At 39.9% G+C, this 265,740-nt stretch overlaps 4 protein-coding genes and 1 pseudogene across 6 annotated transcripts; all 5 read right to left on the bottom strand.

The window, feature by feature from the left end:
- Nucleotides 1-23,561: 23,561 nt before the first annotated feature.
- Nucleotides 23,562-109,991, bottom strand: F5 (coagulation factor V). Of its 2 annotated transcripts, XM_082833175.1 has the most exons (25): nt 109,680-109,987; nt 105,701-105,792; nt 97,315-97,437; nt 76,677-76,889; nt 75,050-75,193; nt 72,212-72,433; nt 70,527-70,692; nt 57,336-57,513; nt 55,657-55,756; nt 55,012-55,223; nt 53,498-53,648; nt 50,933-51,145; nt 46,999-49,723; nt 44,009-44,171; nt 43,027-43,263; nt 41,933-42,143; nt 38,836-39,015; nt 36,844-36,960; nt 35,886-35,957; nt 34,962-35,065; nt 34,197-34,352; nt 31,832-31,976; nt 29,342-29,493; nt 26,220-26,402; nt 23,562-24,505 (listed from the first exon to the last, which is right to left on the bottom strand). In XM_082833175.1, exons 1-25 carry the CDS (start codon nt 109,835-109,837, stop codon nt 24,362-24,364), a joined length of 6,561 nt encoding a protein of 2,186 aa, XP_082689301.1. In that variant the 5' UTR covers nt 109,838-109,987; the 3' UTR covers nt 23,562-24,361. The 2 variants fall into 2 exon arrangements, with proteins under 2 accessions (XP_082689301.1, XP_082689302.1); XM_082833176.1 differs by lacking the exons at nt 23,562-24,505; nt 26,220-26,402; nt 29,342-29,493; ... (3 more) ...; nt 35,886-35,957; nt 36,844-36,960 and having other exon boundaries at nt 38,883-39,015; nt 41,958-42,143; nt 109,680-109,991.
- A 3,699-nt stretch (nt 109,992-113,690) lies between these two features.
- On the bottom strand, nt 113,691-144,069 carry SELP (selectin P; the record flags this gene model as incomplete). The annotated part of the gene is given in 19 exon segments (XM_082858463.1): nt 113,691-113,945; nt 114,531-114,586; nt 115,853-115,883; nt 117,732-117,851; nt 118,706-118,891; nt 119,949-120,152; nt 121,458-121,643; nt 127,567-127,752; nt 131,047-131,232; nt 133,856-134,041; nt 135,553-135,580; nt 135,584-135,663; nt 135,666-135,737; nt 136,351-136,536; nt 137,055-137,240; nt 137,712-137,819; nt 141,032-141,418; nt 143,121-143,211; nt 144,040-144,069. Coding segments are annotated over 18 exon segments (2,508 nt in total). The 3' UTR covers nt 113,691-113,945; nt 114,531.
- A 36,327-nt stretch (nt 144,070-180,396) lies between these two features.
- Nucleotides 180,397-203,692, bottom strand: SELL (selectin L). Its single transcript, XM_082856224.1, has 9 exons — nt 203,668-203,692; nt 202,728-202,809; nt 201,104-201,490; nt 200,042-200,149; nt 193,542-193,727; nt 191,821-192,006; nt 189,778-189,906; nt 185,831-185,849; nt 180,397-181,393 (listed from the first exon to the last, which is right to left on the bottom strand). The coding sequence occupies exons 1-9, from the start codon at nt 203,668-203,670 to the stop codon at nt 181,375-181,377; spliced, it is 1,119 nt and encodes a 372-aa protein (XP_082712350.1). The 5' UTR covers nt 203,671-203,692; the 3' UTR covers nt 180,397-181,374.
- A 14,892-nt stretch (nt 203,693-218,584) lies between these two features.
- On the bottom strand, nt 218,585-226,499 carry SELE (selectin E; the record flags this gene model as incomplete). Its single annotated transcript, XM_082832595.1, has 12 exons — nt 226,407-226,499; nt 225,983-226,066; nt 225,021-225,407; nt 224,135-224,242; nt 223,298-223,483; nt 222,312-222,497; nt 222,014-222,202; nt 220,641-220,829; nt 220,253-220,429; nt 219,526-219,636; nt 218,748-218,769; nt 218,585-218,642 (listed from the first exon to the last, which is right to left on the bottom strand). Exons 2-12 carry the CDS (start codon nt 226,017-226,019, stop codon nt 218,585-218,587), a joined length of 1,650 nt encoding a protein of 549 aa, XP_082688721.1. The 5' UTR covers nt 226,020-226,066; nt 226,407-226,499.
- A 16,476-nt stretch (nt 226,500-242,975) lies between these two features.
- LOC309957595 (14-3-3 protein theta-like) lies at nt 242,976-243,697 on the bottom strand (annotated as a pseudogene). Its single transcript has one exon. The product of its transcript is annotated as a 14-3-3 protein theta-like (transcript).
- Between the last annotated feature and the right edge of the window lie 22,043 nt (nt 243,698-265,740).

Below are 265,740 nucleotides of genomic sequence, written 5' to 3'. Positions count from 1 at the left end.
GGGTGTTTCCCTTTTTTGACTATGTGAATAGTGCTGCTGTGAACATTTATGTGTAAGTATTTGAATGCCTGGTTTCAATTCTTTGGGGTAAATAGGAGTGGAATTGCCAGATCGCCTACTAATTCTATGTCCTGCTGCTTAAGGAATGGCCAAACTGTTTTCCACAGAACGTACACCATTTAACATTCCCACCAGCAATGTATGAGGATTCCAATTACCCCACATCTTTGGCAACACTTGGTTTCTTTTTTCCTTTTTTAAAATATCCATCCTAGGGATGTGAAATGGTGTCTCGAGGTTTTGATTTGCATTTCCCTAATGACTAATGATGTTGACCATCTTTTCATGTATTTGTTAGCCATTTGTATGTCTTCTTCAGAGAAATGTCAGCTCAAGTCTTTTGTCCACTTTATAATTGAATTGTTTATCTTTCTGTTGAGTTGTAAGAGTTCTTCATATATTCTGGAGAGTAGAGCTTTGTCAGGTATATGATATGCGAATCTTTTGCCCATTCTGTAAGGGTAAATAGAATATTGAGAGACGTTTTTCTCTATACACATGGTCTCCAACTTAATGGTTCGACTTAATGGTTTTTCGACTTTATGATGGCGTGAAAGCGATAAGCATTCAGTAGAAACTGTACTTGGAATTTTGAATTTTGAGCTTTTCTGGGGCTAGTGTGGTATGATTCTCTCTTGCCATGCTGGGCAGCTACTGAGGCCACAGTCCAAGTCAGCCAGGTGATCATGCGGTACCCAGACAACCATTATATTTTTCATTTTCAGTACAGCATTTAATAAATTATATGAGATAGTCAACACTTTTATTATAAAATAGGCCTTGTGTTAGATGATTTTGCCCAATTGTAAGCTACTGTAAGGTGTTCTAAACGTGTTTAAGGTTGGCTAGACTAAGTTATGATGTTTGGTAGGTGTATTAAATGCATTTTCGACTGAAGATATTTTCAACTTACAATGGGTTTATTGAGACATAGCCCCAGTGTAAGTCGAGGAAGATCTATATATGAAAGCATGAGCGAATGTGTGTTTTGCAAAAAGTAGAATTATATTATGTACCCTTTCGAATCTTGCTTTTTCTCAGTCAGGAATAATCCATGCAAAACATTCCATGTAATAAGGTTAAGCTCTAATTCTTTCTAAGGTTGCATTGTGTGGGTGTGCTAAAAGGGAAAACTATTCCCTTTTATGGCCACTCTGGTTTTAGTTTTTTGGTCACTGCCAACAATCCTGAAGTTAACATCCTCGTACAATATATGTCTACGTATTGTTTTCATTTTATGGGATTTATTCCAAGGAGTGGGATAACTGAGTCAGAGTTATATATTGTTTAATAGGAATTGTTCAGTCACTTTCCATAAAAGCTATAATAACTTACAGTTTTACTAGCCACATATGAGAGTATTCTTTCTGCACTGCATACTTGCCAACAACAGGTGTAATCAGTTTAAAATTTTTGCTCGTCTGATAGGTGAAAATCAGTGGTTCTCGACCTGTAATGATTTTGCCCCAGCCCGACCCCCAGGACACTTGGCAGAGTCTGGAGAGATTTTTGATTGTCATAACTGTCAGTCATAGTTGGGGAGTAGGTGCTACTAGCTTCTAGTGGGCAGAGCCAGGGATTCTGCTAAATATCCTAAAATACTCAAGGCAGCCTCCACAACAAGGAATTATCCAGCCTAGAATGCCAGTAGCGCCGAGGCTGAGAAACCCTGGTGTAAAGCGATACCTCATTTTGTCTTCAGTTTGAAAATCTTTATGGATGAATTTGAGTATCTTTCCATATGTTTGTCAGGTATTTGGATTTACTGTTCTGTAAATTACCTGTTCCTGTCCTTTGCTCATTTTTCTTTTGGTTGTTTATTCCTCTCATTAATTTATAAGAGCACTTTGTCTTATAAATGCTTTATTTATCCTCTTCATTGAAAATATTATTTTTCAAATATATTTTTTATTGACCTGACATAAAAGAAGGTCTGAACCAGTGGTCAGACATATTATGACCTTGGGTAGGAAAATAACATCATAAAAATGTCCCTTTCCCCTAAGTTAATTTATAACTTTAATGCAGTTCCAATTGGAATCCGGACAATATTCAGTTAAGAATCCAAGACCATTTTAAAGTTCAGGTAAAATGATAAATGTACAAGAAGAGCTAATAAAACTTTGCAAACAAAGACTAGTAAGGGGGTACTTGCCTAACCAGGTATCAGAACATACTTTAAAGGCTCTAGAAGCAAATCAATTTGGTAATATAATTGGAATAGAGAAATATATAAGTGAAACAGACTAGGAAATCCAGAAATAGAGCTCACTATATGTGAAAAGTTAATAACTGACAACTATTTTGTTCAATTAAATGAAAAAAGGGTAAATAATTTAATAAATGTTACTGGCCAAACTGTTGATCCATATGAAGGAAATTAAATTTGAGGCAACTTTATACCATATGTAAAAATAAATTCCAGATATAGAAATGATTTAAATTTAAGTAATAATAATAATCTTCCCCCCGAATCTACGAGACTACATGTATACTCTAGGAGACAATGAAACCCTTTAACTAAGACTATAAATGCACTAATATGAAATAAAATATAAAAAATATAAAGAGAATAATAAAATGATCATACTTACTAACTTGACCTTATTGAGGAGATTTCTGGACTGAAAACAGAAACCTTTTTGTCTTAATGTTTTGTTTTTCTGGCACAGTATCTGACTAGTTGAAGGAGCTTAATGAATCTTGGTGAATGAATGGCCCATCGTTGGTTCTAATCCCTTAGTGACCCATTTCAAAAACATCAAGGACAGCTTCCAAGCAAGCAGTGATCTACAAAGCATGAGTGAGTTAAACATTTAGAATCTGTGGTGTGGTAGCCCAGGCAGGAAAGGAGCATGGATTCATACCCATGGTATGGCATATAGCACCTTAGAGCAAAAACAAGAATTAAGATCAGTTTGCCTATTGCATTACTTTCCAGGGGAAGACTCCAAGTTACAGAGAAGTTAAGAGATGTGATGTGATGAAATTGGAAACATGCCTGTTGGCCCAGTTTGAACTTTGCTCTGCAATAGAAATAATGATGTAATTCAGAAAAACATAATTATAACAATAGACTGTTAATTTTGGAAATAATATCAAAGCTGAGGCCAAGAAATGTAAATCAGTCTACCAAGATCACCAAGAGAATTAGAGGCAAAGTCAAAACAGTCTTTGGTTGTGCAGACTAACAGTCCAATATTAATCCTTCATGCCATGCAGCCTTTTAGGTTCTCTTTTATTTAATATTTCTTTACTTTTCAATATAATGTACCACAAATCAGTTCTCCTTGAAAGCATTGAAATGCCTTTCAAATGTATTTACTCCAACTTACAGTCTTAATTCATTCTTGTAAGTATGATATGTACAAATAGACGTTTCCTCAGTTTATAGATGGGAACACTGAGGGACAAGGAATCTCAGTCCTTCCAAGTCACATTTATTCCCTCAACATGAGTTTATTAAGAGCCTGTTGTCCAAGCATTGTCCTTGGTGCCGTAGTAAACAATGAGAAGACAGTCTCAACCTTGAAGCGCTCATATGATGGATCAGCAGTGAATCAGTCATCCAAGTTCTACTCTAGGCTGTGACCCTGAATTGTCCCTAAGTCGATGACCTATGTCACAAACAGAAGCATGATGTGTTGTCCTGACAATAATCATAGACTGAATGACTGTGCTGTGCTATCCAGTAAAAGGCCAGCTCAGCTCACAAGTGACTCTCCTGCCTGTATGTAGTCATCAAAACATTGCCCTACAGCTCAGCCATGTCATGGAGCAGCCCATTCAGAGGCCTGCCTACTTATCAGCCTGCTCAGCCTGTGTGGGCCCGGAATTTGGTGCCCCACTAGCAAGGCCCTTAGGGAAAGTGCTTTGGGGTTTGCCCAGTATATATTTTGTGGAAACATGCCTCCCTCCTGCCTCTGCCTGTCTTCTGCCATCCTTGGCATCTAAACGGGAATGCCACCATCACTCCCTAATCTTAAAAAATTCCGTCCTGTGTGAAAAGTTAGTGTACCCTATGAGAACAAACCTATCGTTAACCATAACTCAGATATTATTAAACCACTACCTTTATCCTCTGACTTGCATTTATTTGATTGTAGTTTTCTTGCCTCTAGTCTCTTCCTAGCCCAGGCCAGTTTCCATACCACAGTCAGAATAATCTTCCTGGAATCAAATATTACCCTTGTCCTTAATTCTGATTGTTTAAGAATTTTGGGTGTTTACGCAATAAAGCCAAAACCTCTTATTTCTGACTTTTGCTAACCTCTCCAGTCTCATTCTTCACTACTGGCCTGTGCACTCCCTATGTTCAGCTACAAGTGGCTCACCAATTTCTCAAGATGGTGTTCAGATATCTTATCTCCTCTACTCCTACAACCCCAGTCCAAGCTATCACCATTTCTTCTCTGAGATACTACACTAGACTCCTAGCTTGTTTTTTTGACCCTAGTCTTCCCCGAGTTGTAGTCTGTCTGCACAGCAGCCAGAGTGATCTTCCTAAAGCCTAGATCAAATCATGCCATTTTTCTGCTCAAACCCCTCCAGTAGCTTCCCATTCCACTTGGAATTAAATCCTAAGTTTTTACCATGGCCTGTAAAGCCCTGCCTGATCTGCTGGCTCTACCTCAGTATATCTCTGTTCTCATCTCCTATGACTCTTCACCTTCCTGCTCTGGGCCAGCCACACTGGCTTCCTCATTGTTCCTTGTAGATACCAACCACACTCCCACCTCAGAACCCTTGCACTTGCTGTTCCCTCTGCCTGGAACAGCCTCTTCCTAGATACTTGCTTGATGTCCTCTCTCACTACTTTCAGCTTACTGCCTAATTATCACCTTATCCTACTTAAAATAGCACATATCCTCATCCGGGCACCACTCTGTCCCTCTACCCTGATTTATTCATCTTAGTACTCATCCCCACTTGCAATATGATGTAATTATTTGTTTGCTTGCATATTTCCTAGAGCACTAGAATGAGTGTTCCATAAAAGAAGTGACTTTGTTTTTCTTTGCTGCTCTAGAACAGTGCCTGGCAGCAATAGGATCTCAATAAATATTTGTTGAATGAATGAATGAGTGAATGAATGAATGAATAAAATGTCAGCTTCTCTCTGCACACTTCCCTAACACCTCCAAGTTACTGGTTTTATTCTCTGTTCCATTGGAGCTATGTATATACCTCTATTAGAGCTATCACATTTTTATTGTAATTTTTGCCTCTTATCCTTCACAAGTCTATAAATTCCTCAGAGACAGATGTCTTACTTATCTACATATACTTCATGGCATCCAGCACTAATTTGGTGAAAACATGTGGAATGAATGAAAGTGGGAGAAGCAGAATGATACAGCTACATTGGAGGTTCTAGAATTCAAATGTATGAGCTCTTTATTAATCCCATCTTCTGGAGGCTACACTGGGACTAAGGGCAGGCATTTGTTTGAATATAGATGTCCAAGGCAAAAATGTAAAAATATCTCCTTCCAGTCTACCATTATTTCCCAAATTTCTCTTTGTAAGGACTTCTGGTCTTCGTTGGGCCTCCAATAATGGCTTGGATGGTGATTACACCTAAAGCCTTAAAAAACAAGCTAATGTGTAGCAGTCCTGACATGAAGGTCATGTTACAAATACCAGTCACCTGTAGAATTTAATCAGAAAATAAAATTGATGGTCTTAGGAACGAGACTAATCTATCACCCACCTGACTGGCATGAGTCTATGGACCTCATACACACTCTAGGGGCCAATCTAAGGATAAAACTTACTGTAGTAGAAAACAGCATTGTTTAAGGAGTTGGAAACCCTAAGTTGTAGCTCAGGTTTTTCTACAAACAGGGTCCATGATTTTGGATAAGTGGCTGCACCCTTGCACCTCTAACAGAGGGATTGGGACTAGATGAGCTCCAAAACCTTTTCCAGCTGTAAAGGTCTATTGATTGATTCAGCCAGGAGGTTGTACCCAAGTGGCTGTACTTAGTGGAATAAACTGAGTCCGGGAAAAGAATGTATTATCTCTCAACACCAGTGACTTTGCATGGGGAGGTATAACGACAGAGCCTGACACCTGGCAGAGCCTGGAAACAGGCTTTAAATCCCATTTGCACTCCCGTTCCTACATAACTGCCTTCTTCAACCTTACAGCAGCTGGGCTTCTACCAAGACGGAAGAGGTGGAGATGAGGGGAAGGGTGGGATGCCCCTCTAGCAGGGTTTAAGCAATATGTGTAGCTGAGAAGGGCTTAATCAGGAGACTGCAAACCTATCAGCATTGTGGTGGTTGTCTTAGCTCTGCTCTTGGGTTTTTCCCTGAGAATTAGAATTAATGTGGCCCAGCGCTCAGTGTGCCCTTTGGAAATTCCCAGGGGGTTCCAGAGATTACCAGAGGCACACTGGCAGTGGACAGTCCCTTGTGAGGCGGCAGCCTGGAAGTCCAGTCTGTGACTCAGCCCAAGAGCCTCCTCATGTCAGACCACACAGAATAGATTTCACCTGAGGCCAGAGCTGCCTAGCCTATTTAGCCAAGCCGTGTGGTAAAATAATTTACTTTCTGATATACTTTATCTCTAAAGGAATGCATAGAACTTTTAAGAAAAATGTTATGTCCCGTTTTATAAAAACATGTAGACTCTTATGGCAGCCTCCAAAAAACAGCATTCACAATCACATGGGAATGAGCTGTAAGTTAGGAAATCCTGAATGAAGTGAAATAAGGGTGTGTTGATTTCTCTCATCTAATATTCATTTGTGGCAACATAATTGCCCAAGGAATAGGTGAAATGCTTTTTGAGATTCTTACGGCCACAGTCAGTCCATATCTTTTAAAATGTTTCTGGTGTGTCACTCTCCTCTCTGCCTCTCAACAATGTATAAACACATGCAAACACACAATCACACACTTACTTTCTCTCCTCTCACTTAGTTATATAGTCTCCATGTGGTTTGGTGAGGTATTTTTAAATACTCTCCAATGGCAAATTAAGGGCTCCAAGCATTTTATGTAAAGTCTACCCAGATAGAAGCGATTAGTAGGGAAATGCTCTTCCCAACTCTTAATCTGAATACTAGTTCAGGATCTCCTGTCCAGGTTCTCATAACCCCGAACTCCCATTAAGATGTTTACCTTTTATTTCTTCCCTATTCTGTGCTTGCTTTGGCAAAACATGTATTTCCTCCCTATTCCGAGGCTGAGAGTTCTTGGCTGGAATCCTTATTAACAGAAAGGACATTTTCATTTCTTGGTAAGGTAGCCAGGCATAGGGTGCCTAGCACTTAATATGTAATCAGTGAATTGACTGAGGACAGATTTGTTCCTGAGAGACTTCAATTTTCATTGAATGCAAGCTTTGATAGACAAAGGAGAAAGAAACATGATTAAAAGGTCATTTTCTCTGCAAAAAAAAAGGAAGAGAGAAAATGAAAAAAAGAAAGAAGAAAATAAAAACTAAAAAGCTACTAATGTTTACTGGGAGATCCTTCATAGTTCAAAGTCAGACAGAACAAAGGTCAGAGATAGAAAATAAAAGACTAGGCTAAGAATTTAAGAAATCAGCTGGAACCCTTGCACTCCAAGTATATATTCTAGGAAAAGCCTGCAATCGAATTTAACATCCCTCCACGTTCATACACATTTAGATTGTAAGAAACTGCAGAACATCATTAGAAAGGGTGTTTTTTAAAATGTGGCATTAGGTTTAAGTAGAACAGTACTTTAAAGGGGGCTAAACATAGGATGACAAGATGTGTCCTGGTAAAGCAGAGGGTAAAAATGATTATTTTGAAAGAAGTTCTCTTAGTATAAAAAAGGGAAAAATACTTACATCTTGTGAATATTGAAAAAGTAGAGTGATTAAAGTGTTAGGGAAACAGGGTTGTGTGTTAGAGGAGAATGGGGGAAGGTAGTTAAATATAAACCTGGGTTTATTTGCAAAGCTTTCATCTTGATAAATGGTACCTTCTTAAAGCAAATACCTCGTCCAGGGAGCTCATGACATTATTTATGTTTCAAAATCTAGGCTATAGTCCAAACGATTTCAAATTCTGGGAGAAACTGTTTGTTTAGAGTCCATTGTACTGAGTGTTAATATAACAACACACCATAAAATATTGTTAGCTTTTAAGAAGAGATCAATATGTAATTACTCAAACCAGGCCTTAATAACTGGAAATTTGTAAATAACTCTGTTAGTTCTTTAAATGATTAACAAATAAAGATTTGTTTAACTGAATTGAAAGACTCCCAAACATGTTATATTCATTTTCAGGAAAGGCGATTATTAGAAATGATTAATCTGTACTAAATAGACAAATTATGTCTATACTTATGTTTGAATGTTGATGGGTTTACCATAGGTATTCTTCTGTGAGCTAGGTTAAGGTGTTCTACTACCAAAATAGAATGGTGGTCTAGTCCAAAATTATAGGAAAAAATACGATTAATGGAAATAATTTTCTCAATTTACATTTTTCTCCCATTAATTTTTCTGAAATATTTGGCATCTACTATAATTTGCTTATAATAGAATCTGGTGCAAGAACATAACAACTTTGCAAACAATTTAGTTCAGTGTTTAATCTTGAGGTCATTGTCATTAAATTGCTATCAAAATCATGACTTAGGAAAAACAGTATTTATGATATAAGCTGTTGTCTGAAGGAAAACAATTTTCCTTGAGGAACTATAAAATCTACCAGACCAGGAGAGAGCAACGCAGTTGGATCACATAGTACTGGCCTCTGTAGACTTGCTTTCGCTGAAGTGTGCTTTGGTGGGAATCCTTCAGCCCCTCCTGAAGGATACACAGGAAACAATCTTATAAAATCTGCCCTTGTTAAAAACAAGAGTGCTCTGCACATTATATGGTGGCCTCTTTCTATGGATCTTAGGGCGAAATTTAATTTCAGTATCAAAAAAAAGTGCTCTTTGGGGCATTTTTCAGGGACACTGAATTGTACAGCTGATAAGGCTTTTCTTTTTACATTGGTATTTACAAACTTCCTGGTAAACCCAAGCCCCACCCATAGCAAGGGGAAGGGCTTTATGGTATGCATTTTTATACTTCCTGTTTATGGTCCTACCTCTGTTTTTGCTTTCTCTCTTACTTCTAACATATGTTATCTAGTAGTATTTTATGTTTTCTTTTAAGCGACCTTAAATCTTGTGGAAGAACAAGATGAGAGATACATAAATATATTCATTCATATATACATAAAATTATGCTGTGTTTAGTCATTTGAGTTTTTGTTTTTTGCTAAGAGCCTGGTGCTTTCCAATTATGTTGCCTCCTGAAGAAGTATGAGAATCTTTGATTTAGAATATTAGCTGATAGGAAGGCAGAGAAGATTCTTTATAATATCTGGAAGATATCAAACCACACTATCATCACCAGCTGATAAATTTTTAAAGACCTATTTGGTTCATTACAGAAAAGTACAGCCTTCACAATACATGCTACAATCTAGCAAACTGACTATTCTTCCTAGTTTAGCCTCCGGCACGATATATACAACTCCCTTTTTCAAGCCTTCTTCATTGGCAACCAATTCATTTTTTCTTGTAAATTTTTACTTACTTCTGTTTTAAATTATCTCAGTTTGTGGATAATTTACAGTAATTTCTGAATCCCATACTAAGCCTATGGACTCAGGATATAAACTGCTGTTAAGTAGTCTCTATCCCTGAGAAAAACATAATTAGGTCAGTTAAGTCCACTGACTAAAGTCAACGCAAGCTGTTCAATTCTTTGTTTAACCTGGATAATTAAGGCTTGACCTCCGTGTGAGGTCAGAACTCTGGCTAGGTACAGTCATTTCATCCGCCTGTGTCCTACTGCTTTTCCTATCTCTAGTCTATAAAACCATAAGAACTTGGAAGAATTAAGCATTCAGAATTTTCCATACAATAACTCTCTATTAGAAAAAAAAACCCCACACAATAAAAATGGTAGTATGGAACCTTCAGATATGTTTAAGTGTGTGTTAGGCCCACTGCCTTAGGGCACATGCCAATTACAGAACCAAAACCCACTGCCCCGGAACTTGCTCCTTCTTAGTCCATCCAGAGAAATAAATGGTGAAATGTTCATGGCTCTTCGGAGGATCCAAGCTATTTGGTGAATGCTTTTTCCCCGAGTTTGCCAACATGTCCTGAACTCAAAATAGAGGGATTATTCAAAGTTATTCTCAAAAGAGACATGCGGTTTGTAATTTCTTTTAACAATCTGAAAAAATCATGGAGAACTAATTCCATGTTTCCTATGACCCTTTCATAATTGTGATACACTCACAGCCCCTGTTTTCCAATTCTCAATTAGAATAATTAATAATGTTCAGGATATTATCTGTTGGTTTCCTCTTCTGAGTCATGATTCTACTGCAAGTCATGTAACTCCTTTCCATAGCAACTGTAACTAGTTGGAAAAGTATGCAGTCAAATTGCAAGCAGTATGTTTGCTTGCTATCTGTTAGGTCAGTGGAGGATGTACTACATAGCAAAGGTTTAATTTTACCTAAATGACTTTAAAGAGAAGAATAAAAATATGGAAATGCTTATGTCAAAATAAGAGGGGTTTTAATATTTCTACACAGCATCAGATATAACCCATGGGTCATAAACATTATAATTTCCATTGTATGGAAGAGAAACCAGACTGAAAGAGAGACTGGGCATCTGATCATCTGGTTTCTGGTTTCAGCTCTGACATGAACAAACCATAGCATCAGGCAGGTTGTTGAAACTTTGTGGCCTTATTTTATTTTTTTGGCTGCGCTGGGTCTTCATTGCTGCGTGCAGGCTCTCTCTAGTTGTGGCGAGCAGGGGCTACTCTTCATTGCAGTGCGCAGGCTTCCCATTGTGGTGGCTTCTCTTGTTGTGGAGCATGGGCTCTTGGGCACGCAGGCTTTAGTAGTTGTGGCGTATGGGTTCAGTAGTTGTGGTGCATGGGTTCAGCAGTTGTGGCTCGCAGGCTCTAGAGCACAGGCTCAGTAGTTGTGGTGCACGGACTTAGTTGCTCCACGGCATGTGGGGTCTTCCGGGATCAAGGCTTGAACCCGTGTCCCCTGCATTGGCAGGCGGATTCTTAACCACTGCACCACCAGGGAAGTCCCTAGTTTTTTCTTACATAGAATAATGAAGCTGGACCTCATGCTCCATTCTCATCTCTTCCCCTATCACTCCTATTATATTCTTGCCCTATTATACTTTGGTAGATTCTAGATTGGAAGAGATCCTGCCCATTTGTTCAGCAGAGGAACCCAGGACTAGCCACGTAATTTGTGGGGCCCATTGCAAAATGAAACTGTCAGACTCCTTGTTAAAAAATTATTAAGAAATTCACGAGGGTGACCACAGAGCATTAAACTAAGCACGGGGGCCCTCTGGGCATGGAGGCTCTTTGTAACTGAACAGATCACACACCCTTGAGGCTGATGCTGGAGAGACCAAAGGAATTTTTCCTTCCCATGTAGACACACTCTTTTGCTCTTAACAGAATGCAAATAAGAGAAATTTTGGTGGAACAGTGGCATGAATCATTAAAGGGAAGCAATAATGGGAATACAATATTAGAAAGCCAATGTTTTAGACTGACCGAAGTGGCGAGACAGGGGTCTCCAGACTTTCCTTCCTCCCACAGATTCACTGAATATACAGCTACACATGGGTCAGTTTCCTTTGAGAGAAATCTGGAAACAAATTGAGAGACTCCTACACATTGGGTGACTGAGAAAATGCCCACATCGTAACGGGTAGGAAGGGCTGAGAATACATATTCACCATAAACCCGACCCCCAGCAGAGTGCATTTCATTCAGGAGAGAACCCCAAAATTCTCAGCTTCTCCCTGTGAGTAAAGGTTTGGATCACACATCCAGTGCCCCAACTTTTACAACTGCCACCCGAGGAATGGGAATGCCCAAATCACCCAGCTGAGAGAGCCAGTGGAGTTTGGCATTCACAAGTCCCACCGGACCATAGCAAACAGAGAAGGAATGGTTAAAGGAGCGCATGAACACTCCCTGCAGTTATACCCCAGGGCTCAGTTCAAAGGGAGCAGTCAAAAACTCCCTTCTCCCAATTTCTGCTAGAAGGGATTTGACTGCATACTTTCCTAGCTGCTGCCTGAGGGTCTGGCTTCTAATCAGCCTGTGTCTGGATGCTGACTGGGATCCCAAGAGCCTAAAAGAGCTGGTGGGCACTTCCCCTACATTCTTCTTCCGGCTCACAGCAACAACAACAAAAACCAAGTTAACAGCTTCTCCCTTGAAATCTGTGCCCCAGCTTTTGAAACTGCCACCTAAGGAATGTGAGCTCAAATCACCTAGCTCTGATATCCAACAGAGCTTGGCAGTCAGAGTCCCACAGGACCATATTAAAATTAAAAAAGCAATTTTCTAACAGGCATGCAAGCACTTCTCATAGCTATTCCCTCCCATGGCTCAGCACAGAGAGAACAGCATTCATTTCCCGGTTTCTCCCTAGAATGGATTTGACTGTATACTTTCCCAGCTGCTGTTTGAGGTTCTGGCTTCTAATCAGCCTGCGTGTGGAAGCTGACTGGGATCCTCCCAGGAGCCTGAAAGAGTTGGTGGGCATGTCCCCTCCTGTATCCCCTAGCTTGCTACAGTGGTAAACCAAGTCTCCAACTTCTCCCTGGAAGAAACATACCCACCCATGTAGCACATCAGATATCACAGCTGCCACATGAGGGACTGGCTCGCAAATCACCTAGCTCTGGGTACTGATGAGGCTTGGCATTTACAAGTCCCCCAGGACCACAGAAAACAAAGAGGTGGCTCTGTATGGGTGCACAAGTCCTACCAGAGACTGTTGCTTCTGGCTCAGCAGAGTGAGTAGGCAAAAACAAACACCCATTTCCAAGTTTCTCCCTGATAGGTCTATACTGCATATCTAATGTCCTGACTTAGCTGCTGCTCGAAAGTCAAGCTTCCAATTAACCTTCATCAGAGAGCTGTTGGGGCAGGCAGTTAACAGTCCTCCGGGACCCTGAACAGCCGTGTGGGCATTTCCCATTGCCTTTGGGACAGTGGCAGGTCTTGGCACAACCTAATGTACTGGGAGCCACTAGAAGCAAAGAAGGTGGCTTGGGCAATCACAGAGGTTTGAGAGGCAACCAGGAGCTCAGGTGAGCTGACTGATGAGGTTCATCTCCTACACGAGGCAGTCTGTCAAGACTGGGAGAGGTGGCTGTTTTATCTAATGCACAGAAACAGATGTAGAGAGTCAAGAAGAAGGAAGGAACAAGAAGATATATTCCAAACAGAAGAACAAGGTAAATATCCAGAAACTGACCAGATGGCTTCACAGTTGAATTCTACCCAACACGTAAGGAAGAATTAATACCAATCCTTCTCAAACTCTTCCAAAAAAATTGAAGAAGTGAGAATATTCCTAAACTTATATTACAAGGCCAACATTATACTCATACCAAAGCCAGATAAGGACACAAAAGAAGATTACAGGCCAATATCCTTGATGAACATAGATACAAAAATGCTCATCAAAACTGTAGCAAACTGAATTCAACAGTACATCAAAAGGATCATACTCTGTGATCACATGGGATTTATTCCCGGTTCGACATATTCAAATCAAAATATGTGATATACCACATTAAAAAATTAATGATAAAAATCATATCATCTCAATACATGCGGAAACAGTATTTGACAAAATTCAACATCCTTTCATGATAAAAACTCTCAAGTTGGGTATAGCTGAAATGCACCTCAGCATAATACAGAGCATATCTGAGAAGCCCACAACTAATATCATACTCAATGGTGAAAAGCTGAAAACTTTTCCTTTAAGATCAGGAATAAGAAAAGGATGCCTACGTTCACCATTTCTATTCATCATATGGAAGTTATAGCGGGAGGAATTACACAAGAAAAAAATAAAAGATATCCTAATCTGAAAGGAACATGAAAAATTGTTATTTGCAGATGATATGATCTTATATGTAGAAAATCCTAAAGGCTCAACCAAAAAACCTTTGGAATTAGTAAATGAATTCAGTAAAATTGCAGGATACGAAATCATTATACAAAAACGAGTTGCATTTCTATACACTAACAATGAACTATTGAAAAGAGAAATTAAAACAATCCCATCTATAACAGAATCAAAAAGAATAAATAGTTAGGAATAAATTCTCTCAAATAAGTGAAAGATCTGTACACTGAAAAGTATACAACACTGAGAAAAGAAATCAAAACACAATTGAATGGAAAGATGTTTTCTATCATGGATTGCAAGAATGTATAATGTTAAAATGTCCATACTATCCAAAGCAGTCTACAGATTCAATACAATCCCTCTAAAAATTTCAATGGCTTTTTTTCACAGAAATAGAAAAAGCAATCCTAAAATTTCTATGGATCCACAAAAGACCCTGAATTGCTATAGCGATCTTAAACACAAAGAGTAAAGGTGGAGGCATCACACTTCCTGATTTCAACTATATTATAAAGCTATAGTAATCAAAGCATTATGGTATTGGCATAAAAACAGACACATGGACAAATGGAACAGAATCAAAGCCCAGAAATTAACCCATGAAGATATGATCAATTAATTTTTGACGGAGGTACCAAAAATACACAATGGGGAAAGGATAGTCTCTTCAACAAATTGTGTGAAAACTCAAAATCCACATGCAAAAGAATGAAATTGGACTTCTATCTTACACCATACACAAAAATCAACTTGAAATGTATTAAAGACTTGAATGCAAGATCTGAAATCATAAAACTTCTAAAATAAAATATATGGGATGGTTCCTTGACATTTTTCTTGGCAATGATTCTTTTGGATATGACACCCAAAGCACAGGCAACAAAAGCAAAAGTAAACAAATGGAACTTACCAAACTAAAAAGGTTCTATACAGCAAAGGAAACCATCAGCAAAGTGCAAAGGCACCCTATGAAATGGGAGAAAATATTTGCAAACTACATAATCAACAAGAGATTAATATCCTAAATATTTAAGGAACTCATATAACTCAAGAGCAAAAACACCAAATAACTCAATTTAAAAATGGGCAAAACCTGAAAAGACATTTTTCTAAAGATGACATACAGATGGTCAACAGGTATATGAAAAGATACTCAATGTCACTAATCACCATGGAAACGCAAATCAAAACTATAAAGAGATATCACCTAACCTGTTAGAATAACTATTATCAAAAAGCTAAGAAATAACAAGTGTTGGTGAGGATGTAGAGCAAGGGAACCCTTGTGCTCTGTTAGTGGGAATGTAAACTGGTACAGCCACTATGGGAAACAGTATGAAGATTCCTCAAAAAATTAGAAGTGAAACTACCATATGATCCAGCAATCCCACTTCTGAGTATATATCCAAAGGAAAGAAAACCACTAGCTTGAAGACATATCTGCACTCCCATGTTCCTTACAGCATTTTCACAAAAGCCAAGGTATAGAAACAACCTAAGTATTTGTAGATGGATGAATGGATAAAGAAAATGTCTGTATATAAAATGGAGGATTATTCAGCCATGAAAAAGAATAAAATCTTGTCATTTGTGACAACATGGATGAATCTGGAGGGTATCATAAGTGAAATAAGTTAGAGAAGGACAAGTACTGCATGGTATCGCTTATATGTGGAATCCTAAAAAATGTCAAACTTATAGAAACAAAGAGTAGAATGGTGGTTGCCAGGGGCTGGCTGGTAGGGGAAACAGGAAGAGGTTGGTAAAAGGGTACAAACTGACTGTTATAAGATGAATAAATTCTGAGAATCATCAGTATAGCATAGTGACTACAGTCAATGATATTATGTTGTATAATTGAGATTTGCTAATATTAGATCTTCAGCATTCTCATTTTTTGAAAAAGTAACTATGTAAGTTGATGGAGGTGTTAAATAACTTGATGGTGGGAATCCTGTTACAATGCACACATATATCAAACCAACACGTACACTTTAAATATATCTCTATTTTATTTTTCAATTATGCCTCAAAACTCAAACGTTTAAAACATAAAAAAAGAAAGCCAGTGTTTTGTGGATGTTTGAAACTCCTATATGTATTCAGAATGCTCAGCCCACCCATAGGTGCAGTAGGAACTCTGGTAGTTAGTATCTAAAGATGCTCCCAAAGATTTATCTCCCCTGGAACAACCTTTGTGTCATTGCATCCTACATTGCATCTAGACTGGCCTGTGACTTGTGTGAACCAATAGAATGCAGCAGAAGGGAGGCTCCAGTTCTGGGCCTAGCTTTAAAAGGACTGGCAGCTTCTGAGGTGGAGTCAGGATGGTGGTGTGGGAAGACGTGGAGTGAGCATCTCCCCGCAGTAGGGCACCTACTGGCCGCTGGTGGGGGACTGTGACACCCAAGGAGACGGGAGGAACCCCAGGATGAGCCAGTAGGACATATGGGGACTGAGAGGGGAGGAGAAGTGGAGGCCAGACAGCATTGGCACCCCTGAAGCCGGGGAGATCAGGAGAGGCAGGTGGGAGGGACTCTCCGGGAAGAGCGGGAGAGGAGTGGAGGGCAATCGCCTGGCCCACTCTGGCCGGGAGCCTGTTGAGCTCCCAGGCTGGTACCCCCCACTCCAAAGCCCCATTCAGGATGCGTGGGTCCTGGAGGCATAGGAGAGAGTCTGGGAGATCAGGAGACACAGGCAGGAGGGGCCCTCTGGGAGGAGCAGAAGAGGAGAGGAGGGCGATTGCCCTGGCCACTCGGCCATGGGGAGCCTGCTGAGCTCCCAGGCCAGTCCCCTGCCCTCTAAAGCCCCCTCCAGGCTGCATAGGTCCTTGGGAGCATACAGGGGAAGCTGGGGAGATCAGGAGAGGCGGAGGGAGGGGCTCTACCATACCGGAGGAGCAGGAGAGGAGAGGAGGGCGTTTGCCCTGCCCACTTGAGCCCAGGAGCCTGCTGGGCTCCCAGGTGAGGTCCCCTGCCCTCTGAGACCAGGGGTGGGGGGCACGCCTGGGCCCCTTCTGTTCTTTGAGCATAAGCCCCACCCCCCAAACCCCCAGGGTCTTTTCCAGCCCTGTGGGTCCTGAGCATTGGCCCTTCCCACCACCCAAACCTCGCCCTTACTTAGGCCCCGCCCTCCACAGCCAAGGCCTTCCGCCAACCCCCCTTTTTTTTTCCCTCCTCCTCTTTTTTACTATTGTGGTACTGTTGTACCTTGTGGTTGTTGATTCATCTATATTTTTATTTTTATATTCTTCCTAACATATCTGTTCGTTTCCTGGTCTAATTTTATTTTTTACTTTGTTATTGTTTTTGGGGTTTTTTTGCCACCCAAGGCGGGATCCTGGTTCACAAGCCTGGGGTTGGGCCGAAGCTTCTGCAGTGGGAGCTCCAAGTCCGAACCACTGGACTAACAGAGGTCCTCAGACCCCAGGGAATATTCATCGGAGTGAGGTTTCACGGAGTTCCTCATCTCAGCACCAAGACCCAGCTCTACCCAATAGCTTACAAACCCCAGAGTTGGAAACCTCAGGCCAAACAACCAGTAAGAAAGGAACATGGTCCCACTCATTAAAAAAAAAAAAAAAGTGAGATGGCCAAAATATATGTCACAGATGAAGGAGCAAGGTAAAAACCTACAAGACCAAATAAATGAGGAGGAAATAGGCAATCTACCTGAAAAAGAATTCAGATAAAGATGATCCAGAATCTCAGAAATAGAATGGAGGCACAGACTGATAAAATACAAGAAGTGTTTAACAAAGATCTAGAAGAACTAAAGAACAAACAAACAGAGGTGAACAACATAATAACTAAAATGAAAAATACACTACAAGGAATCAATAACAAAATAACTGAGGCAGAAGAATGAATAAGTGAGCTGAAAGACAAAATGGTGGAAATAACTGCCGAGGGGCAGAATAAAGAAAAAAGAACAAAAAGAATTGAAGACAATCTCAGAGACCTCTGGGACAACACTAAACGCACCAACATTTGAATTGTAGGGGTCCCAGAAGAAGAGAAAATGAAAGGGTCTGAGAAAATATTTGAAGAGATAATAGTTGAAAACTTCCCTAACATGGGAAAGGAAATAGTCACCCAAGTCCAGGAAGCACAGAGAGTCCCATACAGGATAAACCCTAGGAAAAAGACACCAAGACACATATTAATCAAACTAACAAAAAATTATTCAAAGAAAAAATATTAAAAGCAGCAAGGGAAAAACAAAAAATAACATACAAAGGAATCCCCACCAGGTTATCAGCTGATTTTTCAGTGGAAACTCTACAGGCCAGAAGAGAGTGGCAGGATATACTTAAGGTGATGAAAGAGAAAAACGTACAACCAAGATTACTTTACCCAGCAAGGATCTCATTCTGATTCCATGGAGAAGTCAAAAGCTTTTCAGACAAGCAAAAGCTAACAGAATTCAGCACCACCAAACCAGCTTTACAACAAATGCTAAAGAAACTTCTCTAAGCAGGAAACACAAGATAAGAAAAAGACCCACAAAAACAAACCCAAAACAATTAAGAAAATGGTAATAAGAACATATGTATCAGTAATAACCTTGAATGTAAATGGATTAAATGCCCCAACCAAAAGACAGACTGCCTGAATGGATACAAAAACAAGACCCATATATATGCTGTCTAAAAGAGACCCACTTCAGACCTAGGGACACATACAGACTGAAAATGAAGGGATGGAAAAAGATATTCCATGCAAATGGAAATCACAAGAAAGCTGGAGTACCAATACTCATATCAGATAAAATAGACTTTAGAATAAAGACTGTTATAAGAGATAAGGAGGGACACTACATAATGATCAAAGGATCAATCCAAGAAGAACTTATAACACTTATAAATGTTTATGCACCCAAAATAGGAGCACCTTAATACATAAGGCAAATGCTAACAACCATGAAAGAAGAAATTGACAGTAACACAATAAGAGTAGGGGAATTTAACACCCCACTTACACCAATGGACAGATCATCCAAACAGAATATAAATAAGGAAAAACAAGCTTTAAATGACACAATAGACCATATAGATCTAATTGATATTTATAGAACATTCCACCCAAAATTGGCAGAATACATTTTGTTCTCAAGTGCACATGGAACATTCTCCAGGATAGATCACATCTTGGGTCACAAATCAAGCCTCAGAAAATTTAAGAAAATTGAAATCGTATCAAGCATCTTTTCTGACCACAATGCTATGAGATTGGAAAGCAATTACAGGAAAAAAAACTGTAAAAAACACAAATACATGGAGGCTAAAGAGAGCTACTAAATAACCAAGAGACCACTGAAGAAATCAAAGAAGAAAAATACATAGAAACAAATGACAATGAAAACACGACAACCCAAAACCTATGGGACGCAGCAAAAGCAGTTCTAAGAGGGAAGTTTATAGCAATTCAAGCTCACCTTAAGAAACAAGAAATATATCAAACAATCTAATGCTACACTTAAAACAACTAGAGAGGGCTTCCCTGGTGGCACAGTGGCTGATGCAGGGGACACGGGTTCGTGCCCCGGTCCAGGAAGATCCCACAAGCCGCGGAGTGGCTGGGCCCGTGAGCCATGGCCGCTGAGCCTGCATGTCCAGTGCCTGTGCTCCACAATGGGAGAGGCCACAACAGTGAGAGGCCCGCATAACACACACACACACACACACACAAAACTAGAGAAAGAAGAACAAACAAAACCTAAAGTCAGTAGAAGGAAAGAAATCATAAAGATCAGAGCAGAAATAAATGAAATACAAATGAAGAAAACAATAGCAAAGATCAATAAAAGTAAAAGCTGGTTCTTTGGGAAAATAAACAAAATTGATAAACCCTTAGCCAGACTCATCAAGAAAAAAAGGGAAAGGACACAAATCAATAAGATTAGAAATGAAAACGAAGAAGTTACAGCAGACACTGCAGAAATACAAAGCATCCTAAGAGACTACTACAAGCAGCTCTATGCCAATAAAATGGACAACCACGAAGAAATGGACAAATTCTTGGAAAGGTACAATTTTCCAAGAGTGAACCAGGAAGAATTAGAAAATATAAAGAGACCTATCACAAGTAATGAAATTGAAACCATAATTAAAAGTCCAGGACCAGGACCGGATGGCTTCACAGGCAAATTCTATCAAACATCTAGAGAAGAGCTAACACCGATCCTTCTCAAACTCATCCAATAAATTGCAGGGGAAGAAACACTCCCAAATTCATTCTATGAAGCCACCATCACCCTGATACCAAAACCACAAAAGATATCACAGAAAAAGAAAATTATAGGTCAATATCACTGATGAACATAGATGCAAAAATCCTGAACTAAATACTAGCAAACAGAATCCAATCATACACCATGATGTATTTAATCATACATCATGGTGTATGATTAAAAGGATCATACACCATGATCAAGTGGGATTTATCCCAGGGATGCAAGCATTCTTCAATATACGCAAATCAATCAGTGTGATACACCACATTAACAAATTAAGGAATAAAAACCATATGATCATCTCAATAGATGCAGAAAAAGCTTCTGACAAAATTCAGCACCCATTTATGATAAAAAAAACTCTCCAGAAAATGGGCGTAGAGGGAACCTACCTCAACATAATAAAGGCCATATATGACAAACCCACAGCAAGCATCATACTCAATGGTGAAAAACTGAAAGCATTTCTGCTAAGATCAGGAACAAGACTCTCACCCTCTTATTCAACATAGTTTTGGAAGTCCTAGCCACAGCAATCCGAGAAGAAAAAGAAGTAAAAGGAATACAAATTGGAAAAGAAGTAAAACTGTCACTGTTTGCCAATGACATGTTACTATACATAGAAAATCCTAAAGATGCCACCAGAAAACTACTAGAACTAATCAGTGAATTTGGTAAGGTTGTAGGATACAAAATTAATGCACAGAAATCTCTTGCATTCCTATACACTAATGATGAAATTTCTGAAAGTGAAATTAAGGAAACACTTCCATTTACCATTGCAACAAAAAGAATAAAATACCTAGGAATAAACCTAAGGAGACAAAAACTTGTACTCAGAAAACCATAAACACTGATGAAAGAAATCAAAGATGACATAAACAATGGAGAAATATACCATGTTCTTGGTTGGGAAGAATCAATATTGTGAAAATGACTATACTACCCAAAGCAATCTACAGATTCAATGCAATCCCTTTCAAATTACCAATGGCATTCTTCACAGAATTAGAATTAGAAAAAAAAAATTACAAGTCATATGGAAACACAAAAGACCCCGAATAGCCAAAGCAATCTTGAGAAAGAAAAATGGAGTTGGAGGAATCAGACTCCCCAACCTCAAACTATACCACAAAGCTACAGTAATCAAGACAGTATGTTACTGGCACAAAAACAGAAATATAGATCAATGGTACAGGATAGAATGCCCAGAGATAAGCCCACGCACATATGGGCACCTAATTTACGACAAAGGAGGCAAGAACATACAATGGAGAAAAGACAGCCTCTTCAATAAGTGGTGCTGGGAAAACTGGACAGTTGCATGTAAAAGAATGAAATTAGAACACTACCTAACACCATACACAAAAATAAACTCCAAATGGATTAAAGACTTAAATGTAAGACCAGACATTATAAAGCTCTTAGAGGAAAACATAGGAAAAACACTCTTTGATGTAAACCACAGCAAGATCTTTTTTGACCCACCTCCTAGAGTAATGGAAACAAAAACTAAAATAAACAAATGGGACTTAAAAGCATTTTCACAGCAAAGGAAACCATAAACAAGACAACAAAAAGACAACTCTCAGAATGGGAGAAGATATTTGCAAATGAAACAATGGACAAAGTATTAACCTCCAAAATATACAAACAGCTCATGGAGCTCAATATCAAGAAAACAAACAATCCAGTTAAAAAATGGGCTGAAGACTTAGACATTTCACCGAGGATGATATACAGATGGCCAAGAGGGCACATGAAAAGATGCTCAACATTACTAATTATTAGAGAAATGCAAATCAAAACTGCAATGAGATATCACCTCACGCTGGTCAGAATGGCAATTATCAACAAATCTAGAAACAATAAATGCTGGAAAGGGTATGGTGAAAAGGGCACCCTCTTGCAGTGTTGATGGGAATGTAAATTGATACAACCTCTATGAAAAACGTATGGAGGTTCCTTAAAAAACTAAAAATAGAACTACCATATGACCTAGCAATCCCACTACTGGGCATATACCCTAAGAAAACCATAATTCAAAAAGAGATATGTACCCCAATGTTCACTGCAACACTGTACAATAGCCAGGACATGGAAACAACTTAAGTGTCCACTGACAGATGAATGGATAAAGAAGATGTGGCACATATATACAATGGCATATTACTCAGCCAGAAAAAGAAACGAAACTGAGTTATTTGTGGTGAGGTGGATGGACCTAGAGACTGTCATACAGAGTGAAATAAGTCAGAAAGAGAAAAATAAATACCTTATGCTAACACATATATATCTAATCTAAAAAATAAAATGGTACTGATGAACCTAGTTGCAGGGCAGGAATAAAAAGATAGACATAGAAAATGGACTTGAGGACGTGGGGTGGGAGGGTGAAGCTGAGGCGAAGTGAGAGTAGCATCGACATACACGCACTACTGAATGTAAAATAGTTGGCTGGTGGGAAGCAGCAGCATAGCACAGGGAGATCAGCTCAGTGCTTTGCAATGACCTAGAGGGATGGGATAGGGAGGGTGGGAGGGAGGCTCAAGAGGGAGGGGATATGGGGACATGTGCATGCATATGGCTGATTCACTTTGTTGTGCAACAGAAACTAACACAGTATTGTGAAGCAATTATACTCCAATAAAGATCTATTAAAAAAAAAAAAGGACTGGCAGCTTCTGCTTCCTACCTCTTGAACACACTTGCTTTTGGGAGCCTGTATCACCCTATAAGAAGTCTAGATCACTTGTTGGAGACACCAAGTGAACAGACCACGTGAAGAAGCCATGCAATGAGGAGAGAATATGAAACTACTTGGAGAGGGACAGAGGACCAGCTTTCCCAACAGTCAGTTGAGCCTCCTGATGACTCTGGCTACAGTCACTGTCTAACTGTAAACTCACTAGAGACCCCAAATGAAGCCACCAGTAAAACCACCCAGCTGTGCCCAGTCAACCTACAGAATCATGAGAAATAATAAATTGGTGGCTGTTTTAAGCACTAAGTTTTGGGGTGGTTTGTTCCACTAAAATAGATAGCGTCACCAGTGAGTCTCTCCCATGTGACTTAGAGGATACCAGAAGGCTTCTCAGTCTCACAATGTCTGTAAAATTATTAGATGCCAAGTTCCCAGGGAAGGGAGTGCTTGAAAGGGGAAGGGAGAGGTGGAGGCTGGGGCCATAAAGAGAAAGGCACTGAGAGAGAATTTCAACTGTTTGCCACTTTGGCCAGGGGCCAGTTCTAGCAAGAACAGCTGCATTTGGGCCAAGGGTTCCAACGCTCTTTATTATAGGTATTCACTTTCCTGTAGGTGAGCCTGTGTTTTGAAACAGTGTGCCATGTACTACCAGCTAGAATGAAGCCAAGGTTACGTGTTCAGCCATCCCATGGTTATTTTAGATCTGTCCTATTAATGATCCCTAACCCTGAACATCAATATATGCAATCAGTCCCAAGGGAGACCAGGCCAGATTCACAAGTGCAGCGGGACCACTGAAAACATGCTTACTTGTATCTTTACTCGTGGAGGGTCAGAAAAGTCATTATCATGTCAGTAAGATAGGGTATTTTAAGCACGTGTCGTTCCATATAGTAAGACTTTTTCTCTCCACTGTCAAGAAAAACAAACCATTGAGAAATACTGTTTGTTTCCTATACTCTTAAATCATAGTTTTTTTTAAAGAAAAATATAGGAATGAAAGTTATCTGGGCTTATAAATGCTTTAAAAGAGTAATATCTCTTTTATTAATGTGTATAGGGTTTGAGAACTATTATGAAGAATGTTAACTACATGAATATTACTTTATATAGCATTTTTAATCAGTGAAAGATAAGCCTTTTCTTGTTGGTTCTTGATATTTTCCCATCTATACTCAAATTAATGCAGAGATAATAGTCATCAGCTTACTTAGTGGTTATAAGAAGTTATAAAGGTTTCACATATAAAATTTTATTCTCTAATAGAAAAAAGAGAAATAGTGGAAAATTTTTAATATTTAAAATAGCTCTAAAATACATTGTCCACTCTAAATGGTTTGATATCTTTGAGTCCCTCCTATCTTTTGAATAATCAATTCTATTAAATATCACAGCCAAAGAGTTCCAGGCGAAGTGCAATGTTTTGATTCCATGTTTTAGGAATGATGCGTATAAACCTGGAAATGATTGGTGGGTTGAAAAAGTTCTTCGCGTGTCCTTTGATATTATTATTTCCTTCGAAAATCTGAAAGCAAAATATGAGAAAATCTTTAAGGATGGCATAATGGGTATAAAAATCTTATACCTGAAAGTAACATAATATTGTATACCAACTGTATTTCAATTTGAAAAACTTATAATTTTTTATCCTTTTAGTTCAAACTGTGGGCATTAATGAACACATACAACAGTATCACAAAGATGATCCTCAATCAATTATGAACTCACACTCCAGACATACCTCTTTAGTGATATCACCTCATCAGTGATCTGAGTTGGAACAGGGAAAAATAAAGAAATCTGATATGGTGCTGTGGGGCAGCCGCGAAAGCATATCTGCCTTTAGCCCCTTTGTAGCTATGTGACTTTGAGCAAATTACTTGTAGTCTCTGATTATCCATTTCCTTATTGGCAAAATGGGGATAATAAATTTTACCTCATAGAAGTTGTTGTAGAGTATGTAAACATATGACACGTCTTTATTAAGTGCCAGATAATGGGCACCAATAAATGGTTAGCTATTACTAACTTTTAAAATAAAATACATCATGTATTTTTATTTATCCTTTTTGTCATATGCCCTATATCATCAACTAAGCTGTGTTTTAGGTGTGTTTCTGTCATCCCCAGCAAGTTCCCCAAGATTTACACACATCAGAAGCTAAGTCACTATTTGTTTATAAAAATGATTTTTGCCCTACTATGAGGATATCTTGATACAGTGAGAAGTAAACCAAACCAAACCTAACAAATAAACAACCCAGGGGTTTAGAGAGAAAGAGATTCAAATCCATTAACTGAGATTAAGTGCTGAGCCCATGATGAGCATAAATGTCCATCCCCTTCTCCCGTGTTGCCCCTCCTACTGGTTTCAGCCCAATTCCCATTCCTGGAATATTAGGTTCCTCTCCTTAGCTTTGCCTCTGGTAGTATTTTAAAACCGTATAACTAGGAATTTAGGAGTATAATGGAATAGTTCATCTTGCAGGAAATTAGTCTCCTCATCCGGAAGGATAACAATTGTTTGAATAACAATACGACACTGAAAGGTATATGGCCGTGGGTATGTATGTGATCAGCCATGAATAACAAGTACATCCAAGCTAATGTTAATATGGTAGAAGGTTTTCTAGACCCCTGTTACAGACTGTATGTTTGTATCCTTCCAAAATTCATATGTTCAAACCCTAATCCTCAATGGGATGATACGAGGAGGTGGGTCCTTTGGGAGATGATTAGGGCTAGGTTGGGGGTAGGGCCCTCATGGCATCTCTGTGTGTGCACGCACCGAGGAAGGCCATATGAAAGCACAACCAGGAAGACTGCCCTCACTAAAAACCCAACCATGCTGGCACCCTGATCTAGGATTCTAGCCTCCAGAACTGTGAGAAATACGTGTTTTTTGTTTGTCACCCAGTCTATGGTAATTTGTTATACAGTCCAAGCAGGCTGAGACAACCCTTTCACCATCTTTCTCAATCAGAGCTAATTAAACTTCACACCGTCCACTGCTGTTTTGTCCTCATTCTTTTATAGGTGGCTCAGTCAAAGCAGAAAGATAGTGTGCATGGTCCCTGTCCCAAGACCAGCTACTTACAGAGCTAGGACTTAGAAGATTTAAAGAGTGATGCATGTCAGTGCGTGCTTATCAAATACAAAGAACTATTTGCAAATTTGAGGTTCTGTTCTCATCATAGCAGTTTTCAAATTGTTTTCTTTTTGCCAAGATACCCCTGTACCTTGTCCACCAACGAGGATTTCTCTCTGTAAGGTTTCCATTCAACTCCCTGGTCACTGTACTGGATGGTGTAGCTCTTCACATACATTTCAGAGGACAGAGACTTGCAACCCTGTGTTACAATCGCTGTTATCTTCTTGATTTTGAGCAGATCAATTTGTAACCACTGATTGTTGTTGTTTGCCTATGAAAATGATTAGAACAATGCATTTGACATTAAAACCTTTGCTTTTTTAGACCAAGATACTCAGAAATGCACTGAGCTGGAAAGATTTCTTTTCTGTCTCATCCCTGAGGATTCCCTTTCTCCTAGAATCCTTCCCTGTTCCTTCTTGTTTATTGTCAGCAGGTTTATAAACTTTTGGAATATTTCACGCATTGTACAACAGTTATGTGTTTACTTGTGTTCCTTACCCTTTGAGGGCAGGGACTTAGTTTTGTTTTCAGGTGTTCACCACGATGTATGGCACACAGATGGTGCTCAACAAATAAATACATTTTATTTGAGAAAAAGCATTAAATTGCTAAATTACCTGTAAATATTTTTCTCTTAAGCAAGTTTATTTAAATGCTATGGTGATATTACTGAAGAGTTATCTGAGAGAGAATTAGATAGTATCCTCTCCCAATTTAACTTATTTTAGAAAAGCCCCACTTTTCTTTCCATTGCTAATGTACAATAGGAGAAGTAGTCCAATTTCTTCTTTTCTGATATTTCAAATAAATGTAATATCTGAGAGACCTAATAAAGCTACACCCAGGGCTGGGTGTGGCATAGTAGTTGTCCTGTCTCTGGCCTAACAAAATGCCTAATTTGATGATAGACGCTTGCAGAAAGAGAATCAGAAAGACTAATTGAGTTTTAGAGTAATCTGAGATTAATTTTCATCTTTGGGAGGTTTATCATGCCCCATAGTCTCATTCAATCCTGTATGAAATAATGAATATTGATATATTTTCTCAACATCACTCATATGTGCATGTCTGTATGGGTATATGTGTATACACACATGTATGTATACGTGTAGTCACATATGTATGTATATGTGTAGTCACATATGTATATATGTGTAGTCACATATGTGTAGTCACATATGTGTGTATATGTGTAGTCACATGTTATTGTATTTTTTAAGCAAATTAATTGAATTAAAATGATTGTATTAGATAATTTTGGTTAATTTTGTAACACCCTCTAGTGACATCTGGTGGTGTCAATCAAGGTTGTACGAGTGATACAGAATGCAAATAGATAGCTAGGGGAGCTTTGTAAGTGTAAATTTTTTTTGGAGGCATCAAAGAGGCAGAGACACTTCAGTCTGCGTGCATACCTGCATATGTCTGGCTTAGATTTTCCACCTCTCTAAAGAAACCCCGTACATGACATTTCATACTATTGAAGGTTAAGTGAAACAAATAGTTTTGACCTAAAATTCCAGATTTAAAATGACAGCTTTAAAAATTAAAATTAGACTTTTATCTTTGCAGCCTTTACTATATCACAAAACTAAGAGCAAATTATATAGAGGGCAAAATTTTTTAAAAGGCTGTAAAATGGAGGGTGGGATGACAAGGTTACACCATGAACAGGTCTAAAGGGGCATCTGGGAAAGAATTGGTTGATACCCTCTCTCTAACTTTTTTTGGGGGGCCGTGCTGCATGGCTTGAAGATCTTAATTCCCCCATCAGGGATCAAACCCAGGCCACTGGCAGTGGAAGCAGAGTCCTAACCACTGGAATGCCAGGGAAGTCCCTTTATTTTAGTTATATTTATTTTATTTTATTTATATTATAGAAATTAAATCAATATAATGTTACACAACATTATTACTTTAACTTCTGTGGGTCTCAGTTCCCCCCTTTGCAAAATTGCAAAATGAGGTGCCTGGGTTGCTTCAAATGGTTCAAGGAGCATAGATCTGTCTATCCGGAGAGTGGGATTCCTGATTCTGCCACCAGGCTAAGCTAAAATTATTTAACCTCTTTTGCGTTTGGACTTAAAAGGAAAATATGGACCAGATGCTTTGTAAAACCCTTTGCCTTTCTAACATTCTGTGATTCTGTGATAATCCAGAAATGAGTCTCAAGGCACAGACATAGTTGCCCAAGACTCTCTGTATTGGGCCCAGATAGTCTCTTCTATTTGCTCCCCTTGTATCACACCATTCCCTCCTCCTTTATCTGGTGGCTTGATTTAAGATTAGGACATGGGATTCTATACAGAGTCCAGGGAATTGGAGTGTAGCTTCCTTAAGGGAGGGAGTTAGGAGGACAGAAAACAGGGAACCTGGATTAAGTTGATTGACTGGACTGTTCTGATTTCTGATGCCATTCAGATTTTTCAGGTCAGTCGAAGAATGAAATAAATATGAGTCAATTATTAATAGTTACCCTAGAACTAAAAGTTACCTTAATTACTCAATGGGCTAATATCAAGGGCAATATAACTCTCTGCGAGATGTTTACAAAACTTAGATCACATATTTATAAACCTGGTTTTGCAGCATCTTATCAGGCTGCCAATTATCAAAAGGAATGTTACAAAGTTCTGAGAAAATGAGAACAAAACAATTTAAATGACACTTCTAAGAAAATGAAAAATATTGCTAAATTCTGGAGAGAGCAAAAAGAAGACAAGATGTTGCAAATCTAAGTCATTTATCCCTAATGGAAGTTGTCTCGATCAGGAGTTGGCAAACTACAGCCCAAGGCCAAACCTGGCCTACTGCCTGCTTTTGTAAATAAGGTTTTATTGGAATACAGCCATGTTCATGCATTTACATATTGTTGACAGCTGCTTCCCTGCAACAGTGGCAGAGTTGAGTAGTTATGACAGAGAATGTATGTCTCACAAAGGCTAAAATATTGTCTGGCCCTTTGCAGAAAAATTTTGCCCACCCCTAGTCTAAATCAAGACCACAGAGATGATAACTTCTCTCGGAGGCAAAGTTCGAGCTAAAGCTATCAAGACAGCACACAGCCTAGTTCTCAGACCTAGGATCATAATCTGCAGAAGCAGGAGATGATACTCTGGCTTCCCAGGGCCCCCATGTTCCCTGTAGTGAGGGCCTATGCTTTCTTCTGAAAGGCTGAGAGAATTCCATTTGCAGGGGACATTTCACCTTGGCTTGCCAGGCATTCACACGGCCCTGGGCATTAAGACGGGCAAGGAAGGGTTCCCAGTAATCTCCCCACCAAGAGTTTTTAATTGAGGAAGCTGTGATTTGCTTGTTTTCTATCTTTCCACTTTCCATACCCAGCGGTGTGGAGCATCCTGTCAAGAAAAAAGTAACGTGATTAACTATATACCATGATATTCCTCGCATGGCATTTTGTACTTCAGAGGAGACAAGAAATAATATTACTGCTAAGTAATGACAAAAACAACCATCACAGCAATGAACATTTATTGTCCAAGTGCTAAACCCTGTTTTCAGGCTTCACACGTATTACTTAATGCTCTTAAATATCTCCATTTTACGAACGAGAAAACAAAAGCACAGGAAGAAAAAGTAACTTGACTAAAATAATACTGCTAGAAGAATCAGAAACTAGCTTTGAGCCCAGGCAGTCTGACATCAAATACCATGTTCTAAACATCTAAACTCATTTCCCTCCTTCAGTGAGTCATGGAAACTTTGCTCTTTGCTTTGAGGTAGACAATACTCCTAAAGTATCTATGTATATAAAAACATACTCTATTTCTTCTAACAAAAGCTACAAAGAAGAAGTTATAGGGGACCTTGGTAGTCACATTTAATATTTTATTTCCAACCCTTTGAGGGTGATTCATGTGATACACCCTTTAGAATTTTGCCAAGGCATGAATTTGAATGTCACAGGCAACAAAGCTGATCTGTGAGTGTAAGAAACATATCTAGTGAGTGAGCCCAGCTGACTGCCCATCATCATCATCTTTGTGACACTTTGTTCTTGCTAGCAAATCATGCAGACATTTTCTTAAAGTGATACCTTACTTTCTTCATGAAAAAAAGGCTTCAAAGAAGAAAGCTTACTGCTAATACTAATTATATAAACATCAAGAAAATGAAGAGATTTTAAAAAGTAATACTTCTTGTATAGAAAATAGAGGTTTTAAATAGACTAACATTGTTGAATGTCACATTTTAGGGTAGCCTGACTCTATGACCTGAACAAACTACCAGTTACATCGCATGCCATATGGAAAGAAAAACGATAATGACTTATAGAGCTGTTTTAGGTTTTCCTGCCTGATCAAAATTTGCAATTTTTTTCTGATGTGGACCATTTTTAAAGTCTTTACTGAATTTGTTACAATACTGCTTCTGTTTAATGTTTTGGTTCTTTGGCCATGAGGCATGTGGGATCTTAACTCCCCACCAGGGATCGAACATGCACCCCCTGCGTTGGAAGGCGAAGTCTTAACCACTGGACTGCCAGAGAAATCCCCCAAAGTTGCATTTTATGTGGAAGATGTTACATAGCATTGCTATCTGAACATTGGCAAAATGCCCATTTCCATGTCCCTCATGAATATCAAGAGTTTATTGTACTGTTATCTGCTTACAAGTTTCTTATCAGCTGATAAGAAACTTATTCCAAGGTTCAGCTTTCTCCACTGTAAGCCATGGTTTCTTCCTTCTACCCTGAGAGAAGGCACTGTAGCTCCCCAACAGATGTGCCACAGCAAGTTTTAGGTGTGTCTGTATGTGTGTGTGTGTATATATATATATATATACACACACACACATATACATATATATTGTATAAATATGTCTTTATTTTGCCTTCCTTGTTGAAGAATATCTTTGCTGGACAGGTGTGCCTGTATATTGATCTCCCTCCCCCCTCAGCCCTTGAGCAGCTAGGTGGTGCCTAGATCAGCCAAGCCCAGGGTGGATTGCTTCATCCTTTTACCCCAGACTGTGAGACAGGTATTATATTTTATATGTGCTTTGAAGTGAAAAAATTTGGAAAGCACCACTTTAAGAGTCAGAGAAGAAGAAGAGTTGATAAAACCCTTAAGCATCTTGTTATATAGAGTAGAATTTTATTATGGCCATTTATGATTATCTAGATTTATTTATACCACGGGTCACATTACATCCCCTGAAAAATAGAAGCTTACATAGAAAAGGCTTGGATACCTACATAGAGTGTGAAACAGACTACAGAGTCCGAGCAAGGTTTCAGGAAGTTGGGAGGCAGATGTATATTTCAAAAACATTCACTGAACACCTAATATATGCCAGTAATGTTGCTAGATACTTTTATTACATTAAAGTCTGAGTGACCTGGCTGGAAGACTTTGGAAGAGTCAGACCTAGTTTGACTCTCAGTTCTTATTGAAAATGGGCTGATGGAGGTCGTTCTTCGCTAGGGCCCTTCTTTCGAGGGTCAAGGCAGTGTCCATATGATCCAGGAGTTCTTCAGAGAGCCTGCCCCCCGGCTGGCAGAACCAGTCTCAGTCTAGATCACAATGAGAGTTTACCTGAGTGGAACCTCTGTTTCACAAAGGATTTTCTAGGAGCCTAAGTGAAGAGAACTAAAACTTCTACCCATTCTCCCATACCCCCCAAATCTTGATTTTCTGAGTGGCAGCTAGAAAACAATGCATCTGTGTTCCTTACCGTTAACCTCGCAACCTTGCAGCTCCAATCGAAGGGCAGGTTTGTTATAGGAGTTAGTTGGAGAGATTCTAATATATCTAGCCACAACCGGTGGGTCAAACTGATTCTCTTTTATTGTAGAGGCATCCGAATTGCCATTAAAATACTAGAGGAAGAGAGGAAAATTTAGTTATATAACAATTCTCTATAAGGTGATTTTATAATAAAATTTTCATCCAATTTAATATGGTAATATTAAGTTTTCATGTAGCCCGAATCAAATTAATTTGGTCTTAAAAGATACCTGGGAATACTTCCACTTCAGGAAGATGGTATAAGCACGACTGAAAACATAAAAAGACTCTGAAAGGTGGAGAAAAGGCAGACTGGCTAGGGTTCTCAGGACCCAAGGAACAACACAGTGGTGAGTCCCCTGGGTTTTCTTTTTACCGCATATACAGACTTATAAGTAAAGAAGCCAGGAACCAGGAAACACGAATAGGTGCAGACAAAAAAAAAAAAGCCAGCAAAAGCCTTCTTTCTCTAGCCTCAGGACCAGAAAAGAGCAGTCTAACAAGACAGAAAACTTTTAGATAACAATTATTCTACTTCAAGCCAAACATCATAGAATAGAAAACACTGTGGCCCCTTCCCTACCCACAGCAGCAAAGGCCAACTGGGGAGCCTAGACTTCCATGCTCATGAGACTGTAAGGAGGCACCCCAACACCCTGACTGGGGTTGTGTCAGAGAAAGCCAAATAGAGACCCAGGATCTTCATCTCTTCCAGCTTCTAATAAGGCTCCCACTCCTGCAGTGTCAGTGGATACCATCCCATCCCCCACCAGCAGCAAAGAGAAGGGGTCCCAGCTCAGGTGTCAACAGAGGAGGCCACGTAGGGAATGGACTTTGACCTCTACCTGGCTGTAAAGAGGCTGTGCCCCATCCCATTTCCCTGCCAGAACAGTGTCAGGAAGAGCCAACTAAAACAAAAGAGCGGATATCAGGAATATTGAAAACAGAAAAGCAATAGATAACAGCAGTGAAACAAAGGGCCAGTTATTCGAAAAGATCTTTAAAAACTGGCAAATCTCTAGCAAGACTGACAAAGCAAAAAGAGAAGAGATGCAAATTACCAATATCATAAATGAAATAGGCAATATCACTACAGACCCTGCAGACATCAAAAGGATAATAAGAGAATACTACAAAAAACTCTTACACATAAATTTAACAACTTAGAGGAAATGGACCAATTGACTGAAAAAACACAAACTATCCAAATTCACCCCATATGAAATAGGTAATTTGAAGAGCCTGTAACTATTAAAGAAATTGAATTTGTAATTTTTAAATTCCCAGAGAACAAATCTCCAGGTCCACCTGGTTTTGCTGGTGAATTATACCAAATGTTTAAAGAATTAACACCAATACTAGATTATCTCTTCCAGAAAACAGAATAGAAGAGCACACTACCTAATTTATTTTATGAAGCTAGTATTACTCTGATATTAAAACAAAAAGGACAGTATATAAACAAATAAAACTACACACAAATATCCCTCATGAACATAGATGCAAAAATCTTTAAACTATGGACTTTAACTGTAATTTGTGTACTGTCTCCAATACTGATTGGTAAGAACCATAGTTTAAGATTTTCATGATCTATTCTAAGGTATAGTGCAAATAATTTATTATTAGAAATAACTAAATGATAACATAGAAGATAGTAACATAGTAAATGATTTACAGAAAAAATGAAACTGATTCAAGGTTATCACTGTAATAATGGTGGACTGACTCCTTGCATTCAGATAGCTTTCTTTGAAGAGGGGGGTGAGGGAGAAGGGGAAGAATTAGGACTGGTATAATTGGGTCATTGGGAATAAACAGGCTGAGCCCCTGGACGATCCAACAGGGGAAAGTCACTCCTCAGGCATGGCAGCAAAAAAAAAATGTGAGAATCACACTGCCTCAGAGCACTACTGGTATTAACACTATTATTTCCTTCAGTTACACTGAAATAGAGAACAAAATAAATTGTAAGAGTTAGTAAAATCAGAACTCTTGGTGGGCCATTTTTAGCATGAGCTCTTTAAGGCACAAGACCAGATATTCTACTGTACTGCATATCACCTGCCAACCTGAGAAGTCTGGGTATTTAGTTTGATTATAAAGAGATTTTTTTTTCAAGTTTTATGAAGTTTTGGAATTTCAGAAGTCAAGCTTATCCCTTTAATTTGTAACACATATATACACGTCATTTTACCACTTTCCTCCATAAGACACTAAGAAAGCCGTTTGTATTTATAACACCCAGAAAGGTATTTTTAAAAAAGATATAGTAACCCTAGGCTCGGGAAGAAACAACAATGCACACAGACCATCACGTTCCTAGTGCTGTTTCCTTTGAAGATCCGCCAGTTTGTCCGGTCAGAGCTGTAAGCCACGAAGAACTCGGTGGTGTAGTAAGACTTCAGGTAGTGTTTGGCACCTTGGGTCTGGATCCCTGTGAACAGGACTTCCCTTTGCATGTCTACCTGCAATATAGAAAAGCCATTAAGCAGAAGCATCCTTGTCAACAAGTCACACACTGCCTTAATTCATTGTACAACTAACCTTCTTTAGAAAAAAAGAACCAACACCTAACAAACTAATAAAATGGCTAGGGGCAATCCGTATTTGAGCACAGGGTACCTGAACTTGAATCCAAACTCAACCACTCCCTAGTGTATGTGACATTGGGAAGTTAGTTAATCCCTCTGTGCGTTAGGTTTTTTTTTATCTGTAAAATGGGATATTACTAGAAATAACCTCATAGGGTTCATTTTGAGTATGTAAAGTACTTAGAATGGTGCCTAGCACCTAGTAATTGTCATTTCCCCTAACAACATTGCAAGAACAACAAGAAGAAATTATTAAATCACTGTCATTTTTATTATTACAGGGAATCCCCTGGCAGACCAGTGGTTAAGACACTGCACTTGCATTACCGAGGGCCTGGGTTCAATCCCTGGTCAGGGAACTAATACCCCACAATCCGTGTAGCGCTGCCAAAAAACAAAAACAAAAACAAAACCCCCACATTTTTACTATTAACAGTAGCAGTAAATATTACCAGGTTAATATATCAGGTTAATAAGATATACCTGGATCCAAGGTTTAGGGTTAAATTCTACTGCAAGTTTTTCTGCCATCCAAGCGTTATATGATCCACCATTGTTTAGTCTTGCTAATTTGGGTTCCCAATAACCTAAATCCAAAGGAAGAAAAAAATTTATTCTGAATTAAAAAAAAAAAAAAAATCTAGCAATTTCTCAAGTGAGTTTAGTCCCAGTGGAAAACCAGATTCCTCAAGGAACTTCTGTTGCAATTAGGAGACCAGGTCATTGACACGGGCCTCAGCTACTAAGTCAGTCCCTGATTATGAAATCTTGGTTTCGGGCCTGTGCTTGGACAGCTGTCAACTACCACCCACCCCCTTTACTGCATATAGGTCACATTTATTTTTTCTCAGTTATGTTGGTATGGTTTCTGCCTAGTGTGCCTGCCTAACAGAAAGACATGGGAGGAATTTATGGGAGCCTCATGATCCCTTACAATTGACCTTCTGATGCTGGGAAGAGTTTGAGGCAGAGAGAGGAAACTTAGGAGGAGTTCCTGACGCACAGTGGGTGAACAAAAAGTTTCTTGAACAGATGCATGGTTGATGCAGCAAAGGGCTCTATTAATGGGGATTGTAATACCTGGCCTATAAGACCCTGTGAATCTGGCTAGAATATTTCACGGGTTAGTTCCATTGACATCTTACATTCTACAAAACAGAGTAATGAGTAATTTCTGCTTAGAAGATACATATAACAAAGTAAAATTTCCACGGTTAGAGATTATACCTCTAGTGGGTCAGTAATTAGAGATTTTACTGCTGTTTTACTATGTTGTGGTAGAGAAAAGCCTAGAGAGGAGCAATGGCCCATGGATTCAATAGGCAGCGTTGTCATGTACAGTTTTGTGGGCCGTATACAGCACAATTGTAGGAGGTGCCTTTTACAGGCTATGATGCTACTACTTACCCCAAAACTCAGAAGCCTTGATCTGTGAATCAGCTATGAGACCGGTGCTTAGTCCCATTGGCATTTTACAGTCTACAAAAAAATAGAACAATGAATAATTTTTGCTTAGAGAGTATATATAATAAAGTAAAATCTCTATGGCTGTAGATTATACCTCTAGTGGGTCAGTAATTAGATGTTTTCACCTACCTGTGTGGCACTGACTTAAATATGTCTGACCATAAAATCGTAAACATACTAGCAAGAACTGGTCCTTTAATAGAAATTAAAATTAGTGATGCCCTAGTGGGAAACAACTTATCCTGAAATGCAAATACTTTTTAAATTGATTTCCATCTGTTTGTATCTTAAAATAAGCCATTTTACAATATTAAGTACTATCCCTCATAAGACTGTGTTCTCAAAAGTTGACCTGAAAGTTACAATGTTATTTATATACTGATCAAAGAAGGGAATACTAGCCACTGAACTATCTGGATGTTGACACAGTGCTTGGTACAACAGGTGCTTAATAAATGCTGGCTGGCTGGCTGGCTGGCTGGCTGGTTGGATGGACAGACGGATGGACAGATGGAAACTGTGTTTCTTGAATACTGAAATGCCAAGTTCAGTGACTATCTCGGTCACAGCTGAATTCCTGGTTTCTCTCCCCTCCTCTACTCTGGGAGTCTGGAGAATTTCTTACGTTCACTTCCCCATGGATCACAAATCATGAAGGAGGATGCTTTATATTAGTTCCTCAAATGAGAGGAATGCCTTTGGTTTGAACCATTTGGCTTAAAACTGATGTTTGCAGTATAGTCAGACTATAGGTCAGAATAAAAGAAATTACTGCTACAGATTATGCCTCTGTTATGTCAGAGTTCTCAGAGTTGAATATTTCCAATCTAAAAATTGGTAATATTCTAGGGACAGGCACTCTCCTGCTAAAAAAAATAATGTGGCTCTTGGATGATACCTCTGTCTATGATGAGAAATGGCGTTTGCATCCCTGCTCTCTGGTTTTCTCCAACTTCTGTGTCTAGGAGCCACCAGCCAGGTTTTGATGCCTTCATTTCAAGAGTTTTAAATGAACCTAAAATAGAGAGTAAAGGACAACATTGCATACACAAAGATTAGCAGGTTAACGTTGGTTGACCGCCACCAAAGAATCCTAAAATCCCTGAATTGCAAGTGGTTTAGAATATAACTTAAGAGTTACCCATTTCTCTTTAGGCAGGACTACAGGTGTAACAAAGAGATCAAAACAAAACAACAATGACATCACACACACAAACTTACTAAAAATAAATTGCCCTGGGACTTAAAAAAATCTCCAGCACCCCTTACTAGAAAGAAACTTTCATTTATCTAAATATAATGTTACAAGTTAACCCATATATAATACAGCTTATCAAAGCAACCTTGAATGATATGTCATTGGGCCTCAAAAATACTGTACATGTTTCCTTTCTCTCTCTTCATTTCTCTAGTTTTTCTTTTTTATCTGAGAAAATTAAAATAAAACATCCTTCCCCCATGTTTCAATTTTTCTATAAAATTTACATTTTAGAGAGAGATGTACAAAAATTGTTTCAGAAAATCACTGAAAGAGTGAGATTTCTGAAATCTCTGATTATCCATTCTGGTATTTAACATTACCTACCGCCAGTTAATACTTAAATTCTGCTGACTATAATATGTGACCATTTCCTAGATTGTGAGTAAAAAGTAATAGCTGATGGTCATCCTCCTCAAACACGCTAAAAAAAGACCTCCAGCCTTCTACTCTCTAATGCAGATATTAGGTATGAAGATTTAGGTGGGTCAGCGAACCCCAGCTTCTCACGTGCAGGCTCATGGAAAGGATGACTGATCTGGTAACACTTGGTGAAAAGTCAGGAGTGAGTTTGACCTAATCCTTTCTGCCCCTGATTTTAACAGAGTGGGTCTTTATAGCTTTGTTAATGAGAAACTGGCATGTTTCAAACAAACAAGGACCCTGTTTACCCCATCCTTAACTAAATCGGGCCCGTTTGGACTTGGGTGCCTACATCTGAGGCTGATTCACACAGCAACCTCCCCACCCAAAGTCCTGTCAAAGGACTGCCCTGACTAGCTTCTCAGATGGCATTTATGGAAGGTAGGCTGCTTGTTAAAAATGCAAAAAAAATGTTAAAAATCCTGGGCCCCTGCCCAAGTTCTATCAGATCAAAATCTCTGAGAGCAAAATCTCTCCTTAGCATCTGTGTTTTAACCAGCTTTGTAAATTTGTATTATGCCCACTGCAGTTTGAAGATCAATGGCATCTAGCACTTACACCTCCACTCACACACCTACGATACACACCCACAAACAACTCACTGGCACGTAAAAATCCGTTTTGATGATTGTAGTTTGTTAAACCTTATCATTATTTTGCATATGAAAAGCTTTAAATACTTTTGTTATTCTTAACTTTTATAATCATTTAAAAATATATTTTTCCCCTCATGAGTCAGTTTAAGATTCAGATTCCTAGAGTCACTTGCCCAAAGATATCAGGGTGATAGAGTGAGGAGTAGAATTCAAGAACCCCGAAATCCTGGTAAGTTTCTGATCTCCGCCCAACAGAAAGCTTTAGCTGCCTGAACCTCGTGGGATTCATTTTGTAATCTGCTTTAGACCCGGCCTGCGTGACACATCATGGCTTGGAAGAATCTGCAGTAGACAGAGCATCTCTGTAGAAGAATGCTGGGCTGCACATTTAGTCTGTGTGGTGCTACAAACAGTGCAGACATTTAGCTGGCTTTTCTGTATTCTACATGCAGGTTTAGAATATGGCTTTGCCCAGGATCCATGCCAGAGCCCGTGCTTTAACCCCTTTGGAAGGAGATGCACAAGGAGGGAATAAGGAAGAGTTACAGACGCTAAGATTGTCTGCTCTCGCCATTTGGTCACAGGGACCTCTTTTCATTGTCGAGATCTTTACCAGGCAGAAGAGGCCAGACCCCTAACTGGTGCTGTTGAGTGCCATTTTCCAGCAAGGTCTGGCCATGAAAGTGAACCACATGAATGTCCTGGGAGCCGCCTACGTTCAGCAGGTGCCACCTCACCCACTCTTGCTCATACATTCTCAGGCCAGGCAAGTTGTAGATCATCCCATTGATGGCTGAAAAGACAGAGAGTTGCAATCAGTCAAAAATCTGTGAACATCAGGAAAGAGGAAATATGAGGCCTTCCGCTCACCACCCATCTTCTTTATTACTCTGCATGCCCAATCCCACCCAGACATAGTAAGGGGCCCCCTATATGTCATAATATCAGTAAGAGGCTGAAACAGAGCCACCTTTTCCTTCTTACACCAGCCTACTGCAGAAGTGTGGGTGAGTACCCTTTCCAATCAGTTTATCACTCTTTTCCCCAGATTTACACTTTTCCTGTTCTGTGCTTTATCCATTTATTCTTTATATTTGTAGTATGAATTTTCCTAGGCTACGAAAAGGGTAAGGACTAATGTGGGCAGATAAGTGAACTCTAGTCATTAGAGGAAAGAGGGTAAGTGAGGGGATATGCAGTGTATCACTCTAAGGCCTCCTAAATTCAGAGATAGTTCCAGGCAAAATTAGGAAGTCGGTTTAAAAAAAAAAAAAAGTTTATTTATTTATTATTTTTGGCTGCGTTGGGTCTTCATTGTTGGGTCTTCGTTGCTGCACGCAGGCTTTCTCTAGTTGCGGCGAGCAGGGGCTACTCTTCGTTGTGGTGCGTGGGCTCCTCATTGCAGTGGCTTCTCTTGTTGCAGAGTTCGGGCTCTAGGCGCGCAAGCTTCAGTAGTTGTGGCAAGCAGGCTCAGTAGTTGTGGCGCATGGGCTTAGTCGCTCCGCAGCATGAGGAGTCTTCCCGGACCAGGGCTCAAATCCGTGTCCCCTGCATTGGCAGGCGGATTCTTAACCACTGCACCACGAGGGAAGCCCAGGAAGTTGGCCTTTATCTTTGTTATACCCACCAGCCTTAGTCATTCATGTTTCTTCTCTCGTTTGTCTGATTGCTCCTCCGCCCCCTTCCCAGCTTGGATGTCTAGGGTTCTCAGACTTTATCAACTCTCTCCTTACTGAAACATGTGTGTTTTAAGCATCTGATAAACTTGATCACCTTAACAAATGAATGCATACAAAATTTTAATGATAAAGCTTAATGCTACCACGAACTTAATTGGGACTGAAGTGAGGGAAGTTTTGGTGGTGGTGGCGGCTGTTGTTTATTCTGCTAAAGTTAAAGGGACTACTGTGGAATTTCAGGAACCAGGCAAGTGAATTTTTGGAGGGAGAAGAGTTGAGATCATTTTGGCTCTCTTAAAATTATATCAGATATGAAAGCACCTGTCTAGATACTCATAACACCAGCCTCACCTCCTCATCTTAGTTTCTATGTAAGAAATAGATCTCCTAGAAGTAAAAGATATCTCCAGTGGTTATTAGGTCAGCATTGCTAAACCATTACATCAGGATACAAAAGTGAAGACGCTCAGCAGAGTAGGCACTCAGTAAACATTAGATAAATTGAGCTGAGTGAATAAAGTTCATTTGTTTACTAATCCAACACATATTTACTCAGTGTATACTGCAGAGGCCAGGCATAGGTGGTCTGCTTATCAAATACCCTGATAAGTTCTACAGTGGAAGATTACCAAATTACAGAGATTTAGACGACAATACATTTAAAACTCAAACTATACTGGATGCATTTTACGCTTTCTTTGAAGAATCAGGAAGCAGGGCCTCGAGGGTACTCAGCAAGTAAACGGCATGGCTACGAAATGGGCCTGTCTGATTCTGCAGTCTGTACTTTCCACTAGGTTGAGAGATTTTCAGAGGATGTGCTTCTTACCCATGAGACCAAGCACCCTGGGCTGAAAGGCCTAGAGATTATAGGAGAAGAGAAAAGAAAGCTCTGCTTGGAGTCTGTGGGGCAGCTCTCAACTGACTCTATTCTAGACTGCTTAATAGAATTTCTTAACCTTGTGTGATAAGCAGAGTCCAGAGGGTGGGGTTTTGGAGCAGATTGTAAATCATATTTCCTCTACGCCAAAGTGTTTTTGCAGGTGAGATCAGATTGTATTCCACACTTACAGAAGTTTAATGAGGAAAATAAGCTAAAAAAGGGTAGCCTGAGTGTATAAATGGGGTGGGAGAGGGAGCATAGACCGACTTAGCCTTGATGACTGGCTGGGGAGAGGAGGTGGCAGTGAACTGGATATTGCTTATAATGTTTTTGTTTTGTTTTGTTTTTTATTCCTGAAGAGTCTTCTTTCCTATTACACTGAATGACTGACCCATCACCCAAAGCACAGGACCTTCCTGATCAGAAATCTCATAGAAATCACCTCCATTTATCAAACTCTGAAAACAGGGTCTTCATTTGTCTTCTGATCCCTAAGTCATTCTATCTGCTGTTCACCAAATCCTAAATTCTGCCTTTCTCTAAAACTAGTAGTTCGGTTGCCAATTTACAGACAAAGTTCCTGAATGGACTTCAGAGTAGATATGCTTTCCCCTCTCTTCCCACCCAAATGTTCTCTTGGCCCTCTTCTTCCATTAGCTGGCTACACAGTTTCCTATATCATTTTCTCCACATATGCTTTGGGTGCCACCTGGGAACTGCTGAGAGCTACAAATATTACAGTCATTCTTATTTTGAAAGTACGTGTGATCACTTCTACATAAATAATTGATCCTTTAGAGATCAAGAAACAGTTTTATTAACTGTTTAAACTGCAGAATGATGTTAATTCCTTTCCAATTTATGTTACCCACCGAAGCACACTGGCTTTTTTGTTGGTTTGCTTGGGTTGGTTTTGCAGCAGCCCTGTGAGCTATCTTTTAGATTTCAGATTTTGTATACTCTCTTTCACCTGCAGTGTCACCTGCCAGGTTACATCAGCCCTCGTAGACATTTAAGGACCTGGTGTCAATTAGAGCTCCTGGTTCCACAGAAGCATCTCATGTCTAATTTTGGGAAGACCTATGGGCAGGAATCACTATCACCCAGTGATTAGGTTCAGAGACTAGATCAAAGTCAGAGGAAAATACCATGAAACTCATGGGAGTTTTTTACTTCTGAGGATGTGCGGCTCCAAGACCTCGTGGGCTTCTTTTCATAGTACCAGCTCTTCTTTTCATCAAAGACCATAAAAAGTAGGACAAATTCTCTCATGTCCACAGGCATGTTGGTCTCCTTATGAAGCGTTCCTTTTCGGCAGATCAGAAGGGGTCCTATCAAGCCTGAATGGATATCTTTTTCCTGGAAGATAGTAAGAGCAAATTGCACGTATTATCTCTTTCTCAAGATTTTCTTTGTCCTTCTGACAATCACTGATCATATTGAAGAGGAGACCTTCTCAGAGGCTCTGAATTTGAAGATTATAAATGAATAGCTTAATAAGCCTGGATATTGATCATCTAATTCTGTGATACTCATAGTCACTTCCTCTGATTAATCCTTTGTTTCGACGTGGTAGTAATGATAATAATGATGATAATAATAGTGATACTATTATAAATACTATTTATTGAGCATCTACTATGTTAAATATTTTGCCTATAGTATCTTATGTAATTCTGACAACAATCCTATATGGTAAAAAATAAATTCATTTATTGAACAAATATTACCAAGTGCCTACTATATATGCTATATACTGTTATCTCATTTTTAACTTTGGAAACTGAGGCTGAGGGAGCTCAAGTAACTTTCCTAGGGCTACACAGTCAGTGACAGGATAGGAATTGAAATCTAAGTCTATGCTCTCTACCATGCTCGAAATGAGGGAGTCTTGATTTTGTAGTTCTTTTATTAAAAAAGAAAAAAAAAGGCAGAAGAAAGCTAATACTTGTTCAAGGAAATTGCAGATAAACATCTTCTTCTGTAAAGGTAGTCACTCTAACTAGGGCCAACCTTTTAAGTATTCCTCATTCCTTTCCACTGAACAAATGCTTCTCACCATCATCTGAAGATCGGCATGGATAGTCCCTGATTACGGTAGCTGTCGACTGTTGACCATGATCCTTACACATTCCTCATGGAAAGAGAGATATCTACTAAGAAATAATTGTGACACTTCCATTTGATGGACTCAGGTTATAAGTTTGGGGAAATGAGAAAAACTTTCGATGGCCATGCTTACCGGGTTCACTGCCGAGTAGTAGGCCCAAGCCCGACAGGCAGAGCCAGGATTTTCTGGCCCTGATCGCTCAGTGGCGTGCCATACATATGTATAAGTGCTGTTGGGCTGAACAGCATTGTCTTCATTAAACCATTCAGGAGAGTCATCTTCATAAGTCTTTCCCTCTGATGATTTTTCATAGAAAAGCCCATGGGCATGAAGAGAATATGGTCTGGATGCTAAGTTTTTAAAACGAACCTAAAAAAAAGAATGATTCACCAATGTATTTACGTTTAATAAAGCCCCCAAAATGTCAGCATTATGGGTCAAAGTGGATGGCTATTCAATTGAACCTAAGATATATTGAATGTTTAGAATCGCAAAGTAACTTTCGTATATTACTTCATCTAATTTTACAACCATCCTATGAGATAGGGCCTAAGCAGTTTACTCCAGAAACACCAAAACAGGTTTGTTTTTAGGCTCAAAGCAAAAGTATTGACATTATCTACAAAAGAAATGATAAAGATAGGTGCTACAGATTTGAAAATGAATGAGGCTTGGGTTTTACTCACAATAAGGTTTCAACCTACTGGCTAGAGAGATTGCACATGTGAATGCAAGTTAAAAATCTGGAGACAAAAGGTGCTGTAAACAAAGTATGAATGGGATTAGGTGGGAATGCCTGGGAGAAGCAATTCAGTTGAATGTTTAGGAGAGGTTGGGGGAATTAAAGAAAGTTTCTTAGGAGCAATGGAACTGGCCCATATAGAATGAACAGGAGCTTAGCAGAGGGAGAAATAAAATTATGAGATCTTTTTTTTTTTTCCTTGAAGAGTGGCAAGTTACTTGGTAAGCAGTCTTTGAAAAGAAATGTAGTTATTTGTTAATTTTGAAAAATAAATAAGTCACCATAGCTCTCTTGCCACTTTCATCTCTACAACCCTCTGGTGCTTGTGGAAATTCCTCTGATGATCTTAGCAATGCTCAAAAGATGACTTACTTGGATAACATCATCCACTTCAGCTCTAATGATAGGACCAAGTATGCCAAGATGCTCTTCATACTCTCCCCGAGGATCAAGCTTGTTAAAAGAGCTATCAAGGTACTTTCGAAAAACTACTTTCTTGTATATGGTGTCCTTGGAAACATCATCAATGTCTTCACTGAAATGATAATAATAGCATTTGCTTAAAAGAACAAGTTAAAGGCCATTCAGGAATTTAGGAAATTATCTCTGTTTCTGAATATAGTATATAGAGAAGATATTTGATAAATATTTGATGAACAAATGAATTAAAATATAAATAACTAAAACCACAAGCCAGTAAATATCCTTCAACTCCCAGCTCATATATCATTTCTTGGTATCTCCTCCTATGATCCTTTAGACTGGGTCAAATCTCTAGCATTCCTCACATTTCTATACTACTACTATAGTATATATAGTAAATCCCTGTAGTATTCTTATAATATTTCTATAGTATATGTAGTAAATTATATATCATTTATTCATGAGATTATCTATTGATATCTGACTCTACCACTAGGGTGAAAGCCCCAAGAGGTTAGGGATTGTGCCTCGTTTGCTTATAATTTTTATTTCTAGTGCCTAGCAAGTTATCTGGCACATAGTAAGCAGATATTTATTTAATGTATTAATGAATGACAAACATAATCATATATTAACATAGCAGATTTTAATATCAAAAGCAGACAAAGTCATGTGATGGGACAGTGCCAGGACAGGCAGATGTTAAGAGTCAGTTGATTGAGAGGGCCACCCCTGTAAAGGTCACTGGATGGGTGAGTGTTTTATACTCGGAAAGTAGCCACTCTTCCCACATTTGCTTTTGCTAAATCATAGTATTCCTCATGTAGTTCACCAGCTCAGTCTGGAGCTAGAGCACATCATATTTTCCTACTGACTCTTAAATTTCCCAGGAGTCTTGGAAAAAGGCCAAAAGCTCATCCCTCAGTCTCATAGTATTTGTTACATGACATGAGCCATCCACAGAGAATCCCATTCTGCCTTCCTTCTAGCCTTTCTACCGGATTAACCCCGTTCTTCCAGACTCTAAGCATAACATACAGTCTCACAGAACACGTGGGGAGGAGCAAAACAACGTTGCCATAAAAATGGGTTGCATATCTGGAATGGGACGTAGGATTTTGAAGGAACTAGTTCCATCCCTTTACACTCTGGAAAACCTTATTCCCTCAGTAACTTGCTTAGAAATCCCTAGATAAACTATTTATTCTCATATAGTAATGGGTGCTACATCTAAATAGGAAGTCAAGGGAGAAAGTCTCTTAAACTAACAGAATTCTAACATGGAAATGTCAGGCATCAGATTAATGAAATAATTTCTGTAAGTCACGCCATGCATTGTGTTTGCTTACTCTAGTTGCACTTGGGTTTTAACTTTAGTAGTGTAACAGTTAGCTTTTGTAAAAGCTGTGGGCTCTATTTGGACACTTTACACATGGTCCCCATGATATCCCTGAGGATCTGTAGTTGCTTCTTGTCCCCCTTTCTCTCCTTTCTCTATATTGTCACCCCAGAATATAGAACCCAGACCAATATGGCTTTCCACACTTGAGCAAAATTAAATTAAAAATTATCTTTTAAAAATGCATGTGGCTCCCTTAAAAACTCTCTGTTATAAGTCAGACCACTTACAAAACTGCATCAACTCCTTCAACTCTATGGTTGAAGAGTGGCTGGAACCCTAAAATGTTAGAGCTGCAGCAGATCTTGGGGGCCACTTGGTGTAACTCCTCCATTAAAAAGACTGCAAGTAACAAGGTTCGGGAAAGGAACTGACACATGCCAGTAAACTAGGAATGGCTTAAAGCTTTTGAAGGGTTTCTCATTGCTCTTTGAAAAACATCAAAATTCTTCCCAGGGCTCACAAAGCCTAGTGGCATCTGATCTCTGCAGAGCTAGCCAAACACTTTCCTAGCACCCACCCTCTTCTTGAGTTCCAGCTACACAGGTCTTCAGCTTCAGGGCTTCCTCCTTCCTCAGGGCCTTCATCATGCTGTTCTCTCTGTCTAGAATGCTCTGCCCTCTCTACCTCCTGTTCATCTTCAGATCTCAGCTCAAATGCTGCTTCTCCAGAGTCAGGCTCCCCAGTTCTCATATCTCCATATATCACCTTTCCTTATTGGTCTTTATCATGGTTAATTTTTACACTTATTTATGTGAGCACTTGGTTCATATCTTCCTGCCCAACTAGACATAAGTTCCATCAGGGCAGGAGTCCTGTGTTTATATTCTCTTTTATAGTCTCAGCACTTAGCACAATGCCTAGGAGAGAATAAGTACTCATTAAAGAGTTATTGACTGAGTGAGTCTATAAACCAAGTTAAAACAAAAGTTTAAATCAAGATAAATCATTATGTAATGAATGGCTCAGTTGAGGGTATAAACTTGCTTTTTGTTTCTAAGCTACTTTGTACCCTTGGCCTCTGCTACTGGAATCTTATGGAATTTGAATTAATCTTCACCAAGATGCTATATACTTTATATCGATCAGTAAACAATTTAAAATGTTTTGTTAAATAAGTAATTGTGAAAGGAGATTTCTACATCACAAATTTGGATTTGAAGCCAACTTCAGTGAAATCATATTGATTAGCCTACAGCTATGGATAGGTTGGGCTCTGCATTGGAGCAAGAAGGGGAGGTAGGAACATGTGTGATGAGAAAAGAAGAGAGAGGAGGGGGCTAATTTAACTACAAAATATCATAGACTTCTTAGAGTGATAGCTCTTATATTGTCCAGATGTCACCTAAAGTAGAGAAGCTAATCTTGGAATTGACAAAGGAAACAGTATAGGCCAAGTTGCAATAGGGAAACTAAATGATACTTAGTATAAGTTACACTTAGTATAATTTGCCCAGAATCATCTCCTTAGACTGCTGTAATTACTTTTTTTTAGCAGTAGTGGAAAAGTGAGAATATAAAAGGAGAGAACTGGCCAAACCTTTGTGCAAATTTTGAATAATCCCAGGATAGTTCTTCAGCAGCAATGTAATAATTTTTTCTGTTTCCATTGTTGCTGCGAAGGTACCATGCTGCAATGTTGTCAGGATTTCTGGAGGAGTTGATGTCTGTCCTGAGATCAGTTTGGTAAGGGTCATCATAGGTCACAAAATCAAATTCACCATAGTCTTCTTCACTGCTCTCTTCCTTCTGCCTTGGAATAATTTCAATGTAATCTCCATCATCTCTACTGAGACCTACTATGACCAGTGGATTAAATTCTCTTGGTATAAAAGTGTTATTTAGTGGAGAATGTGGTGGAGGAGATGGCATCTGACCAAGATCTGCATAAGGGAAAGTCTGACCAAGTTCTGGGAGAGGCAATGACTGAATAGATTCAGAAGTGTGGGATGTCTGATCGAGATCTAGAGGAGGTGATGTCTGCCTGAGATCAAGAGGAAGGGATGTCTGACTGATGTCTGGAGAGAGAGTTGCCTGGTTGAGGTCTGGGGAAAGTGGCATCTGACTGAGGTTTGGGGGAAGAGTCGTCTGGCCAAGATCTGGGGAAAGTGTTGTCTGGCCAAGGTCTGGAGAAAGGGTTGTCTGGCTGAGGTCTGGAGAGAGAGTCTCCTGGCCAAGGTCCTGGGAAAGGGCCATCGGGCTGAGGTCTGGAGAGAGAATCTCCTGGCTGAGGTCTGGGGAAAGCGTTGTCTGGCTGAGGTCTGGAGAGAGAGTCTCCTGGCCAAGGTCTGGGGAAAATGTTGTCTGGTTGAAGTCTGGAGAGAGCGTCTCCTGGCTAAGGTCTGGGGAAAGTGTTGTCTGGCTGAGGTCTGGAGAGAGAGTCTCCTGGCCAAGGTCTGGGGAAAGTGTTGTCTGGCTGAGGTCTGGAGAGAGAATCTCCTGGCTGAGGTCTGGGGAAAGTGTTGTCTGGCTGAGGTCTGGAGAGAAGGTCTGGCTGAGGTCTGGGGAAAGTGTTGTCTGGCTGAGGTCTGGAGAGAGAGTCTCCTGGCCAAGGTCTGGGGAAAATGTTGTCTGGCCGAGGTCTGGAGAGAGAGTCTCCTGGCTAAGATCTGGGGAAAATGTTGTCTGGCTGAGGTCTGGAGAGAGAGTCTCCTGTCCAGGGTCTGGAGAAGGGGTGGTCCGGCTGAGATCTGGATAGAGGGATGGCTGACTGAGGTCTAGAGAGGTAGTTGTCTGCCAGACTTCAAGTTCCAAGGAAGGGAACGTTTGACTAACATCAGTAGGGAAGGCCTTGTTTCTTAGGTCATAGTCGGGTATCTGGCTGGGCTCTGGAGGAGGAGATCTGTGACTGGGGACTGTAGTGGAGTACGTTGGATCAGAGTCTTGAATAGGGAATGTTTGATAGTGTTCCTCTGGGCTCACTGTCTGATAAAGATCTGGAGGGGAGCTTGTCTGACTGGTGTCATTTGGGGGGTTTTGATCACCATCAGGAAGTGAGGCCATGAGGCTAAGGTTCATAGAGGGGAGTGTCTGATTGAGGTCTGCGGGAAGAGATGTTTCATTGGATGGGTGGAGTAACAATGAATGATTATGTCTCCCATCTGAAAATGGGGTGTTGGCCTCTACTCTCAGAGGGTGAAAACTCCTTGGAGATAGAGGAACATGGTGTGCAGGCTTCTCTTCCTTTTTCTTTCTTCGTGTCCTAATTAAAAAAAGGCCTTTCTTCAATCTACTATTTCCTCCATCTCGTCTTCCTTGTAGAGGTTTATGTCTAGTTACAAAAAACGTTGGGTGGCCACTCTGCTTTCCATGCTTGTCTTTAAAAGGGATGTTTTCTCCCCAAGTCCTTGAGTCATTCTGGGGGCTGTTTGGCAGCTTATTAACAACCTTAACTTCATCAGCATCTTGGATTATGTCATAACTGCCTTTCTCAGAAACCAAACGCCATTCCCCATTCAGAATCTTAGATGGATCCTTTTGTTGTAAGAGTAACAGATCACTGGGAAGGTTCTCCCAGGGCCCTATTCTGGAAGAAGAAGAGTTGCCTTGGCTTAAATGTCTACCAGTTTTATGTGCTGGGAATTCCATCTGGGAGAACCTATGCTTTGCTCCTCGGCCTCTTCCTGCCTTGAATCTTTTATGTTTAGCATGTTCTTGATTTCTGAATTCTTCTGTACCAAATGGAAGCAGGCTTATCCCTGTGACATCTGAGTATAGAGGATCTTCTATAGAGTCTTCAGAATAAGGGCCGGAATGCTGTGCTGTGGGAGGGTTGAGAACTGAGTTCTTATCTAAGCTGGTGTGTCCTAGCGGTGGACCAGCTGTGGTGGCTTCTGGGTGAGGAAGAATTTTTAGAGGTTGTGCAAAGTTATTGGCAATAAGCCTGCTAATGTTACCTGGGGAAGAAGAATTTGAACCAACAGTTCTATTGGTACTTGGAGGAATGAATTCAGAGTTGTTCTCCAGAGCCAGGGCGGTAAGATTGAACTTATCTTCCTCCTGCTTTGATGATGAATTTCTGAATGACCTGATTCCTAATGATAAAGCCAGTGTGTTCTGGTAATCATAGTCAGCATCATTATTTTTATCTTTGATTTCTGAAGATTCACGCATTTTCCTTGTAGTTATGGATGTAGATCCTGAAGGTTCGTATATAATATCATATGAGTCATCATTATAATCCCGGATACACTTAACATCCCTGAATCTCAGCCACAGTTTTTTGCTTCTTGGATTGGAATTCATGGTAGTTAACATCCAAGTTCCTACAAAATAGAGACAGAGAGAACAGAGAGCTCTGAGTACAGAAAAAGGTATAAAAACCCTATGGTCCATTGTGGCAGATAATTTCCAGTGAACTTTCATCAGGGATACTGTGGTCTGTGGACCACAACTGATCTGTGAACTGTTGTTTACTGTTCCACAGTGACATAAGGAAAGAAATCAAGAGTAAAGTGTATAGGAAACCTTTTAACAGTTTGACATTTCTATGACATCCAATCATGTGATCAGCATACTTATCTCATTTAACAGAATATAGACCCAAAGTATTGGTCAGTGAAAATTAGGGAGAAAACAACTTTCAGCACAGATAGTTTGAGAGTCACTATTTTAGAATATATTTTTAAAGGGATGAATCAAGAATGAAATGGACTTTGAATATCATAAGCATCTTGTGAGTTGCATATTTTGTTAGAGAACTGGAGTTAGGGGGAAGATGATGATGTTTACCCCCACAAATAAGAGACATATAGATATTTCTAAGTAATAAATAATTCAGGTGGGCCTAGGGCAGTTTTGAGTTTCTTTGAAATGGTATGATTTGCTGGCACACTGAAGATTTCCTGGAAAGTCTTCAATAGTTACCACATGTTGATTGTCTACTGAGTCCTAGGCACTTGGCACATATAACAATTAATGGTCAAAGCAACTCTGTAAGGTATTATTATTCTGCTTTTCAGATGAATAAACTGAGGCTCAGTGAGGTGGAGTAATTTGTCCAAATTGCTACACAGATATCAAGTGGCAAAGCAGGATTTGAACCCAGGTCTGATGAATTCCAAAGCCCATGTGCTTTCCATGACACTGTTGTCCCTGAAGCCAGCCTCTAAGGCACTATATCAGATGGCCACTAACCCTAGGGTGGGATGGCTGTCTTATAAAGCTGAAAAAGGCATTTTGATAAAGGAAATGCTCTTTTCTGGCTGAATGCTCACGCTTTCTTCTCAAAGTCATGCCTTATCTTTTTACTATTGTGTCTTTACTTCTCACTTAGCCCAGAGAAGGATAAATGGAACGCACAGTAAAGGACTGGACCCATTTAAGTAATTAATTCCCCAAATAGAAATCATGAGTAGTCCTGAAAAGAAAGCCTGCAAGGGATCAGGGAGAGAAGCCCAGGAACCATGGTAGTCTGGAGAGCCGCAGCAGACCGGGTTGATCAGGGAGTCCCCTTTAAGTGTCCAAGCTCTTACCAACATTATCCATTGTGACGGTCACAGATTCCCCACGCATGGGGAAGAGGGTCAAGGTGTCCTCGTGTTTCTTTCCATAGATGAATGAGTGCCCAGTGAAGTGAATGGTCAAAATGTCATTCTGGGTTCCCATACTGCAGAAGTGCCACTGGACGGTGTCATCAAAGCAGAATCCTAGTGTGGGTATGCTCTCAGGCACATAGCCATTGATAGCTGAAAGAGTGAAATTTGTTGAAACATCCGGCCTATGCCCACAAAAGGGAATGTGTCTAACTGTACTTACGGTAAATATCCCAATGGTAATTTGGTTGCATCTAAGCAGTGATTATCTGAGATAAGCTTTACCAAATGTAACATGTAACTGGAAGATCAAACTCAGACTTTTCAAATGAGAGCTTATTCTCCTAAGTTAGCCAAGGGAGAAATGTCAGGATAAAGACAAAGCCTTTTCATTCACATTGATTTATTTATCCATTTGTTAAGTGTATATTAAATATTTTGTACTCTAGGTTCTGTTTATAAAGATATTCCGAAGGTAACTTAGAATTTTGTCTAGAGTAATTTTACCTGGAGAAAAAGCATAATATAAGAAATACAGATTCTTGACGCATTAGTTATTTTTTTTCTTTTTCTTTTTTTTTTTAACATCTTTATTGGAGTATAATTGCTTTACAATGGTGTGTTAGTTTCTGCTTTATAACAAAGTGAATCAGTTATACATATACATATGTTCCCACATCTCTTCCCTCTTACATCTCCCTCCCTCCCACCCTCCCTATCCCACCCCTCTAGGTGGTCACAAAGCACCGAGCTGATCTCCCTGTGCTATGCGGCTGCTTCCCACTAGCTATCTGTTTTACGTTTGGCAGTGTATATATGTCCATGCCACTCTCTCACTTTGTCCCAGCTTACCCTTCCCCCTCCTGTATCCTCGACACATTAGTTACTGAATGCAAAGTTCCTAAAAATGAAGCATATTTAGCACATTTTGCAATTTTAATTGCTCTGTCTTAGCATTTATATAATCTCTAGTTTGCACTCAACTATCAAGTTCAGACATTTTCATTCTCTTTCCAAGGGATACAGTTTTAGTCAGTATCATTGTCTACTTATATACTAAGCATGATAATAAAATCACAGATATGATTTCTATAAGGGCAGGGTCCATGTCTGCCTAGGTTACCACTATAGTCCTAATCTTAGTACAATGCCTAGAACTACTGAGAACTTAAATAGTTATCGAATAGCTGACATAATGTGTTTTTAGTTTGTACCTCATTCAGGAAGCTTTTCTAAATGGTCTATAGCTGCACTAATTTGGTAGCCACTAGCCACCAGTGACTATTGGGCACTCGAAATATGGGTAATCTGGATTGAGATGTGCTGTGAGTATAAAATACACACTGGATTTTAAAGATTTAGTAAGAAAGTAAATCTCATGAATTTTAATATTGATTATATGTTGAAATGATAATATGATATATTAAATTAAACATTATTAGATAAATTTTATATATTTCTCTCTAATTTTTAATATGCCTATTAGAAAATTTTAAATTATATTTGTGGCTCATATATAATTTCTAATGGACAGCACTAGTCTAGAACTATGACAGATTCATTGCCAAAATGAAATTAAGTACAGAAAGCTGAGGCTAACTCCCTGTTTCAAATTATTTTCCTGGCACCTACCAGTTCTGAGAATCCCCAATTGTTAGTTGTCTGAAGTTATATGAACAGACCATGGAGAAACCATCCTCGTACCTGTGGTTACTTATCAGAGAAAGTGATAATAGTGACTCTCAACTCTGAGGAAGGGGACGATGACCATTGTGGCGAAGTTTGCTTCCAGCTGGCTCAGTGAAATCTCTCCCAGACTTCCCATACCAGTGGCTTTGGGCACTGACTTTAAAACTGTAGCAAAAGCCTGAACCTTGGCTCAGGGAATTCTTTCTGTTCTGAACTTCTTACTGCATGCTTAAAACTTCTTTATGGATTGACTTTCCCAGACTCATGTCTCCCCATATGCATTTTGCCTTAGTTTGATTTGACAATCCACTTTTGGATTACTTACCCTGTTTCTGCCCTGGCAGAAATAAGAAATAGACAAGACAAAAAAGTAACTAAAGGAATAAGCGTTGTTACATTCATGCTAAAGAGGACTACTTAATATTTCTGCCCTGGCCATACAGAGTATTCACCTTGCACCCATTCTAAAATCCCCAGATACCTCTGACCAAGGCCTCTTCCCTCACCATCCATCCCTCACCCTGTTCTTACCTGCTCAGAGCAAGTGCACATGCACACGTGTGCGTGCATGCACACACACACACACACACACATTTGGAGCAAGAGACCAAGAACACTTCTAAGGATAACAAGCTTTTTACCTCATGCTGTAAAAAGATTTCTATAATATCACCCAGTAATTTCATCACCAAATCCCTATACTGGAAGTGAGGGTAAGGGGTGAGTGGATTCTAATCCATGTCTCTTCCTCTAGGAAAGTCACACTTCAACCACAGGAGTGAAAAACTGATGGACAAAAAGAGTGCTCCGACTTACTTCTCATGATGTTTGACTCATAAAACTTGGGGTCATCACGTTTCACCTTCTCAGGATTTTCACAGAACTTGTAGATGTTGTCCTCAATGTACCAGCTCTTGTTCTCATCAAACACAGCAAACACAGCCTGCTGCTCAATGTCTGCTGCCCTCTGGAGGGTAAAAGTGCTGTGTTCAGTGATTAACGTCCTAGCAGATTGATTAACTACAACCCTGAGTTCTCAGAAACCAAAGGGGTACAGGTCTTGGGTCCAGTGAAGCCATAAATTCAGACATCTGTGAGAGCCCATTGTGTACAAAGCCCTTGTTAGAGCCAAAGGTAGCATGTCAAGGCAAACAGAGCAGATCAGAAAATTCAGAGGCTAAAATATCCTAATAGAAAAATCCCATTTCAATGTAGCACCTGTAATTCTGTTTATCTCTATCACCTTTCAACTCGAATGATTGATTGGATGTGCTCCAAATAGTTGCAAAGGATAAAAAAGAAGGGTGCCGTAGGAAAGTTTTATATCTCTCCCTACCTGTTTCCTTTCCTAGCTCAATAAATTAGGGTCTTCCAAATGTCTCTTTCTGCTTTTTCTAGGCATATATTTATTTTATATGCCTTGGGATGAGACTTCTTTGATTATAGCTTAGCCTAATTGGGAATTTTAAGTTAATGATATGAGGCTTTTATTCTTCAATGATGATAAAGTCAGAAGATCCATATTTTTGTTCATATTTTTCTGTATAAATTGGTCTTGCTAGAGATAGACCATTGTCTGGGTTCAACTTCCTGAGAACCATTGTCTGCAAGCTATGTCTGCCTGTATCTCTCCTTTCTCTCCCTATTGCAGGTCTCTAAAAATAACAAGGACTGGTACAGAGCTTTACACTTTTACCAGATGGCACCTCATTGAGCTGTGAAACAACCCTATAAAATTTTTAGGAGGGGGTAATACCCCTTTTTTTTTTTTTTGCATATGTAATGTTTTATTTCTTGAGTACATAGAAGTCTGTTTTATTCTTTTCTGTAACTTTTTGAATATCTGAAATATTTAATAACAAGTAATGTTTCTATGAGCTTTAATTTTGATTTTTAAAATGATCCATACAAATTTAGAAAAAGTGGAAAACATAGTAAAGTACAGAGATAAATATGTAACTAATCAGTAACACTACCACTCATTAATTTTTTAAAAATGGGTAATACCCTTTTGATGAAAGGAAGAAATTAAGAGAAACTAAGTGACTTGCTCATCACATAGCACGGACAGATCTGGAATTTGAAACAAGCAAACAAAATACAGTATCACACTGTAGACTTGCCTTTTCCAGTGAAAGTCCATATGCAAATAGACAAGACAAAAAAGTAACTAAAGGAATAAGCGTTGTTACATTCACACTAAAGAGGACTACTTAATATTTTCTGGTTCTCTAGAAGCAAAAGCCCCATTATTTAACAAGGAGAACTAATCTGTTCCAGATAGAAGAAATTCCTGGAATTTCTGAAAGGTTACTTCAAGGACAAAATACCTGTATGCCTCGCTTATCCAAGGATCTGCTCTTACAAATTAAAAGTAGCCCTATCAGCCCAGAGGCAATGTCCCTTGTGATGTCCACATTACTATAGTATGGTCTTGTTAAGCACTGAGCATCATTTTCCTTGGGTTCATCAGACTCTAGGATGTTCCACTTATAAGTATAGGTTTCCCCTGGTTGAACTGCTTTGATCATGGTGTTACTGCCTGAAAGAAAATATAGTCAAAATTGTTTTCAATTTTCAAAATTATTTCATGGAAATAAATTAAATAAACAAATAAGTAAATAATAAATGAATGAATAATTTAAAATAATTGAGCTCTTGTTAGAATCAAAGTTGGAAAAGGAATATTATTTTTATATTAAGTTCCACTTGATAGAACTCTGGAGAGCATGTAGCTATTACATATTCGTCCACTAGAGGCCACTTATGGCACTAACAAAGGACACCATATTTTGTAATCATTAGGGTAAAAAAATCCCTGAAGTGAGCAGTGTTTGGTTGTGACTTTGAGGATACCCCTATACGTATACTACCTGACTGTATAAGTTATACTACTGGGCAAGGAGGACAGTAGAAAATTATGGCAACCTCTCAGTAGTCAATAGTTTCATTCAGTAGAAGTGAAAGGTTCAGACCTGAGGTGGAGGAAGAGTTGACTTCATCTTCATAAGGAGAGAAGGTCACACCATGAGGGTAAATGCTGTAGCTGCGGCTGGCCATATTTTTGAACGTGATCTACAAAATTAACTCAAATTCATTATTTCAGGATTTAAGGTCAATCATGAGAACAGAGGATGCTAGCTTTGCATATTTACTTGTGGGATAGTGTGTGTGTGTGTGTGTGTGTGTGTGTGTGCGTGCGTGTGCGCGTGTGTGTGCGTGTGTGTGTGTGTGTTTATGTCAATGCAAACTAATGCTGTTTATCTGAGTGGAAACCTCTCCCCATCACCTGACAGGCGCATCTGAGAGTTCCACTCACATAGAAAGGTAGAAAACGGAAAGAGAAGTCTAACCTTAGAAGTGACATTTTCCTCACAGTATATCACTCTCTCCAAGTTGGTCACCATCCCCTGTCCCCTCTCCTTTCTTGGACCACATCTGCCTTTGAATCTGCTCCTTCTCTTCTCTTAGACCATGATCACCTTCACCAGCCTGCCAGATCCCCCAGAACCCTGTCATCAAGTCATCTTCTTGATGGGGCACAGAAAATAGCGAGATCCTGAATTGCCAATGAGGCATATTTCCACTTTCTAAGAGTACCTAAAAGGGATCAGAAATGAGGGAAGGGAAAGAGAACAGAGAAAGGCTGCATTCTGCCCTTTTGTTATTTTTTAAATGAACAGAATTGGCCTTGTCTGTAGATATCCTCTTGGTTCATTCCCATGAAGAGGTGAAGGGAGGAGCTTTATGCACACAGGAGTCCTAGTTAGCCTGCTTAATCTTCGGAAGAGAATTTTATCTTCTACTTGCTTGCCAAAGCATCTGGATCATGCTTAATCTGCAGATGATCTGCATTCTAGAATCTTGCCAAAGATTGCAACTTTCAATTCTCTGCCGTCTAGTTCTTATCAGAAGATAAGTTGATGATGTGACACAGCGTTTAAGGAAAACTGTCTGAAGAACGCTCAGTGCTCTTGAAACATATCAAAATGTACCTTCATCAGAGACTAATCATCAGAGAACTACATACCTAGACCACATTGATGAATTGTTTTCATTCAGTTGGGTTATGTTCTCAGCTATAATGAGAAACATTATTTTAAAAAGCTTTGTAACTTTTAAATTTATAAATTTCTTTTATAAATTTATTGTACCAGTAGGAATTTATCAAGGATTCCATCTACTACATCACACAGCATCCTCTTTCTTAAGGATCCATGGGAGAAATTCCTCTTAAGTCTCAGTAGCAGGGGAAACTGCTTTTTTTTTTATGACTACTGTGACTCCTACCCTGACCTAGTTCCCTTTTTACTTTGGCTGCTAGAAAGCTTAGGACAAAATTTGTTGACAACATTACAGGAGCATATGCTATGTGTTTCATTATACTTATCTTATCCTTGGCTTTATTTTCTTTGTCCCCACATTATCCTTCACCGCAATTACATTGGCTCCTTGTTTTATTCCTTTATAATTTGATAAACTGTCTCAGATTGTTTGTTTTATGAGATAGGCTACAATAGGTGCAAATACTAAATAAAAATTAAAGCTGTATTTCAATTAAAAATTATACGGACACATTAAAAAAATAACCAGTACTTATAATCTTATTTTCACTATTTAATTTCTTCCATGGTTCTATATTTCTGTTACTTACTTTAAGTGTGTCTCTGACCTGGGCTCTGATAATAGGGCCCAAGATCCCATCTTGTTTGTTATCGGGATTCTCCAGGAGTTTGGTGAAGGATGCATCTTGGTACTGTTTGTAGACAGCCTTCTTATAATGTTTTCCAATTTGGTTTGAGAAATTATCCAAATGCAGAGATCTGTACTTTCTTAAAGTGAAATAAAATTTAAAAGATTAAATCATTTTCTCAAGTAGAGACCCCAGTATGATAGGGAAACCCTTATGCTTAGAAGTTCTGCTATTGAATTAGCTAAAATGCTAGTTTCCTTAAGGAAAACAAACAAACAAACCTTAATGTGGTTTGCAAAGTCCTGATACCTTCTCTCTAGTTGGAAAACTGGAAACCTCTGATCTGTCTCCTCCACCATTGATAAAGTCTTAATCATGGTTAGAACCAGCTACTTAGATCTTCCTGTCACTATGGTTTCTAGAGTGGACCTTCACTATCTCTGAAAGGTCTACCTGGATGAAAGGATGAGAAACACTATGAATTTTTCTTAAATATTTCTTATCACTTAACTTATGATATCTTTATTGGCTTTCCAGGTATTTCTCAGTCTGTAAAAGCACATTCCCACTCTAGGAAGCTTCTGCTGTCTTTATTAAACATAAGTTCTGTGCTGTTGGGCTATCTCTTCTACCATCCACCCAATCCTGGTGCCATCTGAAAACCAAATGCCTTCACCCATCTTCTGTAGCTACTGCAATAAATGATTTGGGGGAAGCAACATGAACCACTTTCCCCCTTGGTCCTTTTTATAGCCTTAGTTTGCAAAAGCAGAGTTCCATTTTATGCCTTTATTTTACACAATGAAAATCACTGACTACTGCTAGAAAGTTCTGGATTCTTATCCCAACCCCACTTCCCTAACCCTTCCTGCATTTTCTAAATATTCACTTGTATTAATTTCATGTGTATAATTCCAGAGCATCTTTATGCAAATATGACTTGCAAATATAAATATTCTTATCCTTTCACTCCTTTCACAAAAGGCAGCTATTTATGTATTCTATACTATACCTTGAAGGTTTTTTTGCATTTTTCCAGCTTTACTGAGGTATAATTGACAAATGTATGTATTTAAGGTGTACAACATAATAATTTATATATGAATATATGAGACTACCACAGTCAAGCTAATTACCACTTCCATCACCTCACCTAGTTACTAATTCTTTAAAATTTTGAGAACACTTAAGATATACTGTCTTAACAAATTTCAAGTGTACAATACAGTGTTATTAACTATAGTGTTACTAACTATAACAGGTCTCCAGAACTTATTTATTTTGAAACTGAATGTTTGTATACTTTGATCAACATCTCTGCATTCCCCTCACCTCCCAACCCCTGGCAACCACCATTATACTCTCTGCTTCTATGAGTTCGACTTTTTTAGATTCCACATATAAGTGAAATCATGCAATATTTGTAATTCTGTGTCTGGAATATTTCACTTAGCCTAATGTCCTGCAGGTTTATCCATGTTGTTACAAGTGGCAGGATTTCCTTCTTTTTTAAGGCTGAATGACATTCCATTGTATATATAAACCATATTTCTAAAAATTCATTTATCCATTGGTAGACACTCAGGTTGTTTCCATATGTAGGCTATCATGAATAACACTGCAATGAACACAGGAGTGCAAATATCTCTTTGATATACTGACTTCATTTCCTCTGGATATATACCCAGAAGTGGTAGTTCTATTTTTAATTTTTTGAGGAAGCTCCTTACTGTTTTCCATAAAGGCTGCACCAATTTACATTCTCACCAACAGTGTACAAGGATTCCATTTTCTCCACACCCTCATCAACAGTTGTTACCTCTTTTTCATCCTAGTCATCCTCATAGGTATGAGGTGATATCTCATCATGGATATGATTTGCATTTCCCTCATGATTAGTGATGTTGAACACCTTTTCATACGCCTATTGGCCATTTGTATGTTTTCTTTTTTTTTTTTTACCACAGTTGACAATATTTATTTTTTAATTTTTAAAATTTATTTATTTATTGGCTGTATTGGGTCTTCATTGCTGTGTGCGGGCTTTCCCTAGGTGTGGCAAGTGTGGGCTACTCTTTCGTTGTGGTGCACAGGCTTCTCATTTCAGTGGTTTCTCTTGTTGCAGAGCACAGGCTCTAGATGCGCAGGCTCAGTAGTTGTGGTGCACGGGCTCAGTTGCTCCGTGGCATGTGGGATCTTCCCAGACCAGGGATTGAACCCGTGTCTCCTACATTGGCAGGCAGATTCTTAACCACTGCACCACCAGGGAAGTCCCTGTACATTTTCTTTAGAAAGATGTCAGTTTAGATCCTTTGCCCATTTTTTTTAATCAGGCTATTTTTGTTTGTTTTGCCATTGAGTTACATGAGTTCCTTTTATATTTTGGATATTAACCTCTTATCAGATATACGGTTTGCAAATATTTTCTCCCATTCTGTAGGTTATATTTTTATTTTGTTAATTGTTTCTTTTGCTGTGCAGAAGTTTTTCAGCTTGATGTAGCCCCACTTGTTTATTTTTGCTTTTGTTACTTATGCTTTTGGTGTCATACCCAAAAAAATCATTGCCAAGACCAATGTCAAAGAGATTTTCTGTTATGTTTTCTTCTAGTGGTTTTATGGTTTCAGGTATTACATTTAAGTTTTTAATTTATTTTGAGTTAATTTTTGTCTATGCTGTAAGTTAAGGGTCTAATTTTATATTTTTGCATATGGATATCCAGTTTTTCCACCATCATTTACTGAAGAGACTGTCCTTTCCTCATTGTGTATTCTTAGTGCCTTTGTCAAAGATTAGTTGACCATATATGCATGGGTTTATTTCTGGGCCCTTACTTCTGTTTATTTGGTATATGTGTCTGTTTTTATTCCATTATTATACTGTTTGATTACTATAGCTTTGTAATATAGTTTGAAATCAGGAAGTTTGATGCCTCAAGCTTTGCTCTTCTTGCTCAAGATTGCTTTGGATATTTAAGGTCTTTTGTGGTTTCATCTGTTTTTTTTTCTATTTCTTTGAAAAATGTCATTGGAATTTAATAAGGGTTGCATTGAATCTGTAGATCACTTTGGGTAATGTGGGCATTTTAACAAAGTTAATTCTTCTAACCCATAAACACAGGACATCTTTGTATTTGATTGTATCTTCTTCAGTTTCTTTCATTGCTGTCTTATAGTTTTCAGTGTGTAGATCTTTCACCACCTTGGTTAAATTTCCTAAGTATTTTATTCTTTTAAAAAAATTCTATTGTAAATGGAAGTATTTTCTTAATTTCTGTTTGGATTGTTCATTGTTAGTGTATATAAATTCAACTGATTTTCATTATGTTCATTTTCTATCCTGCAACTACTGAATTTCTTTATTCTAATAGATTTTTGGTAGAGTCTCAAGTGTTTTTTTATATATAAAATCACATCATCTGCAAATAAAGACGATTTTACTTCTTCCTTTCTGATTAGGATGCCTATTTTTTTTCCTTGCCTGATTGCTTTGGCTAGAATTTCCAGTACTATGCTGAATAAAAGTGACAAGAATGGGCATCCTTGTCTTGTTCCTGATCTTAGAGGAAAAGCTCTCAGATTTTCACCACCGAGTATGATGTTAGCTTTGGGTTTGTCATATATGGCCTTTATTGTGTTGAAGCACATTCCTTCTATACCTAACTTGTTGAGAGTTTTTATAATGAAAAGATGTTGAATTTTGTTAATTGCCTTTTTTTTGCATCTATTGAGATAATGATATTTTTATTATTCATTTTTAATGTGGTACTTCTAATTTATTGATTTGCATATGTTGAACCATCCTTGAATCACAGGAATAAATCTCACTCGATCATCATTTATGATAATTTTAACGTGCTGTTGAATTCAGTTTACTAATATTTTGATAATGTTTTTGGCATCTATGTTCATTAGGGATATTGGCCTGTAATTTTTTTCTTGTATTGCTCTTATCCAGCTTTGGTATGAGAATAATGCTAGGCTTGTAAAATAAGTTTGGAAGTGCTCCCTACTCTTTAATATTTGGGAAGAGTTTGAGGATTAGTGTACAATATACCTGTGAAGCCATCTGGTCCTGGGCTTCTTTGTTTGGAGGTTTTGGATTACTGATTCAATCTTCTTACTTGTTATTCATCTGTTCAGATTTTCTATTTCTTTTTGATTCAGTCATGGTAGGATATATGTTTCTAGGACCTTTTTCCTTTCTTCTACTTATCCAATTTGTTGGCATATAATTGTTCATAGTAGTCTCTATGATCCTTTGCACTTCTGTGGTATAAGCTGTAATGTCTCCTCTTTTAGTTATAATCTTATTTATTTGAGTCATCTCTCTTCATTGCTTAGCTAAAGGTTTGTCAATTTTGTTTATCATTTCAAAAGAGTAACTCTTGGTTATGTTTATCTTTTCTGTTGTCTTTCTAGACACCATTTATTTTTTCACTAATTTTTATTTACTTCTTTTGGCTAACTTTGGGCTTAGTTTGCTAGTTACTTGAGGTATAAAGTTAAAATTCTTTCTTTCTCCCTTCCTTTCTTTCTTTCTCTCTTTCTCTCTTCCTTTCTTCTTTCTTTCCTTCCCCTTCCTTCCTTCCTCTCTTCCTTCATTCCTTCCTCCCTTCCTTCCTTCCTTTTCTTTCTTTCTTTCTTTCTTCCTTCCTTCTTTTCTTTCTTTCTTTCATTTGTTTCTTTCTTTTTCCTTTCTTTCCTTCTCTCTCCCTTCCTTCCTCCCTCCCTCTCTTTCTCTTTCTTTCTTTCTTTCTTCTTTCGTTCTTCTTTCTTCCTTCCTTCCTTCCTTCCTTCCTTTCTTTCTTTCTTTCTTTCTTTCTTTCTTTCTTTCTTTCTTTCTTTCTTTCTTTCTTTCTTTCTCCCTCCCTCTCCCACCCTCCCTCCCTCCCTTTCTCCTTCTTTCTTTCTTTCCTGTTTTTTTAAGTGTTTTTATTTTTCTCTTTTCAGATTATAAAATAAAATTTATTAATTATTGAATGTGAACTAAATACAAGGTGCTTTTTTAATATTTATTTCTTTGTTGAATTTTATTTATTTTTTATAGAGCAGGTTCTTATTATTTATCTATTTTATATGTATTAGCCTATATATGTAAATCCCAATCTCCCAATTAATCCCACCACCACCACCACCCGCCACTGCTTCCCTGCCGTGGTGTCCAAATGTTTGTTCTCTACACCTGTGTCTCTATTTCTGCCTTGCAAACTGGTTCATCTGTACCATTTTTCTAGATTGCACATATATGCGTTAATATACGATATTTGCTTTTCTCCTTCTGACTTACTTCACTCTGTATGACAGTCTCTAGGTCCATCCACGTCTCTACAAATGACCCAATTTCATTCCTTTTTATGGCTTGATTATACTCCATTGTATATATGTACCACATCTTCTTTATTCATTCATCTGTCAGTGGGTATTTAGGTTGCTTCCATGACCTTGCTATTGTAAATAGTGCTGCAATGAACATTGGGGTGCATGCGTCTGCTTGAATTATGGTTTTCTCTGGGTATATGCCCAGGAGAGGGATTGCTGGGTCTTATGGTAATTCTATTTTTAGTTTTTTAAGGAACCTCCATACTGTTCTCCATAGTGGCTGTATCAATTTACATTCCCACCAACAGTGCAAGAGGGCTCCCTTTTCTCCACACCCTCTCCAGCATTTGTTGTTTGTAGATTTTCTGATGATGCCCATTCTAACCGGTGTGAGGTGATAACTCGTGGTAGTTTTGATTTGCATTTCTCTAATAATTAGTGATGTTGAGCAGCTTATCATGTGCCTCTTGGCCATCTGTATGTCTTCCTTGGTGAAATGTCTATTTAGGTCTTTTACCCATTTTTGAATTGGGTTGTTTTTTTAATATTGAGCTACATGAGCTATTTATATATTTTGGAGATTAATCATTTGTCCGTTGATTCATTTGCAAATATTTTCTCCCATTCTGAGGGTTGTCTTTTCGTCTTGTTTGTAGTTTCCTTTGCTGTGCAAAAGATTTTAAGTTTCATTAGACCCCATTTGTTTATTTTTGTTTTTATTTCCATTACTCAAGGAGGTGGGTCAAAAAAGATCTTACTGTGATTTATGTCAAAGAGTGCTCTTCTTATGTTTTCTTCTAAGAGTTCTATAGTGTCCGGTCTTACATTTAGATCTCTAATCCATTTTGAGTGTATTTTTGTGTACAGTGTCAGGGAGTGTTCTAATTTCGTTCTTTTACATGAGCTGCGCATTTTTCCCAACACCACTTATTGAAGAGACTGTCTTTTCTCAATTCTATATCCTTGCCTCCTTTGTCATAGATTAGTTGACCAGAGGTGTGTGGGTTTATCTCCGGGCCTTCTATCCTGTTCCGTTGATCTATATTTCTGGTTTTGTGCCAGTACCATATTGTCTTGATTACTGTAGCTTTATAGTATAGTCTGAAGTCAGGGAGTGTGATTCATCCAGCTCTGTTTTTTCCCCTCAAGAGTGCTTTGGCTATTCGGGCTCTTTTGTGTCTCCATAAAAATTTTAAGATTTTTTGTTCTAGTTCTGTAAAAAGAAATGCCGTTGGTAATTTGATAGGGATTGCATTGAATCTGTAGATTGCTTTGGGTAGCATAGTCAGTTTTACAATACTGATTCTTCCAATCCATGAACGTGGTATATCTCTCCATCTGTTTGTGTTATCTTTGATTTCTTTCATCAGTGTTTTATAGTTTTCTGAGTATAGGTCTTTTACATCCTTAGGTAGGTATATGCCTAGGTATTTTATTCTTTTTGTTGCAATGGTGAATGGGATTATTTCCTCAATTTCTCTTTCTGATCTTTCATTGTTAGTGTATAGGAATGCAAGAGATTTCTGTGCATTTTTTTTTGTATCTTGCAACTTTACTAAATTCATTGATTAGCTCTAGTAGTTTTCTGGTGGCCTTTTTAGGATTATCTATGTATAGTATGATGTCATCTGCAAACAGTGACAGTTTTACATCTTCTTTTCCAATTTGTATTCCTTTGTTTCATTTTCTTCCTGATGGCCATGGCTAGGACTTCCAAAACTATGTTGAATAATAGTGGCGAGCGTGGACATCCTTGTCCTGTTCCTAATCTTAGAGGAAATGCTTTCAGTTTTTCACCATTGAGAATGAGATTTGCTGTGGGTTTGTCATATATGGCCTTTATTATGTTGAGGTAGGTTCCCTCTATGCCCACTTTCTGGAGAGTTTTTTTCATCAGTGGGTGTTGAATTTTGTCAAAAGCTTTTTCTGCCTCTATTGAGATTATCATATGGTTTTTATTCTTCAGTTTGTTAATATGTGTATCATATGGATTGATTTGCATATATTGAAGAACCTTGCATCCCTGGGATAAATCCCACTTGATCATTGTGTATGATCCTTTTAATGTGTTCTTGGATTCTGTTTGGTGGTATTTTGTTGAGGATTTCTGCATCTATGTTCTTCAGTGATATTGGTCTGTAATTTTCTTTTTTTGTAGAATCTTTGTCTGATTTTGGTATCAGGGTGATGGTGGCCTCACAGAATGAGTTTGGGAGTGTTCCTTCCTCTACCATGTTTTGGAAGAGTTTGAGAAGGATGGGTGTTAGCTCTTCTCTAAATGTTTCATAGGATTCACCTGTGAAGCCATCTGGATCTGGATGAAGAGTTTTAATCACAGTTTCAAGTTCATTATTTGTGATTGGTCTGTTCATATTTTCTATTTTTTCCTGGTTCAGTCTTGGAAGGTTATACTTTTCTAAGAATTTGTCCATTTCTTCCAGGTTGTCCATTTTATTGGTATAGAGCTGCTTGTAGTAGTCTCATATGATGGTTTCTATTTCTGTGTTGTCCTTTTAACTTCTTTTTTATTTCTAATTTTATTGATTTGAGTCCTCTCCCTCTTTTTCTTGATGCGTCTGACTTAACATTTATCAATTTTGTTTATCTTCACCAAGAACCAGCTTCTAGTTTTGTTGACCTTTGCTGTTGTTCTCTTTGTTTCTATTTCATTTATTTCTGCTCAGATATTTATGATTTCTTTCCTTCTACTAACTTCGGGTTTTGTTTGTCCTTCTTTCTCTAGTTCCTTTAGGTGTAAGGTTAGATTGTTTATTTGAGATTTTTCTTGTTTCTTGAGGTAGGCTTGTATAGCTATAAACTTCCCTCTTAGAACTGCTTTTGCTGCATCCCACAGGTTTTGGATCATCATGTTTTCATTGTCATTTGTCTCTAGGTATTTTTTGATTTCCTCTTTGATTTCTTCAGTGATCTCTTGGTTATTTAGTAACGTTTGTTTAGCCTCCATGTGTTTGTGTTTTTTATGTTTTTTTCCCTGGAATTTATTTCTAATCTCATAGCATTGTGGTCGGAAAAGATGCTTGATATGATTTCAGTTTTCTTAAATTTACCAAGGCTTGAATTGTGACCCAAGATGTGATCTATCCTAGGCAATGTTCCATGTGCACTTGAGAAGAAAGTGTAATCTGCTGTTTTCAGATAGAATGTCCTATAAATATTAATTAAATCTATCTGGTCTGTTGTGTCATTTAAAGGTCATGTTTCCTTATTAATTTTCTGTCTGGATGATCTCTCCATTGGTGTAATTGAGGTGTTAAAGTTCCCCAATATTATTGTGTTACTCTCAATTTCCTCTTTTATAGCTATTAGCATTTGCCTTATGTATTGAAGTACTCCTATGTTGGTTGCATATATATTTATAATTGTTATATCTTCTTCTTGGATTGATCCCATGATCATTATGTAGTATCCTTCCTTGTCTCTTGTAACATTCTTTATTTTAAAGTCTATTTTATCTGATGTGAGTATTGCTACTCCAGGTTTCTTTTGATCTCCATTTGCATGGAATATCTTTTTCCATCCCTTCATTTTCAGTCTGTATGTGTCCCTAGGTCTGAAGTGGGTCTCTTTTAGACAGCATATATATATATATATATATATATAGGTCTTGTGTTTGTATCCATTCAGTGAGCCTGTGTCTTTTGGTTATGGCATTTAATCCATTCACATTTAAGGTAATTATCGATATGTATGTTCCTATTACCATTTTCTTAATTGTTTTGGGTTTGTTTTTTTTTTTTTTTTTTTTTGTAGGTCTTTTTGTTTTCTTGTGTTTCCCACTTAGAGAAGTTCCTTTAGCATTGGTTGTAGAGCTGGTTTGGTGGTGCTGAATTTTCTTAGCTTCTGTTTGTCTGTAAAGTTTTGATTTCTCTGTCGAATCTGAACGAGATCTTTGCTGGGTAGAGTAATCTTGGTTGTAGGTTCTTTCCTTTCCTCACTTTAAATATATCATGCCACTCCCTTCTGGCTTGTAGAGTTTCTGCTGAGAAATCAGCTGTTAACCTTATGGGAGTTCCCTTGTATGTTATTTGTCATTTTTCCCTTGTTGCTTTCAATAATTTTTCTTTGTCTTTAATTTTTGTCAATTTGATTACTATGTGTCTCGGCTTGTTTCTCCTTGGGTTTATCCTGTATGGGACTCTCTGAGCTTCCTGGACTTGGGTGGCTATTTCCTTTCCCATGTTAGGGAAGTTTTTGACTATAATCTCTTCAAATATTTTCTCGGGTCCTTTCTCTCTCTCTTCTCCTTCGGGGACCCCTATAATGCGAATGTTGTTATGTTTAATGTTGACCCAGAGGTCTCTTAGGCTGTCTTCATTTCTTTTCATTCTTTTTTCTTTATTCTTTTCCACAGCAGTGAATTCCACCATTCTGTCTTCCAGGTCACTTATCCGTTCTTCTGCCTCAGTTATTCTACTAATGATTCCTTCTAGTGTATTTTTCATTTCAGTTATTGTATTGTTCATCTCTGTTTGTTTGTTCTTTAATTCTTCTAGGTGTATGTGCTTTAATTCTTCTAGGTCTTTGTTAAACATTTCTTGCATCTTCTCGATCTTTGCCTCCATTCTTTTTCTGAGGTACTGGATCATCTTCACTATCATTATTCTGAATTCTTTTTCTGGAAGGTTGCCTATCTCCATTTGGTTGTTTTTCTGGGGTTTTATCTTGTTCCTTCATCTGGTACGTAGTGCTCTGCCTTTTCATTTTGTCTATCTTTCTGTGAATGTGGTTTTTGTTCCACAGGCTGCAGGACTGTAGTTCTTGCTTCTGCTGTCTGCTCTCTGGTGCATGAGGCTCTCTTTCTTCTGTTTTAAATGTAGGCATTTATTACTATAGACTTCCCTCTTACAACTGCTTTTGCTATATTCTATAAATTTTAGTATGTTGTATTTCTGTTTTCATTTGTCTCAAGATATATTTTGATTTCCTATTTGATTTCTTCTTTGATTCATTGGTTGTTCAGGAGACTATTATTTAATCCACATATTTGTGAATTTTTCAGTTTTCTTCTGTTACTGATTTGTAGTTTCATACCATTATGGTGAGAAAAGATACTTGATATTATTTTAATATTCTGAAATTGTTAAAACTTGTTTTGTGGACTAATATGTTATAAAGAATCCTAGAGAATATTCCATGTGCACTTGAGAAGAATATGTATTCTGCTGTTGTTCAACGGAATGTTCTTTATTTGGATGTAATGTTCTTTATATGTCTGTTAGGTACACTTGTTCTACAGTGTTATTCAATTCCACTGCTTCCTTATTGATTTTATGTCTGGATCATTTATCCATTGATTAAAGTGTGGTATTAAAGTCCCCTACTATTATTGTATTGCTGTCTATTTTTCTCTGTAGTTCCGTTAATATTTGCTTCATATATTTAGGTTCTCTAAACTTGGCTGCATATATATTTATAATTTTATAGTATCTTGATTAATTGACCCCTCTATCATTATATAGTGACCTTGTCTTTTTTACCCCTTCACTTTTTTTTATAACTTTTTATTTTATGTTGGAGTATAGCTGATTAACAATATTGCGATAGCTTCAGGTGCACAGCAAATCGACTCAGCCATACATATACACGTATCCATTAATCTATAGGTGTCCTTAAAGCTAAAGTGATAAGTCTGCTATTGAAGCTCTCTATTGAATATTTTCAGTTCTGTTATTGTATTCTTCAGCTCTAGGATTTCTGTTTGGTTATTTTTTTATGGTTTCTCTTTCTTTATTAAATTTCTTATTTTGTTCATTTATTGTTTTCCTGATTTCATTTGATTACCTATCTGTGTTATCTTGTACCTCATTGAGCTTCTTTAAGATGATTATTTTTAATTCTTTGTCAGGCAATTTGTAGATCTCTATTTCTTTCACACTGGTTACTGGAGCTTTATTAGTTTCCTTTGGTGGTGTCATGTTGCCTGATTCTTTGTGATTTGTGTAGCTTTGTGTTGATGTTTGTGCATTTGAAGGAGCAAACACCCCCTTCCAATCTTTACAGACAGGTTTTGGCAGGTAAAAACCTCTTGTCAGGTCTGCAGGCTGATGGAATTGCCTCTGGGATCACAGTTGAGTGAGGTTGGAACCAGATCATGTGGTTGCTGCTGGGCCTGCAGCAGCATCTGTGGTTGGAAGGCCTTTTACCAGGGGCTCAGGTGGACATAGACCCTGTCTGGTCCCTGGGAAAATGGAACTGCCTTCAGGACCTTGGTCAGTAGAGCTGGCACTGGGATAACAGTCTACTTCAAGGTCCACAATTGGGTTTGCAAATGGTAGGCCTGTTATCAAGTGTGTAGATGGGAGTGGCTCCCATCTGGCCCTTTGGAGGGCTCCCAGTGTGTCACTTGGTGGGTCCCTGAGTTGGCAGAACTGCTCCTCAACTGCAGTTTTGAGGTATGGAACTAGGTAACAGGGCCATTTCAAGATCTGTAGTGGGACCAAGGTCTGCAGGCCAGCCACCAGGGGCATGAGTGGATGTGACCCCCAACAGGTTCCTGGGCAGGCAAGACTACTCCTGGATCATGGCTGGGAGAAGGATTGAATTAGTTACAGGGCTGCTTCAAGATCCACAGTCAAACTGAGGTCTGCAGGTCAGCCTCCAGGGTCATGGACAGGCGTGACTCCTCCTGGGTTCCTTATCAAATGGTGCTAGTGGCAGGACCAAGGTTAAGTGGGGCTGTAGCTGAGTCCATAAGGGGAGGAGGCTATTTCCAGGTTTGTAACTGAATTACAGTTAGTGAACCAACCATCTGAGCATGGACTTGCCTTCTCAAAACAGTCCTCCTTGGTCTTGACTTACACTGGGATTTTGCAAGTTCCTACTTTGATCCCAAAGCTCTCACAAAGGCACTTCTGTTTGTGGATGGCTGCCAAATTATCGTTGCTGTGGGGGAATACAAGTGGGGGAATCTGCTATTCTACCTTCTTGCTCCCTTGACTTTTTAATTTAAAAATATATCTTGGAGAACTTTTTATATTAGTAGTACAGAGAGAGTTTTTGCATCCTCTTTAAAACAGATGCATAGTATTCCATTGTATGGATGTACCATAACTTATTAATTTCCTATTGATGGACATTATGGGTTGTTTCCAATCTTTTGCTACAACAGTGCAGCAGTGAACTCCTGTACACATACCATTTCACCTGTAAGCAAGTATATCTATATAGTAAATTCCCAGAGTGAGATTGCTGGATCAGAAAATATATGCATTTATAATTTTAATACACATTGCCAAATTATCCTCTAGAATGGCTTTTCCAATTCGCTCTTCCACCAGCAATACATGATAGAGCTTGTTTCCCGCAGCCTTGCCAATACATTATGTCATCTAAACTTGTGAGTCTCATAGGTGAAAAATAGTATTTGAGAGAAGTTTAGTTTACATATTTCTCTTACTGTGAGTGAGCTTGAGTATTTTTCAAGTGTTTAAGAGCTATTTGAATTTCCAGTTTTCTTAATCCCACTCTCCCATTTCCTAATTTACAAAATAAATAAAAGCTGTTTCTAACTTGTGGCATTAAAGCAAAGTTCTTAGAAAGGTTTAACACAGTGCTTGGCAAAAGGAAGCATTCAAGAAGTGGTAGTTGCTATTATTATTGCCGTTGTTACTACTACTATTATTATTATTTTTCTGAGTTCTCTTGGTGAGTTTGGAGTAATCTCAGATTGTTTTGGAAAAGAAAACCTGAATGAGATCCAATACATGTATTACCATGAAAGCTGTCAACTCATGACCTTTCACCCCATGCATCTAGGACCCTAAGGAAAATGTCTGGAATCTGCTCGGTAGGAAGAACCCCCCAAACTCACTTGTCCATGTTTGCTGGTATTATAGGTGCATAGTCCCAAATGACTTCCTCTGCAGCAATGAAGTATTCCCATCTCTTAACGTGCCGCCTCTGGTCTCGAGTTAGTTTCTTAGGATTCCTGGTTTTCTTTGCACAGTTTTTAATGTCTATGTAAGCCTGCATCCCAGCTGAGTTAGGACATAAAGACAATGAAAGAATTTGAGAGAAGAAATTAAGGCTGATAAAATGTATATCTTTAAAATAAATTTGTGGAAGTTTTCAATAATAACAGTGAAAGTAACGCTCAGGCAACTTTTGAACATTTTGGTTTGAAGCTCTTTTAATACACTGCAGAAGGACCAAGAATAAAAAAGCAAGGGAAAGAGAGGATGAATTAGGGGAATAACTTGGAAAGCTATCCTTTGTTTCTTACCAGGGAGGAAAATTTCTTGAAATTTCCAGATCCTTAAAACCTTATGACTTAGGTCATGTCGATTTCCCATATTTCCTATAACCTCTTCCTTTTATTTGTAAAATGAAGATATTACTAGTATGTACTGTACGAAATTGTTCTTAAAAATTAAATAAGATAATACAGAAAGCACTTAACTTTAATAATGTTAGTTTTGCTGTGGTTTCATTAGTATTTGGGGCTCTATCTTCCAGGGATATTGTGACAATTTCATTACTTCAAATATAATTTTGACTGCTTAGTGTGAACAAAAAATGAAATGATCCCATAAAGTGTCTCTTTTTTATATTTCTTGCTTTTTTATTATTTATATTTATTTATTTTTGCGGTACACGGGCCTCTCACTGTTGTGGCCTCTCCTGTTGCGGAGCACAGGCTCTGGACACGTAGGCTCAGCGGCCATGGCTCACGGGCCCAGCTGCTCCGCGGCATGTGGGATCTTCCCAGACCGGGGCACGAACCTGTGTCCCCTGCAATGGCAGGCGGACTCTCAACCACTGGGCCACCAGGGAGGCCCTATTTCTTGCTTTTATACACATTATTTTGGTAACACAATGATTTCCTATAGTGATATTTACTTATATTTACAGGAACCCTCCTCCTAACTGTTTTAAAGCAACAATGTGTAATAGACCGTTAGTTATTTTGTTTACCTGATACTATATAACAACCTAGGCTGATTTTTCCCCCCACTAGAATTCACTGATGTTCTTTAAAGCTCACCCCTCAGCTGGTTAGATACTGTGTTTTTTCTATTCAACACACATCCACTGAGTTCCTCTTTGGGTCAGGCTCTGTGCTCATCTTGTTATGAAAGACAATTTTTTCATGTTAAAACTTTTACACTTTCTGTAACTTGGTGCTTCTATAAATTTACAGAAGTTTGACCAGTTCCAACACCTAGTTCTTTTCCTTTAGCTGCATATTAAATAGCCCAAGAAAAAATATCTCTATGTATGTTTTTGTTTCCTTCCTCCTTTCTCCTTTTAAGGAAGTAGAGACCTCTTCAGCTTTTGCATCACTTTAAAAAGTCTTTGTCAATTTCTCTACTTCCTCCATCCCCAACTAACGAGCTATAAGTCTAAGAGCAAAGTATCTATATTCTGTTCTCAAGGACTAAGGAATGTATGTTTGGAGTGTGGGTGGCTTGCAAGAGCAAAGGAAAATGAGGGATTTAGTGCCTAGGACGAAAGGATCCTACATTTGTAAGCAAGACTGTTGAAAGAATTTCTTGCCTTGAAAATGTTTCGGGATGAGCGAAGATATGATCCACTTTCCCTCTAGGCTCATGGTCATGTTTGCAGTTGTGGACGTAGCACTGACGAGAGTGATGGCTGAGATCTTATGACGGCTCTGCTCCAGGACATGGCCGTTGAAATGAATGGAGAACAGTTCTGGCCCAGAGCTCATTCCAATCAGATGCCAACTGATGTGGTCATGGGCACAAACTGTTATATCTGAGGGAGAGAGAGAGAGAGAGAGATGGGGGCCAAAACAGTCAGTCAGCAGTCTGTGATAACAAATTCACTCACCAGATACGTACTGGGCACCTGCTTTGCATCAGGCATTGTGCAAGGTTCTGGAGGTACAGACACTCCCATTTTCATTCCTGCCCTAGAAAAGCAGACATCCGAATGGTGGGCAAACAAGCAGTCACAACTCATTGCAATAAGTGGTATTATAGAGCCCAGAGAGGGGGGATATTAGTTTAGAAACACAGGGATTGCTAAGGCCAAGGAGAGAAGAAAGTAGGTGACCAACCATCCTGGTTTACTGAGGACTGAGGGGTTTCCCAGGAGGCAGGATTTTCAGTGTTAGAACTGAGAAAGTCCTGGGCAGGCCTGAGTAGTTGGTCACTCTAGTACCAATCTGGACTCAGCTGGAGGGAGTTGCCAGAGCCTCCAAAAGGGCTGAGTTTAAGGGCCTAAACCTCTAATCCTAAAAGGGCTTGATCCTAACAGGAAGAAGATGTGAAGATGCTTTAAGGATTTTATACTGTTTCTTTGCCCACTGGTTGATTTTTTTAATGACAAGGCAGTGAATTACTGTGTGGGTTATAGGATCTCCTTAAAATGCAGTGGACAAATCCTCAGTATACTGGGTCACTGGGAGCATTTCATGGATGGAGTAATGAGAACTGAGTACAAAAGCTGTCTGGCTCCTTCTTGCTCCCACAGTGACTCAGAAAATGCTGATTTGCTCTATGGGAGATTCCAACCTCTGGCTTCTATCCTTGGCTTGGGTTTTAAATTTCAGATCTATAATCACTCGATACTAGACCGTGGGGCCATGAATCAGTCCCTTACCCAAAGAGGGGCTAAGGGCTTGTCTTGTTCAGACCATTGTAACAAGACCAATTCCTAGTATCACAGGTGAGAACAAGAAGCTGGAAGGTAGGAGGCTTTGGTGGAAGAATGTCTGCCTCCAATCAATGCATATATTGGGTTGAGCATTTCATACATTTGTATTAGCGTTTATCATATTCAATTTATACTGCCCCATAAGGCAGTTTTACAAGCATTAACTTTTCTCTGTTTCTACTACCAGCTACTTTCGACCCCAGCTACTCTGTCTTTTTCAACTATAAATTCATAACTTCTATGCCCTGATAGAGTTATTAATTTTTATTTTTTCATATGGGTTATTTTGGCTTCTCCTTCTCTATATTTAGACGGATGATTTACTTTGCCAGGACACAGATACAATTTCTCTTTTGACCACTCCCCTCTAAGGCCCATAGTAGATAACATGCTATGTTATCTGTAAAAAACTTCTTAAACACCCTCTGCACCAGGATAGATGATTAACCCATTTTTTTACGAAAGCACGTTGAGACAACTAACTGCTAAAAGCCACACTAAGGTAGAGAAGTGAGCAAGGTGTGAACTCAGATGTGCTAACTCAGTTAACTAAGTTTTTAAACTCTGAATCAAAACCCAGGGTCACGCTTCCCTGGTGGCGCAGTGGTTGAGAGTCCGCCTGCCGATGCAGGGGACACGGGTTCGTGCCCCGGTCTGGGAAGATCCCACATGCCGCGGGAGCGGCTGGGCCCGTGAGCCATGGCCGCTGAGCCTGCGCATCCACAGCCTGTGCTCCGCAATGGGAGAGGCCACAACGGTGAGAGACCCGCGTAACGCAAAAAAAAAGAAAAAAAAACAAAACCCAGGGTCATCTTAGTATATTTGTAATGACCTGGGTGGGAAGATAGAATCAAATGAAATGGAATACAATTTAAAAGCAATGTCCAGACCTCAACTCTTGACAAGTTTTATTTTTAGTAAGAGAAGCCATTTGTGATTTTCAGATATAGAAAGCAGCCTCTGAGAAATTTAGTGTTTTGAAGCATAGTTTATTTAATAAAGTAATATTTTCATTTTTCCCATTTTTCCCCCACAGGATCTTTGGTTCTAGGTCATTTCTATCAGAGAGAAGTAGAAGTGGTTTAGGTGGGGATCAGTTTTTTTTTTTCTCTTAACAATTGTTATGATTTTGCTTTTTCACAAGAGTCTACATGTAAATGAAAAGAGAAAAACATCCCATATGCCACTGAATATTACTCATCCACCATCTTTTGAAATGCTAGTAGTATTTTTGTATGTTGGATATTTCTCCTAATCTCCTGTTCATCTTCACTGTAAGTGTCGTCATTGCATTCTTCCTGCTGACCCTTCCTGCTGAGGACTGGCCTTGAACTCTGTTTTGTAGGGCTTCATTTCTGGAAGAAAACATGGTCACCATGCAGCAGGGACCACACAACTCACTGAAGGAGACTAAGCTGATATCCTGGATGTCTTCCTGGAGATGTAGGCCAAGGTGAAACCTGCTCGGAGCACTACATGTAATAAGACTGCACACTCCTTCTCTTAGGTAGCTTCTAATTTGTCTGTTGTACTTGTTAGTTAAAAAAAGCAAAAAAAAAGGATTAAATCTTGAGAACCACTGAATTAGATTACATTACCTTTCAGATTAGGAGTTAAAAAATTGTGAGTATGGTCAACTACCCTAGTGCCTTTAGGAAAACAATGGGATCAGTGCTTCAACTATTTTTGGATAGTACACAGCCCATGTGTTACCTGGCATTGTCCCATTCACATAGCCATTGACTGTGTACATTAGGGATGATGTCTGGTTCCAGCTTTTACTTTCATCAAACACAGCAAACATCAGTACATGTTGCTTGTCAAACATCTTCTGTATCCCATCCTCAGTTAGGGTGCCTGTGAAAAAGACATACTTTTAATAGCATCCCAGATAGAAGGCTCTCATTAGCTATTCCTAGATAACAGAGTTTAAGATAAGCAGCCAATCATAATGATGTCAACTGTAAAGTGTTCTTATAAAAATAGCATCTATCAAGTAATAATGATTGAAGGCTTATTAAAATCCTGGTGCCACCTTGTTTCTTTCTGGCACCTGATAGCCTTGAGGAATGGGGCTTTAAAAGTAAATTTGATCTGGCACAGAGAGAAAACATTTGGTGACTGTCAAGGCTTTAGTAAAAGTATCCATTTCTTCCAGTGTCAGTAAGTCAATGCATAGACTTACCTGGTGGTGCAGTGATTAAGAATCCACCTGCTGATGCAGGGGACACGGGTTCGAGCCCTGGTCTGGGAAGATCCCACATGTCGTGGAGCAACTAAGCCCATGCACCACAACTACTGAGCCTGCACTCTAGAGCCTGCGCACCACAATGAAGGGTAGCCCCCACTCGCCGCCAACTAGAAAAAGTCTGTGCACAGCAACAAAGACCCAACACAGCCAAAAAGAAATAAAGAAATTTATATTAAAGAAAATAAGTTAATGCATAGGTACCGTAGCTCATTTGGTCAACGCATCACACTCCAAGTTTAATATAGCCATCTTGCTAGTACATGTAATGGGACGCTAGAGAATTGGTTGAGAGGGTCAAGATTAATCCACTCTCATGAATAAAAAATGCACCTGATAGTAAAATGAAAGAAGAGACTTTTATAAGTTTAAAATTTTTTCAGTGTCCTCACAGTATCTTCTATACCAGGCAATGAAAATATGTATTTGTATAGTGAATAAATGAATTAGGAATGTATGTAGGTATGGTATGCGTGTATGTACAGACAGATGGTGAATCCATCACATTATCTCCCACAGTGCAGTTTGTTGTGGTTGTTTGTTTTAATGAAAGATGGGATGAATTTGTTTGGGGTAAAATAAAAGTCCAAGCTTGCTCCTAAGAATCCCAGCCAATGAAATTTCTTATAAAGTCAGTTGAGTGTGTTTGAAACTTACCACTCAAAGTGTTCAGCTTGTTTACAAGCAAGGAACCTGGAGTTTTGTGTATTTAGAGACCAAATTACCAACCCAAACCTCAGATCTATTACTCAAAGTTCTTTCCAAGTACTCTCAGCAGAGTACGGACTGCTGTATACTTTCAAAAAGACTTGGCCTTGAGGTAAATGTTACGGATCATATGGGCATGGCAGCGGAACATACTCTCAGACAGAGATTTACTTGGGAGAGACTCCCAGGACCGAGATGAAGGAGGGGCTTAAGAAACAGAGGAAGATTGCAAATCCTCAAATATCCGTGTCAAATGATGATCTGATTTCTGCACCCTTCTCTGCTTGATTTACGAAAAGATACCAAGACACTCCCAAGCCTCATTCCATTATAGTATCTTTACCAATCCAACATCTTTGCTCTTTTGATTTTTTTTTTTTTTACCTTTCTTACAAATAAGCAGAGGTCCAATCAGTCCAGAGTTGAAGTCGTGTACCAGATTTTCATAGGAGTAATAGATATATGTGAGGCATGGAGGGTCATCGTGGGTGGGCCCACTGTCCTCACTGATATTCCACTCATAGGTATATTCTTGGCCCGGAGCTACAGAATCATCCATCCTCTCCACAGGGAATGTGTGGTCAGGGTAAGAAGCACCTGGAGACATAAAAGCTGTGAAAACATCTGGATAGTTTCTGAGAACAACTTTTTCATCACTCTCAAGTCTGGGGGAACATAAGTTCTCTATGAAGATATATATGCCTTTCTATAGAAAGCCTTCATTATTTGGAAAGATTCACATATATCCACTTCTATGTCTATGTAATTATAAAGGCTTTGATCCATGGTGATCTGAAGTGAACAAGAAATGTTACTAGTACATTATTTAAAGTTTAGCAAGTTAAGTTTCCAGAGTATCTAAATAATTATTATTTAAATATAATCAGATAAGTGAATCACCTTTGACCAGAAAATCATCTCAGAATATGAAGATGGGTTAAATCTTCTCTGTGATGTATGACAAGACATTTTTTTTAATTTTTAAATTTTTTATTGAAGTACAGTTGATTTACAGTGTTGTGTTAGTTTCTGATATACAGCAAAGTGATTCAATTATATAGCTATATCTGTATCTTCTTTTATATATTATTTTCCCTTATCATTTATTATAGGATATTGAATATAGTTCCCTGTGCTATACAGTAGGAGCTTATTGCTTATCTATTTTATATATAGCAGTTTGTATCTGCTAATCCCAAACACCTAATTTATCCCTCTTCTATCCCCTTTCCCCTTTGGTAACCATAAGTTTGCTTTCTATGTCTGTGAGTCAGTTTCTGTTTTGTAAATAAGTTCATTTGTATCATATTTCAAATTCCACATATAAGTGATATCATATGATATTTGTCTTTTTCTGTCTGACTTACTTCACTTAGTATGATCATCTCTAGGTCCATCCATGTTGCTGCAAATGGTATTATTTCATCCTTTTTGTGGCTGAGTAGTATTTCATTGTATATATATACCACATCTTCTTTATCCATTCATCTGTCAATGGACATTTAGGTTGCTTCCATGTCTTGGCTATTGTAAATAGTGCTGGTATGAACATTGGGGTGTGTGTATCTTTTCAGATTAGAATTTTGTCCAGATATATGCCCAGGAGTGGGATTGCTGGATCATATGGCAACTCTATTTTTGCCTCTCACTGCTGTGGCCTCTCCTGCTGTGGAGCACAGGCTCCGGACACGCAGGCTCAGCGGCCGTGGCTCACGGGCCCAGCCACTCTGCGGCATGTGGGATCCTCCCGGACCGGGGCACGAACCCGTGTCCCCTGCATCGGCAGGTGGACTCCCAACCACTGCACCACCAGGGAAGCCCTATTTTTAGTTTTTTGAGGAACCTCCATTCTGTTTCCATAGTGGCTGCACCAATTTATGTTCCCACCAACAGTGTAGGAGGGTTCCCTTTTCTCCACACCCTCTCCAGCATTTGTTATTTGTAGGCTTTTAAATGATGCCATTCTGACTGGTGTGAGGTGATATCTCATTGTAGTTTTGATTTGCATTTCTCTAATAATTAGCAATGTTGAGCATCTTTTCATGTGCCTATTGACCATCTTGTATGTCTTCTTTGGAATAGAAGTGTCTATTCAGGTCTTCTGTCCATTTTTTGATTGGGTTGTTTGGGTTTTTTTGTTCTTGTTGTTACCGTTATTGAGTTGTATGAGCTGTTTGCCCATTTTGGAGATTAAGTCCTTGTTGGCCACATAGTTTGCAAATATTTTCTCCCAGTCTGTAGGTAAGATATCTTATACTTAATCGCCTGTTAGCATGGGTTTAAGTGGTTATAAGAACACTCAGATCTGTTTATATATTGTTTTGCTCTGCATTTCATGTCTTCTTTCCAACTGATGCCACCCTTAGCCCTGTTTTATCAGTTTATCACATCTCCACCATCTGATTATCCCAACTCTTTCCCCAGAGTCTTAGAGTCTATCCTATATGCAGTCTAATTGTCCTTGTATAAAATATATCTACTGTCTAAAGTTTACATGCCTTACTTTGGTCCTTTGTGTACCCAAAGGCCCACTAGTAACACTTGCATGTGTATTCAACTTTCCCTATTGGTGGGAGACGGGGGAGGATATAGAAATGGTCTTCCTTATTGAAGAAAGGGAACTGTGATGCTGAAGAGTAAAAGCAGTGCAGAGGGTTGGGTGGGGCTTTCAACAACAAAGAGAAGATGTGGCGAGAGATGGAGCAAGTGAGGTCAGGAAGGGCAGAGTTAGTTGTCATAGATAGCAAGAGGGAAGGGCAGTTTCTTCTGAGGCATTCCTCATTTAATCAGGTGAAAGTTTCACATCACTCGCTGGTGCCAGAATTTCTCTTTAGGATACAGTTATCTTTGTTTAGTACAACAGTCAATAAATTTCTTGAGGTGGAAGGTAAGACCATCAGACTGTAGATGTGGGTAGAAAATAAGGATCAGAAAAAAGGGCTAAAATGTTTTACATAATGGAGTAAAGGGCCAGTGGAAACTACTCTTACTGAAGTGACTGTAGTTTTTGAAAACAAATGGTTAGTTTCTTTTCTTCCCTTCCCTCCTCCCTGTTCCTTTTCTTCTCCTCTTTATTCCTCCCCACTTCTTTCTCTCACTCCATCCCCCTTCCTTTCATCATCTTTATTAAGGTATAAATTACAAACAATACAATTCACCAATTTTAAGTACAATATTTGCTGAATTTTGACAAATAAGTACAGTTCTATAGCTACCATCACTATCGAGGTACAGAAGATTTCCATCACTCCAAAAAGTTTCCATGTGGCATTTGTAGCCATACCTTCCCCTATTCTCTGGACACATGCAACCGCTGATTTACTTTCTGTCACTATGCTTTACTTTCCTATATTGTCATATAAATGGAATGACACATCCATTGTGTTTGATTATAGTTAGTATGGTATACCTTCAATCCTTTTTTTTTTTTTTTTTTTTTGTGGTACGCGGGCCTCTCACTGTTGTGGCCTCTCCCATTGCAGAGCACAGGCCCCAGACGCGCAGGCTCAACGGCCATGGCTCACGGGCCCAGCCGCTCCGCAGCACATGGGATCTTCCTGGACTGGGGCACGAACCCGCGTCCCCTGCATTGGCAGGTGGACTCTCAACCACCACGCCACCAGTGAAGCCCCAATCCTTTACTTTTTATCTTTGTCTTTAAAGTGGATTTCTTGAGTTCACCTTAAAGTTGGGTGTTGCTTTTTATTCAATCTTAAAATCTCTTAGTTGTCGTGTTCTTCCCATTTGCTTTTAATATAATTATTAATATGGTTGGGTTTAAATCTACCATTCTGCTATTGTTTTCTATTTGTCCATCTGGCTTTTATCCATTATTTTCTTTTCTTTCCTACTTTCTTTTGGATTAATTGAGTATTTTTTATGTTTCCTTTCATCTCCACTATTGGTTTATTAGCTTTGCTTTGTTTTATTGGCGATGCCCTTCAGCTTACAAAATACAACTTTAATTTATCATAGTCTACCTTCAAATAATCTTATACCATTTTACTTATATTATAAGAAACTTGCAGTAGTATATTTCCATCTTCCCCCTCCCAGCCTTTGTGCTATGGTTGTCATCCATTTCACTTCTACATATATAATATACCCCATAATAAACTGTCATTATTTTTTGCTTTCCAGTTTAGATAATCAGCTATCTTTTTCAGAGATTAAAAATGAAGAAAAATTACTCCATACTTACCCATTTCTGGAATTTTTATCCCTTCTTGTGGCCCCAAATATCTCTCTGATATAATCTTTTTCTGCCTAAAGTACTTCTTTTAATATTTTTTTTTCCTGGTCTGCTAATGAGAAATTGTTCCTGCTTTGTATGTCTAAAACAGTCTTTATTTTGCCTTCATCTTAAAAGGATATTTTTCCTTGGTGTAGAATGTCAAGTGGACAGATTGTCCCCATCCCCCCACACCCAGTACTTTAAAGATGTCCCTAACTATCTTCTGGCTCTCATTGTTTCTAATGATATCTGCTATCATTCTATTTTTTTTCCTCTGTGACTTTATTTTAAAATTAATTAATTAATTAAATTTATTTTTTAGCTGCATTGGGTCTTCATTGCTGCACGTAGGCTTTCTCTAGCTGTGATGAGCAGGGGCTACTCTTCGTTGCAGTGCACGGGCTTCTCGTTGCAGTGGCGCCTCTTGTTGCGGAGCATGGGCTCCAGTAGTTGTGGCTCATGGGCTGTAGAGCGCAGGCTCAGTAGTTGTGGCACACGGGCTTAGCTGCTCCACGGCATGTGGGATCTTCCCGGACCAGGGCTCGAACCCATGTCCCCTGCATTGGCAGGCAGATTCTTAACAACTGAGCCACCAGGGAAGCCCCCTCTGTATGGCTTGTTTCCTCTGACTGTTTTTTAACATTTTCTCTTCATCACTGGTTTTCAGCAATTTGATTATGATGGGCCTTGGTGTGCTTTTATTCACATTTCTTCTTCTTGGTTTTGTCAAGCCTCCTAACTTTGTAGGTTTATAGTTTTCATCACAGTTTGAAAGTTTTCAGCCACTATTTCTTTGAATATTTTTTTCTGTCCCTTCCTTTTCTAGGATTCTAATTACAGTTTACCCTTGAACAACATGGTTTAAACTGTGCAGGTACACTTATACGTGTTTTTTTTTTCAACAAATACGTACTACACCATCCATGGTTGGTTGAATCTGCAGATGCAGAACCACAGATATAGAGGACAGACTAAAGTTACATATGGATTTTCGACTGTGTGGAGGGTTGGTGCCCCAATCCCCACATTGTTTAAGGGTTTACTGTACACATATGTCAGATCACTTGATATTGTCCCATAGTTCACTGAAGCTCTGTTCATTTTGTTCAGTCATTTTATTTGCATGTTTTATTTTGGATAGTTTCTATCATTATGTATTAATGTTCTCCAATATTTCTTCTCCAGTGTCTAATGTGCTGTTAATCTCATCCAGTGTACTTACCATTTCAGCTATTGTATTTATCTATAGAGGTTCCATTTATGTTTTTTTTTTTTTGTAACATTCCATCTCTCTCCTCATCATGCTCATACTCTTCTCTACCTTCTAGAACATATGGAGAATATGTATAAGGGCTATCTTAATGTCTTTGCTTGCTAGTACTATCATTTCTTTTTTTAAATTTAAATTTTATTTTAATGTAGTTGATTCACAATGTTGTGTTAGTTTCAGGTGTGCAGCAGAGTGATTCAGTTATACATATACATATATTCATTCTTTTTTAGATTCTTTTCTCATACAGGTTAGCCCAGAATATTGAGTAGAATTCCCTGTGCTATACAGTAGGTCCTTGTTGGTAATCTATCTTATATATAGTAGTGTGTGTATGTTCTTTTTCTGGATCTGTTTTTATTGATTGATTTTTTTCTTGATTACGGAAAATGATTCTCCTGATTTTTGAACACATTAATTTTTATTAACATTGTGAGTTTTACATGTTGGTTTTGGGATTTTGTTGCATTCTTGTAACAAGTATTGGATTTTATGCTGACACATAGTTCAGACACTTGGAATCAATTTTATACATTCAAGTCTTATTTTTAAAGCTTTGTCATCTCCTGAGTGGCCTATAGTCTAGACTAATTTTGTCCAACTTCTGTTCCTTCTGGTGATTCTACCCAGTACCCATTTATTAGGAGGTCTTTCCACTTTTGATGGTGGGAACATACACTATTCCTGACCCTGTGTGTGGTCTAGGGATTGTTCTGTCTGTTTCTTTTTGGTGGTATTTACCTTACCATTAATACTTTCCTCACATACATGTGCATATTAGTACTTAGTTGAAGACTTGACAGGACCTCTCACTGAATTCACAAGAGCTCTTTCTCTGTAGCTGTACCATTCTCTCTAGGACTCTGCCCTACAAATCACAGGTTCCAGATACTGTGGGCTACCCAGAATCTAAACTCCATTTCTTCAACTCAAAGAGACTGCTGGGCTCTGCTTGGGTTCACCCTCATTGTGCTGTGCCCTGGAAACTCTCTTCAGGCAGAGGGCTCACCTCATTTGTTGTTATTCCCTCATGGATCATTCTCTTGCATTGTCTATTGTTCAATGTCTGAAAACTGTTTCATGTTATTTTGTCTGCCTGTCTAATTGTTAAGCAAAAGGGTAAATATGGTCCCTCATGTCCAAAAGCCAGACTCTGAGATGCTGAATTTCTATAAGAAATAGTTTATGCTGTAGTAATGTCAGCTACCCTTGTCTAATTGCACATCATCAGGAAAATCTATTCCACTCAGAAACACTCATGTGAATTTGCATGGCATCAGCATACATTTGGGCTCTCCAGATGGGAGTGGGAAACGAGGAATATGCATCCATCAGCAATGGGGCATTTAGGCTGCAGCAACATGCATTGCTGTACCACATGAGGTTCTGAGTATGGAAGTCATAAGATAGAAGATTTGAATATGTACATCTAGATTCACTGACATGTTCTCCATAGGACACCATTCTGTGTATGGAAGAGAATACAACCAAACTTGAAGTAATATTGTAGTCATGATTTCATTTGCTTTAGAGATAGGAAACAAAGATGGACTTTAATACCCTCAGAAGCTGCCAATTTTTGTAGATGATTAAGCTTAGAGCATAGGGGAAAAAAAGACTAGTTATGGGTGGACCATAAAGTCTTTACTGAAGACAGGAGACTGAATCAGGTTACTATTAGGTCAACACAAATCCAACTGTGTCAACTCATTCCATCAAACTTTTGTCTCACCCACAGGATAAAGACTAAGTTTGTTAGTATGGCAGCTGAAGTTATTCATGAGTTTGCCCAATCTACCTATCCAGTATCATCTCCATTTGTATCTCTATGTCATGCATATTTTGTACTCCACAGCAATTTACTATGTCTAAAATATATTCCAAGTGTGCACTCTTCTCTGTATCTCTATAGGCATCACTCTAGGACAAGCCTAGACTCCAGAATTAGTCTGTTAACTGGTCACTGGGATTCTGGCATAAGAGGACCCTCATAATCTATTTCCCAGCCTGTAGACAGAATGATCCCTTAAAACCCCATATCTTACTTTGCCATTTTCCTGCTTAAAATCCTGACAATGGCCTCTTATTTCTCAAAATCCTTAACATTGACCACAGGTCCATTTATGATCTACCCCTACTTCTCTCTCCATTCTCAATGTGTGTGACTTTTCCCCTTGTTTACTATGTATCATTCACATTTGGGTCTCCTTTTAGTTTCCCAGAAATGCCAAGTTACATCCTAGCTCAGGGTCTGTGTAGATACTATCCCCTCTGCCTAGAGTGTTCTTCCTCCTTTTCTTTCTTTGGATAAATGTGTGCTCATCCTTCAGATGTCAGGTGTAAGCTTACTTCTTCCCTCATCTATGATTGTGCTGTTTTTTTTTTCTTTTACAGCACTCACCACAATTTATAATTAAGTATTGATATGTGTGAGATTATATGATTAATTTTATTTCTTCCTACTAGATAATAATTATTTGTACCATGCACATTTCTGTCACTAGAATATGAGTGACTCAAAGACAGGTGCTGGATTGTATTTGTCTTAGTATCTCTGGTGCCTTTCACAGTACCTAGCATGGAGAAGGTGCTCAATGAATGTTTATTGAACTCTTAAGATTTAAGGTCCTATGGTCTAGAAGCAAGGTCATAAAGTCTAAACTTATGTGTATGTTTGTTAGAATTGCATGGCATTAAAACATATTAAATGCCAACATTAACAATATGGAGATATTATATAAGAATCAGGTTGCAGGTTTCTCTTAAAGAATAACAACAACAACAAGTAAAAACCTGGAGATCTGGTGACACTGGATCAAATTCCTGCAGAGAATTTGGCTGGATCTGAGTTTTGGCTGCCCCCTTCAGATAGGACACTAACTATCTGATCACCAGTCCCTACTGGACTAAGTTTTTCATTGAATTGCCCTCCTGGCTTCTGTAGGCATCTAAGTTTGTGACCCTTGTGCTAGTGAAAAGCTTAACACGGGACTTTGTTGTATCTTTTTTTTCCCCGCAAAAGATATCCTTTTGACACTGATAACCAATATTTAATAGGCTGAACTTTCACTCCATTGATAAAAAGGATTTGAGTGTTAAAATTATCAGGAGCTGAGAAATGTTAAAAGCTGAAATAACTTCCTGTGAATAATAATATTATTCCAGTCTAAGTCAAAAAGAAAAAAGAGTTTATGAGGAAGAGTCTCTGCTAATAAACACAATGAATTATCACTGGAAAGTTGCAAAATAGCTTTGGTAGCAAAGCACAAACAGGACTGATAAGGAGATCTGCCCTCTCAGGTTAAACCTTGTCTGTTGACTGAAATTCTCATGGCAAGTTGTTGACTAAAGCTATGTTGAATCAAGCATGATGACCCTTATTCAATGCTTCATGCTTTGTGATCTCATGAAGTTAAAAAATGATGTTTCTGGACATAATACTTCCACTGTTCCAACTGTGATTCTACTATAGGAAATTCCTATAGTAGCAAGTGGCATTCATAAGCTCTCAAAAGGACAAAATGTGATATTCTTTGTAGGGTGAGAGAGAACTTTTGAAGTTCTTCCTCTTTCTCTGGATAAACATATCCTATAGGTCAGTTTACTCATTCCCTGATCTCTGATATATATCATATAATTTCACAAATATTTAATTAAAAATTGTGATGATACTATAATTAAAATATTTATGAAATTGTATGATTAATGATACTTTCTTCTGCTAGACTGTAGGAGAAAGTACATGAGTTTGCGGGCAAGAATTGAAATTTCTTGGTTGTACCACCTGCTAACTGTGTGAATTTAGGAAAATTTCTTAACTTCCCTTTCAGCCTCAATTTTCTCATTCATAACTTAAGATAATATAATCATTTTTAGCAACAATATTATCATTTTGATGGGTTCTGAGGACTGAAAAATATATGTAAAACGTCTGGCACCTAACCAATGCTATGGCAACCTGTGCTGATATACTTTAGTATTTTGGCTGTTTCCTTTCCAAGCCATTTTTATTTACTTACTTACTTATTTATTTATTTATTTTTATTTTATTTTATTTTTTTTGGTGGTACGCGGGCCTCTCACTGCCGTGGCCTCTCCCGTTGCGGAGCACAGGCTCCGCAGGCTCAGCGGCCATGGCTCACGGGCCCAGCCGCTCTGCAGCATGTGGGATCTTCCCGGACTGGGGCACGAACCCGTGTCCCCTGCATCGGCAGGCGGACTCTCAACCACTGCGCCACCAGGGAAGCCCCCCAAGCCATTTTTAAATTAACATAACTCTTTCATTTATGAAGAAATGAACTTCATACTTCTGATATGATTTATCTTGTGTTCTTAATTTCTCTTAATACACGTGAGAAAGACTGAATCTATTCTAAAGGGGGTAAGAACTGGTAGTAAGATCAGGTAACTGCTCACAATCACCGGGAAAATTAATACATTTCAGAGCAGGTGGAAAATAACACATGGTCTTTACTTTCCAATCTGGTCCTCAGTCCCTCAGTTTAGTTCAGTAATGATTGTCATCATCATCATCTATGTTCCAGACTCTGGGCTAGGTGCCACGGCACAAATGTAAGGAAGACAGCCTGAGACCCTGAGGGGCTCACAGCCCAGTTAATAGTAGATTACATGCTGGTGCACTGGTTGTCATGGATTTCACTTCTAGATTTCTTCTAGGGCCACTTCAATGGAGAAGCCATAATCAGAACACATTGTTCAACTGTAATGAGAGCAACCAATATAATTTTCTAAGAATCATGTAAGAGGCTCTAACACATGCTAGATATAGCAGTGTAACCAATTACCCAACTATATCAAATTTAATTTTAAATGGTGTTACATATCCAGGTTTATTTAAACATATAGTGGTTTTTAATATCTACCTCATTGACAAGAGTAAATTACTGAGAATTTCACATTCACATGTTAGTTAAACATAAGATAAAGAGACAGAAGAGGCAAGAAGAACTGCAATCCTGCAGCCTGTGGAATAAAAACCACATTCACAGAAAGACAGACAAGATGAAAAGGCAGAGGGCTATGTACCAGATGAAGGAACAAGACAAAACCCCAGAAAAACAACCAACTGAAGTGGAGATAGGCAACCTTCCAGAAAAAGAATTCAGAATAATGATAGTGAAGATGATCCAGGACCTTGGAAAAAGAATGGAGGCAAAGATCAAGAAGATGCAAGAAATGTTTAACAAATACCAAGAAGAATTAAAGAACAAACAAACAGAGATGAAAAATAAAATAATTGAAATGAAAACTACACTAGAAGGAATCAATAGCAGAATAACTGAGGCAGAAGAATGGATAAGTGACCTGGAAGACAGAATGGTGGGATTCACTGCTGTGGAACAGAATAAAGAAAAAAGAATGAAAAGAAATGAAGACAGCCTAAGAGACTTTTGGGACAACATTAAATGCAACAACATTCGCATTATAGGGGTCCCAGAAGGAGAAGAGAGAAAGGACGCGAGAAAATATTTGAAGAGATTATAGTCAAAAACTTCCCTAACATGGGAAAGGAAATAGCCACCCAAGTCCAGGAAGTGCAGAGAGTCCCATACAGGATAAACCCAAGGAGAAACACGCTGAGACACATAGTAATCAAATTGACAAAAATTAAAGACAAAAATTATTGAAAGCAGTGAGGGAAAAATGACATATAACACACAAGGGAACTCCCATAAGGTTAACAGCTGATTTCTCAGCAGAAACTCTACAAGCCAGAAGGGAGAGGCATGATATACTTAAAGTGATGAAAGGGAAGAACCTACAACCAAGATGACGCTACCCAGCAAAGATCTCATTCAGATTCAATGGAGAAATCAAAAGCTTTACAGACAAACAAAAGCTAAGAAAATTCAGCACCACCAAACCAGCTCTACAACCAATGCTAAAGGAACTTCTCTAAGTGGGAAACACAAGAGAAGAAAATAACCTACAACTACAAACCCAAAACAATTAAGAAAATGGTAATAGGAACATACATATTGATAATTACCTTAACATGAATGGATTAAACGGTCCAACCAAAAGACACAGGCTTGCTGAATGGATACAAAAACAATACTCATAAATATGCTGTCTGCAAGAGACCCACTTCAGTCCTAGGGACACATACAGACTGAAAGTGAAGGGATGGAAGAAGATATTCCATGCAAATGAAAATCAAAAGAAAGCTGTAGTAGCTATACTCATATCAGATAAAATAGACTTTAAAATAAAGAATGTAACAAGAAACAAGGAAGGACACTACACAATGATCAAGGGATCAAACCAAGAAGAAGATATAACAATTATAAGTATATATGCACCCAACATAGGAGCATCTCAGTATATAAGGCAAATGCTAACAGCTATAAAAGAGGAAATCAACAATAACACAATAATAGTTGGGGACTCTAACACCTCACTTCGACCAATGGACAGATCAACCAAAATGAAAATAAATATGGAAACAGAAGCTTTAAATGACACTATAGACCAGATAGATTTAATTGATATTTATAGGACATTCCATCCAAAAACAGCAGATTACACTTTCTTCTCAAGCGCGCGTGGAACATTCTCTAGGATAGATCACATCTTGGGTCACAAATCAAACCTCAGTAAATTTAAGAAAGTTGAAATCATATCAAGCATCTTTTCTGACCACAACGCTATGAGATTAGAAATGAATTACAGGGAAAAAAACAAAAAACGCAAACACATGGAGGCTAAACAATATGTTACTAAATAACCAAGAGATCACTGAAGAAATCAAAGAGGAAATCAAAAATTACCTAGAGACAAATGACAATGAAAACACAACGATCCAAAACCTATGGGATGCAGCAAAGCAGTTCTAAGAGGGAAGTTTATAGCTATACAAGCCTACTTCAAGAAACAAGAAAAATCTCAAATAAACAATCTAACCTTACACCTAAAGGAACTAGAGAAAGAAGAACAAACAAAACCCAAAGTTAGCAGAAGGAAAGAAATCATAAAGATCAGAGCAGAAATGAATGAAATAGAAACAAAGAAAACAATAGTAAAGATCAATAAAACTAAAAGCTGGTTCCTTGAGAAGATAAACAAAATTGATAAACCATCAGCCATACTCATCAAGAAAAAGAGGGAGAGAACTCAAATCAATAAAATTAGAAATGAAAAAGGAGAAGTTACAGCAGACACCGCAGAAATACAAGGCATCCTAAGAGACTACTATAAGCAGCTCTATGCCAATAAAATGGACAACCTGGAAGAAATGGACAAATTCTTAGAAAGGTATAACCTTCAAGGAACGAGGAAGAAATAGAAAATATGAACAGACCAATCACAAGTAATGAACTTGAAACTGTGATTAAAAATCTTCCAACAAACGAAAGTCCAGAACTGGATGGCTTCACAGGTGAATTCTATCAAACATCTATCAAACATCTAGAGAAGAGCTAACACCCATCCTTCTCAAAGTCTTCCAAAAAACTGCAGAGGAAGGAACAATCCCAAACTCATTCTATGAGGCCACCATCACCCTGATACCAAAACCAGACAAAGATTCTACAAAAAAAGAAAATTACAGACCAATATCACTGATGAATATAGATGCAAAAGTCCTCAACAAAATACTAGCAAACAGAATCCAACAACACATTAAAAGGATCATACACCATGGTCAAGTGGGATTTATCCCAGGGATGCAAGGATTCTTCAATATATGCAAATCAATCAATGAGATACACCATATTAACAAATTGAAGAAGAAAAATCATATGATCATCTCAATAGATGCAGAAAAGGATTTTGACAAAATTCAACACCCATTTATGATAAAAACTCTCTGGAAAGTGGGCATAGAGGGAACCTACCTCAACATAATAAAGGCCATATATGACAAACCCACAGCAAACATCATCCTCAATGGTGAAAAACTGAAAGCATTTACTCTAAGATCAAGAACAAGACCAGGATGTCCACTCTCACCACTATTATTCAACATAGTTTTGGAAGTCCTACCTATGGCAATCAGAGAAGAAAAAGAAATAAAAGGAATACAAATTGGAAGAGAAGAAGTAAAACTGTCACTGTTTGCAGATGACATGATACTATACATAGAGAATCCTAAAGATGCCACCAGAAAACTACTAGAGCTAATCAATGAATTTGGTAAAGTTGCAGGATACAAATTAATGCACAGAAATCTCTTGCATTCCTATACACTAATGATGAAAAATCTGAAAGAGAAATTAAGGATACACTCCCACTTACCATTGCAACAAAAAGAATAAAATACCTAGGAATATACCTACCTAGGGAGACAAAAGACCTGTATGCAGAAAACTATAAGATACTGATGAAAGAAATTAAAGATGATACCAACAGATGGAGAGATATACCATGTTCCTGGATTGGAAGAATCAATATTGTGAAAATGACTATACTACTCAAAGCAATCTACAGATTCAATGCAATCCCTATCAAATTACCAATGGCATTTTTTACAGAACTACAAAAAAAAAATCTTAAAATTTGTATGGAGACACAAAAGACCCCGAATAGCCAAAACAGTATTGAGGGAAAAAAATGTAGCTGGAGGAATCAGACTCCCTGACTTCAGACTGTACTACAAAGCTACAGTAATCAAGACAATATGGTACTGGCACTAAAACAGAGACATAGATCAATGGAACAAGATAGAAAGCCCAGAGATAAACCCACGCACCTATGGTCAACTAATGTGTGACAAAGGAGGCAAGGATATACAATGGAGAAAAGAGAGTCTCTTCAATAAGTGGTGCTGGGAAAACTGGACAGCTACATGTAAAAGAATGAAATTAGAACACTCCCTAACACCATATACAAAAATAAACTCAAAATGTATTAGAGATCTAAATGTAAGACCGGACACTCTAAAACTCTTAGAAGAAAACATAGGAAGAACACTCTTTGACATAAATCACAGCAAGATCTTTTTTGATCCACCTCCTAGAGTAATGGAAATAAAAATTAACAAATGGTACCTAATGAAACTTCAAAGTTTTTGCACACCAAAGTAAACCATAAACAAGACGAAAAGACAATCCTCAGAATGGGAGAAAATATTTGCAAATTAATCAACGGACAAAGGATTAATCTCCAAAATATATAAACAGCTCATGCAGCTCAATATTAAAAAAACAAACAACCCAATCCAAAACTGGGCAGAAGACCTAAATAGACATTTCTCCAAAGAAGACATACAGATGGCCAAGAGGCACATGAAAAGATGCTCAACATCCCTAATTATTAGAGAAATGCAAATCAAAACTACAATGAGTTATCACCTCACACCAGTTAGAATGGGCATCATCAGAAAATCTACAAACAACAAATGCTGGAGAAGGTGTGGAGAAAAGGGAACCTTCTTGCACTGTTGGTGGGAATGTAAATTGATACAGCCACTGTGGAGAACAGTATGGAGGTTCCTTAAAAAACTAAAAATAGAATTACCATATGATCCAGCAATCTCACTACAGGGCATATACCCAGAGAAAACCATAGTTCAAAAAGAGACATGTGGGACTTCCCTGGTGACGCAGTGGTTAAGAATCTGCCTGCCAATGCAGAGGACATGGGTTCGAGCCCTGGTCAGGGAAGATCCCACATGTCGTGGAGCAACTAAGCCCGTGTGCCACAACTACTGAGCCTGTGTGCCACAACTACTGAAGCCCGTGTGCCTAGATCCTGTGCTCCACAGCAAGAGAAGCCACTGCAATGAGAAGCCCGTGCACTGCAGTGAAGAGTAGCCCCCATTCACCACAACTAGAGAAAGCCTGTGCACAGCAACGAAGACCCAATGTACCCATAAATAAATAAATAAATTTACAGAATAAAGTTGAAAAAAAAGACACATGCACCCCAATGTTCATTGTAGCACTATTTACAATAGCCAGGTCATGGAAGCAACCTAAATGCCCATCAACAGACGAATGGATAAAGAAGATGTGGTACATATATATATAATGGAATATTAGCCATAAAAAGGAACGAAATTGGGTCATTTGTTGAGATGTGGATGGATCTAGAGACTGTCTTATAGAGTGAAGCAAGTCAGAAAGAGAAAAACAAATATCGTATATTAACGCATATATGTGGAACTTAGAAATATGGTACAGATGAACCGGTTTGCAGTGCAGAAATTGAGACACTGATGTAGAGAACAAACATATGAACACCGAGGGGGGAAAGTGGCATGGGGGTGGGGGTGGTGATGTGATGATTTGGGAGATTGGGATTGACATGTACACACTGACGTGTATAAATGGATGGCTACTAAGAACCTGCTGTATAAAAAAATACATAAAAGTCAAAAATTTTTAAATAGAGAATTATAAGTGAAATATATATAAAAAACACATAAGATAATTTTCAAATAATTGAATGAATGATTTTAATTGTTACTATACTACTAAAAGATTAATTGTGAACATATTGAAACAAATAAATTTGCACTGGAGTAATTATACTGAGTGAGGATTACTAATGAGACAGTTTGGGGAAAATTTTTCAATGCTTTAATTCTTTTCATTCCAAAGCATTTTCTTTTACCTTTCATCTACAATAAAACATGCATGTTGTATATTTGATTTTGCAACCTATATAACATGAGGTGTGAAATATAAATAGCTACTTAGAGGAAGCATTTATGAAATACATTTTTGGCAAATCTGATATTGACTTTGTAATCAAAACAAAAAGTTTAAAACTCTTAACCGAAAAGATGAGAAATAGACAGGAAAGACTATTATGCTAGAGCACAAAAAGTCCTTGTTTAGCTTCTCGCTAGAATAAATTCTTTATACAAGGGCAGCCTTTTATTTCATAGTTTTTCAATTCTGTTCATTTCCTGCTTAGTCCATAGTCAGCTCTGTGATTTGTTTACCCTTGTCATGATGAGCTAATTATTTGCCAAGAGGCTCTGAGTATTTTTTTTTCAAATGTAAAATGGTGCGTACAAGCTTTGGAAAAGGGAAGTTACATAAAGAGCCACTTTGGTCACCCATTAGGGTGCTTGTTCATGAAATCCTCCCTTGTTATTTATTTTCTTGGACAGCTCTTTTCCCCTCCATTTAATAAACTTAGTGAACAGTTCAGTGTGCATTTAAAGATTCAGAACATTCTTTATTCTTATAGCTTCTAGAACATCCTAGAAGCTATAATTTAGGCAGTGGGCAAATTAGAGTGCTGATGTTTTGTGAAGAGCCTGGTTTCATCGCACAGGGCGTGCAAGTCTCTTTCATAGGAGAGTTCATAGTTTTTAGATTTACAAGAATTATTATATTAGCCCTTACAATTTGTTTCAGGTATTTATCATATACTCAAAGAAGTATCTATATAAGCCCAAAATACCCAGATGCAAAGTGAAAAATGTAATTGACTACATGATGTCAAGCACTGGAATGTTTTGAAAAAATATTTTTTCATATAGAGAATTTGGCAACACTTAGATGCAAAGAGCTATCTCTGGTGGAAAAGTTATTTATTTACTTGCTTGTTTATTTATTTATTACTTGGAGAGTTGGCTTACCAGCAGACAGCTGGATATTATAGAACTAATTTCGTTGTATAGTACTCATAATGCAACTCACACATTTAAATTGTGAGAATATAAATCAAAGAATAATATTAAGATTCCCTCTGAAACAAACTTTTAAAGGTAATGGACCAAAACAGCTTCAGAAATCTTACTGGACAACAAAATTTGCTCAAAGGTGTAGCATTATAATCAAACAGTTCAGCATGTACTGGCTACAGAGTTTCTAAAATTTTAGCCTCAAATTGAAATTCTTTTAGTGATAAAAAGTTTTAAAATGATTAAGTACAGCTGCAGATATTTTATTTACTGGTTTAAAAACATATTCCTATTAAATACATTTCTAAAAGGAATGTTCTTGTAAGCATTTTTATGAATCACAGTTTGTCTATCCTGCCAAAAGGGTTACCCGTCATTGCCCTACGTAACGCTGTACACCTGGGGTTGGGGTGCAACTGGAAGTAATTTGGAAACACTATGCTACAACTTGGCATTTATGTCAGCTGCTTCCAGTTTATGGATGGAAGGCCATCATGAGACTTCCACACTAAATACAGTAACATCTTTCCTTGCCAGGACTCAGATTTCCAATTATCTCCTAACTAAGGCATAGCCAAGAATTAAAAAAGCAACAAGGTTCCTGGACAACCAAAATAAATATTACATAATCCATGAATGAAAGCTCAGGGTCTTTACCTATAGACAATACCAGAGACTCTTTACCTGTAGACAATACCAGAGACAGTAATGTAGTTTGTTTACTCTTAGACTGAACGCAGTTCTAACATTTGTGGATCTTTGTAAAATCTCAAAGTAGAGTGGAAGTAATGGTTTAGAAAGGGATTCGAATTTTCCTCCTTACTCTTCTGTTTTAAAAGAAGTCTGGGAAAGTATAACATTTAGAAAGATTTGCATCCAAAGTGATTAAAAGAAAGTATCTTACACTTAAAGAAGGAAACCTCAAACTATCTGGAAAACATTCTTATCCAAAACAACTCATTCATTATGTCCTCCTGGACAACTGAAGTTTTCTATGCAATTTTAGTTCATTTTGTCATCTAAATTCCATCGTGGAGTTTTATTTCATTTCAGTGGAAATAAAATGACGAGCACTATATAAAGCCAAGGTCTTCATTCAATCTAAGCTTCTGGAAACAAAATTTAATGCCTGCAATATAAACAGCCATGAAAGAACCACAGCAATAACACTCTCCTTATTGTGTGCAACTATGTGCCAAAAACCTTAACATATATTATGACTAACCCTTGCAATAACTTTAGATGGGAGGAATTGCTATCCCCATTTTATAGATATAAAACCGAGAGTTAGAGATAAAGGAAATTTTCTAGGTAAACTTAGGGTTCAAACCCAGGTCATTCTGGCTCTAAAGCCAGCATTCTTTCCATGGCTACCTTTTTCTTCTAGCTGATGACAGTAGGTCTCCAAATCTTTAGTGGGGCTCAAGGATTAATTCCCAGATAAGGAAGATTGCTGTCTAGGTTGGATCATTCACTGATTAGATCAAGCAGCCACACAGGCAAGAATTGAGTCTGCTCTCAAGACACTTATATTGTTTCAACCTCTCACCATTCATCTCTCAAATATCTACCTCTGAGATAAAGGAATCTGGCTTCTCTTGTAGCTGACTCAGCATGTAGTTAATTTATTTCCACTCCTGAAAAAATAGTTCAAACCATAGAAGGAAGCTATGGGTGAGGATGAGTGTCAGACATGAAGGAGGAGGAGATGTTTTATTCTCAGAGAGGGCATGATAAAATGAATAGAAGCCTTGTCTTATTTTTTATTTTTGTTTTTCACTGCAAAGGACACTTTTTGGCTGTTTACTAGATTCGCATCTCATTTCTAAGATAACATTTGACTTTCGCCATCAATCTGTGCTTACCTTTCTCAGACTCATGAAACCAGGGGCAATAACCAAGTGACGAATGGAAGTGGTGGGAGCATTTTAAACAATTGCTCATAAGTAATTCTGGCCATAGGGGAGTGTAGGGACAACTAAACAGTAAAGGAAGGGGGATAACTGTTGCAAGGTTCATTCCCTGTGCAAACAGCTTAGCTAGAATACAAAGTCCACAACGCTTACCTCCTCCCACACCTGAAAGAGAACCTGCATGGGACATTCTGAGGGTTCTCCCCTCGTGCATTGTGTTGCTGAATTCCTGATGCAGTAATCTGGAATCCTGATAAGTAGGTGATTCTTCACTATGTCACTATGCCATTGCATGCTACCTCACCCAGAGTCTTGCCAAAGTGCCTTTTTAAGATGCCTGAAATTACAGTTAATGCTTCATTGTTTTTCCTCAAGCCAAATATTGAGTGATAATACTAATAGTCCTGGGGAGGTTAGTTCATTGACTTATTATCAGTCATTTATATGTTGTCAGAATGAGTTTGATAACAATTTACATAGGAAACAATAAATATAAAAGTCACTTTCTAATCCCTATATTGTCAAATAAATATTAAATTATTTGAGCATATTTTAAAATTTTTAATTGAGATATAATTGACATATAACATTAGAATTTGAACACATTTTGATTGAAGAATTACCTTTACCATCATAGCTAATATTTATCAAGTGCTTATTATATGTCACGCATTGTTCTAATATTTCATGACAACAAACCTATATGAGGTAAGTGTAATTACTATCCCCATTTTATAGATGAGAAAGATGAGGCACAGAGAGGTTAAGTAACTTTTCAAAAGTCACACAGCTAATAAGTGTCTCAGCCAGGATTTGCACCAGGCATCTAGTTCCAGAACCTACATTGTAAACCACTCTCCTACCCAGTTCCTCTCTTCAAAGGTGTAATGGCTGGAACACATGGGAAAAAGAAGATTTGTGAATCATGAAGGGTTAAAATTTATTTTTATATGTTATTATACCAATATCTATTACAATATGGATAATTTTCTTATATCAGTTCCTAGCAGAACTCTGCTCTGCTTAATGTGGTCTGAACATCAACATAATGGAAATAATCAGAACAATATCAACATGGGTACTTACCATCCTGTGGCTTTTATCACCACCATCTTCATGATCTTCACCATCATTGTTATTATCATCATCATTATCATTATTTATTGAGGGCTTACCAGGTTCCAGGCACCATGTTTAGTTTGTTACCTTAAGTGATCTCATTTGATCCTCAAAGTAATCTTGTGAAGGGTTAAAATTATAATCGTTCTCATTTTATAGATGAGAAAACTGAGGCTCAGAGAGGCTAAGGTCATAGAACCAGAAATTGTAAAGCTGGAATTTGAATTTAAGTCTGCCTTCAAAGCTTATGTTCTTAAGTACTTCACTATGTCCAAAATTTTAATACTACTTCTACTACCACCGTCACCACCAAATATCACTTATTAAGTGCCATCTATGTGCCAGGCTAGTCCTATGTTGCTATTTCGAACTATGTCTCATGAGCCAAATCCAGTCAGCTGCCTGTTTTTGTAAATAAAGTTTTATTGGGACACAGCCATGTGCATCCATTTACATATTGTCTATGGCTGCTTTTGTACTAAAGAGTAGAGTTGAGTAGTTGCAACAGAGATTCCATAGCTCACAAAGCCCAAAATATTTACTGGCTCTTCACAGAAAAGTATGTAGACCCCTGCCTTAACCCCTCTTGCAATATATGTATTATTATTCTCATTTTGCAGAGGAACATATTGGAGTTCATAAAGATTAGGTAACTTGCCCATCCAACTATTAAAAAACAAGAACCTACCAAAAAACTGAGGTCCAGATGACCCCAGAACTTTTTCATTTTCCTCTCTGAAATCTGCGAAGGCAGCAACTTTTATAATTACCAGTTGTAGGAAAGGAGATTTCTCTAACTTGGTCAACAATATGGTCTAAAATGTTTGACACAGGTGGTAAAGAGTTGTAACTTTTCCCTTGTCAGAGGGATGTTAAATTCCTCTTACCTTCTGAGAATTTACTGTACTTAATTCCTTGAGGATGGATGCTTAAGGGCTTGTCTGCCTTATTTTTAAAGTGAACTTTCATGATGTCTCCAACTTCAGCATATAAAGTAGGCCCGAGAAGTCCTATGAAAACAAGGATTTAAAATATGTCTGTGTTCAGGATTACCAAGACAGAGCTGCTAAGCAAGAAAAACATGCAGAAAACCCCACGGGTGATTGCCGTCATTCCTCTCAGTCCTGAGGTTGACCTGTTTATCTTCAATCTAGAAGGCTTTGCCAGCTCATTAACTCTATATTACGTGCAGGCAGATAAGGATGGGAAGGCAGAAACACTTGGCTTGGGCCCAGAGCTAGTTAAGAGAGTAGAAGAAATAGTTCTGACCATGTCCACCCCATTCTGATCCACTGTCATTCCTCGGGAGACTACCATCTTGGGTCAAGAAAGATGTTCATTTTCATTTATACAGGGTAATGTAAGAAGGGTGACTGGCTACTTTAGATCTCTCTGAAGGGGAGACCTCAGAGACCTAAATGAAGTCAGGGAGCAGATCAGACTGTTCTCTGGTCCTGAGGCAAATTCAAAGTCCCTGAGGCAGGAGCTTGATGTATCCAAAGAACAGTCAGACAAATAGTGTGGCCAGAGTGAGAAAAGTTGGGGGTGGAGGGGGCAGATCACCCTCTATGGGCCACGGTAAGGACTCTGGATTTTCTTCTAAGTGAAATGGGAAATCACTGGAGCTTTGTGCAACAGAGAGACATGGTCTGATATGTTTTAAAAGTTCAATCTACTGGGCATATGCCCAGGGAAAAACATAATTCAAATAGACACATGCACCCCAATGTTCATTGCAGCACTATTTACAATAGCCACGACATGGAAACAACCTAAATGTCCATTGACAGATGAATGGATAAAGAAGATGTGGTACATATACACAATGGAATATTACTCAGCCCTAAAGAGGAACGAGATTGGGTCATTTGTAGAGACATGGATGGACCTAGAGACTGTCATACAGAGTAAGGCAGAAAGAGAAAAACAAATATCATATATTAATGCATATATGTGGAATCTAGAAAAACGGTACCGATGAACCAGTTGGCAGGGCAGAAATAGAGACACAGATGTAGAGAACAAACGTGTGGACACCAAGGGGGGAAAGCGGGTGTGTGTGTGTGTGTGTGTGTGTGTGTGTGTGTGTGTGTATGAATTGGGAGATTGACATATATACACTAATATGTATAAAATAGATAACTAATAAGAACCTGCTGTATAAATAAATAATTTTAAAAAGTTCATCCTAGCTGCTGTGTACAAAATATTCTGTGTAGTGACAAGAGTGGAAGCAGAACAGGTGGTGTAAACGAGAGACAACAGTGTATTGGGCCAGCAGGTGTAGCAATGAAGTGGGGAGAAGAGGTTGGATTCTGGACATTTCAACAGTAGAGCCAGCAAATTTGCTGAGGAGTTGGATGTGGCACTTGAGAGAGAGAAGTCAAGGATGACACCAAGGTTTTTGATCTGAGCAACTGGATAAATAATGTTATCAGTTACTTTGATGGGGACACAGCGGGTTGAGCAGGTTAGGGTGCAGAAATCAAGAGTGAGGTTTCACTTACTACATCCCAGGCACTGTGCTAGGCTCTGGGGCCACATGGGTAAATAAGGCACCGTCCCTGTCCTTAAGGAGATCACAAGCTCGTTTAGAGATAGACATTCGGTAGGAGCTACTGCTGAGATACGGGCCAAGTGCTACGGGAGCAGAGAGGATGAAGGACCAGTTCTGTCTGCAGAGTTAAGGGAAGAGTTGATATTTGAATGAGGTTTTTGAAGAATCATATATTAGAATTTCCCAAAGTGTAGTCCTCGGATGCTCTGCATCAGAATCAGTGAGGGTCTAACTAAAAGGCAGACTCCCAAGTAAATACTAGCTCAGCCTCAATGAACCTGAGTCTCTGGAGGTGGGGTTTGGGAACCTGCATTTTAGATTTGTACTCCTGAGTCATTCTGATGTCCTCCAAAGCTTGAGAACCTGTCACCAAAGGCTCTCTTCCAGGCAATTGACTGTTCTCACTTCCAAGCCATCCATAAGCTCTCATGGGGTTGGTTTCTGCCCATTAGGAATCACAGGAACAGGAAAGGGAAGTTACAGTAGTCATGGAGTTCAACTGGCATTTGTTTGCAGTGGCGATAATTATAACCGTCCCTCTTGATATATTTGAGCACTCTTAAGTCCTTACATTAAACCTCCCAATACATCTTTAAGGTAGATAGTAAGATCTTTATTTTATAGATGAGGAAACTGAGCCTCAGAGAATTTAAATATCTCGCCCAATATTATACAGCTAATTAGAGGCAGGGCCATGATTTAAACTTAAATCTGTGTGATTCTAGATACTGAGCTTTTCGCCACCTCTTGGTATTGCAGCCCCCCACCTTGTAGTTATTCATTCATTCAACAAATATTGAGTGCTCACATTATCCTAGGTGTTAGAATTGCAATGGTGAGTAAAAGAGATGTACCCCCTGCCTTCATAGAGCTTAGAAAATAGAAGGAAAGACAGATTTTAACAAATGATCACACAAATATTGAATTACAAACTGTGGTTCATATTATGAAAGAAAAGTACAGGATTCTCTTAAGAGCATTTGACAGAAGCATCTAGTCTAATCTTAGAAGCAGGGAGGTAATCAGGGTTGGGAAATGCTTCCCTGAGGAAGTGATGCATTAACTGAAGTCCAAAGGCAAAGAGGCAAAGGGATACACAAGGGCATTTCGGGAGTGGGTTTAGCATGTGCAAAGGCCCTGAGGTGCCAGAAAACTTGGCCTATTCAGAGAACTGACAGCCATGGGAAGGTAGAGCTTAGTAGGTAAGAGAGATAGGCAGAAAGTGAAGCCAAAGGCATGATCAGAGGTCCAGTCACATAGGGCCTTGTAGGCCTCTTAGACTTTTGCGTTTTAACCTAAGAGTATCTGGAAGCAGGGATGTGACATGAACCACATATTGGTTTTTAAACCTCTGGCTGCATTTGTGGAGTGTGATCCGGGGAGAAACCAGAGTGAATGTTGAGAGAATAGATGGAAGGCTCCAGGAGAGAGATGTTGGTGACTTGGCTTAGTTTAAGGTTAGGGCAATGGAGCTAATAAGGAGAGAACGTATTAGAGAGCTATGTAGGAAATCAAGTTGTCAGGACTTGATGGGTTGAACATGGAGTGGAGGATGAGGGAGATCAAGTTGGCATGGATGGCTGGTGAGGTTCTGACTTGGAGGGCTGGGTGGATGAGGGTGCCATTCTCTGAAACGGAGGATGTCGTGGGAGGGTTTTGTTTGGTGGGTGTGGTAGGCAGGATAATGGCCTCCCAGAGATGTCCCTGACTTAATCCCTGGGACCCATGGATATGCTACCTTATATGGCAAAATGGATTCTGTGGGTGTGATTAAGTTAAAGATGTTGAGATGGGGAGAGTTTCCTGGATTATCCAGGTGGACCCAATGTAATCATAAAAGCTCTCATAAAAGGGATGCAGGAGTATCTGAGTTAGCAATTGGAAGATGCTACCTGCTGGCTTTGAAGACGGAGGAAGGGGCCATGAGCCCATGAGTGCAGGTGGCTTCTAGTAACTGGAAAAGGCAAGGAAACGATTCTCCCCTAGAGCCTCTAGAAGGAATAGAGCTCTACGAACACCTGGATTTTAACCCAGTGAAACTCATTTTGGACTTCTGGCCTCAAGAGCGCTAAGATAATACATTTGTGTTGTTTTATGCCCCTAAGTTTGTGGTAACGTGTTACAGCAATAGAACACTAATTTCCTATTAGCATTGATAAAATGTGATCTCTGAGATAGAGGTCCTATCTTTCCCCAACTCCTATCTTTCCACCCACTTATTCCTTTCACTGAACTCCAGTCCTAGAGTTTATATTGACCTTGTGTCTGAAGCTTTTTTTGTGTGTTCTTATGTTAGTTCTGCACAGGACCATGGAGGCCACATAGTTTAATCCTCATTATAGAGATGGTTACAAAGCCTGGGAAGTGGGTGCGGAGAGTGACTGGGTGGCATTGCTGGGTGTAGGACTCAGTTCTCTGGACTCTTGAACCAAAGCTTTCTTTAACACCTTCTGCAGGGCGGGTCAGATCCCCCACTTTCCTGGAACAGTCCCAAAGTCCACACCATTTTTGACTCCTGGCCACATCTGACTCCACTGGCTGACCCCTCTCTTCTGGCTGCCACCCTCAGTCCTAGCTCCCAGCAGAAGTCCCCACTGGCTACTCCCACCGCCCAGAATGCCCCTGAGCCCAATCAGGTGCTGACTGCTGTCACGTTGTCCACTGCATTTTGTTGCCGTGGTTGCCTTGCTCGGTCGATTTGTTTGTTGGCATCACATGGCTGCAAATGCCAGATGCCCAGAATAAGTCTTCTAAGTGATTTCACCTCTTACTGCAATGAGTTCTTTGCAATATTTATTTAGCCTCCCTATCTGCTTCTTCAGAATTAAAGCAAAACAAAGGGATGTTCTTATAGATACAAACCAAATACCTTCATGCATGTAGGCAAACACATGGCTGAACGTTGTTTGAGCTGCTGTTTAGTTCCTCCATTAGCCAGATGGCCTAAGACCTTTTCCACCCTCTCCTCAGTGCCCAAAGCCAAATTGGGGGAAGGAGTAGCCTGTCTTGAGATCCCAGGAAGTTAGCACAGCATGTACCCAATTTCTTGCAGTTTTGGAGTTGGAAAGGACTACAGGAGGTCAGCTAATGCAATCCCCTGCTCTCAGGTGAATAATGTGTTGCAGAATACAGGGCAGCCCATTGTTGCTGTTAATATAAAACTCCTTAGGGGACAAACATTTCATAATCTTCCTGGAAAATACACAGAGACTCAAAACTAGCCATTTTAGAGCCCAAGACAGGATTTCTGAAAATGAGCCTGGCCCCTCCACCTGTCCACATGTCCACAAACCTCACTGGACAGGTGTCTCATCAGACCTCCAGTCCTGTAGCCTTAGCCCCACCTGTAATTACAATAACTTCTGGGCTCATGCTGCAGAAATGGGGCACAAGGCTAGAATCATACCCACCAGATGGGTGGAGCAGGAAATAAGCAAAAGGTACAAAGAACACAGAACTAGGCAATGGAATGGGGAAGGCCACATAGTCAGTGGCAGTGTTCACACCAGATCTTATTAAAAATCTGAGACTTTTCCTTTACATCAGGTTTGCCTCCTAGTATCAATTATTATAGGGTTACAGAGCTGAATAAGACACCACCCCTGTGCTCCAAGGTTCATAATTAAGCAACTTTGAGAGTTCAGGAAGAGGTTGCATGAAAATGAATGTTAAAATGCCTCAGAGTTCACATAAAACAAATATGTTATGAGATACACTGGGGTTGACAAAGGTAATATTTTAAGTGTACCAGGCTTAAACATAAATCAACTATCAAGGTCTACTTCTAACTTATGAGGTTGAATCAGGAAATCACTACAAAATTAATCAGCTCCAAGGATTTTGGTCACAGTCTTCTCCTCTTCAAAAATGAGCACAGGGAACTCTACCTAATAAACTGTGGTAACCTAAATGGGAGGGAATTCCAAAAGGGAGGGGCTATCTGTATGTGTATGGCTGATTCACTTAGTTGTGCAGTGGAGGCTAACACAACATTGTAAAGCAACCATACTCCAATAAAAATTAATTTTAAAAAATGATTGATGCCTCTGTATCACCTAAAACAGCAGTCCCCAACCATTTTGGCACCAGGGACCGGTTTTGTGGAAGACAGTTTTTCCACGGACCAGGGCAGGGGATGGTTTGGGGATGATTCAAGCGCATTACATTTATTGTGCACTTTATTTCTATTATTATTACACTGTAATATATACTGAAATAATTATACAACTCACCATAATGCAGAATCAGTGGGAGCCCTGCACTTGTTTTCCTGCAACTAGATGGTCCCATCTGGGGGTGTTGGGAGACAGTGACACCTGAAGTGTGCTGCTTATGTCCGGTCTACTTCGTAAGATGCAGCTTAATTGTACTTGCCACTCACTGATAGGGTTTTGATATGAGTCTGCAGGAAATTGATTTATTATGGTCTCTGGGCAGTCAGACCTCTCTGCTAATGATAATCTGTATTTGCAGCCACTCCCCAGCGCTAGCATCATCGCCTCAGCTCCACCTCAGATCATCAGGCATTAGATTCTCATAAGCAGCGTGCAACCTAGATCCCTCGCTGCACAGTTCACAGTAGGGTTCGCGCTCCTATGAGAATCTAATGATCTGACAGGAGGCGGAACTCAGGCGGTAATGTGAGCAATGGGGAGCGGCTGTAAATACAGATGAAACTTCTCTGGCTCCCTGCTCACCTCTTGCTGTGCGGCCCAGTTCCTAACAGGCCACAGACTGCTACCAGTCTGTGGCCTGGGGGTGGGGGACACCTGACCTAACAGGCAGTCTGCAGGCTGGCACTGGTCCTTCTATCCCTTACTGCACTCAGCACAATGGCTGACACAGCACATTCAAATTCAGTGAACTTGGCAAAAGTCACAAAAAGGAGAGCTCTGAATCTCTGCCCAATTCCTCTTTTCCCAGGCCTAATGAATATGTTTCCCAGCTCGTCTTCCCTTTACCCACTCACAACTTAATTTAACTAAATAGTTCTTAAATATCTACTGTACATACTAAGCTTGAAGCTGGATCTATAAAGATGAATAGACTACAGAGTCTGTAGAGGACAGGAGATCCTTTAATTTCCTGACCAAAATGACAAACTTAATTTTATTAGTAATCTTATTAATAAAAGCTTACTCACCTGGTCCCTTGCCAGGCTCCCCACCCAGCCCGCCATGAAGGTTAGTATCTCTTCCACCTCAGGCTGATCCAACCCAGCTCTGAATCACATCACTTCCTGTTTCTTCTGAGTCTGGCTCCATCAGTTATTCTCCCTCAGATGTTTTTATCCTCTCCTTTTCTATTGGATTCTTCCCTTGAGCACTTAGATATTTTAAGTCACTGTCCTTTTTTAAATAAAACTCTTAAAATGTCCTTAAACCCCTCATTACCTCCCAGAACTACCCTATTTCTCCTCCCATTTGGAGCCAAGTTTCAGGAAAGAGTTATCTATGTAAGTTCCTCCTACTTACATTTCCTCACCTTCCATTCACTTCCATTCCATCTCCGTTAGCAGGGGAAGTGGCACCAGGGAAACAAGGTAAAGAGAGAGTTTCAAGAAGGGGGAGCATTACATGTCCTAGTAATATCAAGTGGGAAAATAACTGGAAAGAAACCATTGGTCTGGCATCTAAGAGGTCATGGGGCCCCTTTTTGGAGAGTAATTTGATATGATAGAGAATGAAGTGTACCAATCACACAGGAAATTGGTAGTGAAGGAAAGGGGAGAAAAGGCAGAGTCAAGGGGAGACTTTTTTTTGAGACCGGATGTTAATTTGAACATAAGTTGTGTTCTGTTTTATTGTTGAGGATTTTTGATGGAAGGGAAGTCTCCATTTAAGGAAAGATTGAAGATAAAGGGAGATCTGAGGAGGAGGCAGAACAAGATGGAATGAATAAAAGAGATAGAAGGACGAGTCTGGGGAAGATGACAGGTCTTCACCTGGTTGGGGGGAAGGATGAGTGAATTACTGACTAGGGGACCTCACTGGAGGAAGTTCTCTCTTAACAGCCTTTATCAGTTCTGTGAACTATGTTACCATATTTACCATATTTACGATCCCAGAAACCCATTCAGCCTACTTTCCTTAATTAAAAAAGAGATGAGGAAAAAAAAGAGATTTTTTTCTCTAAAAATTATAGCTGTTATATACATCACACTAAATAAAACAGAAGAGATGGGAAAGATAGATGCAAAAGAATCAGCCATATACAGTTCCTTTAAATGAGTCTTGGGACCCAGCAAATCATCATTTGCTAAGGCTCATCTGTGCTCATTAAACTAGACCATAAGCTCCAGGAAGGCAGGAGATGTGTCTCTCTTGTCCAGCGTGGCATCCATAGTGCCTAGTTCAATTGAGCACCCACAGCAGGTGTTCAGTAATAGTTTGTTAGATGAGTGAATACAAATGCAAACACTTAGAAGTTTTGTTTAGTTTTTTTTTTAATCACAGTCGAAAACAGCTGGCTTCATGGGCATGAGACCCATGAAATTGCACAGGGCCCCATGCTCAGAGGGGCCCCTAGTTTGGCTTAATGCTTTGCTTTTCTCAATTCTCAATACTATGAATAAGAGCTCTACCAATTATCTAGCCAAAATAACAGAAACACACATTTCTATAAAATATCACTAAGTGAATATTTTAGATATATATGAATATCAAATTATCCATAGAGCTTTATCTTTAAAATTGAAAAATATATTTCAGGCTGACCTGAAGTTGTGGATCGTGGTTTTTCTTTCTGAAAATATGCTTCATACTCTCTGTAGACAGTTTTCTTAAAGGAGGTTGCAGAAGTATTCGAACTGGAAATAAAATAAATTTGCAAGGCTTACATGACATCTACTTCGCACATGACAACAAAAGATATCTCTCATGTCCTCAGACTTTTACTAGAAATAACAGTATTTTTAACTGCAGTTTAGAAGCCCAAGGTCTTATAAATATGAACAGTAAGCAAAGTTAATAAAATAATTATTGGTGTCTTCAAGAATATTCTGTTGTGATAACCGTTCTTTCACAAATTTAGTCTGCCCTAACCAATCCTGTTACTCAGAATCAATTTTCTAAAATAGAACCCAAGATGATAGTGTGAACCCAAACTTTAGGCTTAGATTTTAAATGATTAACGACATGACCAAATCCTTTATGAATAAATATGTGAGCTGTTTTTCAACTCATCAATCAAATACAGTCTTATGTGACTGGGGAACATTGTAAGGAACTATTGATTTGGTGGACTCTATTTCTCGCTGAGAAGTTGAAGATAGCTAATGGAGTCAAGACCCTGAGATTCATATAGGAAACAAACAAATGAAAAAACTAAGTCTCAGAAAGTTTAAGTAACTTGCCCAAGGAGAATCAGTTGATAATGGCAAAGCCAGGATTCAAAAACCATTGTACAGTCATCCCTTGGTATCTGTGGGAGGTTGGTTCAGGATGACCCTGGAGCCAAAATCTGTAGATGTTCAAGTCCCTTATATAAAACAGACTAGTACAGTTATCCCCCTGTATCTGTGGGTTCCATATCCACAGGTACCAAGGGATGACTGTTTTCATGGTTAAAAATTCAGAGAGAGGGCAGCAGGGAGAGTACTGGGATACTTTCCCATCCTTTTCTTCAGTGTCTCTAAAGATGGGCACATGATTCCTATCCTTGTCTTAAGCTCAAAGATGAAGGAAAGATAATTAGGGGAAATTTCTTACCAATGTCTAAACCAGTTGCCCATATTGGCTTTGTTATGCTTCCTAATCCAGAGAGTGGCCCCACTATAATTAGGGCGTAACAGAGAGGGATACTAATCACATTTGCCATGATGTCTATGTAGCACAGAAGCTAAGAGAACTGGTTGTAGATTCAGAGTGTCTGGGTTTGAATCCTGTGTCTACCCCTTGTTAACTATATACCTTGAAAAGTTCATTTAATCAATTTGTGCCTCTGTTTCTATCATTGTGAGCTGGGACTAATAGTAAAATCTCCCTCACAGAACTGTTACAAGCTTTAAATAAGTTAATACCTACAAAAGGTTTAGAGCTGGCACGTTGTAAATATTCAATGCGTGTTAGCTAGTAGTATTTTAAAAATATAATGAAAATTGGATTTGAGCTTTTAGGTTTTCCCGGAGAGCAGAAAAATCTGTAATTATAGTCATTCTCATAATTTTAAAATGTAAGATACAAGAACTGTGTTAATATTTGGAAACAGAATTAAAGGAGGCATGAGTAAGTATTTTTGGAATGGCTAGCTATTGAAGGTGGTGGGTTCTCAGTCACTGGAAGCATTCAAGTAGAAACTAGACAACTATTTGCTAGGGGTATTGGTGCTTTGGGTGTGGGGAAAAGTAAGAAGTTAAAACATGAAAGTTGAAAATGAATTAAACAACCTCATAGAGTTTTTAGAGCCCAAGACCCCTAGGATTCTGTATGTTAGTTTGTGTCCCTAATGTGAAGGTCCATTTTTATTTCTCTGTGGTGGTAATTTTGTGTGTTTAGTTTTATGTACAGTTGAAACGTAGCTCCTGTCCCTAACCTTAGATCTTTAAATACAGGAGTATAGGTGACAGTATAAAATCTTTACTAAGAAAAATTAGTCTTTTATGTGGAGTAATTTTAATAGAGGTGTGTTTCCTAATATGTTTCCCTGTGTATATTATGTGTGCATACTGAGGTATATTTATTTTAATTTGAACAATTGAATTGCTATTGGCAAATAATTTGTCTGAAAGTTAAAGATGACATGAATTCAAACAATATGCATGATGAATTTTCCATTTATGAGGACTATTTAAGGATGATTTATTCATAATAAAATCATATAAAGCTAGAACACGAGAAAAAATACATATGTATTTTTTTCAATATCTGTTACTATATACATGTGATTGAACATGTTTCCTTAGGGAAATTTTCAAAACCATTCACTTCAGCCCCAGAGCAAGAATGAAAGATATATTTCACCTCTAAAAGGCACTGTCCTGCCAATATTACATGAAATAAGGAAAGATCTTTACTTTGTGCTAAAATACACTTTAGCAAAGGATGGAGTTGTCTATGTTGATTTCTTTATAGTGAGTATCATTAGCTCTAGATGTAGGACAATTTAGAACAAGTTCTTAGTTTAAGCAGCCAGATACAAGGTTAGACTTTTCACATAAAAGTACTAGAAAGAAATGACATGATTTGAGGTTCAAAAATATGGACAGTTGGTCTGGATTATCACTGTATGGTTTTGACTCAGTACTTGATACCAGAGGAACAACTCTTCCCAGAATTCTGGAAACTCAGCCACAGAGAGGATAGGATGACAAATCATGGCTTCCTATGTGAATTCACCATATGAATCAGGGTTTTGCCCTATGTGAGTCTGCCTCCAAAATTCTGCTTGTTATTCTTGTTGTTAATTACAGAAGAAAGAACAAACTCCAAAGCATAAGCACAGTGTGACACAGGAAAGCCAGCAACCAAGTTAGTGTTCTACCCAAGAGCAGGACAATTAATGTTGGAAAGACTGCTACTTCCTTTGGGGTTTCAGTCAGCAGCAGTTCTCTAAGGGTGTGGGTGTGACCTAGATTATCACCTTGAAATACAATATTTTAAATGTATTTAAATGTACAATATTTAAATAAGAAGTCCCTCCTTTTTTGTACAAAAAAAAAAGAGGGACTTCTTATTATTACAAGACCAAGACGCAATGCCCTCCAAAATAACCCAATTACAAAGAAAAGGTTTTGAAAGGGTAACGTTATACACTAAAAGGCTTAAAACGTTACAATATCTTCTTGGCAGATTGCTTTGGTTTCGAAACTGTAAAAGAGGAACACATCGTTCACAATTGCTTAAACTGTGATGTTAAGTTACAAAAAAACTTAAGTCACACTAAGAGGTTTACCATTAAAAGAAATAAAAACATAACGAACTGGAAATATTGAGTAGAACCTATGATTTGTTTAATTTCTGTGAAGTCTTATTTTTAACCTTTCAGTTAGGAAAAATAGTTTGCAACTCAAATACAGTTTTATTATTTAACCCCCCTCTAAGTCACATATGCCTTTTAATAGTGACTCTATCAAAATAGCCAGAGTAGACCATATCCCAGGGAGTGATTAAGAATGAGAGAAAAATGAAGAGTCACACGAAGCAGAAAAAAGGTACAAGAACAACAATGTTGCATTTTTATGAACTGATGATGTTTTGAAAGTCATTTATAAGAAAACAACAAAATTAAAGCAGTTGTTATCGAATAACCTGCTTATAATAAAGTATACAGTGTACACCTTTAGTTTTAGAAGATGAAGGTATGTGGACATGGAATAAATAATATGTAGCTAGAAGTTTAATAAAATACTAGACTACTAAAAATCTGGAACAGGAGTGAAGAGGTAGGTACCTGGTGCTTTTGAATCAATCAATATATTAAATCAACTATCAGTCATACTAACAAAACTGTATTAACAGCAAACTTGAAACAGCATCTAGCCAAACACTATTTTCTATATCCTCAGAATGATAAACTTGTATTATTGGAGGCAAAATGAGCATCCACCAAGCTTATTTTATTCATTATGCTCTTCTATTAATTGTATTTACCTACCTGAAGTAAAAAAAAAAGCAATGCAATTGCAAAGGGAATGCTCTCTAAAAGAAATAGATTGTCCTCCCTGGAGAAGCCCACCGGTCGCCATGCCTGCCTTACCTAAGGTATGTGGACTCGGGGCGATAGTTCCAGCTGATGCTCTGAGCAGCCACGTAGAACTGCCTTAGCCGCGCTGCTTCAGCCCCTAGGCTCCCCCAGCCTGCCCAGCTGGAGCCCAGGACCACGAGGACCCAGAGGCAACGGCAAGCTGGGAACATGGTTCCTTTCCTGCCTCTGCCTCAGCCGATTGCGCCCGGCTTGGCCGGGCTTGGCCGCTGTCGGGACTGCAGTGAGCGCCGCGCGGCTGCGGGTGGCAGTGTCCTCCTCCTGTACACCTCCCCCAGGCGTCGCGGCAGCTGCAGCCCACGCTGTCCCCACCTCCTGGGGCCTTTCCAGGCTGGGGTTGACTAGGTCACTGCTCCAGATGACAGGAGGTATTAGGGAGAGCAACCAGGTTAATGACTGTTTTACTACCAGTGGAGAAAGGGCAGCAATCAGCGGCACTAGCAGGCAGGGCAGTGCTCAGGGATTCATGAGACGGGGCAACACTGTCCCCCCGCCCAGCTTCCATCTGCTGACCCCACGGCTCAGTAGCCCCTCATCAGACCCCGCCACCATAAACACTGCCTGGGGCAGAGTTCACACTTACCAGGCGCTCTGCAATTCCCAGGGCAGTGGGACCCAAATCCCTTCACCACACTGCTCTCCTTCTGATCTGAGGAAGAGGGCCCTATGCCCTGTTACTGGGCACAGAAATATTGTATTTTCAGGTGGTGAAGAAGCAAGGGGATGGTCACGTGAATGGGGCCTGCTGGCCTGGCCCACTTTACTGACTTCTACCCATGCACAGTTCTGTCTTTTAAAAAATATATATGTATATTGAAATATAGTTGATTCAATGTTGTGTTAGTTTCAGGTATACAGCAAAGTGATTCATATATGTGAATATATATATACATATATGAATATATATATACATATAATTTTTAGATTATTTTCCACTATAGGTTATTATAAAATATTGAGTAGAGTTCCCTGTGCTATACAGTAGGTCCTTGTTGTTTACCTATTTTATATATAGTAGTGTGTATATTTTAATCCCAAACTCCTAATTTATTGCTCCCCCCTTTCCCCTTTGGTAACCATAAGTTTGTTTTCTATGTCTGTGAGTCTATTTCTGTTTTGTAAGTAAGTTCCTTTGTATCATTTTTTTAGATTCCACATATAAGCGGTATATGATATTTGTCTTTCTCTGTTGCACAGTTCTGTCTTGATAAGGGCCCGTGGCCACCTAAGGCAGTGACAGAGGAGAGGGCTTAAAGAGCTTCACTGAGAGAATCAGACCAGATTTCAATCCCACTTACTAGCTGTGTTCTCTTGGATACGTTACACAACCTCTCTGGAGCTCAATTTTGACACCTGCAAAACAGGGATGATAATAATAGTTTTTTCCAATAGGGTGGTTGGGAGGATAAAAGAACACTGTGAAGTATATAATTCCTAGCAGTTGGAAAGCACACAGCATGTGTTGATTACCATGATTATATTTTTCCTGCCTCCAGGGCCCTTTATGTATCTCGGAGGATCTTGCTATTTCACGTGGCCTTAAGATATGATTTTGCTATTTATAGAGAATCTGAAAATTATCTTGTCTGAAGCATCATTATGACTTATCCCGGGTCCCCTGAATCTACATGCCTCCAAGCTTCTATGATTTGTCTCAACAGATTCAATAAATTGTAATGTAACACCTCACATGAGATCTCTATGATGTCTTCAGTCTCCTCAACATATGGTCTCTGTCTTTGCTTCTTGGCCGATATTATTTGATCAACTCAGACTGTCCACTCTCTAAAGTCCAATCAGAGATCTATCTCCTTGATTCTGGGCCAACTTGACTTTTCCATTTTATGAATTCCTGCCACACGCTTCAAATAACATACTGATGTTGACTACTCTCTATCACTTTGTATTGGTGTCTATTGTGTCCCCAACTAGATGATAAGCTATTCAAGAACAGGAACGGTGAATGCCTTATCCTTCTGTATCTATAATATCAGTGGTTCGCAAAGCTGATAAACCATCAGAATTCCCTGGGACGATTTTACAAAAGGCAGATTCTGACTCAGGAGACAGGGTGATAATCATCGTCCTATAACACGGAGCCTAGTGATTGGCATAAAGTAAGCAGTCAGAGATGCTATGTACAGTATAGGAGTGAAACTTTTTAAAAGCAATGTGTCCCTAAATCCCAAGGGTACTACCAAAATTCTTTTTTTTTAACATCTTTATTGGAGTATAATTGCTTTACAATGGTGTGTTAGTTTCTGCTTTACAACAAAATGAATCAGTTATATATATACATATGTTCCCATATCTCTTCCCTCTTGCATCTCCCTCCCTCCCACCCTCCCTATCCCACCCCTCCAGGCGGTCACAAAGCACGGAGCTGATCTCCCTCTGCTATGCGGCTGCTTGCCACTAGCTATCTACCGTACGTTTGGTAGTGTATATATGTCCATGCCACTCTCTCACTTTGTCACAGCTTACCCTTCCCCCTCCCCATATCCTCAAGTCCATTCTCTAGTAGGTCTGTGTCTTTATTCCTGTCTTACCCCTAGCTTCTTCATGACATTTTTTTTTCTTAAATTCCATATATATGTGTTAGCATACGGTATTTGTCTCTCTCTTTCTGACTTACTTCACTCTGTATGACAGACTCTAGGTCTATCCACCTCATTACAAATAGCTCAATTTCATTTCTTTTTATGGCTGAGTAATATTGTATATATGTGCCACATCTTCTTTATCCATTCATCCGATGATTTACACTTAGGTTGTTTCCATCTCCGGGCTATTGTAAATAGAGCTGCAATGAACATTTTGGTACATGACTCTTTTTGAATTATGGTTTTCTCAGGGTATATGCCCAGCAGTGGGATTGCTGGGTCATATGGTAGTTCTATTTGTAGTTTTTTAAGGAACCTCCATACTGTTCTCCATGGTGGCTGTATCAATTTACATTCCCACCAACAGTGCAAGAGGGATCCCTTTTCTCCACACCCTCTGCAGCGTTTATTGTTTCTAGATTTTTTGATGATGGCCATTCTGGCTGGTGTGAGATGATATCTCATTGTAGTTTTGATTTGCATTTCCCTGATGATTAATGATGTTGAGCATCCTTTCACGTGTTTGTTGGCAGTCTGTATGACTACCAAAATTCTTGCAAAATCTTGTAACCTTTAGTTAGACTTTCATCATTTTTATTTGCATTTTTATTTGCATTTTTATTTGCATGTTTACTTAGTCTGTGTGACATGTTCATTGCCTCACATTTCACAGAGAGGACAACTATATTGTTTGGCTCTATATTTTTTGTATCAGTTTCAGACAACTACTGTGTAACTTTCAATAACTTATTTATTAAGCATGTGAATTGAAGAACGTGTAAAACACACTCAGGTGATGAAGACATTTTTCTGCTTCTCTGATTTTCTTGTGTGTTTATGGTGGTGGTAAGATACATATTTGCTCACTGAAGGGTTGAGCTTGTAATTGGGACTACTGTGATTGTGCATTACATTCATGTATGAAAAGTGACGGACACAGATCTTATTCAACAAAATGTCAAATAATAGAACATGGCATTTGGGGGAATCCTTTTAATTAGACATTCGAGTATTGATCTTTGGGTCCTCTGGGGGAGAATGACCGGTGGAGGGAAGGTCTACAGTGACATGTACCTTCCTGTCTCGATCCTTAGTCTTCTGCAGCCTCTGGTGCCATCCAGAGGCTCCTCTTGAAGCCTCGCAGCAGAGGTCTAAAAGCCTTCACAAACAGCAAGCAGTGAAGACCCAGGAAATCCTACAGAAATTCCCTCAAGTCAGAGAGGCCTCCTGCCTTCCAGCAAAGTAGAGGATGATTTCCTCCAATCCAAAAATAAAGAGGCATTCTTATTTTTCTGCAGTCTGGTCTTCTGGTGAGTCAGATGCTCCAGGCTCTAGTTAATTAGTATCTCAAGAGACAGCGGGGGCAAAGCCCACAGATGACAGCAGAAACATTCAGTCCCAGCTTCTGAGGCTTGTGTTGCAGGAAGAGGAACTGGAGCAGGAAGGGGTGATGGGTGGAGAGTTGGGGCTTGTGATACAGTCCTTCTGCTCTGGTCCACAGCTAATCTAAAGGAAATTCCATGCCCTTTATTCACAAGTATTTACAGAAAACTGCGGCAACTAAGCTACAGTTATAGTCAAGTCTGTCGGGAAGGCTGATGTTCAAAACTAGGATCCTGTGGAGGTTGAGTGAGGTGACCAAGAGAAGGACGGGTCTCTGAAAATGAGACAAAAAATTAAAATAATTATATTTTCCCCAAAAAGATAAAAGAAAGCTCTCATCCTATGTACCCCCTAAGGCTTAGTATAATCTTTTTCTAGATTCCAGATATTCTGCCATCTAGGCTACTTCTCTTAGGAAACTCAATCATTCACTGAGCTTTTTGGGAGAGAGACGTTATCATATGACTTTTGTTTTCCTAGCAGGTCACCTAGGGAATTGGCTCCATAAAGTCTGTAACATTTTTTCTAGCACTCGTGACTTCTGGTGATCCAGCAAAGCTGCAGTATCAGTACCACCTAGCAGCCAGTAATTGAGTGTCATACATCCTGACATAGGTTCTGTCTCATTAGAGCATTTCTATCCTGGAGGAAATGGAAATCTTCTTATGATCTCACTTTCTATTGTCACTCTACTGCTATACCTGTCCCCTACCGCCAACACAATTTCCTGCATGGTTTGAACATTTAATACATGGTTAAAATGTGACTCATGATTATATAAAGAAAAGTCAAGCTTTATAGTCTTCCTTTTTCCCCTACTGTTCTATTTTCTTCAAAAATACTTTCGTAGATAACTTACCTTAAGGGCTTGGGTCAAATGCAGCATTTGTAAAAACTCCGTATGTTCCTAGGTGGCTAAAGAAGAGAAACACAAGGATGACCTGCCATATTATGCTCTGTCCTTGACCCCAGTCCTGCACATAGTTCCTGCAGAGACCGTGGATTACCATCCCACCCCTGGAATTCTCTGCTTTTAGTCAGAAAGAGGAATAAAACCAAAGAGATTTTCAAGATCCCACTTAACAGCTCTGGGTAATTTGCGTTGCACTTTATACCCATGTTATTGTTGATGCTTTGGGTACTGAATACTTGCTATGTCCCTGCTGCAGCTTCTTCTTGGTGAATTATAAAATTCCAGCCTTGATACTTGATCACGTGGCAATAGTTTTCAAAGAATGGTAGTACTGCTCCCTATAGGCATTTTTTGATTTTCCTAATGATCGAGACTTACTATTGACATTTAAGCAGGGACCATGGGTGCTGGATGTCCTAATATGCTTGGGGCGCAAAAGAATTCTCTTACACACTCCACATAACTTTAGAATAGCTACTCAACGTTCATGGAGGTGAAAAATCCCTGAGCCTGCAACTTAACTGCTTTACATATAAATATTAAATTTTTTGTGCATCTTTTAAAGTGTAATTGCCGTGTGAATTAAGGGAAGATAATAATAGATTTTCCAACTCTTTACCAGAGTTGTTCATCATTTAAAAAAATCAGGTTGGTGTTGGCAATGGTTCTGATATTGCTTGAATCACTAACAGAATATTCCTCTCAGTTGACCTTTATGCTGTTGCCGTCATAGTGATTCTATTTGAATGAAGGTACAAGCATCTGACGACCCCATAGCATCTGCTAGTGTAGTGCCTCAGCTCTAGCATTTTATTTCCAAGTCACTTTCCCTTGTATTGCTCCTTTATATTATCATTAGGGCACCTATTGATTTTTTAAAACATTATGTAGGGCTTCCCTGGTGGCGCAGTGGTTGAGAGTCCGCCTGCCGATGCAGGGGACGCGGGTTCGTGCCCCGGCCCGGGAAGATCCCACATGCCGCGGAGCGGCTGGGCCAGTGAGCCATGGCCGCTGAGCCTGCGTGTCCGGAGCCTGTGCTCCGCAACGGGAGAGGCCGCAACAGTGAGAGGCCCGCGTACCGTAAAAAAAAAAAACAAAAAACTTATGTATTGCTAGGACATACTATCTGTATATTTTCGGAACTAGTCAAGGGGACATTGCCAAAGATTTGTTTCAAAAAGGGGTCATCTGTATAATCATTCTGACATACTACAGTGAATTAAAAAGTCAAACTAGAAAAACTTAATCATAAAACATTTCCATCTTACCTTTGAGGGTTCAAGGGGCTTTTTCCTTCATCTGAAATAAGCAAGAAGACACAGAAGATTGGTTTCAGAGTAAAAAATGAGATGAGGGAGAAAGGTCATCAGTGATAGGGATTATTGGGGAGAGTCAGCAGACTGATTTCCAGATGGGCTCATTATAAGAGACGTGTAGGGAACATCCCCTCCCTAAGAGGTGGGACCTGTTTTAGGCTAAATTGAACGTTCAACGATATGCAACTCCAGAGTGCGCTCATCTTTCTCCTCTTCCCTTTCAGTAACAACCTCTCCTCCTACCTCTGGTCCCTTCCTTCATCTTCTTCGCTACTCTTGGTTGTTGTTGAGACCATTGGTTCTCGAAACTCATTTCTTTGGCACTGGAGGGCCTCTATCTTTGCATCCTTTGTCACACTCCCTCAGTCATTATTTGGGCAAGCTAAGCGAGTAAGAAAATCCAACCCAACATAACAGTGGATGTTTTTCTCCCTGGATCACATATGTGATTGGGGGCCTCCTGTCTTAATCCAAGCAATGGACTCTGATAGTGGAAACTTTAAACATGGCAGCAGGTCTGTCAATCATCCCATGGGTAGATATGAAAGGAAAAGCATCTCATGCCTAAATACATTTAGAAAATATTAAGTGACATGAAGATGAACAAGTATATTTATTACAGGGCCTGACTGAGCCTTCAGTGTAATAATGAAAGTGCACTTTGAATTTGCAGGGGAGGGACACAGTATGCAGCATTTTCCTAGTATTTGACCATAGAATCCTAGAAAGTTTAAAATCAAATTGGGACAGGTCAAGGGAAAATTCCTCATCTCCACAAATGAATTTATTTATTATAAAGATATTGGAGGATGGGTGGCTGCTGGTCCCTCTCCACGGTTCAGAGGGTTCCCTGGAAATGTCTCAAAACTAAAGAAAGAGCTTGGGGAAAATGCTGGAATAGGGTGATTCCTACATGGTAATGGAGATGAGGATTCAGGTCTTAGGCGCTCTCACCTCTGCCTTCCGGATTTGGTTAACCAAGCACAGATGTTGCATGGAGGGACTGGTTGTAGCTTTTTGGTCTTTAAGTAGTGTTATTGTTTGTCTATTGTCCTATTTACTCACTCACAGAAGAGTATATGAGGGAACATTAGAAAACCAGCCCAATGTGACGGTGGCTTTGTGAAGGGAGAGAGCATGAGAATAGGAAACCAGGGGTTCTTCCTCTGAGCAGTTAAAAATAGGTAGGGTGGGAGGGAGGGAGACACAAGAGGGAAGAGATATGGGGATATATGTATATGTATAACTGATTCACTTTATTATAAAGCAGAAACTAACACACCATTCTAAAGCAGTTATACTCCAGTAAAGATGTTAAAAAAAATAGGTGTGGAAATCTCAATTCCATGAGAATGCTGGCAGGTACTTTTAACATAGCCACTTTCTGTTCCTGGATTTGAGCATCCCTGACCCCTCTGATACCCCCACTTACTTTCCATGAGGAAAGATGAAGAGACCCATTAGCTTATTAGAAGAGGATTGGCTTATTATTGGCTTCTCTTGTTGCGGAGCACAGGCTCTAGGCATGCGGGCTTCAGTAGTTGTGGCATATGGGTTCAGTAGTGTGGCGTGCGGGCTCTAGAGCACATGCTCAGTAGTTGTGGTGCATGGGCTTAGTTGCTCCGCGCCATGGGGATCTTCCCGGACCAGTACTCGAACCTGTGTCCCCTGCACTGGCAGGCGGATTCTTAACCACTGTATCACCAGGGAAGCCCCTTGTTTTCTTTTAATGCAAATGTTTTCAGACATGAACTACTGAAGTTGTCGTTTCACTGCCCTGCCCCAAATCACATGAAAGAAGAAAATAAGGAGAATATTCTTTCCTATTTACCTTTTTGTCTGCAACGCTTTCTTAGCAGAGCCAGGAGTAGCCCACCCGTCACTAAACCTGTTGTAGAAGCCACTGCTCCACCAAAATAAGTCAAGGCTTCCTGGATAGTCAATGGCCCCGCTGCAAAATAAACACATGCACGCGTGCAAGACATAAGAAGGGTATCGTGCAGAAGACCATCATTCCCCCAGGAGGTCCCCAGGAACTCTAAGATGTGAGATCAAGTAAGTCATCAAAGGTCCTGGCAGTGCTAACAGCCCAGAACAAAACATCTGGAAGTCATAAACCACTGCAACAGAATGGGATGCACGCAGGGCCTGATTTTCTTCCTAATGCTTAAATATCAAACATAATTTCCAAAGGAGTCAGGGTAAGGACTCAATAAAAGGAATTAGATGATTAAATGGTAGACACAATAAATGGAAGTTTGGATAAACAAAGTAAACTTTGGGTAATTGTGGCGGGGGGGGGCAATTGAACATTTTTATGTGATGAAAAGTAGTTACAACAAGCTGCTAGAGAAAAGAAATGAAAAAAAGGGAGGGGGATGACATAAACCTTACAAACAGATGGAGCTTAATTAAGGAAGATATACTGTATTTTTGGAGGTATATGTTAAACAAAGATCTTCTGAGATAATAAATCAGGATTCTGCACTAAATAACCTTCAGTTTAAAACATCTTGAAACTTCAAGATGTACTACACACAGATTATAAAGAAATGAGAGCATTCATTTCACAAACTGGAGCTTTGAAAAAGGAGTGGTGACTGTTTACACAGAGTCACTGAATTTGATTCCCACTGCTCTGCACGAGGTACAGAGATGCTGTCTGATTCATTGTGAAACAATTATTAAATGCAGGGGGAAACCCAGTGATGGAAAGCAACCACTGCCAGATATACTCAGAGGAGAAACACTGATTTCATTATTTTCCATATCAAAGCGACTTCCTAACCCAGATGAGAAATAAACCTTGGCAGGCTGGCATGATAGCTGACCACTGGCCATTCTCTTGGCACACTGTTCTCGCTGAGCCGCTAAGTAAACGGCCCTCTGGGCAACGGAAGCTGCAGGTGGATCCATAGCTGAAATTTCCCCGAGGGTTGGAGCAGTTCATCACGATTGGCTCAGTCACGTGTAGCTTGGAGCATTTGACAGCTGCAGAAAAAAAGAAGGCAGGAAAAACAAACATATAGAATGAACATAAAAGAGATTATGGATTCATTTGAAACCTGGCTAGCATTGCCATTGGATGAGGTAGAATACAAAAGATCAGAAAGGAAATGAGCTACTTTTGACATTCCCACTAGCTCTTCCAGCATCACATGTACTAAGATAGCCACTCAAAGAATGATAACCAAAGAACTAGGATGGGCACATAGTGGCAATTCAATAAATACCTGCCAGTGGATTGGTCGATCTTACCTACCAAAATACTATTTATAAAATTTTGCTTCTCAAAAATACTGTTGTCCTAAATGTCATTATTACTACCATTGACAATAAGCTGGCATGTCAGCACATATTTCTTAAAATAACAAGTGTTAAGCATAGCTGGCCTCTGGACGATTGAAAGAGGTAGAGACTTCCATACTCGTTAAACTATTTGTCAGGGAATTTCAGGCTATTCTCCTAAATTTGTGGATAGAAAACTAAATATAACTCAAATTTAACTCAACTCAGGAAACTGAATTTAACTCAGGCCAATGTTATTGAGCAACAGTGACATTTGACATTTGCAAAGCACTGTGCTGTGCTTCCTAGGGAATACAGTGATGAAAGAGACACAGTGCTTCGTGCAGAGGGCGATAGGTCTTCAAGAGGTATCAGTCATGATTTATCTTTTTATTTAGCTTCCAATTATGAAAATATGGAATATTTACACTGCCACATCATTAACAGAATTGTAACTTATATTTCACAATTCAGATAGCTGGTCTCGTGTTCAGCGTGTGTATTGTTCTAACACATTTTGGACATTTACGTATGTTTCCTCCTTTAGGTCTTTGAGTACCAGGGCATTACCTCGTGACATAAGGAAGGGGAAAAGTTGGTATGCTTCTTGTACATTGCTTCTAATTGGGATTGGTGTGGATTTCATGGAGGAGCTGACACTTGACGGGGTCATTGGGGTTGGATGGGATTTCGACAGGCATGTACAGTGACTAGCTTGCTGGAAGATAGCATCAGAACTGCCTGTTCCTTTTCACATTACCTCTGCATGCTGGAGCTGCTGCTGTCCATTGTCCAGAAGGTCTGCATCGGAGAGCACTATCTCCCATGAGTGTGAATCCAGCTTTGCATCCAAAGTGGCAAGTGGTATTCAAACCAAAGGTTCCCAGACGATGCTGACAGGACATTGTTCCTTGCTTTGGAGTGACGAGGGATGGGCATTGCACCTCTACAGTAGGAGCTGATACTATGTTGTGAGAAAATGTTTCAATTTAGAGAGCTCCCAATTAGAAGGAGCACAACAGAGTTAAGACTGACATGGGGGGCTTCCCTGGTGGCGCAGTGGTTGAGAGTCCGCCTGCCGATGCAGGGGACACGGGTTCGTGCCCCGGTCCGGGAAGATCCCACATGCCGCGGAGCGGCTGGGCCCGTGAGCCATGGCCGCTGAGCCTGCGCGTCCGGAGCCTGTGCTCCGCAACGGGAGAGGCCACAACAGTGAGAGGCCTGCGCACCACAAAAAAAAAAAAAAAAAAAAAAAAGACTGACATGGAATAACTGCCTTCCACTCCTTTCATAATCAGGGAGGTTCTAGCAATAGCTCCTTAAGGAAGTTAAGGAAAACTATTAAAATCAGGTATGGAAAACCAGATGAGAAAAATGATCTAAAATTGTCCTTGGAGAGATGATTGTCCTGGCCAGAAGAAGAAATTGGAGGTTGGGGAGGGGGGCGTCAATGTTACTGATACTAAAAACAAAACAAAACAAAGCCAGAATAATTGGTGCAGAAATATAAGAAATCAGTAGAAAGAGAAATATGTATAGGCCAATTGCTTGCTCAGTGCTGCTTTTTTTTTTTGCGGTACGCAGGCCTCTCACTGTTGTGGCCTCTCCCGTTGCGCAGGCTCAGCGGCCATGGCTCACGGGCCCAGCCGCTCTGCGGCATGTGGGATCCTCCCGGACCGGGGCACGAACCCGCGTCCCCTGCGTCGGCAGGCGAACTCTCAACCACTGCACCACCAGGGAAACCCATCAGTGCTGCTTTATTGGGAGATGGTATTGTCCTCTGGCCAAAGGTCAGCATGAAATGTGAGGCATGGATATTGCCACTGGCTGTCACTAACTTGCCACGTGGCAGAAAGATGGCAGTTGACCCCTCTCCACTTCAGTTCCTTGATTTGAAACACTGGACCAGTGACTACACCCCTAGTGCTCTCTCCTGGCGATGAAGCAATGGAAACCATTCAATCAACTCAACAAAGCTCTTTGAGACAAAGAGGCCACAATTACGAAAGAAAATCCGTGCTTAAGAATCGGTGTTATCTTTTATTCACAAATGTGAAAAAGTCCTGTCACTCCTTATACATTTTTAAATCCAGGCTGTGTTTCCTAGACCCCAGTAGATAACCCACTTCATGACAAGAAGTGGAGCTTTCACAATAATAATGATATCATGTGTACCTGTCATATACTAAGAGTGTATATAAGTGTTTGTTATTTTTGTTGAGGAAATTTCCAGAAGAAGAGCTGTCCCGGCAAGTGTATCCTGTTTTACCGTCACAGGTCGGTCGGGGTGCTGTCCATCTTCCAGAAGCTGTGCATTCAACATGGCTGGACCCCTCCAGCTTAAAGCCCTCGTTACAGGAGAAATGGCAGGTGGAGCCAGCAGTGAATTCTCCGTGAGAGTCAGGACAATCCAGGCTTCCCTGCTCTGGGGCAGACAGTTCTGGACACTTGATGGCTGGAGAAGCAAATCAAGAATGTCACAATCTCCAAATTGATTTGGAAGCCCTGTTTTGCACCAAATTTATTCATTTTCAACAAATATTAACTACTTATTGAGCTCCCACTGTGTCAGGTGTTTTGCTAGGTAGCAGGCGTTTCACAATGAGCACAGCAGGTCATGAAGTACAAAGGGCAGGGGGAGGGACGGTGGGCTTGCAGAGAGGAGTATAGGAAGAAGTCAAGGATTTAGGCAGTCATCCTCAAGAATTCACAATTTCCTCCTCTTCTCTCTACACCTGCTGCTTTAGAGACCTCAGAGCCTCCCCCCAGCTCTCACTGTCCTATCTGTATAAATGCAGTCCAAGTTTTCACTTCTGTCCTTCCTCCTGCCTGAGACTACTTCCGGTTAGATATCCTGCTGTCTCCACAAATTCAACACGTCTAAACCTGCAATGATCATCTTGGGTCCTAAACTACTGTTTCTTCCATTTGGATCCCCAGGCTTTTTTTTTTTTTTTTTTTTTTTTTAACCACAGTTTCATGGCACAGGAAAGCTCAAAACCTCCTGGTGAAGCTAGATTAGTTCCTGGGAAGTCCCTGAACTGACCTCATGTGTTCTTGCCTCTGGTTCTTGGCTCGCACTGCCCTAAATTTCTTTCAATTTTTACTGAATAAAATCCCACCCATCCTCTAGGATCCAAATGAACACAGCCTCTCTTAAGCCTCTGCTGATCACTGCATCCTGAAGTCTTCTCCTCTGAACGCATCAGTTTTTTCTTTGAACTCATATGCTGTCATATCACATGTCATCTCTTCCCTCTTCTCCTGGATAGAAAGCTCCTAAAACCCAAGAACCATAAGTCTTTGTGTCTCCCACAATTCACACTGCAGGATCTCAAGAGGTGGTGCTCAACCACCATATGCCAAGTGGATGTGGAATTTTTAATTTACTATTTCCCCAAAAAACTGTTTTGATAAGTTATTGCAGTTACCTATTTCTCTTAGGATCATGTCTTTCTCCCCACGAAGGTCTCTGACGTAAGACTGTTATTTATCAACAAATATTGGATTATTGACAAACTGAGGGACTATTCTTTCTTTAAATCCAAGACTATCTGAAAGCAACGCCTTGGTCAGATAAGGCTCATTTTGCTTAGCTATTTTGCTTTTAAAAAAAAATCTCTTGAAGTCCTATGTAATACCTCATGGAAAAGTGATGTATTGGCTTTTATGTATTGGCCCACGTGCTTTTTGGTGGCAGGCTATTCACTGAAGGATTGTGGATCCTTACTGTGTGAACCCATTCAAACAGCCAAAGTAACATACTGAATTTCAGTTTAGAACTCTCAAATTTTTGAGTAAGTAATAAATCCATACCTCTCATATCAATTCCATTTATCAAACATTTATTAAACCTATCTCTTGGTGTAAGTCATAGACATTAAATCATTTACGAACATTTTCACTAAAATAACTTTTTCAATATCTCCAAGAATTTCATATTTAAACCCAAGAAAATACATAATGTCAATTGCATGAGAGCAGGGACCTTGTCAGCTCTTTTCAACACTGTATCCCAGGCAACAGCGCCTGGCGCAAAGTAGGGGGCCCAAAAATATTTGTCAAATGAACGAATAAGTTAGCACAATTTAATTTGGACTCATTCTAACAAGTATTTTTACATGGTGTGAAAAGAAACAAGAGGAGTTACTATTTTAAAAAATGGATTTAAGTGACCCCTAGGATACAAAGAGAATTACTACAGCATTAAATCTACTTGGAGGACATTGCTTTGGTCTCAGTCTTTTTCTGACAAGGTTATAGGTATAGCCTTTTGTAGTTAGGAAAGTCTCTCATCCTTCTTCTGTAAACATGAACCTTGTTGAATCTAAGGACTAACTTGTGTAAGGAAGCATGTTCTCCTGTCCGAGGGGACGCTTTGGTGAGGTTCATGGAAGCCTAGCCCAGAACGGGCAAGTGGTGGGCACTCAGCAAACATGGGCTGAATTAAATTTGTGGAGCTGTCAAGGAAGTTGTTGGAGTGAAGGGGCCTAGTGCGGATGTAGAGGAAGAGATTTTTACTACGTAATGACCTCTGTGGGTAACTTTAAAAAGTAGTCATATTCTTGAGCCTCCTCTAAAACTTTACCAAAACCTGAGTCATTACAAGAAGAATAGAAAATGGATAAGGGTTGCTTTTATCACCATACTTAATGCTCTATATTTGTGGACTTAAAGGCCATGCTGCCTACTGGCAAGGTCTTCATTGATATTTTTCTGTAATCCATGAAGTAGCTGTACATGATTGCCTGTGACTTCAGGAATTATTGGGATCATCAGCACTCTATTATTATCTAATGACATATTTAGTTAATTCTCTGTTTCTTTGTATTATCTCTTTTTACTTGAGTTGGATACAGTTTTGTCAAGAAGTTTTTGGAAAGAAGATGTATTATAAATAATAAATTTAATTGAGTTGGCTGTTCTAAACTCAAATTTTAAAAATAAAGGCTAGGAGTCTTCATGGAGTCAGAGAAATGTTGGGGGAGTGGAGAAATAAAACAGATGTGAGCGAGCCAGGCCAGAGCTTAGAGGGTACCAGTTGGCTATATTTTAGAACTTGGATGAGCAAGGATGTGGCAGAAGGGCAGAGCTAGGATTGGGATTTGAAACCAGGACCCATCCCTCCCCATCAAGGTGAGGTTGGTCATTAGCAGTTGGATCCAGCAGCCAAACATGGTCTCCAGAGGGCCAATGACAAAGTGATTGGGAAAACAGTAATCTGTGTCAGGATAGTGGCTCAACAGGTGGTGACACGGGGGACACAGAAACTGGATATAAGCAATTCAGCACTGCTTAGGTTCAGGGAAAGGAATTCAGGTCCTTGGGGGGGGGGGCGGGCAAAGGCTGGGAGGAGACTGGAAAATACAGGCAGAGCTCAGGTCCTAGAGAGACCAGGAAACTGGCGTTCTAACTAAAAGGGAAATATCTGTGGACTTACTCAAAAAATGGAACCTCACATTGTGCTGTGAAGCAGGAGACTCAGCATTGCACCTGCCACACCACCCCTCCTTACTTGGTGGCCCTCAGGCCCCTATGATATAGCCCAGGACTCTGAAAAAGACCATGTGAAAAATCAAGGTTCAGTGCTGAAGGGTTAAAAATTCATGGACTCAGGCATATGGGCAAAGAAGAGGAACTATGTGCCTAAATCTAGAGAATACATTTAGAGAATGAGGTAGAAACACAGGTACCAAAGCCAGAGCTAATGATCAGGGGCACACAGGGTTGACAGATCCAAAGCCCATAGTTGACGAAAGCTGCTGCCCCTGGTCAAGTTTTGTTCTAGACACTGGGCAGGGCTAGGCCTGAAGGGTGGTGGGCAAATGCCACCTCGTGTGGAGAAAAGGAGGTGGAAAGGAGTGAGGGGAAGTGGGGGCTTCAGAGATTACAGATTTAACAACCATGTTGATTGCATATATGATTTAAACTTTAGTGAGATATTTCTTAGGGATTTTTTATCCTTTAGCTTTAAAACAGAATGTGGAAAAACAGAGCTTATGATAGATGCCCATGGAATAAACAAACGAGTGATTGAGAAATAAGTGACGAAGCCCTAATGATATCAGCCATAAATGGTCTAGATTCCTCCGGTGGCTTGTAGTATATCTTTTTAACAGCGGGTGATAGCATTTTATGTCCTTCAGTCTACAGAATTCGTGTCCAGGGAAGAGACCTCAGAGTTGTTGTTGTTGTTTTTTTACATCGTTATTGGAGTATAATCGCTTTAAAATGTTGTGTTAGTTTCTGCTGTGTAGCAAAGTGAATAAGCTGTATGTGTACATATATCCCTATACCCTCTCCCTCTTGCGTCTCCCTCCCACCCTCCGTATCCCACCCCTCTAGGTGGTCACAAAGCACCGAGCTGATCTCCCTGTGCTATGCGGCTGCTTCCCACTAGCTATCTATTTTACGTTTGGTAGTGTATATATGTCCATGCCACTCTCTCACCTCATCACAGCCTCCCCTCCCCGCCGTGTCCACAAGTCCATTCTGTATGTCTGCGGCTTTATTCCTGTCCTGTCCCTAGGTTCATTAGAACCATTTTTTTTAAGATTCCATTTATATGTGTTAGCATACAGAGACCTCAGAGTTGATCTTGTCCACTCCTCTCCTTTTGGAATTGAGAAAATCAAGGGTGTGACGTGATTTACATGGTCCATGACTCCATGGAAGAGCAATACAGGTCTTCTTTGGATATTAATCTAGTGCTCATTCCACGAGAAGGAATAAGTATTTAGCTCTTTTCACGAATAGATTTCTATCAACATATTTTCTCATTTGATCCCTCTCATTCTCTCATTTGATCACTCATTTCGGCAACTAGACAAGAGCAGTGGAAAAGAGTAAATTTACAAGTGACTGACCCGGGATTTAGAAACCTGCCACTGTGTGGCAGTGTAGTATAGTGTTGTGGTAAGAGCTCTGGCCCTGTAATCAGGCTAGACCTGGGCTTGAATCCTAGCTTCTTACTTCCTATCTATTAGATCTCTGCCAGCTATTTATCTTCCATTTCCTCATCTTTAAAACGGGGAGAGTGACAACCATGTTAAGGATAGTTGTGTGGACTGAATGCAAAAATGCATATGAAATAGCTGGTACTTATTTACACAAGCAATAAAAATTAGCTATCACTGCTGGTATAGTACACAGAACAATAGAACAATGGCAACTTTTGAAAGTAAACATGAGCTATAAATTAATCAATTCATAAACTTCTATTTTAGAGTATACTATATACTAGGTAGGTGTCAGTCAGATGTTTCGGGGGAATCAAAGACCCTTGCCTTTGAGGATCTACTAATTCCTTGTCAATAGGGCTTGAGCTTGAATAAATTTAACCAGTAAATGATAAGCTTCGATTCAACAGATACTTGTCACACACCTACTTTTTTTTCTGTCTAGTTGCTGCAGGAAATACAAAGGTGAATGCGGCACAGATGCTGCCCTCAAGGAGCTCCTAATCCATATAGAAGTTGAGCGAGGAGAAACATACACCAATAGTTAGACTGTGAGATCCTTGAGGGGTTGGGATGAAATCACATCCACCCCTGAGTAAGCTCAGTGTCTGGGGCTTAGTAGTGCTCGGCGAAGGTGGATGTGGGAATGAATGAGTACGAGTGTAGTAGAAAAATTCTTTATGATGAAGTAAAAGTCCCAGTCACATAGCTGAACTTCATCACTTACTAATAGTGTGAATTTCGACGAATTACATAATCTCTGAGCCTCTATTTTCTCATCTGTAAAATAGAGACAATACTGCCTGTCCTCATTATTTTAGAATTGTAATAAACATCAAATATCACAGTGACACTAAAACACGTTATAAAACTATGAAATGTTTAAAGTTATTATTATTATAAGACTATTCAGAGAAGACTTCCCTGGTGGCGCAGTGGTTAAGAATCCACGTGCCAATGTAGGGGACATGGGTTCAAGCCCTGGTCCGGGAAGATCCCACACGCCGCAGAGCAACTAAGCCCGTGCGCCACAACTACTGCCTGAGCTCTAGAGCCCGCGAGCCACAACTACTGATCCTGCGAGCCACAACTACTGAAGCCCGTGCACCTAGAGCCCACGCTCTGCAACAAGAGAAGCCACCGCAGTGAGAAGCCCGCGCACCGCAACGAAGAGTAACCCCCATTCGCCATGACTAAAGAATGCCCGTGCGCAGCAATAAAAACCCAATGCAGCAAATAAAGTTATATTAAAAAAAAAGAATATTCAGAGAGAGAGAGAAAAGCTTTTGGTCTAGATTGTTATGCTTTGTGGAGAAAGCTTCCTTTAGCTTAGGAACAGGTTTACATGAATTGCTGATGATCCTTCATTCTACACGGTTACTTGAGAAGCTGTAAGAGAGGATAGACCCGTGGTCCTACCGTCACACGTTGGTGGGGAATCTGTCCAGCGTCCAGATGGAGTACAGTCCAATCTTTCCGGTCCAGATAAAGAGAATCCCTCATCACAGGTGAACTGGCATGCGGTCTTATAACTGGAATCTCCAAGAGGCTGGACACAGGTCTTTGTTCCATTCTGAGGGTTTGGGAGAGGTGCGCAGGTAACGGCTGCCGTGGGCATGGCCGAGGAGGAGAGAGGAGGTTGTTTTAGAACACAGCAACTTAAATCAGTGTGTGTGTGTGTGTGCGTGTGCGTGTGTGTGTGTGTGTGTCCGTCCTTAACATACCGGGGCAGCATGGGGTTAGAAATGATTGTTTGAATTTCATGGTGTTTGTCACCCGGTAGAAGTCTTGTACGTGTGAAATAGCAGCAGTTGACAGTGGACTGGTATCTGAAATGCTCACCGCCAAAGAGCTTTAGAGATGATTTAAAAGGGAGTTGGTTCTTTGTTGGGAAAGATAGTGACGCAGCCCGTGTTAGTTGCCCCTGGACAGGAGAAGGACTGGCTGCTTCCTTGATACCTTCTTCAGAGATAGACCTAATCACCTTGCCATAAAACAATGACAAGTGATTGGAAATAGGGAAATGGAGTAAAATACTTTATCCTCTTCCAGAAGTTCCTTCCCCCAACCAAGTGGTGGAAAGAATCTGGGTCCAAAGCCTGCCTCTGTTACTTACTAGCAATGTATCTCCGGACAATAAGCTTTCTGAATCTCAGTTGCTTCATCTATGAAATGGGAGAAAAAACAATCCTTGCCTTGCAGGGATCCTCAGTTATATAAAATAATAAGTTAACTAAATCATAGGCAAAAATTACATTAAAAATATTTTAACAATCATGACACAAAGTAGGCACATAATGTAACTGGCCATCTGCAGATGCTCTTCCCACCAGTCTCATCCTACAATGACCAGCCCCAGATGACACTACTTGTTCACCTATAAAAAACAGTAAATAAGATCTCACGGTGCTTTGCCACAGCTTATCCATGTGGAGTTTGTGGTGCTAGAGGACTTGATTTGGTTGGAGATCATGCTCTGTGACTATTGGCAAGTCACTTAACCTCTCTGAACCTCAATATGTTCACCTTTAAAATGTGGAGAATAGCATTAAATAGCTCCCAGGATTTTTACAAGGCTAAAAAGTGAAAACACTCTGTGTGCAAATGTTAATGGCTGCCAAGATGTCCCTCAGCCAATTAGTGAAATAAAACTCAGATTAAACATACTGGCATTAAAAAATGAAGGCTAAGTGAACGCATGGTTTCGGGTGTTTCTTCTTCACTGTTTGGCCTGATTGGGTAGTGTATGGTTTTAGACCATAGACAGTGGTGGTGTGGATGAACCTAGGGCCATTTCCACTGATTTGAACTGCTTGAGGTCTTGAGAGCATTTTCTATTTCTCTTTCTCTCTCTTCCCTTCCTCCCTTCTCCTTTCCAGCTACATTTCACCCCCAACCTCCCAATCTCATCCCTTGGTCGAAAGACCTAGTTCTTTTCTGCCACTTGAAAAGTCTTTCTGTATTCAGTGTGGGAGTGGTGGGTAAGGGAGAGCAGGCAAGTCAAGCAGCCTATAAACTGTAAGGACAAATTGGGAGGGTGTTGGTACCATGAGTCCGTTTGCAGCTCTTTTGTGGCCTTGCCTTCTGATAGCTCGGGTGGGGATACAGGGGCAAGGGGGACCTTGCAAAGGGAAATTGAGAACACCCTCTCAAGAGCATTACAACAGCTTGTGAGTGCAAGCCTCGTGGTACCTTCCTGCACAGACCACATTTGGGTATTTCACTTGAGGCTTGCCCGGCAACAAGAGGAGAAAGTTCAGTCAGAGTAAACAAAGAACTAAAAGCGGAAGGGAAGTGGAAGGTCACAGGAAGCCATGGTGAGCGTGAGCCTCCTTGCTGTGAAACACCCACACGTGGGCCAGTGTGGGGCAATGAACTGCAATCTGTGCCCTGAACAGCCCAGGGTTGTTCGGAAGGGTGCTAAGCATTGTAACACCCTCCTCAGGGACTCCAAGTTCTTCCCCAAAGCTGTGTGGACTTTGTAGTATATTCAGCCTTCAGTGCAGCCCAGGTAACAGCTGAAGAGCCAAGGCCACAAGCCTCACCTTGGTCTCTGCAGACCCAGCTCAGAAGGTGTGCTCATCCCTAGCCCCTGTGGCTTGCCATGCTCTCTTGTGCCTGGGGCTAAAGGACATGCAGTTCTATTGAGTTGGTCAGCCCCTTCGTTCGTTCGTTCGTTCGTTCACTCACTGTTGACCTAACTTAACAGTAGTGTGTACGTGTGTGTGCATGTGTGTGCTTGTGTGTGACCTGAATAGCAAGTGGTTTCCTTTTTACTAAAAACATGTTTCTGCCTGCTTTCACTCCTGTTGGAAGTGGGTACGAAGTGAAAAGCAAAGGCAAACAATGCAGAATTGGCTGGTATTTTACCTACCTAATTTTATTATTAAAATTGTATATATATGCATCATAAAAATACTAATCACATGGAGGAAAGAGTGGGAAAATATTGGAAGAATTCGTACAAGAAGGGAGAAACATAACCAGTGTCTGTTTTAGGGTTGGGTATTTGGGGGAGGTATTTAAGAGGATTTTTTTGTTTCTCTATTTCCTTATTTTTCTGTAGCTTTTATAAATAAAAATGTTATTTTTTAAAAAGCAGTATTTGCCATAAATATAAGTAAATAATTGGATACACGGAGTAGAGAAAGGAATGGGGAGTATAAAAAGCGTACATCTGTCCTTCAGTTCCTAAACGCAGATGATTAAAACCAGTTCTATTCCACACAATAACTGCCTTTACTTTATATCAAGTGTAATGCAGACAAATACGCTTATGCTGAATATATATATACTTTGTTTCTTCTGAGAATCCTGTTGACCTTTTGCATGTACAGATTAGTTTCTTCCTCTTTTCATCAGTCTTCACTTTATCCTAAGTGGATTTCTCCAGTCTTAACACAGATCTTGGAGGATGTTTGCAGCCAGGCACCTGTAAATTCTGCCCCTCCTGTTCCACTATTAAACCCGGGAGCTACCCCCCATTCCACCATTGTACTCCGTGGTTCCTAGGAGCAAAGAGCCAGGTCAGTCTTGGAACAGCCATCCTTCCCTCTGGCCTTCTTTCCAGATACTATCTTCAGCCAAGGGAGAACAGTCCACCTGGTTCATGATAGGAGCCTTCATGTCCTGGGAAAGGCCCCAGGACAGAGCTGGCACCAGGCCACCATCACACCCCCCTGCCACCTTCCTGTTGCCAGACATCCTGTCGCTTGTGGTACCTGCCTAGCCCCTGAAGGCATTTGCATTTTGGATCCCTGGGTTACGTGATGACAGTGTTTATTCATTTTCCAGTCCATGTCAAGTTTCTGTCCCCTAGACAGTTACCACCTTTAAAATACAGCTTTTTAAGATAAGCCTACAGTTTATTTCCAAGACACTGGAAAGAATTCATTTTACCTTGGCATTCTGGAAAAGGAGCATTCCAGTTCCCCGTATCCAAGCATTGCAGCACACTTGCTCCCACCAGGAGAAAGCCCTCATCACAGGTGAAGCTGCAGGTCGACTGGTACCTAAAGGCACCAAAGGGATGGGAGCAGTTCACCTGGGCCTTGTTTGAGGCTGGAAGATACTGGCACTGCAACGCTAAGGAGTGAGGAAGTGAGAAAGTAAGGGAGTAAGGAAAGTAATAAACAAGTACTCATTGATTTCCACCCCTTAACTCTTTCCAGTGCCAACAAGCGGGATTTCTGAATTGGGCATGTTTAACCTGGAGGACGAGAAAAGTGTCATATAATCCCAATGCCACATGAAGGACTTTAGGAGGAAATGTTGAGCCATCGTTAAGCATTTGGCAATATGTATTCATAGTTTTAAAAATATCGTACTTTTGGACCCAAGCATCTATGCTAAGTATGTAACAAGATGCATATCAAAAATCAGTTCAGAGAATTTTTATCATGATATTATTTGTGAGAGCAAAATATCGAAAGTGAACATAAATGCCACTAATTAGAGGCCGAAAATTAACTATCGTGGATCCATGAAAGGAATATGATCTATTTCACCTTGGAAAGATATGGGAGGTGTCTCAATGCACAATGTCAAGTGAAAAAGCAGGATAAAAATTATACACACGCCATGATCTCAATCATATAATGCAGATGGCCATAAATGGAGAGAACACATGTATTCTATATATATTAAGTCTTTTCTCATTTTTAAAAGGGGAGCAATAGTTTTAACTACCTCATGGAGTTCGACTAAAATGCTCAATAAATATTATCTAGTATTATTATTACTAATAGCAGTAGTAGCAGCAGCAGTAGTAGCAGTAGCAGTAGTAGTCTTAAAATCATTATAGCTATGCATCAGATGCAGACCTTGAATGTCAGAGTGGAAAACGCTAGGAAGGCCTACCAGGGGAGTTATTGAAACCACATACCTAGATGCTTAAGAGAACAGTCAATTCTCTCTTTTGGGTGATTAGACATTTACCTGACCGGAGACAAGAATGTCTCCAGTGACCCCTAAAGACCCTCTCCTTTTAAGCATGTCAAAGGGCTCTCTGTGTCTTTGTCTCTCAGACAATACCTTCCCAGTACATCCCATTCCCCTCGCTAAGCGTCACCATCACGTTGTATGATGATCTATTCCTCTGCTGCCTCACTTTTTTTTCAATGTTTTAACTGTAGTAAAATACACATAGCATAAAACTTACCTTTTACCACTTAACCATTTCTAAGCGTACATTCCAGTGGGATTAAGTACATTCACATTTTTGTGCAACTATCACCACCATCCGTCTTCAGAACATTTAACAGCAACTACCTGTTCCTCCTCTAGGCCCCAGCAACAGCCATTCCACTTTCTGTCTCAGTGATTCTGACCACTCTAAGTACCTCCTATATGTGGAATCATTCAGTACTTGTCTTTTTGTGATAGGCTTACTACACTCAGCATAACGTCCTTGAGATTCATCCATGTTGTAGCATATGTCAGAATTTCCTTCCTTTTTAAGGCTGAATAATATTCCATTGTATGTATGTACGTACCACGTTTTTCTTATCCATTCATCTATGATGGACACTTGGGTTGCTTCCACATTTTAACTGTTATGAATAATGCTGCTATGAACATGGGTGTATGCATCTCTCTTCAAGACACTACTTTCAAACCACTGCCTCATTTTAAAATCAGGTATACTTAGACCCAGGGTTCACATAAATTGCTTGGGATCTCACATGAAATGCCAATATTTTCATTCCTGGGACATAAATTCTGTGTGGGGTACCTCTTGTAAAAAAAAAAAAAAATCTTCGTGATTTCCCTATATCTCAGTTCTTCAAGAGCAAGATATTGAGAACATGAACTATTTAAAGGAGATCACTTTGTAAAATCAGATCAGAGACATATGATTTACAAGGTAATGTTATGATCATTATTTTACCTACATTTGTAAAGCTCATAGCAGTTTTTTAAATAAATGTATTATTTTATTTTATTTATTTTTGGCTGCGTTGGGTCTTCGTTGCTGTGCGCAGCCTTTCTTTAGTTGCAACGAGCGGGGGCTACTCTTCGTTGTGGAGCATGGGCTCTAGGCGCCCAGGCTTCAGTAGTTGTGGTGTGCGGGCTCAGTAGTTGTGGCTTGTGGGCTCTAGAGCGCAGGCTCAGTAGTTGTGGCTCACAGATTTAGTTACTCTGTGGCATGTTGGATCTTCCCGGACCAGAAATGGAACCTGTGTCCCCTGCATTGGCAGATGGACTCTTAACCACTGTGCCACAAGGGAAGTCCCTCGTAGCATTTTTAAGCTTGCATTTACACACACTAATCCACAACCACTAGTGAGGCGGGTAAGGGAGATAACAGTACTCTTATTTTGCAGGTGACACTGAGGTTTAGAGAGACCAAAAGCTTGTTGCCAGGAAATGACAGAACTGGACTAAATGTCTTGTCATTACCCTTCCACTGTTCCATGCTGTTCCTCATGCATAATTCTTTCCTCCCAGCCCCCGCTCCTTCATGCCAACTCACGACATCCATGTCAGTCCATGCAGCCCTCGCCTTGCGTTTCAGGATACTGTAATGAACACATGCCTAAGACTGCCCTCACTCACCACTTCATCCCGAGTGGCCACACAAAGGGCCTGGCACATAATAGAGTCTTAGTGAATGTTTGAATAATAAATGAATGACAGAACTAAATGCACATGCTGACGCCTTTAAGAAGCTGAGAGGCAGGGAAGCAACGTTATGCTCTCACAGTACCTTGACAGACTGGGGCTGGCGCTGTCCACTGTCCCAGATCAGCACATCGAACTGTGTCAGCTCCTCTCAGTGTGAAACCCTTAGCACAGTGAAAGCTACAGTTGCTGTTGTACTGAAATGCTCTTGAAGACAGGGAGCAATCCATGCTTCCGTGGACAGGACTCTCCAGAAGCTCACAGGCAATGGCTAAACGGAAAAAGTGATTGTCTGATACTGGGCAGTAGAAGGGCTCAATTCTTTCTCAGAAGAGCCCCTTGAGAGATGCTCCATCTTTTCGACCCACATCGTCAGTACATGCAGAACCCTAAATCCTCCTTTTTCGAAAAGAGGTATCTGCTGGGAACACCTTGCCATGCCTCTGTTTACCTGGATCACTCACCTGCCCTTCAAGTCTCAGCTTAGACTTCACTTTCCTTAAGAAGCCTTCCCTGCCCACCCCAGCTTGGGCTAGAAGCTCTTCCAGTGTGCTCCCACAGCCCCTGTTCTTGAGCTGTTCATGCATTATTGTAATTCTGCCCCTCCCCTTAGACGGCAATCTCCTTGAGGCTGGTGTCATTCATCCAGAGTTTTATTCCCAGAGCCTGGCAGTGTTTCGGACATTGAAGGTGCTCTTTAGATATTTATTGGCAATATTTGTGAAATTGGATCTGGAAGGAGGAGATATAGAACAGACTGGACTTTTAAGGAAAAAGCTGGAACAACGTACCTTATTGTTGGCACTCTAATACTGAGCCCTATAAAAATGATCCTGAAAGAGCCTTGTCTCTTGAACACAGGATGTCATCCTAATCTTCAATTGCCAAGTGAGTGCAGCCCAAGGTCAGTTCCTGAGCACAATTAAGCCCCGAGTGACCTCAGTTCTGATAAAGACTGGCTTCCTCCTGCTTTTCCTTGACAAAGCATGTCATCTCCAGGATACTTCTGGAGTTTATCAGAGTATAAAGATTACCTGTACACTGTGACCTTAGACCTCTGTTTTTTACAGAATCAGGGCATTTAAGAACCAAAGACCCTCTAGTGTTTCTCTCTTACTTGACAGATGAGAAAAGTGAGGTTCAGAAATTTTAAATGACATCCCTAAGGTCTTATATGTAGACAGTAGTAGAGCTGGGTTTATAATCCAGGTCTCCCGGGAATTCCCTAATCCAACATTTAATTTCCCGCATATCCTAGTCCCCATTTTTGCTTTATAAGATGAAGGTGTGAGGCAATTACACAGAATTCAGTTTTGTGGTATTAGCTAACTGCCTAGAATTGTGTCACAACCTCCTTTTCAATGCAGTGTTCCTTTGATCCTTCGTCAAAGGCTACCACTGAGGGCTATGATGAGCAATCTCTCTCTGTGTCCTAACAGCCACTCTTCTGACTCCATCTGAAGTATAGGAAGGACACTGACCCACAGCTTCTATACACCAATGAGGCAAGGAGGGAAAAAAGAGGCAGAAACAAAGGCTCTCTGCGAGGTACATTATACAAGCTATTTAACTGTATACTTTTTATATACTTCATCCTCATTGAAGCTCCTTGCAATCCGTAGCTCATTTCATGGAGGAGAAAACCATGCCTCCCGGACGCTGAACAACCTGTTGCAGTGCCAGAGCCTGGATGAGGTCATCCTGATGTTAAGAGCCCTTGATCTTTCCACTGTGCTGTGACTCCTTCCCGGTGCACTGGGGGCTGCTAATGAAGAATCCTACCCTCGAAGGTTGGCAAGGGTGCAGTCCCTCAGCCAGGACCAGTGCAGCAGAGTGTGTCCCAGCCCCTCACTCGATGGTCAGGTTCACATTCAAATTTGTAGCTGGAGCCATTGCAAAGGCAGTGAGGGGATGGACACAGTCCAGGGTTCCTTTGCTAGGGGCTTCTGGGAGCTGACACTGCGTAGCTGGAGAGAACAACCAAGGACAGAGAGAAAGGTACTAAGGAAGGAGAAAAACCATGCCCACAGCTAGAGAGCAATGGTGAATCCATCTCTGGAAATCCAGGTGGCGCTAGGAATCTGTAAGGTTCAGGAGACCCTAGTGATGTTTGTCCAGACTTGTATGTAGTACCAGGCTTCAGGGCGACCTAAATCTCTTTAAAATAAAAGACTCCTTCAAGCTTTTTCTAATGTCCTTTATTCCCTTTACTGCTATAAACCTGTCCTGGTAGGTCTTCTAGTGTCTACTTACAGATGTAGATGCTATCCTTTCCCTCTTACGTGAAATTTATGAATGAGGTCGTTCTGAAATTGCTTGAGGGCAGTGAGTTTTGGGGAAAGGAGAACTTTTAAATTTTGTTTAAAATAAGTAGTAAGTAAAATAAGTAGTAAGTTTTCCTAGAGCCTGACACTCTTTTCCTATCCCAGATGAACACAATCTAGCTGAGTGGTAGGTCAAAGGAGAGTCAAGTTGTGGTGATTCAGGCCAGTTTCTCCATAAGCTAGCCAGTTGCATCTGTGCTCCCATCCAGAACCAGGTGCAGTGGACATTATACATCCCCAACTGCCTGAAACTCACCTTGACAGACTGGAGCTGGGGCTGTCCACACCCCCGAGGCTGTGCACTGCACCACCTCTGGCCCAACTAATGCAAATCCCTCTTCGCAACTGAAGCTGCAGCTGGACCGGTGCTGGAATGCTTTTGCAGAGTGGAGACAGGTCATGCTTCCTTGCTCAGGAGACTTCAGGGGTGGGCACTGGACAGCTAAAAACAACCACAGAATAATGGCATGAGACCTTAGATTATGCCTAGCACCTTGGAAGCTTTGAGATGCTGCAACAGCTGTCTGCATCTTCCCAAAGTGTCAGGCAGGTGAAGAACTTTGGTGGTTAAATGGTACTTTCAATAGCTGTTTGGAAAGATCCAAGCATCCTTTTGTTGTTTACTTTTTAAAGAAGCAAGGTAAAATGATCAAATTAATAATACCCAACCCCTAAATCATTATTGTTCTCTGTTCACTTTGCAATTAACAAAGGGAGAAGGACCCTTTTGTATTGCTTTTGCCTGAGAATCAAGAGCTAAACTGACTACCTCACTCCACAGATACAAAATCATGCAAATTAAAATTAGTGTTACTCTGGTTGACGGGTAATAGTCATCAGCAGAATTTCCCATCTAACGTAGATCCCCATCCTTTCCCTTGTCTTTTAAATGGGGGAAGCTTGTTCTCCCCTCTGAAATTCTAGTTGTGAGTGAAGATGGAAAGAACTGGGTGTACATACCTACACACTGTGGAGGCGTATTCGTCCAGATTCCAGAAGCCAAACATTCCAACTCGCTGGGTCCATTCAGCGTGTACCCTTCAGCGCAGTGGAAGCTGCACTGTGTGTTGAAAGGGAAGTTTCCCAGAGGGTGACTGCAGTTCATGAGCACGTGTTGAGGGAGGTCAAATTCGCTACACTCTGTGACTGTGGGGACGAAATAGTGATTTCTTTCTTTGCGGGTGGAAAGACAATGTCAGGTTTGCTAAAAGCTGAGCTGTTTGTATAACCCACCTAAACCAATCTCCCTGGACTTCTAACCCAACCTGTTCATCTTTAGCTTTGTATTGGTTGCATCTTGGGAAATAATCATTCTTTCACTGGTTTTTATTCCCAACAAGCAAAATTAGCCTGAAAGAGTTCTCTTTGTTTTACTGCCTTTTCATTTCCCTTTTACCTTTTGAGATCTGGGGAGGAAATGCTCTCTCTAAGAATAAAGTGTTTTAACCCAGAGTGTGTGTCTCTGACAGCTTGAGTGAGGCAGACCGACAGATGGTCGAGAGAGGCCCTAGGACTAGCCTTTACTCACTGGAGCAACTCCAACATGATTTTCTCCCTGGCATCGCCTCTAGCACGAGACCAAGGACCACAATACTATCAACAACATAGTGGCCTCACCATATTCACATTCTGGCCCATAGAATCCAGGGTAACAGGAGCAGGTGTAGTTTCCGATGGTCTCAATGCACTCTCCTTGCTTGCTGCAGGACATATCCTGGCAGGAGGCTGCATGGATACAGAAGGGTCAGGGTCATGGGCATTCCCAGGAGGTGTGAAGAAAAGCTGGACTCATTCCAAGTCACAGACTCGGTCCCACTTGGGTAAGCTTGATCTAGCCAGACAGCAGAAAAACCACAGCATCCCCTGGAGAGCCAGCTTGTTCCCTGTGAAGGACACTGTCGGAGCCTGCTGGAGCATTCCCTGGCTTCTATTTGAGGCTGCATTTAGTGTCGCCTGAAGAGGGGTTGCCATGTGCGGACACAGAGGGACAAATAGAGCCACCAATACATGTGTAGACAGTGAAACTCCTCTGTGTGGTACAAAATAGTTGTGGCTTTTGACTAAGAGCGTTCATAGAGTTGTATTATTATGGAAACTCCTATGACAGACATCACAGCATGGAGGTTAGGAACCAGGGGTGGCAGGGGTCATGCATACATAGGCAGAATCCATGCTCTACTCCCTAATATTAATGTGGCGTCAGGCAAGTTACTTCTTTGAGCCCAACCTGCCCACTGTTAGGGCCAAAGCTCTTCCATCTTTGGTCTAAGTCTATGCCCGACATCACATGGCGGAGGAGCAGAGGATCTGAATGAGATGTTTAAGACCTACTCATGGTCAAGGACAAATGACCTTATGGGGAGCTGTGTCACAAGTCTAAATATGCCAGATTTAGATGGTACAGAGATGACTGGCCTGCCAGGCCCTCCTCACTAAGGCTATGCCACTTGGGTGACAGCACAGAGAAGGGGCAGATTTTCTTTCCTGTAAGAGACATGTTGAGGGTGTGTGCACTATGCCCTTGGTGGTAGATTAGTATTAGAATTGATACCATGAAAGCACTGAGAGTGTTTTTATCGATGAGGTCATAGCTGGGAGCACGGTCTGTGGCTGGACTCTTTTCTGGTGGTGTTTCCTAAGCCCAGCCAACCATTGGTCTACATTGGGGTCTATCACAAGAGGAAATCCATATGTCACATAGCAGGTTGGCTACTTGGTCTCTATATTCCCTCTTAACCCTGAGATGCTGTAGCTCTATAAGCCATGCAGTGTTCTACAGCAGGAAGTTCTGATGGCAGCCAGTGAGTTTGGTGAAGCTGCACTGAACCACTGGGAAGGGTTCCAGGTAAAGAGAAGATGCAGGAAGCAACAGGAGTTCCTAAATAGAAGTTCGGTCCATGTCTTCCACCCTATTCACCTTGACCCACCAGTGCCTTATAGTAATACCTGCCTGCCCGATGCTCTCAGAGCATAAAAATTTTGTTCTAACTGTAGCTTCCTCAGGGTCTCAGAACTCTAGGAATGGCAAAACAGCCAATGTTCTGCATTCTATTCCATTTCAGGGTTTCCAGGCAGGTTAATAACTTATCTATTTCTTGGATCTCCAGGAAAGAACATAATGGTGATTCAATGAATCAACCTTTTTTTTTTTCCTTGACACCTTGTTCTGAGATCTAAGAAATCCTGACATTAGGGAATTATTCCAGCTTGGTTTTTTTGTTGCAGTGGAGTGTACCTATCTATTTCTCATCTATCTCCCACAGAGGACTGATTGTTCCCTACATTCTTTACATCTTGGATGGCAAAATGGCAATCAATGCCTAGAGTATTGTATTAGTGGAGGTGGAAGCCAACTGCGTTCGGGTGAAATTGTACCAGTTAGTGATGCCTGCCATTGTTGCAGGCTAGAGGAGTGGCCTTGTTCATTATCATTCATGCCAGTAATTTGGAATCTCGTTTCTTCCTTGCAAGCTTTATTGAGGAAGACTGTCTTGCAGAAATGGAGGCTGAAGTTTGAGTGGGGAGGGGAAGCAGTGGCATACTGGAACATCTCGTGGCAGCCAAGATAATCTGATCAGGACAGTTGTAGGGAGGCATAGCCCAGGAAGGGTAGGGAGCTGACTGAGAGAGCAGTAGGATGAGCTAACACTCTCGTAATGTCCGTCCTGGCCTATAAAGCACAGGTCATTATTTTATTTATTAAATATAATAATAAGTTATTTGTAAAACGAGATCTGACTACAGGACAATGCGTGTACGGATGTTTCCCCTCAGCTAGGAGGCTGTATGAGGAGAGGGAGAAAGTTCAGGGGATACTCTATACTCTGTATTCTGCTCCATTATTGTTGAGGGCTTCTGAGGGGAGGTGTTTATAATCTAACAAATTTAGAACATATAGCAGAGTGTGGCATCTGTAAGATGATTTATTGAAGAAGAAGCTTAGAGTATTCAGGACTCTCTTGCCCGGGGCAGTCCATACTCTCCCTAGCTACCGTGTTTGTATGCTACCCAGGGCAAGGTGGGCTCCTCTGGATGGGAAGCCACATCAGAAAGATGGAATCAGTTCTGGCACGAGGCTCATGACCACAGGACAACCAAGCTTTCACGCAGGTCTGCTTACTCTGGAATCTGGAGAGTGGAGAATCAAATATACTCACAGGATCTCACCTTTAGTTACCTCTTCCCTTTCCTCACCCCTCACCCCCTACCAAAGTCCAATGGACCTGGAGATATGTTGCTGTTGAAGGGAATCTGTAAAGCACTGTCATCCTTGGTCATGTTCTCAGATTGCCTCCTGAGAATGTTGAGCAAAGAGTGTGGTTGCATATGTGGCTAAAAATACCACCTTTGGAGTAAACAGGAGTTTGAAACTGGCTCCATCATCAAGGAACTTAGAATCTTGGGTACGTTCTTGAATAGCTCTGAGCCTTTCCCTCATCAGCAAAATGAGGGCAGTAGAAGGAGCTGATTGATGAGGTTCTCATGAGGACTACATGCAACTAATACTAAATAGACTAATGACACATGAACTAATAGTAATGCCTGGAACATACTGGTGTTCGATAGGTATTAGTTACAACTGTATCTCCTAGAGGCAAGGCCAAGTTCCCTCTCAACTTACACAGTCTCTTATGCTAGGGCACAGTGGTACAAAAAAGCTCTGGACATAAATTTTAGGAGACGGATCTCCTGAGCATCTATTTCATCAATTATAAATTAGAAGGGTGGACCAGATGATATTAACATTTCCTTCTGGCTTCAAAAGGCCAGTTTTCTCTAATCCTGAACTTATATTCTTCAAGGTGCTCAATAATGCTGCTTGATTGACAGTTTACCCTTTGTTTTCATGTCCCTGACTTTGAGACTCAATGTTATTGACTCAGGGGCTATATTAACGAACCAGGGAAGGCATTTTTTATAAACAGAGAAGGCCCTACCTGTATAGCACAGCGCCCGCTTTTTTTTCCCACAGGGCTCATCGTTCCACTTGCCGGGGGCTGACAAACTCTTGATGTAGATCTCCACGCAGTCCTGGTTGTTCTTCTTGTTGTTGGGCTCGTTGTCAGCCCAGTTCTCAGCCTCCTCGGTGAGAGTCTTTTTGGTTCCCACCCAGGTCCATTGATTGTTGATCTTTCGGATCCCAATCCAGTAGTAAGAACTGTAGTAAGGTATGGCCTCGTTGAGGTAAGCAATCTCATTTTTATTCTGGATAGCTACTAAATCCGTGTAGTACTTCTGGCAGAATGCCCGGGAATAATTCCATGAGTATGATTTGTTGCTGTAGTGATAGGTCCACGCTGCCACTTCTTTCTGGTTAATTAGCTCTAAGGAAAGGAAAGTGTGGGTCAGGCTAGCACCCCTAATGGGAAGGAGATTGTGAGCATAAGTACACTTCTGTGTAGTCAGATGAGTTTGACTAGAAGACAAATACCAAAAACGTGACCGTTTTATGTCTAATCTAGTTGTTTTAAGGAAAAAGAGTGGTTTCCATCTTTTACTTGAAAGTATACATGAAGTCGGAATAAGAAAATGTCCTCTTCTGAGGATCCTTGGTATTCAAGAGCTGGAATCATAAGATACCAGAGTTGGAAGGGACCGTAGAGGTCATTTAATCTTCTCCTTTTATGAATGGAGGAGACATTGAATCACTTGCCCAAGCCCAGAGTAAATGACATGTAAAATGTCTCAATGGCTACCTCGTATCTCCAGGTGCTTCCTCTTCACGGGGAAAGTAAGATGCTTTATGATGTGGCAACTACCTGCTGGTCCAGCCTCATCACCCACCATATTTACTTTTTTAGCAAAACGTTAAGTCCCACTTCCATGCCTTTGCACGTGCTCTCGCTGCTTTTCTGGCTGCCCTGCCCGCTTAGGCGTGGTAACCTTCCTCCCCTACTTTCCTGACTTCTCCAGGTGGGCTTGGTGTTCAGCTCCCACCCTGCCCTTCTCTGTCACCACCTCCCCTACTGCCAGGTATTGCAGCATCTGTCTATATGACGTGGGTCGCATGTGCTAGATTTTGAATCCTGACGGTGGTCTCCTTTTACCCCTGGATTCTTAACGCCAAGCACAGAGCGTGGCACTTAACAGGCATTGGCTCCATGCTTGTTGGGTGAAACACAACAGGTCTGTGGCAGAGGCTCATTGTACCTCGCGGTTTGCAATCTTACACTTCATCCCACTGCTCTGGGCTGTTTCCCTTCGATAAGTTACTCTACTTCCTCCATCTCTGCTTACTCACTTGTTAAAACAGGGCTTAAAACAGGCCTTTTAAAGAGATGTTTGTGAACTCAAATGAAATGAAGAATGTGCCCCTTAAAGGTATGAAGGGTATGATGATGCCAGGTATTGTTATCCTAGCCGGTGGGAGCTCACCCCAGCCAGAAGAGGCCAGTTCCCATGTGAAGAGGTGTACAATGTAAGCAATCAAACCTGGAAATGGCTCTATTTCCTGTTTATAAAGTCACGTTCCTATTCGACCTTCTTCTCTGCTGCCCACAAGAGGGTCGTTTCCGTTTGTCCCTCCCTCACAGGCACCTCTGTGGCATTTTTTTCCCTGAAGACTTTATTCTGATGTCACCAGGGCTGCATATCGGCTTGCAGGGACTCTAGGCAATTTTGCCTTTGGAGTTCCCTTCCTCGATAATAAAATATTAAAAACTGTATTTTATAACTGCATTGGTATAAAGATGAACATATTAGTATTATACACTAAAACATTTTGGGGCGGCCTAGAAGGAAATGATTTTTAAAGAAATTAAAGCATTTTTACGGGTCCCTAAAAAGTAACATGGGCCTGTGTCTATTGAGTCTAATGGATAAGTTGGCCCTGGGTATATATGTGTAGGTTCTTCCTGAAGCCTTTTCTACCAATAGGATGGTGTCGGGTGCACTTTTCCTCCAGGAATCTGGGCTTGAACTGTTTTCTAATGCCTCATAACAACCGGCTACCATCCTTAACTTCTCCCATTTGGAGAAGTCACCCTAATCACTGAGGGCCGGGTGAAGGGTTAGCATAAACTTTACCAGCGATGAGGGCACTGAAGCAAAAGAGTTGGGTGATTCTGAAGACCACTCTCTGAAATCTCCAGTTCCAGATGGCTTTTAGGCAGCTGGCCTGTAATAAGAAAAGAAAACTTCCTTTTAGTATCCACGTGCAATCACTGTGGCCAAACAATTCTAGTTAATAATCATGGTATTGAGTTACAATCCTGCCTGTTTCCATTAGGGAAAGCCCTCTGCTCCCTTTTTATTTCTCACTGCTCTGCTTGAGTCCTACCCCAGTTGGACACTGCACCAAGGCTCAGGACAAAATTCATTCCTTCAGTCATTCAACAAATATTTATCGAGTAACTACTTTGTGCCACTAGTATTTGCTTTTCTGACATATTTTGTAATATTTATGTAAATAAACACTGTCATTATTATTATGCAATAATCTCCCTTTAAGAACTGGTATGCCATACCCAAGAGTACTAGGAAGTCACACAGAAACTCCATGATCCATACAGTTGTCTGACCTATACTTTGATGCACAGAGCATCAACTAATTGTGCTGTGCTATGTCGTCTATCCTGTATTATTGATCTATGTTTTCTTTTCTTGCTTTATCATTTCAGCATATATCTATAATATTATCCAATGCTTAATGTATACATGTGTCTATACATACATATATAATTTTTATTAATATATGAATAATAAACTTATCCCCCTTGGATCTATAGCAAGTATGATTTCTCATGAGCTCCCTTCTGTTGGGACTTCATCAAATCTAATAATATTTTTAAAGCGTTTTTAGACAAATAAGTTCTGTAAATGTTCATCCAACACCCTCATGTTACGCATGAAAATACTGAAGGTTGAGGAGTCTAAAGTAACATTCAAAAGGACAGAAGCAGAGCCTGACTTTGAAACAAGAGCTTTTTCCACTTTACTTTCTTACTTTTGTAAACCTCCAGGCTTTCAAATCCATGCTGCGTTGTTGTCGATGATAGAATATGTGACATGACCAAGTCTAGCTGCCGCATCTGTACTCATCCAGAGCTACCCCAATATAACCACCAACATAAAAATTGTGCATTTGCTTTGCAACTGAAGCTTTATTGCTCTTCCAGCCAGATTGCTACCCCAAACCCTTCCCATATAGAAATTCTCAGTTGCCACAGCTGGGCTCCAGAGATCGATGATGTAGGCTGTATGGGGAGGGTGGGTGGTAGTGTGTGTGTGTGCACGTGCACAGTGCACATACACTGTTGACTACAGTCAGACCAGACAGTGAGGTGGATACCACACAGATCAGTGCAAGTCTCCCAGATAGTGGGGTTATCTTTGTATAAGAAGCCTGGCACTTTTCCATCTAGGAGTTTCTGAATATTGGCTTTAATAAGCAGGCACATTTTGTGTTCTTATGAACTAGGACACTGATCAACTAGCCTCTGCAGGACCTATTATCAAACACTGGGAGTATCATAATGTTATGATTTATGGTGCTGTTTATTTGCACAGGAAGTATGGCAATAATCCCTTAGCGGAAACTTAATCTCATGGAGTTCTCTGTGGATTGTATTATATCACCAGCTATTATTAGTACCATATTTCTATTCAGTACCCAAAGAGTACCATGCCAGGTTCTATAGCAGAAATCTTTAAACCAGAATGAGCCTGGCTTCCCAAGGGGTACACAGACAAGGAGGATTTAAGTAAATCTGTGTTCAGATTCTCAACTCCAACATGTGCACTTTCCTAAAACCAATCTGCCTACAAATGTGTCCTTCTCCCATTTATAAAAGAAATCATACCTTTTATAACTTGACTCTTATTTATCATTAGGCCTTGCCTCTGTATGTAAAAAACATCAGTGGGTGTGCCAAACAGAGACCATCCAAAATATTGGTTTAGATCTTGACAACTTGAATGCTTCAAATGATAGTGTAACAAATCTGTTTCAAGTCCAGTGGTTTCCATTTCTCTCTTTTCATCAGCTTTGATGAAGACCCACTTAAGATGTCAGATGCTAGACCATTGACTACATGTTGATAATACATCATTATGTAATTTGGGACATGAAACTTGGAAGGAATTCAAAGAACTGAGAGACGTTGCTATAATAAGCTTCCATTTCCATTTACTTAGTCATATGAATAAAAGTCCTTAATGCTTAAAAATCCTCAAAAAACGAAATTTAGGAATAGAATTGATGCTGAACTTGTTTGATTGTATCAATAAATAATATTCACACAAGGTTACATGAATAGGGAAAAAGCCCCTCTTCTCATGTAGAGATGCGTCTTCAACAGCACTTTAAATAGGGAAGTTTAAATTACTTATCAAAATTTGTAGTATGTTTATGCTATTTTACTTAAGTGTGTACTAAAAGTAATTGTCATGGTAACTCAGTCAAAAAGGTGAAAAACTTAGCAGAGATTTATGGTTTCAGAAAATTGCATCTTTTACATTTCAACTTATGTTTTTATTTGTGTAAAGAAGTATGATATAGTGATCAGTACAATACTTTAACCTTAAAAATGAATTAAATTCTGTAGAGGAAGTGAAATAGAAATAGGTATTAAAGAAGAGAAAATGAATAATATAAAATTCCCTATTATTAGAAACTAGTTTATGTTTTTTTAAGTGATGAGTGTTGTCAGATCACTATGGTATTTTATTCCATTGGATAAATTCTAGGAAATAATGTTATATTTATTTATTGTAAAAGGCCAATCTTTATAATGTACTGGAAATTCCATCTTTTATTTAAAAACTTATGATGAAAAATTTTAGCTCTCCACTTAGAAAGGTTCAAGAGGTTATCTAGTTTTTCAGGATTTTTTTGGAGGTACAGAAGCAAAACTATTGCTGGTGAACAGCACAGTAGTGTAGCCTAATGAAGGGGACCTCAATATTTGCCTTTGAAACTCTACTGCGTTTCTTCTCGGGTAGATTGGAGGAGGATCGCAGTGTTTTTAATCTAGTGGTGCTCTTCCTGTGCCCTTAGAAAGTGGTTTTCTTCCTGTCGAGAGTATTTCTAGGGGTTTCTCTGGCTTTGGGACCAGCTCAAGGAAGTGTGTTGGGACAGTGACCAGGTGAGGCTCCTATTTCCCTACCTCCATTCCCAACTCCTCCCACTATCCCAACAGAGCTGTTTTATGGTTTAACTTGTTTGTTTAAACTTTTCAGTATGGTTTGGTTTAAACAAAATAGAGAGACAGAGAGAGTGCTAGTTTTGAACATTTTAAGGTTTTAGAGGACTGGTAAGTGCTTCTGATCAAGACACAATATCTAAGAAAGGAAAAGGCAAGTCATTGTGTGTCCCCGGCTTTAATCTGACCATACTTTTCTGTTTTTAAAAATCGAATACCAAGAATCACCTCTCATAGAATGTTTGAGAGCTGTAGGAAACCGTAAAGATGACTCCAGATCAATTAGGCACCTCTCCAGCATTCTTCAGCAGGTCTTTTGGACCACGGATGCTCAAGATGGGACCACCATCACTGCCTATCACTGAGACTCAGCGAATTTAGATGATTTGCCGAAGCTTCCGCACCGGAATGTATGTCGGGTTAAGACAGCGATTCTTATTTTCACAGAACTCGTGTACTCCTTTGAAAGTCTGATAAAGGCCATAGTCAGGATTCTTTTTTTAAAAAATTGCAGGCTTGCAACTTTTTAGACCATTTCAGAAGGTTCATGGACCCCAAGTTCAAATCTCTGTGTTACCGGTAAGGCAGCACCTTGACTCATTGGCAACTGACAAGGGTTTTGTGTGTGGGTGTGGAGGACGAATGATGCTTAAAAATCTTCATTCGAGTAATAATTTCCCTCTGAAACTTCCTTGGGGTGGGTAAGCCTTCTCACATCTGCCCCTGCTCTCAGTGTCATCTTTAGGACAGGGGTCTACATGGGTGAAGAGTTAAGGACTCTGTCCTGGTGTTTGTTACTAAATAAGTTAAGTGTTGAAACACCAGGAAATGCCTCTCTAGAGGAGCGGCCGTGTGCTCTGCTCATTTTTACTTTAATGTTCTTTGGCAACCTGCTTCAAACTGGAAGCCACTGGGAAGGAGTCTGAGATGGGGTTATTAGAATAACATCCTGTGCCTGTGTAAACCTTCATGAAGGCTGCTTCGCACCGTGGTAATCTTTCATTTTACTTTTCAAATAACTAAAAGTGATTGCAGGGTGAAGAGAGAGGCAGAGACAAAGTAGAAGTGTTTAAAGTAAACAGAAGTGTTTTTCCCACGACCTTTGCATAGAAAGAGGTAGTAAATGCCAGTAGGAATCCCATGGCTGCCAGCATTCTGGGTGGCTTACAAAGTTGGCAGGAATTGTACCATAGAAAGGCGATGGGGGGGCGGAGTCAACATGGCATACTATGAGGATGTGGAATTCGCATCTCTGCACAACTAGGGCACGTACCAGGCACCGGTGGGGGACCACGGATACATAAGGGGACGGGAGGAACCCCCAGCAACCGGGTAGGACATGGTACATTGGGGGGAGTGTGGGGGGAGGAGAAGTGGAGGCGGGACAGGACTGGTGCCCCTGAGGGGCGGCTAGGGGAGGGGAAGGGATCCCACACCTGAAGGGGGAAATTGGGGGACCATTGGGAGGGCAGAGGATCAAAAGGGAGCATGGCCAGTTTTCCCCTGCCCACTTGGGCCCCCGGGAGTCTGTTGAGATCCCAGGCCTGATCCTCTGCCCACCTAGGCCCCCTCCAGACGCGCAGGTCCTGAGGGAGTGGGAGGGAGGGAAGGGGGAGCAAAAGTAAAGGCCAGACCTCCGGGACCCGGACCCCTGAGGAGTGGCTGGGGGAGGGGAGGAGTTCCTACACCCAGCGGGACCCACCCATGGTTAGGGGTCCAGCGGGATAGGGGAGACCCTGGGGGGGGATGGTGGTGGAGAGGCGCAGAGGGATAGAAGGGAAAGCAGCCAGAGCTTTCCCTGTCCACATAGGCACCGGGGAGCCTGTTGGGCTCTCAGACCTAATCCTCTGCCCTCGGAGCCTCCCGGAGCCTCCCGCAGAGCCCAAGACCCGCCCCTACACCCCCACCCAGGGCCCTACCTCTGCACTCGGAGACCCCCTCTGAGACGCCCTCCAATGTGCTGGGCCTAAACCCCACCCACACACCCTCACCCAGGACCTTGCCTCCAAACTGGGCAACTCCACACTCTGGTGCTCCACACTCCCCTTCCGCACAAGTCCTAAGCAGAGGCCCCGCCCCATGCTTGAACTCGCCCTGCTTAGGCCCTGCCCCCAAGGTCTTTTCTGGCTGCATGGGTCCCGAGCCTAGGCCCCGCCCACCCCTAAGGGGTGCTACTGGCACAAAAACAGAAATATGGATCAATGGAACAAGATAGAAAGCCCAGAGATAAACCCACGCACATTTGGTCACCTTATCTTTGACAAAGGAGGCAAGAATAAACAGTAGAGAAAAGACAGCCTCTTCAATAAGTGGTGCTGGGAAAAATGGACAGCTACATGTAAAAGAATGAAATTAGAGCATACCCTAACACCATACACAAAAATATACTCAAAATGGATTAAATACCTAAATGTAAGGCCAGGCACTATAAAACTCTTAGAGGAAAACATAGGCAGAACACTTCATGACATAAATCACAGCAAGATCCTTTTTGACCCACCTCCTAGAGTAATGGAAATAATAACAAAAATAAACAAATGGGACCTAATGAAACTTAGAAGCTTTTACACAGCAAAAGAAACCACAAACAAGACGAAAAGACAGCCCTCAGAATGGGAGAAAATATTTGCAAATGAAACAATGGACGAAGGATTAATCTCCAAAATGTACAAGCAGCTCAACACCACGAAAACAAACAACCCAGTCCAAAAATGGGCGGAAGACCTAAATAGACATTTCTCCAAAGAAAACACACAGATGGCCAACAAATGCACGAAAAGATGCTCAACATCACTAATCATTAGAGAAATGCAAATCAAAACCACAATGGGGTATCACCTCACACCAGTCAGAATGGCCATCATCAAAAAATCTACAAACGATAAATGCTGGAAAGGGTGTGGAGAAAAGGGAACCCTCCTGCACTGTTGGTGGGAATGTGAATTGGTACAGCAACTATGGAGAACAGTATGGAGGTTCCTTAAAAAACTACAAATAGAACTACCATATGACCCAGCAATCTCACTACTGGGCATATACCCTGAGAAAACCATCATTCAAAAAGGTATAGGTAGCACAATGTTCATTACAGCACTATTTTCAACAGCCAGGACATGCAACCAACCTATATATCCATCAACAGATGAATGGATAAAGATGTGGCACATATATACAATGGAATATCACTTCAGCCAGAAAAAGGAACGAAACTGAGTTATTTGTAGTGAGGTGGATGGACCTAGAGACTGTCATACAGAGTGAAGTAAGTCAGTCAAAGAGAAAAACAAATACTGTATGCTAACGCATATATATGGAATTTAAAAAAGCAGTACTGATGAACCTAGGGGCAGGGCAGGAATAAAGACGCAGATGTAGAGAACAGACTTGAGGGAATGGGCAAGGGGGACAGGGAAGATGGGATGAAGTGAGAGAGTAACATTGACATATATGCACTACCAAATGTGAAATAGATAGCTAATGGGAAGCAGCCACATAGCACAGGGAGATCAGCTTGGTGCTTTGTGTCCACCTAGAGGGGTGGGATAGGGAGGGTGGGAGGGAGGGGAGGCTCAAGAGGGAGAGGATATGGGGATATATGTATACATATAGCTGATTCACTTTGTTGTACAGCAGAAACTGGGAGGGGAGGCTCAAGAGGGAGGAGATATGGGGATATATGTATACATATAGCTGATTCACTTTGTTGTACAACAGAAACTAACACAACATTGTAAAGCATTTGTACTCCAATGAAGACATGAAAAAAATTTTTTAAAAAAAGAAAGAAAGGTGATTCTGTTCTGCTGTCTATGTTGTAGACCACAGCCTTGCACTTTTAGAGGCACAACCTACAATGTCCCTCCCTAGACCCTCTGTCCTCTGCCTAGGTCCTGTCTGATTTCCCTCCTTCCTTTACAGTTCAGTTTTCTTAATTTCCTTGCCTCCCCTTTCCTCTCCAGGCCCCAGTCCCTCCAGACTACACAACCGCTCCTGCTGACTTTACCCCTGACTCCTAATTACCAAACCCAATGAAGTCTTTCCATCATTATCTCCCTTGACCTTTCTGCAGCAATAAATATTACTATTTCCTTTTGCTTCAAATGCTTCCCTTGGTTCTTCTCTCGATTCTTTTCTGACATCTTGAGCAACTGTTCCGAGTCTTCTCCTTAATCCACACCAACCTTCTTGCAGAGGTAGAGATAGAGATTCCCCTGGGTTCCTACCTCCCTGGCCCTATTCTCTTGTCACTCTTCTGCTTTCCTAGGGCCTCCTTATGGCCATCTGTTTGCCAGTGGCTCTCCATCAGCATCTCCATCCCTGACTTTCCTCCCGAGCATGAAGTCTGCAATCCAAATGCAAAACAAACATAGGAGCACATGCAGCTGGAGGCAGCTGCTGGCAGAGGCTTCTCGGGGCAAGGGATATGACTTACTCATGTCTGAATCCCAGCCGTAATAGAGAGCAGATGCTTAATCCTTAATAAATATGTTATAGATGAATGAATGAATAAGTGAAAAATGGCAAGGGAATGACTGAAAGTAAGATAGAGGCGTGCTGAATGGGAAAATGTTGGAGACATATGTGATAATTAGCACTAAGTACAGTATGGTTACAGCAGTGATCGTATCAAATGTAAAAGTGTATTATGATTAGGTAGAAGAGTATAACACGGCTGTGCAAAAAAAAAATATGTTCTCGGCACTTGGTCTCATTCTCTTTGAGTATGAGAGAAACAAGGGGCATGATGGCTCGCATCCCATGTGAGAGAACAAAGGAGAAGGACTCACTCACTTAAACTCCATGCGGGTGGCAGATGGGGAGAAGTGGAGGAGAAGTGGGGGAATCAGGACCTACCATAGCTGGTGTGTCTCAGGAAAGCCTGGAGAAGCATCAAATAGTGGCAGCTCTTAGAAGAGGGAGAGGTGAAGGCAAATTCCATGTAACTCTCTGGAGTGGGTGTGTCCCTTTGAAAGGCTCCAGCACCGAAGAAGGCTCATGTAAGGGATGCATGTTCTTATGAACAGACAGTATCACTGACCCGAGCCCCATAAGCTACCTGCCCACAGAGACCCTGAAGTCCTCCATCAGGTGGGACCAGGGAGGGAAGACCAAGGATCCCTTCACATCAGTCTGCCATCAAATCCTATTGACTTTACCTTCTGATGAGATACCTGGCCATTCTGCAGATTTCCACTTTATTGCTGCAGCACTAATTCAGACATTATCATTTCCTTCCTGGACCAGAGAAATCATCTTGTCACTGGTCTCTTCTCCTCAAGATTACCCATCCCCAGTTCTTTATCTCTAATGCTGTCTGAATGATATTCCTAACACAAAATCTGATCATATTGCTTCACTACTTAAAATCCATCAGCTGTTCCTACTCCCTGAGCAGTACATACCAGCTCCTTAAGATGACACTTTGGGGCTCTGCAAGATGAGACTTCTTCCTACTTGTCTAGTCCCATCTCCTGCCATTACTCCTTAATTACACCTGCCCCCACCACAATTCTACGGTGCATTTATATAACACGACATCTTGTACTTTCCAGAATGCACAGTATGTTCCCCATGTTCTCTTTACGCCCAGGGCACCCTCTCCTTCTGTGGATGCGTAGCTCTAAAAGTCCAAGAGTCTCCTCCTCAAAGGAGCCTTCCCTATTACCAATCCCTTCCTCCCCACTCCAAGATAGGCACGCCCTTGTTATTGCCTGTGTTCTTTCCCATTATTTATGTCAATAACTATTGACTTATTAAGTGCCTACAATGTGTCAGGCACTGTTATAGGCACTGGCAATTAAAATGATAAAAGAAGACACGATTCCTTTCCACATGAAATGTACATTCTGTGGAAGACAGACAATGAAACAAACACCAATATATACGCAACAGTGCTGAACGAGTAAACATGAAAAATAGAAGACAGTGATAAGTGCTAGGTAGAGAATTAAAGCCAGGTTATGTGATAGAGGGATGGGGTGCTTATTATTAGACAGGGAGGGAGGTCAGGGAAGACCTCTCTACAAAGGTGGCATTTAAGCTGAGAGCAGAATGACCAGAAGAAACCAGTGAGAAGCAGGAGGACAAGCATTAAAGACAGAAGGAAATGCTAATGTGAAGGCTTTAACGTGGAAGGAAAATGTGGAGTATTCGAAGAACATGAAAACATCAGTGTCGCTGGAATGGAATGAGCAAGGGTAGAAGAGTATGAGATGAAGCTGGGGACAGATCACTCTGGGCTTTAGGAACTAAAACAAGGGGGTGAGGTTTTTGTTCTAAGTGCAAGACAAATGGGGCAGCAAGTAGATTTCAGGAGAGGTAGTGATATGGTCTCATTGCTGCTGAAAATTGGGAAGTCCTAGAGGTTAGTTGAAAAGAAGTTGTTCTGGAGTCAGACCTTGTGAGTTGGAAATGACAGTTCCAGAAGGGATCCAATTGCCAGGGTTTTGAACAGAGAAGCGTCCTGAATAGATGCATCTAATGATGGTGTTTCTTTTTTGTAATTTGAGGTAATATTATAATCTGTAGTCTTTCAAATTAAAAAGCAGCAAGTCTACAGGTGGTTTTAAACAGATGATTTCTCTTCAACATTTATTTACATATACTTCTAACACACTGCTAGGTGCATGGTGGGGCACCGAATAAATATTTGCAAATGTTGGATATTATAATATCTACAAAATCAGTTTGTTTCATCTTAGAAATTTCTTATGGGAAAGAAAGGAAATTAAAGAGGGTCAGTGAGAATACAAAGGGGGAAGGCAGATATGAGAGTCATTGAAGAGACAGAACTATACAACTTGTTGGTGGCAGAGTCTAGATTTTCAAGGCAGTACAACTGATATCATATTATTTCCCTTAAGTTTATGGGTGATGGTGGTAATATAGCACAGATATTAGTGGCCTCAGCCTAAAGGCAGAAAATGAAACAGTGAAACAAAGAGGTCTATAAGCCAAATAGCAAATAGAAATAAAGACAGGAAGAGGAGCCCAGGACAACATGAACACTAAGAATCAAAGCATATATATATATATATACACACACACATATATACACACACACATATATATATACACATATATATGTATTTAGATTCCTGATCACTGTTATTTAGGATGAAATATTAGCATGAAATATAAAGTAGCATACTTAAAAGATTTTTTAAGCCTTTTGGGCCATGGCTGACCTATATCTCTACAAATATAAAGGATTCATTTTGTGTATTTGATTTTATAAAATTTCTGTTTTGCTTTTCAAACAGAGAAATGAGTCACTTAGAAGACAATGTAATAATAAATTCCACTTATGAAACATCATGGGCCTACCCTCTAAGGTCAGGTCCAGAGTCTTTTCCCAGTACTGCCTGTTACGTAGTAAGTCACTGTGATGTTTGAGGGTTTGATTAATAAGCTTCCACTTACAAAATTCTGAAACTGCACTTTCTAAGAGCTAGCAGCCAGCCCAGGAGAGCGTGAACAATTTAACTACATTTTGAAAAATAGGTAATGGAAGGAAGAGTAAGAACTAGAATCAACAGACCTAAGATGGTTAAAAGGTATAAATGGAAATGAATCCAGACCTGCTTCTTAGTCCACTCACACCCTGACTAACATTGGCATAATTTAACTGTAAGTTCCCCGTCTAGCGCTGCCCCACTCTGAGATCCATCTGATTGAAAACACCCCACCAGAGAAACCTTAACATCTTTCCTCAGGTCCTAGGGTTAATTGAAGCCACTCTGAACTTGAAGATGAATTTTCACACAGAGTTCGAGGTTCCGGAATCCCAAGAGACAAATGTATTCAAGGGCAAAGGAAAAGGTCTTGTCATTGAAATATTCAAAACAATTCCAGGGCTGGAGTTCTTAGCACTTCATCGCAGAGTTCCAGCCTAGTTTCAGGATGCCAGTGGAGGCAGTTCTGAGCTTAAAGCATAGGAGGCGAAAGGGTGGGGTTCCATAAAGCTCAGTGTTTATGTGGATGTCTGCATTTTCATCTGCGAAAAGGAGTTGTACCTTTTGTCAGAATCTCAAAGAACTCCATGATTCAATCTGTTAACATTCCTCTAAAATAGAGGAGGATCCCAAAGAGAATAGACGGAAGAAAGAAAAAACTGTTAATTCATTTAAGTTGACCAATACAGGAAATTTATGCAAGAGATAAGACAAAAGTAAAACACATTCTTACATCATTGGAGTTCAAACTCAGGACAGACTCAAACTCCTTCCTCTTCTTTTCATCATCCTTTTATCCCTATTCTCCCCAACCTGGAAAATCCTCATTACAAGTATTTGAAAATGTACTATAATAAAGCAAAGAGAGGGAGTGAATTGGGTATAAGTGCTCCTTTCTTCTGGTATCCCATAGAAAGGGGCTCAAAAACAGGGACAGTCTGGCTCCTCTCTAGCCACAGACTGCAGGATTGTAGACCCTAGGACTGTATGAGATATGCCTTGTAAGTCGAGGGTAAAACTCTATGTGTCTTATCTAGGATAATGTTAATGAGTTCAAGAAAGCCTTTTTCCTTGGATCTTCCCTGGATCCCAAATCCCACTGAACCCCAAGAATTTTCTCTTTCTTGTAACAATAACAGCTAACATTTACTAATCCACAACTATGTGCCAGGCTCAGACCTAAATGCTTTTCAGTGTAAACTTATTTAATCCTCACAATGATGCTACAAAGTAGAGTACCATTATTCTGTCCATTTTATAGAAGAGGAAACTGAGTCACTAACAGGACTGAGAGCTGAGGCAGAAATGGGAACTGTGTGAATACTCCACATTAGTCCCAGCAGACTCTTAGGGCTCAGAGAAAGAAATAGGCGAGCTGGGGATGAGAAAACATGTAACTGTAGTCTTGTCCCAGGACACTTACTCAGTCTTGCATTCAACCCAGACAGAAGAGCAATCCTGGAGAAGGGGGTTGAGGGTTAACCAAGGTTTGCTCCAAGAGAGTCCCTGTAAGCCCTGCTAGGAAAAACAGCAGCTGTAGAGTCAGAGGACGGACGTTCAGATCCAGACAACATCAAGCCTAACAGTGTACCTTAGGTAAAACACCTAGCCTCTCTGTAAGACACAGCAGCTTCATTTGTAACATGGACATAGCAACTCACAAAGATGTGGGGAGGGTCAGAGTGGACAGCAGGTTTTGAAATGCTTACAAACTCTGGAAGGCTACTCAACACAAAGCTCCATGATTACTGCCCTTCCTCATTTTCGGAAGCTTTACCTGCCTGACTCAGCTCCGAACCACTTCAACTCAACCACTTCCCATAGTAAAGAGAAATGAACTTACCATCTCCTCTGTGACACAGCCAGCTTACTGCCGTCTGTGCAGCCCAGACTTCTTATAGTCTTGCTGCCTCCCCTCAGCTGTCAGGCTGTTTAGAAAAGCAACTTCCTATTCACTTTCCTGAAAGTCACCACAGCCCTTCCCCATGAAGTTAGAATGTAGATAATACAGGAGCAGTGTTGGCAGCTTAGAAATAACAGTCACCGAGGAGACGGGCAGGGGGGTTTTGCCGACTTCCCTGGGAGGTGGTCCACAGACAGGGGTGAGTGTGAATCACTCCTGGACATTCCAGGCTGAGTAGTATAGGAATCGTACCCACACCCGCAGTGGTCAGGTTTCTTTTGACGATGATATGAGCTCCAATTTAAGGTCATATATTGGAAAACTCACTTTGTCTTAATCATAATGTCTTAGTGTAAGTTTTCCAGTTACTGTGAAGTCTCAGTGAGTGTTTTCTATTCCAGCAGGCTTCTGACGGATAAGGGAGAAATATAGTAACAAAAAATAATTAGGTGGGAAAGGGAAAGCCACTAAGGGTTTTCTGGCAAATGGAGGGGTTGTTGGAAGGACCTTGGGAGTGAAAATATAAAACAGACATGGGTCATTATCAGAAAGGGACTTCTGCTTCTTAAATCAGAAAAAAGATGTTAAAATGGTTAGTGTGGGGAAGTAAAAGGCTGTGTGGCACAGTGGTTAAGAGACCCCACTTGGTTCCATGTGTGGCTCTCCTTTAGTCAAACTACTTAAACTCTCTACACCTTTTTTTTTTTAAACTGTGGAATAGAATGATTATAGCAGAACTTCTCTTACAGGGCTGTTATGTGATTAAATGAATTGATATGTGGAGAGTGCTTGAAACAATATCTGGTCCACAGTTAGCACTCAACAAATGTAGGCTATTATTATTACTTTTCAGATTTGCCATCAGACAGCAACATCAAGTATCAAGCATTTAGTGTCAAGTCAGAAAACCGTAACTCCAGTTTATCCCCTTGGAATTCTAGTTGTGCAGTAGTGGGTGTTATTCTTCATTCAGTCCATGATTATCATAGCTTGTAAATGGATCGATTAAAACTGGGATAAAATGGAAAAATCTGGAAGTCCAAAAATAAAGATGACTTAAAGAGCTTGGGCCTGCATTTTTACTTGGGAATTTGGGACAAAGAGGAAAGGATTAATACGTGGTAGAAATAGAAAACCTGGTGAAGGAGGCGGTGATAGAGGAATGGTAGCAGGAGAACAAGGGATGCTGAGAGAGAGGAAAGCACGAGGGACTTTGGGCAGCATGATGCAGAGGTTTAGAGCCAGACTGCCTGCCTCCACCGCCTACAAGCTGTGTGACCTTGCAAGTTACTATCCTCCTGTGACTCAGTTCCTTCAGCTATGCTAACAAATAAGGATAATAGTCATCAGTTACCGCCACATGGAAATGCTTGGACAGTTACATGGATATACGTGTGAAGTGCTCAGAACAATCCCTGGCACACTGCAGGTGCCGTGGATGCGCTAGCTATTATTTTTCTAAGACTTGCCTCCACTCCCTCCTGTTCTTATTCTCACTCTTCAGATCCTCTTCTTGACATTGCCTTATTCAAAAAAGAAAATTTCTCAGATGGATATGAGGGAAGGTGCTATGTAGACTCCAGGTTCTACCAACAATGTGTTTTAAGTGGGATAATGTTAAAGTTTAGGGAGTGTGAGGGGAGTAGAAAAGGATTCCAAGGAATAGGAATGGAAGGAAAATACCATTGACTTTGTTTAAAAGCTGTTCAGGCTGAATACCATTTGCTTGAATGGATTTAGTCTATGTAGAAAATCTATATTGTTTCTAATCATGTGGCCACTAAAAACATGATGATTCTAATATAATTTAATTAGTAGTGTTACTTCTCTGTTTCATATCATGTTTTCTCATCTCTTCATATTGTACTAGAAACTCCCAAAGGGCAGGGCCCCTTTTTATATTAGTCTTGCTTTTCCTGTAGTATCTAGCAGAGGGCAAATAGACACCCAACAAATACTTGTTGACTCATTTATTAGGTGGATGGCTCTGGGTAGACACAATAAAAGTGTCCCCTCCCATCTTCCTCTCTGAATTCTGTTTATATTATTTCAGTGGTGCATTCGTATACACAGGAAATATTTAAGCTCCTTCAAGGCTTCAGGCATTGTGCTAACACTAGGGATTCAATAATGAGCAACACCTTCATGGAGCTCAGAGTTGTTTTATTTAGAGGTGGGGCATTGGATACTAGATTAAAATCACACAATTAAATGCAGGAAGAAAAAAAATGATGTGGGGAAACTTTCTAGGCCATTTGAGGCTTGGAGTAGCCCAGGAGCTACCAGATAGCCACAGTGGCTGGAGGTTTGGGAAGGAAGCTGGGTTAGGGAGCACCCAGACCATGTCGGGTCCCACAGGCCATGTTAAGGTTGTATCTTCATGTGTAGCATCTGTCATCTAGTCAAATAGAAGGCAGTTAATTCTAAGGGAAGTTCCACCTGCACAGCTGGTCCTCTACTCATAGAAGACTAGGGAACTTTCTACAGAATAGTCCGTAGGATGACAAGTTAGAACTTCAAAAGAAGAACATATAGCTTTCCCCCCTCATTGTTAATGTAATACATGTTTGTTGTAAAGAAAAGAAAAACATAAAGTAGGGAAAAAATTATCCAAAGTACTGTCACCAATGGAATTGGAATCACATTGTATATTCAGCACAATGCTTTTGTCATTTGATAATATATCATAAACTTTTCTGATACAATATTTCTGCTCTAGTTACAACTGAAAAAAAAACAAAACCCTAAGTGTCTGTCACTCCCCTGATGGCTGACATAGTCATGGACAAAGCTGACCCTTACACAACTTTCATGAACTGCTAACTCTTCCCACTGAAATTCTATTTAAATTGGTCTGTGGTATTATGCTCAAGCATTTCGTTTCTCTATCTTTGCTCTGCAGTTTTTGAAAGGGAAGGAAAGGCAAGGGAATCAGTCACTGGCCAAGGTCTCAAACAGTAAACATGAACCTTCACAAAACTATCTATACACATAACCTTAAATAGAAATTAGATTCCCAGGACACACTCCATATTACCCCATTTATGCCCACTTAGCCCCATCCAGAGTTTCATTTATTTGTCCTACACATTTTTGTTACGGCCCATTCTGCACTATCTTCTAAGCTACTCTCTGAAGACACACAGATGAATAGGACGCAGTCCCGGTCCTGACGGAGCTCAAAGACAAGTGAAGAGATGCGTAGAGAAACATAATTAACAATATGGAGGACACGGTGTATACACACACATTCTTGTGCGAGCTCCACGAAAAGATATCTGACTCAGCCTGATGACGGCAGTGGAGAGGTGGTTGGAAAGGATGCTTAGAGGAGCGTCTACTCACTGAGCTGAGTAGAATACGTCAGATTCTTTTGTGCAAGCTCAGTGGTTGGACATGCACATACAGAAAATGCTCTAAACTCAGCAGATGAATTAGGAAGTGGTTTTCGTATTAAAAGTATTTTTATCTTTCCAAGAGCATATTGTGTCTGGGGCCCTTTGATCAACATAAGGCTGTGATAACCACAAAAGGGTTATCACCCACAGTTGAACACTAGAAACCCAATTAAATTGGTGACCTGTCTGTACATGAACAACATTCATAGACTCTTTCAAAGTCGCTGAGGAAGTGAAACAGAGATAGTGTTACATTTCTGAGCTACTATTATGGAGCTCCTGTTCTTGGGCCAGACCCTATGTTAAGCATTTTAAAAGTTGTATCTCATTGAATCCTCACAACAGCCTTATGGGTTAGTTCCAGTCTGCACAGCTGGCTCATCTACTCAGAGATTATTATGATACACATTTTATTAAAGAGTAAATGACAGCTTGGAGGGTTAAATGTCTTGCTCAACATGACAGAGCTAATAAATGAAAAAGATGGGATTCAAATTCAAGTCCAGCTGAAATGACACTACACTAAAATGTGAGTTTTTCATTAAACTCTTTAAAAAGCACTTCAAATAATTCTGTGCTCCTGGCTGCTAATAAAAGGGAATTGTCTTACCAAGATGTATGATAGCCTCCTAGGGATTTGCTCTCCTTTAACAATGAAGAGATGGGAAATGGCGTCATTTGAGATTTTAATTTGGGTGACTCGGTTGTACTTAAACTGTGCTTAATAAGTGTTCTTCTCTTTCTATAGCTAGAGCTTGCTGTTTTACTCTTCGTTATTACAATAAAACTATACTTTTTCAGCTCATCTGTCAATGTAATTAATAAAACAACTCCCAAAAAATAGTCTTTTGCTAAAATGAAAATAGTCTTTTGCTAAAATGAAAATATAAAAGTAATGTATTCTTTTATAAAAGCTCCATACCATACAGAAAGACAAAAAAAAAAAAAAAAGTGAAAATCATCCATTATATCACCCTACCCAAAGATAACCACTGTTAACTTGGTAGGCTTTCAGAATTTTTTAGTTCATATATTCACAAAAAGGTTTTCAACAAAAACAGATTTAAGTTTTATTTTTTATATTTTGGTTCTTAAAAGTAAACCATATACTAAGGACATCTTTTCATGTTAATAAATATATACATACATCAGCCTTTATAAGGGCTGCATAATATTCCATTTATAATGCACCATAACTTATTTAAAATATCCCATATTGATGAAAATCTTACTATTATAAACAACACTGCAAAACATCTTAGGATATTTATCTTTACCTATATTTGTCCTATAACTTCTCTAGGAAAATTTCTAGAAGTGGATTTACTAGGCCAAAGTATCTTTGCACTTAAAATGATGACAGATATTATTTCATTATCCTCCAGATAAAAGTATAAATTTGAACTCTCACCAGTAGTATATGAAAGCGTCCATTTCCTCACTTCTGCTCTAATACTCACCTCATCAGTTTTAAAACACTTGGCCAAGCTGGTAAACAGCTACAACAAAAATCTCAGTTTTCTACTTTTTAGGACTTAGATTACTATGGCACTTACCCAATCTGTAATGTTTTGAGAAAGTAACACAAAACATTGAGACACTGCATAAAGATGCCTTGGATGTCACCTCCTGCCACTTTGCAAGCTTGGGGACTTTGATGCAGTCACTGGCAGTGAAGCATGATTGGTGGCAGGCTCAACAGAGGTGAAAAACAAATGAAAAGATAGATGTCCAAAACACAAACATGGATTGCTCCCTGGGTTTCGTGGCTGCTGCTTTTGTGGTTGTTCAGCTTCTGCTTGCCTGCCTTTTACAGGATTGGTGAGTTGGCTCATTTTTAGAAAATTAGGTTATTTTATTACTGAGTTCTGGGGACTACATTGCTAGAAAATGGTTAAACTCAAAGAGGGGAATTCTGGTAAACATGAACCTGAATAATAAAAAACTCCATATGTACTCTGGAACAACACTTGGCACCCAAATATCTTGGTTATCAAAATGGGTCATTGAATGAAATACATATTAACTCCAGCTGTGACATTAAACAATAGATCATAATATAATGAAGAAGTAGAAGATCAGCAACTGTATAAAGTCATTTAGCTGGAAGTAATCAAATCAAGTCTGAGTTATCGATCCTCAAGTAATTCTATGATCCTGGCCCTTGATAAGAGGGAATTGTTTTTCTCAGAGATTTAACAGCCTCCCTGAGGATTTACTTATGAGATGATGGGGACCGTGAATGACCCTAAATGAAATGTTGGGGTCCCACCACTGCAAGGCAAGTTTAGTTCTAGATGTTATTATCCAAGGGGCAGAGTGGTTCTTTCTGAACGGAGTGGTCTGCTGGTAATCGCTAAACACCTTTTGGGTTGAATCCATTTTATCCATTCTACCTTACTCGGAACTTCAAGGTTTCAGTAGTCTGCTTTTTATAAATACTTGGGCTGTGTGGCCTTGGACAAGTGACTCGACTTCCCTTAGTTCAGTTTTCCCTTTGTGACCTATTGTCAACAATGAAGAGGTTGCATAATGCACCATGACCAACTGAGATTTACCCCAGGAAGACAGAACTGTTTTAACATTAGAAAATCAGTTATGTAATTCTTCGTATTAACAGATTAAAGAAGAAAAAAATGTAACCTTCTCAATACACAAAAAAATGTTCAATGAAATTCAACATCCATTTATTTAAAAAAATTAGAATGTTAGGAAACTTCCGTAATGTGATAAATGTTATCTACAAAGAAAATCTACAGTAAGCATTATAGTGAACGGTGAAACACTGTAAACATTCCCTTTAAGATCAGTCACAAGACAGGATCCCATTATTTCCACTTCTATTCAATATTGTTCTAGACGTCTTAGACAAGAAATAAAAAACAAAGAATAGGGAATGTTCTAATTTCATTCTTTTACATGTAGCCGTCCAGTTTTCCCAGCACCACTTATTGAAGAGACCGTCTTTTCTCCACTGTATATTCTTGCCTTCTTTGTTGCAGATTAATTGACCATAAGTACATGGGTTTATTTCTGGCTCTCTATTCTGTTCTATTGATTTATGTGTCTGTTTTTGTGTCAGTACGATACTGCTTTGGTCACTATAGTTCTATAGTATAGTCTGAAGTCAGGAAGCGTGATTCCCCCAGCTCTGTCCTGCTTTCTCAAGGTTGTTTTGGCTATTCAGGGTCTATTGTGTTTCTACACAAATTTTGAAATTATTTGTTCTAGTTCTGTGAAAAATGCCATTGGTCTTTTGATAGGGATTGCATTGAATCTGTAGATTGCCTTGGGTAGAATGGTCATTTTAATGATATTAATTCTTCCAATCCAAGAACATGGTATCTTTCCATCTGTGTTGTCTTCAGTTTCTTTCAACAGTATCTTATAGTTTTCCTAGTATAGGTCTTTTACCTCCTTGGGTAGGTTTATTCCTAGATAGTTTATTCTTTTTGATGAGATGGTAAATAGTATTTTTTAAATTTCTCTTTCTGATATTGTTGTTAGTGTATAGAAATGCAACAGATTTATGTATATTAATTTTGTATCCTCAACTTTACTGAATTCATTGATGAGTTCTAGTAGTCTTCTGGTGGCATCTTTAGGATTTTCTATGTATAGTATGATGCCATCTGCAAACAGTGACAGTTTTACTTCTTTTCCAATTTGGATTCCTTTTTATTTCTTTTCCTTCTCTGATTGCCATGGCTAGGACTTCCAAAACTATGTTGAATAAAAGTTGTGAGAGTGGATATCCTTGACTTGTTCCTGATCTTAGAGGAAATGCTTTCAGCTTTTCACCATTGAGTATGATATTAGCTGTGGGTTTGTCATATATGGCCTTTCTTATGTTGAGGTATGTTCCCTCTATGTCCACTTTCTGGAGAGTTTTTATCAGAAATGGATGTTTGATTTTATCAAAAGCTTTTTCTGCATCTATTGAGGCGATTATATGGTTTTTGTTCTTCAATTTGTTAATGCGTTCTGCCATTTGCAACAACATGGATGGACTTGGAGGGTATTATGCTAAGTGAAATAAGTCAGACAGAGAAAGACAAATACTGTTTGATATCACTTATGTGTGGAATCTAAAAAGTACAAGAACTAGTGAATATAACAAAAAAGAATCAGACTCACAGATATAGAGAACGGTCTAGTGGTTACCAGTAGGGAGAGGGAAGCGGGGAGGGGCAACATAAGGGTAGGGGATTAAGAAGCACAAACTATTATGTATGAAATAAGCTACAAGGATATATTGTACAACACAGGGAATATAGGCAATATTTTATAACAACTATAAATGGAGTATAATCTTTAAAAATTGTGAATTACTATATTGTACACCTGAAACATATAATATTGTACATTAACTATACTTCAATTAAAAAAAGACGAGGAATAAAAGGAAAAAAGATGTAAGGACTTGAGAATAAGAAATAAAATCATCTTTATTTGCAAATGATGTAATTGTCTGGTAGAAAACCTCAGTGAATCTACAGATAAATTATTAGAACTAGTAACAAAACTTTAAAATGTGACTTAATAAAGAAATAATATACAAAGTTAAGTTTCAATTCTAAGCATCAACCCCAAGAATTAGAAAATCTGGTGTTTTTATAAGAAGACTTTTACAGTGTTATAAAAACTTCACATACCTGGGGATAAACCTAACAAAACATGTGTGAGCCTTTGTAGCAAAAATTATAAAACCTTAGTGAAAACATTACAGAAACAAAAAGATACATTATGTTTATGAGTCATAAAAATATAGATACTCCTAAAATTAATCTAATTCTATATAATCCCAATTATAATAAAAACCCCAGTAGATATTATTTTTTGTTATAGAGCTTCTTATTAACTTAATAACTGTTTATTGATCACCTAGTTCTTGCCAGACGGTGTACTAGGCATGGTAAAATGTAGCAATGAGCAAGACATATCCTTCTCCTTATGGACCTTAGCCTAGAGGGAGAAACTGACTTAAAATCAGCAATACTAGTATGCGATGTTGATTATAGGCTGTGTGAGTGACATTGTGCAGATGATAAAATTAAAACTTAAGCAAGTTAGTTGCCTTGTCCAGGACTGCAGAGCTAATACTAGAACCACTTCTTAAATCCAAGGTCGTGAAGTCTGACTTCAAAGCCCCTGTTCTTCCCATGTCACCATGCAGGTTTCCAAGACCCCATTTGGCCAAAAGTTCAGCCACTGCACATTCCTCTGTGTACCTGTATGGAGCCACAAATGCTTCTGAAATATCCACAAAGTATATATGACCTGGACACAAAGCTGCACAAATGAAGAGCTGCAGCAGCAACAAAGTGCATGTAGAGTGTTCACTTATGCCAGCACCACCGGGCTCTGTGTTTAGGCAAAGTTGGCAGTTGCTGTGATGTGATTTCAGGGATGCTTCTCTAAAAAGCTCTCCTTCCTGGACCAGCTCAGTTTCTAAAAAATTCCATGATTGGACAGTCAGGTTGCAGGATTCCTAGGAAGATTGTGCAATAAAAGAAAATGTCAGCAATCTCCTTGTCTCCAATGCCATTACTTCAGTGGGGTTTCTTTTTCAGTAACTATAGTAATAATGACAAAAAGGCTCGACCCTATATCACAAGTGAGTAAGATTTTGCCACAGTCTGGCTTTCTCCTCTAAATTGCCTAACCTCAGTACCCAGATGCATCGTGGAGAGAACATCTATGTACAGCCATGCCTCAGAAATGGGATCTGAGATCTGTACCCCTAGTCCTAGCTAATGAAACCCTGCAGCTCATCTGGCAGGAGTTCTGGGCTTCCACTCCATCTAGCCTGCTACCTTGTCCTTGCCCTAGGAAGCTTCAGTAAGTAATTTAAGACAAATGCTTGAAACTATCTTTTCAGGTTTGTGAATGACAATGAACATCAATAAATCAAAATCATGGAGACTAGGGACTTCCTTGGCAGTGCAGTGGTTAAGACTCTGCACTTCCAATGTAGGCGGTGTGAGTTCAATCCCTGGTCGGGGAACTAAGATCCCACATGCTGCATGGTACAGCCAAAAAAAAAAAAAAAAGATTTAAAAAAATCTTGGAGACTAAATAGGAAGGAGAAGAAATGCTTTATAATAAACAGGAACCAAGCCAGGAGCTGAGAAAAGCCTTTCTCTAGAAAGTATTTTACTTTATGAACCTGAAAAATCAGGAGACTATTTTATACAACTGGCTATTTGCTATGTGCAATGAGACAAAAGAGAATATGGCATCAGGGACAGGTGTGAGAAAAAACAAGTTCGATGCAATATGTGACAGAGCAAAGAAAATAATGGCAGTAAGCAGTAAAAAGCAGAATTGTTACAGCAGAGAAGTAAATGCACAATCCACAAGAAAGTGTCTATGTTGTAATGATTGAGAACTTGGCTCTTCGATCAGACAGATTTGGCTGTAATTGAATTACAATTCTGCCACTTATCAGCTGTCTTGACCTTCAGAAATTTACTAGAGCTCAATGCTTCAGTCATAAAATGAGGATAATAAGAGGATTAAACAAGATAATGCATTTACAGTGCTTCACATAGTACCCAGCACCTAGCAAATGCTCTAAAAACTAATACCTGTTATTATTATTTTTTTTTTTTTTTTTTCGCGGCACGAGGGCCTCTCACTGCTGTGGCCTCTCCCATTGCGGAGCACAGGCTCCGGACGCGCAGGCTCCGCGGCCATGGCTCACGGGCCCAGCCGCTCCGCGGCATGCGGGATCCTCCCGGACCAGGGCACGAACCCGCGTCCCCCGCATCGGCAGGTGGACTCTCAAGCACTGCGCCACCAGGGAAGCCTCCTGTTATTATTTTTATTCTAACCTATAAACTTGACATTTATCCTTTGGATTTAGATTTAGGCATTCAGGATCCTCTGCTAAAGTGCCAACATCCCTGGGAAAGGTAGACCTTATTATTGTTGTTGAGCATCTGCTTTGTACAAGGCAAGTTTATTAAACAACTACCTAACTAAAAAGGGAGAAGAGACGACCAGTATTTTGAAGAGTGAGGTAACGTGTGTTTCCCCATTGTGACCATGATAACACCAGATCAAGGGAGACACAGAGGGGAGCACGAGATTTCTGGCTCTTCCCATTTCCATGCACATGACTGACCTCACCATTCTAGAAGAATGCTGAATGGTATTAGCAGACCCCATTCTTTAATGTGGAATGACAAATTGTTTTCCATTGCCTGTAAAAGATTCATATTCTCACTAGGGTCTCCTATATCTTACTAGGTTTGTCAACTCATATTCCTCTCCTTAGGAGACACTTGATCTCCAAGTATCTCTGACATAAAGACACAATTACATACAAAAGATCGTAGCATGGTCTAGGGATATTGCCTTATTCAAACTATCTCTAAAATCCCAACTGGGTTGATAAGAGGTGGTGAAATAATGGAAAACTACTGGGTTAAGTCATTTCTAGGTGGTGTATATCTACTGATGAAGAAGACCATAATCACAGACTTGTTAGTGAGCAATAGGAGATTGCAGATGGTGATAAGGAGAATGGGGCAGCACCAGAGACCAATTTAAACCACGTCACACCTGGGCCTGGCTCCAGCTTTGGTTTGGGCGCTCCTACGGGAGCAGCGAGACGGCAGCATCTTTTCCTGTCTTCAAGTGCCTCGGGAATTACACGGGAAGTCAGTTACACCGGCCTGGCAAATTTGGATGACAAACAGTGGATGTCTTTCCCAGGCATCATTACACTTCCCCTGTTAACACTTCCCATTGTGGAAAAATCTAAACAAGGCAGAATTAACGGGAATCCAACATTTTCCTTTCTATAGTGAAAAGTTTCCTTGACTAACTCCATTAGGAAACTACATGTTGGGGGGGGTTAGGAAATTGGAGAAAGAAAGCCTTAACACCAGTGCATAATTATTTTTTAACTCTATGTGTTGAAAATAAATATCTGATCAAAAAATGTGACACATGCAACAGGTTGCTCTAAAGCAATGATGATGAACAGTCTATACACAACAATATGGTTGAGTCTCATAGATGAAATGCTGAGTGAAAAAAGAAAACATAAAAAAAGAGAACACGTTGAAAGATTCTATAGATAAAGTTCAAAAACAGGTTGGACCAACCTGTGCTGTTGGAAATCAGGAAGGCGGTTACCCTTGACTGAAAAAAGTAGTGAAGGAAGCTGCTCGGGTGTGGTAACGATCTGTTTCTTGATCTGGGTGCTGATTACGCAGATGTGTTCAGCTGGTGAAAATTCATCAAGCTGTACATTCTTGACCTGTACCCTTTGTCACGTGTATTTAATACTTTGAAAAAGTTCAAACAGTAATTAGCAATCAAGACTAGCTAAGTGGGCTTCCCTGGTGGCGCAGTGGTTGAGAGTCTGCCTGCTGATACCGGTTCGGGCCCCGGTCCGGGAAGATCCCACATGCCGCGGAGCGGCTGGGCCCGTGAGCCATGGCCACTGAGCCTGCACGTCCGGAGCCTGTGCTCCGCAACAGGAGAGGCCGCAACAGTGAGAGGCCCGCGTGCCGCAAAAAAAAAAAAAAAAAAAAAAAAAAAAAGACTAGCTAAGTTAGCCTCAGCATTCTGGCTTGATAATGGTTTCATCTTTCTAGAAAAGAAGCCATCAATCATTTTAAGATGGGGCAAATTTAGGGGGAAATCTGAAGTTAAAAAATTCAGAACTTAGGTTTATTGGGTCATTTACTGAGCCATTAGGTTTACTAGGTTTATAGGTTTCTTTTCCACAGGTTACAGCAACATAGGTTTATTCCTTGATTCCAACCCTTGAGGAGTCAGAGCACTTTGTCTTTTTCTTCTAGAAAGACAACCTCCACCTCCAACACCTGAGACATGCATTTAACCACACTGGGTAACCATGGAAAGGTATTGGTAGGAGAAATTTGGTTTTATGTCCTATCAGATACAGAAAGTATTTAAAACTTTCCAGGGGAAGAGAGTCTGAAAACAAATAAATGTATGTTACAGATGGACATTCTAGACTTCTCTTTCTTCTTTCTCGAGATCTGTTCCCTATGTCCCTAGAGACTGTCGCATCTGCTGCTGCTGCTTCCTCCCTCACCCCCAGAGCCAGCCCTGAAAGAGCAGACTAGGGCCAGGGAGGGCTTCCCAGAAAAGCACAGATGGAAGTCACCTTAATAAGGAAACATTTTAAAAACTCACTTGAAATCCTAACACCCAGAGATAATAGATATATAAATAAGCACATATATATACACACATGTATATACATATATCATTCTAGACTTCTTTTTCTTACTAGCACTGAGTGTTGCTTATAACACATTTCACTAAAAAGGGCAGGGGTTGAAATACTTTATGGTATAAACCTGAGCATTCATATTAAAACAAAATGTTCACTTTATTAGAGAAATTATGACTTATTGAGCAAAAGCCAGGTACCCTATGTAGATGATATTTAATCTCACAGTGGACTTTAATCTCATAACAACCCTGCAGCACTGACATATCCTCTGTTTTATACACAAATGTGGAAATGGAGCCTCAGAGAGATTAAATAAGTGTGGCAAATTCATTTAATTCAGAAGTGGAAGAGTCAGGATTTGGACCCAGTTCTGAATGATTTAGAAGGCTTTGGTCTTTCCTTATAACATACCTCTCGTGAAGAGTAAGCCCTTACTGGTGTTTATCTTATTTGATTTAAATCAAAATTTTGAATTAAAAACTTTGAGTATAGTGTGAGATCTTCTGAAGCCAAAGGACTCTTATTCAATATTTAGTTGAAATATTTAGTGGTTTTTATTTATTTTGACCACAGAGGTGAATCATGGAAAGAGTCATTGTGAATTTTTTTTTCCTTTGAACATCAGTTTTTCCCCCCCTCAGCCCCACTAAAAGATAATTTCTTAATCAAAATTCAGTTTTTATAGCATTTTCCCAAGATTAAAAGGGCTCTATCATTTTCTGTAATGATAAAATTAATAGGTTATTCTTGTTTTTAAAAATTGGATATTACAAAAAAATCATAAATAATAAAATTTTTTAAATTGCTTGAACTCCTAGAAAATAGTGGTTAAGAATTTGATATAAAATACACACACACAGGACTTCCCTGGTGGCACAGTGGTTAAGAATCCGCCTGCCAATGCAGGGGTCATGGGTTTGAGCCCTTGTCCAGGAAGATCCCACATGCCGTGGAGCAACTAAGCCCGTGCGCCACAACTACTGAGTCTGTGCTGTAGAGCCCGCGAGCCACAACTACTGAGCCCGTGCACCTAGAGCCCGTGCTCCGCAACAAAGACAAGCCACCGCAATGAGAAGCCCGCGACCCGCAACGAAGAGTATCCCCCTCTCGCCGCAACTAGAGAAAGCCCGTGCGCAGCAATGAAGACCCAACACAGCCAAAAAAATATAAGTAAATAAATAAATAACTGTTTAAAGTCCTTAAAAAAAATATGCACACACACATATTCCTAAACTTCTTTCTCTTTATAAATGCATGTATGGATTTTAATAAAAACTGAGACTAATATCCTTTGAATAAAAATAATTAAATCCAATATTACATGCTTTCACACCATGCCTTTACTTTATAGCGTTTACTACAGTAGTCAGGAAATAATGATTTACATCATCGTTAGTATTGCTAGTAGTTAAGTGCCCTTTGGAGCTAGACTCCTTGGTCTTTAATCCCAGATCTGTCATTGACCAGCTGTGTAATCCTGGGCAAGTCATCCTTCTTCCTCAGCTTCTTTATCTGCAAAACAGAAAAATAATATCTACCTCACAGGGTTGGTGTGAGGATTAAATAAATATATGTAAAACACGTAGAACAACATATGTCACATATTAAACCCAAATGTATTAGCTATTGTCTTAGTTGCCTAATGTTTTTCTTTCCAGTAAGTTCCATGCATGCAGGGACAAAGTTGGTCTTGTCCCCAATTGTGTCCTCAGCCTGGTACATAGTGTGTGGTCAGTAGCTGTTGACTGTTATTATTAATAGCATTCAATAAGCATCTGTTGAATGGATGAGGGAATACCCATTTACAGCTAAGGTATTTGATATTGATAGAGTAGTAAGAAAAGCCCACATTTTAGAATCAGACAAACAGATTACGAAGCCTTATTCCTCATCCTTAACTATTTACTTTCTTAGGGGGAAAGAGAGGTCAACATATTGAACTTTTATGACCCTGATTTCCCATTTGTAAAATGGAGATAACAGTTCCTTCTTGCAACATTGTTACGTGGATTTGAGACAATTGTGTTAGTTTATCAATAAAGAGTAACTATTTCCTGTACAAATATCACATTATAGTATCCAGAGTATTATGTAACCCTAAGGGGTGTGATTCATGTGTAATACAACATAAACGATGTCCCCTGGAATAGTCACTGCAGGAGCTTTGAGGGTATCCACATTACATTTATAAAAATGACAAAGTAGCCCTGTATTAGAGTCTCTCGGTTTGGATATTTTGGGGGTCCATAAGAGCAATTTAGGAGCAACGTTAGCTGCAGAGACCTTCTGCAGGTGATATTTTCATTTTAAAGCCATGGAAAATAAGACATAGCCATGCACTCAGGACCTGGGGTTAAACTCAAGCCTTTTAAATTCCAAGTTCACTATTCTCTAAAGCCCAATAAATACAGGGTCAGAGAAAGAAGGGTAAAGCAAACTCTGATTAACTAGTGTCAGTGTTTGTGCTAACTGCTCATTTGTCATTCAGCATCTACCAGATGCTCCAGAGCTAAGGAACAACAGCTCCATTCTGCACCCCATCTCTGTCCTGCAGCCTAGGGTGGATGCTGTTCAACTGGTATTCACAGTCAGGACGGAGTCTCAGAATACAAAGGGAACCTCCTCTCCAATCAGATGAACAGGATATCTGGCAATAACAAGTTGCTTCTGAGGAAAAGTGAGTTTCTTGGCATACTCCTTGTCAGCATTACAAAGCTGAAAGTTAGATTTATCTTCACTTATGGCAGCACACCCTGCTGCCCAAATGCCTTGTTTGTTTGCCTTTGCTATTGTTGGTGGGGTGCATGAGTCAGAACCCCAGCCCACAGGTTTTCCCAGGACTTTCTTACTATGGGCATGATCCGAAAGTGTTTGATAGGTAGTCATAGGCTGACACACAAAAGAGCCAACCTGGGGGCTGGCTAGGGCTTGGCCAGGGAGGCAAGCTTGGGCATTACATTTCAATAGAGCAGGAAGGGGAAGTGGTGGCCTATAACCTCAGGGAATATTTCCAGATGACCCACCGAATCTCTCTCCTGCTTTGAGGAAGTGGCCTAGCCTACAACAGCGCCAGCCATGGGAGAAATGCAAACCCTAACCAGGAGAAGCAGACCCTTACCCAGAGGGGAATAGTTCAGGGCCACCACCAGATTCTGTTACAATTTTTAAAAGCACTCAAGAGTTGGCAAAAATAAAATCTTGGGTTAACTGTAACTAGAATATTGGCTTTCTCTTTGTGGAAGAGTTGGTCAATCATACCTGTCTGTACCAGTTCCCCCAAAGAACAGAAAATATACTGAGGTCGTAGCAAGAGGAATTTAAGCTAGATGTAAAGGAGAACTTCCTGAATACTAGTTTAATTACATGTTGGAACTATTTTTTTTTTTTCAGGGGAGAACTGTTCAGAGTCCTTCCTGCAAAAGGAAAGCTAAAATGATCTTGTAGCTAACCAGACCTCTTCAGGGTTTGGATCCATGCTGACATTTATTCTGTTATCCCTGAGATGAAGTGTGTTGGAATAAGTGAAAGTGTTTTGTATTAGTATTTTTTTATTTTTATTTGAAACCCATAAATAGATGCATTAGGTTTTTTTTTAATTGAAGTATAGTTGACTTACACTGTTGTATTAATTTCAGGGGTACAGCAAAGTGATTTAGTTTTCAGATTGTTTTCCATTCTAAGTTATTACAAGATATTGAATATAGTTCCCTGTACTACACAGTAGGTCCTTGATGTTTACCTAGTTTATGTATAATAGTGTGTATCTCTTAATCCCAAACTCCTCATTTATCCCTCCCCCACCCCTTTCCCCTTTAGTAACCATAAGTTTGTTTTCAATGTCTGTGAGTCTATTTCTGTCTTGTAAATAAGTTGATTTGTTGTCATTTTTTAGATTTAACATATAAGTGATATCATATGGTATTTGTCTTTGTCTGACTTACTTCACTTAGTATGATAATCTCTAGGTCCATCCATGTTGCTGTAAATGGCATTATTTCATTTTTTTATTATATATATCTTTATAGATGGATTAGGTTTTGATCTTGATAATTCTAACATTTATGAGCACAGTTGCAAGCAATTTTCAGGAGTTAATTATCTACCTGTGGCCAATTTCAGGAGTTAATTATCTAGTAGAAGAATCATACACATAAATAAGATATGTATGACACAATGGGAATTCACAGAGTTCTGTTGAATTTTAGTAGAGGAAAAGATTACTCCAATTTAGAAATTTAGGAAAAATCCCCTTTTGTGAGCTGGGTCTTATAGGATGGGCTAGACTTAAATAAATGGAGAATGGGGAAAGTGGAGGTAATGGCTCAAGTAAAGATTCGGAAACAGAAAAGCACAGAGTGAATTCAAGGAAAAGCAACTACTCTAGTGTGTCTAGAACCTAAGTTGAGGTTCAGAGACTGCGGTGGTCAGTGGTCCTCCACTGCGGTGGTCAGACCTCCAGTGCACAGTGCAGTGCTGAATAGAAGTAGTCGTGGCTAGTGTGTGGTTGGTGTGTCAGTACAGGTTCTCCAAGAAATAGGCACTTAGATGGGTAGACGTTCAAGAGCTGTGTTGACCATTAAGTTGTTCTTAGTATTTTCTTTAAAAGAAACACCTGTGAAGGATAAAGGGAACAGAGCAGAAGTAGATAGGAAGAGCCTCCAGGATGGGGTACAAGCATGGCACCTATAAAAAGAAGAGAAAGGAAGGAGAAGTGAGTAGGAAGGATTTCAGACTGTAGCACAGCCCTGAGACAGCTTCAGCCAGGCCAAAAGGGAATCCTTGAGGCAAGGTTGCCCATTAGAGGAGTCCACACCCATATGATGGGCTCAAGCTATATCAGAAATTTTGTCAGTCACTGACTGAGAGCAGCCTGAATGATGTGTAGCCTCAGCATGAAAGTGGTGGTGGATCCAGAGGGGTAGCAGCTAGGAATGTCAGTCAACTTGGCTCCCTAAACAGGAGATCTGAGTGGTGAATTTCACGGGCTACTACAGTTGGTCAGTAGCATTGGCTGACCCCCAGTTAAAGAGGCACAGGTTCTAACAATTCACCATTAAGGATGATGTTTGTCATAGTGTTTACTAGGAATCCCTTTTTTTTGGTTAAGGAAATTCCCTCTTCTAGCTTGCTAAAAGCTTTTCTTTTCCTTTTTAAAAATCATGAATTCTTTTTTTTTTGCAATATTGATTGAGTTGATTATGGGGTTTTTCTCCACTAAGCTATTAAGAAGGTGATTATGGTTAGAAATTTTCTAATGCAAATTCTACCCTTATAGTTCAGAAATAAATTGAGCATGAAGTTATATTTTTTATTTTCTGCTATATTTGGCTTGCTAATACTGTGTTTAAGATTTTTTCACATATATTCATAAGTGAGATTGGACTGTAATTTCTTTTTCTTGCAAAGTCTTTATCTGGTTTTTAAATCAAGGATATTTTGGCCTCCATAAAATAATTGGGGGATAGTTCTTTTCATATCTCTAGAAAATGTTGGATATATTTGGAAAAAATCTGGGTAGTTTTTTTTTTAATTCGTAGAACTCACGTGTAAAACTGTCTGAGCCTGATGTTTACTTTGTGGGAAGAGTTTTAACTCCAGTTTCAAATTCTTTATTGATTATAGGAGACCATTCAGGCTTTTTATTTCTTCAGGAGTAAATAGTAAATTTGGCAAGTACATTTTTTTCAGCAAATTTGTTTATTTTGACTATTACCAAATATATTTTATTAAGTTGTTCTTAATGTTTTAATTAAAGAAAAATCATCTCTGATATCATTAGCTGTATCTTTTCTATACTCCTAATGTTGTATATTTATACCATTTTTCTTTATTTCCTTGATCAGTTTGTCTACTTTTTGATCCTCTTTGATTCTCTATTTGTTTTCTATATATTAATTTCTGCTCTTAAATTTATTATTTCCCTCTTTTTTTACTTTCTTATGGTTTATTCTATCATTTTTGTCCTCTAACTTCTTAAGTGGGGTGTTTAATTTTTGCCTTTTTGCTTTTCTAATATAAGCATTAAAATGATAAAATTTCCTTGATATTTCTTTTGCTGTACTCCACAATTACCAAATGTAGTATCTTAAATATTATTCAATTATAATCAAATTTTTGTGATTTTTTTTGACTTAGGAGTTATTTAAATATTTTAAAATTATTAAGCATACTGGGATTTTCAAAAGTTTATTTTTTTTAATTAACTTATAACAGAGGAAGCTTTGATCTGTATGATTCTGGTTCTTTAAAACTTACTGACACCTGCTATATAGTCTATGATATGATCTATTTCTGTACATGTTCCATGTGTAATAGAATTGATTAATTGTCGTGTTCTATACACCTCCATGAAAGCAAACATAGACGTTTTTGCATGAGGAGTGCAGTTGAATATACTCTTTGATGAAGATGAGAGGCCTGATATCTATAAAGCTGGGCTCTTTAAACATATTGCAGTGTAGCAACAAGCAGTAGTTTCTAATCTCTCTGCCTTAACTTCCCTCTGGGTAAGGAGCTTTTATTTTTAGCATCCATATATAATCTGTATTTTCTCAATTAGTGGGTAATAAAAATAACTACTATCCTGCAATTTTTAAACTTTAATGAGTATTCTTCATAATAGAAAAGTTCAGAAACTACTCCGGTGAGTATATGCTTTCTAAGGAAACACTGATTTCTCTAGAACATTCACACAGTGCTTCAGAAGTAACTAGCACAATTGTGCATGTCATAGGTATCATCAAACATGCCTCCTGTCTGTTAACTCTAAATCCACCTGAAACTGACCACATAATCAAAAATGAGCTCAATGGACAGGTCCCAGCACCCTGAGACAGGGGAGGCCAGTTTGCATGAGGGTTTCTGTCAAAACTGTATTTTGGAAACTAAACTCGGATTGCTTTCATTTAAGGGTCAGAATTGATTCAAACCCACATCTTTAAAATCCCTTAGTTTGGGACCTTTTTCCATCCTCAGTCTCCTCCAACCACTTGTCTTCGTGAATCCAAAGCCATTTTGACATATCCTTGACTCAATCCTATATTAAGAATAAAAGAGATATGTTCAAGCAGAGGAAATATAACAAAGGAGGGACTTTCCTACAAGATCTTTGTAAAAGAAAAAAAAAAGAACATTTGCATAAACCATTTTTAACCAGAGTCTTTGTTTTGTGTCTTTCCTTTCTGAATTCTTTGTTACACTCCCTTGCAGTCCCCCTCCCAGTCTCTGGACCCAACCAGTGACCAAAGCCTTGATCATGTTTCACTTTGGAATCTTCCTGGCTCCACCGTAGTCATCATGCTTGAATGATTACATTTACTGGCCAGTCTCCCTGCTTCCTCTTCTTTCCATTCCTAAACCCCTAGACGTGCTGATCTTCCCAGAACATCATTGTGATCCTGTCCCTCTCTTGCTCAAGTTTTCCCAGAAACTACCGAGTAAACTTCATCAGTGTTAGTCTGGTGTTTAAAGCTATTCTGTACCTTTTCCATTGCTGGTTCTCTGCTAAGCTTATAAACCTGTCTGACATCTCTGACTTCAATACCTTTGTCTTGGATACTTAACTTACCTTCTGGTTCCTAATTAGACCTCCCTCAGAATCTACTTTAGCTATAAATTCTGCTGCCCTTTGACAAGTGGCCCCTGTCTACTCTGGACCGTGGTGTCTCTTAGCTTGCACACCCAGCATGCCATAGTTCTCACTGCCTCCACTTGCAGTTAGAGGTGTTTTCTTCCCTCCACCTCCAGATGCTGGGTCCCTCAGGACATGACTCAGCCCCTGTGTGTTCCAGCCTCTGGTAACATTTCTTATAATAGGGAGTTTGCAGTAGATGTTTAATTGGTTAGTTGAAAACCACTATCCCATGCCATCAGCCCCTCTTCACACTAAACATGCCCTTATAATTTAACACTCAATAACCATTTTGAGCAACTATTGACCTCCATATATAGAGATGTGTTCTAAGGATGCTGAGATCAAGAAACACAGCCTGTTCTCTCAAGGTCACTTTCTTGGATGATTTTGGTGTGAACTGGGGAATGGACACATTCTTTTCGCCTGCTCAAGGAGCCCAGCATTAGTATTTAAAATCAAATCTGGGACTTCCCTGGTAGCGCAGTGGTTAGGAACCCCCCTGCCAATGCAGGGGACATGGGTTTGAGCCCTGGTCCGGGAAGATCCCACATGCCGCGGAGAAACTAAGCCCATGCACCGCAACTACTGAGCCTGTGCTCTAGAGCCTGCCTGCCACAACTACTGAGCCCACGTGCCTAGAGTCCGTGCTCCACAACAAGTGAAGCCACCGCCATGAGAAGCCTGTGCACTGCAACGAAGAGTAGCCCCTGCTCATCGCAACTAGAGAAAGCCCATGCACAGCAATGAAGACCAAAGTGTGGTCAAAAAAATTAAAAATTAAAAAATAAAATAAAATCCACTTTGAGTGATTTCTTAAATTCCCTTTTCAGCATTAGACACAGAGCTCCTTTTATTTTATTTTTCATTTATTTATTTTTAAAATTTATTTATTTATTTATTATTATTATTATTTTTTTTTTTAATTTTTTTGTGGTACGCGGGCCTCTCACTGTTGTGGCCTCTCCCGTTGCGGAGCACAGGCTCCAGGCGCGCAAGCTCAGCAGCCATGGCTCACGGGCCCAGCCGCTCCGCGGCATGTGGGATCTTCCCAGACCGGGGCGCGAACCCGTGTGCCCTGCATCGGCAGGCGGACTCTCAACCACTGCGCCACCAGGGAAGCCCAATTTTTTATTTTTTAATGTATTAGTTTAATGTCTTTATTTTATTTTTGATTTTATTTATTTATTTATTTTAAATGTGTTAGTATCTGCTGCACAGCAAAGTGATTCAGTTATACATATATATTCTTTTTCATATTTTTTCATTATAAGATATTGAATATAGTTCCCTGTGCTATACAGTAGGACCTTGTTGTTTATCTATTTTATATAGTTTGTATCTGCTCGTCCCAAACACCTAATTTATCCCTCCCTACCACCTTTCCCCTTTGGTAACCATAAGTTTGTTTTCTGTGTCTACGAGTCTGTTTCTGTTTTGTAAATGTGTCCATTTGTGCCATATTTTAAATTCTGCGTATAAGTGATATCATATGATATTTGTCTTTCTCTGTCTGACTTCACTTAATATGATAATCTCTACGTCCATCCATGTTGCTGCAAATGGCATTATTTCATTCTTTTTTATGGCTGAGTAATATTCCACTGTGTATATATATCACATCTTCTTTATCCATTCATCCGTTGATGGACATTTAGGTTGTTTCCATGTCTTGGCTATTGTAAATAGTGCTACTATGAACATTCAGGTGCATGCATCTCTTCAAATTAGAGTTTTCTCTGGATATATGCTCAGCATCATATGTAGCTCTATTTTTAAAGTAACCTCCATACTGTTCTCCATAGTGGCTGCACCAATTTACATTCCCACCAACAGTGTAGGAGGGTTCCCTTTTCTCCACATTCTCTCCAGCACTTACTGTTTGTGGACTTTTTAATGATGGCCTTTCTGACTGATGTGGGGTGATACCTCGTTGTAGTTTTGATTTACCTTTCTCTGATAATTAGTGATGTTGAGCATCTTTTCACATCTTTTCATGGGCCTATGGACCATCTGTATGTCTTCTTCAGAAAAATGTCTACTTAGGTCTTCTGCCCATTTTCTGATTGGGTTGTTTGTTTTTTGGTATTGAGTTGTATGAGCTGTTTGTATATTTTGGAAATTAAACCCTTGTCACACACAGCTCTTTTTAATATCACCTTTCCTTACTTGTTAAACAGACACTTACTAACCATGGGGGACTTAAGTTATTTAATGTCTCTGAGCCTCAGTTTCCTAAAATTTGAAATGGGGATAATAATACCTGTGGCCAAGGATTAAATTCTATGAGGAATGTAACCCAGATGTCAGGTAGGGTCTCTCTGCCCCTTAAAATCCAGATTATTAATGGATTATTATTAATAGATTATACAATGCATTACACTACCGATCATTATGGAAGCCCAAAACCCTCTCTGAGGGTTCTCAAAATTCTCAGACAGCTTAATTTTCATGGTCACTTTGGTACTGATTTTCTTCTAAATATTTTGTTTCTGCCAAAATATTTTGTTCCAACTTTGCTTTTTGTGGCTGTTCTTTCATATCTGCTGTTTTCCCAAACTAAGGAAGCAGTCTCTTTACCTTAAACTCCTCCTTCAAAGCAACCTGAATACGGGTCTGTGTTTGTAGTAGAATATTTACAGGTTTGTGCTTGCAGAGAATAGGAACTTTGGATGGGAAGAGCATAGATGTCCAAAGGATAACTTAATTAATTTTCCACAGTGTGGTTTGGATCTAAAGCCTCTTTCTTGCCTCATCTCTTCTCATTAAATTACTATGGAGTTAGGTCTGTTTCAGACATGTGTCAAAGAACAGAGCACAGTCTTAGGGGTGAAAACTAGGGCCACACATGGGAAGCAGGTAACTTTCAGGGGACAGATTTTTCTTATCAGAGCTAAATCATAAGATTAAATCTTAATTTAATAAACGATTTCTCGAGGAAACTAAAATAATATAGCCCAGGTCCACTGAGCTCTGGCAAACAAATCCAGAGGAATGGACCATTCTGTGTCCCTTGGATTCTGTTGATTTCACAAAGGCTGGTATTCCAGGTTATGGGAGAAAGGGTTTATTTCATTTAATCTGGAGCATAACTGTGTAAGGAAGAGAATGGTATCCCTATTTCATAAATAAATCTGGAATTCAGAGAGGTTAATGACTTACAGGTTCACCCCATAGAGGCAGAGACAGGATCCCAACCAAGTGGGTCTGATTCCCCAAACCATTCCCTTCCATCTCACCGCAGCAAGGGCACAGGTAGCAGAGCTGACCTTCTGCCGTGAAAATCCGAGCACTGGGTTGCAATTTGAACACAAGTGAAGGAATCTCTCTAGTTTCTAATCTCAGGAGAAGGCCTCAGACCTGCTTCTGTTCAAGACCTTGCATAAGACCCAGAATCCTACACTAAGAATGCTTGAAAGACAAGATTTGGGTGGGAAAAAAAATCTACATTTAAGGTTCAGTTCACAAAGAAATTTCGTACCCAAGTCAGTCATTGCAATAACCCTGTGAAGTAAACAAGGCATATTTCATTCTTACAACTAAGTCTCAGGAAGGTTAAACCCAAGGTCTTTGAGAAATTTCTTTTATGAATATTTATTTATTTATTTATGAATCTTTATTTAAGGAATGTGGCATGACTTAATTCCTAAGATCATATAGTAGCCTTAGGGCTTAAGCATAGGACTGTGTTTTTAAGTCCGTATACATCTTACCCCCAAGAAGTAGCCTCCCCCTGTGTTCTTTGATCCTGATGTCTTAGTTGAATAAGCTCTTGCAGTCAGGGCTGCCATGGGAGTCCATGCAGGTTGTGCACTGGATAACTCTGAGGGATGCATTCTAAGCTACATGAATGTGAATGGCACATCCTCAATTTATGGTGCACAGCATGGAGAATCTTTTGCAACAGCCCTTGGTGTTGTGCAAAATCTGAGACGGCTTTGAGGAAGGAACATGTAATCATTACCAAAAAAATCTTTCTCATAAAATGTAGAAGTTTATATGAAAGCTGTATTGGCCATGGCGCAAGGAGGTATTTCCAACTAGTTTTTATACAGGGCCCTATTCTCTTATAAGAATTCAGCCCTTGACAGTAGCTGAGTATCTGTATGGGTTATCACATGCCATGGAAAGAGAGTTCGCAGCAAGTGATATCAACAGTACACTGTGTTCTCTTTCAGATTTATTGAATGCACATTTACTGTGTCAGGTAATGAATTAGACATTCCAGGGATGTGGCCCAGTTTCTGCCTTTAAGGGGATAGAATTTCACTGGGGAGAAAACACACATACTATAATTTTAAAAATAACAAACTAGGGGGACTTCCTTGGTGGCGCAGTGGTTGAGAGTCCGCCTGCCAACGCAGGGGACACGGGTTTGTGCCCCGGTCCGCGAAGATCCCACATGCCGCGGAGCGGCTGGGCCCGTGAGCCATGGCCGCTGAGCCTGCGCGTCCGGAGCCTGTGCTCCGCAACGGGAGAGGCCACGACAGTGAGAGGCCCGCGGACCTCAAAATAAATAAATAAAAAATAACAAACTAGATAACATTTTTTTTAAAAACTGTATTTAAGTACACAATTGCATGTTACTGACTAAGCTCGCAGTAGGAGGCCAGGAAGGGGAGTTTGTCACAGGTTGGACTAGTTAAGGACTTGTTATGAAAACAGTGGTAAGGGTGGGGGATGCCCGAGATGAATCATAAAGAGTAGATAGAATCTAGGTGGATATGTAAGAGGATTTGGGGGTGAGGAAGGACCCCCAATAACAAAAACGAGACATTAAAACCCAAATCCAAAAAGAAAAACCCAACGGTGCAGGCTATCTTTCTCATCTCTCGTTTTGCTTGGTGGTCATGAGCTGCTCCGTGTGGAAGTCAGGCAACTGAGAAGGGGAGATGGCTGAAGAAGGCGGGAGCCTGGGGGCAGTTAAATAAGATGGCCTCCATTTATAGAAGCTGGGGCCGCAGTGCAAACAGGACTTTTCCTAGTTGGAGCAGATCCCCGTTACTCTGCTGGAGCTGGAAAGCAAGGGTAACATCAATTTTATAAACTTTCTATAGGAATATATCTCCACAGTACACTGGAGGGCTGGGGAGGTAAAATGTGATCTGTAACAAAACTGAGCCTGTAGTTGCATATGTATCAAATTTTCGCTGTATTTCAAAGTATATGTCATCAGGTACAGCTCAGAATTGAAGCTGGAAGCCAGAGTTGTGAAAGAGAGTGAAATTGGCGTATTTATATTCCACAGTAATCCTTTTCCCATGGTCTTGTTTGTCCATGGAAAAAAGAATAAAATACTGAGCTATAAAACCCACAACTGCACACTGAAACTTGCGGGGGCAGGGGTGATGGAGCAAAATGGAAACAGAAGGAGCAGCTGGTAGTATTGAAAACTTTTCAGATGTACTGAAATAGACACACTTCATCTTCAGTGTAGAAGATGCCACCAGGCAAAACTTTGCATGGAGGGGGATTCGAAGGATCCAGTGACACTTCAGTTTCCCAAGAATTTTCTTTCACAGCGGGTCGTTTAATACGGCTCATCCATGCTGAATGATAAACAAGAGAAAATAAATTAAACTCAGGAGGCTAAAAGTTGCAAAAATTTAAGTGTTGGTAGTAAAGGTAAATGGTCACTAAAGGTCAGAAGAGTAAAGGAACTCTTTCAGATGAGTTATAAGATGCAGGACATTCACTAAGGCACAGGAATGAGAAGAAAACCCTAAAGCAACGCTTCTCACCCTTTCAGGTGCTTACCACCTAGACACGGTGTTGAAACACAGACCCTGATTCAGGTCTGGGTGGACCTGAGATTCTGCATTTCTAACAAGCTCCCTGGTAGTGCTTAAGTGTCTAGTCCTCAGAACACACAGAGAAATTTTGGCAGTACAGGCTTTGTCTTCATGTCTAATGAATATGAATGGCATTTTGATAGATTTTGAACAGTGGAACGTCAGAAAAGTAAAATAAGACGTATTTAAATGGAAAGAGAAATTAGAGAACATCAAAACTCGTGAAAGGTACGGTACTAGGTTCTGCACGCCTGATTCTGGTGGGATATGATTTAAGGAGATGATGACAAATTTAGTTTTGTGAAAAGAAAAATGACACTTATGTGTGTCAAACAATTCATTCTTGGAGGGAACAAGGGAGAACCAAGTAGGGTATGTCTGAATAACACCTTTCAAAGGGAGAACCAGATTCTGAGACTCTGCTGTCATGGTGAACTGCCAGGGTAAACCACAGTTCAGCAGCTGCAAGCGTGCTTGCCAATTACAGAGATAAAAATGTTTCTGAAAACAAAATTTCATATAAACCTCCTCTCTGAGGTTGGCATTGTATCTTCCTGTGTATCTTGGGTGTAGCTTTTACCCAGGCAGAATTTAGACTCTAGAAACCAAATGAGGTGATAAACAGAACCAGTTTGCAGAAGAGTCAAAATAACCCAGCAAGAATTGAAACCACAAATGCACGAGGAGTCAGTTATTCACCAACCAAATGCTAATAGGAATCAGCACAGAGGACTATGAGTGTTAGCTCAAGGGCTTAAAAAAAACTGATACATGGTGTTGAGTGTGATAGTGTTCATTTTACCTTTGGCTTGTTTTAGAAACACACCCTACTTCTTCCACTCCACCCTTCCTCAGTGCCATCACACAATGGTTTCAGTGCAAAAAAAATTACAATACTGGAGGAGGAGGGTGTCTGTGACTTACACCTCCAACCTGGGTTCTAGAAGCATAAACGTTAAGAACATGATCTTTGGATCTAGATGGATGCAAATCTCAGCTTTGCCATTTATTCAGTGACCTCAGGTAGTTAATTAAGTTCATCGTTCCTTCACCTTACAATGGAAATATTAATAGTACCTACATCCACAGGCTTGTAGGCAATCTTTAATGATTTAAGACATGCAAGACACTCAGAACAGTGCATGGCATGGAATTAATGTTTGATAAATGTTTGTTACTATTGTAACTAACTCTGTCACTAGCTCAGGCACTATAGGAAAGTTATTTAATTAGCTCAATTATCAAGAGAGTTTGAATGCCAAGGTCCATTCCAGAACTAAAATTCTATGATTCTATTGTCGCTTTGGCCAATAAATTTGAAGTATCCCAAGGCAGCTGGGCAAATAATTCTTCTTTGCCACGTCCTTCTAGAATGTCTGGTGAAGTGTGCAAGACCTGTGTTGATGGGGCAAGGCTTCCCTTCCAACTTCTGTTCACAGCTCCTCAATACACCATGGGCTCTAGGTAGTTCTACTCACTGGCCCCTGAATGTTTTCAGAGTCCCAGTACCATACCATTTACATCATTTCCCTCTTCCAGACTGCCTTCCCTGCTTCTGTCCATACACCTAAATCCTATCCATCCTTAAAAAACCAACCCAGGTTCCATCTTCTTTGTAAGGTTTTCTGCGGTCACCAAACATCTTCTGTACTGAAGCAGTCTGGCCTTCAATACAGAACTCATTGACCATTACCATATTCTGCCTTTATTTTTCTGAAGTGTTTTTTCTATATTTCTGTCTTAATTTCCCAACTAGATAATAATCTCCCTGAGGTCTGGCACAAGGATTTACTTCTCTTGGTGTCTCAGTCAAGCTTAACATTTTCCCAACAAAAAGGTGTTAATAAACAGCTATTGATTGGTTTATTGTAAAAATCAGTGAACCATTAAACTTAATATGGCAATTAGCTTAATATGGTACTTAATCCTAATGCTCTTCCTGCCAGCATCTCTTCCTGTCGCCCAAGGACATCTGAAAAATTGATCTGCTTCCATCTAGTGGCAATTAAAACACAGGTGGTTCCTGTGGCCAGAAAACAGCTCTGGGTAGATTGTGCCAGAAAAGACTTTTCACTCAGTGGGTGTGAGCGTGAAAGAAATCTTTATGTCTTGTGGATTTCCTGCCCACAGAGATAGGGAGTTCAGCCTAGAGAAGAGTCAGGGACCCCATCTACACTATCTAATGGAAGATAGGGCAATAAAAGAACATAGAACAAAAGAAACTTCACTGACCCTATGTCCTCATCCAGTTACCCCTCCTGACTCTTTCATCTCCTTCCAGCCAAGTTTTATGAAAAAGATAATGTATACGTTCTGCCTCTATGTTCTCCTCCCCACTGATTCCTCAGCCCCTGGCTACAGGACTTCTGTCATGACCTCAGCATTGAAAACAATTTCCCTACTGATACCCTTATTATATCCAGTGGATCGTGGCAGTATTTGAAATAGTTTCCATTTCCCTTTCTCCTTAGGATCATGACCCCGTACTCTCCTCATTTTCCTTCTACATCTCTGGGAACATCTTCCCATTCGCCTTTACCTTAGCTGACTTCTTTGATATTGACCTTCCTCTGGCTCCTACCCTCTCTCCCACATCCTCTTCCATTCTCACCCTGCGCATACTCCCTGGGTGATTGTACCTGCTCCCGAGATACAATTACCTCCTATAATGTGAGAACCTCCAAATCCATTTCTTCTGCCCCAAGGTAGCCCTTTTGCTACAGATAGAATCAACAGATTATGGTTGAACCACAGACACCTACATTTTAACAGGTACAAAACTGAACCCATGATTGCCACCTCCAAAACTTCTCATTCTTTCGTGTTCCCTTCTCAGTAAATAATACAGTAGAGATGGTAACCATCTACCAGTTCCCACATCAGAACCATGGCAACTTACTTGATTCTTCTCCCTCTCTCTTAGCCAATTAATAATCATATTCAGTTGATTCTACCACCAGTTATCTCATGAACTCATCCTCATTGCTATTGCCCTAGACAGACATCATCATCTTTAACCTAATAACCTCAAATACCTCCAAAACAGTTCTTTGCCCCCAGAGTCATTCATCTCCCATGTTTGCATACTTTTATGCAGAGTGATCCTCCCAAGATGCAAATTTCAGCATGACATTCACCTGCTTCAACCCCTGTTACTAATACTCCAGAGACCTCAAGATTAAGTCCATACTCCTTCATATGGCTTATAAATTACTTTATAATTGTCCTCTGTTGCCTTCTGTCTCTCCAGTTTTTCTTTTGTACTTTAAACTACAGCTCACTAAACTACTAAGGACTTGTCAGTAACAATCTGTGGTTGGTAGGATGGTTGCCTGAAAAAGAAACCAACCTCCTCAGGCACCATCTTGTTTCATTTCCTCCAGCATTTGGAAAGGTACCCAGTTGTCTAGTTGGGTAGTCTGTCACCAAAGTCTCATCTCCATTGTTCGTTTGACTTATACTTTCCTTCTTAATATTTCAAAGCAAGTCACTAAACCCTGAAACTGAGAAGTGTTTTGCTATCTTCATTTCTGCCCGGTAGGCCTTGTATTTTCACATGTATGTGTTTCTGCAGTTGAAGAAATCTGAGGTTCAAGACCAAGCCAGAAAACTTCCCCCTCTTTGGGGGAAGCTGCAAGTAGAATTCAGGCTCCCCACCTTTCCCGCATTTCTGAAGGTCAATGCCTATCAGAGGTCATTTGCCATCTTGTGCTAGGTGCTGAGGGCCTGGTGTCTGGAATTATACCTTTTTCGTAGAGCCTGGGATTCATTAGTTTTTCAATAAATCCTTGTTGACTTGAATGTTTCCTGAATACTGTATTTAGCCTTGCCCCCATGTTCAGCCAGAATAAGAAGAAATAAACCATAATGCTTCCAATCCTCAAAGAAAATTCAGAAGCAATCAGAAAGAACTGTCTTTACATAAACTACCCCTTCTTAATAGGGCATTACTTGTTCATTCATTCATTCAGCTCCTCTGGCACTAAAAAAAACTGACAGCTTTTAAGGAAGGTTAGTAGATTTATTACTTTATCTGGAAATTTCATTTGGATGAGACCCCATGTAAATAACTAATAAGGAGCTAATGTGTCTAGCTATAACAGGAAGTATTAAGATACTTAATACTTACCCTCTGTAAGCAGAGGGTAGAGAAGACATCAACAGATATCGAAACTTCTTGCTGATAAAACTTACCTTCTCCGAGACTTTTTGCCTAAAAATAGAAGAGAAAAATGGCATCAGAAAAAGGAGAAAATTTCAATTTTTTATACTTAGAGAGAAGGGAGATTCCCTCTCTCAAAACTGTTTCTTGAAGTGTATTTTGTATTTGTTAGGTGGACCGCATGGTGTCTAAGGGGATTTGAGGTACTGTCTTAATGTTCTAATTCGAACAGTGGTAGAACAGACTCATTCATGCAGATGCTTCTCAGAGCACCGTTTCATCCTCTGTGCTGCTCATAAAGACAGAAGTCCAGCCTGAACTATCCGATGATCAGGCCCCATGTACCCATTCTTGTGTTTACACATCCCGATCTGCCATCTCATCCTACCTGCAGATTCTTCCCTAAGAGATCCAGCTGCTAATACTGTAAGAATATGTATCATTACACTTCACGCCATCTTCTCTGTGAAAATCCACAAGAGAAATTACACTCAGGTCTCAGTGGTAGGAGCTACATGCCTCATCTGGGTAACCACTGTATTCTTATCTTACAAACACAGTGAGTATCATTACTGGTTATGTTTCCTTCTTTGACTGGCTGCAAGGAAACTCAGCCAGATCTGAAACCCTCTTCTATCCTAACTTTACCCCTGACTCTGACTTAGTTTTGGTATTCTAAATTTTGGCCTTATTTTTCTTACTTTTAAACTAATTTTAATTTGCTGTGTTGAATGCATTTGGTAAACTATCTTACATTCTTTTTGAAAAAAAGCAGACTATAAATAAGTAGATGAATGAACTGCAGGGCTAGGCTCCAGAGGAAATAAAAGCAAAAAATGCTTTTTGAGGGGAAAAAGAATCACTGGGAGACAATATATTTCTGTGTCTATAAACTAGAGCTCTAGATCATCCAGTCTGGGTCCAGGTCCTTTTTTGCCAACTGTAGTGTGTCTTTGAATAGCTACTTATTCTCTCTCAGCTACCATTTCTTCATCTGTGAAAGGGTCATGATAATTATATTTTCCTCACTGAGTTGATAAAATGTATTCAAAGTATTTAGGCCAGGGCCTAGAGCATAGACAGTGCTCAATTCTTGTTTTAAACCTTTAAAATGTGAGAAATTACTACTTTAATTATTTCTTCCAAAATTTAGCCAGCTGGTGACATGAGCCAAAAGCACTTGAGCAGGGAGAATTAAATCTGAATGAATTTCAGATTCCATTCATTTTCATATGAATGTATTTTTCTTTTAGGCACAATGAAACACATACATGAGCAAGAATCTGTTCCTATTGAGAAAGTTTCTTTTTCAAGAAAAAGGGAACTAAGGGGCCTGTGTTCAGTTTTGTGCCCTGTTCTCACCCTGTGTGTTGGTTCAGGTAAACAATTCTTCTGTGGGTCAAAAAATAGAGCCTTATTAATCTGAAGACCAGTGGTTTTAGGGAGCATATCTGGATGGGAGTCTGATCTCTGATTCCGGCCGCTGCTGATATGGAATTTTAGAGATTTGGCCTAAAACATCATTGCTTCAGTTTCCTCATTTACTGAACAGGGCCAGTAATGATGCCTAATCAGAGAATGATGGTGCTAGGAGAAAAAAAATATTTCTAGACAAGCCCATGCACAGGGAGGCATGTTTCTGGAGCCCACCCTTATTCTCTTCTCCGAAAAAAGGAGCTGAAGTCTGGGTATTAAGACAACTGGGGCAGGGGCCAAAGTACAGGTTCAGAAGATCCATCTGAGGACAGGACAAGGGTCAAGCGTCTGGTCATTTCATTGGCTTCTGTGCTCTAAATATTTGCTTGTTCCCTTTTTCCAGCTTTTGGAACACCAAAAGCCTATAAAATTATCAGATTGATGAATACTGTATACATGCAGATTTATTGTATTAGAAAAGCTCTAGGGGTTTAGCCTGGGAACTTATCCATCATTTCTAATAATTGTCTCTATAGGAAAAATATTCTTCGTGTTTCAAAGAACTAACTTACAACTAAAAGTTTTAGAAGGCAAAGTCACTGGCAAGTTGGAGCTATCAGAAGATGTTTCACAAATGAAGAATATTTAGTGTGAGATTAAAGATACCCTGACTTTCCTACAAAGTCAGTGATCTTTTGGGGCTTCTGTTCTCTTGTGCTCTTTGTTGGCGTAATTGTAACTAGCCTAACTGCCCGTTATCTGTTTCCTGTTTGCCCCACACTGATTCCCCCAGTAGGGGCATGCAGTTTTCAAGTTATCAGTTTGAGATCTTGTACAGAAATGACTCCAAGGTAAAAAAAAATTGCAAAACAACCCCACTGCTTTTCTCACCACTGCTTATAGTACAGCCTTAGGCAGCATCCCACCTCCTGCACCCCACCACTAAATACACATGACTTCAATTCTATTCTTTTTATTCTACTAACATTTATTAAAAGATTTTGGAATTTGGGAATATCTCCTTACTAAGGTGACTCCCAGCCCCAAAGTCCTTAATGGTTACTTAGATAATAGCCCTCTTATCCCAGAGGGTGGAGTGTAAATTACCCACTCTATTCTCCACCCCCTCACTTCTGCCAAGGTCACTCAAGGCAGGAGGAAAGAAAGGATGATTGGGGGCAGTCTTTAAGTCTCAATGGAAAGGATGATCAACGGTGGGAGAAAAATCTCATTCTTTTCTTGCCTTACTGCCATATTTAAGTAAACAGCATAGTACTCTAAGACAATGGGATCTAACCTTAGCAGAAGTTCCAAGAGCAGGAGCAGAGACATTTTAACTGCTCAGGGCTCTTCCTTTACAGTTACTGAAGTTCTTGCACATCAACAGCACCCCCGTCCATTGTGTTTCTGGGTTGGTTATAAAACTAAGCTAGTACCCTTAGTCTTAAATTTGGAATGAAAGATCAGGTCATAGCAGAAGACCATTAGGGATTGGTAGATAATCTTCCTGCAATTGCCAGTAAGAATGGGTGGTGGGGCAGCCTTTACATACTATATTCATGGAATAGAATACATACTAATTAATTTGATGGAACTGAAATTACAATGGCCCCACAGAGGCAACACAGAGCAGTTGTTTAGCAGTTGTTCTGAGGTCATTGATGGCCCCTGAACTTGAAGCAAGGTTATCTTTAAAGCTGCCTAATATCCATACATGTCATAATCTTGAATGTTTCTGTCTGATGACTTTGGCCAAATGTGGCAGCACATACCCAAGGCCTGCCTGTCTGTGGGCCTGTAACTGGCAGGTTTGTCCCGCTTGAGGGTTTGGACACACTCAGGAGGGAGGTGAGGGCAGCGATGCTGTTGTTCTTCTCCAGTGGTGTTTCATCTACTATTCCAAGCAGCAGATACTAGTTTCTTGAGGCAGCCCTCCTTAATTCCCTTTCTTCTCTCGTCCAGAGTGGATGGAAAGCATGAGTATGGGGTACATTTGGTTAAAGCTGTAACCTTGGTGAATAGACACTGGGGAGAAAATGTGGGGATTTCCCTAAGGGACAATACAACTCCCACATGTCAGGAACCAGACAGGTATCATCTGACTCTTGACAAGGCTAGGTAGTTGGGAGAAGTGCTTTGAAAACCTTATGGGACATTAGATCCACTTCCTAGTGGAATTGCACTGAAATCAAAACCATGTAGGCTCTTATAGGACAAGATCACATATCCCTTTTTTTTTTTTTTTTAGAATTAAATAATAGCAAAGAACCATTACAATTTCTCATTTGTCTGTTAACACCCTAGCAAGGGTGTTAGCAAGGTACCTTGAAGACAGTAGGCATTTTTAGAAGATTTGTCAGAATGAAAAGCAAAAATCAGCCAACTTGTTTTGATGAAAGTGTGTTCTGGGCTGCTTCACACATCTCCAGGGACTGATGTCTATAGAACCCAGAGCTTGGTATCCTGCTTTAGCTGAGGCTCTCTTACTTAATTTCCTGTGGGTTTCTATGTTTTTTTCCACTTTAAAGTTGTATTATTTTTGTATGAAGGTAAACTCACATACCTTTTTTTAATCTCCTTGCCAGCCAAATGATAAATGCCAACCCAGAGAATGTGGTAACCATGACTGCCACCGGAATGAAGAGGGGGTTATAGTCACCCTCCTTGACTTTTGAGAAATTCCTGTCCACTTCTGCAAGAGAAATTAGTAAGGCATGTAGCATGAGGCCACAAGCATTATTTCCTTAGTGCCTTCTCATGACATTAAACTTTCTTCCTTGTTACATCTTCTAATAATTGTCCATTTGATGCTATTTGACAGATGAGGGAATCAGCATGGGAAAGCCCATGATAAGTCTATAGCAGAGAAAAGACTAGACCAGCTTTTCTAGCTCAACGCCTATAGAATCTCAACCCACAGATTTGTGATTCATGGAATTCCTGGGAGATGTACCTAAACATTTTGGCAAAAAGGGGTCATCATTGTATTTAGCTCCATGGCCTTGTTCAATGGTTGGGACTCAAACACAGAGAAGAGCTAAAAAGTTAAGTACAACTTCAGGAAAAATAAAAGCCAGTGACCTGAACCAGGCAACTTATCAATAAAAGGAATCTGTTCTCTGTCCTGGCTATTGTAAATAGAGCTGCAAATGGGATATACGTATATGTATAGCTGATTCACTTTTTTATAAAGCAGAAACTAACACACCATTGTAAAGCAATTATACTCCAATAAAGATGTTAAAGAAAAAAAGGAATCTATTAATGCTTTGAAGCAGCTGTGCAAACATATGCACATGCTGTTACATGCCAAGGACCTGCACTAATGTGTCTTTCAAATGATGTAGTCCTGGGCTTCCCTGGTGGCGCAGTGGTTGAGAGTCCGCCTGCCGATGCAGGGGACGTGGGTTCGTACCCCAGTCTGGAAGGATCCCACGTGCTGCGGAGTGGCTGGGCCTGTGGGCCATGGCCGCTGAGCCTGTGTGTCCAGAGCCTGTGCTCCGCAATGGGAGAGCCACAGCAATGAGAGGCCCGCATACCACAAAAAAAAAAAAAAAAAAAAAAAATGATGTAGTCCTACCATTTCCCTCACAAATAAGTAAAAGGATACATCTATATATCCTCTTATAAGTATGAACTAAGTTCATGTGGGGACCTTTACTGAAAAAATACTGATATGAAAAAAACCTATCTTCTGATACCACCAATTGAAGAAACTTACTTTTGCATATTGGCACAGCATCTGACTGTCCCTTATTCTTCATATTACTTTGAGGAACCCTTTCAAGGTGCTTCCATCCCCACACCCAAATGTATAATGGAAAGGAGGTGCAAGTTCCCAGAGGATCCAGACAGAGGACACCTATGGACTGCATGAGGATGAGGAAACGGACACTTAAAAGGAAATGCCTTAAAAGGAAATGCCCCATAAGCCTGATGTAGAGTCCTCCCCTAAAGACTCCATGCCATGTCCCCAGTTCCCTACCCCACTTCCTGGCCCCGGGCCACAGAGAGATCAGCTTCTACAAATCCTACCATTTAAAGACTTCTGTCATTGGTATAGATAGTCTCCGGAGCAAACATGGGTAGCTATTCTTTCACATGCTAATTTAACGTGGATTAATTGAGCATCTATTGCCAGGTGCTGTGTCAGGTGGGGGGTATATAGAGATGAGGAAGACACATCCTCTTATGCACAGACAGATTTGGGAGGCATCAGACTAGTGATAATTGAGAAGTATCCATTACTTTGGGAATTAGGTGGACATTGGTGACTTTTGTAGAGACATTTTAGTAGACTAACAGAGAAGTGAGATTGTAGTGGAATAGAAAAATGGATAAGAAATAAGTCAGTATAGACAGTGAGTTTAGATGTTAAGGGCTAAGATAGGAGGAGTTGAGAATTGGCTGAAAAAAAAAAGGGAAATCACTGTCATTGAAGAAAGAGGCAAGAGCAGCTAATTTATGGTAAATTAATGTGTACAAATTTTTTTTTAAGTGACATACGTTTAGCAAAATAAACTTAAAAGTTTAATCTATCTTTCCCCACCATCTGCTTGTCAATAAACTACCTCTTTAAGTCTTTAATATATTGGGGCAAACTTACTTTGACATATTGGACTAGGGCTGGACCAATTTCCAGATGATCCACAAATAGTTTTCTTTGCCCCAATTAACTCAGCTCCTTCTGAGCAGCTGAAGGTACACGTGGAGGTAAAGCCGAAGTCGACCAGGGGGTGACTACAGTCCATGGTTCCAAAATCGGGTGCTGTTAGAGGCTCACACTGAATCACTTCAGTGAAAAAGAAAAAATCAGTATTTCTGAGCAGAGACCCTCCCATGACAAACAGTTTTTAGGCAAACTGCCTAACTCAACTGTGGAACCATTGACATGAATCTAACATTTCTAATTTCTAGAAATTACTTCTGATGATGCTTCCAGAGTTTATTTTCTTGAGAATGATGGAGAATGGTAAGTCAGAGGTGAAGCCAGGAGAACACAGAAAGCCCTGGGTGGGCAGGGGAGCACTGGGGAGAGGAGGGGAGGGCTGGCTCTTTCAGATTGCTGCCCCAGCCCTGGTAACTCTCCGTCTGCTGGAAGTGCCATGCTACGTGGCCTTGGCCTCAAGAGCTCTTATGGTGCATTATCAATGAATGTAGAGAATTTGCACGCTTTCACCTCTTCTAAAGTCTACCCAAGCAGTTGTGAAAAACATCCCCATTCTGTGAAACAAGTCCCTCAACTTTTATAAAATTCAACAGGTTGGTCAATTAGTTCTATGATTTCAAAAAATGACTTGGATATTTCTTTTGAGAATTCAGCCACTTAAACTAGTGAGTCAAAAGCATAAATGTAGAAAATGTAACCAAAACTTCGCAAGTTTAGACACCACCAGTTTTTCCCCTAAAGAGAGAATCTTCTTGACAGTAAAAAAGAAAAAACCAAAAAACACCATATTTCAAATGAAAAACAAAAAAATCAAGAGCTTGTGTTTTTGTTTTTCACAGAATTTGCTATTCTCCTGAGAGTTCATGGAGGAGGAAATCTAAAAAATGATTTTAAGAATAAACCAAATAAAACAATCAAAAAAGACCTCTAGCCGCCCCCCCACTCCCAAAAAGGAAATTGCTTGCTGTTAAGTGGGACACCACATAAAATAGGTGTTATTGAAAGGAGAGAACAACAAAAATTCAACTGCCGTTCAGCAAGACTGATTATTTATGCCATAGCAATGAGAAAATAAAAATAAAATAAAAATGCAGTATAGGGCTTCCCTGGTGGCGCAGTGGTTGAGAGTCTGCCTGCTAATGCAGGGGACACGGGTTTGAGCCCTGGTCTGGGAAGATCCCACATGCCGCGGAGCGACTGGGCCCGTGAGCCACAATTACTGAGCCTGAGCATCTGGAGCCTGTGCTCCACAGCAAGAGAGGCTGTGATAGTGAGAGGCCCGTGCACCCCAATGAAGAGTGGGCCCCGCTTGCCACAACTAGAGAAAGCCCTCGCACAGAAACAAAGACCCAACACAGCCATAAATAAATAAATTAATTTAAAATATATACAGTATAACCACACTGTATTGCTGAAAATTATATATATGTTCTGTGACATAGTCTCAGAGATATTTGGTTGTTATTTTTTGTTTGTGGTTTTTCTTTTAAGTTAGTAACAATAACCTCTTTGAAAATCATCTCAGTATAATCTAAGTTAGGTTAAATTATGCTTCAAAAGAGGTTACAGACTTCTTAGCAAGACTCTACTACATTTGCTCAGTCTATAAACACAGGATTGCCATGACAACTCTCTAGTCTGAACAGTTAGTTACTCACCTCGACATGTTGGCTTTGGAGATGACCAGTTTCCAAATGGTCCACAAGTGGTTTCTTCAATCCCAACTATGTCTGTTCCCTCAAAGCAGTTGAAGGCACACTGTGATGTGAAGCTGAAGTTTCCCAAAGGGTGAATACAGGCCATGGTACCCAGCTCTGGGGCCTCCAAAGGCTCACACTGAGTCACTTCAATAAGAAAAAAAAAAAAAAAAACACTGGGCAGTGTTCCAGGGACCTGATGACTGGGTTTGAATCTTAGCTCTGATACTTGATAACCAAGTGCCTTTAAGCACGGTGACTTAACCCCTTCAGCTTAGCTTCTTTACTTCTAAAAGAGGGATAATGATAATTGTATTGACTTCCTAAAGTTGGTGTGGGAATTAAATAATTTAATGCAAGTCAAGGACTTAGAGCCTGGCTCATAGGAAGCTTTAATTAAACATTAGCTAATCTTATTTTCTTTGGCATTACCTGGGGAGAGAGCTTTTAAATGTAGATAGGTTTAAGTGGGAATGACCAGCTCAGTTTGGAAATAACTGTCACATCAAAGCCCCTGAGTGTACTAGACTGTTGAAAGTAGGAAGTTCGGAGAAAGACTGAGTGTCCATAACTGGTCTTCTTTAAAAGGGGAGAAGATAAAAGCTTTAGGAAGCATCTTAGCCTGGATTCTGCCTTCACCATCTCTAGCTCAGTTCCAGAACTTTAGTTCTTTTGATTTTTCCAGTCCTCTCCAGAAAGTATGTCTACTTCCTTGCCTGATTGGTGGCGTAATAGATCAAATTAAGACTTGGAATTCAATCTTCACATTTTAGGCCCTGCCATGTCATTTAGGCAAATATTGCAACTCTTGTGTCTTATTGCTTATCAAATTTAAACTTCATTTTAAACATCATTTTAAACAACTTTTAAACATCATTTTAAACTTCATTTTAAACATCATTTTAAACTTCTTCTTGAGAGTTCAATGAAGAATGAATTCAAGAAATTAGAAGAATTTTAATATTTTCCATATACAGTACAAGTCCAAATGAAAGTAACTTATGTTGTCCCATACAGTTCATGCCCACAAGCAAGTGCCTAGTCTCAATCTTACAGACGCAGTGATAATAAGATGCTGACTGATCTCAAGTTGCTGTCAGTCTACTGGGGAATACAGACAAGAAAATTGATGACTTCAACAAATGTGGGATAAATAAGAAAGAAATATATGGAGCTATTGGAACACAGAACAGGGATGCTTAGCCTGTCTTGGCATCCAAAGAAAGCTTCCTGAAAGAAATGGTCCCTGAACTATTATCTTCCAGGTAAACAGGTGTGTTAGTCATGTGCAAAATGAGAAAGCCCTGAGCAAGTCAATGATTGATATACAAAGCAATATGGTAAGTGTGGAGAACTACAAGCATTTTGATGTTACTAAAAGGAAACAGGAGGCAAGGGATGATGTGAGATGAGATTAGGGAGAAAGATAGGAGCTAAGACAAAATGCCTTTATCTTTTTTCATTGGTTTAATGAGTATCTACTATATATCAAGCATTACTCTATGCCTTGAGGAGTTTAGATTTTATTCTGTAGGACGAATGGTGGGTAGAAATTAAAGGGTGGATGGTCACGTGTGTGTGATGTTTACTTGATATTTAAAATTGATCAGATTGCCTATGGTATGAATAATATATTTGAAGGAGATAATTTAAAGATGTGGAACTCAGCTCAGAAATAACTGCAATAATCTAGGAGGAAGATAATGAAGGCAATAATGTAGAGTTAATAAGTAGAAGACAAATGGGAGAAATAGTAAGTTAGAAAAATGAGTAGTAACCTTCCAAGACTGAACCAGGAAGAAATAGAAAATATGAACAGACCAGTCACAAGCACTGAAATTGAAACTGTGATTAAAAACCTTCCAACAAACAAAAGCCCAGGACCAGATGGCTTCACAGGCAAATTCTATCAAACATTTAGAGAACAGCTAACACCTATCCTTCTCAAATTCTTCCAAAATATAGCAGAGGGAGGAACACTCCAAACTCATTCTATGAGACCACCATCACCCTGATACCAAAACCAGACAAAGATGTCACAAAGAAAGAAAACTACAGGCCAATATCACTGATGAATATAGATGCAAAAATCCTAAACAAAATACTAGCAAACAGAATCCGACAGCACATTAAAAGGATCATACACCATGATCAAGTGGGGCTTATCCCAGGAATGCAAGGATTCTTCAATATACGCAAATCAATCAATGTGATACACCATATTAACAAATTGAAGAATAAAAAACATATGATCATCTCAGATGCAGAAAAAGCTTTTGACAACATTCAACACCCATTTATGATAAAATCCCTCCAGAAAGTAGGCATAGAGGGAACTTACCTCAACATAATAAAGGCCATATATGACAAACCCACAGCCAACATCATCCTCAATGGTGATAAACTGAAGCCATTTCCACTAAGATCAGGAACAAGACAAGGTTGCCCACTCTCACCATTATTATTCAACATTGTTTTGGAAGTTTTAGCCACAGCAATCAGAGAAGAAAAAGAAATAAAAGGAATCCAAATCAGAACAGAAGAAGTAAAACTGTCACTGTTTGCAGATGACATGATACTACACATAAGAATCCTAAAGATGCTACCAGAAAACTACTAGAGCTAATCAATGAATTTGGTAAAGTAGTAGGATACAAAATTAATGCACAGAAATCTCTTGCATTTCTATACACTAATGACGAAATTTCTGAAAGTGAAATTAAGGAAACACTCCCATTTACCATTGCAACAAAAAGAATAAAATACCTAGGAATAAACCTACCTAAGGAGACAAAAGACCTGTATGCAGAAAACTGTAAGACACTGATGAAAGAAATTAAAGATGATACAAACAGATGGAGAGATATACCATGTTCTTGGATTGGAAGAATCAACATTGTGAAAATGACTATACTACCCAAAGCAATCTAGAGATTGATTGCAATCCCTATCAAACTACCAATGACATTTTTCACAGAACTAGAACAAAAAATTTCACAATTTGTGTGGAAACACAAAAGACCACAAATAGCCAAAGCAATCTTAAGAAAGAAAAACGGAGCTGGAGGAATCAGGCTCCCAGGCTTCAGACTATACTACAAAGCTACAGTAATCAAGACAGTATGGTACTGGCACAAAAACAGAAATATTGATCAATGGAACAGGATAGAAAGCCCAGAGATAAACCGACGCACATATGGTCACCTTATTTTATTTTATTTTTTTTTTGCAGTACGTGGGCCTCTCACTGTTGTGGCCTCTCCCGTTGCGGAGCACAGGCTGCGGACATGCAGTCTCAGCGGCCATGGCTCACGGGCCCAGCCGCTCCGCGGCATGTGGGATCCTCCCGGACTGGGGCACAAACCCATGTCCCCTGTGTTGGCAGGTGGACTCTCAACTACTGTGCCACCAGGGAAGCCCAAGTCACCTTATTTTTGATAAAGGAGGCAAGAATATACAATGGAGAAAAGACAGCCTCTTCAATAAGTGGTGCTGGGAAAACTGGACAGCTACATGTAAAAGAATGAAATTAGAACACTCCCTAACACCATACACAAAAGTAAACTCAAAATGGATTAAAGACCTAAATGTAAGGCCAGACACTATCAAACTCTTAGAGGAAAGCATAGGCAGAACACTCTGTGACATAAATCACAGCAAGATCCTTTTTGACCCACCTCCTAGAGAAATGGAAATAAAAACAAAAATAAAAATAATGAAACTTCAAAGCCTTTGCAGAGCAAAAGAAACCATAAACGAGAAAAAGACAACCCTCAGAATGGGAGAAAATATTTGCGAATGAAGCAACTGACAAAGGATTAATCTCCAAAATTTACAAGCAGTTCATGCAGCTCAATATCAAAAAAACAAACAACCCAATCCAAAAATGGGCAGAAGACCTAAACAGACATTTCTCCAAAGAAGATACACAGATTGCCAACAAGCACATGAAGGAATGCTCAACATCACTAATCATTAGAGAAATACAAATCAAAACTACAATGAGGTATCACCTCACACCAGTCAGAATGGCCATCATCAAAAAATCTACAAACAATAAATTCTGGAGAGGGTGTGGGGAAAAGGGAACCCTCTTGCACTGTTGGTGGGAAGGTAAATTGATACAGCCACTATGGAGAACAGTATGGAGGTTCCTTAAAAAACTAAAAATAGAACTACCATACGATCCAGCAATCCCACTACTGGGCATATACCCTGAGAAAACCATAATTCAAAAAGGGTCATGTACCACAATTTTCACTGCAGCTGTATTTACAATAGCCAGGACATGGAAGCAACCTAAGTGTCCATCAACAGATGATTGGATAAAGAAGATGTGGCACATATATACAATGGAATATTACTCAGCCATAAAAAGAAACGAAATTGAGTTATTTGTAGTGGGGTGGATGGACCTAGAGTCTGTCATACAGAATGAAGTAAGTCAGAAAGAGAAAAACAAATACCGTATGCTAACACATATATATGGAATCTAAAAAAAAAAAAAAAAATGGTCATGAAGAACCTAGGGGCAGGGCGGGAATAAAGATGCAGACCTACTAGAGAATGGACTTGAGGACACGGGGAGGCGGAAGGGTAAGCTGGGACAAAGTGAGAGAGTGGCATGTACATATACACACTACCAAATGTAAAACTGATAGCTAGTGGGAAGCAGCCACATAGCACAGGGAGATCAGTTCGGTGCTTTGTGACCACCTAGAGAGGTGGGTTGGGAGGATGGGAGGGAGGCTCAAGAGGGAGGCGATATAGGGATATATGTGTATGTATAGCTGATTCACTTTGTTATAAAGCAGAAACTAACACACCATTGTTAAGATTATACTCCAATAAAGGTGTTTTTAAAAAAAAAAAGAGTAGTGTGTTACTTTGCATAAATGTAGGGGGAGGTGAGAGAGTTTTATACCAGAGTACCCATATAAATCGTGGAACCACACACTGAGATAAGGAATACAAAAAGGAAAGCTAGCTGGGGACAATTGATTTTTCAGTCTTTTGGGCATCCCAAAGGTTATGCTTAGCATATTTGGAGTTCAGGCTAGATACATATTTGTCAGTCCAAAGTTCACATAGATTTGTGAGTCCACATAAGTTGCTAGGTTTGACCAAAGGGGGCACATAAAGTCGGAAGAGCAATGGACAAAAGATGGAAGATGAGACATAACAATAAGTGTATGAGCTCGGATAAGTGCCCATGAAGAAACCCAAGGAGAAGTGATCATAGGTAGAAAGAAAACCAGGAAAGACTGATATGATGGAGACCAAGACAAAAACAGAGTAAAATGTTCAAAAAGGAGTGAAATGGGCATGCCAATGACATAAGAATTTTTTAAAATTTAGAAATCGAGTGAAAGTAAAGTATTGGTAGAAGTCATGGCTCAGGGATTGACTGAAATGCGTCAGATCTGTTCCAGTTGGTTGATCATTTACATGTATTTTGGCTTTAATTCTTTATCTATGCATTGCAAACCCTGCTTTTTTTTCTTATAATTTTCTATTTTATGCACCAGATACTTCAAACATAGTTTTGAAACTCAACCAATATCAATCAAAGGATGTGAAGTTTCTTTCAGTAGTGAGTTGACTAGGTCAAAGACTCCATGTCTTTGAATCTACGTATTCTTTCCTTTCTGTTCCTACCACTGAGACTCTGAATGACTTCAATAGACCCGTGATGATGCTCTCCAGCTTCTCTCTTTTTGTTCAATCCATCTTATGTACTGCTTCTAGGGTAATGGCCCTAAATGAAGGTGTTTAGATGCTAAGTGGCCTCTCATTGTCAAATAAAGGGCAGATTCCTTCATTAGGCAGCTTTCAGTCTCCACAGGCTTACTCCAGCGTATCTGGCTTTCCATCACATTAAATTATAAGCATGTATAATTTCCACTAGTTAACTGTAAATCTTTTAAGGTCAGGATCTGTAATAGATTTGTCCTTGTACCCCCTGAAATGCCAGCCCAAGTAAATGCGTTGGATTTATTATTATATTTTCCAATAGATACTGTATATCATGATGTGAGCTTTTCTTGTTGGCCTTGCCCTGTCGTGATCTTGAGGATGACGTGAAAAAGCAAGACTACCTTCTGCGTAACTCACCCTCGTGATGATAAATGCTATGGTTTCTTTCAGTTTCAGAGTTCTAATGAATCCAGCAAGCTTACTTGATTATGAATTCCTACCAAGCCTGATTCATTATTGTAATCCTTACAGCTTTAATCCCAAAGCAATATTCTTTGTAACGCTCAAAAAGACTTTTTGAGAAGTGAATTGAAACTTCATGCTGACTTATGAAATCTTTACGGAAAGGTAACAGTATTGTGCAAGCATAGCCTATGATCAAAACTTCTCATTTCTCAGAATGGCTAATATCATTTTCCTTCAACCAACTTTCATAAACTACAATACTTTACATAGGAAGAAACAAAGGAACGAAAGTGGCTTACCGAACTGACACTGGGGCCCGTAGTGCCCCAAATCACAGTTGCAGGTGTAATTATTGATGATTTCCATACATTGTCCATGGCCGCTGCATGACAAGGGTTGACAAGAAGCTTTAAGGGGGTGAGAAATTATATTAAGATGAATACTTTTTTAGTACTCCTAGTCATTTCTTTAAACATAGATAACTTTGGGGCTGTGACTACTTTAATAAACAGGAAAACTTTATTTGTATATTAATAGCATTTTTTGCATAAAAATCATATACTAAAATTTTTATTTATGTAATATACTTGTGATACAGCCATAGACATTTTTTTAAGAATGAATTTACTAATGCTAATACTCTATAACATTTGAGGGAACTTACTGACATACATTGAAACTCTTGAAATTTCTTTGATTTTAAGGTAGTAAGTGTATTAAACTATCACCTGACCCCAATCGTTTCTGCAGTATGTTTGGCAATCCCTTTCTTTATAGAAAGTACTGAATAGAGATTAGAAAATCTGAACTTGCTACATTACTAGAGAGTCCAATTTACAAGAGACCAAATGAACTATGTTTCACTGTTAAGAATGACTTGGAAAAAATGCTGATTGCTTTGGAACTGTCATCATGGTCTCTACAGAAGTTTTCATATACCACAGATAATGAAACACTGCAAAGTTTCATTATATAGAATTATATAAGATTAGACCAAGAAGGAAACACGGCGCCAAGCCGCCTACTTGACGAGGAGGAAATAGGTGACATGAGCCTCAGCTCTTGGCTGGTTCCATCTCTCTGCTTCCACTTCCTTGCCTTTTTATCAGCGACACTGATTGTCTAGCTCTTCCTCCTTACTTTCCACATATATTTATCATCTTGTTGTAAAAGTGGTTCAGGGGTATAGATTTTGGGTATAGGGACGAGCCTCCCACACCAAAAATGCTCAGAAGTGACGTGACTCAAGCTTATTTAGAGGACTGGACTTATTTCAGAATGCCCTGGCAACTTCTCTGCTCCCCCAGGTTTCCACGGGGTTAGTGCTGTCATTCTCAGAGAAGCAGTCTGCTCACTCCTACCTGTGTAGCAGAGGGCTGTCTTTGCTTTGTGGCAGGCGTCGTCATTCCATTTCCCTGCGTCTTTTGCCCTCTTGATGTAGATCTCCACACAGTCTTCTTTACTCTTCTTGTTGTTGGGCTCCCCATGGCCCCAGTTCTCCGCTTCTTCGGTGAGAGATTTGTTGGTCCCTACCCAGGTCCATGCCCCTCCTACCTTCCGGATTCCTATCCAGTAGTATTTAGGACTGAAGGGAAGCGTCTTGTTCAGGTACTCAATCTCCCCTTTGTTTTGTATGGCAACTAAATCCGTGTAATTTTTTCTGCAGAACATTCTAGCCTTTTCCCAGGTCATGGGTTTTTTAGAATAATGGTAAGTCCAGCAATCGGTTCCATGATGTGCGAAGAAATCTGAAAGACATCAGTGTGAACTATGTAGCCTCGTGGTTATAGCTGAAAAGAGCCCAGAACTAATCCAGGCTGAGCCTGCCACAGACAAGGAAGCTGACACCTCAAGAGGGTAAGTTACCCTCTTGAGGTGACGGAATTAGTCATTTGCAGATTTGAAGAGTAGAACCTAGAACCTCTAGCCCTAATCACTTTTCACCATGATATAGAATACTTTTGCTCATAGCTCTATTTTAGATGAATTTGGTGGCTTTTTAGATTTATTTTCATAAAACAGTTTTTTCTCAAAATTCTTTCAAGTAAAATTTAACCACCATGTTTTAGAAATCCATATGTCTTTTTCTTAGCAGTTGTCAATCATTTAAAGTTAATTTAAGTGTAATATCATACAGCCCTAAAATTTACTGTCCACTCTTTTATTTTGGGATAATTTCCTAAAGGCCAATATTTGTGTTTCTAAGGGAGAAGTAAAATAAGACAGGAATAATGGCATACTTTTAAGTAATCTCTTTTATATCAAAAAGATAATGTTTTACCATAGGAAGAGCTTCTTCTGGGGAAAGCACACAGCCCAAGCCTTATATATCTAACTACATAATAAAAAGAACAATTGAAAAAACCAAATGATGTAGGATTATGAAATTGATTTAGATTATGTTATGCACACAAAGATACTCAACTGATGGTGTATAATAATCATATGGGTGCTTCAAATATGAGGGCTTTGAAGAAACCAAAACAAGCACATAATTACACAATGATACCATAATAATATACGCCATCCTAAGCATGGTATGATCTATGTGAAACACTATTATACCATAAGGTAAAGGTTTTCACAGCCATCACCATTTGTTGAGTTTTCACTGTGTAGGGAAAATACTACGGAGAAATACCAAAGAAAACACAGATCCAATTTTTATACTTTCCTAAGGATTCTGAGCAAGGAATAACAGATGCAAAGAAAACATAATTAATCTTGATCAACTTAAACATATCAAAAATGTACAGAGAACTGGGAGACAGTTATGATTAATGAGTAAAGAGTGTCATAAAATAAACCCTGCAGCAAAGGGTGGGGCAAGGTTAGGAGTTTTCTGGGGAAGTGAGAGGAAGAAAGGATGTTTGTAGATAGGGTAGCTATAATTTTACCTGTGAATATGTACACCCAGTGGACATTTACCAAAATATGAACATACATTTTTAAAAAGCTTAGTAATATATAAATATCATAACATACCACAACAGAGCACAGTCCAGACCCACAGCTCAAAAACATTCCATAAGCCCCTCTGAGCACTCTGACATTTCCATGGAAATATCTGCAAATAAAATACAAAATTACACTCAGACTTATGCTCTAAATCACAATTTTATAGCAACTTGAGGAGATGCCTACAACTTTCTCAAAGTTCAAAGTATAACACTTATGCCTACTAAACCTGTCTGAGGCAAGAGATTTCTCAGACATCGGTGAAAAAGTAGAATTAAATTTGCCTCAAAACTGATGCATAGTTGATGTTATTGTTTTTTCATATTTTAGCCTCAAGTTGCTGATTGTTACTGTTCTGATTTTTTCTACATTTTAGTAATTTTTTTGTATCTACTTATCTGCTGAGCTGTCAGATGAAGCTATTTGATATTTAGTATGTGTATTTTTAAAGTGTTCTTTGGTCTTTAATGAACTATTGATGTCTAGATTTAATGTTAAAATCTCACACTTGACTATGATGGGTCAGTGCTTCAAATACGTAAAAGAATTGGGTAACCAAAGAGACACTACTAAAAAAAGGAGTTCATTTATTTTTCAACTAGAAAGAAACACATTTTGAGGAACTCAAATGACAAAACCACAAACTTTCTTCACACCTTAACACCATTTTTCTGAAGTGTATCAGTTCTCAGGTAGCGCCAATGTTTAGTCACAAGAGTGCTAATTTCAGCCAGATAGTAGTACTTCTTCAAGAACCTCACCAGAGACAAGTCAAAGAGAAGAAATCAGCACAACTGAGAAGAGAGATTCTAGGAGCACTTTTTAAATTAAACTCAGCATTTTTAGTTTTGGCTTTTTTAAAACCAAATAGGAAATTAGTTGCTTCTTTTCCTTTGCCACCTGCCTCTGCATCCCAAGAAAAGGTTCTGTCTGAGCATCTGGAAATCTTTTAGGCTGAAAAGCTTACCATGGCTTTGCTCCGTCCTTCTGTAGTTCTTCTGTAGCACTTCAGCCTCTGCGCTCAGCACCAGAGGTCTCTGGGTCCTTGCCCAAGGATGGGTGTGCAGGGAGATTGCACTCACTGTGCCCAGAAAGGCTTACTTTCTTTTGTTTCTCTAACCAAGGTTCACATCCTCCCCCTCCCCTGATCCCTCCCCTTCCCCCACCTCTTCTGTTCCTCTTTCCCCACCCCTTTCCTAGTCTGGTCTCTAACACCTACCCTGAGAAAAAAAGAGCTGCTGACCAAGGACATTATTGCTAGATTCTCCCTTCTTCCTTCACTATTTCCTTCCTCACTTCCTTCCTCCCTCCCTTCATTCCTTCCATCCTTCCAATCTCCTCCTTCTCCTCCTCCCCTTCTTTTTCTTCCTCTTCTCCCTCTCCTCCTTCTTCTCCTCCTCCCCTTCTTTTTCTTCCTCTTCTCCCTCTCCTCCTTCTCCTCCTCCTCCTCCTCCTTCTTTCTTCTCCTTCTCCTCCTTCTCCGCCTTCTCCTCCTCCTCCTCCTCCTCCTTCTTTCTTCTCCTTCTCCTTCTCCTCCTTCTCCTTCTCCTTCTCCTTCTCCTTCTCCTTCTCCTTCTTCTTCTTCTTCTTCTTCTTCTTCTTCTTCTTCTTCTTCTTCTTCTTCTTCTTCTTCTTTCTTCTTCTTCTTTCTTCTCCTTCTCCTCCTCCTCCTCCTCCTCCTCCTCCTCCTCCTCCTCCTCCTCCCCCTCCTCCTCCTCCTCCCCCTCCCCCTCCTCCTCCCCTCCCCCTCCCCCTCCCCTCCCCCTCCCCCTCCCCTCCCCCTCCCCCTCCCCCTCCCCCTCCCCCTCCCCCTCCCCCTCCCCCTCCCCCTCCTCCTCCTCCTCCTCCTCCTCCTCCTCCTCCTCCTCCTTCTTCTCCTCCTCCTCCTCCTCCTCCTCCTCCTCCTCCTCCTCTCTGTCTCTGTCTGTCTCTGTCTCTGTCTCTCTCCTTTCTTTTTATAAACATTAGGCTAACTCCTGGTTATCCATGGTAGAGGGCCCCTGATAATTGCAAGCACCACACAATCAAAACATTATTTTGAGAGACACAGATGTAGAGAACAAATGTATGGACACCCAGGGGGGAGAGTGGGGAGGGGGTGGTGGTGGTGTGATGAATTGGGAGATTGGGATTGACATGTATACACTAATATGTATAAAATAGATAACTAATAAGAACCTGCTGTATAAAAAACAAATTAAATTTAAAAAAAAAGAAAGAATGGGAAAAAAACATTATTTCAGACAAATTTATAGTGTGTTAAACTTCAGTAGAGCTAACCCAAAAGACTGGATTAATTTCAGCTTTCTCCTCCCTCTTTCCTTGCTCACCCTCTAGTGGACATTCTTGTTAATGGCACCTCCTAAAAGTAAGTCCTGAAGGGAGCAAAGCAGCTCTAGCTTTTTGCCCTAGCAGGTTTCAGGGCCTACAGGTACATTTACATTTCTGGAGGCTAAGATGTAAAGGAGATAGTCTGCATACAAAATTAGGACCTGTATGATGGAGGGTAATAGAAAGAAAGAGTCACTGACATAATCAGATTAGCATTTTTAAAAAGAATAACGATAGCTGTAGAGCTCAACACTCCATATTTATTACCTTATTTAACCTTTATAAAGCTTAAATATTACTGCTCCCCAGTGGATACCATTATTATCCCCATTTTTAAAAGTCTCAGAGAAAGTAGGCATAGAGGGAACTTTCCTCAACATAATAAAGGCCATATATGACAAGCCCACAGCAAACATCATCCTCAATGGTGAAAAACTGAAAGCATTTCCACTAAGATCAGGAACAAGACAAGGTTGCCCACTCTCACCACTATTATTCAACATTGTTTTGGAAGTTTTAGCCACAGCAATCAGAGAAGAAAAGGAAATAAAAGGAATCCAAATTGGAAAAGAAGAAGTAAAGCTGTCACTGTTTGCAGATGACATGATCCTATACATAGAGAACCCTAAAGATGCTACCAGAAAACTACTAGAGCTAATCAATGAATTTGGTAAAGTGGCAGGATACAAAATTAATGCACAGAAATCTCTGGCATTCCTATATACTAATGATGAAAAATCTGAAAGTGAAATCAAGAAAACACTCCCATTTACCATTGCAACAAAAAGAATAAAATATCTAGGAATAAACCTACCTAAGGAGACAAAAGACCTGTATGCAGAAAATAATAAGACACTGATGAAAGAAATTAAAGATGATACAAATAGATGGAGAGATATACCATGTTCTTGGATTGGAAGAATCAACATTGTGAAAATGACTCTACTACCCAAAGCAATCTATAGATTCAATGCAATCCCTATCAAACTACCACTGGCATTTTTCACAGAACTAGAACAAAAAATTTCACAATTTGTATGGAAACACAAAAGACCCCGAATAGCCAAAGCAATCTTGAGAACGAAAGAAGGAACTGGAGGAATCAGGCTCCCTGACTTCAGACTATACTACAAAGCTACAGTTATCAAGACGGTATGGTACTGGCACAAAAACAGAAAGATAGATCAATGGAACACGATAGAAAGCCCAGAGATAAACCCATGCACATATGGACACCTTATCTTTGATAAAGGTGGCAGTAATGTACAATGGAGAAAGGACAGCCTCTTCAATAAGTGGTGCTGGGAAAACTGGACAGGTACATGTAAAAGTATGAGATTAGATCACTCCCTAACACCATACACAAAAATAAGCTCAAAATGGATTAAAGACCTAAATGTAAGGCCAGAAACTATGAAACTCTTAGAGGAAAACATAGGCAGAACACTCTATGACATAAATCACAGCAAGATCCTTTCTGACCCACCTCCTAGAGAAATGGAAATAAAAACAAAAATAAACAAATGGGACCTAATGAAACTTCAAAGCTTTTGCACAGCAAAGGAAACCATAAACAGGACCAAAAGACAACCCTCAGAATGGGAGAAAATATTTGCAAATGAAGCAACCGACAAAGGATTAATCTCCAAAATTTACAAGCAGCTCATGCAGCTCAATAACAAGAAAACAAACAACCCAATCCAAAAATGGGCAGAAGACCTAAATAGACATTTCTCCAAAGAAGATATACAGACTGCCAACAAACACATGAAAGAATGCTCAACATCATTAATCATTAGAGAAATGCAAATCAAAACTACAATGAGATATCATCTCACACCAGTCAGAATGGCCATCATCAAAAAATCTACAAACAATAAATGCTGGAGAGGGTGTGGAGAAAAGGGAACACTCTTGCACTGCTGGTGGGAATGTGAATTGGTTCAGCCACTATGGAGAACAGTATGGAGGTTCCTTAAAAAACTACAAATAGAACTACCATATGACCCAGCAATCCCACTACTGGGCATATACCCTGAGAAAACCAAAATTCAAAAAGAGTCATGTACCAAAATGTTCATTGCAGCTCTATTTACAATAGCCCGGAGATGGAAACAACCTAAGTGCCCGTCATCGGATGAATGGATAAAGAAGATGTGGCACATATATACAATGGAATATTACTCAGCCATAAAAAGAAACGAAATTGAGCTATTTGTAATGAGGTGGATAGACCTAGAGTCTGTCATACAGAGTGAAGTAAGTCAGAAAGAAAAAGACAAATACCGTATGCTAACACATATATATGGAATTTAAGAAAAAAAATGTCATGAAGAACCTAGGGGTAAAGCAGGAATAAAGACGCAGACCTCCTAGAGAACGGACTTGAGGTTATGGGGAGGGGGAAGGGTGAGCTGTGACAGGGCGAGAGAGAGTCATGGACATATACACACTAACAAACGTAGTAAGGTAGATAGCTAGTGGGAAGCAGCCGCATGGCACAGGGATATTGGCTCGGTGCTTTGTGACAGCCTGGAGGGGTGGGACAGGGAGGGTGGGAGGGAGGGAGACGCAACAGGGAAGACATATGGGAACATATGTTTATGTATGACTGATTCACTTTGTTATAAAGCAGAAACTAACACACCATTGTAAAGCAATTATACCCCAATAAGGATGTTAAAAAAAAAAAAAGACACATGCACCCCAATATTCATTGCAGCACTATTTACAATAGCCAGGTCACGGAAGCAACCTAAATGCCCATCAACCGACGAATGGAGAAAGAAGATGTGGTACATATATACAATGGAATATTACTCAGCCATAAAAAGAAACGAAATTGAGTTATTTGTAGTGAGGTAGATGGCCCTAGAGTCTGTCATACAGAGTGAAGTAAGTCAGAAAGAGAAAGACAAATACCATATGCTAACACATATATATGGAATCTGAGAAAAAAAATGTCATGAAGAACCTAGGGGTAAGATGGGAATAAAGGCACAAACCTACTACAGAATGGACTTGAGGATATGAGGAGGGGGAAGGGTAAGCTGTGACAAAGTGAGAGAGTGGAATGGACATATATACACTACCAAACGTAAAATAGATAGCTAGTGGGAAGCAACCGCATAGCACAGGGAGATCAGCTCGGTGCTTTGTGACCACCTAGAGGGGTGGGATAGGGAGGGTGGGAGGGAGGGAGACGCAAGAGGGAAGAGATATGGGAACATATGTATATGTATAACTGATTCGTTTTGTTTTAAAGCAGAAACTAACACACTAACATTGTAAAGTAATTATACTCCAATAAAGATGTAAAAAAATAGTAATAAAAAATAAAAAAGAAGATGTGGTACATATATACAATGGAATATTACTCAGCCATAAAAAGGAATGAAATTGGTTCATTTGTTTGAGATGTGGATGCATCTAGAGACTGTCATACAGAGTGAAGTAAGTCAGAAAGAGTAAAACAAATATATATTAACACATATATGTGGAACCTAGAAAAATGGTACAGATGAACCAGTTTGCAGGGGAGAAACTGAGACACAGATGTAGAGAACAAATGTATGGACACCAAGGGGGGAAAGTGGCAGAGGTTGGGGGTGGTGGTGGGATGACTTGGGAGATTGGGATTGACTTGTATACACTGATGTGTATAAAATGGATGACTAATAAGAACCTGCTGTATAAAAAAATAAATAAATTCAAAAATTCAAAAAAAAAAAAGTCTCAGAGAGGTTAAGAAAGTTGCCTTAGTCACAGAGCTAGTAAGGGACACGGCTGGGGTTTTGAACCAGGGCCAGTCGGTACTGGAATCTATGCTCTTGATGGTTAAGCTGCACTGCTGGAAGGCTCGGAAGACATATTGAAGTGGGGACCAACCTGGAGCCAAGAAGACCCGGAAGTGCCAGTACTCCTGCTACTCCCCAAAGACATGTCTAGACCAGTGTTTCTAAGTCCTTTCCTTCAATTCTCTCAACCCTTGTCCAACCGGGCTTCCAACCACACCTGAGACTGCTCTTGCCAAGGTCTTCCACTTCAATGAAGCCAAAAGCCAGTTATCTGTCCTCATCTTATTTGACCAATCAGCTCCTAGATTTCCTCCTACTTCCCTGACTAGTCCTTCTCTGTTTCATTTGTTGATTCTCCCTCATCTGTCCAACCACAAAATCTTTGGAGTACTCCAGTGTCCATTGCTTTTCTCTTCTTATTTACCTTCACAAACTTGATGATCCAATCCAGTCTCTTCACTTTGATTACCAGCTAAATGCTGATGACTTTCAAATTTATGTTTTCATCCAGCCCATCCCCCTGCCCTGGGAATGTTCCCCATTCCCAGCCAAATGCCTACCTCATATTTCCATTTAGTTCCTTTATAAGTCTCTCAAACTGTACATGTATCGAACTGAACTTCTGAATTTCCTCCAAACCTGGTGGGCTCTTCCCACAGCCTTTCCCATCTCAGTAAATTATAACCCCATCCTTCCAGTTACATAAACCAAAGATTTCGAGTTAACTGGGACTCCTCTCTTCTTCTCACAACTCATATCCAATATGTCAGCAATATTTTGGCTTTATCATCCAAATATTTTCAGCATTCACTCACTTCTATTTTATTACACATCCAAACCACCATCATCTCTCATCTATGTTATTGCTACAAAAGCCTCCCACCTGGACTCCATGTTTCTACTCTTTTCCTCTTATAGCCTGTTTTCAACAAAATAACTTAAGTGATTCAGCTAAAATGTGTATCATTCAGGGTCCCAGCCAGAAACAAAATTGACCCCAGATGGGTGAATTCTTCACGTACTGAAGAGCCTTTAATGGAGGGGCCACTTACAACAGATTAACAACAAGGTTAAGAGAACAAACAAAAGAAAATGAGCTATCCAGGGACTGGCAATATAGGAAGCTGTTGCATCTCTGGGACTAAAAATTCAAGGGGAGGAGATAGTGTATCATGACCCAGTGAGGACTGGGACCCTAGAGAAGTCGTAGTGGAGGAAGGATGCAGCTGCTTCCAGAAAGAGCACCAAAGTGGGAAAAGAATGGGTGAGAAACACCCTGACCACTGTCTATTCTCATTCTCTGATCTCCTTTAGGAGACCCTTATTAGTTAAACCAATTGGAAACCAGCCCACCAGTGACTTGGTGATGCAATCTGCAGAGGTCAGCCCCCTGGGGAAACTGAGCAGGGAATTGTGGGAATGGATGCTAGATGACAGTTGGACAGGGGGAGAAGATAACAAGCACGGAAGAACACAAGTCAGACCACTTCACTCCCCTGTTCAAAACCCTCCAACGGCTTCTCATCCCACCCAGAGTAAAATCTGAAGTCCTTACGTTGGCTTACAAAGTCTTGGATGGTCAGGTCCCAGCTCCCTAGTCATTTTTGTCCTCTGAGATTCCCATTGTTTTTTGTAAGCTCAGCTATTCATTTAAAGCAAGCTGTTGTAATCCACCTAGCAAATGTTAATATTATACTGGTAGGGGTTTTCAGAATATTGATCCTCCATATTTCCAGAAGGAGAAGGTCCAGCATTCAGTAAATATCAGTTAAACAAAAGGATGGATAAATGGATAAACAAACCCCTTCATGGTCATAAACTATAAATGACATTTTTTTAAAGGGAAGACTTTACCTTTTCTTCTTAGTCATTATTTTTCTGGATATTTTTGTTACGCTATTAGTTTTCTGGACATTTCTGTTCTTCTTTAAAAATTGTAGAAATAGCCAGGGTTTTCTTCAGAAAGCTAGTTTTGGTCTTCTGGCACCCAGCCAAAATTATATCATGTCCCAGGGTTGCATGATGTCTATATGGTATCCCAACACTTGAGGCCCTTGTCAGAGAGACAGAGCAACCTTAGGTCCCATCCAAAGTTTGCTTTCTTTCTTTCTTTCTTTCCTTATTTATTTATTTATTTATGGGGTGTGTGGGAGCTATGTAGTGACCATTGTCAAATATGCATGCAATCCATTCACTTTTTCATACATTTTAAATTCTGCTCTTATATCAAGGTAGATTTCTAGAAGACTTCACCACATCAGCTTAGCCTCTCACTAAATTCCTCTCACTGAGTTCACCAATGCTGTGGTTTTTGGCTTTTATCAAAGCTTTTTGTCATATGGATGCCTTTGAATCATACGGATGGATCTTACATTTGTTGAAAACATTTTTGGGGGGAATACAGTGAGAAATTTGCTTTAAATTTAATACACATTTACCTATGCTATAGAATATGACTCAGCCATAAAAAGGAATGAAGTCCTGATATATGCTGTAACACAGATGAATCTTGAAAACATTATGCTAAGTGAAAGAAGCCAGTCACAAAAAGACAGATATTGTGTGATTCTATGTATATGAAATATCTAGAATAAATAAGTTCATAGAGACAGAAAGCAATGTGATGATTGCCAGGTGCTAGGGGGAGGGGAGAGAGGGACTGATTGCTTAATGGGTACAGGATTTTCTTTTCATGAAAATGTTTTCAACTAGATAGAGATGAAGGTTGCATAATATTGTGAATGTACTAAATAGTATTCTGAATTGTACACTTTAAAATGGTTGCGTTTATGTTGTATAAATTTTGCCTAAATTAAAAAATAATAGGGCACAGTCAGCCTAAAGAGACTATTTGGCGTACGAAGGTCACAGGGACATGGTAGCAGTGACTTAAAGGATGGTCAGGAGAAGAGTAATTATTAGGCTATTTCATGGTCCCCAAAGGGTAGAACTAGATTGAGTAGGTGAGCACTATAAAACCATCACAAAATCAGAGAGATTGGAATACTGAAGGACCATTTGCCCACCATGAGATAGCTGAGGGAAGGGTCATCGAATGCCATTGAAAGCAGCAGCCTACGTCCATAAAAATGACCAATGCCCAACCTTTCCCTAGCCTACACTCCCAATGAAGATGACCACAAGGTTGACTTGTTCACTGCTGCCAGCCAAGGCTGCATTCACTGCAGTTGCCAGCATTAGTTTATCATGGCTAGAAGGAATGCACAGCCCCACACAACAACCAGTAGACCTCACTCCAGACCAGAGTTAGACCTAAATGTCCATCCTCCTCCACAGTCCTTTCAAGACCAAATCCACCATGGCTGCCTATTTTCCTTACACTTGGAGTGTAAGCCCCTCTGATCACCTTCCATTTCCTAGACAATTCATCCAAGTTGCTGTCTCCTGACCTGACCTTTCTTTTCTTCCCAAACTCTTCCTTGCCATCCTCTGTAGTTCCTGTTTTACAATCAACAAACTCCGATATATCCTCCAGTTCCTCTCCAAAACTTTCTTCTACCTCCTGCTTTAATAGAACCTGACCTCCCAAGAGCATCACTTCCCCTGCAGATCTCTCAAGGTGATAATGTTCTCTCACACTCCACACACCTCAGAGTTGGAAAGCAGAGTTGATTGTCCTCCTTTATGATGAATGCCTCTTACCAATCTTTGTTCTTCCAGCCCCTTGTAAAAAAAAAAAAAAAGAAAAAAAAGGAAAAGAAAAGAAGAAATAAAATAACCCTCCTCCTTTGAAGCTCATGACATTGAGATATATGATCTTCTCACTGTTTTCATTGCAGCGACCTACCAGCCCCTCATACACTGATGACTTTGGCACCTAACTCCTGGACTTCCTTCCTCTTTAAGCAACTCCTGTAATCCCATATGACATCACTATCCAGGTGCACTACCCATCCCAGAGCTTGGATTCCCAGTTCTACAGTAGCATGCTCCTCCACTCAGCTTGAGCTACCTTCTCTCCTGGACACAGCCAGAACCTTGCCATCACCCTTAAATGTTATCAACTCAAAAAATCATATAATCAAGCATCCCACTCTTTAATCACAGTCTCCTATTCTTGTAATTTATTACTCAAGTATCTCATTGCATTGCCTCTTAACTCTACCTCACTGAACCTCTAGGCCATTAACTAGTTCCTTTGTTTCTAGCCGTCAGTTTGCTCCTTCTTTATTTCCATTCCATGCTGTACTGTTGCGAAACATATTTTGCTATATAACTGGCTTTAAAATTTTTGCCTTCTGAGACAACTTATTCCATTTGTGAAAAGCAGTCCTGCTCCTTAGGATGAGCCCAAATGTGCTTTCGTTTATCCGCTTATTTATTCATTGATTCAATAAATATTCGTTGAGTATCTACTATGTGTCAGGAATATGCCCGTTTCTAGATATATAGCAATGAATAAGGTAATTTGTTCCTACTCCTGAGAAACTTAAAATCCAGTGGGGAAGACAGATATTCAACAAATAGCTACACATATAATTATTTAATCACAATTAAAGGAAGGAAGAATATGGGCTGTGAGAGGTGCCGTTCTGAGAGCTATCAGTGGGAATCAGTGGATGAAAGTTACTAAAGGGACTATTGATAGGATTTGGCACCATTGGGAGATCAAGGAGAGGGGAAAAAGTCTCCTTGATTTTGACCAAAAGTCTGTTGTGGTTTTATTAATTGATTGATTGGTTGATTGGCAAGACAGGAGGCTCGTCTTATTGCTACATGCCCCTTTGCAGTAAAATGATTTTATAAACCAGCAGCATGACTATATATATGTGTAAATGAAGAGAGAAATATTTTAATTTCTCTTGGCTTAGAATCCCAAAGGAGAGAGATCCTAAAATTTTGAGGTAGAATCTATATTTATTATTTCCAATTGAAAGAAGAACAAACGCTTTCTGTTTAGGTAGGTGTTTGTTTTCTTTCATTAAAAAGTTCTTTTCTAATCTTTTAATCTGCTGATTCCAAGAATTGTTCTACTTTGCACTTCTGTGCTTTCTACTTGCCTATGTCCCTTTGACTTGGGCACCTGTTCCCCTTCTGAATACATTTAATTTGTTCAATTTACTCTCTTTTTTTTTTAGACCTGGAAAAGCTAACATTCCTACTTTCTCTGCACTTCAAGCTGATGTCTCAAGTGTGTACCCATTTCAGTCCTACATGAAAACAGCCCTAATTAGCAGAATCTATCCTTATTTTTCATTTTTTTCTTTAATTTTCTCTTAAGTAATACTTTGAGCTAAGAAGTATAAAATCAAAGTGAAAACAACCGTAGTCTGTAACAGTGTTATAGCCACATTTCTTCTTTTTTAGTCTGGATAACCAAGCCAAAAGTTAAACCATGTTTTCTTAGGAAATTCAGGTATTCAGATTCTTCGATAGCGATGAGATTGTCGAGGTGGTTTTTAGTTTGGTACACACCAGGCTTTGTGCATTGACACTATTCTAGAAAAGAGAAGACACATATTTTGGGTGGGAAAAAACAGCCGTGGCTCTAATCCTGGAGAATAACTGAGTCTGCAGAATAAATCAAGATGAATTGGTTGACTTGAGCAGCCTAGAATTGAGACTGGCATGATGCAAAGACACCAGGAGTCTTTGTTTCATTGAGCTTAATGACTGTTTTCAGATTATTAATACTTTTTCAGACAACTGTAGAGTATTGATGCAAAAGCCCGTATGTATACTACTTCATACCCATTAGGGTGGTGATAATCAAAATGACAGAAAATAACAAGTATTGAACAGAATATGGAGAAATAGGAACTTTCATACATTGCTGGTGGGGTTGTGAAATGGTGCTACCCTTCTGGGAAACAACTTGGCAGTTCCTCAAAAAGTAAAACGTGAAGTTACCATATGACCCAACAATTCCATTTCTGGGTATATGTCCAAGAGAACTGAAAACATAAGCCTACTCAAAAACTTGTGCATGAATGTTCATAGCAGCATTATTCACAATAGCCAAAAAGCAGAAACAATCCAAATGTCCATCAGTTGATGAATGGAAAAAGAAAATGTGGCATATTCATACAATAGAGTATTATTCAGTTTATAAAAAGGAATGGAGTACTGATACATGGTACAAAATGGCTGAACCTTGAAAACATTATGTTAAATGAAAGAAGCTAGACACAACAGGCCACGCACTGTATGATTCTATTTGTATGAAATGTCCACAATAGGTAAATTTATAGAGGCAAAAAGTAGATTAGTAGTTACCAGTGGCTGGTGAAGATGGAGAGTGACTTCTAATGGGTCCTGGGTCTCTTTTGGGGGAGATAGAAGTGTTCCAGAGTTAGATAGCAGTGATGGTCACGGGATCTTGTAAATATACCAAAAGCTGTTGGATTGTACACTTAAAAAGGGTGAATTTTATGGTATCTTTTATCTAAGTAAAACAGAATTTTTAAGAAAGAGCCTGTACACAGGGCTAAATATAAACATGTTTATTATAAAACTTCATAATGCCATGTCAAATACAATAGGTATGACATAAGCTTAAATAAATACATACTTAAAACATTTTACATCATAATTTTAAATACTTTATAAAACCCAAACACAGACCACATTTATATTTCACACAGCTATTTCCAATGCAGTATATACAAATATTTACAACATTTGAACAATTTCAAAGAAAACAGTAATTCATTCCATATGTAGCCTGATCGTAATACTTGTTTTTTTTTTTTTTCTCTCTCTCTCTCCTTTATTTCCCAGAGTTCTTTTATCCCTTAAAAACCTCTGCTGTTCTGATCCTTATCATATCTCTGTTTCCTTTTGGTTTTGTCTTTGCCAGTGTGCAGCCAGCACTTCTCTGAAATTTTGCTTTTTCAACACATCCTAAGTGAATGAAAGGGTGGGAGAATTTGGATTCTTATACTATCCTGCAAGGTTGGGGCAGCTTTGCCAATTACTGGCCCAGTATCTCTTATGGCCAGTGATCAACCAATGACTAGGGATTCCTTAGGAATTTTAAACTCTCTTATAAATAAATACAAATACTTGCTCATTCAGGCTTTCCTCTCTTTAAGAACACCCGAACGGACAGAATAAGACAATTAGGGAATACTTATTAGACATCTTGACTTTAAAAAAAATCCACTGGACAGATCCAGTACATGGTATGTTTCTAGCATGGATTTAAAATCTTATGTAATATACAAGAATTGTATGTTGACACATCACATCTGACAAACATCTTTGTAGTAATGCAAAACACATTTATATATCTATATGTTTTTTTTTAAGAAAGACATTCATAAAACTGTACCTTTGTTTGTTTGCATTTATGCTTTTATCAAATCAAAACATTTAACCTCCTGGAAGTTTTTCATCATAGAAACCATATAGCTATGAAAAAATACCTGACAGTGTACAAGTGTGTTGCCATGCAGATTCTGCTCTCCTGAGACTACTCATGGTTTTTAAAGACACTGTAGTCAAACATTCAGAACTTTATACTGGTTTATGCGTTGCTAGGGCACAGTATTTGCCCTTTTTGAAATACATTTACTACAGATGAAACTTTAGAATTTGTTAATAAAGATCTGGGATAAGCAACTTTTATTATAGTCCTAATATTTATAGTCCTAATTATTATAGGACTAATATTTACATATTTTAAAGTCCCTACCACACTTGTACTGAATTAATATAGTCCTAATATTTACATATTTTAAAGTCCCTACCACAGGGACTATTATATTATAGTCCTAATATTTACATATTTTAAAGTCCCTACCACACTTGTACTGAATTAAGACTTATGGACTTTATACTATAGTCAATGCAAGTAAAAAGAACACACAGCCTCTAAAAAACACTTTAAAAAGCACTGAATCCCACAGGGATAAAAGTGATTGAGACAGTGTTTGCACTCCCACAGAGTGCTAAATAGAATTTCCACCATTAACAACCTTTCCCATGTCGTCACCCCGTGACATTAAAAATTTGTCATTTTTTTTTCCAGGTCTGTTAATAGAATATCTTTGACCAATTTGTTTCCTCTAAACTCTTGACACGTATTATTCATCCCAATGACAGCAACTACATAAGCAGCAGTTGAAACACTGTGAGGGACAAAAGAAAGAAACAGCGCCACAAAATAGTGTGTTGCACCACAAGATTTTACAGTGAGTGAAGGGTGAGTTAGAAAAGGAATTCTGAGATTCCAGAGCCTTAGTCTCTTCACTCTTGCATGGAAGCGAATATTCTTTCCTTCCAGTAGCCAGCACTGGAAAGGAGAAAACTGAGTCTTTTTGGTGGCAGGCTGGACTTGCCCACTGGATTTTAGTCCGTTGAAGTCCTTGTAGGTACCATAGTCCCAGCTATAAAGGCAGCCAGCGTGTGTAGTAGGTGAGTAGGGCCAGAGACCCAAGCAGACCTCTCTCTCTGCCGTCTTCAGGGTATCGTTCTAGTTCCCTAATGTACCTGTGCTCCTGCAATGATAAGAGTGCATGCGGGCAGGACATTTAATATTTTGCATACTAACAGCAGCGACAAAATTCCCCTTCTAGCACAGACAACTGTGTACACTCTCACAAGGCTAGTCCAAATACAAACTGCAACATCCTGTATAGCTGGGATAGTGAAACTATTCTGTATGATACTGTAATGGCAGATACATGTCATTATACATTTGTCAAAATCCATGGAATATACAAAACCAGGAGTGAACCCTACTGTAAACTGTGGGATTTAGTTAATAATAATGTATCAATACTGGCCCATCGATTGTAACAAAATACCATACAAATGTAAGATGTTAATAATAAAGGAGGGCTTCCCTGGTGGCACAGTGGTTGAGAATCCACCTGTCAATGCAGGGGACACGGGTTCGAGCCCTGGTCCGGGAAGATCCCACATGCCATGGAGCAACTAAACCCATGCACCACAACTACTGAGCCTGCGCTCTAGTGCCCGTGAGCCACAACTACTGAGCCTGCGTGCCACAACTACTGAAGCCCGCGCACCTAGAGCCCGTGCTCCACAACAAGAGAAGCCACCGCAATGAGAAGCCCGCGCACCGCAACAAGGGGAGTCCCCACTCGCCGCAACTAGAGAAAGCCCGCGGGCAGCAATGAAGACCCAACACAGCCGAAAATAAAATAAATAAATAAATTTTTAAAAAATAATAGAGGAAATTGGAGGGCACGAGGGGCTATGCTGGAACTCTGTACTTTCTACTGAATTTTCTGTGAACCTGAAACTGCACACACAAAAATGTCTATTAATTAAAAAACATCTATTCAGAGGGGACTTGAGCCTTCCAAATTGTCACAAAGCAGAGCAGAGTGGTTAAGAACACAGCTTTTAGAGCCAGACTGCCTGGGTGTGAATCCTGGCTATACCACTTACTAGTTTTGAGATTTTCGGCATTAAGTTCTCTGTGCCTCATTTCCTTCACCTATATAATAATAAATACAATAGCCCTTATCTCATATAATTCCTAGCTTAGAACGGTTCCTAGAACATAGTAAGTGCCATATAAGGGTTAGCTATTATTATTATTCATGTTCATCAATGAAATGACTCCATAAAGGCCAGATCCTTGTTCCTTTCCTCTCCTCCGACAAAAACATGAAACGACTTGCCCTAGAATAACATGAAGGTGGTGATTTCCTCCCTAGACACTGCAGGTTCAGAAGGTTCCAGGAGCAACAGAACATGTAGAGAAGATATCTTCTTTCAAAACCATATGTGATTTTCAAGTCTTACCTGATTCCTTTGGACTTAAGTTAACTCGGAAATCGTTTGGTAGGATCCATCTGATTGAAGGCTTTGGCAGCTGCTGTGGAATACATGAGAACACTGAGTAAAGCACTGGTTTCCAGCATGAAGAGAGAAAAATGTGTAAAATGTTCAATGGCATGCTTTTTACAAGAGTGCAGCTTACCTGGCAGGAACAAATTTTTTTGCTGCAAGAGAAAGAAAACCATTCATTTAGACTAAATGACTTTTAAGGATACATTAAATCCTGAAACAATATGACTCTTTTCATCAGGGGTTACAAACTCAGTACCTACACGGCCCCTGTAATTATCAGAGCCCAGACACAGCTTGGTGGCAACAAGGGGGCAGGGCAGGGGATGCAAAGTGCGCACTCATGCAAAGGACACAGCAGCTTCCTAATGCAAGCGGATAGCAACATGCTCTGCTTGCCAGGTTCTGCTGTCTTCCAATTTGCCATGAGAAATCTCAGGTCTGGATTAGATGTGAAATTTCCTATTCTGTAAATGTCAGAACTTAATTCAAAAAATACTAAAGACTCTGTAGGTCAAACAAACCAGGAGTGTGGCTAGATGTGTTTGCATATCCCCTGAGATACTCCCATATTTAAGCCTGTATTCCAAATAAAATTTTTGGAAACATTTTATTGATTTTCCCAGGACCGCTAATTATGGCAGCCTCATTGCAACAACTCCCAGGGGGACCACAGCATTCAATGTGAATAGCATTCCCTGGAGTTGTACCATGTTAGCACACTAACATTTGTATTTCCTGAAACTCTTTCCCTAAGACTTCTGCTTAATTACTCTGCAGTTTATTAGTGTTTAATGACTAGTGACTAGATTCTAATTACTTTTTAAATCTGTGAGAGATAACATGACTCATCAATGAGAAAATAATTTTTTTCAAAAACCTTTTTGGAGTACATTCATAAATGCCCTTACCTTTCTTCTGAAGGCGTTTCAGAAGCCAGAGGAGAAATGATGCTAATGTCATGAGGGAGACCCCAGCAGCAGAAAGTCCAACTGCCAAGGGAGTTTGGGACTTAGAAGGAGCTAAGGAAACAGAGGGGGTAAACTGTCATGAGAAGGAATTAAATTCAAAGTCTTTCTATTCTGTCCATTTGCCCTTTTCTTTGTGCACTGATTACAGTGTACAAAGCAGAAGAGTCATCTAGTTCAATACATGAGGCAGAGACATGGTACTAAAGGCCTTAGAGGTCAGCCCCAAACCACCTTTTGTGAGCTTATCTCCCAGCCTGGCTAGGCAGAGCTCTAACTTACCAAGCTTTCACAGCTCACCTTGGTTAACCTCTCTCTCTCTCTCTCTCTCCCTCCCTCCCTCCCTCCCTCTCTCTCTCTCTCTCTCTCTCTCTCTCTCTCTCTCTCTCTCTCTCTCTTTCTCACTCTCTCTCTCATTTCCCTTCCCACCCCCCAACTTTTCCCACTAGCTCTCCTTTTATCAAAATTCCATTGACATGCCACTTCTTCTGTTTTCTCTTTATCCCCATAAAATGAAACGTCCATCCATTAATGTTAACCTGGGTAACCTTTCTGACCTTTCTGGTTTGGATACACTGGGTAGTTCATTACTGCAGCCAGATAGCTTCCTTTCTTAGCTCCCTTTCTTCTCTCTTGTCCCCCAGACAACCACCATCAATCAATGCTTCACCTTCACAGGTAGGCAGCATCCCAGACCAGTGTCCTGTGGCACCACATGTCAGAGCCGCAGAGCCATTGAGCGTCCATCCTTCAGGACATGCAAATGTACACTTGGTGCCAAACACAGGCTCCCCACTGCAGTTTATGTCGATCTTTCCGGGAACCTCCAAACTTGAACACTGTACTGCTGCAAATGATAGGACATGGGTAGAGGTTAAGAGAAATCTACCAGAACATTTTTAAAATGGGCAGAAAAGTCACCAATAAGTGTAACTTATAAGCACTACTTAGTTTTCAGCATGTAGGAAATTAGGATCAAGTCCTTTGGGGCAATCTAGGTTCAGAAATGTTTTAAGGTACTTGACCTATACTCCTTTAAAGATTGAATTCAGTCCTACCTTGGCAGGAGGGGACCTCCTGTGTCCACTGTCCCTGAGATGTGCACTCAAGTTGAGCCGATCCACGTAATTCAAAGCCTTCCTCACAGCTGACGGCACAGGAGGACTTGTAGGTAAACTCTCCAGTGGAGGAATGGGTACAGTTCACTGAACCACTTCTGGGCTGAGGGATAGCATCACATTTCACAGCTGGAAGATATGAGTGAGTACATGAGAAGTTTGTTTTTATCGGGCAGCAACAGGTTTCCCAAGGTAACCAAGTCCCTAGCTCTTCAACAGTGCTCACAGGAAAACTCACCCATGGACCCACTTTGGAAACTTTCAGAAGTACTAGAAACACTAGACTAGTTGTCTTTCAGAAGACAACTCATGTAGCCTCTCTCTGGGCTGGACAAAGCTTTCACGGGAAAGCAGAGCTACCAAAATTATGGTCAGAGAATAATGTAGTGGAACTGGATAGTACTTGGCATTTGATGACTGAACCCAGATCACTTCGGACAAAGGAATACTCAGAGAATTCAAGACTCTTCATTAGTCCCTGGACAAGTGGGAAGATGGCTGTGTTTTCTTTGAATTCCAGTCCCTTCATTGACAGGGGTACTAATTAAAGGACAGCCTTTAACAGGACCAGTGGTTCCTGAGCTCTGTTCTGATACATGAAAGAAGTCAGGGTTAGGAGAAAGATTTTATGTAGTCAGGGAGCAACTTATGGGTCCTGGATGCTGACAGATGAGGCCAAAAAGAAAGGAGGATAAGAAGGCAGCCACATAAAATTTGTCTGCTTTGCAGTTTGGTTTTTGTCTTGTGTCTTTTTGCCACTGTAAATCATTCTGTGCTGTATCTGGCTACAAAAATGCCAGTTCCTGATAGTGAAAACTGCTTGCTTTCAATGTTCTTGATCTTGCTTTATTAAATTAAATTAAACTAAATTTTAGTGCTTACGTATATATTAAGGGTGTCTCTATATCTGACACCACACTTGAAACATTTTCATCACTGCTAGTTATGAGCAATTTCAGAAGAAAGGTATGACAAGTACTTTGGAATCAAGTCATGTTCTCATAATCCTACTTTGTAAATTTTCTAATGTGATTTCCCTTCAGATTAAGATTTCTGCTTACTCCATGCCAATGTCTATAAAGTTATATTAGTCCAGTACAGTTAAGAAACCAGCAAAGCATCCACTCTTACTACATACAATCCTTTCCCTGGACAGTTCTTTTATATGCATCTCAAAAATATAAGATGCATGTTGCCCATCAGATCTGATTACTATAGTTAAAGTAGGCATCAGGTTTCATTTTCAGTGCTTCACGTTTGAAGACTGCTGCTCTTTGAGAAAGGGAGAGTGTAAAGGAGACTCTCAGGCTTACCTTCACAAACTGGGACCTGCTGTGTCCATTGCCCCTGGGTAGTGCATTCAACCTGGGCTGGCCCCTGCAACACGAAGCCTTCTGCACAGGTGAAGTGGCAGGATGACTTATAGGTGAACTCTCCAGCAGGGGAGTGGCTACAGCTCACAGCGCCATTCTGAGGATGGCTGATGGCATCACACGTCACAGCTGTAACACATGTCCCAATTTACATTAGCAGGTCTGGCTTTCCCATTTGGAGTATAGGTTGAGAAAAAAGAATGTTTACAATATAAATCCTGATGCAGAACCACCGTACCTTTACATGTTGGTTTCTTGTTGTCCCATATCCCAGAGGAGATACACTGCAGGTGCTGGGGTCCAGTGAGTTTATATCCTTCGTTACACTCAAATTCACAGGTGGTGTTCCACAGGAAACTTCCGTGGCTTTGGAAACATTTCACAACTCCATTGACAGGACTTCTCAAAGCATCACACTTAGCCACTGGGGATTTGAAAGAACACCATGAACTTTACAGGAGAGTGACATGTTCACTTCTTATTGAACTGGAATTTATAATACAGTAAGATAGATCACAGGGTAGATTCCCAAAGCCCTGCGTTCATCCTTGGGGACATGCGCACACCCGATAAAGTTTTTATGCTTTTTTCTTGATATTTTCATCTTCTCTGATTGACTCTGACTGTGCTAAATGGTTTCTGATCTATCTTATCAGATCTCTCATCAGGTCTCTGATCTATTTTACATAAGGCAAAAACAAAGAAAAATAACATATTCTAGATCAGGATTTATGACTAGTGATAAAAAAAAACAATCCCGGCGTACACAGAACATTCATTTATTTTAACCCAGCATGACCTGGAGGAAAGAATTTTTTTGTCTTTGGCCTAGAAAGATAAGACAGAGAGAAAAGGGTATACTGAGGCTGCGTGATTATCATGCTCTTAAATTGGTCCAGTTGCATGGGTGAGGTTAAACAGAGAAAGGGGAAAGTCATTAAGATGTTAAGAGTACGGTTCCACTGTTTTATGTGTTTTCTTACAAATCACCGGAGCCTCAGAAACACTTATGTCAAACATAGGATCAAAACCTCTCTCAAAGCCAGCTGGTACCATACTGGCCATATATATTGGCCAAGAGAACAAGTTTAATTAGAACTTGTTTAATTAGGACAAGTTTAAAAGAACTTTCCCTGACGTGCTGAAAATGGTATAAACTGGATAAAAAGTAAGGCAATGAGGGATGAGTTAGAGAATGTTCTGTGCCTTCTGAGAGAGACTTACCATTGCAGGCTGGAAGAGGAACACTCCATTCTCCGGAGGAAGTGCACTGTGTGGCCTCCCGGCTGCTTGGGAGATAGCCCTCCCCACAGCTGACAGAGCAGGAAGAATTGTAGCTGAATTTCCCCAAAGGGTCGTTGCAAACCAGGCTTCCATGCTCAGGGGCTTCCTGTGCCTGACAGGTCACAACTGAAAAGGGAAACCAAATCAATTCTTCTCCTCTCTCACCTTATCAGGTGGGAAGAACCCTGGAAACTATAACTACTGTTTATTGACCTTTTTTTTTTTTTTTTTTTTTTTTTTGCGGTACGCGGGCCTGTCACTGCTGTGGCCTCTCCCGTTGCAGAGCACAGGCTCCGGACGCGCAGGCTCAGCGGCCATGGCTCACGGGCCCAGCCGCTCCGCGGCATGTGGGATCCTCCCGGACAGGGGCACGAACCCATGTCCCCTGCATCGGCAGGTGGACTCTCAACCACTGCGCCACCAGGGAAGCCCACTACTGTTTATTGAATAGCAGGCACTATGAAAATGTTGTGTCTGCATTTGTTCACATCATCCAAACCATAAGCCTGTGAAGTTGGTACTATATTGTCCTCATTTTACAATGAGGAAACTGGGACTCAGAGAGTTTAACTATGTTGTCAAGGTGCTGTAATTAATAAGTGGTGAATCTGGGATTCAAAGCCAGGAGGGTCTGACTTCATAGCCTCAGCTCTTAACCACCTTCTGAAACCATATGCCCCAGGGAAGGGAAGGCATGCAGACCTGACTCCGAAGCCAGCTTGGACACAAAATCCTCCTACCATCTCTAGCGAAGGAAAAGGTGAGACCAAGCCTTACCTTGCTCACACTTGAGTCCCTTGAAGCCGGGGTGGCACTGACAAGTGTAGCTGTTGACGGTCTCTCTACAGTCACCGTGGCCGCTGCAGGATGTCGGGGTACAGGCAGCTGTGGAAAAGACGGTCCGTGATGACGATTGTTATTGTGCTTCAAATGAGTTTCTTTAGGAATTCAGGGTCAATAGTGTGTAACGGGGATGTCACCAATGATACAGAGTGCCAGAGATTTTAACAGAAGTGCTTGATGAAATGCCAAAGCTGAGTTTTAGGCTCAACCATTTTTTTTTTTTCTTTTGCGGTACGCGGGCCTCTCACCGCTGTGGCCTCTCCCGTTGCGGAGCACAGGCTCCGGACGCGCAGGCTCAGCAGCCACGGCTCACGGGCCCAGCCGCTCCGCGGCATGTGGGATCCTCCCGGACCAGGGCACGAACCCGTGTCCCCTGCACCGGCAGGCGGACTCAACCACTGTGCCACCAGGGAAGCCCTAGTCTCAACCATTTTAAACCTTGATGTTAATGTCAGGGATATAGCTGTAACTGGCTCTCCAAATAGAAAATTCCCTTTATCACAAACTCTAAAGAGAGTTCCCCTACGGCACATAAACAACAGGTAGCTAAAAATGTATCATGTGTTTGTACACACACTGTATATAAGTATAGACCTATATATATGCATATATGTATACATAAATACATACATTCTTGTCTACATTCACACAAAGAAGCAAAAACACATTCTGTTTTAAAACATCAAACAGAATGTTTTAAAACCGTATCTTTTAGAACATAAAATTCCCACAATAGAGACCAGTTTTTGCATACAGTCCACAATCTGTCAAGATGCTCACACACTGAATCTCCCTCCCACTGCTGCCACAAACTCCCTACCTGTGTAGCACAAGGCTAGCTTCTTTTTGCTGCATCTCTCATCGTTCCACTTGCCCGAGTCCTTTTCTCTCTTGATGTAGATCTCTACACAATCCTCGTTGCTTTGCTTATTGTTTGGTTCACCTGGAGCCCAGTTTGTGGCCTCTTCAGTCAAAGGCTTCTGGGTCCCTATCCAGGTCCAGGTATCGTTGACCTTTCTGATTCCGATCCAGTAATAACTTGGTGAATAGCTGAATGTGGAGTTCAGGTGTTTAATCTCTTCCTGGTTTTGAATTGCAACCAGATGTGTGTACCTTTGCTGGCAATAAGCACTGGCCTCATCAAACGTCATGGGTTCCGTGGAGGCGTTGTAAGACCAGGCTCCACTTTCTTTAAACAGGAGAAGCACTAAGGGGGAAAATGTGAAAGGAATGGGAAAGTTTAGTCCTGCTATGGTTTGACTCTGTTAACTGGACCTTTTGTTGTCTTTTTTTTGGCATCTAGTGGCCTTTGGGTTGACTGAACCTTTTTTCACTTTTTTCAAAGTAAGAATGGGTACGAATGGAGAAACTACCATTTACTGTGTATCTCTTTTGTGGTTGCCCTTCCACTTGGTTCTTCACCCACCATAACCTGCCCAATATACCTGCCTAATAGTAGAATAATAATCAGAATAACTAAGCTTTGGGGGGCACTAAATATGCACTGTTGGAGACACTTTATATGAACCACAATACTGAATCCTCAAAATGCCTCTGGGAAATAGGTTATTTATGATCAACTCTTTATACGTAAGGAAGCTGAGACACCATGAGGTAAATTGCTCCTAGCCCAGGGCACAACACATTGTGAGGAGAGGCCAGGAATGGTGCTAAACAACCTACAATGCACAGGACAGCCCCCACAAGGAAGACTTATCTGGTCCAAAATGTCAGTAGTGCCAAGGATAAGAAACCCTTTTCTAACTACGGGCATCGACTTACCGAAAGTGAGAGCAGAGAGAAACTGTGAAGCAATCATGACTTCAAGACTTCTTTTGATCCCAAGATTAGACTTGAAATGCTTTTCTGGGGGCGAAAGTACAAAATTAATTATAGAATGAAGTCCCAGGCTACCAGTTACTCAAATCATTCTACAATGATGCGTAGAGCGACATCATAAGATTTTCAGATAAAGGACTGAAATCTTTTGCCACCATCTTCACTTCAAAGAAGTTTACCCAAATGAATACATGTAAAAGTTAAGATTCTCATCATTTAGGTCAAAGAGAAAAGCCAGGTTTTAACTTGTCTGAATACAACAAGAGCTTGCACAGATCTTTTATCGAAGGCTTCTTGACTATCTGTTCATATTAATAATCTGGGTTTCATGGCCAGATTAGTTAAGTAAAAGACTTCTTGCACTTACCTGTTCGGTGAAGCGGTTGTTTCGGTTTCAGATTCCTCCCGAGTTGCTGCTGCTTCTGTCTCGTGCTACTCTTGCAGTTCTGATGCGAGGTCAGCCAAGAACACTGGAGCTCTGCTCCTGCCGGAGCTGCTTTATAGAACGACGCTTCCTGTGAGTAATAGGAGGATATGTCCAAAGCCAGTAAAGAGGAATTCCCAGACAGCATCCAAAAAGTTTCCCAGGAATATCCATAATGCGAAAAATTACAATGATGTCAAAATGAATTCTCCTTTTTTACGTACCTTTTAATTTTACGTGAATTCTATTGATATGACACAAATGCATGGTTTTAATCCCCAAAACATAAAAGCTATGTCTTTAAAATTTTTTTACCTTTGCTTATTAGTAGTCCCTCTCCTGAAATTGTGGTAGCAATCAGAATTTCATCACCCTAAGCAAACTAAGAGTAGTTGTGTCATCTATGGACTATTACCCTCAATTTTCCTACCCCATACCAGTCAATTATGTCATCACTCACTTTTTTTCTCTTTCTCACCTACCAACTCAATCCATTTTAAGGTACAATACCTAATTGGAATGAATCATGAAGTAAATGTTAATCCTCAGATTCTGTGCAATAGTTATGGCTAAATTACTAGAAACAATATCTCCCACTTAAATGTCTGAAATAATGCCTTGTTTCTTAAATATAAGAAAAATGGGAAACAGACTTAGATATTCCTGTCGGGAAAACATTCATGATTTGTTCAGTGAGAAAATAAAAATGAAAACTATATATACTTGTGTTTAATTTACCCAAATTTGGTTTAAAATTTTTTAATGTGAATTGCAAAAACATAAAAAAAAGTATCAAAATGTTAACAATGGATTTCTAGATGGCAGGATTCATGTTTATTTTCAGGTTTTCCCAGTTTTTGCAATGACTCTCTATTACTTTTATAGTAAAAAGAACACAGTTTAAAGAATCCTGTGTCTAAATGCAACTGAAGGGTATATATATATAAAATATCACTGATTCCTGCTCTTTATACTGGCATTTCTTTTGGGCAGTTATATACAATCACCATTCCCCATCTCTGCATCTTGTTTAATTCAAACAGTAGAGACAGTAAATGGGAATCTTTTACTTTCCATGTTCTATAGAGATCAAGTGAAGCTAATATTCTATAATTACAGTTTTTTAGAATAGGACATCTAAGAATGTACTCTAAGCAGGCATGAAGTAGTAGTGGCAGGGGAATGAGGCGGGGAATAACAGGTTAATTTATCTCATTACACATGTTAGCCCTGGCTCTTTCTATGCACATAAAGACCTAAGCCAAACAGGCAAAGAGAAGAAAAATTCCAATGAGTACAACTGATTTTAAAAATTAAATAAATAACCCAGTTAGCTAATTTAACTCCTGAAACTGCCGGGCTCTGAACAGAGACGTTATCATCCACCTCCCTCTCTCTTATATTTTCTAGATACTGACATTATTTTTTTTAATCAGACTTTACTTATGTAATGTGATCGCTATGGCTCAGTAAATGTGGAAGAGCAGTCAGTCACAAGTGTTTATTTAGATTTCAGAGAAGGATGTGAAGCTGGGTTAATACGTAATCTGTATATATTTTATTTTTTAATAAGTTGCGAACATATCATTTGCCATTAAAAAATGCGTACTGTAGGCAGATCTTAAAATTTATCTGACACACTAATAAAGTACCTAATAATTATTTTGGAGATGGAAATTAGTCATAAACAGCCCTAGATAACTACATTTACTATTATGATTTTTCATAACTAAATTAAGTTTATAGTTTGTCTCTTTCCTTTCACAAATATCTAAAAATAGCCCCAATGGTGGTACCGTCCCTATTTCATTTACAAATATATGTCCTGGACACCCCCCCACCCCCAGTTATAACCTGTAGCATCTACTGAACGCTTACTACGTGCCAGGCCCTGTTCTAAGCTTCTTTCCATATTCATCTAGATGATTATTTAATTCTTACAACAGCCTCTTATGAATGGGCACTCTTATCATCCCCACGATACAGATGAGGAAATTGGGGAACCAAGGATTACACCTATCTCATCCAAAAACACAGAGCTAAGGAGTTGAAACCCAGGCAGTCATTCTCCAGAGCCAGCTTCCTTAACTGCTATCCCAAAACACAGTTTCTCTTGTTATTTTGCCCCACGATGAGCCTCCCTGTTCTTCCCAAGTCTCCAACATCTCTCTTCTTCCCAAGAGCAATGAGATCATCCCAGCTCTCCACCAAGAGGGCTGTGTCCTGGTTTCCAAGACATAAAGGCAGGAAGGGAACCAAGGGGCAGTAAGCAGTAGACAGACAATGCAGTGAAAAAGGACCCTAGGTTCTCAGCTATGGGGGAAAAGTGGATGAAGATAAAAGCAAGGCAGGCTGAGCTATACCTAGGAAAAGTTTGGATCCCTAGGTCACACTTTCTAGGAGATCCTGATTCAAAAGCAGATTCTCCCTATGGCTAAAGGGTAAAATATTTTAAATTTACACTGAGAGAACTTCAGGGACAGAACCCAATACCTAAAAAGAAGGATAAGAGAAATAAGGAGTCGAAGAGATTGTGAGTAAAGGTAATTTGTTATTATTATTGTTGTTGTTGTTGTCACTACCAGAGGTGTAACATTCCAAACTCACTCACCCTTATAGTTATCCTGCATTCTCCCAGAATATTTTCCACATCCCTGCCACCTGAGGTTGGGACCACAGATCATGTACCTGGCTGCTAGGAGCTGAGGGGCTTTCTTCAGGCTCCAGGGCTGCTGAAGAAGTCATAGACAGACCTAGTTTGCCTCTCATAGGGAGACGCCAGCACTGTGAGCGGCTAACAGCTGGACTGTAGCTTCTTCCCCTGCTTTTTCTGATCTGATGAGGGGCACCCTCATTTTGGGGATGGAAGAATGAGTTGAAGAGGAAATTAGGTGAGCGTGGAATAACTGGGGGTGTTGAATATTATCTCCTCTTCCTCAAATAAACCTAATGTCCCAAGTAGCAGGCTGATTAGAGGTCCCTCAAGGCCCTATTGAGTCTCCCAAACTCAGAAGATGTAGCCGGCTGTCCCTGGACTGCTCCATTTTCAACCCTGGCCTCATATGGATACCCGTTACAGTCTCCAACTTGGAGAGGCAAAGAGAAAAGGAAAGAAGATGCTGCAAACAGAGGCACACCCCAGGCTCCACCACCAGGGCTGTTTTGTCTCTGAGGTGCCACCCTTCCTGGCTTTATCATCCCTTTTCCTGGAAGTGCCCTGGCCTCTCCTCCACGTCCTGTAAAGGGTCACCAAGGACATCAACCGCTTTTGCTTCTGTGCCCAGCCCAACTCATTCTCACCTTTATGGTGATGGGACATCCCTGAGGGAGTGAGGGAAAGACAGAAAGAGAAGGTTAGGGTTCCCAAGGCAAATGTTACAGTGTCACTCAAGGCCATCCTGTTCACCTTCCATAGATAGGGACAAATAAAAGCCATGGACAGGAGATTATTGGGTTTAATGGGAAGTAGCATCGGTCATAAGCACATGTGGCAAGACCATCTATTAAAGTGTGAATTTAGCTTTGGTTCCTCAGTGCTGAAGGGAACTATGAAGCATGGACAGTAGTTCTTGGTTCCCTCATCTCTGGGCAGTGTCGCTAGGTGCTTATTTTTGAAAGCTTTGGTAACTTCCCCCCAACTTCGACTCTGCTAACATCTAAAGTACTTCTGTAGAGTCTAAGGTAGGGAGACGAAATCCCAATAAAGATTCAATACTATTTGCAGAATACAAATATGATATTTCTTGCACACCCAAAATTGTGAAATAAAATTAATAACAGTATGCCATCATGGTGTAGAATGGCATTTCTTGCTTGACTGAAACATAAGCATATTTGATAGAAAATTAGTCTGGTTCCCTCTAAAGTCATTCTCCAGAAAGGCATGTTCACTTCTTTGGATGTGTAGCTATCTCAGAACACCTGGGTCAAGTAGGAGACCTGGGCTCTCTGTCTGCACTCCCGCACCCAGGGACCAGGAATCCGTACTTTAAATGAATATTCAGGTAATTCTGATACGGATACCCAAATCCTACCACTCTTTGAGATATATTGGCCCAGGGTCACCTAATTTGGGAGAGAATATCAAGACCCCATGGCTGGTGCTCAGCTCTAAGTACAATTTTGACCAAAATGTCGCTACAGTTACTGACACCCTCTCTACTGGAAGACCAGAGGCACCATTTGTAACAGTGTTGGGCAAATTCAGAAAATATTTAGGATGAGTCGATGTTTTGACTTCTCGTACATGGAAAGTAAATGGTTTTTAACCAAAGGAAGAGCATAGCTCTAAAGAAGTACCATAAGTCGGTATATATTAAGTTAGTCTCCTTTCTTGTCTGATTCAAGAGGACTCTGTAATTTCCACTAATTTCCCTTTTAAAACTTCTGGCACGATTCTGAGACTTCAGTTCTAATGTGTTTCCTTGCTTCCTGCTTGGCAGCACCTTATCTTGACGCTTCCGTTTTCTGTTTTGGAATCCAAGAATTAACAGTGGGAATATCTTCAAAATGAGCCAACTCCAGCGGTGAATTCCCAAAGCAGGAGAAATAATTGCAGATGGGCTGGTTCACTGAAAGAGCCCTTCCTGAATGTAGCCAGACTGTTTGCCGTCAGTTGTTAACAGAGAGGGGGAAATACCCCTGGATTTTAGAAAAGCTTCCTTGCTTGTTTTCCTTGGCCATCGTGCTGCTTGTTTTGTAACCAGAAGTTTCCTAAAGGATTATTATTAGCTTTGCTCTCAGTGTCTTATATCAGGAGAAAAATCTGGCCTCGTCACTTTTTTTTTTTTTTTTTTTTTTGCGGTATGCGGGCCTCTCACTGTTGTGGCCTCTCCCGTTGCGGAGCACAGGCTCCGGACGCGCAGGCTCAGCGGCCATGGCTCACGTGCCCAGCCACTCCGCGGCATGTGGGATCTTCCCAGACTGGGGCACGAGCCCATGTCCCCTGCATCGGCAGGCGGACTCTTAACCGCTGCGCCACAAGGGAAGCCCGCCTCTTCACTTTTTGAATAAAAAGATCTGCTGTTTCCCTTGTATATAGTTTTAATTTTTGAACTCGTGAATGTACTATCAAAAAAATCTTCAGTTTAACACCAACACTGTGAATTGGAGCAAGCTTCTTGGCCTCTAAGTCTCAGATCTCCCATCTAGAACTAAAGGTGTTTGACTACAGTCCCTGCCGTCTGTAACATACTGTGACATAACATATAAATACAGGAAGAGACTAATTTAATTACATGCATTACTTCATACAAATTTCACAAAATTAAAGGTAGATATTATTAATTCCATTTTCCAGAGGATGAAACACAGACCTCAAAAGGTTAAGTAACTTGCCTATGTTTTTTCAGTTAATACATGGTCAAGCACGGATTCAAATCCACGCCTGTGTTATTCTAAAGCCCATGTCCTTTGTGTTGATTCCATGCCTGCTCAGATCGAAACCTCAGAAGGTAGATATACCTTAGTTTTCACATTAAAAAAAATGTTATAGCAACCTGCTTGGCTTCCTGTACCTCCAGCCAGCTCATAAGTTCGGTGTCTTAGGTTGAGTTCCTTCTGAAGCAGACCCAGAGACAAGGACATAGGTGCAAGTCATTTATTTGGGAGGTGATCCCAGGAAGCACTAGTAAGGGAGTAAGGAAGTGAGACAGGGAAAGGGACAAATCTAGTAAAGGGTGTGTTAATCAGCAGGTTACCACTGTGGAAACCAAGACTCAGTCCCACAAGAGAACTCTGGGAGACACCTCAGAGTATCCCCAAGGAGTGGTGAGGGAGCTGGGGGAATGCATCTACCGATTCCAGTCCGTCATTGGCTAGGGGCTGATCCTAGGAGGGCATGGTTAATTATCCTGCTCTTCCAAGTGGATTCCTGAGGCCAGAGAAAGCCCTTCACAAAGAGATGCAGGTGCTTATGGTTGGAAATGACATGATTTGACCTGGGTTTTTAAAGGATGATCTGTATGCTGTATTGGGACAAAATAGGCATGTTAGTTTTCTATCACTGCTGTAAAAAATTACTACAAATCTGATGGTTGAAAACAACCCAGATTTATTATTTCATTGTTTCTGTAGGTCAGAAGTACAGGTTGGGTCAACTGGTTTCTCTGCTCTGGGTTTCACATTCCCAAAGTCAAGATGTCAGCCAGTTGGGCTCTTCTTGAGAAAGTCTGGGAAAAATCTACTTCCAAGGTCATCCAAATTGTTGGTAGAATCCAGTTACTTGTGGTTGTCGGACTGGGGTCCCTATTTCCTTGCTGGCTGTCAGCCAGGAGTCATTTTCATCCTCTTCAGGCCATTTTCATTCCCTGGCTTATGGCTCTCTTCGCTGTCCAAAATGGCAGTTTTGAGTCCCTCTCCTCAAATCTCTCCAACTTCCCCTTCTGCATCATCGTTCGTTGGCCTACGACTTCTGCCACATCTCTCTGCCTTACTCTGCTGCCTCCAATTCTACTTCTAAGGGCTCGTGTGATTACACTGGGCTCATTCAGATTATCCAGGATAATCTCCCTATTTTAAGGTCAATTCATTAATAACTGAATTCCATCAGCAAGTCCCTTCCCATCAGTACCTAGATTAGTGTTTGATTGGATAATCAAAGAGGAGATGGGAAGTTGTAGGGGTTGAGGAGGACACATTTAGCATTTTGCCTACCAGGGTAGGCACTTGGTCACAGAGATGCAATCCAGGACCTAGCTGTGTGGCTAGCCTAAATTAGTGCTGGTGTGCTAAGGCCAATTCTGTTGTGATGTGCTTTCTGACTTGGTGCTTATTATATCTCCTCTGCTTGGAAGTGGGACTAATTCCCTGAATCCAAGGATGTTCCAGACCTTTAAGTGGGAATTAAATATAAGTGTGGATTAAATGTGTATACATTATATACATCATCCCACCCATAACCCCTGGGGCAGTCATCTTTCCTGAATAACCCAACCTTGTTAGTTTAGTTTTTTTGTGTGTGTAGTACGTGGGCCTCTCACTGCCGTGGCCTCTCCCGTTGCGGAGCACAGGCGCCAGACGCGCAGGCTCAGCGGCCATGGCTCACGGGCCCAGCCGCTCCGCGGCATGTGGGATCTTCCCAGACCGGGGCACGAACCCATGTCCCCTGCATCAGCAGGCGGACTCCCAACCACTGCGCCACCAGGGAAGCCCAACCCTGTTTGTGTGTGTGTGTGTGTGTGTGTGTGTGTGTGTGTGTGTGTGTGTGTGTGTGTGTGTGTGTGTGTGTGTGTGTGTGTGTGTGCAGGGCCTGCACTCTGTTTTTTGGGGTTTTTTTGTTTTTTTTAGAAGATGTTGGGGTAGGAGTTTTTTTTTTTTTTTTTTAAACATCTTTATTGGGGTATCATTGCTTTACAATGGTGTGTTAGTTTCTGCTTTATAACAAAGTGAATCAGTCATACATAAACATATGTTCCCATATGTCTTCCCTGTTGCGTCTCCCTCCCTCCCACCCTCCCTGTCCCACCCCTCCAGGCTGTCACAAAGCACCGAGCCAATATCCCTGTGCCATGCGGCTGCTTCCCACTAGCTATCTACCTTACTACGTTTGTTAGTGTGTATATGCCCATGACTCTCTCTCGCCCTGTCACAGCTCACCCTTCCCCCTCCCCATAACCTCAAGTCCGTTCTCTAGGAGGTCTGCGTCTTTATTCCTGCTTTACCCCTAGGTTCTTCATGACATTTTTTTTCTTAAATTCCATATATATGTGTTAGCATACGGTATTTGTCTTTTTCTTTCTGACTTACTTCACTCTGTATGACAGACTCTAGGTCTATCCACCTCATTACAAATAGCTCAATTTCGTTTCTTTTTATGGCTGAGTAATATTCCATTGTATATATGTGCCACATCTTCTTTATCCATTCATCCGATGACGGGCACTTAGGTTGTTTCCATCTCCGGGCTATTGTAAATAGAGCTGCAATGAACATTTTGGTACATGACTCTTTTTGAATTTCGGTTTTCTCAGGGTATATGCCCAGTAGTGGGATTGCTGGGTCATATGGTAGTTCTATTTGTAGTTTTTTAAGGAACCTCCATACTGTTCTCCATAGTGGCTGAACCAATTCACATTCCCACCAGCAGTGCAAGAGTGTCCCCTTTTCTCCACACCCTCTCCAGCATTTATTGTTTGTAGATTTTTTGATGATGGCCATTCTGACTGGTGTGAGATGATATCTCATTGTAGTTTTGATCTGCATTTCTCTAATGATTAATGATGTTGAGCATTCTTTCATGTGTTTGTTGGCAGTCTGTATATCTTCTTTGGAGAAATGTCTATTTAGGTCTTCTGCCCATTTTTGGATTGGGTTGTTTGTTTTCTTGTTATTGAGCTGCATGAGCTGCTTGTAAATTTTGGAGATTAATCCTTTGTCGGTTGCTTCATTTGCAAATATTTTCTCCCATTCTGAGGGTTGTCTTTTGGTCCTGTTTATGGTTTCCTTTGCTGTGCAAAAGCTTTGAAGTTTCATTAGGTCCCATTTGTTTATTTTTGTTTTTATTTCCATTACTCTAGGAGGTGGGTCAGAAAGGATCTTGCTGTGATTTATGTCATAGAGTGTTCTGCCTGTGTTTTCCTCTAAGAGTTTCATAGTTTCTGGCCTTACATTTAGGTCTTTAATCCATTTTGAGCTTATTTTTGTGTATGGTGTTAGGGAGTGATCTAATCTCATACTTTTACATGTACCTGTCCAGTTTTCCCAGCACCACTTATTGAAGAGGCTGTCCTTTCTCCATTGTACATTACTGCCACCTTTATCAAAGATAAGGTGTCCATATGTGCATGGGTTTATCTCTGGGCTTTCTATCGTGTTCCATTGATCTATCTTTCTGTTTTTGTGCCAGTACCATACCGTCTTGATAACTGTAGCTTTGTAGTATAGTCTGAAGTCAGGGAGCCTGATTCCTCCAGTTCCTTCTTTCGTTCTCAAGATTGCTTTGGCTATTCGGGGTCTTTTGTGTTTCCATACAAATTGCAAAATTTTTTGTTCTAGTTCTGTGAAAAATGCCAGTGGTAGTTTGATAGGGATTGCATTGAATCTATAGATTGCTTTGGGTAGTAGAGTCATTTTCACAATGTTGATTCTTCCAATCCAAGAACATGGTATATCTCTCCATCTATTTGTATCATCTTTAATTTCTTTCATCAGTGTCTTATAATTTTCTGCATACAGGTCTTTTGTCTGGGGTAGGAGTTTATTAATTAATTAATTTATTTTTGCTGTGTTGGGTCTTCGTTTCTGTGCGAGGGCTTTCTCTAGTTGTGGCAAGCGGGGGCCATCGCGGTGCGCGGGCCTCTTACTATCGCGGCCTCTCTTGTTGCGGAGCACAGGCTCCAGACGCGCAGGCTTAGTAGTTGTGGCTCATGGGCCCAGCCACTCCGTGGCATGTGGGATCCTTCCAGACCAGGGCTCGAACCCGTGTCCCCTGCATTAGCAGGCAGATTCTCAACCATTGCTCCACCAGGGAAGCCCCAACCCTGTTAGGTTTTATATCACACTTGCTCCTTCACTCTGTGAACTGATATCCCATACACAGACAATTCATTCTGTCAATCCTACTACTTGAATAAAATTATTATTATTAATCTAGCAACTATCATTAATTGGCCATTTCACACCAGAGGCAATACTAAGAACTTTAAATATACCATGTCATTTGATCATGATAACAGCATTAGGAACTAGGTGTTACTATCCCCATTTTCCAGATGAGGACCCTGAGGTTTAGAGAGTTTAAATAACTTGCCTGAGATCTCATAGCCTGTAGAGGTAGAACTAGGACCTAACTGACTTCAAAGTCTATGTTCTTGGCTACCACACTGCCTCTGCTATAACTAACTGAACAACTGAACAATTTTAATCCACTGCATGGAATCACTGGCATGCCCCACGATGTCAGGCATAGCCATAGTCACCAGGTACAAGATCACCACCAAGGATTTGAAGGAGAAAAAGGAAATTGTGGAGAGGGGGAGAATAGAGGAGCCACACTTGCTAGCAGGAATGCTAATGAGAAAAATAGGAAGCAAGATGTAGGTGAAGAAGAGGAAGAAAGTGATGAGGAAGAGGAAGAGGAGGAAGTTGAAAGACATGGTGAAGAAGAGAATAGAGAGGAAGATGAAGCGGCTGAGGCAGCTACATGCAAATGGACAGTTGAAGATGATGAGGATGACAATGCTGATACCAAGAGCAGAAGACTGATGAGGAGGACTACACAGCAAAAAAGGAAAAGTTAAACTAAAAATTAAAAAAATGGGGCTTCCCTGGTGGCACAGTGGTTAAGAATCTGCCTGCCAATGCAGGGGACACGGGTTTGAGCCCTGGTCCGGGAAGATCCCACATGTAGCGGAGCAACTAAGCCTGAGCGCCACAACTACTGAACCTGTGCTGTAGAGCCCATGAGCCACAACTACTGAAGCCCACGTGCCTAGAGCCTGTACTCTGAAACAAGAGAAGCCACCGCAGTGAGAAGCCTGTGCACCGCAACAAAAAGTAGCCCCCCTACTGGCTGCAACTAGAGAAAGCCCACATGCAGCAACAAAGACCCAACACAGCCAAAAGTAAATAAATAAAAATAAAATAAATAAATAAAAGAAAATGAACAAATACAATACAATACAATACAGAAAAAGCCACTGTGACCTATTCATCATTCTGTGTCAGAATCTAAACATGGTCACCTTTGGACAGAGTCCCGCCAGTCAGCCCACCTTGGGCAACACACCCACTGATGACACTTCTTGTCCATTACCTGACCAAAACCGTAACATGAATTTGAAACAGGGATGGAATAAAGAAACAACATTTCTAAGGCCCTGCTTTTTTTTCTTCTTTTTATTTAAATTGAAATATAGTTGACTATAAAATATTGTGTTAGTTTCAGGTGTAAAACATGGTGATCCAACAATTAAATACATTATGAAATGATCACCACAACTCCAGTAACTATCTGTCACCATACAAAATCATTACAGTATTAACTCCCTTCCTTATGGTACATATTACACCTCTGTAACTTACTCATTTTATAACTTGAAGTTTGTATCTCTTAATCCCCTTCACCTATTTCACTCAACCCCCTGCTTCCTTCTCCTCTGGCAACCACCAGTTTGCTCTATGTATCTGTAAGTCTGTTTCTGACTACTCTTAAGTTACGTTTTCTTTGTTCATTTGTTTTGTTTTTTAGCTTCCAGGTATAAACGAAATCATATCGTATTTGTCTTTCTCTGACTTATTTCACTTAGCATAATACCCTCTAAGCCCATCCATGCTGTCACAAATGGCAAGATTTCATTCTTTTTCATGGGTGAGTAATATTCCAGTGTGTGTGTGTGTGTGTGTGTGTGTGTGTGTGTGTGTGTGTGTGTGTGTGTGTATACTAGGCTTTATCCATTCATCTACCCATGGACATTTAGGTTCCTTTTATATCTTGGCTGCTATAAATAATGCTGCAGTGAACATAGGGGTGCATATATCTTTTTAAATTATTGTTTTTGTTTTCTTTGGGTAAATACCCAGAAGTGGAATTGCTGGATCATATGATATTTCTAATGACATTTTTAATTTTTTGAGAAACCTCCATACTGTTTTCTGTAGTGTTTGCACCAATTTATATTCTTAACAACAGTGTATGAGCGTTTCCTTTTCTCCACATCCTCGCCAACATTTGTCATTTGTTTGTTGTCTTTTTGACAATAGCCATTCTGACAGGTGTGAGGTTATGTCTCATTGGTGGTTTTGATTTACATTTCCCTGATGATTAATGATGTTGAACATCCTTTCATGTGTCTGTTGTCCATCTGTATGTCTTCTTTGGAAAAATGTCTATTCAAGTTCTCTGCCCATTTTTAATTGGATTTTTAAATATTTAGTTGTGTGATTTCTTTATATAATTTGGATATTAACCCCTTATCGAATATATCATTTGCAAATATTTTCTTCCATTCAGTAGGCTGCCTTCTCATTTTGTTGAAGGTTCCTTTCACTGTGCAAAAGTTTTTTAGTTTAATGTAGTTCCATTTGTTTATTTTTGTTTTTGTTGCCCTTGCCTGAGACAGATCCAAAAAACAATATTGCTAAGATCAATGTCAAAGAGCATACTATGTTTTCTTCTAGTGGTCTTATGGTTTCAAGTCTTACATTTAAGTCTTTAATCCATTTTGAGTTTTTTTGTATATGTATTAGGAAAATGGTCTAGTTTGATTCTTTTGCATGTAGCTGTCCAGTTTTCCAGACACCATTTATTAAAGAGGCTGTCTTTTCCCCATTGTATATTCTTGCCACCCTTGTCAAAGATTAATTGACCGTATTAGCATGGGTTTATTTATGGACTTTCAGTACTGTTCCATTGACCTCTGTGTCTCTTTTTGTGCCTGCTTATTTTCTTGAAAGCGCTTCAAAAAGGAAAAGGTGTTTGTAAATTTTATTTACATTTTATATTTTTGTACATATTGTTAGGGGCCAGCCATTTCTAATGATCTCAGATGACCAAACCAACCTTCAGAGTGTTTTCTGCCCTACTTCTCACTTTACTTATGGTGTGCCCATGTTCGTTCTAATCTCAAATGAGAAAAAAAATACACTCGTAAAAAGAGCAAAAACAACTTATTCCAAGCGTTCTAGTAACATCTTTTGTGTTTATATTTAGCTGTACAATAAGTACTTGGTTTGTATAAGATGATTTAAAAGGCCAAAGGTAAAAGCTTCTTTTTTTTTTTTTCCTTCTTTTGGTCTGTGAGGTTGCTATTTAGTTTTTGGCCCGTGTGATGCATGTGTGCAACACTGTTGTCCAACAATAAATTGGAATTTTATTTCACTGAGTTGTTCTTAAAAAAGAGAAAGAGATGGAATGGCCAATTCACTGTATGAAGTCATTTTCCAGTACATGATGTTTTCTATAATCCAGTTTTACTTACTGTCCATTAGTTGCTGGTGTCCAAATTTGTACTGAAAAATGGGGGTAACTTTGGAAATCACAATGATGTCCTTCTCATAGAGTATTTTTTTAGTCATCATATCCCCAGCCTCCGACTCAGCCTGCCTTTTAGTAAACAATCACAGATACTTGTTGAATGAAAAAATGAATGAAGTCACTTGAAACATGTAAAACATTTGTTAATGTGTCCTAATCATAGGTTTTAGAAAGGTTGGCATCCTAAAAAAAGTGCGTGCACTCTTCTTTCCCTTTAATTTTTCACAATGTAAAGACAGAAAAGCATCTGGGAAAAGCTGTCAGCCTCAGTATCTCCTAATCATAAATTGAGTGCCAACTTTGAGAAGCTAAGTGAGAGGGTTGATGAGGCTTACCCACACCCCTCGTTGCGCTGAGAGCCCTGTGGGTAGTCAGATCGCAGGAGAGCAGGGAGCGCCCCTCTAGGGGCACATTTCCACACTGAAAATAATGAGGCTCAAATATTAGATGCATCGCTAAAATGTTTTTTATGTTTAAAGGCATAAAGAAGATATCTCAGTAAAGAATCACTCTGATTTACAGTATCGGCAAACCCTTTTTAAAATATCTTAAACTTTTACTAGAATATATTGAACCTTCCCAACAAATTCTAGGAAGTTATAACCTTCCTATCAAAACTGGACAGTGCAAGCGCAAAAGTAAGAAACCAGTCTTTTGACATCTAGAAAAAAGAGTCCCAATTTGGAAACCCCACCTGAGTTAGCCACCCTGGCATTGCCTCTCTGTGTCTCGTCTAAACACGACAGTCATCTGTGTAAGGCACAGGAGTCAGGGTAATAAGCCGCATCTCCTTCATCTTGTTTGCCAGTGTTACAGACTGAAAAGTTAATGTTTATGTGGGGCAGAGCAGCCATGGTGATGAAATGATAGATGGGGAGCTTGCATGCATTGTCCAGAAAAGAGGCTGGAAGAAGAGTTGGGGCTGACTTTCAAAATGAATTTCCTTGCTCTCTGGGTGTTGTCTTCCTTGGCCTTTGATGTTTAGAGATTCCTTTCGTTGTTCAACAATGTTGATTTTGGAGAGAAAACAGAGTTCAAAACCCCAGGGGTCACGTTCTAGGGAGTGTTACAGGAATACAGAGGGCAGTTTCACGAAGCCGACAAGGCTTCATCTCTGCTTTTAATAGAGAGAAAGAGAGGAAGAGATGAGCAATACATTTTTAAGAAGCTCAGCTTTATCTCGTAAAAAGATGCCTCCAGTCAGTCTGGATAAAGGTAATTTGCATAGGCGCGTCTTTATGATTCTAAAGAGTGGAATGTTTCCCTTAATTAAGAGAGCCTTGTCTGACTCAAGGAAAATGAAACACTTTCTCAGATATGAGTGGACCATAATCCCCACTAATAAAACACAAATAAGGCCATTGTCTGGAATGTCAGAAATGAGCCATTTCCCCCTCTTGAAATATTCAGAAAATTGAAGCAAAGCTATATATTTTTTGCATTTTCTTTGTCTAACAGATAATGTTTTTGGTTTATAAAATATAATTTAATTTTATGTTGCTCTGCTGTTACATAGGGCATAACATTTTCACAAGGCTGTTTTGGAACTACAGTCAATGATTAGCAACACACAGTAGTGGTCCAACTCTCTAAACAATAATCACTAGACCACTGGACAACCTCTCACATGTGTACAAATCTGCATGGAAAAGTACTAAAGTTTTAGACTCAGACTTGTGTACTTTAGCTTATTTCCCCCTTTTAGTGTATTAGGAAATGACATGCACTTTAATTTGCCAAAAGCAATGCTTGTATTCTGACAGCAACACGTTACTTCTGTTATATGGTACAGTGAATACCAGGACTCCAAAGGCAGCAGGTGTAAGTGAATTTTTCTTGGGAAGGGAAGCTGTCAACTTAAACAGCAGCAAATGAAGAGCAAATAAGGAAACTCTCTGTTGTTATAGATACACAAGACCTCCATCATATATGATACAAGAGGCATCTCAGTTTGTGACTCTCAGCCCAGAAATGTCAAATGCTTTTTCATTCAATCAATAATACTTCTGGATTCCTACCAAAAAGGAATACATTAAGGACATGGAAAGTTGCTTACTGAAAGGAAACCCTTGAAGAAGAGTAAGGGAAGGAATGTAGAAATTAAGAAGTTATGTAGAAAACTCTTTACATTGTAGTTAATTACATTTTCATATCTTTGCAGTAATGCAAAACACAGTCACTTACAGAACTGGTTCAGATTACTTAAATACCAGATACATTTTTAGTCCTCTACATAAGCGTTTGGAAGTTATATTTATATGAAATGAAGCTATTACTACTTTCTACAGCAGTAACTGCACACCAGGAAGGCCAAGACAAACACAAATCAAAGAGTTTTCCCAAAGCTGCGATGTGAAAAGACTACAGACAATTGATTCCACACACATGTATGGGCTTCTTTGCTATAGGAAATCCAAATGAAATAAGGAGATGAGTACATTAAGTTCCCTACATATGAATGAGTTCCGTTCCAAGAGCGCATTCATAAGTCCAATTATAAGTCCAACAAAGTTAGCCTAGGTACCCAACTAACACAATCGGCTCTATAGTACTGTACTATAATAGGTTTGTAATACTTTTCACACAAATAATACATAAAAAGCAAACACAAAAAATAAAGAAAGCATTTTTAATCTTACAGTACAGTACCTTGAAAAGTACAGTAGTTCAGTACAACAGCTAGCATACAAGGGCTGGCATCCAGTGACCAGGCAAGAAGAGTTACTGACTGGAGGCGGGAGAAGAGGTGGGAGATGGTAGAGGTGAAGGATCATCAGCAACAGGAGATGGCGGGCAAGCTGCAATTTCACTCACACCTGACGCTGATGGCACAGGTTCTGGTTCCTTGCTGGATTCAATTCCATCTACCCTCTTGAAAAAGTGATCCAGTGATGTCTGGGTAGTAGCTCTTTTTTTCTCATCATAGATGCCACAGTAGCACTGGATTGCACTCTGAACGGCTGCTGTAACCTTCGTGTACCATTCTACATCGGGGTCCTGTGCCTCAAAAACTAACAGTGCCTCCTCAAATAAAGAAAACCCCCTTGCCATTTCCTGCGTCGTGAATCTCTTCGCTTCTTCACTTACTTCTTCCTCTTGTCTCTCTTCATCCTTCCTCTGGGCCTCCAATTCCATCAGGTCTTCATTAGTAAGCTCCTCATGTTGCCCACAAGGAAGTTCAATGAAGTTGTCCTTTTGCAGATCTAGCTCTAGCGATGTTTCCATCGTTATCGCTTGGCTCTTCTCAGCAGTACCAGCTACAATAACCACTGCTTTTACGCTTGCTTCCAGACATCCTGGGCTTGAAATAAAGATACTGTACTACTGTACTCTATACAATACTATACAGTAGAGTACACAAAAGCACAACCACTTGTAGAGTATGCAGGCACGTCACAATGTACGCCAGACACGCGAACTAACTTACGTGACTGGACGTGCAAACCATGTGCGCATCTTTGAAGGCTCGCAACTTGAAGGTTCGTATGTAAGGGACTTACGGTTTCTTGAGAGGAAGAAGGATGACACCCTACATGTACTTAGTTTTCTGCCCCTTCTGCCACATCACATTCTTCTCCTGCACTGTCTGGTGTCCATAAAGTTGTCTCTAAGAAACTGCATGTTGAAGGCACTGTCTTTACACGCCTCTCCTTCGTTCAGTGTATCAAGTTCTTCAGTAACCGCATCAAAAGCCATTTTAGCCAGTGTGCAGGCAAGTTCTGGGTTATTAATGATCTCATAGTAAAATACAGAAAAGTTAAGAGCCAGCCCCAGGCAGATGGGGTGTGTGGGACGCATCTCTTTCTTGCTTAAGCCTCTTGGTAAGCTTCTAGGGAATTATCTATCATTTATTTCTGATCATCACCACATGAAACTTCAGCAAGGCACCGGAAGTAATCTCCCTTCATTTTCAGATGGAAGATCTTACTCTCTGGGTTAGGTGCAATGGCTATTAAATGCTTGGCCAACAAATCCAGGACCGTGGCACAGACAGACCTCAGTTTGGACTCCACCATCCCTCGACAGTTCTTAATCAGCTGCAACTTCTGGTCAGAGGTGTAAGTTTTCTGTTGGATGTTCAAGATGACCCTCCAGGCGGACCTGCAGCCCCTGACCACGTTCGTGTAGGCCAGGGACGGGAGGTTGCGCTCCGGCTTGAACAGCTCGGCGCCGCCGGTCCATCACGGCCTTCAGTGCTGGTGACCATATGGTCATAGCGCTCGGCCAGCTCCGCCTTCTGGATCAGATCTGTCTTCTCCATGGGGCGGGGGAGAGGAGAGCTAGGGCGAGCACCCACCCACCTGGATCAGGAGGGAGCTGAGGAGGGCCTTCACGTCTTAGTGGCGTGAGTCTCACCACTTTGACCTGCTTTGGCTTCAGCCGAGGACCCTCTGGTCTCAGCTCAGCCCACCCCACTCCGGTACCTGCAGAGGGAAGGTCTGCCACTCCAACAGATAATTGGCTAAGCTCTCCGCTTTGCTAAATAACTGGGAAGCAGCATGAAATAAAATAAAAATTTGGTCAAATCAACAAAACAGACAGTATTGGGTATTGCCACAAACTGGCTGTGTGAACTTGAGTAAGGCATGTCTCTCTGAACTTCAGGTTCATCATCTGTAAAGCAGGATGGTATCTGTAAGATGGGAATTCTTTCTATACTGTAAAGCTGTGGGTTTCTTTTTTTTTAAGTAAAAATAGATGACATAAAAGGAATAAAACACTTGGCAGATATAGTCACTCAATAAACAGTACCATGTAAAATACTATTAAGAAATGCTAAGTTTAGACTTAGCTATTCAGAGATGATCAGCCAAAGCTGGCTATGACAGATGGCGACTAAGAATTGGTCTGGTCTTTAGAATGGAAATAAATAATTGTTAGCAATGCCTCAATCCTAAAAAAGAGCCTATCAGCCTGGACAGGTGGGAAATTTCCAGGCTAGTGTCATGAAACCCATTCCTTGAGAAATAGATCCTGGATTGAGTGAAGGAAAATAAATAGGAAATGCTGCCCATAGCAAAGCACTAAGGCCCTCCAGAGGCTCTGGAGTAGGTAGATTACATTCTGGAAAATGAAGAAGAGCGGACACTTGACCTTCCCCTGAAATGGGTACCAAGATTTTACAGAGTTCCTAATTGTATAAATGCCACCACAGCGGTGGTTTACAAAATATGTTCTATGGAACACTACTTTCCAGAGATGTGAAAAGAATATCATAAATACATTTGAAAACACTGCATAATATATTTCTCTTCTTAAAGAATCTTAATGCAGGTTAGCATGTTAAAGGCTCTGAGAAGTCCTTCAGAGTAGAGCTGTGTTCCACATCTGTCTAAGTTGGTATTTTCCCAGTCTACTTGATTATGGATACCTTTTTACCCTACAATACCATTCTCTGATATATCTCTAACAGTATGAAAATAATATATGCACAAGGTTATTCATTATGGTATAATTTTTAATAGCAAATATTGGGAACAATCTAAATATAAATGCACAGCGTTTACCTTTTCTCCATAGACTATGTGTGCATAATTAATACTTACAGAGTCCTAGAGAAAATGACTCCTTCACTCCCTGGGGAGCATTCTAACCAACATATATTTGCCTTTCTGTGTGCTGTGTATACAATTTAAATTTCAGTCTCAGAAAAACTGCAAATTACAAAATGTGTGCCAAGGGCTCACTGTGTAGACAAGCGTTTCTATAAGCATTGGTTCTCCTCTAATGAAAATAGTCCTGTTGATAAAAATAAGGAAAACATTTTGTGCAAGTATAAGTTTCTCCCAGCCTCCTACCCATATAAGCAGAAATGTAAGCTGTTTTCCTGTCATCTTTTACATCTATCTTCCAAACTTTGGTGCTGGCTTGGACCTTCATTTTCCCTTTTGCAAGTAATCTTGTAAAAGTTCAAGGTAGGAAGAAATTGTATTGAGATTTGTTTTGCTGAGTGATTGGTTCCAAAAGAAATTTGGCTTTGCTTTTGTGAAGTTCAACATGATATAGTGTGACTGTTTCATAGCTCACTATTTTTAGGAATGTTTTTATTTGTTTAGGTGTTCTAAGAATATGAAGCAGAACCTCCGTGTCTTAGAACAGACTCATTGCAAATAAGCAGCCTCTCCAAAAATGTTGTAAATGTAAAAATTCCGAGGCAAATATGATACACTCCTAGTCTGCTCTGTTTCTGGAGACTTAACAGAATCAAAGAAAGTCCTGACAAGGCAAAATAAATTATAAAGTTTATGAGAGGTGGGAGCAAGGAAGAGAATAGAGACAATATGAGGACAAACCATGTAAAAGGGGGTCTCTTCAAAAGCTTGACAGCATACTCTTTTGGTGAGGCCGAAGGGAAGCATTCACTTCCATACATTGCTGGTGTGGATGTGAAACAGTACCCCACTTATAGAAAGGAATTCAGCAATATCTAGCAAAACTACACATGCATTTATTCTTTGACCAAGCAATCCAATTTCTAGGAATTTGTGGTGAAGATACACTCCAACAATATAAATATATATATGCACAAGATTATTCATTATACTCTAATTTTGGTAACAAAATATTGGGAACAATCTAAATGGACAAAATAGGAGACATTGAATAAACTATGGACCCTCTATACAGTGGGGTGCTATTCAATTACATTGTTAATTTTAAAAAATCAAGGTGCTTATTTTAAAATAAACAGATGCATACTTTATTTATCTTATTTCCCTTTTTTAATACTAAAGGAAGCGTACTATATACTCCCTGAGTATGCTACCTTTAGTATAAAAATAGGGAAATTAAGTAACTATGTATGCATCTGCTTATTTTGCAATAATAAGCACAAGAAGGATAAATCAGAAATTAATGGATTTGATTTTCTCCTGGTGTTAGGGAATAGGGTGGAAGAGAATGAGGCTTCTTTGGCTATATAATTATATATTGTTTTGACTTTTGAGCTATATTCGTGTTTACACATTAAAATAAAAATAAAATAAAATAAAAATAAACTAACATGAGTAGAAAAAGCAAAAATGTAAAATTGAATGCAAACAGGAAATAATTGACCCTAACGGTATTGACAACATAAACTCAGAGGAGAAAAAAAAGAGCCAATCCAAGTACCAGTGGAGCATTGTACTCTAACTGTACATGCTCAGCAGATATATTCTAAGGACAAAAAGAAATGCAAAAAATTTCTTGAACTTTAACCTGTAGAGTTTTATTGGTAGTGAAATTGATATACTAATCCTGAAATTGGTTTTCATGTGTTATAGGATTGAGTAAATGAATAAATATATTGATGTTATTGGGAACTAAGATCATCAGTATGGGAAAAGGGAAATTAAAATATGGATTTGACAACGCTTATATGGTGAGATATCCATATAAGCTCATTACTTAATAAAATATATCTCCTAGCTCTGTCTAACAGGGCCTAGATTCAGTGGCAATCCTAGTAGAAATATGCATACCTATTGTCAGAACTTAATTTCTCATTACTATTCTCCACTAAAAGGACCAAGGTCTCCTTGGGGAAATGACTGACCCCAGGTCTGGAGCAGGAAAAGCACAAAGTGAGCCTGGAATTTCTTGCTGTGCCAGAAGTAAGCAAATGCTCAAAAACTTATGGGAACATATCTAAAGGACATATGAGGCAGCTTGAAATAATCCTCACTGGCCAAATATGGGGCAATTTGAACATGAGAAAGAATATTGAGAATAATGAATTATAACATGTTGATTACAAAAGAATCCATGAGCCCATAGAGAAAGAAGGAAGATGAAGCCCTTGTTTACAGAAGAATATCAAAATAAATAAAGAGGAAGTGACAGAACAGGAGAAAACTTGTTTTCCAAACAATGATTGTAATAGTCAGTTCAGGCAAGTATTATTTTTAAGCATTTTGAATATATATCAAAAACTTTTTTTCATAAAAAATAGGTTATGCTACATACCAGGGTTTTGTTTTTTTTTTTTTTTGATGAGGAACCTTATTGTTATATCTATTGATAGATCCGGTTGACCACATTTTTACCTATTGATTGACAATCAGACATTATGTGCCTCTTGACGTGGTACAGTAGGAAATATACAGCATCATGTACGAAATATCCTTGCCTAAATAAATGAACCTGAATCTAGAGCAAGCGTCTAAATCTGTCAGTTTATAGGAAATACAATCCCATACTCATTAAAATGATAAAACTTGGTAAGTCTGACCTTAGCAAGTTTGGTGAAGATGTGGATCATTGGAAATTCACACCTAGCTGGTGGGAGTGCAAATTGGCTCAAGCAGTTTGAATTTGACAGTACTTAAATGATGGGAAAAAAAATCACCTTCTTTCAGGCAAGTGTTATTAATGGATGTATAATACTACTATTGGGTAAAGATGGTTGGAGAAAAAGGTATTTATACAGTTTCAAGGTAACACCCTAAAGATAACTTATTTATTACAAGTGGGTAAAGGTGCCTTTACAATGGAGAAATCTGACAGATACCACCTTAATCTAGTGATCAAACTTAATGTCACCAATAATGTATCAAATTGAATCATGTGTTTCTTAATATGATACAAGTATCATACAAAGGAAGGATACAAATCATCAATGTGGTATTCTGTGTTGAGCAGTACCCAAGGTAAAGGAGAGCTTTAGTACTTACTTTCCAGGGTTGTTGGTTTTAATCCATTTTAAGGATCTTAGATTCTGTATTTTCTTGTCAGTTCAGTAATTAATTTAAGAAAATGGCTTTTATATTTTATTCAATATCTTGGTTGTTTTAATGTGGAGAGTCTTTCAAGGTTCCTAACTCATCAAATGGCCAGGAATGGAAAACAGTATGGTTTCTTTTGAAAATATCGAACTCTGCACTTACTTATGTGTGTCACTTAGATTAATAGAGCCCTTTTGCCTAGTAATGTGGTACCATGTGGGAAGAGCTATAAAAAATGTTTATACCCTTTTATTCAATAATATGGCTCTTGAGAATTTATTCTAAGGAAATAATTTAACAGTAACAAAACGCTTAGCACAAAACATAATTTGATATGGACAACCAAATACTGGAAACAACCTAAATGTCCATGGGGAAGATCATTTACTCTGCAACCACTAAAATGCTCATTATGAAGATAGTGGTAACACGGAAGATGGTTCTGATGCTAAATTTTATAAGTGAACATAAAATTTGCATATATGTCGATTGCAAATTCTAGAAAAATGTATGCACATAATAAGACAGTACACAAAAGATAGTTGTGTTAGATTGGTGGAATTATCTTTGATTTTGCTGTTTTAATTTTTTCTTTAGCATTTGATGCATCATTTTAGTTTTAATATGCAAAAGAATCTGCCACTCGTCTTTGTCACTTCAAGATGAAAAGAGACATGTTTGACTATTCTGTTCTTACTGGAGTCTTGACAGTTTCCTGACATGTAAAATGGGCATACGAATCCCAGTTTAGATGAGATAATATTAAAGAATCTAGCCCAGTAATTGGCACGTAGAAGCTAGTTAATAAACAGTCATTGAGGTTTTTCTCTCATACTTAATCATGGTCAGGTGAGGGGTGGGAGGGATCAGTGCCCCCCTAGACGTTCAGTGTTGAGGTGGCAGCATCAATCCCTGCGAGAGAAGATCTTGGGAAGGATGGTGGTTCCAGAGCAGACAGCAAGGTGAGAGTTCAGGAGCAGATACCTATGTAAGAAATAACTGTTTACCAATTTCTTCCCATGCAAGGTACCCCTTTCCACTGTACTTTGCTTACTCTTACATGAATGAAGGCAGAGGAAAGGAAGCCAAGTTTACTCTTAGCTATTCACCGTGCTGTTTAATCTGCCTCAGTCTTTCTTGTCAGCTCAAACTGGAATGTAGGTCTGAGTTTAAGTCCCTGTTTGGCCACTTACAATGTGACCCTGGGCAAGACACTTGTGTTCTCTGAAACTCAGTTTCTTCATTTTTAAAATGGGGATATTAATCCACACCCCACTTGTCTTTCAAGTGTTTTGTAAGGTCTCTAATCTAAACACAGACAAGTTTTTATTATCATTATGTTGGTAAACTATTTTGAGATATGATACCAGAAGTGTTTGGTTTAGCTCCACTGGCATGTTTCAGTTCAGAATATGGAATTAAAAGGCTTTATCCTCAAAAATGACTTCCATCCTACTTTTATATCCCCATTCTCTACCACCAAGCCCTCAGGAAATGGAAAACTTTTCATGGTTAAAAATAAATCTTGTTGAGTGTTTGACATCCATGTGTTCAAACCATATATTGAAAAACTGGATATATTTCTGTTGTCTATATAGAAATTGGGGACATATTGTTGAAGAGAGAGAGGACAACACATTTATCAGCAAATATTGCATCTTTTACAGAATGTCCCAGACAGTAGACAATCCCCAGGGATTGGTGTCTACAAAGAGTATTAAGATGTGGATGAATGAGGCAGTCAAAATGGAGCTCCTACAAGTTTGCATGAGGACAGGTGGATGGTCCAAATGAAAAGATAGGAGATTGTGAAAAATTGGTGGGTGTAAAAATTGTTACAACGTATTCTGGAGGAAATTTTGTCAATAGTTATCAGCCTTTAACCCATTGACCCAGCAATGCCATTTCTTTCTTCAGAAATATCCACGTAACTCCCTCTTGCGAGAGCACTGGAATCACAACTAACTGCAGAACAATCATTGACAGGAAGACACTGGAACTCACCAAAAAAGATACCCCACAATGAGATGGTAGGAGGGGCGCAATCACAATAAAATCAAATCCCATAACTGCTGGGTGGGTGACTCACAAACTGGAGAACACTTATACCACAGAAGTCCACCCACTGGAGTGAAGGTTCTGAACCCCATGTCAGGCTTCCCAACCTGGGGGTCCGGCAACGGGAGGAGGAATTCCTAGAGAATCAGACTTTGAAGGCTAGTGAGATTTGACTGCAGGACTTTGACAGGACTGGGGGAAACAGAGACTCCACTCTTGGCAGCACACACAAAGTAGTGTGCGCATCGGGACCCAGGGGGAGGATCAGTGACCCCAGGGGAGACTGAACCAGACCTACCTGCTAGTGTCGGAGGGTCTCATGCAGAGGCAGGGGGTGGCTGTGGCTCACCGTGAGGACAAGGACACTGGTGGCAGAAGTTCTGGAAAGTACTCCTTTGCATGAGCCCTCCCAGAGTCCGCCATTAGTCCCACCAAAGAGCTGGGTAGACTCCACTGTTGGGTCGCCTCAGCCAAACAACAAACAGGGAGGGGACACAGTCCCATCTATCAGCAGACAAGTGGATTAAAGTTTTACTGAGCTCTGCCCACCAGAGCAACACCCAGCTCTACCCACCACCAGTCCCTCCCATCAGTGCACAATCCTCTTGGATAGTCTCATCCACCAGAGGGCAGACAGCAGAAGCAAGAAGAGCTACAGTCCTGCAGCCTGTGGAACAAAAAACACATTCACATAAAGATAGACAAGATGAAAAGGCAGAGGGCTATGTACCAGATGAAGGAACAAGACAAAACCCCAGAAAAACAACTAAATGAAGTGCAGATAGGCAACCTTCCAGAAAAAGAATTCAGAATAATGATAGTGAAGATGATCCAGTACCTCAGAAAAAGAATGGAGGCAAAGATTGAGAAGAGGCAAGAAATGTTTAACAAACACCTAGAAGAATTCAAGAACAAACACCTAGAAGAATTCAAGAACAAACAAACAGAGATAAATAATACAATAACTGAAATGAAAAATACACTAGAAGGAATCAATAGTAGAATAACTGAGGCAGAAGAACGGATAAGTGACCTGGAAGACAGAATGGTGGAATTCACTGCCACAGAACAGAATAAAGAAAAAATAATGAAAAGAAATGAAGACAGCCTAAGAGAACTCTGGGACAACATTAAACATAACAACATTCGCATTATAGGGGTCCCAGAAGGAGAAGAGAGAGAGAAAGGACCAGAGAAAATATTTGAAGAGATTAGAGTCGAAAAATTCCTTAACATGGGAAAGGAAATAGCCACCCAGTCCAGGAAACGCAGAGAGTCCCAGGCAGTATAAACCCAAGGAGAAACACACCGAGACACATAGTAATCAAACTGACAAAAATTAAAGACAAAGAAAAATTATTGAAAGCAACAAGGGAAAAATGACAAATAACATACAAGGGAACTCCCATACGGTTAACAGCTGATTTCTCAGCAGAAACTCTACAAGCCAGAAGGGAGTGGCATGACATATTTAAAGTGATGAAATAGAAGAACCTACAATGAAGATTACTCTCCCTGGCAAGGATCTCATTCAGATTCGATGGAGAAATCAAAAGCTTTACAGATAAGCAAAAGCTAAGAGAATTCAGCACCACCAAACCAGCTCTACAACAAATGCTAAAGGATCTTCTCTAAGTGTGAAACACAAGAGGAGAAAAGGACCTACAAAAACAAACCCAAAACAATTAAGAAAATGGTCACAGGAACATACATATCCATAATTATCTTAAATGTGAATGGATTAAATGGTCCAACCAAAAGACACAGGCTTACTGAATGGGTGTGAGGTATCACCTTACACCAGTTAGAATGGGCATCATCAGAAAATCTACAAACAACAAATGCTGCAGAGGATGTGGAGAAAAGGGAACCCTCTTGCACTGTTCGTGGGAATGTAAATTGATACAGCACTATGGAGAACAGTATGGATGTTCCTTAAAAAACTAAAAATAGAATTACCATATGACCCAGCAATCCCACTACTTGGCATATACCCAGAGAAAGCCATAATTCAAAAAGACACATGCACCCCAATGTTCATTGCAGCACTATTTGCAATAGCCAGGACATGGAAGTAACCTAAATGCCCATCAACAGATGAATTGATAAAGAAGATATGGTACATATATACAATGGAATATTACTCTGCCATAAAAAGGAATGAAACTGGGTCATTTGTAGAGACATGGATGGATCTAGACACTGTTATACAGAGTGAAGGAAGTCAGAAAGAGAAAAACAAATATCATATATTAAGGCATATATGTGGAACCTAGATAAATGGTACAGCTGAACAGGTTTGCAGTGCAGAAATAGAGACACAGATGTAGAGATCAAATATATGACACCAAGGGGGGAAAGTGTCCAGGGGAAGTGGTGGTGTGATGAATTAGGAGATTGGGATTAACATATATACACTTACATTTATAAAATGGGTAACTAATAAGAACCTGCTGTATAAAGAAAAATAAAATTTAAAACTTCCAAAAAATAAAAAAGATATACATATAAAAATTTGCTCATTGCAGTACTATTAGTAACAGCAAAAAGAAAAAATCAGAAACAACCTAAACTATGGTACATATAGGTCATCAAAATACTACACCACCACTAAGAATGTTAATATAGACATACAATTTGGTGAACTTGGCTTAGGTCTTAAGCAACTGACTTCTTAACATTGCACCTAGAACTGGACTTACCCACTTCATCTCTGGCCTCACATGTCAAACACAAGTCTTCTCCTGGAGGACAACACCTTATACCACATATCACAGAGTAGGACACAAGTTCTCTGCGGGCAAGCAGATCCCAAAGAGAAGGGAGGGAGGGACTGAAACACTGTTGGATCAACTCCTTCTCCTGATCTCTCCAGTGTAAGGAGGTGGACAGTTGCTGAAAGAATTACTCCAGTGAACCTCTCATCATAATAATACAATAGCCTTTTGCCTGCATCTCTAGTGTAGCACTCATTTCATGCCCTTTCAAGAATAATATCCATTTCATCTATTTTCTACAGCAATTAGCACAGTGGCTGATACAAGGAAAAAAGGCTCCATAACAGCTGGGTGAATTAACTAATAAAAACCATTGAAGATGGGAATAGCAGGCCTCATAGAAAGAAAACTATAGCCAAATATTGACATCATCCTGAAATCAGATTTAGTATATGCAAATAGCATGTATTTAGAATGTGGGTTTTATGGTCAGTAAGAAAACATCTTTGTATTATCTTACCCAACCACATTATCAGTTCCACATGTCACTGAACCTTTTTTTCTTTTTCTTTCTTCTTTTTTTTTTTTTTTTTTTTTTTTTTTTTGCTGTATGCAATCTTTCTGTTCTTCAGATTCAGTAATGCTTATTTAGCTAACTTGAAGTTCAATAATTCTATTTGGTCATCGCCAATCTACTGTTAAGTCCACCCAGTGAATTTAAAAATTTTAGACACTATATTTTTTAGTTCTAGAATTTCCACACTTTTTTGTAGTTTCCATTTCTCTGCTGAGATTTCCTATTTGTCCATTAATTATGACCATATTTTCATTTACATTTTTGAGCATAATTATAATAGCTGATCTAAAATCTTCATCTCAGTTTCCAACACCTGAGTTATTTTGGGGTCAGTCTCTATTACATTGCCTTTTTTAAAAGTGTGGGTCACATTTTCTTGTTTATTTATATGTATAATAATTTTTTTGTTGCCACCGGGACATTTTGAACTGCTCATTGTGGAGATGCTGGATTCCCTGAAGATTATGGAATATTTTTTCTACCAGGCAGGTAACTCAACTGAACTCAAACTCTAAACTCTAACTCCTTCATAATGGACAGCAGCAGAAATCTTTGTTCAATTCTTTGAGCCTTAGCCATATGCTTGACCTCTACCATCCACACAGCAGTTCATGAGCAGCTAGAGATTTGGGCACATTATATACAGAATTTGGGACTCCCTTTCTCTGGAGTTCTCCTTTTCTAGATTTTTTCCCTCTAGCTGCTATGGTTGCCCTGAACTTTGCCTTCTGATTCTTCAGGTCAGTAAGATTTTGGATTTTCTATCTAAGTTTTAGCCTTGTCTGAGGCAAAAATTTGACAAAAATGGGAAAAATTTTCATCTTGGTGCTATTCCCTTCTTCTAAGTGTAGATGACCCCCCTCCCCAATGTCTACCTGCTTTGGGTTGCTCTCTGGAGTCCAGAGTTTATGGTTGTTTTCTCTTGGAGAGTTGGTTTGTTAGGGACTACTTCCCTGTAGCTGGAAGTTGGAATCTTCCAGATATAATTGGCCTTTGAACAGCATTCTTCTCTGGAAAGGACTTTTAGCTACTTCCTGTGTACCTCCTTATTTTCCATTTTTCTCAGCCATAATCTTTTTATTTCCTTACTTCTTAGTCAGGTATTTTTTCTGCTTGAAGATTCAGTGATTGTTATCATGTCCTCCATATTGTTAAATATAATGCCCCCCTTGTATTTATAAAAAGGAATATATAGTGTTGTTTATTAGTGAAAATGATATAATAAAAAAAAAGTACAGGTCTTTGCAGCCAGGGAATCAAGGTTAACATCTCAGATTCTCACTTATTAGCTGAATGACCTTGACAAACTCATTTATTCTGGACAAAAAACAGTTTTCTAATTTGTAGAATAAAGTTAATAACACCTATTTTACGGATTGCTGTGAGGACAAGAAATAGTTAACATAGCCCGGCCTGGTATCTGGCACAGAATAGGTGTTCAAAAAATAGTAGCAATAGCATTTTTAAAAATAGGGTTTATTTTTAGAGCAGTTTTAGGTTCATAGGAAATTTGAGCAGCATGTACAGAGCTCCCGTATAACTCCTTACCCCTCCCCATGCATAGCCTACCCCATTATCCACAGGCCTCACCACTCTGGGGTACATATGTTACAACTGATGGCCCTGCATTGACACATCATTATTACCCAAAGTCCATAATTTACCTTAGAGTTTGCTCTTGGTGTCATACATTCTATGCGTTTGGATAAATTTCTAATGAGAATGGACTTGAGGATACAGGGAGGGGGAAGGGTAAGCTGCGACAAAGTGAGAGAGTGGCATGGACATATATACACTACCAAAACGTAAAATAGCTAGCTAGTGGGAAGCAGCCGCATACCACAGGGAGATCAGCTCGGTGCTCTGTGACCACCTAGAGGGGTGGGATAGGGAGGGTGGGAGGGAGGGAGACACAAGAGGGAAGAGATACGGGGACATATGTATATGTATAACTGATTCACTTTGTTATATTACAGAAACTAACACACCATTGTAAAGCAATTATACTCCAATAAAGATGTTAAAAAAATTTTTTTTAATTTCTAATGATATATATTCACCTTTGTAGTATTATACACAATAGTTTCACTGCCCCAAAAAGCCTCTGTGCCTCCAAACCCATGACAACCACTGAACTTTTTTCTGTCTCCATAGCTGTGATTTTTCCAGAATGTCATGTGGTTGGAATCATAAAATATGTAATTTTTTTAAATTAATTTATTTATTTTTGGCTGTGTTGGGTCTTCGTTTCTGTGCGAGGGCTTTCTCCAGTTGTGGCGAGCGGGGGCCACTCTTCATCGCGGTGCGTGGGCCTCTCACTGTCGCGGCCTCTCCCGTTGCGGAGCACAGGCTCCAGACGCGCAAGCTCAGTAGTTGTGGCTCACGGGCTTAGTTGCTCCGCGGCATGTGGGATCTTCCCAGATCAGGGCTCGAACCCGTGTCCCCTGCATTGGCAGGCAGACTCCCAACCACTGCGCCACCAGGGAAGCCCCACAATATGTAATTTTTTAAGGGAATTTTATTATTTTTTATTTATTTATTCTTGGCTGCGTTCGGTCTTCATTGCTGTGTGGGCTTTCTCTAGTTGCTGCGAGCGCGGGCTACTCTTCGTTGCGGAGCATGGGCTTCTCACTACGGTGGCTTCTCTTGTTGTGGAGCACGGGCTCTAGGCACCCAGGCTTCAGTAGTTGCGGCACGTGGGCTCAGTAGTTGTGGCTCGCTGGCTCCAGAGCACAGGCTCAGTAGTTGTGGTGCACGGGTTTAGTTGCTCCGCAGCATGTGGGATCTTTCTGGACCTGGGATCGAACCCGTGTCCCCAGCATCGGCAGACGGATTCTTGACCACTGCGCCACCAGGGAAGTCCCGGTCCCTGATTTCTTGTTTGCTGTCAGCTGAGGGCTTTTCCCAGTTTCTTGAGGTTACTCACATTCCTAGGTTTGTGACCCCCTTCCTCCATCTTCAAAGCCAGCAATAGTGGGTAAACTCATTCTCTCACTTTGAATCTCTTCTCTTTTTTCCTCTATCTCATCCTTTTATAACCTAACCAGGAAAGGTTTTCTGCCTTTAAGGTCTCATGTGCTTAGACTGGGCCCACATGGGTAATCCAGGATAATCTCACAATCTCAAGGTCTGTACCCTTAATTACATCAGGAAATTCCTTCTTGCCGTGTCATGCAACATAATCACAAGTTCCAGGAATTAGAGTTTGGGCATTTTGGGAGGTCCATTACTGTGCCTACTAAATTATCTAAAGGTAAAAATTCATTCATTGACTTATTCATTTATTCATTTTTTTCTACAAATATTTATTTAGTGCCTACTATATACCAGAAAATTTACGAGGCATTGGATGTTCTGTCCTATTTCACTTGTGAACTGTGAGAGGCGATAAAGAATTTGTGCACTGAGCAAATTTATCTGCTGAATTTTCTCTTGTGCCACATATTGTCTACAAGGAGAAGAGGCCTGGGAGGGAACTGACAATATAGGAGACTCTCAGACAACCGTAACTGTGGTGCGTGGTCATCCGTCTCTAACTCCTATGCTGATTCAGTTCACTTTTCACAGATCAGGGGCTGGGTGTGAAATGAGGAATTAATGATGTGGATGTACTACTGTGAGAGTTATCTTTAATTCAGAAAGAATCAATTCCTGTAACAATACATAAAGGCTTATGATGTGTGCTATGGTGTCACACTAGCATTCATAAATACAGGTTTTTCCCTACAAAAGCTTACAATTTAATTCGGGAGATATGGCACTTCAAATAGTTTGATAACAATGCAATATTGCATTTCATTAAAGCAAAAGTCATGCTTCACTTACAGGGAGCTTAAGAAGGGCACAACCAGTGAAGGTTTGAGATGTAGGAAAACTTCCTTTCCTTCTTGTGTATGTCACCAGCAGGGGTGGTGCTGGAGGTGGGAGAGAAGGATCAGAGTTCTGAATACCAACTGTGGCCAGAGCATCTCATTAATTGATGGACTACAAATAAAAGATAGCGTTGTCATTATATATCCTTTCTCTGTTATCTGTTATCTTCCTTGAAAAAGAAAATCTAGGAAAAATTACACAAAATACGATACTCAAACACTGACAATACCAAATGCTGGTGAGGACGTAAGAGGAACTCATTTATTGCTGGTGGGAATGCAAAATGGTACAACCACTTTGGAAGACAGTTTGGTAGTTCCTTACAAAACTAAATATACCCTTACGATATGATCCAGCAGTGCTGCTTGTTGGTGTTTACCGAAATGAATTGAAAACTTATGTCCACCTAAAAACCTGCACACAGATGTTTATAGCAGCTTTATTCATATTTGTCAAAACCTGGAAATGATCAACGTGTTCTTCAGTAGGTGAATGGATAAATAAACTATGGTACACTTGGAAAATGGAAAAGTGCTAAAAAGAAATGAGCTATCAAACCATGAAAAGATATGAAGAAAACTTGAATGTATATTACTAAGGGAAAGAAGCCATCTTTCAAAAATACATATTGTGGGCTTCCCTGATGGCACAGTGGTTAAGAATCCGCCTGCCAGTGCAGGGGACACGGGTTCAAGTCCTGGTCTGGGAAAATCCCACGTGCCGCGGAGCAACTAAGCCCGTGTGCCATAACTACTGAGCCTGCACTCTAGAACCCGTGAGCCACAACTACTGAGCCTGCGCTCTAGAGCCTGCCTGCCACAACTATTGAAGCCCATGTGCCTAGAGCCCGTGCTCCACAACAAGAGAAGCCACCGCAATGAGAAGCCCGTGCACCGCAATGAAGAGTAACCCCCGCTCACCACAGGGACCTTAGTCCTAAAACCACAAGGAATTGCATTCTGTCAACAACTCAGATGATGGACTTCCCTGGTGGTGCAGTGGGTAAGACTCTGCGCTCCCAATGCAGGGGGCCTGGGTTTGATCCTTGGTCAGGGAATTAGATCCCACACACATGCCACAATTAAGAGTTCACATGCCACAAGTAGGGAGCCCGCCTGCCACAACTAAGTAGCCCACGTGCTGCAACCAAGACCCGGCACAACCAAATAAATAAATAAATATTTTAAAAAATAATAATAATACTCAAATGAGCAAGGAAGTGAATCTTCCCCTAGAGCCTTCAGAAAGGAATGCAGCCCTATGACACCTTGATTTTAGCTGGGTGAGACCTGTGTCAGACTTCTGACCTACAGAATTGTAAGATAATACATTTGTGATAATTTATTACTGCATCAATGAAAAGCTAATACAGAAAGACTTAAGCAAGAGAGAGTGAGCTCTTCCCTGAAAACTTTGCAGTTATATGGGCCTACACTGGACAAACTTCTCAGAAGATTAGCTGATTCTATGGTAAACTATTATGTCTAGTCCTACAGCCTCACTTTCTTAGACTCACTGTATGTCCAGTATATCCATGGGAAAGTCCAAGCTGGACCCTGCGTAGCTGGAAGAAAAGATGGGGATTGGAAATGAGCTGTGCTCCAAGAGACAAGACAAATGGTCAGAGTCTGGCCTCTCTTTCTCATGTCTAAGGCTGAAGTCTTGTGAGTGTTTCCCCTTCACGACTGCTGTTGACAGTCCAGTAACCTGATGGAACTTGGATCACATGAAGGATATGACAGTGATAATGGCTCTGACTTCCAGGGATTCCAATGTCCCATAGCACTCATTGAACAAATCTGGTTGGAAATGAGCTTAAATGGGGAATTTCCTGAACATACTCCCTATTGTTACAAAGCCAGGTTGGCTTCCTCACCTACAGTTATGCCAAGCAGTCACTACACAATCTCTAGGGACATGGTATTAGTGATTCCTTTCAAACTACCAACTTCTTAATAGACATTTATACTAAATGCAAAAAGAGTCGATGGCTTTTCCACCAGAAGTGGAATTGGCTACCCAACTGGAAAAGAAGACAGGGTAATCTCCAAGAAGCCACTAAATGAATTGGCACCTGACTCTGCATTGTACATTTCCTTATTTTACTTCTCAGCACTGACAGGGCCTTTATTTCAGAATATCAATTTGATGAGTATTGAGTCATGTCTCTGAGAATTTGATCCAAGGAAAATTTGTTCCTTGGACAAGAAAGACCTAGTTTGGGGTCTGGAGTCATGTGGTTGACCTAACTAGATAAGTATAGTTAGTAACAACAGTGAGTTAGCACTCTCAAATTCTGTTGAACGGCCAGAGTGCTGACCAGAAACAAGTGTGCTCTGGCCCGTCTCACAAACAACTTGAAAATTTCCTTCAAAAATTTTAAATGTAGACACTTAGTAGCTAAGTCATCAAGGCACAGTTACGATTAACTAGGCCCCTCGGTGACTTTAACAGACTCTTACACATTATTATAACTAACAGTGGATCCAAGCCAGCAGACTATGCCATATATGATTGACAGTCTCCACACTGCTAAAATCCTTGTTTCATAAATACAGTAGAACTCATTTGCAGTTTTGACCCAGATGTTGGGCTAGAACTCTGCCCCCAATAAATCTGTTTTCTAATCTGCTACTACATAGAGGGATTTGAGTTCACTTGTCAATTTAGACCTGCTTCTATGTGACCGGCTAATCTATTTCACTTCTCCATGCCTTAAGCATGAATGTACCAACCAACTCTAAAATACCTGCTCTTAACTTGACAAAAAAATACCCCGAGCTAGGACATCATTAGGCGAATGCTTAGATAGTTATAAGTCTTGGTGGATGACAAGGATCTGTCTTCTCTGGTTGAGAGATACGAGATAAAATGGGCCTATCCAAGTGATGGATTTAATGTGGGAATAGGTGAGAGAGAGGAATCTAAGGTGGCTCTCAGTGTCTGGATTGGGTAATAAATGGTTATATTAGTGAAGACAGAAAATAAAGGAGGATGACTGGTGTGTAGGGGAAGATAATGAACTCACATTTTAGCATACTGAGTTCCAGGATGTGAAACATCCAGGGCAATTCACCCAGCAAACCATTGGAATCAAAGGTCTGAAGCATAACCTAAAGCTGGTGGGATTGTAAAATGGAATATAGTTTGGCAGCTTCTTAAACTAAACATCTACTCACCATATAACCCAGGAATTGAAGTCTTGAGAGCTTATTTATTCACTGAGCATTTTTTATTCATAAAAAACTGGAAGAAATCCAAATGTCTTTTAGCAGGTGAATAGTTAAGCACATATGGTATATCCATTCGATATATACCATGGAATATTTACTCAACCTTACTTAAAATAAGGAATGAAATTTTGCCACTTGCAACAACATGGATGGACTTGGAGGGCATTACACTTAGTGAAATAAGTCAGACAGAGAAAGACAAATGCTCTATGTTATCACTTACCTGTGGAATCTAAAAAATAAAACAATTGGATGGATATAACAAAACAGAAACAGAAAGTGTACCTGTACACAGGTACAGTGGGGAGAGGGAAGGAGGAGGGGAAGATAGGGGTAAGGAATTAAGAGGTACAAACTACTATGTATAAAATAAATAAGTTACAAGGATATATTGTACAGCACAGGGAATATAGCCAATATTTTTTTAATAACTTTAAATGGAGTTTAAAGTTCTTTCACAGATGAAGAAACTGAGGCACCAAAAGGTTAGGTAATTTGCCCAAGATCACACAACCAGTAACTGGTAGAGTTGGGTTTCTCAGGAGCCAGGAAAAACTGGACTCAGCCCCTCTCCCTGTCTACCAGCTGTGTGACTCGGAGAGTCCTCAGTTTGCTCATTTGTCACATGGGGACAATAATCCCACTGTGAGCACTAATGACAGACTGGCAACAAAAGCTATGAGTGCTGTACCAGGGTGCCCAGGACTGCTGCTCCTAAAACCCCTCTTGATGATATATGTGTGGGCTGTCCCCCATACACCCTCAGAATGCTGTGGAAATGTCTTTTGGCCTCTTTTCTGTACTGTGGACGCTTGGGTGCCCATTCTCAACCCCATCTCCTAGAGCCAACAGCAAAAAACATTTATCGAGTGCCCACTTATGTGCCAGGCACTGTGCTGGGTCCTTTACTCATATTATCTCAACTTGATCCTCACAACAGCTCTATGGGGTCTTGTCTGACTATAGACCTGGTACCAAGGTTGAGCCCCTTTGGGCTCCTTGGCTCTCAGCAGAACCTTGTGTCTTTCCACATGTGGAGTAACAGACCCAGCACAAGGAAATGACCTGCCCAAGGACACCTAGCAGGTAATGGCAGAACCAGAGTTCTGCAGATCTTCCGACTCGGTCTGCTGACTTTTCCACAGCACTAGCTCGCCGTTATCCTTCCTTGGCTCACAAAACTTGCCAAGGATGAGCAGAGGGAAGTGGTGCCTGAGAGGCTGCCTTCTCCAACTTCCTCTCCAGTGCCTGGAACCTCCCCCTCCCCAGACCACCCCATTCCACTCCCACTCTCCTCCCAAATGTGGATAAAAGGAAGTCACAAAGTGTCAAAAAAAAAACTATAAAAATATTGAATCACTATGTTGTATACCTGAAACTAATATAATATGTAAATCAACTGTACTTCAATTTTTTTAAAAAAAGGAAATGAATTGTAGTTATGAACTATAATTTGATTAATACACGCAAGAACATGGATGATCTTAAGGTCATTCTCAAAATGGTACGTTTTGTATGATTTCACTTATATAACATTTTCAAATAACAAAATCATGGAAATAGAGAACAGATTGGTGGTTACCTGTGATTCAGGATGGGGAGTGGGAAAAGTGTGGGTGTAACTGTAAAGGGGTAGCAAAAGAGAGCCTTGTGGTTGAAGAGTTCTGTATCTTGATTGAGGTGGTAATTTCATGAATCTACACTAGAACAAAATTACATAGAACTACTCACACACAGAAGCATGTAAAACTGGTGACATCTGAATAAGCTCTGTGTATTATACCAATGTCAACATCCCAGTTTTGATATTGGACTATAGTTATACAAAATCAGTTGATTTTAAGTAAAGGAGATTACTTTCAATAATGTGGATGAACCACATCCAATAAGTTGAAGGTCTAACTTAAGAGGAAAAACTGTGGTTTCCCAGAGAGGAAGAAGTTCTGCCTCAAGAACAACATCAAGTCCTGCCTGAGTTTCCAGTCCACTGGCCTCTGCCCTACAGATTCCAGACTTGCCAGTCTCCATGGACACATGAGCCAATTCCTTAACATAAATCTCTTTGTACGTGCTGGTACAATGAGGATTATAACAGCTTCATTTGTAAGAGCCACAAACTGGAAACAACCCAAATGTCCACCAATAAGTGAATGCATAAACAAATTATGGTTATCCGTAAAATGAAATGCTACTCAGTAATAAAAAGAATTAAATTATTGATACACAGCAAGGATGGATCTCAAAACAATAACAAAGGTAAATGAGAAAGAATACCTACTGTATGATTCCATTAATATGAAACTCTAGAAAATGGAAACTAATCGATAGCGACAAAAAGCAAAACTGTTGTTGTCTAGGTGGGGATAGGGGTGAGGTTTGCAGAATTTGTGAGGAGGGAAGATGGATTAAAAAGGGGGCACAAGAAACTTTGGGGGTGATGGATGTGCTCATGATCTTGTTTGTGATGAGGTTTCGTGGCTGTACACATGTGAAAACTCATCAAATTGCAGACTTTACATTAAAATATTCAGTTTGTCATATATCTATTCTTCCGTAAAGTGGTTGGAAGGAAAGAAAGAAGGAAGGAAAGAAGGAAGGGAGGGAGGAAGGGAGGAAATTCCTAATCTTAAGAATTTTAGAGTCTTGATTTAGAATTGATGAAGGGCGTTGAGACTTGGTACGTATGAAGCATATAGGGAGAAGAGTCCACAAAGGCACCAGAAGTCCAGCACATTTACTCTTTTAAGGAAAGGACTTATGGACCGTCTCCTCCCTAATGTGTTGCATCACCACCACTGGTGGCTGTCCTTCTCCTCTGAATACTTTTCTCCAAGCCACTTGCCTAATCTAAGCCTTCCCCTTACTACTACTTACTACTACTACATGAGAGACTCCCAGCTAGTTTCTTTTTTTTTTTTTTTTTTGGTACGCGGGGCTCTCACTGTTGTGGCCTCTCCGGCTGTGGAGCACAGGCTCCGGACGCGCAGGCTCAGCGGCCATGGCTCACGGGCCCAGCCGCTCCGCGGCATGTGGGATCTTCCCGGACCGGGTCACGAACCCATATCCACTGCATCAGCAGGCGGACTCTCAACCACTGCGCCACCAGGAAAGCCCAATCAGCTAGTTTCTCTACCTCCAGTTCCTCCTCCTTCCAATACACCCTGCATTCCATGACAAGATAAATTTACCTTAAATGGAATTTGCAGTATATTACTTGTACAGTTAAAGATTTTTAACATTTTCCCACTATCTGTGGGTAAAAGGCTCTGACCCCTTAGCCTGGGCATCAGAGCTCTCCCTAAGCAGATCTCAAGCTGATTTCATGGCCCTCATTCCACTGCAGTACTTATCCACTCACTGGTCCTGTGCCTCTTGCTTAAGTTTGCTCTGCCACTGACTGTTTCTAGAGTAGTGTCCTTTCTCCATCTGGGTTACTCAACTGTATTCAACCTCCAAAGCCATTTTCTTACCCCACCTCCTACAAAGCCTCCCTTGACTACTTCTGCCTACAGTGATTTTTACCTGAGCTTTGGGACATTCCTCTGACTCTTTGATTCACATTTGCCCATAGATGATCTTATGATATTCCATGTTGACCTGTTTAGTTTCAATTTTCATTCAATAACCCATACATTCAACAAATTCAACAAGTATGTATTAAATTCCAAGTCAGAATAAGATTACTGCCTTTAAGTAGATTACAGACATGTTTGAGATTTTATTTGCTAACTGACAAGTAGAAAAATAATTATAACGTAGTAAGTTTTGTGATAGAAGTATTAATGCACAGAGCAGGGGAAACAGTCCAGTCTGGAAGCTGAAGATACTGGTAAGATTAGAGTGCACTGGTGTATATGATGATATTTGCTTGTTTTTTTTCCTCCTCAGTTGTCTTCCCTGAAGAGACGTCCCATTCTTAAGTTCAAGGATATTTCCTGGCTTAAATTAATCATATGTCTGACTTTGACTTAGAAATATGCTCATGAAACTTGGCAATTAAAGACCAATTCCTGAAAACGACCACTCCTTAGAAAACATGCAGTGAACAGCAAAGGGACCCAAGGGCAGAGGGCTAAGGAATTAAAACCCATCAGTTTGCATAGGAAACAACTTGCTCAACCTAACCTTCCAAACTTTTATTACTATATTAGTCACTACAACTATTTTCTGATTGCTATGGTAATAGACTATTTAAAACAAGCCTTCATTAAGAATTGTTACAACGGACTTCCCTGGTGGTGCAGTGGTTAAGAATCCGCCTGCCAATGCAGAGGACACGGGTTCGAGCCCTGGTCCAGGAAGATCCCACACGCTGCAGAGCAAGTAAGCCTGTGTGCCACAACTACTGAGCCTGTGCTCTAGAGCCTGTGAGCCACAACTACTGAGTCCACATGCCACAACTACGGAAGCCCATGTGCCTAGAGCCCATGCTCCACAACAAGAGAAGCCACAGCAATGAGAAGACCACGCACTGCAATGAAGAGCAGCCCCCACTCGCCACAACTAGAGAAAGCCCACGTGCAGCAACAAAGACCCAACACAGCCAAAAATAAATAAATTTATATATAAAAAAAAGAAAGAATTGTCACATCATTGTCTCAGTCAAAACTATCAACATTTTTCTTGTTATTGACATTTATGGAAACATTCATTTCCAAGAAGACAAGGAGACCTCTGAACTTTCTAAATGAGGACTCCAAGCTTTCTGGTCTGAATAGGAAGCAGTTTGGCAAGATTATCAACCACCATCACCAAGGAAATGAACTCTAAGCTAAGAGTTAAAAGGTAAGTAGAAATGAGTCAGGCAAAGATGAATATAGAGGGGGTAGAGCATCCAAGGAAAGAGAACAACATACGTGAAAGTCCAGGATTGGTGAACAGTTGACAGTACATGGTCAAAGTCAAGAAGAGTTCAGAGAATCTGGGTAGTGAAAGATAAGACTAGAAAAAGAAGCAGGGACCAGCTTGTAAACCCTGTGAAGTACCCTCAACATAATCCTAAATGCCATAAGCAGCAGCTGAAGAGTTTCAATCAGTTGTTCAACAAATATTGATTGAAAGCCTTTTACCTGCAGGCACCCTCCTAAGCACTGAGGATACAGCCATGAATAGGACAGATAAAGTCCCAGATCTCATGAAAC

Source organism: Leucopleurus acutus (genome assembly GCF_964270905.1).
Source record: "Leucopleurus acutus genome assembly, chromosome: 2".
Classification (NCBI taxonomy): Eukaryota; Metazoa; Chordata; class Mammalia; order Artiodactyla; family Delphinidae; genus Leucopleurus; species Leucopleurus acutus.
Note: the sequence above shows the minus strand (reverse complement) of the source record. Positions and strands in the feature narration are given on the sequence as shown.

Coding starts and splice junctions, on each gene's coding strand:
- F5 (XM_082833175.1), bottom strand. CDS start 109,837: ATGTTCCCAGCTTGCCGTTGCCTCTGGGTCCTCGTGGTCCTGGGCTCC. Junction 76,890..97,314: donor GTACAGTAAATTCTCAGAAG/GTAAGAGGAATT, acceptor TTATGTCTCCAG/GTGCTTCTTACCCTGACCAC. Junction 34,353..34,961: donor ACCCTAAACCTTGGATCCAG/GTATATCTTATT, acceptor TCTATATTGCAG/GTAGACATGCAAAGGGAAGT.
- SELL (XM_082856224.1), bottom strand. Junction 192,007..193,541: donor TCCAAAGCCAACATGTCGAG/GTGAGTAACTAA, acceptor TTTTCACTGAAG/TGATTCAGTGTGAGCCTCTA. Junction 189,907..191,820: donor CCCTAGTCCAATATGTCAAA/GTAAGTTTGCCC, acceptor TTTCTCTTGCAG/AAGTGGACAGGAATTTCTCA.